The sequence below is a fragment of the Alternaria triticimaculans genome (assembly GCF_023758025.1).
Source record: "Alternaria triticimaculans strain BMP 0046 chromosome Unknown scaffold_8, whole genome shotgun sequence".
Classification (NCBI taxonomy): domain Eukaryota; kingdom Fungi; phylum Ascomycota; class Dothideomycetes; order Pleosporales; family Pleosporaceae; genus Alternaria; species Alternaria triticimaculans.
The window spans coordinates 827,492-1,097,745 of NW_026055965.1; the positions used below are offsets into that span (position 1 = coordinate 827,492).

At 51.5% G+C, this 270,254-nt stretch overlaps 75 protein-coding genes across 75 annotated transcripts; 30 read left to right on the forward strand and 45 right to left on the reverse strand.

The window, feature by feature from the left end:
• Positions 1-1,502: 1,502 nt before the first annotated feature.
• Positions 1,503-2,629, reverse strand: J4E78_006204 (uncharacterized protein; the record flags this gene model as incomplete). The annotated part of the gene is made up of 2 exons (XM_049366817.1): positions 1,503-2,071; positions 2,128-2,629. 2 exons carry the CDS (start codon positions 2,627-2,629, stop codon positions 1,503-1,505), a joined length of 1,071 nt encoding a protein of 356 aa, XP_049221523.1.
• A 1,914-nt stretch (positions 2,630-4,543) lies between these two features.
• J4E78_006205 (uncharacterized protein) lies at positions 4,544-6,661 on the forward strand (the record flags this gene model as incomplete). The annotated part of the gene is made up of 1 exon (XM_049366818.1): positions 4,544-6,661. The coding sequence occupies one exon, from the start codon at positions 4,544-4,546 to the stop codon at positions 6,659-6,661; it is 2,118 nt and encodes a 705-aa protein (XP_049221524.1).
• Positions 6,662-7,557: 896 nt separating this feature from the next.
• J4E78_006206 (uncharacterized protein) lies at positions 7,558-9,296 on the forward strand (the record flags this gene model as incomplete). Its single annotated transcript, XM_049366819.1, has 2 exons — positions 7,558-8,026; positions 8,107-9,296. 2 exons carry the CDS (start codon positions 7,558-7,560, stop codon positions 9,294-9,296), a joined length of 1,659 nt encoding a protein of 552 aa, XP_049221525.1.
• Positions 9,297-10,441: 1,145 nt separating this feature from the next.
• On the reverse strand, positions 10,442-11,503 carry J4E78_006207 (uncharacterized protein; the record flags this gene model as incomplete). Its single annotated transcript, XM_049366820.1, has 4 exons — positions 10,442-10,744; positions 10,799-11,327; positions 11,378-11,406; positions 11,459-11,503. The coding sequence occupies 4 exons, from the start codon at positions 11,501-11,503 to the stop codon at positions 10,442-10,444; spliced, it is 906 nt and encodes a 301-aa protein (XP_049221526.1).
• Positions 11,504-16,229: 4,726 nt separating this feature from the next.
• On the forward strand, positions 16,230-18,339 carry SDH1_2 (succinate dehydrogenase flavoprotein subunit; the record flags this gene model as incomplete). The annotated part of the gene is made up of 5 exons (XM_049366821.1): positions 16,230-16,372; positions 16,422-16,606; positions 16,654-17,192; positions 17,246-17,728; positions 17,782-18,339. The coding sequence occupies 5 exons, from the start codon at positions 16,230-16,232 to the stop codon at positions 18,337-18,339; spliced, it is 1,908 nt and encodes a 635-aa protein (XP_049221527.1).
• A 423-nt stretch (positions 18,340-18,762) lies between these two features.
• J4E78_006209 (uncharacterized protein) lies at positions 18,763-22,161 on the reverse strand (the record flags this gene model as incomplete). The annotated part of the gene is made up of 1 exon (XM_049366822.1): positions 18,763-22,161. The coding sequence occupies one exon, from the start codon at positions 22,159-22,161 to the stop codon at positions 18,763-18,765; it is 3,399 nt and encodes a 1,132-aa protein (XP_049221528.1).
• A 1,624-nt stretch (positions 22,162-23,785) lies between these two features.
• On the reverse strand, positions 23,786-26,478 carry J4E78_006210 (uncharacterized protein; the record flags this gene model as incomplete). Its single annotated transcript, XM_049366823.1, has 7 exons — positions 23,786-24,447; positions 24,498-24,713; positions 24,791-24,839; positions 25,113-25,214; positions 25,269-26,124; positions 26,171-26,309; positions 26,466-26,478. The coding sequence occupies 7 exons, from the start codon at positions 26,476-26,478 to the stop codon at positions 23,786-23,788; spliced, it is 2,037 nt and encodes a 678-aa protein (XP_049221529.1).
• A 1,724-nt stretch (positions 26,479-28,202) lies between these two features.
• Positions 28,203-28,791, forward strand: J4E78_006211 (uncharacterized protein; the record flags this gene model as incomplete). The annotated part of the gene is made up of 2 exons (XM_049366824.1): positions 28,203-28,257; positions 28,361-28,791. 2 exons carry the CDS (start codon positions 28,203-28,205, stop codon positions 28,789-28,791), a joined length of 486 nt encoding a protein of 161 aa, XP_049221530.1.
• A 530-nt stretch (positions 28,792-29,321) lies between these two features.
• Positions 29,322-31,413, reverse strand: J4E78_006212 (uncharacterized protein; the record flags this gene model as incomplete). Its single annotated transcript, XM_049366825.1, has 2 exons — positions 29,322-30,699; positions 30,749-31,413. 2 exons carry the CDS (start codon positions 31,411-31,413, stop codon positions 29,322-29,324), a joined length of 2,043 nt encoding a protein of 680 aa, XP_049221531.1.
• A 690-nt stretch (positions 31,414-32,103) lies between these two features.
• On the forward strand, positions 32,104-33,913 carry J4E78_006213 (uncharacterized protein; the record flags this gene model as incomplete). The annotated part of the gene is made up of 2 exons (XM_049366826.1): positions 32,104-33,594; positions 33,644-33,913. 2 exons carry the CDS (start codon positions 32,104-32,106, stop codon positions 33,911-33,913), a joined length of 1,761 nt encoding a protein of 586 aa, XP_049221532.1.
• Positions 33,914-36,048: 2,135 nt separating this feature from the next.
• J4E78_006214 (uncharacterized protein) lies at positions 36,049-38,193 on the forward strand (the record flags this gene model as incomplete). The annotated part of the gene is made up of 2 exons (XM_049366827.1): positions 36,049-36,584; positions 36,633-38,193. The coding sequence occupies 2 exons, from the start codon at positions 36,049-36,051 to the stop codon at positions 38,191-38,193; spliced, it is 2,097 nt and encodes a 698-aa protein (XP_049221533.1).
• Positions 38,194-40,255: 2,062 nt separating this feature from the next.
• Positions 40,256-41,161, reverse strand: J4E78_006215 (uncharacterized protein; the record flags this gene model as incomplete). Its single annotated transcript, XM_049366828.1, has 3 exons — positions 40,256-40,779; positions 40,849-41,083; positions 41,132-41,161. The coding sequence occupies 3 exons, from the start codon at positions 41,159-41,161 to the stop codon at positions 40,256-40,258; spliced, it is 789 nt and encodes a 262-aa protein (XP_049221534.1).
• Positions 41,162-41,491: 330 nt separating this feature from the next.
• Positions 41,492-42,857, reverse strand: J4E78_006216 (uncharacterized protein; the record flags this gene model as incomplete). The annotated part of the gene is made up of 2 exons (XM_049366829.1): positions 41,492-42,247; positions 42,381-42,857. The coding sequence occupies 2 exons, from the start codon at positions 42,855-42,857 to the stop codon at positions 41,492-41,494; spliced, it is 1,233 nt and encodes a 410-aa protein (XP_049221535.1).
• Positions 42,858-43,418: 561 nt separating this feature from the next.
• Positions 43,419-47,035, reverse strand: J4E78_006217 (uncharacterized protein; the record flags this gene model as incomplete). Its single annotated transcript, XM_049366830.1, has 2 exons — positions 43,419-43,840; positions 44,263-47,035. 2 exons carry the CDS (start codon positions 47,033-47,035, stop codon positions 43,419-43,421), a joined length of 3,195 nt encoding a protein of 1,064 aa, XP_049221536.1.
• A 1,531-nt stretch (positions 47,036-48,566) lies between these two features.
• Positions 48,567-49,058, forward strand: J4E78_006218 (uncharacterized protein; the record flags this gene model as incomplete). The annotated part of the gene is made up of 1 exon (XM_049366831.1): positions 48,567-49,058. The coding sequence occupies one exon, from the start codon at positions 48,567-48,569 to the stop codon at positions 49,056-49,058; it is 492 nt and encodes a 163-aa protein (XP_049221537.1).
• Positions 49,059-49,403: 345 nt separating this feature from the next.
• On the reverse strand, positions 49,404-50,872 carry J4E78_006219 (uncharacterized protein; the record flags this gene model as incomplete). The annotated part of the gene is made up of 3 exons (XM_049366832.1): positions 49,404-50,137; positions 50,202-50,628; positions 50,687-50,872. 3 exons carry the CDS (start codon positions 50,870-50,872, stop codon positions 49,404-49,406), a joined length of 1,347 nt encoding a protein of 448 aa, XP_049221538.1.
• Positions 50,873-54,460: 3,588 nt separating this feature from the next.
• Positions 54,461-55,282, forward strand: J4E78_006220 (uncharacterized protein; the record flags this gene model as incomplete). The annotated part of the gene is made up of 1 exon (XM_049366833.1): positions 54,461-55,282. The coding sequence occupies one exon, from the start codon at positions 54,461-54,463 to the stop codon at positions 55,280-55,282; it is 822 nt and encodes a 273-aa protein (XP_049221539.1).
• Positions 55,283-56,498: 1,216 nt separating this feature from the next.
• J4E78_006221 (uncharacterized protein) lies at positions 56,499-57,707 on the reverse strand (the record flags this gene model as incomplete). The annotated part of the gene is made up of 4 exons (XM_049366834.1): positions 56,499-56,918; positions 56,967-57,015; positions 57,065-57,306; positions 57,363-57,707. The coding sequence occupies 4 exons, from the start codon at positions 57,705-57,707 to the stop codon at positions 56,499-56,501; spliced, it is 1,056 nt and encodes a 351-aa protein (XP_049221540.1).
• Positions 57,708-59,649: 1,942 nt separating this feature from the next.
• Positions 59,650-60,249, forward strand: J4E78_006222 (uncharacterized protein; the record flags this gene model as incomplete). The annotated part of the gene is made up of 1 exon (XM_049366835.1): positions 59,650-60,249. The coding sequence occupies one exon, from the start codon at positions 59,650-59,652 to the stop codon at positions 60,247-60,249; it is 600 nt and encodes a 199-aa protein (XP_049221541.1).
• Positions 60,250-60,350: 101 nt separating this feature from the next.
• J4E78_006223 (uncharacterized protein) lies at positions 60,351-61,999 on the reverse strand (the record flags this gene model as incomplete). The annotated part of the gene is made up of 2 exons (XM_049366836.1): positions 60,351-60,935; positions 60,986-61,999. 2 exons carry the CDS (start codon positions 61,997-61,999, stop codon positions 60,351-60,353), a joined length of 1,599 nt encoding a protein of 532 aa, XP_049221542.1.
• An 814-nt stretch (positions 62,000-62,813) lies between these two features.
• On the forward strand, positions 62,814-63,719 carry J4E78_006224 (uncharacterized protein; the record flags this gene model as incomplete). The annotated part of the gene is made up of 3 exons (XM_049366837.1): positions 62,814-62,993; positions 63,103-63,515; positions 63,632-63,719. 3 exons carry the CDS (start codon positions 62,814-62,816, stop codon positions 63,717-63,719), a joined length of 681 nt encoding a protein of 226 aa, XP_049221543.1.
• Positions 63,720-64,297: 578 nt separating this feature from the next.
• Positions 64,298-65,534, reverse strand: J4E78_006225 (uncharacterized protein; the record flags this gene model as incomplete). Its single annotated transcript, XM_049366838.1, has 2 exons — positions 64,298-64,482; positions 65,273-65,534. The coding sequence occupies 2 exons, from the start codon at positions 65,532-65,534 to the stop codon at positions 64,298-64,300; spliced, it is 447 nt and encodes a 148-aa protein (XP_049221544.1).
• A 6,207-nt stretch (positions 65,535-71,741) lies between these two features.
• On the reverse strand, positions 71,742-72,723 carry J4E78_006226 (uncharacterized protein; the record flags this gene model as incomplete). The annotated part of the gene is made up of 3 exons (XM_049366839.1): positions 71,742-72,500; positions 72,572-72,628; positions 72,718-72,723. 3 exons carry the CDS (start codon positions 72,721-72,723, stop codon positions 71,742-71,744), a joined length of 822 nt encoding a protein of 273 aa, XP_049221545.1.
• A 3,851-nt stretch (positions 72,724-76,574) lies between these two features.
• Positions 76,575-77,522, reverse strand: J4E78_006227 (uncharacterized protein; the record flags this gene model as incomplete). The annotated part of the gene is made up of 1 exon (XM_049366840.1): positions 76,575-77,522. The coding sequence occupies one exon, from the start codon at positions 77,520-77,522 to the stop codon at positions 76,575-76,577; it is 948 nt and encodes a 315-aa protein (XP_049221546.1).
• A 2,126-nt stretch (positions 77,523-79,648) lies between these two features.
• On the reverse strand, positions 79,649-82,926 carry J4E78_006228 (uncharacterized protein; the record flags this gene model as incomplete). The annotated part of the gene is made up of 2 exons (XM_049366841.1): positions 79,649-82,333; positions 82,381-82,926. The coding sequence occupies 2 exons, from the start codon at positions 82,924-82,926 to the stop codon at positions 79,649-79,651; spliced, it is 3,231 nt and encodes a 1,076-aa protein (XP_049221547.1).
• A 3,476-nt stretch (positions 82,927-86,402) lies between these two features.
• Positions 86,403-90,142, forward strand: J4E78_006229 (uncharacterized protein; the record flags this gene model as incomplete). The annotated part of the gene is made up of 2 exons (XM_049366842.1): positions 86,403-88,324; positions 88,372-90,142. The coding sequence occupies 2 exons, from the start codon at positions 86,403-86,405 to the stop codon at positions 90,140-90,142; spliced, it is 3,693 nt and encodes a 1,230-aa protein (XP_049221548.1).
• Positions 90,143-90,286: 144 nt separating this feature from the next.
• J4E78_006230 (uncharacterized protein) lies at positions 90,287-91,288 on the reverse strand (the record flags this gene model as incomplete). Its single annotated transcript, XM_049366843.1, has 2 exons — positions 90,287-91,126; positions 91,190-91,288. 2 exons carry the CDS (start codon positions 91,286-91,288, stop codon positions 90,287-90,289), a joined length of 939 nt encoding a protein of 312 aa, XP_049221549.1.
• A 3,425-nt stretch (positions 91,289-94,713) lies between these two features.
• J4E78_006231 (uncharacterized protein) lies at positions 94,714-97,202 on the reverse strand (the record flags this gene model as incomplete). Its single annotated transcript, XM_049366844.1, has 2 exons — positions 94,714-95,109; positions 95,166-97,202. The coding sequence occupies 2 exons, from the start codon at positions 97,200-97,202 to the stop codon at positions 94,714-94,716; spliced, it is 2,433 nt and encodes an 810-aa protein (XP_049221550.1).
• Positions 97,203-97,856: 654 nt separating this feature from the next.
• J4E78_006232 (uncharacterized protein) lies at positions 97,857-100,282 on the reverse strand (the record flags this gene model as incomplete). The annotated part of the gene is made up of 6 exons (XM_049366845.1): positions 97,857-97,919; positions 98,008-98,282; positions 98,332-98,461; positions 98,514-98,774; positions 98,824-100,018; positions 100,200-100,282. 6 exons carry the CDS (start codon positions 100,280-100,282, stop codon positions 97,857-97,859), a joined length of 2,007 nt encoding a protein of 668 aa, XP_049221551.1.
• A 6,575-nt stretch (positions 100,283-106,857) lies between these two features.
• Positions 106,858-108,812, reverse strand: J4E78_006233 (uncharacterized protein; the record flags this gene model as incomplete). Its single annotated transcript, XM_049366846.1, has 3 exons — positions 106,858-108,407; positions 108,456-108,484; positions 108,556-108,812. 3 exons carry the CDS (start codon positions 108,810-108,812, stop codon positions 106,858-106,860), a joined length of 1,836 nt encoding a protein of 611 aa, XP_049221552.1.
• Positions 108,813-109,368: 556 nt separating this feature from the next.
• J4E78_006234 (uncharacterized protein) lies at positions 109,369-111,282 on the reverse strand (the record flags this gene model as incomplete). The annotated part of the gene is made up of 4 exons (XM_049366847.1): positions 109,369-109,395; positions 109,444-110,967; positions 111,014-111,186; positions 111,243-111,282. 4 exons carry the CDS (start codon positions 111,280-111,282, stop codon positions 109,369-109,371), a joined length of 1,764 nt encoding a protein of 587 aa, XP_049221553.1.
• Positions 111,283-111,627: 345 nt separating this feature from the next.
• Positions 111,628-112,786, forward strand: J4E78_006235 (uncharacterized protein; the record flags this gene model as incomplete). The annotated part of the gene is made up of 2 exons (XM_049366848.1): positions 111,628-112,028; positions 112,075-112,786. The coding sequence occupies 2 exons, from the start codon at positions 111,628-111,630 to the stop codon at positions 112,784-112,786; spliced, it is 1,113 nt and encodes a 370-aa protein (XP_049221554.1).
• Positions 112,787-113,616: 830 nt separating this feature from the next.
• Positions 113,617-114,337, forward strand: J4E78_006236 (uncharacterized protein; the record flags this gene model as incomplete). The annotated part of the gene is made up of 2 exons (XM_049366849.1): positions 113,617-114,140; positions 114,196-114,337. The coding sequence occupies 2 exons, from the start codon at positions 113,617-113,619 to the stop codon at positions 114,335-114,337; spliced, it is 666 nt and encodes a 221-aa protein (XP_049221555.1).
• An 834-nt stretch (positions 114,338-115,171) lies between these two features.
• Positions 115,172-115,953, forward strand: J4E78_006237 (uncharacterized protein; the record flags this gene model as incomplete). The annotated part of the gene is made up of 4 exons (XM_049366850.1): positions 115,172-115,177; positions 115,415-115,561; positions 115,676-115,768; positions 115,819-115,953. 4 exons carry the CDS (start codon positions 115,172-115,174, stop codon positions 115,951-115,953), a joined length of 381 nt encoding a protein of 126 aa, XP_049221556.1.
• A 1,537-nt stretch (positions 115,954-117,490) lies between these two features.
• On the forward strand, positions 117,491-118,534 carry J4E78_006238 (uncharacterized protein; the record flags this gene model as incomplete). Its single annotated transcript, XM_049366851.1, has 1 exon — positions 117,491-118,534. One exon carries the CDS (start codon positions 117,491-117,493, stop codon positions 118,532-118,534), a length of 1,044 nt encoding a protein of 347 aa, XP_049221557.1.
• Positions 118,535-121,430: 2,896 nt separating this feature from the next.
• J4E78_006239 (uncharacterized protein) lies at positions 121,431-122,931 on the reverse strand (the record flags this gene model as incomplete). The annotated part of the gene is made up of 5 exons (XM_049366852.1): positions 121,431-121,505; positions 121,555-121,909; positions 122,090-122,462; positions 122,531-122,622; positions 122,861-122,931. 5 exons carry the CDS (start codon positions 122,929-122,931, stop codon positions 121,431-121,433), a joined length of 966 nt encoding a protein of 321 aa, XP_049221558.1.
• A 1,437-nt stretch (positions 122,932-124,368) lies between these two features.
• Positions 124,369-125,815, reverse strand: J4E78_006240 (uncharacterized protein; the record flags this gene model as incomplete). Its single annotated transcript, XM_049366853.1, has 3 exons — positions 124,369-124,830; positions 124,881-125,728; positions 125,782-125,815. The coding sequence occupies 3 exons, from the start codon at positions 125,813-125,815 to the stop codon at positions 124,369-124,371; spliced, it is 1,344 nt and encodes a 447-aa protein (XP_049221559.1).
• Positions 125,816-131,507: 5,692 nt separating this feature from the next.
• Positions 131,508-132,866, reverse strand: J4E78_006241 (uncharacterized protein; the record flags this gene model as incomplete). Its single annotated transcript, XM_049366854.1, has 1 exon — positions 131,508-132,866. One exon carries the CDS (start codon positions 132,864-132,866, stop codon positions 131,508-131,510), a length of 1,359 nt encoding a protein of 452 aa, XP_049221560.1.
• A 621-nt stretch (positions 132,867-133,487) lies between these two features.
• On the forward strand, positions 133,488-134,581 carry J4E78_006242 (uncharacterized protein; the record flags this gene model as incomplete). Its single annotated transcript, XM_049366855.1, has 2 exons — positions 133,488-133,657; positions 133,942-134,581. 2 exons carry the CDS (start codon positions 133,488-133,490, stop codon positions 134,579-134,581), a joined length of 810 nt encoding a protein of 269 aa, XP_049221561.1.
• Positions 134,582-135,172: 591 nt separating this feature from the next.
• J4E78_006243 (uncharacterized protein) lies at positions 135,173-135,817 on the reverse strand (the record flags this gene model as incomplete). Its single annotated transcript, XM_049366856.1, has 1 exon — positions 135,173-135,817. One exon carries the CDS (start codon positions 135,815-135,817, stop codon positions 135,173-135,175), a length of 645 nt encoding a protein of 214 aa, XP_049221562.1.
• Positions 135,818-136,529: 712 nt separating this feature from the next.
• On the reverse strand, positions 136,530-137,857 carry J4E78_006244 (uncharacterized protein; the record flags this gene model as incomplete). The annotated part of the gene is made up of 4 exons (XM_049366857.1): positions 136,530-136,625; positions 136,677-136,844; positions 136,993-137,480; positions 137,854-137,857. 4 exons carry the CDS (start codon positions 137,855-137,857, stop codon positions 136,530-136,532), a joined length of 756 nt encoding a protein of 251 aa, XP_049221563.1.
• Positions 137,858-138,144: 287 nt separating this feature from the next.
• J4E78_006245 (uncharacterized protein) lies at positions 138,145-138,982 on the reverse strand (the record flags this gene model as incomplete). The annotated part of the gene is made up of 2 exons (XM_049366858.1): positions 138,145-138,798; positions 138,848-138,982. The coding sequence occupies 2 exons, from the start codon at positions 138,980-138,982 to the stop codon at positions 138,145-138,147; spliced, it is 789 nt and encodes a 262-aa protein (XP_049221564.1).
• A 1,351-nt stretch (positions 138,983-140,333) lies between these two features.
• J4E78_006246 (uncharacterized protein) lies at positions 140,334-141,449 on the forward strand (the record flags this gene model as incomplete). The annotated part of the gene is made up of 3 exons (XM_049366859.1): positions 140,334-140,381; positions 140,439-141,004; positions 141,065-141,449. 3 exons carry the CDS (start codon positions 140,334-140,336, stop codon positions 141,447-141,449), a joined length of 999 nt encoding a protein of 332 aa, XP_049221565.1.
• Positions 141,450-141,961: 512 nt separating this feature from the next.
• On the reverse strand, positions 141,962-142,707 carry J4E78_006247 (uncharacterized protein; the record flags this gene model as incomplete). Its single annotated transcript, XM_049366860.1, has 2 exons — positions 141,962-142,396; positions 142,453-142,707. 2 exons carry the CDS (start codon positions 142,705-142,707, stop codon positions 141,962-141,964), a joined length of 690 nt encoding a protein of 229 aa, XP_049221566.1.
• A 249-nt stretch (positions 142,708-142,956) lies between these two features.
• Positions 142,957-145,572, forward strand: J4E78_006248 (uncharacterized protein; the record flags this gene model as incomplete). The annotated part of the gene is made up of 1 exon (XM_049366861.1): positions 142,957-145,572. One exon carries the CDS (start codon positions 142,957-142,959, stop codon positions 145,570-145,572), a length of 2,616 nt encoding a protein of 871 aa, XP_049221567.1.
• A 188-nt stretch (positions 145,573-145,760) lies between these two features.
• J4E78_006249 (uncharacterized protein) lies at positions 145,761-147,140 on the reverse strand (the record flags this gene model as incomplete). The annotated part of the gene is made up of 1 exon (XM_049366862.1): positions 145,761-147,140. One exon carries the CDS (start codon positions 147,138-147,140, stop codon positions 145,761-145,763), a length of 1,380 nt encoding a protein of 459 aa, XP_049221568.1.
• Positions 147,141-148,831: 1,691 nt separating this feature from the next.
• J4E78_006250 (uncharacterized protein) lies at positions 148,832-150,015 on the forward strand (the record flags this gene model as incomplete). Its single annotated transcript, XM_049366863.1, has 3 exons — positions 148,832-148,840; positions 148,889-148,999; positions 149,053-150,015. The coding sequence occupies 3 exons, from the start codon at positions 148,832-148,834 to the stop codon at positions 150,013-150,015; spliced, it is 1,083 nt and encodes a 360-aa protein (XP_049221569.1).
• An 18-nt stretch (positions 150,016-150,033) lies between these two features.
• On the reverse strand, positions 150,034-150,447 carry J4E78_006251 (uncharacterized protein; the record flags this gene model as incomplete). Its single annotated transcript, XM_049366864.1, has 2 exons — positions 150,034-150,274; positions 150,326-150,447. 2 exons carry the CDS (start codon positions 150,445-150,447, stop codon positions 150,034-150,036), a joined length of 363 nt encoding a protein of 120 aa, XP_049221570.1.
• Positions 150,448-150,648: 201 nt separating this feature from the next.
• J4E78_006252 (uncharacterized protein) lies at positions 150,649-157,413 on the forward strand (the record flags this gene model as incomplete). The annotated part of the gene is made up of 1 exon (XM_049366865.1): positions 150,649-157,413. One exon carries the CDS (start codon positions 150,649-150,651, stop codon positions 157,411-157,413), a length of 6,765 nt encoding a protein of 2,254 aa, XP_049221571.1.
• A 608-nt stretch (positions 157,414-158,021) lies between these two features.
• J4E78_006253 (uncharacterized protein) lies at positions 158,022-160,255 on the reverse strand (the record flags this gene model as incomplete). The annotated part of the gene is made up of 3 exons (XM_049366866.1): positions 158,022-158,987; positions 159,051-159,385; positions 159,436-160,255. The coding sequence occupies 3 exons, from the start codon at positions 160,253-160,255 to the stop codon at positions 158,022-158,024; spliced, it is 2,121 nt and encodes a 706-aa protein (XP_049221572.1).
• A 211-nt stretch (positions 160,256-160,466) lies between these two features.
• On the reverse strand, positions 160,467-162,455 carry J4E78_006254 (uncharacterized protein; the record flags this gene model as incomplete). Its single annotated transcript, XM_049366867.1, has 2 exons — positions 160,467-162,102; positions 162,151-162,455. 2 exons carry the CDS (start codon positions 162,453-162,455, stop codon positions 160,467-160,469), a joined length of 1,941 nt encoding a protein of 646 aa, XP_049221573.1.
• A 704-nt stretch (positions 162,456-163,159) lies between these two features.
• Positions 163,160-163,709, reverse strand: J4E78_006255 (uncharacterized protein; the record flags this gene model as incomplete). The annotated part of the gene is made up of 3 exons (XM_049366868.1): positions 163,160-163,230; positions 163,278-163,635; positions 163,686-163,709. The coding sequence occupies 3 exons, from the start codon at positions 163,707-163,709 to the stop codon at positions 163,160-163,162; spliced, it is 453 nt and encodes a 150-aa protein (XP_049221574.1).
• A 226-nt stretch (positions 163,710-163,935) lies between these two features.
• Positions 163,936-164,900, reverse strand: J4E78_006256 (uncharacterized protein; the record flags this gene model as incomplete). Its single annotated transcript, XM_049366869.1, has 4 exons — positions 163,936-163,992; positions 164,539-164,643; positions 164,789-164,796; positions 164,849-164,900. The coding sequence occupies 4 exons, from the start codon at positions 164,898-164,900 to the stop codon at positions 163,936-163,938; spliced, it is 222 nt and encodes a 73-aa protein (XP_049221575.1).
• An 826-nt stretch (positions 164,901-165,726) lies between these two features.
• Positions 165,727-166,488, forward strand: J4E78_006257 (uncharacterized protein; the record flags this gene model as incomplete). The annotated part of the gene is made up of 1 exon (XM_049366870.1): positions 165,727-166,488. One exon carries the CDS (start codon positions 165,727-165,729, stop codon positions 166,486-166,488), a length of 762 nt encoding a protein of 253 aa, XP_049221576.1.
• An 8,682-nt stretch (positions 166,489-175,170) lies between these two features.
• On the reverse strand, positions 175,171-176,364 carry J4E78_006258 (uncharacterized protein; the record flags this gene model as incomplete). Its single annotated transcript, XM_049366871.1, has 2 exons — positions 175,171-175,973; positions 176,025-176,364. 2 exons carry the CDS (start codon positions 176,362-176,364, stop codon positions 175,171-175,173), a joined length of 1,143 nt encoding a protein of 380 aa, XP_049221577.1.
• Positions 176,365-185,366: 9,002 nt separating this feature from the next.
• J4E78_006259 (uncharacterized protein) lies at positions 185,367-186,569 on the reverse strand (the record flags this gene model as incomplete). The annotated part of the gene is made up of 2 exons (XM_049366872.1): positions 185,367-186,195; positions 186,256-186,569. 2 exons carry the CDS (start codon positions 186,567-186,569, stop codon positions 185,367-185,369), a joined length of 1,143 nt encoding a protein of 380 aa, XP_049221578.1.
• Positions 186,570-189,807: 3,238 nt separating this feature from the next.
• Positions 189,808-193,277, forward strand: J4E78_006260 (uncharacterized protein; the record flags this gene model as incomplete). Its single annotated transcript, XM_049366873.1, has 3 exons — positions 189,808-190,500; positions 190,551-193,181; positions 193,236-193,277. 3 exons carry the CDS (start codon positions 189,808-189,810, stop codon positions 193,275-193,277), a joined length of 3,366 nt encoding a protein of 1,121 aa, XP_049221579.1.
• Positions 193,278-193,612: 335 nt separating this feature from the next.
• Positions 193,613-196,202, forward strand: J4E78_006261 (uncharacterized protein; the record flags this gene model as incomplete). The annotated part of the gene is made up of 7 exons (XM_049366874.1): positions 193,613-193,616; positions 193,873-193,939; positions 194,121-194,252; positions 194,311-194,505; positions 194,559-194,928; positions 195,181-195,714; positions 195,882-196,202. 7 exons carry the CDS (start codon positions 193,613-193,615, stop codon positions 196,200-196,202), a joined length of 1,623 nt encoding a protein of 540 aa, XP_049221580.1.
• Positions 196,203-197,016: 814 nt separating this feature from the next.
• Positions 197,017-200,911, forward strand: J4E78_006262 (uncharacterized protein; the record flags this gene model as incomplete). The annotated part of the gene is given in 5 exon segments (XM_049366875.1): positions 197,017-197,922; positions 197,983-198,663; positions 198,678-198,779; positions 199,317-199,409; positions 199,463-200,911. 5 exon segments carry the CDS (start codon positions 197,017-197,019, stop codon positions 200,909-200,911), a joined length of 3,231 nt encoding a protein of 1,076 aa, XP_049221581.1.
• A 933-nt stretch (positions 200,912-201,844) lies between these two features.
• On the forward strand, positions 201,845-202,135 carry J4E78_006263 (uncharacterized protein; the record flags this gene model as incomplete). Its single annotated transcript, XM_049366876.1, has 2 exons — positions 201,845-201,964; positions 202,025-202,135. 2 exons carry the CDS (start codon positions 201,845-201,847, stop codon positions 202,133-202,135), a joined length of 231 nt encoding a protein of 76 aa, XP_049221582.1.
• A 7,420-nt stretch (positions 202,136-209,555) lies between these two features.
• On the reverse strand, positions 209,556-210,162 carry UBC13 (Ubiquitin-conjugating enzyme 13; the record flags this gene model as incomplete). Its single annotated transcript, XM_049366877.1, has 4 exons — positions 209,556-209,731; positions 209,781-209,920; positions 209,960-210,052; positions 210,110-210,162. The coding sequence occupies 4 exons, from the start codon at positions 210,160-210,162 to the stop codon at positions 209,556-209,558; spliced, it is 462 nt and encodes a 153-aa protein (XP_049221583.1).
• Positions 210,163-218,616: 8,454 nt separating this feature from the next.
• On the forward strand, positions 218,617-219,690 carry J4E78_006265 (uncharacterized protein; the record flags this gene model as incomplete). The annotated part of the gene is made up of 1 exon (XM_049366878.1): positions 218,617-219,690. The coding sequence occupies one exon, from the start codon at positions 218,617-218,619 to the stop codon at positions 219,688-219,690; it is 1,074 nt and encodes a 357-aa protein (XP_049221584.1).
• A 2,047-nt stretch (positions 219,691-221,737) lies between these two features.
• J4E78_006266 (uncharacterized protein) lies at positions 221,738-222,487 on the reverse strand (the record flags this gene model as incomplete). Its single annotated transcript, XM_049366879.1, has 1 exon — positions 221,738-222,487. One exon carries the CDS (start codon positions 222,485-222,487, stop codon positions 221,738-221,740), a length of 750 nt encoding a protein of 249 aa, XP_049221585.1.
• A 382-nt stretch (positions 222,488-222,869) lies between these two features.
• On the reverse strand, positions 222,870-223,286 carry J4E78_006267 (uncharacterized protein; the record flags this gene model as incomplete). Its single annotated transcript, XM_049366880.1, has 2 exons — positions 222,870-223,145; positions 223,206-223,286. 2 exons carry the CDS (start codon positions 223,284-223,286, stop codon positions 222,870-222,872), a joined length of 357 nt encoding a protein of 118 aa, XP_049221586.1.
• Positions 223,287-223,609: 323 nt separating this feature from the next.
• J4E78_006268 (uncharacterized protein) lies at positions 223,610-224,053 on the reverse strand (the record flags this gene model as incomplete). Its single annotated transcript, XM_049366881.1, is given in 3 exon segments — positions 223,610-223,701; positions 223,755-223,954; positions 223,971-224,053. 3 exon segments carry the CDS (start codon positions 224,051-224,053, stop codon positions 223,610-223,612), a joined length of 375 nt encoding a protein of 124 aa, XP_049221587.1.
• Positions 224,054-224,345: 292 nt separating this feature from the next.
• J4E78_006269 (uncharacterized protein) lies at positions 224,346-224,981 on the forward strand (the record flags this gene model as incomplete). Its single annotated transcript, XM_049366882.1, has 2 exons — positions 224,346-224,500; positions 224,657-224,981. 2 exons carry the CDS (start codon positions 224,346-224,348, stop codon positions 224,979-224,981), a joined length of 480 nt encoding a protein of 159 aa, XP_049221588.1.
• Positions 224,982-228,218: 3,237 nt separating this feature from the next.
• Positions 228,219-231,274, reverse strand: J4E78_006270 (uncharacterized protein; the record flags this gene model as incomplete). Its single annotated transcript, XM_049366883.1, has 2 exons — positions 228,219-231,068; positions 231,155-231,274. 2 exons carry the CDS (start codon positions 231,272-231,274, stop codon positions 228,219-228,221), a joined length of 2,970 nt encoding a protein of 989 aa, XP_049221589.1.
• Positions 231,275-232,426: 1,152 nt separating this feature from the next.
• Positions 232,427-233,325, forward strand: J4E78_006271 (uncharacterized protein; the record flags this gene model as incomplete). Its single annotated transcript, XM_049366884.1, has 2 exons — positions 232,427-233,054; positions 233,108-233,325. The coding sequence occupies 2 exons, from the start codon at positions 232,427-232,429 to the stop codon at positions 233,323-233,325; spliced, it is 846 nt and encodes a 281-aa protein (XP_049221590.1).
• Positions 233,326-233,606: 281 nt separating this feature from the next.
• J4E78_006272 (uncharacterized protein) lies at positions 233,607-234,667 on the reverse strand (the record flags this gene model as incomplete). The annotated part of the gene is made up of 2 exons (XM_049366885.1): positions 233,607-233,965; positions 234,325-234,667. The coding sequence occupies 2 exons, from the start codon at positions 234,665-234,667 to the stop codon at positions 233,607-233,609; spliced, it is 702 nt and encodes a 233-aa protein (XP_049221591.1).
• Positions 234,668-235,187: 520 nt separating this feature from the next.
• J4E78_006273 (uncharacterized protein) lies at positions 235,188-237,717 on the reverse strand (the record flags this gene model as incomplete). The annotated part of the gene is made up of 2 exons (XM_049366886.1): positions 235,188-236,389; positions 236,436-237,717. 2 exons carry the CDS (start codon positions 237,715-237,717, stop codon positions 235,188-235,190), a joined length of 2,484 nt encoding a protein of 827 aa, XP_049221592.1.
• A 2,606-nt stretch (positions 237,718-240,323) lies between these two features.
• Positions 240,324-241,749, forward strand: J4E78_006274 (uncharacterized protein; the record flags this gene model as incomplete). Its single annotated transcript, XM_049366887.1, has 5 exons — positions 240,324-240,370; positions 240,420-240,452; positions 240,498-240,581; positions 240,632-241,457; positions 241,681-241,749. 5 exons carry the CDS (start codon positions 240,324-240,326, stop codon positions 241,747-241,749), a joined length of 1,059 nt encoding a protein of 352 aa, XP_049221593.1.
• A 170-nt stretch (positions 241,750-241,919) lies between these two features.
• Positions 241,920-243,057, reverse strand: J4E78_006275 (uncharacterized protein; the record flags this gene model as incomplete). Its single annotated transcript, XM_049366888.1, has 2 exons — positions 241,920-242,633; positions 242,695-243,057. The coding sequence occupies 2 exons, from the start codon at positions 243,055-243,057 to the stop codon at positions 241,920-241,922; spliced, it is 1,077 nt and encodes a 358-aa protein (XP_049221594.1).
• Positions 243,058-244,283: 1,226 nt separating this feature from the next.
• Positions 244,284-247,255, reverse strand: J4E78_006276 (uncharacterized protein; the record flags this gene model as incomplete). The annotated part of the gene is made up of 3 exons (XM_049366889.1): positions 244,284-246,892; positions 246,938-247,011; positions 247,059-247,255. The coding sequence occupies 3 exons, from the start codon at positions 247,253-247,255 to the stop codon at positions 244,284-244,286; spliced, it is 2,880 nt and encodes a 959-aa protein (XP_049221595.1).
• A 2,051-nt stretch (positions 247,256-249,306) lies between these two features.
• Positions 249,307-251,176, forward strand: J4E78_006277 (uncharacterized protein; the record flags this gene model as incomplete). Its single annotated transcript, XM_049366890.1, has 3 exons — positions 249,307-250,035; positions 250,083-250,185; positions 250,233-251,176. 3 exons carry the CDS (start codon positions 249,307-249,309, stop codon positions 251,174-251,176), a joined length of 1,776 nt encoding a protein of 591 aa, XP_049221596.1.
• A 3,561-nt stretch (positions 251,177-254,737) lies between these two features.
• RRG9 (Required for respiratory growth protein 9 mitochondrial) lies at positions 254,738-255,502 on the reverse strand (the record flags this gene model as incomplete). The annotated part of the gene is made up of 1 exon (XM_049366891.1): positions 254,738-255,502. The coding sequence occupies one exon, from the start codon at positions 255,500-255,502 to the stop codon at positions 254,738-254,740; it is 765 nt and encodes a 254-aa protein (XP_049221597.1).
• Between the last annotated feature and the right edge of the window lie 14,752 nt (positions 255,503-270,254).

Sequence of the window (270,254 nt, forward strand, 5' to 3'; positions counted from 1 at the left end):
GTGAACACAATCAGATCTGGGTAGAGGTGCCACGCAGAAAACGCCACGAATACCGATCCATCGATGATGTCCTGTGGTTTGCCGGACAGAAATTGCTCGACAGCCAGCATTGATCGCTTCCACACGTTCATGACTTGGTCGTAGGTTGAAGGCCCCCCGGGGATTGGAGTATTGATGTTTCTAACAATGAGCGACAGTTGACGTTGCGCAAATTGTTTCGATTTGTCCGCTCTGCGAAGCCAGGCTCTTGCACTACTGTCCCACAAAGCAAGATCTTTTCTCGTGATGTCTTGGCATGCACCAAGGAGCGAGGTGGCAGACACGTTGCCGTTGCTTTTGAGTCCTTCTTCGATCTCGATCTTTCTTGCTGCAACTATCTCTACCCATATTGCTGTAGCTACTTTTGCGTCCCAAGCGCGAGCCAATAGGCAACTGAGGAGATACACGCCCAGAGCCGGTATCCCAGATGTTGCCGCAGCCCAGAGAGTCGTAACATCCGCTCCAACATATGGCTCGAACGGTCCATGCTGTCCAGCGCCGATGTCGTTGACTCCAGAGGCATTCATGATCTCCGACATTCGCCGCCCGTATGCAGATATCAGCTTTGGCGTGGATGGCACAACATCTTCGAACAAAGCCCCTAGCCGACGTGCTGTCTTATGGGAAGGGCCTTCTTCAGCCTCAACTCGTCTTCTGGTAGAGAGCCCGGAAGCAATACCACTAAACTCGATTGGCGCTTCCATTTTGACGAGGGAGAAATCGAACTTGATATTTGCTAGCGCAGCATAGTTCTCGTTGGTCGCAGAGAAGACGGACATTAGTTTGGAGGGGAGGCCCGACATCACGAGCACATGTTCGGGCCCCAAGTTGTAGTGGAGGGCTCTGGAAGAAGCTCAGGTGGAAAATCAAGCGGAAGTGATCTGGAAAGATTGAAATAAGTGCGCCTCGCCAGCTGGGACGATAGGACCGATAAGAGGCACAGCCTACAGTATGGGGCTGAGTGCTGGCATGGCGTTAAATTGCAGCACGGCTGTCACTGGCTGTGGTAGGGAGCTGAATGAGGGGTAAATCCACAAGCCACATCAAACCAGGGGAAGAATACCTAGGTACACAGCCCTAGCCACCCATAGCAGGTACAAGAAATAAGTATCCAAGAAGCCTACATTGCGTTAAGTTTTACCAAAGTCTATTTTAATACTGATGTAGACTGCAGGGTGTTTGTAGCTTTCTTTGAATTTGGTGAAGCGATCCAGGCAGGTAGCGGATTTCGCACGTCGCAGGTTTCAAGAACATGATAAGCTGACGCTTTGCGGCATATGCGATCACCAGGTAGGTAATGATAAGGCTCCAAGAGAAGAAAGCGACACGCGTATGTGTGCAAGCTTGCATTAACAAAAGACGAGGTAGAGCTAATGGACGGTGTAGAAGTGCGGTGGTATTGGTGAACGGAAACGTAAGTGTTTCACTGTAGCTGCTCCATCTGATCGACGCAAATGTCCAGTCTACAAGTTTGCGCGGTCGATACGCTTGCCGCTTTCGTCAAATCGAATCTGCTTCCCGCTGACGAGTGCCTCCTGCAACCAAGCTCCGATCTGCACAGCCTTGACAGCGTTCTGGAACTCCAATGGTACAGGGGTGTTATCCAAGCACGCCGCAGTGAACTCATTCGCCTCCTTGACGAAGCCAGGCTCGAATCGACCCCAGTAGTCGCTGGGTACCTCTCGGGTGATGCCGGCCTTTGAGTAGTAGTTGACGAGGTTCTTCTGGGGGTTGAGGTTGACGGTCAGCTTTCCCTCGGTACCGATAATCTCGGTAACATCCTCTTGACCGTGCGTCATCATGCGAGAGGCGTAGTAGTGTGCGATTCTGCCGTCCCAGAACTCAACGATACCAACGGCGTTGTCGTAGTCCTTGTGTTGCTTGAGGCCTGGCAGGATGGCGACAACACCGTTCGCGGAGATGGACTTGGGTACCACGTTGGAGCCGAAGTACCATAGAGTTAGATCGATGTCGTGCACGGACATGTCGACGAATACACCGCCAGACCATGCAGCGTACTGAACGAAGAAGTCTAGGCGAGACAGTCAGTAAACAGCTCCTCAAGATGTGAGTTATTTCATTTCGTACCTGGGTCAGGGTGTTGCCTGTCGCAGGTTTGTGACCGGACAACAGTTGGTCTGCCGATTGCGCCCTCCTCAATCTTCTTCGCAACATCTTGGTAGCTGTCGTCGAAACGTCGGGAGAACCCGCACATGACCTTGAGATGCGGCTTCTTCGCAGCTGCGTCGACGACGTTTTGGCAAATCTGAACACTGGTGGAGAGAGGCTTCTCGCAAAGGACGTGTAGGTCCTTCTCGATAGCTTGGAGAGTCTCCTCAGCATGTACCGAGGTTGCAGTGCCGATCACTACAGCTTCGAGACCTTTGTGCGCGAGCATCTTCTTGTAGTCGTCGTAGAGTGTCACGCCGTATGGCTCGAGGTGCTCTTTGCCCCATTTGAGTTCTTGCTGATCTGGAGAGAATGCGGCGACAAGCTCAGCGCGGGGTGTCTTGTTCAAGATGTTCAAAGCGTGTCGGGCGCCCATGCGGCCGAGACCGGCAACAGCGACTTGCAGTCTGTGAGGAGCCATCTTGAGCGATTAGGAAATGAGCAAAGATCTTGATACTTTGAGATAGCAAGAAAGAGAGAGATAGTCGAATGAGTGAGCGCGGAGTGAGCGCTGTGAGGAAGGCATTTTATACGAATTGTGGGCAGATCACTAATTCTCGTGCCGTTCGGAGGAGGTTTTCGTAGATGTTTTGTCCATCTTCGGCTCGGCCTCTGATTGGCTAGACAGCGTTCGTATGAAGTTCGGAGGAGGTTTTCGCAATGCAGTGCACGCCAGTGTGGGGAACATGCGGGCGGCGTGCTTCAAACAGGTGCCAACAAGAGTGTGCGGGGCTCGGAGGAGGTTTTGGGTGGTAAAATACGCCAGCGTCAAGGCGAAGATCCGGCAGCAAGACCGTGCACGAAGAAGGTGCAGCGATGGCAAGAGACCCCGCGGCGGCAATTTCTTCCGTCTTCTGCTCCCAAACTTGGAAGGCCCACGCTTGCTTCGGCACGAGACTATACATTTCCAGCACGGGACAAAAGACGATACCGCTTCTTCTTTCACCATGTCTCCACGTCGCGGCCCCAGACGAGCCGTATTTGAAGTTCGCCGCCCATGCGAGTTTACTGTGTAGCCCGGGCTTGTAAACGCTTCATACTTGGCAACGGAGAGCGTGCAATGGGCTTTCAATGAGAATGATAGAATGCCATAGTAATACGGTGGGTAGACTTCTGAACATGCAACACTCCTGTCGACCGTGAACCAACCTTGGAACCCTTAAAACCATGCTACCTCGACTTTCTCGACACCTATTATCTTAGCGAGCCTCGTATCGTCAATCGCTCATAGTGTACATGATAATACTGTTCATGCGACGGTGCCTGTTCGCCATCGCTAGCTGTGAGCGCCCAGGTACTGGCCGATTGCAACGGTGTGAAGGCATGGCCATACGTCGGATAGTTGAAATTTATCAGTTCTAAGTAAAAGTCTCCATGTCAGCTTCGCCGTCTTTTGAAGTGGGAAGAGCGCAGCATGAGAACGCACCATCTGGGGTAGGACTGCGACGGGATCCGCTGCGCGACTTCCTCCGCTTGGACCACGCTAGCGAAGGGGCGATTCCCAACACGGCTACAACCACACCAATAAGGCCAATGATAGCTTCCGTGGACATACGACCATTGAGGTTGTCGGAGCCGATAGTTGATTTCAGGTGCATTGTGTCTTTCTTCGACGATGTTGGAATTGCAGAGATGGAGACGAAAAAGGCCATAGACGCCGTCAAAGACCGACGGCGGCAGTGCGAATCCATGCGAGCAAGGGATGGAGAACAAACCGATCTCACTGATCAGAAATCTGAGTTGCAGAGTTCAGAGCATGGCGGGAGCCTTTGATATTCATATGCATGATCCAAAACATGCGGCATAGCTGTCGTGTGGGTAGCAGGGCGCTTCCAAAATGGCTGTTAATTATTGAGAGACATGTACCTTATACAGAACCTGTCCTCAGCTCAAAGACCCTTAATTATCTCGATTGCGCCTACACGCTAGATTTTGGTCCGGGCACGCGCCAACCAGAACTCAATGCATTTCCGATAGGCTGCGCTAGATGCAACACACAAGCACAATGTACACATATTCTGCTCGTGGCGTAAAGTGGCTTGCAGCACTGCCGTAACATGACTGCCGCAAGGTACGTGATCTACCTATCGGACTATGGCTCAACTCAATATCGTAATCGTTTGCCTCCAATCAGGCTCGGGATATCCAAACTCAATGATTGTGTTGACCGCAGATACCTCTCACTCGTGAACGACTTGGATCAACCGCTCCAAGACAAGATAGGCTTAGTGCAGTCCGGCCGACAGCGATTTCTAGCGTGGTACCTGGATCAACCCGCGACAAAACCCCCGGCAAATCACACTTCCCACGCCCAACTCCCACCAACGCAGACAAAATGAACGAAACACTCAGGGAACTCCATCGCGATCTTGCCAACAAATACCGACAGCATGGCCCCCGGATCGAAGAGAGGTGGCGTTCGCTTAGCCAAGAACAACGCAAGAAAATCATGCAGGCTGGCTCTCGTGATGGCGCTGTCCTGAAGCATGCTGAAGATACGAGCTTAGAGAATGTCTACAAGTTCATCCCCGAATGGAATATACGCGACATCACTGCCCCTTCATCAAACTTCTTCCTCGATATGCTAAAGCACCGGGCAACCCTGCCACTCAAAGACCAATACGCGACAGGGTTCAATGGACGTCCAGGCGATCACGCGCATATAGTTGATATGATGCAGAGGAAGAACCTACGGCTCCAAGACGCCGCCCAATTCAAGAACTGTTACACGCTTTTCTTGACGGAGGATGGCTACGGCGAATCGGTCCAGATCCTCGCAGAAAAGCGGGAAGAGGTTTTGGCAAACATGAAGCCGGCCATACAAGCTCAAGTCATAGTACCCCAAGCTACTGGCGAGCTAATTCTCATGCGACAGGTGAACATGATGCAGCTACTCAACATCAGCATTGAAGACATTCTCGACACCGCGTCTACCACGCGAACCCAGACGAAGCGCCCGAAGAAGCCAGCCGACGAGGCGACTGCAGCTCTAGCAAAGTTGTCCGTACACTCGGCTCCGAAGAAGCTCGAGCTCTCAGACCTCGTCGACATGGCTCACGATCAGAGGTCGTCGCGTGAAGATCTCATTAGTCTCATCTCCACTGAGCCTACGCTTCTAGCCCATGAAGTCAACTTCTGCTTCTTCAGTAGGCCAGAACTTGTTGCCGACGAGAAGGGCCGTATGTTGCCTGTACATACAGACAAATACATCAGCGGTGCTGTATTCGATGCCGTCCAGAACGCGGTAAAGATCGCTGCCACATGGAACTACATTGGCCGTCTCATGGATTTGCTGAAGGAATCATCAGACAAACAGTTCCGAGCGACTATCCTCAAGGAGCTGTCGAACACTTGCCATCTGGAGTATCTGCGCGCTCAGAACGGATTCAAACGTAGTGTGGCCGTCGGCATGGGAGGCAGCAAGTGGTTCAAGCGCATGTCGACCGTACAAAAGGACGACGTTCCGCGCATCTTGCTGAAGCGAAGCCCCGAGTCTTTAACAGTAGAGAACCCGCAGTTACACTACATGCTTCGACTCTGCCAGGAGGATACAAACTGGTCCGGGGCTGCGCAGTGGCTTCAAAAGCTAGAAGATCTCCATCGAGCCCATCCGCTAGAGCGAGACAATTTCTCGGAACGTGAATACGACTGTCTCGGAGACCTGGCCATCATCGTCACCTTCATCCAATCTCTTTCGTTAGTCGCGCAATTACCCGCACCGAACCACAAAAAAAGCCAGCCATTCGTACCAGGTCATATAGCTCTGGACAAGGAACTGAGGTCACTGAAAGATGGCATAGATCTCGGTGAGTATGCCATTCCTATCGACAACTTGCTGGAACCAGGAATGGCTGAAGGCGCTCTTGCAACGCTGGATCAGTATGTCGTTGAGAAGACGGGTACGAAGCTCGGATTTCTTTACCAGGATCTAGTCGAGAACTGCACGTCTAGCATCCAGCAACAGTACGAGCAGCAAAAGGCAAAAGCTAGTCAAGGCCAAGCCGAGTACAAAGCACCAACAGCTCCCGAGACCCCAGCATCGAATATCGAGCAGCGCAAACAGAAGGAGAAGACACGACCGGCGCAAACCCCCGTCTACGACATAACGCCACAAGACACCACAGATGACCAGCCCGTTTCATCAAAGGAGACCTTCTACGTCAAACCCTCCACTGCCGCCGTCTTCTCGTCGTTGTTCTCTCGATCGTCAGCAGCTCGTAGCCCAGTACGTTGGGATGCCTTTGTAGCTGCCATGACAGACTTCGGCTTCATAATCGACCCCAAAGTCGGCTCGGTCTACACGTTTGTTCCTCCTGAGAAGGTGTCAGTGCGCAGGAATCTAACGCTCCATCGGCCGCATCAGGCAAGTATCGAGGGGCGACTCCTTCTGATCTACTCCCGGCGCTTGAAGAAGGTGTATGGATGGGACAGCTCTACTTTCGTTACGGAGTAGGCGTAGTTGATGTTGTATAGGTAGCTATGTAGGCGAGGTGCTGAGCTCTGCTCATAGGACGATATGATCACGAACTGAGAGCGCGATTCCATCAAGACTTTTCAATATGCAAGATTCCGATGCGTGATCCGGTTTGCTCACCCTTCGAACGCCCATTGCGCAAATGACATGCTATTCTGGGTGTGATCTTACTTCACCTCAAAGATGTAGAAACTGAACAGGTCTGCAGACTACACTGTGATGAGACAAGCAGATTAGAAAACCTGGCCTTAACGTAGGCTCCAGAGTGTTCAGCTTTTGCCTTAATTGACGTGAACCCATGGCAATGCTTTGGCGCGCCGACCGTGTTATTGTCGCGTCAGACGAGGGCGCCAAATTCGGGGGGCTGGAACGGCGAATTTCAAGGGTCAGGGCTCCTGCCGCCGGCCCGCACCGCACCTGCTTCTCTCCAATACCACCACATTGCGACCGCGATGGATTCATATGACGCGACACACCAGCGAGAGCATTATTCGCAGGCCTAAGACTATAGGCATTCACGAGCCCCCCATTCAGGCAGACGTTTGCTATGTACCGAGCCTCAATTTGGACGGGAGTGGGATCCGTGTTCGGCTTTCTACGCCAGGAAGCCACGTCGGAAAGCAAGCCACGCCTGAGGCTCGCAGCCTAGCCCACAGGTATGGCGTCAACCCGGGTCAATCATTCGCTGGGCAAGACATCCAGGCGCGGGGTGCATTTCCAGCTGAGTGAATGTTTATGCGCAAGCTCCTCAAGGCAACATTGAGGCGCAGCGGTTGAGGCGCCTTTACATATAGCTAGCCACGAAGGCCGGAAACGCGATGTACAATACTACTGCTTCCCCTCCCTTTTTACCTGAAATTGTACTATAAAGAATCATGGCCGCTCCTCCGTTGACCGAGAAGCAAGTGTACCTGGCGCTCAAGGACATCTTCAGCATTGGTCCAACACCGCCTAGCACTGCGAAAAAGATTCGCAAGAATATTGAGAAGTATAGATATGACGCCAAGGTTGCGCCTCTGGTTCAAACATATGGAGTGGAAGGTGTTACCGCGGTAGCCTTCGCTCTGTCAGGAAACCAGGTCTTTGCTTCAACCGAGAAAGCGAAAACACGCTTTCCTGATGTCTTTGGAAGCCTTTCGAATGAGCCCAGTCCAGTAAATGCCCCCGTGTTCCAGACTGGAACGAACAGCGCAGCGGCTGTGCAGCCAGCAGTTACCGAGTCCAGCACTGCAGCAAGTAGTGCAGCAGCTATGCAGCGCGTAGAAGGGGTCTATAGTCCCGAGGAACTCATGGGTATCGGTGACAGGCTCAAAGCTAGGAAGGAGAGAGAGAAGATCGAGACTGGTATGTGGAATCAAAGTATTCTCAAGCCGTGCTGATGAGAATTCAAGCAGCCTCTCACACGCAGTCGTTCGATTCCGTAGCCTTACCACTCTGGGACCAGCACCGCATCCTCGTCAGAGTTCAATACACTCTTGAAAAGACATGCTTCAATTTTGCTCAGGAGAGGCTAGCTGGGCTTTTATATCGAGAAGGTTGGGACTGCGCTGAGGCAGTTGAACTGAACCAATGGGCCAGGACTTTACTCATCTACCGAGAACAACTCAACCTGGACGACGTGAAAGGCGATGTAAAGCCTTTGCCCAGTCTCATGGAATCGGTAATCCAGCTCCGACATAACGCCGTCCACCGAGTTCGCCTGTCTTCCGGTGAACTCTTACAGCACCTTACCGATGCTGTACTTCTTGCGCAGCTCTTACATGACGACAAATGCGACGTATTTCTCTCGAATTTACGGCAGAGGACTCATGATGCTATTGAAGAGCTTGTACGCAACAAGCAGTTACTGGACGGAAGATTAGCAGATATCAAGAGAGAGTTTGCTGCAAAGAGAGCTGAGCTTGAGCGCCAAGAAGCTGCGTTACTGGAGGCTGCGGTGAACGATCATCGAGTGCCTATGTTCTCTGTCAGTGGAAGTTTACATCGGCTGTCGGACGACCACGGTAGTACTACTGAGCAGGTACATGCGCCATGGCTACGTGTGTACGATGCCGATCTACCCGATAATGGTTCTTCTGGAACTGAAGATACCACCAGCCAAAGTCCGGAGAATGAGGCCATCAAAGTAATCGAGGACGATGCAGACGTTATCAGCCCACCGCCCATGCATCCTGGACCTACACCACCAGTCGATGATGTCTTGCTCGAATCAGTCGTCCAACCCAAGCATCAAGAAGTTGAAAAAGATGAGGACACGATTCCTATAGAGGAGTCAAAGCTCGACGATCACGAGAGCGACCAGGAGGACTCTCTAGACCCTCCACCACTCGACCAAGATGATACAGCGACAGACACCGAGGAAGCAACGGAAAGGCATGGGAACAGTCTGGAAAAAGCGCATGCACCCGATTGGGAAGACTCCAAGTTCCAGGATAATGATGAAGAGGTCTTCTATGAGCCGAGTACCAGTCTCGCGTCTGCTTGCGTGGACGAAGCTGTAAGCGACGAGTTAGAACTCCATCAAGCATCACCTATCGAAGACCAAATACGAGTCATAGCCTGGGATCCGGATGGCAGCGAAACAAAGATACAGCGCATAGGGTATCGCTTATGAGAGTAATTTGACGCTCTCATCACCAAACCATCCCGACAAGAAAGATTGCTAGAGCACCATAGACAGCGTCCCACCTCTTAGCTCTGAGTCAATAGTCAATGCATTCATACAGGCTATCAACGATCAGCACTGGAGTGAGTGAATACTTTCTCCCCAAGAGAGTCGACACGTATGCAACAATAAGAGCCACTAGGACGCCTACTCGATCAGATATACAGTGATCACCAAGCTCAGAATTTAAATTGTCAAACAAACTTCATTTCACCGCATTACATATTCTTATGCACGACCATCCTCCTCTTCCACCAACTAAATCAATCCACTACGGAATCGATCCTTGTCTTCTGCCCCTCCTCCTTCTCCGCCTTCTTGGCTTCTTTTTTCGCCTTGCCCTCCGCCAATTTCTCCTTGGTCTTGGCCAAAGCGGACTTTGCGGTACTCCCCACCTTGGATCTGACCTTGTGGGACAGTTTGTCCTTCTTTTTGGCGTCCAAGTCTTCCCATGTCGTCATTCTCTCTGGTGGGAGAATGTCATCGAACGTGTGGGCTGTGTTTACACTATTTAGGCGCGGCCTGTTCGAAAAGAGATAGGTGGTGGTGTTGTTCGTTGAAGACATTATAGAGTTGGGTGATACTTGCTAGTGTGCGTGTGAAATGTCGATTCTGAGGGTCTGCGGGTATATAGGACTCGATAGTCGAACGTTTTATAAGTCTATTAAACCGCTCTGTCGGTCTGCCTTGAGCAGTCCGCTGTGAGCAAACATGTTGATTTGAGTATATACGAACGAGGTTGAAGTGCATTGTGAATGAAAAGCGGTCGAAAGTATGCGCGAAATAGTCATGGTTGACGATATAAGACACTACGTTGCATTGTTTGGAACAGCCCATGCTGTCTGACTCGGGAAAGACATGCTGAAGACGACACTACAGTCGTGGACGATGTTGTCTCATAGACTATACGCTAGACCAGCCGAACTGGCCTTGTGTGTGCCCGCCTCTAGTCGCAGTCAGGATGATATGACCAGTGTCAAGATGCGCAGAGCTGCGACTTCGCGCAGAATTAGCACCCCATATTTGTGCCATGCCGCTTCCCGAACATCGAGCGTGTTTTTGCAAACTGCCACAGCCCGCATGTGTGCAACGACCTAGTTCCTCGCCCATTCGTTCTCGACACTAGGCTGCTGGTCGCGGTCAACATGCCCGGGCAGCGCGCCATCGAGGCGGCGATTGCCCTCCTCAATAGCACGGACTGAGTCCTGGATGTCTTCTTCAGTCTCCTCCTCGATGCGGTCAGAGTAGCGGTTGCTGTTGTAGCCGGGTATGTAATCGATGGCTCGTCGAGGCTCGGTGTCGCCGTTGCGCTCGTCGGCGATCATGCGGGAGATGCGTTCTGGCGCGATGCGATGCAGCCACGACTCTTTCTGTGTGGGGATGGCGATGATAAGGATCTAGGGAGTCAAATTAGCATTGGCATCTCAGAGCGCTACAACCCCACTACGTACCTGCCAGATGAAAACCATGCCCACGACGGACATGAGCATGCCGGCAACTACTTGCTCCTCAGCCTTCCAAAACCTAAAGCAGCCATCAGCTCTGCCAGCATACGTGATCTGGCATGCGTCGGCTTTGTGTGTCTTGTCTGGGAAAGGCCATGCCATGTCGCGCGCGTTGGCTAGGCCACAGCACTCAAAGGCATCCTGGATCTGGCGGATGGCACTCGCATCCTTGTGCTTGAACAACGTCTGCCAGCGCTCGCGCAATCCGCAGTCTAATCCAGAAGGCGGCGCGGCATGAGTGCCGACGAGGGTAATGACGACCGACGAGTAGATGAAGATGAGCGTGTTCGCGATGATTACGAGTGGCGGGCGCTGGATCTCGCCGCGCGCCAGATGCTTGCGACGCTCTTGCCGACGCGTGAAGTCATAGCCGCACTCGAGCAGGAGGCCTGAGACGATGGGTAGAGCCGTAGTGAAGCCGGTCAATGTGTCGGAGATGGGCACAGAACGAGCGTTCGCGCGGGAGGCAGCCCACCTAGGCGTGTTAGCGCGCTTCTAGCATCGTCGGTTACGATGTGAGTCTACCCTGCGAGCGCGGTTGCGATGACGAGATACTGGATACTGTTAGAACGCGCACGTGAAAGCTCGCACCGTATGAGACCCTACTAGCACGCTGATGCAAGTCACGACCTGCTTCCTGGTGTACGTCATTTTGCTGATGGTGACTCGGAGTCAGGCAGCCTAGTCGATGCTAGAGGCGGCTAAGCAGAGTAGTAGCAAAAGCGAAAGAATCCGTCGTAAGCGACGTCGCGGAGGCAATGGCAGACAGGCAGACCTGCAGCGGGAGATGGGAGGAACTTTGGTGCTGTATAGCTTTGGCTTCTCCGCATCCCAAGCAGGCGGTAGGTTACCGCCGTACAAGGGTGCCGAGGACCTTCTGCATCTATCTCAGCGCAGAAGATGATTACTGCTCAGTTGATGCCTATCTTTGCTGGGCGTCGCCGTGAAACGTGCAAAGCCTGAGCATGCCCTCATCGGTGAGACGCAGGCCACGGCAAGGGCAGTCCGCGGAGGACAAGCCAGCTGAAAGCGACATGGCAGGGCTCTGACTACCCGGTGACGCATCAAAGGACACGCACGCTTGCATCTGCGATGCGCTGCATCAGGCGGCTGCACACAGACGGCGTATCACCCTGGCCATGTGGTAGAGGCAGTCAATGGTGGTGTGAAGGAGTTGGGGACAGGAAGGGGCGTCTCACGCGTGATTGGGCTAGAGGCTAGCGTTACCGTTGGCGGCTTCTGCGCCGGTTGATGTGAGTTCTCGATCTCTCGATCCAAACTTTTTCCATAGCGACGTCATGCCTCATCTACAATCGCACAATGCCTGAGCGGGGTAATATTCACCTCCTCGCAAACCACCCAGGAGTGTGAGGCAGCAGCGACGCGTCTTCTCGTCAAAGGTCAGCGTGCTCCCAGCTCGTGTGACCACGGGAAGTGGCTTGCCAGTGTGTTGTCTGCAAAACAAACGCGTTTGTCCACACGATCACCGTCGCCCGTATGCTAACATCATTGGGCCCCAGTGCCTAGTGCCCTTCCCGTCCTGCAAAAGCGGGGATTAACTGTTTATACACACGACTAACAATGGGTGAAAGTCAGCCTTAATCCGCGGTGCCGCCAGCGCTTTGCTTTCCTTCGTTTTCCCAATCTCGTCCTCACCTCAGCCTCGTCGTGCAACACATTCACTGTCCGACATGCTGCTGTTTTCACCGCAACGATGCGACGCTCTCCTCAATCAGTCAGCAAAACAAACGGGCTCCATGTTTAGGCGTTTCTCCGTTCCGCTCTGGCCAGCCAGCCAACCCTCCATCCAACTCTCACCACGCGCACCCAAGCAGCAACATCAACCTGCCCGTCCCTCACCACCAAGAAGAGGACAGTCACCACCAAAAGAAAATACTACCACTCAAATGTCACACCAACCCGGCACTCCCCGCTCAGCGGCCTTCTCTCCCACGCTTGGAAGCATTCCAGAAGTCTTCGAGTATGAACCTCTCGACGCCCAATTCGGTCCTGCTTCACTGAACGACGCGCCCGAGACCCCAGCGGCTTTCTTACCCGAGGTTTCCGACCTGAGTCCGCCGACGCTGACCCGAGCGACGTCGTGGCCCGCCATCATCCAGTCACCATCCCGCAAGGTCGCCTCACCTTTTGCTGTCTCCAAGGCACTGCGCAAAATTTTGGAAGCCGATCGCGTCCGACGGAGGCGCATTATGAAAGTCTACCTGAAAGCTATCGTTTTCCTAAAGTACCTCTGGCGCGCTAACGAGCGCTATGGCAATGTTATGGTCACCACCGGCATGTACATGCAACGATGACCGACGCAAGCAAAAGTTGGGATCTTAAGGCGTTTTAGCATGGGAATGGCGCAAAATGGCACGACACGATTGTATTATGATTTTATGGGTTCCGACATAGCGATTGCATTGACTGGAGGGATGCATAGCCGCTGGCGTTTGGCATTGGAAAGGCGTTATTATTCCCAGGTGAACGTTGCTACTACTATGAGTATGACTGGTATCAGCCAGCTTCTGGAGATTTTGATCGAGCACTGTGGATACAGTACTATACCAAATGAGACTGTGTCAAAAGAACTCGCCTGTGCTTTTCGTTTCTTCACGCTGTCTGACACTATTCACTTACTCTTCAGCGATAAGGTCCATTCACGATACAGTGGTTGCATCACATACTCCAAAGCGCCATAATGTTCCGCCAAACCCACTCAGACTCAACCGGCTCGCTAGCAACGATTCCGAAAGACCTTCGCCAAATCGGTTGTATGAATGAAGGCGCAGCCACCTGGTTAAACGACGCACCTTAGCCCCCGTGAGACTTTGGACAAGCCTTACGACATCTGAACGCAAAGCAAATAGCAATCGACTGGTCACACTCCCTCCCTGAGTCCAACTTATAGACACGCAAGATGTCTTACTTATGCCTCTTTGGCACTTCGCCCGCAACGTCTGGATACACGGCCGACCAAAGTTCATCATCATCATCAACTCGTTCACTATCCCCTTCTAGTGACCGAACGAGTGCAAGCTCCTTCTCGACAACCACGACTTCCAGCACTTCACCGAAGAAACGCACGAAAACCATCGTGCACCCTCCATGTATACCTGTATGCAATAATGGCGCCCCAATCCAACTGCCTGTTACCCAAGAACGATCATCAAAACCTAGACGACCGACACTAGAAAAAGCGTGTTCTGCCTCATCGTCGGATGAGAGGCCGTCAGCATCGGCGTCGGCATCGACGTCGGCATCAGCCACACCTAAGCTAAGACCTTTGCGTCCCGGTGAACAATATGCAGGGAACATTGGTCGGTTAGATGGAAGCACGGTAACGGTCGAGGTTGAAGTCTCAAGCGAAGCTGCTAGGAAAGCTGAGCGCTCGATCTGGTATATACCGAGACATTAGGGTAGGCGAACGGGGATAGATTGGCGTGGATGTAGTCCAGTTATCATAGAAGCGGGAAACAAGTTGATGCCCATACACGTTACCCTAGCAAAAACTCAAACAGGTCTGCAGACTATATCAACACGAAAACATGCCAAGTAGATGATCTAACGGGCGATGTAGGTTCCGGGCCTGTTCAATTATTTCCTTTGTATAAGGCGCATAGCTGAGTAACGGTATCTAACGCCAGCTTATTCTTACCAACGATGACATCAATACCCCAAGTCTCTCAATCTCTCCTTCCAGAATTGCAATCTTGCCACATCGCAAACATCGCTTCCTCCTCTTTCCACCCAAAGATCACCCTCATTCATCGACTCCGTACCCGCCTCACACATTTCCTCTATCTCATTCCCCGCGATCAAAAGCCACTGTGCAGCCGCCGGTACATGCATGGGTGTATTTTTGCCCAGCCTTGTACCAGGCGAATGTTCCAGTGCCATGGCCAAAGTCACACGAGACAGTCTGGTGTAGTCTGCGAGAGCTGGTGTAGTTTGAGCATCTGGACTATGCGCGGTAAGTGCGAGGAGAGTGTTGAAGTCTCTCCATTTGGTGGTTGCGACTTCAGGGGTTGCTGGGTTACGGATACTGTGAGTCCATAGCTCGGGCCCTATTATGACATCGTCAGCCATGAGATATATAGGGTGGCAGACGGCAGCATAGAGATTTGGCAAACGTACCCTGAAATTTTTCCGTAAGATGCATACTGAACCACGGTAACTGACTCCACAACCTCTTCCCTTCAATCACAATGACCTCTCCAACCCCAATTTTGGGTGGCGGCTCTAGGCCAGGTACATCCCAGCTCCTGGCCTCTGGCCCTCGGTTCACAGCATCGGGTAGTCTTGCTAGTTCAACGAGATATGCTACGAGTAGTTCCAGTTCCTTCAAACTGGTACATGATTCAGCAGCCGAATAGTAGATACCAACGAGATCGGCTAGTGCGTAGCTGATGTCGTCTTGCGCTTCGACGAGGGAGGCTGTTGCGGAGGCAGAGCTTCCGGGCGATGTCTTGGAGGAGAGGAGCTCGTCGATGATGGTGATCTGTTGGTTAGATGCTGGAGTGGATGAGGGGTCGGAAAACCATTTCTTTGCCCATTCGGTCGTCATGTTAGGAGGTTGCGACGAAGTCTTTTGAGCGGACGGAAAATGTATCTTAATGAGCTGTACAGCTTTCAAAGAGCACACTGAGGCAACAGAGCTATCATCAAACTGACCATACACCCGTGTTATCCGCATCAGCCCTTTCTACGCCCTTTACTCCCCGACGCGCAGTGGTTGGACACACCAGGTCCGCCATATTGCCACTCGTTGTATGACGTCACGGGAGAGCATGCACCGGGCGCTTCATGCCAGCAGAAACGGCCACGAAGGGCGAACACTTGCTACGAAATGCCAAGCACGATATTGGAGATAAAGTGATGTCTTGGACTAGTGCAAGTTGTATAGCCGACGGAAGGCTGATCGGTCTCTCGCCTTGCGTAATGCGTTGTGACCGATTGGTTGATGCTGATTTCCGGGGTAGCGCGCATGCACGAGTCATGTTGTTCCTGCCCAGATCTTCGCCACATCGCGTCTCCAACATTCACTCCCGTCTACCCCGCAAACTTCTCCCTCTATCAGACGACGCGTCTCGATTGTTCAACATCGTCGCGAATGATGGCCTCCTGCTATCTGACTCCTGAGACACCGCTGTCGAGGAGCGTTCGGCACTTTGAAGTATAAGGGTCCTTCTCCGCGTTATCAACCTCCACCCACCCTGGGTCATTATACAGCCGAGGGAAGCTTAGAGGGGCATGCCGAACGCCTACATGCTAGCGCCACTGGTACTAACTACCGCGTGTACTACTCTGATGTCTCGAGGTCCTTCTCTCGATCTAGCTAATACCCAATGTATCTCTTCTTCACCCATCGCTCTCCATGATGCGTGCCTTTGCGCGAGCCATCTCGCGCCGCCAGTACAGTGCTCACCGGCAATTACTTAACCCAAGACACCACAGGAAGTTAGCCTCCGTCAATGGGCCAAATGTCAAAGGACTCACAGTCATTGACCACCACTACGAGTAATCGACATTCAATCTATGCGGATGCATGTAGCTAACTTCGGACCAGTGCAATCGTTGTGGGAGCCGGTGGCGCTGGCCTCAGAGCTGCTGTAGGACTCACCGAAGCCGGACTCAAAACCGCATGCGTGTCGAAGCTCTTCCCTACCCGTTCGCACACCGTCGCCGCGCAGGGTGGAATCAACGCCGCGCTCGGGAACATGACTGAGGACGACTGGCGATGGCACATGTATGGTGAGCAAGTGCGCTATCCAAGATAGCTTTGGCTAACATGCGAGTAGATACCATCAAGGGGTCAGACTGGCTCGGTGACCAAGACGCGATACACTACATGACGCGCGAGGCCGTCCCAGCAGTCGTCGAACTCGAGAACTACGGCATGCCATTCAGTCGGACGAACGAAGGCACCATCTACCAGCGAGCGTTGGGAGGGCAGTCGCTCAAATACGGGAAAGGCGGCCAGGCCTACAGGACGGCATGTGCAGCAGATCGTACCGGGCATGCAATGCTTCATACACTATACGGACAGAGTCTCAAAGAAGGAGTGCAGTTCTTCATTGAGTGGTTTGCGCTCGACTTGATGATGAGCGAGGGCAACTGCGTGGGCATAACAGCGCTGAATATGGAAGATGGCACAACTCACAGAATCTTTGCCCGGAACACGGTGCTGGCTACTGGCGGATACGGAAGAGCATACTTCAGTGCAACGAGCGCGCATACAAGTACTGGCGATGGGAGCGCAATGGTCTCAAGAGCAGGACTGCCGCTCCAGGACATGGAATTTGTGCAGTTCCATCCTTCTGGCATCTATGGCGCAGGCGTATGTCCACGGACGCAACGACCACAAAGCCTCTCGACTGACGAATACACTAGGTCTTGATCACCGAAGGCGCTCGCGGCGAAGGCGGCTATCTTCTGAACAGCGAAGGCGAGCGGTTCATGGAGCGCTATGCCCCTACTGCGAAAGACCTGGCATCGCGCGACGTTGTCTCCCGCTCCATGAATCTTGAGATACTCGAAGGCCGCGGCTGTGGACCGAACAAAGACCATATCCATCTCCAACTCTCACATCTACCAAAGGATGTTATCATGGAACGCCTGCCTGGAATCGCGGAGACAGCAGGAATCTTCGCCGGCATCGATATCACGAGACAACCAATACCGGTGTTGCCGACAGTACATTACTGTATGGGCGGTATACCGACGAATTATCATGGACAGGTGCTGGATGTAGACGCCAAGAGTGGAAAAGAAGCTGTTGTAGATGGCCTCTATGCCGCAGGTGAGGCCGCATGCGTCAGCGTTCATGGCGCAAATCGGCTGGGAGCGAATTCCTTGCTCGACATTGTGGTATTTGTGAGTACTCAAATTCTCCTATTAACCTTGCTGTACATGCTGACCATGTTTAGGGCCGCGCAACAGCACTGCACATCTCTGCGAACCACTCCCCATCTGCGCCTCATACTCCAGCCCCCGAAAACGTCGGCCTCGACTCCATCAGCGAGATAAATACGTTCCTAGACACGAAGGGAACCACGCCGACCGCCGCTTTACGAAACGACATGCAAGCCACCATGCAATCAACGACGGCCGTATTCCGCACCCACGACTCACTATCCAAAGGCAACACTCAACTCGGCGATATCGAGAAGAAATATACCACCGACCTCCGCGTCACAGACCGGTCCCTAATATGGAACTCTGATCTTATCGAGACGCTCGAACTACGCAACCTTCTTACGAACGCCTCGCAGACGAGTAAGGCGGCGTTGGCAAGGACAGAGAGTAGAGGCGCGCATGCGAGAGATGACTTCAAGGAAAGAGATGACGAAGATTGGATGAAGCATAGTCTGACGTGGCAGGGCAATGTTGGTCAGGAAGTCACGTTTGGTACAAGGGCGGTGCAGATGACGACATTGGATGAGAAGGAAGCGGCGAGTGTACCGCCTATGAAGCGCTCGTATTGAGACCTCCCGGCAACTCCGGCTTGGTTGAGGTCTTCGCTTCGTCTTTGGTCGCCTGCCTGGCGATTGAGTATAACTCAAACGTTGACATCGACCTATTGATTCGCCTTGCTAGCACGTTTATTCATCCCGGACTACTGCTACAATATCAAGTCTGGTACTGTGCATACTCATCATCTCCCGCGTCCCATACTTTGTACAGCACGACGAGTCATCGGGTCACGCAATGATGGGTAGGGAACACATATCATTTCAGCTATCTACGCCGTTCGCCGTCGAAGATAACATAGGCGATTTTTAAACTATACCGAAACCCTTCGAATAATCGTTCATCTCATCACACACTGTCATCCATCCATCAAGCTCCAGATGCAAGCATTACATCCATCTAATCATCCCAGCACACCTTCAAAGCTACACATCAAGTCAGCAAACGTTCTCTAACGGGTTGATTGACAAATCAAGAGGTTCGGACGACTTACCACAAGGGAACGGAAAGTACATATCCTGATTCTCCGTCAAATAGGCATGGTACGAGTACTTCTCCTCGCCCGGCCCCATCTTCTTCTCCACCTTGTGGATCTTGCCCTGCGGACCAAGCGCAGGGCGTAGATTCTTCAGTCGAGCGACTTCTCTGAGCATAGTCGTGAGCGCCATGCGCGTCATCGGTAGTCCGAGACACTGGTGTGGACCGTATCCGAGGTGGATGTACGAATCCAGGGAGCGTGTGATGTCGACTTCATCTGGGTTGGGGAAGACGTCTGGGTCGTGCGATGCAACGCGTAAGTTCACAAAGACAGCATCGCCTGGTTTGAGGTCTGTCGTCTTTCCGTTCTCAGTGATGGAGGTGGGCTTGGCGACGGCGCGGATGACGCCTGTTTCGCCGTTCAGACGGCCTCCTTCCATGGTGTAGTGCATCAGCTTTTCGAACGCTTCTTCGCTGTCGTCTTCAGCAAGCTTCTGGATCTCAGGCCAGTGCTTCTTGCCGGCGCCGAGGATGTAGTATTCGATCGTTTGAGCAAAGAGTTGGCCTTGGTTGGACACCATACCACCTGCTGTACCGAGAATATGACCCCAAGTCAGGGTCTCTGGCGACATGCCGCTCTCTAGAAGTCGCTTGATCATATGCACGCCATAGAACTTCATGGTAGTTTCCTGAGGCCAGATCGTCGCCATGATACTGGACAAGATTCCAGAGTTTGCAATGGCCTGCACGTTCTTCTCAACGATGTTTCCAAGCAGTTGTGTTGCCTTCCTTGCTTTGACGTGCAAAGGGAAAGATGAAGCAGGATCCGCATCGAAGAAGATGAGCGCAAAGACCGATGACATGATGAGGTAGAGCTCAGCCTCTGTAAAAATACCGTGGGGTTGTGCGGCCGTCTTGAGCGGCAACATGAACAACTCAGAGCAGAAGTGAACGTGGGCAAGATTGCCGATGGAGCGTATGATGTCAACTTGGTTGAAATCGGCAATCTTTACGCTCTTCTCTTTCAACAGCTGCCTGGTCTTGAGCGTATAGTAGTCGCGTACTTCCTTGTCCCACGACGAGACGTAAAGGGCTTTGCTGACCATTTGCCTTGATGCGGCATTCTTGGGTCCGTCGCCAGCAAGCATGAAGTCGGCGGATGCGGGACCCATGATGTATTCCATGGCTCTGCCCCAGACGACTTTGAAGGTAGCTTGGTCTTTCATGATACCCGTGGCGAGTTTGTACTCCTTGACGAAGTGTGGGTGTGCTGTTGCCACTGGTTTGCTAAAGTCGTACAAGTTGTCCTTCTTCAAATCGGTGAGAGCCACCTTCATCGCGGAGGGAACCGTTAGAGGGTAATGTGCGTACACGCTGTTGTACTTGAAGTGCTGTGGGAAAGCGCGCAGGAAGAGCTTGTAGAAGACGCATCCATTGTCAACACCAAGATCGCTATCAGCAAGCTGGTAGCCCCAATTAGTCAATGTGCGCGGGTTGTAGTCGTGAGTGTAGAATCGGTCGCCGCGCACCAACGCTACCGCGTCTGAGAGAACAGCGCGAGAGACGGTGTACCCTGGGCAGAGACCGGAACCTGGAGCCATGGGTTGCTTCGCATCCTCGACAACAATGCCAGGGTAGATTTCAACCTTATCGGGATGGTCGTAGAGGTGCTTGAGTTGTTCCTGCACGTACTTGTCGGACGTGATGTCTTCGAAAGTATTGTGCGGCTCGAGCTTGAAGTATTTCCTGAACTCGTTGAGCGAGCCCAAGTTCCAGCTACGTGCTTGCTCGATACCGAGAACCTCGATAGCACGGAAGACAGCGGGAACTCTGTTTGGCCCGAAAGAGTTGGCACAGTCTTCAATGCTTGATGTCAAGATGCCAACAAGGCCTTGGTCAGGTAGCGTGCCGGACTCGCTTCGCTCCAGGTTAGCGAACTTGCGTTTCGATGGATCCGGATCGGTCTTGCTGTAGACTTTGTTCAAGGTACCAAGGAACTCGCCTTTGCTGATAGACTTGGGGTCACGACCTTCGCCAAACATACCGTCCCACATCTCCTGCGTCCATTTCTCGTCACGATCGGACACTGTAGAGTGCCATCGGTAAACGAGGTTGAACTCAGCTGAGACCTGGTTGCCAACACCCATGGGTAGGTTCGCTACCTCAGCGCGGGGATTCAGCTGCCAGTTACTATCTGTGCGGTTGAGATCCAGAATGGTGCGGACGTAGTCGATCAGAATAATGTTGACGTAAAGGCCGCAGGTGATGAGACGACCAGTCTGAAACAGATCATTGTCGTACTTCTTCCATGCTGCATCGTACTTATCCTTGGCCTTCTTGTCGGCCTCAGCATCGCCAGTAGGTTGGGGCGCTTCATTTGAAGGCTTCTTGAAGCGCCCTTGTTCATTGATCGCGGCCAAGTTCTCGACAGTGTAATTGTGGAAACGGTTGAACATGATCAACATGGCGCCTACACCAGGGGGGAAGAACAACAGTCGCGCTTCCGAGAAGCAGTCAGGCTTGATCCTTCCATCGCGTCCGGTCCTCATCATGTCTTGCTCGGCCTGGTTGCTTCCATACAAGGGCGATAGATCGAGGTAAGAAGATGTCATGGAAACGGCAAAGTCCTCGTGGCTCGTCCGGAAGCAATCGTGGATGATGATAGATGCCAGATAGAACAGCATGCTCGAGATCCTGTTAGGATGCAGTTCGGCATGCTTCCTGGTCATGATGCTGTCGAATACGACACCCGGATCTGGGCGCGCAGGGGTCTGCATCTGAGATGGTTTGACCGTTCTAGCATATGGTGTCCCTGCTGCGCCCACTTGGGGGTTGACAAGACTGTTGTTGGAGCCATCTGCGGATCGATACTGGAACTTCTCCCCGAGGTATGACTGCGGTGGGTGTTGCAAGTCGTTCCATAGCTGTTCTAGGAAATTGCCTGTAACTGCGTCCCTAGTTTTGGATCCGTCGGGCAGCTTGGCGGCGGTCCGGATAAGACCCTCCATCAGGTAAGTCTTGTCATCAGTATAGCCACCAAGCATTTTCTCCTTCTGGATTTCCAATAGACTTTGGATGTTGTCGACACCAAGGTGAGACATATCTCGAAGACTGCCCTCAATCTTCTTGTACAAGCTAGCCTTCTCTTCTGGGGCAATCTTCGAGCCATCGCCTGTCTGGTCGGGAACCGGGGCTGCTGCTGCGCCTAGTAAGGCTGCTGCTGCTTTGAAGGAATTGCCGATTTTGTTCCTGAGTGTGCTGATCTCAGATGGGTCAGCTGGTTTTGGTGGCTCCGCTCCTGTGCGGGTATCGACATGGGCGTCCCATGCCGCTTTCGCGTCTGCTGTTATTGCAGCCATATCTTTGGGTATGCTGGAAGGTTGTGTTAGTGGCATTCTCTCGGCTAGATCTGATCTTGCGACTGGGTTGAGAAGGGACAGTTTTCTTGGCGGGCAATCTGGAAGCCTCATCTTGCTCGAAGATCTGGAAATGGTAGGTGCATCCAACCAGAAAGACAGGAGCTACAAAAGGAGATAGGAGTGACAGCAGAAGGAGTAAATAAGAGATACCGTCGGGCTTACATTCAGTCGAACACCGTTCAGCGAGTAGTTCCTTTGTTAGGTACGCAACACAGAGTATCTTGTGAGGTCGCTTGTGTACTCTTACCGCCTCTGCAATCGACGTCACGACGTCCAACAATCTCGCCCGTTACTCGAAGTAGCAAGAACGAGATGTGACAGGCAAGAACGTGACGACCAGCCTTGCAGATGCAAGTAGTTCAAGCCGAAGACCGCGCAGCCAGCCAAAGAAAAAGCAACGAGGGGTATATGTGCGCAACACCAGATCAAACGCTAACAGAACGATCGAAATGGTTCAGCACAAGGGGACAATGGGTGTGAGGCTATTGTTCGTCCCACAATGGCTCCTGCCTCAGTCCTCTTATACACGCGTCCTCACACGACCAGATGCGTAACTGCGGCTGAAGCTAGCAGTCCCTCTAGTTCTCACCGGGGATCGTCAAATCAAAAAGCGCCACCAAGCCCAGCCCGTCACAGCTGAAGAAAGGTCCTCTTCTCCCACCTGGGCATCGTAAGCCGCGGCCCGGCGTGCCCAAACACGGTAAATGGCCAATGGAGAGTTGTTGATTAGCCAGTTCGGCAGGTCGAGGTAGTGCTGCGGCTAAGGCTAGGGCTGATCACGAACGGGCTTGCCGGCTGGGTTCTTTGGCTGACCGCTGGTAGGCAGAAATGAGGGCCCGCATCATCTCAGCCTCGATCTGCCTTTTTGCAGGCAGTTTCTTGCAGGCAACGAGATATTGAGTGTGATTTGCAGGTCGGTCGAGCCTCACTTGCTTATGAGTGTCGGTGAGCGTGCTTTTGGGAAATGCGTGGGTGGGGAGATGACAGGTGGGTGGCATGCTCTTCCCGCGCTTATGCAGGGTTTGTTCGGCGTTCATCGGGGCGATATGGGAGTGGCCGCCGGGCGGGCAGATCCAACAAGCCATCACGACAAAAAAGCAAAACATTGGGTTGTGGTGTGGATGATGGTTGTACCCGGGAATCAGAATCGAGCACACACTCAATGTCACAGGCCTTGTCAATATATTGAGGTGCACAAATGAGTCAAGGGCAGACGTAAACTCATCACGCAGCTACATCGAGATCTGTCACCAAAGGTCCTTCAGCAAACAAGTGACGAACATCTTTAGTGTGATTCAGCTGGCCAGAGGCATCGGCGCATTAGCTACGGGTACCTGCGGAGGTGTCACCGTTTTGAGTGGGTGTGACGGCCTACGTATTGTAGTTCTACAAGTCCGCCTCGCCGCAGCCTTAGCGGCTTCTGTTGTTACTCATATATTGTTCTTTGTCTTTAATTGGTTGTCTTCTCGCATTCTCCATGTGCGCAAAGCCTCCCCACTAGCACCACGCACCTGTCAAGTGCGAGCTTCTCAATGAACCGGTACCCATCGCCCGATGCGTCATTCTACCAGATGCCGGGCAAGATGGCGTACCTCTTGCGCTTATATTTGTCGCCAAACTCCTTGCGATACCTCTTCTCTTTCTTCCAAGCCCAAACACCCATCTGTCCGACAGCCACGATGATGAAAATGACGGTGCTCAAGCTCCAGTTGACGAGGGCCACGCCGATCCAAGCCATTGCCTCGAACATGTAGTTGGGGCATGTGACTAGATCAAAGCCGAGTCCCTTAGGAATACCGCGCTCAGTGCTGCCTGGACGACGCAAGTTCTTAAGCGTCAGATGTGTGCTGTAGTTGCAGACCTCGCCGATTGCGAATAGGGCAACGCCGAGATATGTCAGGAGGGGATTTGAAGGCTTAGCAGCCGGGCTGTTAGGGCCGTAGCTCCAGTATGCCAAGTTGAAGCCCGAGAGGATCCAGTAGTAGCCGCTGTTCTTGAAGATGTTCATGATGGGCATCGTGGCCGACGAGAAGCGGTGGACGAAGAGGGTCTCGAACTCGCGCTTTGCGAAATGGGCGACGCACATAAGGAAGGTAAGCTTCTGGAGCTGCGAGGGGGGCGCCGAGGTGCCATAGATGAGGGAGCGGCCGAAGTAGATGAGCGGGTGGATGAGGAGGGGTCCGAGGTATTCGACGATGAAGACGGTTCGCCAGGAGATCTGGGGACCTTTCATGTTGTTAGCCATCTGAATCGTCATCAGACGATATGTAGTTTACCAAGATCCTTGACATCCACAGCACTCTTGTTCCTCAGGCCTGTGTCGTGAACCGTGACATCGCGCACATTGTTGATCGGCGAGCCATCGCTGCCCTTGGTAACCCTCAATCGGTGGATTGAGAACCTTGAGGCCTTTGCAATCTCTTCAAAGATCTGGGAGGCAGTGGCATCTGATGGGACGGTGATAGTCTCCGGGAGGTTCTTGATCGGGCGGCCTATAGAGGGGTTAGCCAACAGCAATCAGAACGCGCTCAGCCAGGCTAGAGCCACTCAATGAACAGAGAGAACATACCACGGGGGCGCACGACGAGTGTAAGGGGCGACGCGGACATGGCTGCGTGCTACGTCAATCGCCGTGTTGTGCGTGAACTTTTGGTAAGGTGGACGATATTCCGACCGGCAGCCTCGGCGTACGTACAAGCTAGGCTCAAAGGGGCCAGCTACTTCGTCCTTAGGGGAAGCGACCAGACATTGAATATGTAAGCGCGCATCTAGCTGACTTGTATTGACGTGCATCAAGGGCAGACTATATAGTGTCTGATTTCGTGTATAGTACAGTAGCATTTTGACGTGGTTCTCCTAACCTCATTCTTTCATCCAAGCTGTACCACTACCTGCCATGCGACTTCAGGGCCCATGCATGCGACCATCTCGCCAATGATGCCCTTGATTGAACGCGGGTTCTTCAAATCACTGCCATCCCAGGAGACAAGATCCTATAAGCTATTAGTACCGCTTGGCAGTTATCAACGTATGGACTGCTCGCGTACCTGAGCTTCCGCCATCTGTCCACGGACCCGGATGGGCATGGTGGCCAGGTCAAGTTGCTGTTCGATTTCTTCGGCTGTCATGAGCCCTGGTACCTTCAAATCGAACAATGACATGCCGTCGGAAATGGCCTTGCCACCTTCGGCAGCTGTTGGTAGAGGATAGTCGGAGTAGTCATCCTGCTCTGTTGCGGCACTCGTCTCTTCATCACTCTTTTGCTCTTTCCTACGACGCTCCCTAGACATCGAGACGTAGGTCTTTTTGTCCAACAGAGCGCGTAGCTCAGCGTCCAGCGGATGCCACTCGTACGTCTCGGGATCTAAAACATGCTGAGTTTTGTAGTCACCCTTGTACTTCATCTTGATGCAGGAGTGGATGTAGTACCCCATGTAGTAGTACTGGTAACCACCCTCGAGCGCCAATGCCGCTTCTCGTAGCGCACTCAACTTTCCAAACTGCCATTGCTCGAAATCGGAATGATAGAGCATATAGACACCGCTAACGCAGTGAGGTAGCAGATCAAGGATGCCCATCGCAATGAGTCGTCCGTCGAGTCGGTAGCATTGGTGGTATGATCCTAGGAGCTGCTCTTTCCCGTCGACAGTTCTAGAGGTCTGCTTCAACGGCGAATCACATAAGAAACGCTTGAACCCCGACTGAGAGATCTCATGAGGTTTCTCTTTGTGTACGTTTTGCTGATAGTTCTTGAACAACTCATACTTCTCGGGCGTAAAGGCTGCCGGTTCGAGTGTCACCTCGAAGCGATGTGCGGGTTCAGGCGGGCGCTTAACATTCTGGAGTTCGGTCTTGTGCACCTCACGACTAAGGTCAAACGTGTTCTTGACACGAGCTTTCTCCCTGGGAGCTGTTAGTCTTGTAGGAAATACACGGTGTTGTTACGCACTCTTTCGATATTGGGTGAAGCCTAGAAGCCTCTTTCATATAAGCCTCGCCTAGCACGTAGTCATTCCAATGGTTGACTGCCTTCCTCTGATCCTTCGAGGGCTTGAAGGAAGCGACGGGTAGACCAACCTCGGGTAAGCCTCTAGTCGGATGTCTCTGCAATGCTGCTTACCGAATTGTGTAGTGCGGACAGCAGTGTCGCAGCACGTCGGGCTTGTAGAAGATGGTACCAGATCTAGAAGCCGGTATCAGCTGCTGTTATGGGCATAGTGCTGCGATGCAAGGTGCTTGCAAACATGCGCCGCGCATGAGTGGGTCGTTACCTTCTCCAGCCGCGGTCCACGAGGATCTGGTAGACCTCAACGGTCAAGCTTTTCGATGAGAAGTAGTAGCTTGCTCCTAATCGGGCAAGGTCAGCCAGTGCTCTCGGCGCTCAGCCTCGTTCCGATTTCCCCCGCTCCATGATTATGCGACAGGGCGGCCATCGCGATGGCAGCATTGACTATGCGCTGTGATGCAATTCATCTCGCGACGCAGGATCTACACTCTACGACGTCTGCCGACGCGTAGACGATGCTTGGCGGCGACGCATCGCTCGAGGCATGGGTGGGATCGGGCAGAATTGCACGCGACGCGGGGGCAGCACGTGAGCGCAGGTAACCTTAACGGAACATCAAATGCAGGCGGGAAAAGCGCCGGCTGCAACATTGACGCCCATTGTTCGTGTGAGAAGGCTTGACCGCTCTGACAGCGGTCTGCAGGCATGGCGATCCATCCATGACTGAGTAGGCATGACTATGAAAATCCACGTACGAGAATTGGCGGTTCTACTGCCATTCGATGCGTCTTTGCAGTACCCGCACGACTCACTACTGTAGCCTGGAAACGACCGTTAGCAACTCGTCCATGGCAGGGTCCGGAGATGCCTGTCCGCAGTGCTGGGAGCAGCGAAGACGGGTTGGTGGCCAGCCAGACAGGCACGAGCCGGAACCCAGGGAAATGGTTGGAGCAGAAGATACCGAAGGGCGTCACACTGGACTGCATGAGGGCAGCATAAGCGTGGGAGCTGGTGGGGGTAGTGGTCCGAGGCGGAATCGAGCGTCGTCGCGGCGGCGAGCGAGGACAGCCGGAAGGGGAATGAATAATAGCTCCTTGTCGTCGCCCGCTTGCTGGAGATCAGGGCTCGTCGGACTGATGGTGTCGGTCGAGGCGGTCAGGGGGGCTGCGACGATGTTCTGGCGGAGGAGCGCGGTCGGTCGCGGGGTCAGGACACTCAACAGCACGGCGGAGGTGTTGTATCACAGCGTGCAGGGCGCGCACCACGAACTCTGGCCAGCGTCTACACGGGGGCAATTGCGCGTTTTCTAGTGGGCAATTCATCCCTTAAATGCCTGTACGTCATCCAGCGGCCAGGCAGGCAGGCAGAGAGGCTGCAGGCGGCGCGCTGGTCTCGCGTGCCCCGCCGGCTCTCGCTGCAGCGCCCTGGGAGCGCAGACGGCCAGTGTCTGGCGCGCGCCGGCTCGATCTCTGCCTACTCTGGCAGGGCGCCGGGGGCTTGATTGCAGTTTTTGTGCAGATATGCGCAGCGGTGCAGAGGGTGGCAGGCACCCCGGACAAAGCTCCTCTTGCAGGCGGGGCTTGGCGACAGGCGTGACGCTTCCGCGAGCCCTTAGTTTCCACGTAAAAAGTCCCTGACCCGAACCACCTACTAAAACATCCATCCACCATGCCGAACTTCTTTGCTGCTCGCAGGCTCCTTCAACATCCTCAGCCCCGTCATCCGCGGGACTGAGCCTTGCTCAGCCCTTTTGCCTACCACATCCGCCCCCTTTACACTTGCTCCCCACCACTGCCCCGTGAAGCCACACGCACACTCGCTGTCGGCTCGGCTTCATTTCAATTCACCGCCTGGCTCGCCTCTGCTCTTCCGACCAAGCCCCTCCTTGACTTCTGTGGCCGTCGCGTCGAGCGAGTCGCATACACGCGGTGCCACTTGATACTATCGCGTCTCTCACAGACACCTCAGCGCCGACATGGCCGCTACCCAGCAGCTGTCGATGCAGTCGCGCACCGGTCGCGTGAACCAACGTAAGTCTGCTCACGAGACCCCACAACGAACCCCAAATACCTGAACCTGTGCCGCGAATCTCTCCCTACTCACCGCTTTTAACTTTCGGCTGATTGGCGGCAGGCTATGGATCCCAAGGCGAGCGCCTAGTCGCCGGCGTTGTCCCGCTTTCTGCCGACAAGTACTACGTGCTCCTCATCCAGTCCACCAAGCGGAACGGATGGGTGCTCCCCAAGGGCGGCTGGGAGACGGACGAAGCGACTGCCCAAGATGCCGCCAAACGCGAAGCCTGGGAAGAGGCCGGCATAATATGCAAGATCAACTACGACCTCGGCCTCATCCCTGAGAAGCGCAGACCCGACCAGCTCACCTCCCAGGCCCCAAAGGCCTCGTACCATTTCTTCGAAGCGACTGTCGAGAAGCAAGAAGCTCAGTGGCCTGAGCAGCACAAGCGGAATCGGAATTGGTTCAGCTATACCCAAGCGCGACAGGCCTTGGCGGAACGACCCGAGCTGCTCGACGCGCTGGACCGGTGTACCATGCACCGCTCATAGATGGGTGCGGGTGCTTGCAGGTGCGCAAAGTCGCATACGAGCACCCAGAGGAATCCCAGACATGACCTGGGACCTCGCAGGTCTTTGCATCTTATTCTTCTTCTAATACTGCATCAATACGGCATCTCAAAAGCGTCGGGGGAACTATAGACATTGGGCATTGTATTGTCTACTCTACATTTGGCGTTGTGGTCGCTTTTCGAAAGCTAGAATGATGCATTACGGCTCTAGATACCAGAGCGCTGGACCAGTTGGTTCGCATCAATGCAATGCAGCCTTACCAGGCAATCTCCTCTCCATCAGTGCGGTGGTGTGACCACAGTCGTTGATTCAAAAGCAATATGGTGTCTCTTGACAACTAACATCGGCCACATTTCGTCCAAGCAACTCTACAAGCGACTCGTTACAGTCGGATGCTTACACTTATATCAAGCGACAATTGTTGGGGCCAGAAAGAGAACCGTCATTCCAGATTGCATTACATTCATCATGTCATATCGCATACTCACTCCACGAAGTCAGCTCTACTATCAATAAGCTGTTCTCCCCGTCTTGACCGTCTTCAGCACACCCTCATCCGCCAACTTCTCAATCATGTTGTAAAGCACAAAGTCGCATCCCCTCTTTACTACCATGTTAATGGTTACAGGCACCATCTCCTCATGGAACGTAACCTCACTCCGATACGGCACCTGACCAATCGGAATCGTGAAATCGGCACACCCAAATATCGGACATATGCCCGCACCAGTGATCTTTGCCGTCGGTGGTGTGACAGCTAGGTACGAAGCATAAGGCGAGTCGTTGAGCTCTCTTTCACGGTAGGAAGGTAGGCCGCCGGTGCCGATGTCGTAGAGCATCACAGACTCCGAACATGATTCGGAAGTGCTGTATTGGAGTTCCTTCTCGTACCACTCGACGGCCGTGTTCTTGGTCACGAGTGCTGCGTCGTAGGTGGTTTGGTTGGTTTCCGATTCGTCGAATGCGAACCAGCCGAGGCGTCTTGCGGGATCGATTGGCGGGAAGCGGCCGTTGAAGAGTGCGGCCCAAGCGGTTATCAGGGGTTTCCCGACGACTTGCCATGAAGACCATCCGTTTATTGCGCTAGTCGCTTGCCCCATCCTGGTGAAGTTGCTCGCAATGGGGTCAGAGAAGTTCTGGACTGTGGCGGTGAAGTTGAACTCCTTGACGGTCATGTTGAAGATCCTGGACACATTCGCAATGAAGTCTTGTAAGATTGGCTCTGCGGCGGAGTTGTTCAGCGGGAGGTAATCCGTGGGGTAGAGGATGGTCTTGGGGAACGCGTTTGTGTCTGGGACGGAAAGCGGTGATAGACCAGTGATGGATGAGTTCTGGTAGAGGCTGGGTGTGTACCAAGACTTGCTGAACTTGATCCATTTGTAGGGGTCGCGAGAGAAGACTCCTGCGGTATCGGTTGCTGCTCCCAATGGGATGACACGCTCGAGTGATATCAAGCCCTGACTGGGACGTTGTCCATATACACCAGCTACTGCAGCCGGTCGCCTCATCGAAGAGCCAGTGTCGCTTCCAATGGCGTAGTCAAGCCAATCGTACGCAGCGACGGAGCAGCCACCGCCGGAAGAAGAAGCTGAGCACGTGAGCCATCCATCACCTCTCGGGTTGAACGGGTAGTGCTCGTCTTGCCATTCCCAAGGGTTAGCACCGGAAGCGAATTGAGCGAGCTTCTGCTTTCCAATAACAACACCTCCGAGATCGAGAATCTGCTGCACTGAAGGCGCTGTGCCGTTTGAAACGGGTGTGATGCGAGCCCATGCCTGGCTGCCACCAGAAGTTTGCAAGCCCTTGACATCGTACAGATCTTTGATTGCAACGCGCTCTCCAGCCAGGGGTCTGTCGTCTCCCCAGAAGTAGATACGTGAAGGAACACTACGATCTTCATTAGCTTGATACCTCACGTTGGTGGCTGGCTGCTTACGGAATCATGGGGTCCCAGAACTTGGGCAGAAAAATACCGAGCGGGTTGTGATTTTCCTGTCCATCATTCGCATCGTAGGCTCCGAACAGGAATGTGCGGTAGGTATCCGGGTAAAGACGGTATACAGTCGCAAAGCTTACAGAGCCATCTTGGACCGATGCGAGGTATGGGCCAGCCGGAAGGTCGACAGCCGATTCAAGCACCATCTTGCTCATCGAGGCATCTGTACTCACCGAGGCATCCACGAAAAGCATGCTTGTGTTCAAAGACGCAAGATAATCGACAGCGGAGACATCCAGTGTCGACTTGACGCCCGAGGAGAGGTACAGTCCGTCCAGGAAATCATGGCTGAAGACATCGTCGCCATCGAGATATGAAGATATGACACTTTCCAAGACATCCTTCGTAATGGTCGTCTCGTTTGTCTTGATGACGGTGATGGGGATCGATGTAGCAGAGCCGGCCGGGGTTGTGCAGCCAGCACTCGCCTTGGGGTGTTTGGTATTGGCCAGGTAAGAAACATTCCCAAGCTCAAAGACAGCATCACCGTAAGGGTTCTCTAGAACGAAGCTGTAAGGGTTCCTCTTGATAACAGGAGCGGCCGAAGCGGAGATTGACGCAAGAGCCGCGGTCAGCAGTCCGGAGAGGAGGAAACGGCCCGCCATGATGAGCGGTCGGTGGAGAGCACACCTGCAGAATCTGCGGCCGCCGTTGTTGCTTTTATATACATCCCGGCGGAAGCATAGTTTAGGCCGGTACGATACCCCAGATAACGAGGCATACAGAGATGCCTCTTTGGTTCATGGTATGAGTACCACGCTGTTACCGAAGCTACTAGTGACTTGGCGAATGCGGGCTCAGCCCGCATCTCCACAATCGATGCCTAACCGGATGCAAAATGCCGACCTTTTGCTTATCGCATATCGGACGGCATTCATAGTCATCAGGTTGGCATTTGTTATCAATCTCTCCGGCGTGTGCGGAAGTGCGAGATGCTTCGCGTCGGCTGAGACGCGCCGATTGCTACCTCTCTGGGGATAAGGCGACCACGGGAGCAACCCACGATGCAATCCTCATAATGCCGATTGAGTTATTGCGATCAGGTACAAGTCGCTGATGTGGTGCTCTAATATGCAGTCGATGGCGACTATCGCGAACGTTGTAGTGTTGGTGCTCCTTCCGCATATGAGTGATGGATGTTCCTTGGGGTCCGAACGTGACTTCTCCACAATGACTTCATCGGAAAGCTGTTTCTTTTGACCCATCAACAATATTGTTGTGCGAACACGAGCGACAGCGCGTCTGAGATCCAGCATAACGCGCGAACATCCCAACCACCGTAACAGGAACTGACTATGAACGTCACCATCCCGGACCCGCTTACGGTCCTACCTCCGGAGATCGTGCTCCGCATCCTCGACTTCACGCCCGTGTCAGCCCTAGGATCGCTTACTGCCGTGTCGCCCGCCTGGCACCAGTTCATCGACGGAACGCATCAAGAAGCCATCTACTCGTCGCCGACTAAAACTTCGCAACCGCATAAGACCTCGCAGCCAGCTGGCGGCGCGCGCGACTTCTCGTTTGTCAACGACTACACCAGCTTCTCCAAGCTCTTTGATGACATCACATCATGGAAAGACCTGTGTAAACGACAAACGCTGCTTGAGCGAAACTGGAACTCACCGCAACCGACCACTCGCGAATCCATATTGCAGGTTGGCAATCATGCGGTATGGAGATTCAAGGCTGACTTCAAGCGCCGCATTTTCATCTCGACATCTCATGCAGGCGGCTTGTACGTATCAGACATGGATACGGGTCGCATCTTATGGCAACTGCCTTCAGCTCTAGACACGACTGAGGATCACGCCGTCAGACCCTATGCGCATCTGGAGTATCAAGACGGAATGGCTGCCTTTGATCGGGAAGGAGATGCAGTTGAAATTTGGCGGACAGATCAAGAGGGCACTGCAAGAGGAGAGTTCCAACGCGTTGCTGTTCTGGATCACGATTGCCAAACAAGAGGATTCCAGCTCTCGTACTGGACACTGGTTGTGGTCTCAGTAGAGGGCCAGGGCTTTGTATACGACATGAAGCAGAACCCACCAAACCTAATTACGCATCTGGAGATCGAGCAAGATGCAGTTGGTCATCTAGATCAGAACGAGGACGTGGTTGTATACTCCATGGGAACGCGTGGCTATCATGTGTATGAGAAGAAGTCTGGACAGGCTCTGGGAATCTTACAGCCATCGCAATGTACGGAGAAATACCATGTCGAGCCATTACCACCTACCGACCCTCCTTCCTCGAACGCAGCACTGGCTGCTTTGCGCTATGGCCGCCCATCACGACGTATCTTCCCTCCGTCCGCACCCCGCAAAAGCCGCCTAACGCCTATACGTCTCGGCAAAGGCCATCTTCCAAACGCGTCTCGCGACCCAAACGAGGAAGACGAGTGGGGTGCCGGTATGCTGGACCGCAGCAGCAATCTCTTTGTAGGCTTCTCACGTCTGGGTCGTGTCTTTGTCTGCTCCGATCTCCGCAAGGCATTAGAGGACGGGTCGAAGAACTTAGCAAGTGTTAGTCAAATTCTGGAGTGCGAGTCTGATGGTTCCACTTTCGATTTGGGCGGATGGCTTTCTGCACGGAACCATCGTATTATGTTCGAGATTCAGAACAGAGTGTATGTAGTTGCGCTTAGTAGGGAAAACCGCATCAGTGTTGGAGACGAGGCTGAGGAAGTGGGCCCTTCATACTCCTTCCTCACGAGCTCGGCGCCGCAGCTCGCGGTGCCAGTCAGCTTCATGGCGCTATTCGATGATGCTATCATGACAACATACGCGGTAAGTTCGCCGCTCAAAGTGAAGAGGATGCAACTGCTAACAATAATAGACACTCGGTCAACGACGGGAAGAAGGAGGCAATGGACGCATATTTCCGACAAAAGCAATTCGCATCATCAGCCTCGCGCCTAGCCTTGAAAATGACGATAAGGCGACTACCGAAGTCGAAGACCCAATACTCGCCAATTTATCGCAGCATATCGAAAGACCACAAGACGAGCTGTTGCGCTTGCTGTTGATGTTCGATGAGGAGCCGAGCGATGACGATGATGTCACTGGGCTGGAAGATGAGTGGGTTGATGAGGAGGAGACGAACTGAATCTGGACGTCTTGATGAGATCGAACAACGGCAACCTCATGCATGTAACCAAATTTTCTGATGGGTTTCCATCGCTTATCGTTGATCCCAGGTCGGTGCGGCAGTACCCGTGACTGGCTACTCTCCTTTCGCTCCATCACTAGGCCAGACCCCTTGCGAGATGCTGTGGCAACAACTGACTTGCACACTGGCTGCGTAGCATGGCACTGGGTTGAGAAGTACTTCAGCCATGCTGCGTTCCGAGGTTTGCTCCGAAAGACCGTGCGTAACCGAAGGCAACGCTGGCTATATAATAAACGCATCTCCTGCTAACGTGCAGCGCGCCAGGCTCTTGAGTGCAGGTTGGCCAAGCCGGACACGGTTAGCGCGACATCTTTTTTAACACCGCCTAGTGTGAGAGCGAGGAAGCATGGCAGGGCTGTTACACGGGTATATACAAAAGCTCGGGATTCGCGACAAGATGGCATGGACAGAAACTCGAGGCACAAACAACGATGCACACTTTCCAACCTTTGTCAATAATCGTACCGTCTCCGATTCCTATGCCAGGATGAATTCATCGTGCACTTTACTGCTCTTGAGCGCTCACATTATTTCCTCCTCCCACGCAGCCGTTATACCACACGCTGCGCAGCGGGACTCAACCACGGGGGCAGCTGTCCAATCACATACCCTGTCGATTGAAGCGCTGCTAACGCTCATCGGGGTTTGCGTAGCTGTTCTCGGTTTCGCACTCACTCTAGTGCTATCGTGGCCTAGCTTGAAATTGCGAAGAGGGCTGTGCACATCTCCCTTCCGCTCTCGTCCCGTGTCGACAGGTACTCCTCCGCGCACAACAATGAAGTCGACCTCCAGATGCTGATCGAACATAGTGGACTCTGCCATTCCCCTCATCGACGGCCACGGAAATTCTACTGCCCCTGTTCACCCGTCCGGACCCTGGACTTACGGCTTGAACGGCGACGAGATTCCGCAACCGCAACGCGTGCAGTCGTGCTACACCGAGCAACAACGCGCACTGATGCGACGTACACGCACTATGTGAAGGCTCACGTATCATGCGAAAGGCTGAATATACAGTCGGCACCAACGGGCACCATCGTCATTCCGAAGTCCTCCTAAGAGAAGCTTAGAAGCTTAGAAGCAAGATCACCAGGTGTTTCGGTCTCCATTGGAGGCGGGCTTCCTAGTTTTAAAAAGGGGTCGTCTTCATTTGTTGCTAGCGCGTTCTCTTTCGTTGTACGATATACTTTGCTTCTCCTTATTTCATATACCCGGGTCACGAACTCATCATGTCGGCGCGGATCCATGTAGAGCATACTTCTGTCACCTGTTCCTATCAAAATCGATTCTTATTAAAACCCGTCAGCCCGTCCACCAACTTAGCTCGATTGGCTTGGAAGTTCCAGAGACACCCAACGCGCGACTTTTATGACAACAATATATCCCTAGAGCTGGTCTCTTCCAGACTGCCATAGTCAAGCCACAGTAGCATGCCGTGGAGGTTCATGCTTGTATGCACATCGCAGTGTCATCCCTCATATAGCGTTAGAACGTGAGAATGGTACTAACCAGCTACCTGAAATTGACAAAGCAATATCCAACTCCCTGCCATACACATCTTCCCGGCGCAGTATGCGGACTGCTGGACTTTGGGTATCCTAGAATGTGGTAGCAAGCCGCGTTACCATCACACGACGTACTCAGCACCTACCACGAATCAAAGAAATAAGTCTACAGTAATGCGCCACAGAACGAATCCCCAAGGAGATCAATTAAGACTTAGTCTATGCCATAATCTAAGCTAATAGTTCGAGCTGCACGTTCCCGGTAAAATCCACGCAAACATGCTCACATGCAGGCTAGAGCGCTTGACGCCGCCAATCAGAACATCATTGGCGGCTAACGAGCACTTTTCGACCATGGCTGTAAAGCCTCTCACAACCTGCTCATTAGCGAACCACATCATTAGAACGCTCGAGTAATGCGGCTTCTAGGCCTGCATTGCAGACGGGTCACAACTGTCGCAGGTCGGGACTGAAAAGGAACTAGGTTGCGGGTATAAGCTGGTCTGACTTTTGCCTCGAATATCTCTGGCTCACCGAGCATCTTGCGCCCACGTCGACAACACCATCATGGAGTTGCTTTGGCTCTTCCTCATTTCGGCGATTCCCGTCGTTCGCTCGCATTTGACTTCCAACGACTTTCCCGGGTACGGGTTTTCCTGGTACAGCCCTAATTGCGGTTTCTCTTGCTACAATGCTGTGTCGTCTGCCAGCCTCGAATGTCCTGCGACCGACTCTTCTGATGGCCACGACATGGGCATGGACATGGACATGGCTGCCGGAGCGCCGACACCAAGTTGCCAAGCACAGAGTCTACCCTTCTTGGAGACCATAGCTTACTGTATGAGCACAAGATGTGGCGCAGACACTCCAGTCTGGAAAAGAGAAGAATTCTGGGCGACGAAACTCATCACCGACATTGTGCCGAAGTGGACCTACTCAGAGTCGCTCGCAGAGCTCGGGAACTCGACGCCTACTATAGTGTACAATGCAAGCTCGACCGAGGTCATGACCATGCCCATGGTGATCAGCGACGCCAGCTATGATATCCAGTTCAACTTCAACCGGCTTTTCGACCACATTGAAGCGCTGCAAGCTCGATATGTGTGAGTAGAGCCGCCGTCAGTCAACGAGTTTCTCTAATATATAATTAGTATTGTCATGGTCGTCCTGGGCTTCAGCATTCCAATCCTGTGCACACTCATTCGCAAGCTGCCGTTCGCGACTGGCTTACTCGACAAGCTCAGACCCTATCTTGTGTATCCGTCTACAATCGGCTCGTACCAAGTACGTCCGCTGCCTTGGCTCATCGGTAACGCACCGACTGTCGGGCAAGCCGCGTACATATTCTTCTTCTTTGCTCTCAACGTCATTTTGAGCTCGGTGAACTATGGTAGTTCGCAGCCGCATCCATGGGGCTTCTCGAAGAAATCGGAGATGCTCTCTTACATTGGCTATCGCACTGGACACATTGGATATGGTCTCCTGCCCCTTGTCATTCTCTTCTCGAGCCGCAACAACTTCTTGCTCTGGATCACCAATTGGTCTTACGGCACGTACCTCTTGCTGCACCGCTGGATCGCTCGCATCTTCGCCGTCCAAGCCATCGTGCACAGTATCGCACTGTTGCTGTGTTACCAAGGATCAGGCAGCTATCCAGTCGAGTCCGTCAAGCCGTATTGGTTGTGGGGTATCGTCGCCACTGTATTGACATGCGCTATGCTGGTTTTGAGCGTTCTCTATTTCCGCCGCCTCGCCTACGAGGTCTTCCTTATCCTTCATATAATACTTGCTGTCTTCGTCATCGTGGGTTGCTGGTACCATGTCATCCTAAAGTGGGGCTACAACTTCTACGACAACTGGCTCTACGCTGCCATCGCAGTATGGTTCTTTGATCGTCTTGTCCGCGTGCTACGCGTGCTGAAGAATGGCATGCAGTACGCCGATGTCACCGAAGTGGGAGACAATTACGTCCGAGTTGATCTTCCTGGTGTGCGATGGGCGGCGAAGCTAGGCTATGTTGGCTACGTTGGATTTCCAACGCTGCACCCGCTGCGACCGTGGGAGAACCACCCTTTCTCTATCAACTCATCTGTCTTGTTCCGAAGCTACAGGCATGCCCCAGCACTGGCGTCTTCGAGTGATTCCACATCGGACGGCAGTCACGCCGAAGGAAAATCTCCTGATGATAAAGCGCAGGTGACTCCTGTTACGCGCAACGTCAGAGATCCAGCAAGCACGACGGGGGTGTCCTTTATCATCAAGAAGAGGACTGGCATAACGAAGATGTTGAACAAGAACGCTCGGCTGCTTACAATCCTAGACGGACCGTATCCACATTCAGCCAGCACCGAGGCTCTCGAGGCTGATCATTTGTTGTTGCTTGGAGGTGGTATCGGTATCACTGGTCTGCTGGGCTGGCTTTCTATTCATCCAAACGTCAAGTTGGCGTGGAGCGTCAAAGCGTCAGATCAAGCTCTAGTTGATGAGATGGGCACGGCCATCGCAAACGTCGCCGACAAGCAGGTTTTCGTCGGACAGCGCTTCGCTATTAGGAACCTGCTCCAAAAGGAGATTGATTTTGGCTACAAGAAGGTTGGTGTTGTCGTATGCGGTCCTGCGGATATGTGCGATGAGGTGCGAGCTTTGGTAGCAGGTCTGGGGAGAGGCAGCAAGACTGTGTTTGATTTGCATGTGGATGCTTTTTCCTGGTAGACTAGTTCAGCCGCGCCATGCTTGCTGGGTTGACTTGAGACTTGCCTGTTATGTAGGAATAAGAAATACATCTTCGCAACGGGCATATGACTGACTACCCTGCTGCCCGGCCGCTAGCCAATGGCAAAGCGCGTCGTCAATCTTGGATGATTCTCGGCTCGCGCCGCTGTGTACATCACCTGGGCAGCGAACCGGCCACCCGGTAACCCATTAATACTGCGTGTCGTCGTATGCACGATACTCTTTACCGTGTAAATGACGCGGAACTGATGTTTACTATCGTAGTAATTTTCTGTATGTATCTGCGTTGCGTGCGACTTTGCACTGGCTTCGATGACGTCATTCGCTGGCTCTGCCTACATTGGGTCGCGATATGAACGTAGGTATGCCCAGTGTAATCCAACATGAACTCCAGCAGCTTTGCCATACCGCCTTCAGAGGATCGTCTATATAAGTGCTCCCTTTGTTAGGTCTTCATGCTCGTATGCAGTCTTGACTATCTTCTCGAGACACTCAAACGGAGCGTCTAGTGACAGTTGTGAAGGTATCGTGACCCGGGTATCTTTTTACGACCTCTCAAGGATGTTAGTATCAGGTATCTCGTTGGGCAAGGTCTCTTGACTAATTGTTCGTGCCGGCGTTGCGTCCGGATGCATCAGCGACTAGATTATACGCTCGACAATTCTCGGCACCACCTTTATCACTGGAACACATTTGCACCGCTTCTATCTCTTCTACGTCGACTTCGCCATAGAGACGATCCTAAGCACGCCCATATTACCCGATACTGAGCTGCCGGCCGGATCATCGATCGGTATCACGAACGGTATTGTTACAGATGACTCCACGCTCTCCCAGGACGGAAAGAAAGCGCGGACAGCTTCGGATTCTCGTCTTGTCATTCGTTGATCAAGATCGATACACCGGAGCAGTAGTCCTAGATTAATACGTAAGCATGGAAAACGACGTCTGCTGCGTTGGGTTCGTGAGCGTTTCGATAGTAGCAATATCTACTCAATAACCGTTGAAGGTCTCGACTTCCCACTCGCGAATACTGATATGTCTTGGGTTACAGTCGTGAAGGTTATTTCGACAGCGTCTGTACAAGTCCTGTAGTCTTTAGTGTCTAGCAGAGGCCATGAATCGAGTAATACACGTATTCAAGTAGGCTTCTAGGATGGAGGTGTCGATGGACTCTTCGTCGCAGTTTATCTCACTATCTGCGCCATTATCAGATGGTGAAAGGCCGCACTGGCTCTCAATTACGTGCTTGCACTCAGTCATTCATCCCTTCACTGAGCCCGCCCCCGCCCCCGCACCGCCCACTCACTCGCACCTTCACTCCCTTCACTGCCCACCCACATGATGGATATCGCGATTCGAACGGCCAAAATATTGACATATTGGGATTCAAACCATCTATATAAAGGCTATTATTCTAGATATCTCCTACAAGACTCGGTATAGTGGTCTCCGACCTGCCTATACAACATTTGTCCCAGTCCGTTGTCCCAGTCCGTTCTCGTTTAGGAAGTGCGCCGGTTCGAATCTGCTTTGTATCTTATGATTTCCGGTCGTTCGTGCAAAGTTAGGTTTAGACCGGTTCGTAGCTACCTTGTCTTGTTTTTTGTTTTTGTCTTTTTTTGCAGCTGCCGCCGCCATTCTTTTTGTATAGGTGCATAAGAGTAAGAAGTGAGGTAAGATATTTGCGTTTCTCTTTCCAGTCTGCGCAGTCTCGCAGCAATATCTTTGCGAAAGACGCGTAACATTTGGTGTTGTTTCCTTTTCTTGGCGCTATCCCGCCACGACCGTGGAGGATACATACTTATTGTTAGCAATGTAGAGTATGGGCAAAGAGTGAAGTAATAGATATAGCAGATTGGGTAGGAAGAGAAGTTCGCAGCGCGATGATATGTCGCCTTCACCTAGAGCGGACCAAGTGCTGTTATATCGATTGTGAGGCTTGTTAGTAGCACGCTTCAACATAGCGAACGTGTCCTGCGCCACATATGCGTTGTACTCCGCGAACTCTAAATCTTTTACACGTACATAGTGAATATCTCTACAACTTGGCGCCGACGACACTACCACCATCCAGCGCGATAGTAGCCCCGTTCACATATGATCCGGCTCGACTCGACAACCAAATGCATGTGCCTGCAACGTCCTCCGGGCTGCCGATGCGTCCTAACGGTATCCCGCTCTCAATGACGTCCTTGAACTTCTCCAATGTGGCCTTCATCATCTTGCTCTGGAAGGGACCGCACGCGATCGTATTACTTGTAATACCGCGCTTGCCCAGGTGGCTTGCCAGCACTCTGCTCATGTGGTGAAGGCCGGCTTTGGAAGCGGAGTAAGCGAAAGTCTCGAGCGCGGGGACACGCAAGCCGTCGACGCTGCCGATATTGATGATGCGTGCGGGGGAGCTCGGGGTAGAAGCGGCTTCGAGAAGGGGCGTAACAGCTTGTGTGAGCTGGAAGACGCGCTTTAGGTTGAGGTTGAGGACACGGTCCCATGCAGCAGCGGGATAGTTGTCGTAGGACTCGCCCCAGTTGCTTCCGCTGTTGTTGACGATGACATCAAGTTCTGTGCAGTGTTAGCGACTGCTCGTTGTCTTGCGGTGATAGCGTGGATCATAGCTCATGATTGACTTACTGCCTGCTCTCTTCTTCAGCTCATCGGCTATGTTCTTGGCTGCGTCTTCTTTGTACAGATCCGCGGCGATGAAGTCGGCCTTGCCCTTTCCGAGCGCGTTCAGTTCCTTGCACGCTTGCTCACAAGCCTTCGCATCGCGTGAGGAGATGTATACAGTGGCGCCATTTTGGATGAAACCCTCGCTAATCATGCGGCCGATGCCTTTCGCGCCGCCTGTAACGAGGACGACTTTGCCCTTGATGAGAGTCAGTAAAGTGATCAGATGGGCATTGCAGGTACGTACCTTGACATCGAAAAGTGAGCTGTTATCCATTTTGAAGGGAAGTAAAGATTGGATGAAGAGTGGAAGCGTCGTAAGGAGAAATATGGATAGCCATCGCGACACACGGGTGGATGTTCGTCATCGGAGCTCGCCCCGGATGTTGGAAGCTGGGGGTGAGCCGAGGCTCGGTGCATTGTTCTTCCGCCCCGCTCTACAATCTCACAGCCTCACGTCCATAAAACATCACGGAGCCTGGTCATCTTCAACACATTTTCAGCTTGTATTGGTATCTGCATCTAGTCTCCTGATCGACCTCAACGTATTATCGGGCTTCAGGCATGTCTTCCAGAAGTACTCGTATACCTAATAGCTCATCATGACCTAGTCCAACTTGGTGTGCATCATCGATGTAAGCATCAACATGCCCTCACCCAACTCCTCATTCACGCTATCCGTGACCCCGAAGACACCCTGGAAGACCTGTGCCTTGGTGATGTAGAAAGTGTCCTCATGGGGCTTGGGACGGTCCTGCTCGCGTACCTTCTTGGGATGAGGAAGTGCTGTATCCACGGACATGAGCAGTGGCAGAACAATGCCATCTATATCATCCCAAGGCACAGTAGAGAGACGGGGATGGTACTCTTTGGGGAAGGGATCGAAGCCATCTTCTTCCTCCTCTTCCTCATCATCTTCTTCCATCTCGTCGACGTTCTCAAGGGCTGCAGCAGTGAGCTCCACCTGCTTCTTCGCTTCCGCGACCTCCCTATCCGCCTCAGCCAACTCCAGATCAGACTGGTTGAGTTCGTTCTCGCGGTCGACCTCTTCCTGCTCCTTCCGCGCGCGCTGCTCTCGTCCCATAACCCACTGGAGGGCTAACACGGCACCATACTTCTTGAACTTCTCCTCGTCGACCTTACCGCCCCGCATCGCCTGCACAATGTCATCATGCTTTGGTAGGTCTACCATCTCGAGCTGCTTGTGCAGGTATGCGATTCTGCCGGTCATCTTCTTCTGATCGCTCTTGCCGAAGTAGTATAAGTCGAAAGGGCCATTCCTCCAGAACTTGATGAAGGCCTCGCGTTCGACGAAGCAGTTGTCGGAGATGTCGTGTTGATAGACTAGTGACTCCATCCAGGCCTGATGGATGTTAGCTGGATGTTAGGGTCATGATACAGCCAGGAGGGCCTCAAAGACTTCTCAGATCATGTAGAGAAGCTGATGATGACTTGAAGGCACACAGGCTAACATATTAAGGGAACAACTGACTTACTTTGATGAATTGTATGACGAAAGGTCCACATCCAGGCTTGCAGTACCGCTCGTTGAAATCAGTTGCCCAAAGGAAGGACATGATGATGACGTTCCAACGGATATGGCGGCTGTACATGGTGAACGCATGGGCGCAATCCAAACCGTAGAACCAGATGGTCCGAATGATGTTGATATGCTGCGTCTTCTGTGCGATGAAGCCATCGCGGGCGATGGTGTTGTAACTGGAGAAGTAGACGCCGAGCTGGAGGTCTTCAGGAGCGACGGGCACATCGCAGCGGTTGGGGTGAAAGTAGATGTCGAAGAGCTTGGGCAGCGGAACCGCGCTGTCGGGGATCTTGAAGGTCTTGATGGCGTAGTTGTACTCCGCGATACAATGAGATGCGCGCACACTGCCATCATCTTCAGGAGGCTTCTGGTCGACATTGTTCTCGAGAAGGTCGCGCATGTCAACTTCATTGCCGTCGAGGTCCCTCATGGTGGCGTCGGTGTCGTGTATACGGACGTGTGCGTTGGAAGAAACAACAAGAAAGCGGGGATATCAGTCGTCAAAACAACAAAAAGGTCCGTGGGCGCACAATCCGTAAGCGACGGAAAAACTAGATTTGCGGTCAGCCGACGCGTTCTTCCGCTGATTCTGTTGTAGTGAAAGGAGAGGGTGGCGAGTTGCGTACCTGCGACCCCGGCCTGCTCTGCAAACGGGCGTCGGCGACATCGCTAGCGATATCGATGCAGCACTTGTTCCGAAGGAGGAGTGGAAGATGGTGGAGGATATATATGTAGGTGTCAATGTGGAAGTGCAGATCGCTGGTCTATATACATTTCGCGAGAGACATTGAATGAGCAGTGAGTGTTTGCGACACCAACAGACTGTGTTTGTTCGAAAGAGGAGCTCGCATCAAATGATACTACCGCGGTCTGTCGACCTGATCAGCTTCGTCTCCTGTTTGTGGCGCAAACGAACGCCAGCGACATCCACTCCTGATCCCAACATCTTTCTCCTCCTTATGCGCCTTCTCATCTAGCCCTCTTCATATTCCTACGCTTCCTCAATTTCGTCATCCTCATCTTCTTCATCTTCCTCCTCAGTGTCGTCATCCTCGTCCTCGGTCTCGTCTCCATCAGGCCATAAAACCTTGTCATCAGCCAACCCACGAAAGAATTCGAGTCTGTCCCTGATATTAGACAACTCAGTACTCAACCGCCACGCTCGCCAGCTCTCAGTACCCGATTCTTTTCTCCAGACCAGCCCCTGCTCCTTCTCATCGGCCAAGTCTTTCTCCAATGCTTGATGAAACTCTTGCAACCGAGAGATTTTGTTATCCCTTTCCTCGACTTCGTGTTTGAGTCTCGCGTTCTCCTTAGTCAACTTGCGTATGCGGTATTGATCCCGCGTAAGGGGGGGTTTGGCGACGGTTGTCTGACGTTCGCCGGGTGTTGGCATTTCTTCTTCTTGGGGCGCTCTGGGTTGTAGGTTAGTGGTACTGCGGTAAAGCGCTGGGACGAGTGTGCAATTTTACTTGGTTTGTACCCGATCGTCAGAGTTGTAGCTTTGGGAGGGGTTTGACGAGGACCCAAGGTGTGGTATCATAGAGGAATTCATCGCCGAGAAATCCTCGCTACGCATTCTAGCGGCTTCAATATCGAGGGAATAAATCTCAAGGAAATTCATTTTTCATATAAGGCAGTTTGGAATGGGGATGTGGTTTTGCAAAGTCGTGGGAGTTAAATCAAAGCCAGTTTTCAAATCCACACTCGGTACCAAAGATAAGGTAATTATCGTACCAACAAAGCGGTAGTAGCAGTAATAGTAATAACCATGTTCTCATTGACTCTACATATCCCATTCCAATCATAACCTCATCATTCGTAAGTATACCAACTCTTTTTTAGCTCCCTCATCGCATCCTCAGCTTCCTTCCACTTCCTAGTCCCCTTTTCCGCGTCGCCCATCCACGTCATGATGCGTACTCTGTTTTTCATATACTTGGACTCTGCCCTCTTTCTCTCTTTCGCTGTGTCCTTCAGGTAAGAAAAGTCGTCGTATCTGACAGCTTCCTTCCAGACGTCGCGCATCCTTGGACTCCACAGACAGCAGCTGGACCCGACATCAGGATCTTCACCAGGGACTAGCTGGATCGACTTGTTGAACATGTGCGGTATGGACGATGACGTGGATCTGGATTGTGTGGCGGGCCAGATGAGCTCGTCGTAGCATTGCTCACAGACTGTGAACTCTGGCAGCGAAGGGATGAAGTGCCATGGTTTGCGGAACAAGATCTTGTACCTTTGGCACTCGCCTTTGTAGGAATTCTCGCGGAGCAATAGGACGAAGCGGCTCAGATCAGGGAGTTGACCGGACAACTCAGCCTCGACATCTAGCTCGACGAGCAGATCCAAATACTTTGGGAAGCGGGTTGAGCTCGTACGCAAGCTGCATACGTGCCTGTCGTCCTTCGGCATCTTAGCGAAGCAACCACGAAGAGAAGGCAGCAAGGCCTCAAGCATCCTCCTATCGCTCGAGCATATAGCAAAGTTGGCTACACGGGTACCGTCGCGTGGGTTTGTAATGCCGTACCAGCTAATGCGGTCTTCTGCACCAGCCTCACGATCTCCAGGACACGGTTTGGCTACTGTGTCCATGACACCTGCAATTGCGTTGATCAGATCGAGCGATTTGCGACCTCGCTGAAGCGTCAACAGCCACGCAAGACGTGCCCATGGGCTGCTGAAATCACAGCTCCGCTCCAACGAATAGTCGTTCAGCCATACCTGTTTGAAGTCTACGTCGAAGGGTGTACCGGCGAAGACACCCTCGTAACAACTAGGGCAAATGTTGAAGTTCTTGTTGTCTTGGAGCGCGTACCAATCATCGTAAGGCCCAGATTTGTAAGGTCTTGGGCAGTCTGGAAGTTTTCTGTCCATTGAAGCAGTCCTTCGAGATGACCTGTCACGGCGGCCATCGTGAGAGCGGAAACTACCCGACCTGGACCTCCTTGGTCGTGAAGGCTCCTCCAATGTCTCTGTGTCTTGCCTCCTAGCCCGGGAAGGTAGATCTCGCGTGTACGGCGAGCTAGGAATTGCCGGCGACGTCGCTCTCGGGATGTCAACGTAGCTTTGCCTCGGTGAGCAGACGGTGGAATGATCGAATTGATAGTGCTCTTCGGGTGGCATAAAGACGTCAATGAGCTGGTCGTCGATGGGATATGGCAAAGAGTCGCCTGTGGATTGCCTCGCGGGAGATGGACTGTGCACATCGATGCGAGGCCTCGGGAGTGGCATGGTGTCATGTCGGCCATATCGAGAGGGTTGTCTTGACCTGTCGTCGGAAGGTGCTGGAGGATAGGTGGAGTGCCAATCTGACTCGGATACGGGTCCGCGACCGCGGCCGGGCGAAGAAGGTTGGAACGAAGAAGCGAGCGGAGAGGTTGGCCGAGGGCCACCGCGGGACGATGGTCGAGAGCCTGGAGGGGAGTCTCGCAGTCGGGTAGGCAGCTGAGGCGAGGGCGCTCGATACGATGGCGAGCTTGGTCTGGACAGCGGGCGTGAGCTGTTAGCATAGACAGTATCTACGGGCACAGGCCTCGATCGCCGCGTGCTGTGCACCGAAGACGAAGACGACCGCGGCGACTCAGCATTGGGGTACTCCTTGTACGAGCCTGACGAATCACCCTTACGTATCGTCGGCAGAGGACGCTGCCCGGAGTCGTGTCGACGCGGCTCGGGCCTCTCCTGTGTATCGCGCAGGTTTGTCCTCAGGTCCTCCCTTTGCAGGTCGCTCTTCACGAAGCTGTACCGCGCGGGCTTTCGTTCGGTTCGCAGGTGGGTCGTGCTGTGCGCTTCGGAGTCAGAGTCAGAGTCGAACACGTATTCTTTCTTTGACGCCGGCGACGTGTAGGAATTGTGTCGGCTTTCAGTTGGCATCGGTCTCGACGGTCTGCTCGCATCTGGCCTGGGATGGCTGCTGTTCGAAGGCGTGATTGGTTCTGGCGAGCGCATGTAGTCTGCAGGCGAGGGCGCGGTAGACTCCTTCTGGGGCTTCGAGTAGCCATAGGGCGCCCTCACGCGCTCAGTAAAGACGGGAGGGTCTGGGACGTCGGTGTTGATGTGCGACATGCCCCCACGGTCAGCAAAGCTGCGCCGGCGCCGGTCCCGAAGCGTGCTGCCATCGTCATCGGTGCTCGATTCGGAAACAAGCACATAGCGGCGGTCGTGTTGTGCGACGCTCGGCTGCTCAATCTCGTCGAGCAGGGAGTCTTGGTCGACGGTGCCCCGCGTGTTGCTCGGCGGCTCACCCTCGGCCTGCCCTGACGACCCCACGGAGGACGGCGCCTCTTTTGCTAGCGCCTCCCTCTCGTCCTCGACGCTCGGTGACGGCGGCCATGTCTGCTCCTGCCTGTGCGACCTGTACGAATGCGGCGCGGGTCGTCGAGGTGGCAGGGGTGGAGAAGTGCGGGGCTCATAGGTGTAGGTGTTGTAGGACGGCGTGTAGGACGAAGTGTATGGATTGCTCTGGCGCATGTCTGCCAGCTGCTCGCGCGCCTCCGCTAGAGTCTTGTCGCTCCTCGCATAGCCATAGGGGTCCGTCTCTCTTGATGTATAGTGGGAGTCATGGCGCGGGCGGTGGTGGTACCGGCTGTCGTATTCGTAAGACATGTATGGGCGTACGTGAGCGAGGGTCAGGCGAGCAGTGAGAGGCTAGGCAGTGGCTTTGGCGAGCATGCAGCTTGGGCAACTAGCTAGGGCGGCCTCAAGAGTAACAAGACGAAGATAGCGGAGAGGGCAGGTTTACATAGTGCGGCAACAACGGCCATGTTGGATGTACAAAGATGCTAGGTGACGCATGTAGCCGTCTGTGAATTGCGGGTCGCGGCTTCCTCGCGCCTTCGCCCTGCACTGTCCCCACCGCCGGTAAAGCCCTATTTGCTCGCTTCCCGTCCTCTGTTCAACGCCCACCGCCTGTTCGCACATCTTCGCCTTGCTGAGATATCTGGGTTATTCCTTGGAAGTATCGTCACGACACAGTCATCTTCATCGCATTTGCTCGTGTGAACATGCGAGTGTTGTACCTGTATTATCGAAGTGTCGTATCAAGCATCATAGTTCCCTCTAGCATCTTCTAAACCCTTGTCTGAGCGAAAAATAGCAGCATTCGCCATGATGCTACTGCACAGTTGCACTATGACTTCATGGTACCTGGCCGATTCTTTTCTTGTATAGATCCAATAGTTATATGCCATATTATGGCCATGGTTTGTGGTGCATCGACTGTAGATCTGCAGATTTGGGAAGCCGCTACCTGCCCACATGCAAATATAGAACACGACCCTTCAATAACATCATACACCTATCCTCATATAATCGTAATACATACAACTACCTCGCGCCCATGTCTACTTCAAAACCTCCCCTCTTCGCACGACCGGCAGCCTCCGGAACAGCGGTAAACGGCACTTAGCACAGCCACACAGGCTGCAGCCACCTCACCACGTGCCTCACCAACCTTTCAACCCTATATCATAATAGAGAACATGATTCCACACATCACGCAGTTGCAGAATAACTTCCAAGGCGCAAGAAACTGACCGTCGTCTTCAGCCTCCATCCGGTCACAGTCTGCCTCGCGCCTCCATTCCAAGGTTTCTACTGCCTACACGACTGAACCGACCGGTATGCAAAATCACAAGCTCACAACCAAGTGAAGCATTCACCGGATATGCGGCTCTGCTCGTACTCAAAGAACCATACCTTCTCGTAATCACAGAACTGAGTCGTTGTAATCAAGCCAGGCGCGTGACGCATGGAGCTGCAGGCAGAAAGTGGCTGTGCAAGGCGTTCCCGGAAGCCGCCGAAGACGGAGCACTGAACCACCGATATATATACCAGTCGCAGGAGAGACTCGGAACTCTGCAATCCTACTATGCCAAAAGATACAGCTATCTCTGTTAAATCCGATGGATTCCACATTTTCTGCTTGAACTGGTGTGAACCAGCGTCGTAAGCCCGATAACTCCATACTGACACGTTGTGTCCGCGGCATGGATACGCCCCGTCCTACCTAGGTATGGTATGCTGTAGCAACAACTACGTATATAAGCTGTAGAGAGAAGGTAAGACTGCATACGACTCAAATACCAGAAGAAGCAACAGCAGTCAACCAACAAACCTCATTGACTCAATCCCAAACATGTCCGCCCCCACTCCCACCGTCAACCTACCCAACCTCACAACCCACCAATCCATAACCGACACCCTCCATCGCCTGACCCTCGGCCTAGACAGCAACGACCGCTCCCTCGTAGAGTCCGCCTGTCACAAAACACCCGAGATGACATTTACCTACGGGCCGCTGGGCGCCCAACAAACCGTCACTGGCTTCGACGCGATCAACCCACTGTTCGATCGCGTCTACAGCCTCGTCACTACACACACTGTGAGCAATGTGAGGATAGAAGCGGAGAGCGAGAATGCGACCTTTGCGCGCATGACGGCGCATGTCATTTCCTATCATGTGAGAGAAGAAGAGGCGTTTGTGGCAGCTGATACGAGTTATACGGCCAGTTCGCTGTACGACATGCAGCTGCTCAAAGATGAGGACGACGGAGGATTGTGGAAGATCACGACATGGAACGCACGGATGTTGTGGACAACGGGAGATATCAAAGTCTTGCATCCATAAAGACATAATCTGCATATATCGACTATATAGAAGGAAACTTTTCTTTCGTCTCATTCTTCCAGGTATCTTCTTCTTTCCGTTAAGGATTTATATCGTAAGGAAATATCGGTTACATAGTAGATCATATCGCTAATCCAGACGCCGGCGCCGAACCAACATGTCCCATTAATCGCTATTCTCGCACAGACGGACCAAAATGTCGCGCGCACTTGTGTGTCGTAAACACATGTACATGGGTATCAGAAGCAGCTTGCATAGAGCCAAAGGGGGAATTGAGAAGAAATCGCTCGGATGGGAATTCGGGTTAAGAAGATAGGAGTGTGGCTTGATGGTTCGTCGCCGCACTTAGAAGTAGTTGCCCTTGGGAATGGCGCAGAAGATGCCGACAGCGACGGCGGAGATGAGAAGGGCGCCGAGAATGGCTTGGATGAAGATGGTATCCTGGATCTGGCGGAGAGCAGGCTCTTGAATCCAGACTTCACGGTCAAACACCTTCCTCACGACATTGCGCTTCTCGTAGCGGGCGACCCATGGCTCGTCCTCCCAAGAGTTGCTCGACGCGTGCGAGTCAACGCTCTGGAAGGAGTCAGACTTGAAGTCGTAGCTTTGCGGCTCGTCATCGGAAGCGAAGAGCTCCCATGGTCGCAGATGCCGGTGGTGCATGCCGTGAAGTACGACACACATGCCCTTCCAGGCTGCGATCAACGTTGAGATACCAATGAAGAAGCCGATGAGGGAGATGACGCGCCATGCACGACCGGCGCTGCTGAGGGTGAGGATGATCGCGACGATCAAACCAGCAACTATGCCGAAGATACCGAGGCCACGGGCGAAGATCACACGCGGACGGTTGCCATTGCATATGGTCCACCGAACAAAGTTGGGGTGCGCTTGGCAACGGAGCGACCACTCGACGGTGGTGATGATGTCGGTAAATGCCGACGGGTGCGTCGTATTTTGCAGAGCGTGTAGCAGTGCTGTGCGCTCTTTCGACGAAAGGTTCAGCTGTCGCGAACCATTGTCGGCAATGTAGATGGAGATGATGCGGTTGATCTCTTCCCGGTACGGCTGGACGGATACTGTGGTGGATGAGCGATTGGACCCTAGAGGCGAATGAAGAAAATTAGCAAAGGTAATACTCACGTGGTTTCCACTTTAGTCCTGCGTTATCAAACGCACCAGCAGCACGTTGAGTGTGGTCAACTTTGCCGGTAGTCATGCTATCGTCGTACGAGTCAAGAGAGTAATCGCGCCTGGGTTCGACGCTGGTTGGCGTGCGAGGAGGCGTGAAGAAGGGGTTGTTGCTACCCTTCTCCGAATCAGCGACCTTGCCCTCGTTGGCGAAGTCGGTGCCCTTGAGCATGGCTGCAGCGTCGGCATTGTAGCTGACGGTGCCAGGCCTGGCTTCGGGGGTCTTTTCGCCAGTCCACTCGGGAGACAGAACCCTCTCGCTTTCCGGCAGCGCATTGAAGCGCTTGACGTAGTCGCGGTACCAGAGGAAGAATTGCAAGTTCTCGGCCGACAGTTCGATGTACTTGAGGAAGTTCATGAAGTCGCGGACAGTGCAGGGCTGGGAAATGTCAGTGAAGGTACTTGGAAAGATGATGCTCATGACAGTGACAACGTACAGGGCAAGCGCCGCCAGCGATGATGGTGTCAAAGGACAAGGCCTCGGGAATACCGTGGGACATGCCGCTGCTGCCGGACTTGATGGATGCATTGATCGACTTTCGCTTGTCTTCGGTGTTGGTGGAAGAGGCAGTGCCGGGTCGAGAAGCTCGCTCTGGGCGGCGATAAGATAGTGAGTAGACCATATTGGGCAGGATCTGGGGTCGAATCTAATCGCGGAAGGAACGTGGTGTTGTGGGGTGACGACAGCACGTGGTCGCTTGGTGAAGATGGCAGGAGCAACCGTTTACACGCACCGTGCCGCGCGTGGAGATGGAATGCTATATAGCTACTCGGCGGATGGGGCGAGTGGAGTAGTGAGACTGAGCTAGCAGAAGATCTGGAAGAAAGCTACTTGCGTAGTCGTCCAGTAGTCGAGCGCTGAGACCGATTGCCGCAGGACAGGGTGGTAGCGTGGATCTAACTAGTGAGGGCAAGCGGAGCTTGAGATGGAGGTAGAGGAAGTTTGCGCGTGGCCTCTGGCGAGGTAAAGTAAGGAAAGCAAAGACACGGTCGAGCAGCCGTGTTTATACCCGCCTGCTCGGCATGGCCGTATTTCCACCAAGTCTTCACAGAAAGCGGTCCCCATTCGTGGCAGGCACATGGCTCTCCACCTTCACAGCTTCCTGCCGCCTGCGGGCATTATCCCAAATGAGCCAGCTGTAGCGTGGGGACGTCAACGCCTGGTCGCACATGGGATCCTCGAGGTCGCCGACAAGTAGGTGCGCCCCACCGCGGCCGTACAGTAGACGGCATCGCGACGGACGGTAGACGCTAGCATGCCGGGACATCAAGATGTGCACTAGGCCCACGCGCCATGAGGAGTCGGCAATCTGGGCAGAACCCGTGTCGATCGTCTGGACCCGGCTAAGCTCCCTTCACAATTGCAAATCTCTGCCCTGTTCGCCTGCCTTTTGGCTTCCTACGAGACAGCGTGGCGCCGACGGTCAAATGTCACATTGCGGTGCAGCCGTTGGGAAATGAGGACTCGACACGCCTGCCTTGTCAGATTGCCTTGGTGTTTCAGCGATGCGAGGCATCTCAAGCTTAACGCTCGCAAGTGCGGGCGGAGAACCGAAGCGAGCGACGGTCAAGAAGCTGCTTCGAGAAGCTGCAAGAGTGACGTCCTCTCAGACAGCCACAATGTTGTTTTAAAAAGCCACAAATTTCATAATTGTACGCGATCGACGCTGCATGCATAATGCCAGCGAGCAGATGAACGCCAATGGTCCAATCAGCGGCCGTCAGCGTCCTGATGGGCGGTCAGGATGCGCGCGCCCGCCCTCCGTCGTCACCATGCGTACCAAACTTTGCAACTATCGCTTAAGCCTGGGCCTTCTCAAACATGTCCTCCCCAAAAGCTTTGCTCCATGCCCTCACCACTGGGAGTAGTTTTGTGGCTCGCGAGTCAGTGTAATAACGTCGAACTGGTGGGTAAGGCAAAAGAAGAGCTGATGGCGCCCAGGCTACGGCCTACCTAGCATGCAGTAACGGCAAAAGCAAATGTGCCGCCTACGACATCTTCGAGTGCGAGCCAAGATGGGTAAAGCGCCACCATTGCCAGGTCCCTGGGATTAGAAGTCCGGACTCATCGGACTCATCCCGTGTCAGCCAGCCTGATAAAGACGAATGGCTATTACTCGGCCGAATAGGTTGTGTGCAGGGTCTTCACAGTTGAACTCAACCCCTATGTATAGACTGGGGAGTTTCCGCGGATGAAGAAAACAGGAAGGGCCTATTCCGACGACATCCGTCAAGGCCAAAGATGAGTCGCGGACACGATATGCTGCGTGAGTGCTTACACGGTGTACTTGCCATATCAGCACCAGAGTCTCAGCACGACCGAAAGTCAAATCTTGTCCCCGCGGATGGATGATCGATCATGTGCCTACCAACAAGCGTGCAAACATCGAAACCTTCTGCGCAATATCTCGTTCTTGGGACGAATGTGCGCTGGAGCTGGGCTACTAGCTCAAACGCTTCCTACGCGCCGTATAACGGTACAGATGTAGCGCTAGAAGCTAGATTCGCCGAAACTCTGGTAGTCGACAAAGTTGACAAGTTTGACTGAGTCGCAACCCGGCATTGCTAAAAGCGGGTTCGCGCACTCCTATGTTTCCACAACGGGCGTTGTGAGACGTGATCGCTCATCACGCCTCTGTGCACAGCATACGATAGTTGCCACCGCAAACTTTCGCAGTGCGCGACCAAATCTTATGAGAATGCGCGCATCATCCTCTGTGTTTGGCCAGCGCATGTTACCAAGCCGCCCAGCCTAGTAGCTCCCCGATCAGTGGGACTTTGATGCTAACATCGAGACTTCTTCTAGTGGCATGCGCTTTGGCCTCGCCGATTGGACTCAACCCTCAGACTGCGAAATTGGCGTCATTGGGGGATGCGTGTGGCGTCCGTCTCGTCGCATTGGACCCTGCGCAGTCGATTTGCAAACGGGATGTGGTGCTAGGAGTTCTTCTTTTCTTCTTCCCGTGTAACGTTCTTGCGATTGCTTCCGAAGCCCTGGATCTGGAGTGCGCCTGGTCGTACCGATAAGATGCATTCAAGCCACGATTCCGGGTACCTGAACTATTCGATTCTTCGCCAGGAAGCACCACGTGCAACTGTCCATCTCCCGCTCTCCGGTTTCCCGTAGACGTCACGCAACAGCATCTTCCTGGAAGGGTGTTCTACTTCGCAGGACCGAGCGTTTCATGTCACCAACAACCGAAAAGGGTGGGCATGTGGACGCGACGACAGCGGGAGGCTCAGGGGAAAACTCGCATGCTCGCGTGGTCTGGGATGTAGCGCGACGCCTTCAAATTATGAGTCTGGGTGACCTCATTGGTGCGCTGCGCGGCCCATATGACATGCGCATAATGCTCTCCCGTCTTTGCAAAATACCATGCCCTCATCTCCGTCCCGTGTGCAGTTGTGATCGTTAACTTTTTTTTTCGACCACAGCCGAGCACCTAGGCAACTACAAGGCCTGGTCGCTGCGTGGCCAGTGCTGCAGAGCCTGCTGTGAATGTGGGTTGAGCGAGGCAACTCATGTGCTGTAGAGCTGACCAAGATGCGTGGGATGTCATCCGTCTGTCCAGGTGACGTTGCCGATGGGCGGGAGTAATACATTGGATACAGGGGTAGTCGGGTCGCGTCTGCTTGACTAGGCGGTGGCATAACTATCGGTTGCGACTTGATTTCTTGCGTCGTGCTGTCACAGTGAATCTCCCTTCCCTTGGCTTGGCGCATGTGAGATTGGTGGTGAGTGATCGAGGCAGTTGCGAAGAGCGTCTCAGTCAGCTTATATGGAAGGACGAGTTGGTGACACCTACCACATTGCGTCGTCGTACGTATACGGCAACACGCAGCATGGCATCACCTCATCTTCATACTAACGGGCATGTGGTCTGCTAACCATTCATCTTACCACCGCTTCTCTCAACTTTTCCCCTTCACCACTGTCCTCGATCTTTCCCATGTCATTGAACGCCGTCCCACCACTTCCACGTTCTGTCGTCGTCGTGCCACGCAGTTGCATGAGCAACCGCGAATCCATGGCGACTGCGACTTCCAGAGTCATCCGGTCTTTCGTGATGTTTGGCGCAAGACCTTCCTGAATTACCAGGACAGCATGTTGACGCCCAACACTTCACTTGCATCTCAGTCTTTCCGCACATATCCATCCCGCCATTTCTCGGTGCGAGGTTCAGCATTACTTCCTCATACAGATCGCTGCCATGGGACCCGACGATGGCCACCTGCTCCGGCAAGATCCCAAGTTGGGCTTCGTAGTCGTTCGTTTCAACAGGAGCTCTATTACTCCCGTCTCTCCCCATACTCCCGTTAGCGTACATCATATCGGCACTTATCATACCTTCGCCAACGCTCAGGCCACGGCCCTCAGACTTTTCCAGCTCGCATTGAACGACTTCTATCGCAGGGGACAAAGCGGTCGATACTTCAACCAGATCGACCTCGAGCGGTCGGGATCGATTATGATTCATCAACAGCGTCCGAGTAATGGATACATGGCCACTCGCGAATTAGTAGTCAGCGAGTTTCGGGTGGTGCTAGTCAACATGTCGGACAACTTCTGGGAGGTGGAAGCACGTCTTATAAGAGAGAAATTCACGTTGGTAAATCCGCACGGTGGCTTCATGGACAATACGCCAGTACCTGAATCGAAGATACCCACTGTGAGGCTTCCACGCAAGCCGGACCAGCGCGACAACCCAGTAACCCTGAGCCACGATACCATGCAAGAAGGGCATGTTACCCTGCCTGAGCTCGCTCAACCCTCTTCGCAGTTTCCTCCGCTAGGTCCACAGTACGATCAAGAAACTCAGCCAGACTGGACGCGGACTCGTACACCATTGTTCGGTCGTCGAGCCGACCCACCCTTCCGCGGGCCCGGCGACAGACCATACGCTCAAACCATGGTCTTCTCGCCGCCTCCACCCACTTTACCCGGACTTTTTGGCGCACAAGACTCCGGAGCTATCTGGTCGAAGAAAGCGGTGGCTGTTGTCTATGGAAACAGTGAAACAAATGCTGATTAGGGGCATAGAGGAACACAAGTTGATCCAGATATCCTGCGCAATGCAGCAAGAGAGGGCGTTCCTGATTTATTGCGTATGTGCCGAAAGCTCGAAGCAGAGGAGTCATTGACTGAGAAGAGCTATTATGGTTAGAATTGGAATTATTCGGTACGCGACCTTGGTACAAGCGGTTTACATACCTGTACAGTCAAGAAGCTGACTTCTAAAATCACAGTCGATGGAAGGGTGGCATTGTTCAGTCCTCTACATTGCGAATAAATGCTTTGATAAACCTTTCATTGGATTATCCAAGCGATGGGGATCATACTGTGATCACAACGTGATGCATGCATTACCTTTTCTGACCATCTTCCTGCAAATCTTCCCTTCTTCCATCCTCTTGCGCTAAGACGCACTAGCAGATACGACAAACAGCCAGTCAGTAACCATCTCCACCTTCACCCTCTATACTCACCATTCTAGCCGTACCGCAGCTCACAAGACCTTTCATACAAGTCCTTATCCTTGTCGTCGTCTTCAGTGCCACCGCCATGGCTAATGACCTTGACACCTGACGCTGGAAAGGGAGCACACGCTTTGTGAACATTATGACTGACTTACCTTACCCCCACAACTGCTAGAAGACAGTGTATGTGTATTGCAAGTCATGATGTGGTAGTGTGGTGGCTGAATGTGAAGTAGCGAGTTCCAAGAATTCCATCTAGTAGGGAAGAACTGCGTTATGCTGCTTTTGATGGATATCAAGGACTTGAATTGGATGGGCGATCTAGCGGGTAGAGTAGCACGTCGAGGTAATGAACTGCACTATGGCTTCCTCCCATACTTGCAACTCCTGAAGATCTTGCAACCGTCTATATTGCAGTCACAAAAACGTGACGTGATCTACTAGATCAGATAAATTAATCGGTAAACATCGGTGACTACTGCACGTTAGAAAGTGGGTGTGTGGGGTCTCACCGATCGAAGCAGGTGTGAGTGGGGCTCTGCGGGAGAGGCGCATCAGGCACGAACACGCGAAGAAAAGCACCGGAGATGCATATAGCGGTAAGCTACCCCGTACATCAGATCTACAAGATCTACGAGGCGGAAGCAACAAGGTCCCAAAAAAGAACACCACTGACGCGTGATCATGTGAACAAGCGTCAAAGCTCCCAGCCATCCATCCTTCTCTGCGTTGTTGCCAAAAGCAGAGCAGAGGCAAAGAGAAATATGCGATCTACGCACGGAACGCTTTACCCGTGGAAGCAACCGTCCACGTAGCGTTCGAATGCCCCGGAAGCGCGGGGATCCAGCTTTGATCACCGATGTCCTCGATGACCTTGCGCGGCACGCTACAACTGTTCATCATGTCCATGCTCTGTGTTTTCATCGATGAGCAGCTGACGTAGCATTCCTCATCCATGATCTTCTGCAGTGAGTCGTCTTTCCAGCCGAAAATGTAATCGCCGTGGTTACCGTACCCGGTGTGGTCGTCGAATGAGTATACGAAGGGCTGGCTACCGTCTGTGGGCCAGAGAGAAGCGTCGTTGAAGGGTGCGGTTTCGTAGATTACTTCGTACATGAGTTGCGGCATGCGCACGGGATGGGAGGCTGGGCAGGGACCTTGGCTCTCGAAGGTACCTGATATAGGGTAGGCCTATGATGTGTCAGAGGGTATGGTCTTCGACGAGCGTAGGAATCATACCATATGAGCCATATGGTCTGGCGAGTCTAGATCTTTACCGTTCCAACACCTGTTTTGATCAATATCTTTCCGACATCGAACTCGGCGTCACTACTCACGTCGGGAACCTCAAATTGACCATGATGCCTGCCGGGCAGGGTTTTGTGGGGAACGCTTTGGTTTCTGGAAAGCGTGTGCTGGGGTCTTGTAGACATGTATATGTGAGTTGCGGATACCTATCCGCTTCTGCTTTCGTAGACGCGATTGGTGAGCCGATGAGCATACGAAAGCCCGGCTGGAATGCCTTGACCTTAGCCTTCTGCTGGTAGTCCGCAAGCTGGTTTTGCATGTAGTAAACAGTCTTCAGAGGTGGATGGTCAGTGTATTTCTCTGGGCAACTTGTCCTTCACTACTCACCATACCGCCGTTTTGACCCTCAAATCCTGCGTTGCCTTTCTGGCTGACGCGCTTATAGGTACCATTTCGTGCGCGAAAGTAAAGAGAAGCCGTCCAGTAGTTGGAGAAGTCATCTGCAGGCTGGCAGGTTGTGCATGTGGACATCGCAGGTGGGTCGTGAACATCAGGGCTCATATCAGGGACGAATGAGTTTCCTCCGATGATCTGGTGGAGATGCGACGATGGAGCATTGCCTGGTTCGACCAAGGGGTCAAGGCGATCTACGACGAGCTGCGAGCATCCGAATCGAATAAGAGCCTGGGTCGGAGCAACGAGCACCAGGCCGGCGAGGAAGTTCCAGAACATGTTGAGCTGACTTGATGTGAATACAGCGCAACGATGGAACGATGGGCTTGTTGAGGACTGAAGTACTCCCACTTATATATCACTGGGTGAGAACTCTTCGAGAAGGACATGCATGTGCCGAATGACGCAGCTCATAGCCTCCATCGCAACCCATCGCAGCAATCGCAGTAGGCTCTGGGTCGATAAGGCAATAGCAAGCCGTCAATGTCTGGCCTGGAAGACACATTACCCCACCTGACATGTGAGTGAATGCTGGACGTGTCTGTTGAGCAGAGCAAGTGCCGGGTTGGGTGAGTTATTGTTCATATGGGTTCTGTGAAACACATTACAGCCAATCTCCAGGCCCCTTCTGCTGGAAGTCGGCCATGAGGCACGAAGCTCACTGATTGTTCAGCGTGTTGCTATTCGAGGGTTCTAAGTATGGATTTGTTCGGTGATGACCCATACGTGAGAAGTCCACCCGCTCTGACGTACGGAGCGATATACAAAGCGGAAGAGGATAATGGCACACAATGTGTGATAAAAAGGTCGAAGCTCAATTCGTCCCGCATCTCGAAAGCATCCGAAGGTTTTCCATGTAGCCATCTGTGGCTTGTGATGAGAGCGAGCTCCGCATAGCCGGATTGACCCCACAGGCCGTGCAATCAGGTATATTGGTATGCGGGGCACCAGCCATAATGGCCATGCAATGTGTAGACCTTCGTTTTTCTGATAGAGGCTGCTACTGTTGAGCAAGAGCACCGCCAAAATCGCGCGTTCAGTGACTGAAAGGTTAGCTACGGGGACCTGGCGCAGAGTGTGAGAATTCGATCGGCGCGTGAGGTGTCCGTGGGCGTAGTGCAGAGGGCGTGTCGCGCATTACGCGGGAGGTATACGGCCGCGGATACCCCCACAGCCAGCGTGGGCGACATGCACAAAGACGACGCCCCTGAACCAAGTTTGTTGCGGGATGGTAGGTGACAGGAGCGCGATAGCAAGCCTCGCGCCACAATGCCTGTCGCGCGCGTCCCAAAGCGGTATAGTCACTTCGCAGACACGTGTCAGCTCAACCATCAGACACACCGCTTGAGCCTCATTTCCCACCACGATCGTTCGCTTCACGTGCAAACCCGCAGTAATGGAGATCTAGGTGCAGGAACGCACCAATCATTGTTCTGTATTGTCCAAGATGCTGCACGTAGGATGCAAACGCTTATGTCGCACATTTGGTCTGCAGCGTGTGCTCCACGCGCAGAGCTGGTTCCGTGGAATGACTCTTATCATGCGTGCGCGATCGTTGAGGCTGTTGACGAGGCTAGACTTGGATGTAATTCCCTTTGCTAGACCGCTTGGTGTTGTCTTCCCCATAGCGGTGTGCTGTCTGGAGTGGATCGTGAACCCGGAGCCGCGTCTTCGTAGCATATAGTCCGTAGTTCCCTCTTTGAGAGTGCCGTATACCATTCCTCTTCCTCGTCGTATACATCACGTATAGTTATCTGTCGAACACAGCACCAATGCCTATCATGTCGCCTCACGTTATCACTGCTTTTCAGCAGTATCTCAGATGGGATAACGATATCAAAAGACATATCGATGCGAAGAACCGGGCACGAACATCCTCAATCACTCGAAGTGGTCACAGTGCCTCCACAGAATGGCAAGAGCAGATCATGTGGCGACCAGGCCATGTGAGGAGGAACTCAGCAGGCAGTGAGCGTTCAATGTAAGGCCGCGAGTATGGGTCTGGGTTGATAGGTATGTCTTTCACCTTCACTTCACGAATTCGAAGACATAAGCAGCATGCTTCAACTATCACCATCACCACTCATGAGACTGGAAGCATGAGAAAACTTTTCGCGTGGGAAGTTTCTCTTGCTCAACCTCATCGTCACACACAATCTCTGCGGATATTGTACAGCATACTAATAACTACTTCCAGGGATCGCTCGCGAATTCCTTCAACATGACCAACCAGGGCAGCTACAAGCGCCCAGCCAACGACAAGATCAACTACCATCCCACCCCCGGGGAGGTCGTCACCAAGTTCAGAGCATACGCCGGCTACGTCAACCTACCAGTTGGCGGCCACAAGACCCTCGGGATCTGTCCTTCGGCCCAGGATGACACCCCCCTGGAGCCTACGGAGGACGATCCCTACCACGTTCCTGCCTACTTCGACCTGGGCGAGGCGCCTGCATCTACACCTGAAGAGGTCAAACTCGAGTTCAACCCTCCGCTTGTGCACTACGCGGAGCTGAGGGGTGGCCTCCCAATCGGCTATGTCTGGATCCCACCGAGTTCGCCCGAGCCGATGCTGCGCGAAGTCACTCCCGAGCAGGATGTCGCTTTCACTACTCCGTTGCGGCCGGCGAGGAGCATGGGTACTAGCCAAAAGCGCAAGAAGACTGTCACTTTTGATCTTAGTCCCGGGAAGAAGTGCAAGCGAGATACCACTGCTGAGTATCAGGCTCGCTTCACTAGCCCGCTGTCGGAGGATCTGTCAGATGCGCCTGATGGTCTGCTGACGCCTGAGCCGAGGAAGCTTGTGCTACGCCGTCGCTAGTGGATGGTAGAGGGGAGTTGGGCGGATCATGGTAGACGTGGTTGAGCAGTAGACCGAGAAGAGGAGAGATTACTACGTTTGGGGTTTGGTTGGTACCAGGGCTATAGCTGCTTCTTCCCATTTACCTTCAATGCCATGCCCTTTTGTCTCTTCACACCCGCGAATCCTTCCAAGATGCTGACCCACAGCTGAACCAACATGATGACGATCCTCACAGCCTGATCCTTCCACTCCAGAACTGGTTTCCTTCCCCTCATGAATTTGGCATCTATTACTTCCCATCCGGCATCGCCACCCAAAGCTTCTCCTACCTGCAATCCATTCCGGCATCCGTCTTCGTGGAAACCGTATCCTGTCCATGCGCCTGCGTACCAAATACCTTGCTTTCCTTGGATCTCGTGGAGACGGTCTTGCGCAAATACCATGCGCGAGTTGTAAAGCGGATGTCGGTATTGGTATGTTGCCTGGGTGAGGGCAGGAGAGGGAGGATGTGGTGGGTTGAGAGTAACGAGGACATTCTTGTAGACGTCACGCGGGATGTGCTGCAAAGTGTTCATGTCGTAGGTCAGGCAGACGGTCTGGAGGGCGCCAGAAGAAGTTGTCAAGTTTGCGGATGATGGTGTTGTCTGCTTGGAGGTGGTGAGGTAGTTCCAGGCAGACCATGCTGTGCGTCGTTGAGGCATGAGCTGGGTGTTGTTAGCAATAATTGAGTATATTTAAAGCATCCAAGACTCACCGAAAGATCAGAATGCAGGTATGCTGTGTTTGGTGTGGTTTCGAATGCGTCCAGGATGTCCTTTTCCGTCGCTGTCGCCTCGTCACCCAACATCCATCTCGCCTGGTCTCCATGACAAGCAAGCACTACTTCGTCAAAAGCCTCTGTCTGACCTTCTCCCCTTCCACCCAGCCTTAATTCGACTTTATCACCTTTCCTTGTTGCCGCCAGAACCGGCGTTCCAAGATGGCCTTCGCAATTGCCAGCTAGGTCCAGGACCGCATCTATGTATTTGCTAGATCCTCCTTCAACAGTCAACCAAGGTGGTCTCTCTGCTATGGTACTAAGTAGGTGGTGGTTCCACATGAACCGTACCAAAGTCAATGCCGGGAACTCCAAAGCGCATTTATCCGCGCCCGTACTCCATACGCACGCTGTCATTGGGATGAGGTAGTCATCTCTGAATGCATCTGAATACCCTTCTCTTTCGAGATACTCGCCGATGCTCATTTCCGTAGCGGCGACAACTGCGGGTGAACCTGGTGGGATGGCTAGAAGATCCAGAGCAAATTGATTGAAGCGGATGATGTCGAATATCATGCGCCAGAAGGAGAGCTTAAGCGCATTGGAAGGTTGCGCGAAGAGTGAGCTGCCTGACGTGCCCGACCATTCAAAAGCACCAGCATCGCGAGATATGCCAAACGTCATCTCCGAGGCGACGGTCTTGACACGCAACGCTGAGAGAAGTTTGATGAAGTTTGCTGGACGCTCGTTAGACTTATGACCATGTAAGCATGTTATTTTGGTAGGGAACGAACGGTATGTAGCGGTGTTGAGGACGATGAAGCCCGTATCAACAGGCGTGCTCTTGCCATTGTGTGTCCACGGCACAGTGTTTGTATGACCACCAAGACGTTCCTCTTTCTCGAACAGATGTACTTCATGCTGAGTGTTGCGAAGTGCGTAGAGGGCGCTCAGACCAGATATGCCACTGCCAACGATGGCGATGCGCTTCTTCTCCATCTTCCCGGACATGATCAACTAGCGCGTAATTATGGCGAGGATACTAACAGCCAGGTACACGGTTGGAGTTGACGCACCAGAGTGACGAAAGAAATTGAGCAAAGGAAAGCTGCTGCTGCAAAGATGCGAGTCATGATGTCATCGATTTGAAGCGAATGCCGTTTCAGTCGGCGCATGACTAGTGTCGAGGGAAAGTACGCACGCTCGGAATGTAGGCATTGTAGGTATTGTGAAATCTCAGCTGTGTGTTCTGAACGCAGGAAGAGGTCCGCGGCATTATACAGTCACTTGGCCATGCGTTCGAGACCCGCTCTCTTGTGGACACGGCAGACTAGGGCCCATGGCATTATCAGCATTATTGTGGAGCTGACTTTGCATCTTCGCATTGCTACCATGTGGAATACATGAGACAGTCAGGAACTATACGACACGGCTGATATGCAGGTGGCTCTCAAGGGGCCACAGCAACACCTACGTAATCACAACTTGGGCATCGACGACGCTCGTGTTGGGTAATGCGTTTTGCTAGCAAGCTGCGACAGGAGGTACCTTCATCGTATCAAGCAGGAGTGATGATATGAACGCAGTAAAGGATGTTAGGTGGCCTTGCCGCTTAAAGGTTCCCCAGATCCAGAAGCGTAGTGGCACACGTGACACGGCAGGGATGACCTTGGCAAGTGCGTAATGCGCCTCATGAGCTCCGGACTCCAGGCTCGACGCTGCATTCACAAACACATCCAACCCAGGCCGCCATTCACACTCCAAGGACGATAGCCCCCCATAAACACCGAAGCCTACACTGCGCAATCCAGACTTGACCGCCGCCATGTCCAACCTGATCGACGCCGATGCAGGCACCGAGCGCTTCAGCGGCTACGAAGCCGAGTTGAAGCTGGTGCAGGCCGACCTGAGCCAGCAAATAGAGCAGATCAAAGAGACCAGTGGAGAGCCCCGGAAAGCCGCGATTAGCAGAGCAGAGCGCGCGCTGGAAGAAGCCGAAGAGCTGGTGAGTCGCCGCCTAAACACACCTGTTGCACATGCGACGGGCACCACCACCACCACCACAACACCAACACAATGTACAAGACCGCGCTGCTAACCCGCTCACCTCCCAGATCGGCCAAATGCGCCTCGAAAAGTCCAACATCCCCGCCAACCTCAAATCGAAATACAACGCGCGCTTCCGCAACTTCGAACACGACCTCGACACGCACAAGCGCAAGCTAGAAACCTACACGACGGACAAGGCCAAGCTCTTCGGCGACCGCTACACCGACAACCCCGAAGGTGGCGATGCGCAGCTCGAGCAGCGCCAGCAACTCCTCTCCGGAACCGATCGCCTCAACAGGTCGAGTGGCCGGCTGAGGGAGAGCCAACGCATCGCGCTCGAGACGGAGCAGATTGGCGCGGGCACACTGAGCGATCTTCATAGGCAGAGGGAGCAGATTACGAATACGAGGGAGAGGCTGTTGGAGAGTGAGAGTTATACTGATCGGAGTATTAAGACGTTGAGGGGGATGGCGAGACGGTATGTTTTTCCCGCATCTTCTTTCGCATCTATCATGCAAGCTCCGGTTGATGTGGAGTCTAGATGGATGCCTTTTTGATTCTTGCAAGAGGGAGTGCTAACGAGGTTTTATGCAGGATGGCTACGAACCGCATCATTACGATTGCTATCATCACCGTCTTGGTGCTGCTCATCATTGCTGTCATTTACAGCAAGTTCAGATGATTGCTTCCACGTGCGAGACGCGTTTCTGTTTGGCGTTTTGGAGCATAGTATATTGTACAGATGGGTATTGTTGGTTTGAGGTTTAGATATCGAATGGCATCCACAACTGTCGTTTCAGGAAGCAGCATTCTGCTACATCTACAAGCCATATTCTCTCATAATCGACGCATGTGCATTTGACGTGTTTGTGTATTATAGGATCTAACAATCCATATTGGTTCTACTGCCTGGGTATTACATTATTATCTAACCTTTTTCGCTTCAGTGCTCCCTCATCCTAATCGTGGTTGTATGCAGAGTAGAACGTAGGTAAATCCAGACACCAGTGATTAGATATTACATATTTTGAGCGTAAAAGAGAGAACGTATGATAGGAATAGCTCTAGAGAAGGAATGGCTGATGCGAAAATGCAAGACGACAAGTCTAAAGCGAGCATGAGCTGAAAGATGCGATGCGTCAAACGCACGCGTGGAAAGTAGACAAACGTGTCGTTTCAAGGTTTCGTCCAGCGTGGTGTAGCAAGGGTGAATTAAGTAAGGGGCCCGGATCCTTTGTAGGCGCGGTATTGACGGGGCTATTACCCGCGCCCGAGGCGGACATCGAGTCTGTCCAATGACATGGTCTCAGCACGTGTGCGGCCATCGTGGTTGTCATCGGTGATGTGGTGGTGTAACGAGTGTGGCGGTGACATGTCGTCATAGTCAAGAGCGACTTTGATGCTGCCGGCGTTGAGACCGTTGCATTGGCCGGGCTGGAGTAAGCCTGCTTCGGGTCGTAAGAGCGACATGAGTCGTATCTTCATCGTAGCATTAGCTAATGAAAGGACATGTCCTGTGGCTTCATGTTTGGGTAACGAGCGTGTTGTTTAGGTGTGATGAATCGTAGGTTGTTTTGGCAGGCGAAGGGATCATCTAGAGTCGGGTTCAGTCTGCGGATCCAACAGGGAAAGGCGTGAGAGGTAGCTGTTTATCTTGTCCCGGCACAGGCGTCCGTGGTGGTAGTGGCGATGGCGTCCGCTGACTGCTTGATTGCCGGGCATTGGGGCCCAGTGCCAACGGTGAAACGGTTCGTAGAGGGGCGGGGAAGGGTGGGCTAAAGGGTGTGACGGGCGACATGCGGAGAGGATCAATGCTCCCTTGGAAACGGGTAGCAGACCGCCCTCGTGGTGTGCTCTGTGTGCTTCGTCCAGAACTGGTGCTTGCGTTGCGGGAGTGGTTGTTGTAGCTGTGCATGCGGATTGTGGTCGGGCGGCTGTTCGTAATGGAGAAACGACCGCTTGCGGTCCGAGAGAGCGTTGCTGGGAGTGGCTGAAGGGGCATGATGTCGCTTTGAACTGAATCTGCCCGCGGTGGAGTGTATGTCTCAAGTTTCATGGCCTGTGAGGTGTTTGGCCGCGACGATGACCGTGTGCTGGGTCTCGTCAATGTGGTGGCAGTACTGGGCCGAATGATAGTATCCCTGGCCGTGTTCGGTGCTGTTCTCGTAGTGGCGGTAGGAGGACGAGTCATGGTCGTTCGTGCTGTGTTGGGTCTGGTCCTCGTAGCTGCGGTACCAGGCCGGACGCTCGCTCGTGGGCCAGCTCCAGGCTTTTGGCGCTCGATATCGAAGGCTCGCTGATCCGTGTATTGTGCCGCTGTCGAAAAGTAATGCGGTGCTATCAGAGCGAAGAGCGGTCGCATAGCTGGTAGACACGCACAAATGATTCCGACATTCACCTCCACCGCAGATAGTGTCGCGTGATCTTTGTTGTCGAACGAGACGTCGGTCGAGTTGGCGATGTCGTCCAAGGTATACAGTCGGATGATGGAGACCATGGTACCGCTGTTGGTCCGTTAGCATTGGTGATACCCGAAACTGCCTGAGCTGGCTTACCTAGCGCCCAGCACGAACATGCCCACTAAGCCTTCTTTTTGTGATTTGGGTATTTGAAGGGCCCGGACGATGGACAATGGCATGAGAAAGATCACTACGTCTTGCGCAATGTTGACACCAGCATTTGTAACCCATATGACAAGTTGGTTCATGCAGCGTCCATTTCCGATAGACTTGTCCCATGCAAAAGCGACGGGACTGCAGATAAAGACGCTCGAGAAGGTCGACCAGCCGCCGTAGGCTACGACAACACCCAAGACAGCGAAGCACGCTATGCGGAAGTTTCTTACAGGAAAGATACGGAGATACTGTACAAGAATGGATATCTTTGTCACAGTGAGTGTGAGGTTGTAGACCCAGACGCTCGCCCAGAATGACTGTGTGATTGTTAGTCGCAATACAGATAAGCGATGAAAGGTAGAAGCCCCTCGGTGCATATAGGTGACGCATCTGCATCACTCAATGTCGTGACGACCGTAAGACGTGCTGCAGTCAGGCACCTCATCAGGCACCTCATAACACATGAGCCGGGATATCCAAGTATACCGTCGGAGAATGATGATTTTTCTGCACTTACAATTTCCAGTCTATCTAGCTTGTCGTCTTCAATTCGCGCACCGTGCTCTCCAAGGCCATTCATCACTTGCTCCGCCGTCAGCACAGCAAGTGCGATGGAAAGAACCTATGAGTCGTCAGCAAAAGATGCACGCTGCGCAACCAGCTTCACTTACCATAGCAAAAACGATGCATGCATCTTCAGGTCCAGCTCCCCTGGATATTACCAGTCGCGTAAAAAGTCGTAGAAACACCACCAAGCCAGAAACAAGTGTGAAAGCAAGTACAATGATATTAACCCGGGTGCCAGCGGGCGTGATGCTACTCGTATCCATATTGACAGTGTTATTAGAAAGACGAGTGCGTAGAACAGGAAATCTGAGGGACTCGGAGTAGTAGACCTGCGAAAATGCGCATGGTTCAAGCACTCATAATGGCTGATCCGGAGAAGGTGGTGATTGGGATATTCAAAAGCGGATCGGGATAGGAGATGCGGTGCGAGGTCGGTACCGCAGCACGAAGTCGAACAACAGCCAATGCTAGAAAGATGGCTCGGTGTATTTCAAGAAGGAAAAGCGCTCATTGGTAAGGAAAGTCGGACGACAATGACCCCCGGGACTTGAGTGAGACGCAGGTTCGCGACGTTCATGCTGCATTTGGAAGCGCGAAGGGGACCAATATCGACAAGACTCTCCACACCATGGGCACGTTCCTGCAAAAACGACCGTCTCATACGTACGATAGTCACGGTCCGCAGATCGCTTGGTGCACTGACCTAATGCTGCCTTGTGGCGACTGGCGAGGCTCCAGGTTTGGTAGCAAAAAGGCAGAAATAGTCGAGGAAGGGGGTATAATGTCGCAACTATACCCTTAGGGCCAACTCGTGGCAGCCACGGTTAACAAGTCGCCGTGTTAGGTTAGCTTTAAGGTTGCATGGCTGAGGCCATGGCGCAGCGGAACTGTTGATGTCGCATGTCAATAACTAGATGCCGCTTTGACAGTTCTGTTTTGTTTGGAAAGGCTGTCTGTACACTGTCGAACCGCTGTGACAATGTCATGTGGCGTGTGGTGGATGAGTCTGTCGCGCGCGAACATTGCGTGAGGGGCTGTGGTTGGCCCACCAAGCCCGCGTACCTGCATGTTGTGTGCTCGAAGTGTAGCAGCTCGGATGGTATGGCGCAAGACTAATGACCCTGCTGCAGATCTAGCCGAACGCAGACCGTGCACCGAAACCTTGGGGACTATCTTACGGGTCTGAAACGGACCTAAGACCAGCGGCGCGCTCTCCACCATATAACGTTTTCTCCAGGCAATTGGCGGCTTTCTCACACAATCTTGGTAGATTTGATGACAACAGAGTTGATCGATAGGAGGCTAACCTTATTTTGGCACACCGATGAGGCCCGCACCATGCCGCTAACGGCCGAATTCGAGATCTCGTCCTGCTCTTCGACTAGGGAGCGACCGCGGCTGATCCCCGGTTGCTCGATTTCACGTCCGAGTCACACGTGGTGTAGGGTTCGGTACATGCCGGCCTCAGACGCAGGTTGGGTCGGATTGCGCACTCTGTTCGTTTACAACCTTCTCTGCATCTTGTGACAATAGCGTGTCGGTTCTGACGCTTATGACTCAGAATACGTTGAGCGAGAAGAATGCCAATATTGATGTGACCAGACTTGTAAGCGAATGCAGAGCCAGATCTCCTTGTGATGAAGCAACCTACGAAGCTCCAGCCTCGTCTATAGCCACGGTCGGCCTTAAAGTTTGTGCGCTATCTCTCTGCAGGCGGTCGGACGGCTGGAATGGTGCCAATGAAGTTTCCTTAGGACAGCGTTGCCGAGGGTTTAGACCAGTCATGCAATTATCGACAGTTGTCACATTGAAAAGCGCCGCTGGTCTTGTTGTTTCGAGGATGACCGTTATTGGTTTGATCTGCCGGAGTCGCCTTTTCCCTTAGTCCTGTCAAACGCTGTCTTTGGAATCAGCGACAAATTCATCCATGTCGAAATCGTCTGCATAGATTTCATGCATGACCGAAAGGGAGCTGTCGCAGGAGCCAAGAAGAATTTTTGCCTGAGAACGAAAGCAACGTTGACGCGCCTCATGCGACTTGGTGGAAAGCATAGTGACTTGAATGGGGACAATGTTGTCGGCGATCCAACGCGCACGGCATGGATCTACCAAGTAGATCCAAGGGGAGCTCGGTGCTTTACGCGGGGGTCCAGGGGACATGGTGGAGAGCCGTCTGGGAGATCGTCATGTGGTAGCATCGGTGGACGCGACGCGTGATTTATACTTTTCGGCACCAAGCGCGAAGCGAAAGCAAAGCCGATCACATACCGACAGTAGGCACCCGTGGACTGCATCGTCCTAGACAACGCTGATCTACGCTCTTCATCGCCTTCATCGTATAGACCGTCTGGGTACGAGAAAACACTCTGTGAGGTGTGACGCGTGTCGCACAGCCGTAATAATATGCAGCAGGAAGCTCGCGAATGGAAAGCGACCAACCGCCTCATAGGCGACGAGCTGCGAGCGCTTGCGACGTACGGAAAGCGGTGACACATGGCGGGGGGAAGGAGCGTCGGACTTGATGACTTGTGGTGTTGAAGATGGAGCTGCATTTGCGATGGGTAAGAGTGCGCTGCAGCTGAGGTTGCAGAAGGCGCGCGAGTCGGTCGTAATGCTAGCAGGGAGATGACGGCGACATGCTGAGGTAGAGCAGGCTGATGGACACATAGCAGAGGGCGTCGCAGCAGTCATGATTAAGGCGCTGACAAACTCTTCTTCGATTGAGCGGCAAGCCGCAAAGATCAACGAAAAGCAGCGCAAAGCTAGCAATGGGTGTCAAAAATTCCCAGCCGATCCGAAGACCAACTGGAGCGGTCATAGTTGTAGTTTTCAACTAGCAAAAACGCTACCTCGGACGAATCCTCACTGGTAAGCGTAAAGCCCGAGCACTTGGATGCAGAAGAGAAAGGAGGACGAGGGGCCGGGAGATTATATACTGGCAGCCAGCGCGCTAGCACCTTGGCGCGCTAGGGTCATGTGACTGCGCACGTCCGCGCAGCAGCGGGCGAACTCCGGCAGAGGGTCTCTCACCCAATGGCACGAGCAGGCGCAACTAGGCAGCAGGTCACGATTTTCACTCTGCACAGTGTCTGCTTCATGCTCTCCTGCGGACGAGACCAACAGCAATAAATTCACGGTCGAGCTTTGATAACCCTACCTGCATCCGCTTGCAAGTCCACAATTACTCACTGCCGTAGCTGCCGCATGCCGCATGCCGTGCGATCCTCTGGGTGGGCCGACGCACCATACCCACCACGCTTGCAAGACTTTTTGTCCTGCCAAACTTGGGCATTAGGAGTGCAAGAGTAGCGTCACGAACACGGCGATACGTGCGCTCTGTTTTGGGCAGCAATCACTGCGTCGGCACAATTGGAACAGCTTCTGTGCGTACGAGGCGCTGTGCAAAGACAGTGCCGCGATCGGCAATGCGAGACTGAGGCACAAACATTCACCTGTCTAATTCTTCTACCAGAATAATCGTCGCGCACATCATATGCTGGCTTTTCGCGTTGCAATTGAAGATACTCCGAAGAACGGAGTTCGAGCTGGAACAGCTGTCCAGGACTTGTGCGACGCGCTTCCTCCCTATCACCACTATGCTTCCACGGGCGAATGCGCCGCCCCTGCGTCTTTAGCTGTCTTTCGAATTACTCGCATCCATGGCGATACTATGTATCTGGTAGCAAATACGTCACTAGCAAGCAATTAAGGACTGAATGAGGCTCTAAGAGGAGTTCCGCCCTTGTGTGGTCATGCGCGTCCGAGTCAGAGTATCACCAAAGGATTCGTGATTGCATCGGAAACGCTCTCCGCGTAACTGCCGGCTGCAGTATCAACCAATGTAGGACAAGCTCGTACGTTGCGAGGCTTTGTTGTACCCTCCGCGGTGACCAACACTCGCCAACGCCAGGGTGAGGGCGGACCCTTTCTCCCTCTTCGCTTCGGAGCCAAATGCCGCCCATGTTCGAATCGAAGCTTCGCTTAGGGAGATACATGAGTATTTCAATGTAGGATTCAATACCTGTATGTGCTTACTTATTATCTATCTCGTCCTGTCTGCGCCTGCCTCCTGCGTCCGTGTTTACTTCGCATCACGCCGGATCCGCTATCGCTGCAAACGATGCACCAGCTCATCGACGGATCTCATGATCAATCCTCGTCTGTACACGACTTCATCTTCTCCGCATCCGCCAGCACTCCTTGCTGCTTCAAGGTATGGCTAGACCGCAGGAGACATCATCTCACCTCATCATGAGGTGACTATCGTCGAACATGGAAGCCTCAGGATGGAAAGAGGTACCCTGAGCACCTGAACTACCGTACCCAGCCTGAACATAAGGTCCAGGTATCGACCCTGATGCTTGACCCATAGTGTCGGATTGCGCCGATGAATTCGGCGACGGGCCTGCACGACTGTTGGAGGTCGACGATCGCACCACCGAAGGCTCCTTCCGCTTCCATAAATCCGATATATCGACGTCGTATCGTCTCGCCAGATCCTCAAAGCAGCCGATAGCCACACGGTGCGCGCGCTCTGCCACGGGTCCCTTCATCATCTGCAGCCAGCGGATCGCCTTTCTTGTACAATGGATCATCATTTTAGGCTCACAAGACGTCGATGCTGGGTATGAGAGACCGAGAAGACAGACAGAGATGGCTTGCATCATGTGATGCACGAGACACCACCAGGGACACTGCTCATACATCTGAGGGTTGTATTCCTCTGGAAGAGAAGCGACGATTGTTCTGGCAGCTTCGATACAGCTGTCCGCCATGCGCCTCGAGAAATTTGCGTCGCCCGCATCCTTCCATGGCTGTCGCCGTGCAGTCAAGCACGGCCGTGTGAGCAAGATCCGCGCGGTGCAAAGCTGGAATCGGAGAAGCACGCGTTCCCGGGCGAACACGTCATGCGGTTCACGCAATCCTTCATGCGATCTAAACTCTGGTGGTAATGAGGAACTCCACTGATCGAGACGCTGGCTCAGAAGATGGGTATCCTGTTGGATCTCACTTGGCGACCGGATCATCGTACCCGCGGAATAAAGAGACGTGAGAATGTTTTGGGATATAATGGACAGCTGAACGACAGCTCTGAAGTAAGAGCCTGAGTTGACATCTGTTGCCCGAGACCCTATCGCCATGTGAGGAGGGTTCGCGGCGATATTTGAAGAGGCGGAAAATGTGGGCGAGTCTGATAGTGATGCAATCACCGTACGCATGCCATGTGTTGTCTCCGCTTCTCCTAGGGGTTCCTCTCCTGGATTCGTCATAGGCAATGGCACCGAACAGCACGAGTCCACAATGATGCTGGGCCGGCCAGTAATGATACTGAGAATTCTCTCAAGTGAGTACAAACTCCACCAAGTTTGCACCAACGTCTCACGTTTTGATGCGTTTGCAGAGGGGTCCTCGTTCCGTACATGGAGACCGAGAGAGTAGGCTGATCGCAAAGCCACACCGACAAGCGTCCATGCCCTGGACTGATTAGCAAGACGGCACTAACTCTCCATCCGGATTGCGACTTACCGACTGACTTGTCCAACACTTAGCCAATAAAACGCAAGAAGCCCCAAGCCTTGGATTTGCGGTACATCGGAATGTGTGGTCAGGGAGGCTTCATTCAACCCAAAAGCCCTCGCTCTTGCGTGGAACAGGTTCGCATCGCCCTCCGGCCAGTCCTTGTTGTAAAGATACGAATAGTTGGCGCCGATAGCGAAAACAAGATTCAGGATCGCCTGCCACTTGGGATTTAGACGCGGTGCCTTTCCCTCACGTAGCGCCGCAAAGTATACGCGAGTTTGTTTGACGAAGTTGCGTGGTAGAATCGGGAAAGAGTCGTGCACTCTGAGCATGTAGCATTGCACCAGATGCTCGGCGAAATCGGGTCGCGGCAGCTCATACGGATCCACGTAAAAGTTGACACTCACGTCATCGCAGTCGGCCCAGAAGCTGAATGAGCTTACTTGCTCGTTGCTGAGAACGTTCGAAGGACGGCGTTGGGACCTGGATCCGGACCATTCTCCGTCTGGTCTTTCTTGTTGAGCAAGAGCTACTGTACGCAACCACTGTACTTCTGAGCTCTTGCCAACGAATCCTGTTGACCGGGCTCCGTCGCTACTGTGTAAGTCTTCGTCCAGCAGATCCAATGCCTCAGTGTCAAGATGCTCGAAGTGCTCGAAACCGCTCGCCTCTCCGCTGCCTTGTGAACCATGACTGTCGACGTCTGGTTGCGAGGGGATTGGGGTCGGAGTACGCCTCTGTTCTGACAGGTCTTCATCCATCTAGCCCATGTCAGCTTTCTAGTCTTTCCCTTTCGCGTCTTGTGCATAAGATCTATCAGGACCCAACTCACATCTTCCAGAATGTCGGCAATCCTTTCCCCATCCTCGGTGCTTACCCGGTCCCTTAACTGCGTTAGGAAGTCGGTTAATTGGTGGCATTGTTCAGTGACGCTGGGAATGTCAGCAATGCAAACATAATTTCCAGGGGAGACTGGACAGACATTTTCAATCGATCTTTCCGGGGCAAAATGTAGACGCATTCGCGATTCGTGGTCGCACAATGCTTGCACCTTGGCTTCTCGCCCGTGCATTTGATCTTGTGGGAGCGACACTAAAAATGCCGCTGTCAGAAGCCGTACCAAATTCAAAAAACACTGGCCTATCGGAAAGCCCATCGGCTGAGACTCCTGGTTAAACCAGGAGTTGTGTAAAATCGAGCACCCGTCATCGGCACAAAAATCTCGTACGCGATTCAGACTTACACCAGTACAGGCCCGTGGGACTCGACGCCTGTCCTTCAGTCCACTTTGTCTTTGCTCGACTCTCTGCAGCCGTGGAATCGCAACTTTCTGTTGCCCGAACAAAGGGGAGCCATAGTTTCCTTGGTAATGATGCTCCGGGATGTTCGATGCCATGATCCAGGGCAGTTTACCATGGATCGACGTGGGATGTTGTTCGAAAGACCGAACGTAATTCCAAAACAGAAGAAGACGACGCGGCAAGGGAGCGAGTAATGTGAGAACCCCAGACTACGGCGGCTACCCGAGATCACCTTCGACCGCATTGAGGCTTCAGGTGAGCGTCTACTGCCAATCCGGATATGGACATGCAGCCTTACCCACTTGATCTCACATGTACCCTGAATTGTACGCATACACGCTTACAGCTGGATGTCTGTTGAGCTAAGGTTTGCGGTTCTTCTCAGTCCCTCGGAAATCCCGTCGGGATGCTTCACCGTGGCCAATAAGCGCCTGGCTTCTCCCCAGCCCTGGCCCTCCGATCCCAATCATCAGAATTATTGTGGGTTGATGTCACTCTTTCCCTGTTATTGGTGTCCTATAGAACATCATCCAACGGTGATTTCCTCTATTTCAACTTCATGAAAGCTTTGCCACCCACAAATTCCAGTCGCCAACCGATTTCCCAGCGACAAGCTGCGCGGCTGCGTGTCAACCAGGATACCCATTCAGGACTTTGGCTTCCCAGGGCGTTGTGGTCGGACCACTTCGCATGCGGCCACCAACTTCTACAGTACCGCTTTTGCCATAGACTAGGATTCTATGTGTTTACGGGAAAGTCGATCGACATGCAGAACTTAATGCCAAATCTTACATGTGGACTATTTGGCATTGCGTATACGATCCAGGCGGAAAATACAATTCCGATATCCCTCATAGGATAAGAGTAGTAGCTGGACCACGTAATGCTTGCTCAGCAATTGTGGGAGCATGCAAATCATACTCTCGTGGGTCCTAGCTGCCAGCCTCCAACCCTGCAACACAACCAGACGTGTCAGTGGTGTTGCGGGGCAGCTGACTCGTTCGACAGAGTCGAATGGCACTACTATTCTTACTTTGAGCCTGGAACGTACGCCAGCTTGAAGTTGAAGGACGAGTCGGCTTTGCGGCACAGTAATACCGGATAACGAGAAAGTATGTACTTGTCACTTACATATGCCGACCGTTGATCGTCAAGTTCAGGTATGTCGCTCTTTACTCGAATTGACTAGTTACCCTAGCTAGCGCAACGAGAGTCAATCTAAAGAAGCACACCCTCTGCCCCGTTGTCATATCTGAGGAACTCGTAACGAGGAAACACCCGCGCATGCTAACACTAGGACGAATTTATCGACGTGGGGCTTTCGATCGCTGAGCCTTGTCGAGCATGGATCTTGTACAGAATTGGTGTCGTGTCACCTGCGCGGCGAAACAAGAACGTTATTCAATTGACTCAAGACCTGCATCTTGAGTATGAAACCTTATGAAATGGCAAGTTGATGCATGACGTTAGGCAGGCTACATTTCGGTGGCGTCCGCAGAACCGCCAACCAATAGTAAATTCGCCACGATCAGCCCTGCACGTGGGGTCCGTCTCTACGTGCGTACGCGCCCGCTGCAGGCACGTCGCAACGAGTAAAAAAGAATTCATGCTTTGATCTGGAAAATTTGTCAAAGGATCGCATCAACGCGATAGTCTCGTACGCTGTGTCGCTACGTCAGCCAAAAAATTTCCGACATGTCAATGTGTTTCACGCTCCGCGGACAGGCATGGCACGTAGTTTTTAGTACTCCGCGCCGATCTAAACAGACGCCCCCCAATTAGTAGACGCCCAATCTTACGACTTGTGCATATCGCTTAATTCTGTACGGTAGATACGGTTTAACTCAGTTAGCAGATTCGCGCCGTCCCACAGAAGTACGATAAGACCACAATCCTGCATCACAGGATCTTGTTCAGGATCTCGCTCTAGTCGACCTCGATCAGATCCCGAGATGCAGAACTTGATGTTGCGGTCCAGTTGTGGCTAGCCTTTCGGCAACCGGCTTTGTAAGGTTTCGGATGACAACATCTGCGCGCTCACACTTGTCCGGACGCACATCCGCCGTTCCTCCCGCGCGGTAACTAACACATACATGTCTTTCTGACACTTCCTCATGCGACCGTTTACGTCCAAGAACGTGTGCTTCCAATTCGATCACTGCGCAATACACGATCCGCTGCTTCCTACACGCAACCATCTCGCATCTGCCGGATTTTGCAACTCTCAATTATTCTGCCGTCGAGAGCATGGTGGAAACGGAAACTATAAAGACAAGTCAAGAAATCAACATACGAGCCTAGAGACGAGTCAAGATAAGCTGTGGACACCATAGTCCTCGGATCCTCCCCATTTCGAAGTAGCTGGAAGACAATCGAGGCCACCATCCCCGCACATTCCTCAACAGAGCACTTGCGACTCAGTATTTACCACCGTTTTTAGCCGTACCTGGCAACGTTTATGGGGCCAACTGCTCTCATTCGGTGGACTCATCGCATTCGCGTCTGGTGCTTATAGAAGCGATAGCGAATCCTGGTTGAGATGCAGCCACCGCATTGTATTAGTCTGTATCCAGGCTGCCACCGACACTAGTACGCAGCTCTTCTACGCTCATCACGGTAGATGCAGAAAAGCAAAGCCTCCGCAGCAGGATTCTCATGCTACGATCTTGACGAAAACAGGAAGTATTCACTAAATCCGGCATCGCGCATGGCGATTCACTTCCGCCAGTCAAAGGACCTAGCATGATACGGTAGCAGCCGCGATCGCTACCCACGTGCAGAACCACCAGAACTCTCAAGGACCCCACTGCACGTTCTTCAGCTTAAGCTTCATCCCATTCCTCGGCTTACTAGCGATCGCACCACCTACGACAACCTTCTCTTTAGGGTTTTCCATTTCCAACTCGAAGCTCCCCACAAACGCCGCAACAAGCGCCCTTAGCTCGGCTCTCGCAAATCTCTCTCCTGTACAGCTCCTAGGCCCATGCAAAAACGTGAGAAAACTGTAGTTGCTGTCCGCCCCACCGTTCATCGTCGCGCGCCCCGTCTTGCTGTCGATCCAACGCTCGGGTACGCATTTTTCAGAGTCCGGGCCCCACAGCTGCGGATTGCGGTTTATCGCCCATGGAGCGATCCATACCATGGTACCGCTGGGTATGATTTGGCCACAGACTACCGTGTCTCTGATGGCGACGCGCGCCGTGATGGGAACTGGGGGGAAGAGGCGCAGGACTTCGTTAAGGACGCAGTTGAGGTAGGGCATATTCTCCAAAAGGCTGGCGGAATTGAAGCTGGAGTCTGAGAGGACTCCTAGATCAGGGATACATTGCTGGATCTCGGAGCGAAGACGCGTTTGAACGGCTGGGTGCTGAGCCAATAGGTGAGACGTCCATATCAAGGCAGAAGACGTACTTTCATGACTATACCGGTCAGCTTTGTGCACGAGTGGACTTGAAGGTAGGGGTACTAACCCTGCGGCTAACAAGGTGAGGAGTTGATCAACCAGGTTCTTATCCGACAGTTGGCTGTCGCGTATCATGATCGACAAATGTCACGGCTCTCGGCATCCTTATGCTGCATCTTTGCCCTCCGCTCCGCTACAAACTCGGAACAAATCCTGCGCAAATTCCTCGTCGTAACCCTGGCCCGCTCATGCAGCTTCCAGGGTAGGATGCTGACCAGCCAAGGCGGTAGGACAATGTTAGCCACATAGTACCACATCTTCTCCGCGGAGGGCTCCAGAATCTCCTCGTAGTTCTTGATCAACTCGTCATCGGCGTTCAACAGAGACCCGGTATCCCGACCCATACCAGCGAGACAGATGAGGTCCAACGTCACCCGCGATGTATACTGACAGATATCCAATACGCCATCTGGTCGCCCAAAAAGCTCCTGCCTAATCGCGCCGCAGAACTCCATCGACTTTGCGCAAAACACAGGATACAATTCTTTAACGTTCCTGAAGTGGAACGCAGGCGCTAACCTCTTCCGCTGTAGCCTGTGCTCTTCTCCTTCACTTAGCAACAAGCCCTCTCCCAGGAACCTCATCAGGAACCTTCTTGCTCGAGACGGTTTCTCGAAATCATAGCTCTTGTGCACCACTACATCTGCCAGTGCTGCCGGCGTAGTCAGGATAAGTCTTGTAGTATGAAGAAACCCTCGTCGGAGGATGATGCCGTCGTTGGGCACTGTCTTCATGGTTTGCAGATGCCAGTCCCCGCCTGCCTGACGCTTCTTCAATAGCAATCGGCCGTGGCCGAAGAGCGGGATGAAGCCTTTGGGTTGCGGCAGATTGCGCAGTGGGCTAAGGAAGAAAGGATAGAGGATCATATTGTGGAAGATGAGGACTGTGTTGTTGAGAATGGTAAAAGCTAGCCAGTACGTCGTGAGAGAGGTGTCCGGGAGACATTCTGCAAGCACATAGCGTGCGATGACCGCTTCAAGAGCCGGTAAGAGAATACAGTTCGCTCCATTGAAACTCATGGTTGCGATGCAAGTGCAAGAGAAAGGAAGGCAAAAAAGAAGACAAACCAGGAAAGACTTCGACAATATTAGGTATATGATATATTTGCTCCTTTTTGGCGATTGCTTTGTCTTCCACACCTGCAGTCATGTGGCGCATGAGATATCTCGAGCCACACACAACATTGTCCCCGATTGGTTCGTCTTCTACAGCCGCGGTCTATCACGCAGGTTCCTTAACCGCGTAGCAACATCTCTGTTATATAATTAAACATTGAATATATCCAAGCGAAGGCGTAGCTATCGACTTCGTATTGACAAGCCTGGGCGCCGGGCGTAATAGGCAGAACTTCGAAGCATCCGGGCTTACTGTTCTTGCAGGTGCATCACTCAGCTCAGCCATCAGATCAAAACATACCCACTACTGGAACGCGATTTGAGGAGTCTGAAAAGATAGCAAGATCCCTCTTATCATGAATCTCACCACTACACCACACTCTCCCCTCCCCTCAGATCACCACCCCTCTCCATCAACACAGCCTTCTCCTCCTCACCCACCGACTTCTCCGCCAACCCTTCCTTCCCACCTTCAGGATCCAACCCAGCACACCTAAGCACGAACCCACCAATCCACTGCTCCGTCTCGAGCGAATTCCGCGTCAACGCATGGTCATCTCCCTCGAAAAGTTTTAATTCCCTTTCGCCCCCATCCCCATACATATCGTACAGTCTGTCCGAGCACCGCGGACTCAGCGTTCGATCCCCCGTTCCATGAAGAAGCAATACCGGCCGCGGCGCAAGAAATCGTATCCCCTCCGTTTCTGCAGTCTGACTAGCAACCGTTGCGCACCCCACGACTCTCTTGTCTTGCCCACCAATAGTAAAGACGGGTGCGCCACCGAATGAACAGCCTACTAACATGAACTTGTCGATTTGATACAAGTCCTGTAGTTCTTTCATAGCGGCTAGCACAGCTCTAACGCAGTACTTGTTGCGCGCGGGATATCTGTAGTCCAGTCGTAACGCAGGTACGGGCTGCTTCAACGAAGCCAGCTTATCGGCTAGAGAAAGGTATATAGATGATGGACCCACGAAACCGCCACCTGCGCCTGAGAGCAGGATTGCTGCTGTTCTGGTAGACGGCGTGGCTGATGTTGTAGGCGGTAAATGGAGGAAGCCTGGTACGGAGCCGTCGTGTCCGTCTTCAACTGCTATGGAGAGGGGCACATTTCATATTACGCTTTCGGTGGACACTGGTAGAGGGGAATTACCAGATTTCGGCTGCTTTATATACCCAATTCTTCTTCTCGGATCTATACTTCTTAATGGAGAGGGGCTTTACGATGCAGGATTTCTGGGCGAGTGGTGGGTGGGAGAGGCCTAGGTAGTCGTCGAGACGGGCTGGCCGTGGGGATGTAGGTGTACGTGAAGTGGCGGATAGTGAGGTAACGGGAGGGAACATTGTGCGTGTTGAAGTGTCGATGTGGGCGAGGAAGCGTTTCATGAGGAATAAACTAGGGGATATTGGTATTATGAATGGAGTACCTTGCTACATCGCTGCAATGTAGTGTTCGCCATTTGCCATCTCTTGCCTCATGCTTAGTTAGATATGATGTCACATCAGAACTACACCAATCAAGTGATGCTGGGTTGCGAGACTGTAGACATCAACGGCTTCTTCGATCGTTCTGCTCCGAGGACGATTTGCCTGAAAGCTGCGTTGCTCCAACGAGGAAGGGGAGCATTGTAAGGGTACGGACTAGGCCCAAGTGCGCTAGCTGATTGGGCCCTCGCTCTGTTCCTGTGACCGAGAGGAAGCACATCATCACGATGCATGCGAGGACAGCAGAACTAACGCGCACGGAAGGCTCTTGGAAAGAGAGGAAATCTTACTAAGGACTACGATTATCTCCTATGCTGTAGTACTAGCGGAGCATTGCTCGTCGACCAATTGGCCAACCTCCATCAAACGCCATGTCATGCTGAGCTTTGAGCTCTCTTATCCTAAACGCCGCTTACTTGCTGGATATATAATCCATTGAACGCCGACCTGGCCATATGAATCATGAAAACTGACCCGGGCGCCGAAGTCCTGACGGGTTGCGCCCCTGTACCCACGTTGGTGTTTCAACACCTTCATTCCATCATCACCTTTCCGTGGTCTCTAAGACCAGGGCTTCGGTTCCCGACTCCAAATCATCTACACGACCCGTTCCGATTTCCTCACTACCTGCTCTACTTCTTGATGGATGCTGTGCAAGAACGGGCGAATCTGCACTGTCTGAGAAGTTGCCAACGCTACTTTCGCGTACCCGTTGTGCAACGCTAGCTGCGATCTTCTCATCCAGCATGGTCACCAACCGTTCGGAATACTGATCCAGTAATTTGACCATGACCGTCTCCTCAAAGGCCTTGGATTTTATCCTTTCACCAATTGCCCTCGCGGTAGCCGCAAGCTCTCTTTCAACCTCTTTTGCTATCTCTGGGCTAATAGTGTCGCTAGTGTTTGCAAGACGTTTCCTGTAGGCTCGCAGTGTCCTGCATAAACTCTCGGTTGACGCTCCGATCTTGCTAGAGTCGCTGACAGGTGCTTTCGCGCGACTTCTGGCGTCCATGGAGGCGCGACGTTTGCCGAGTTGTGGGTTTTTAGGGCTAGGTGGCGATGGGGAGCGGTTCTTGTTCTTGCGTATTGTACCCCCGCCATTCCATGCTGTTATTCGGCCTTCGCGTGAACTTGTAGGCATAGGAGATGGATCAAGTTTCGGCGTTGGAGCCAAGGAGAATTTTGATACTTTTTTACGCAGCTTTGGAGACTTGCTCCCAGTGTTCGGAGGAGTCTCTTCCACGGGTGAGCGTTGAAAACGTGCTAATTCGGATTGTGAGAATACGCGTCGTAGAGGTGGCTTGTTGGATAGCAGATCCTGGTTGGAAGGCGTATTTGGGGCGAGCAAATCCATCGACTTTGATATGTCTTGACGATTGGGAGCTTGTAAAGCCAAAGCCCATGCAAATATAGTCCCGTCTACTGCTACTGTGACCAGTGACTTCTCGCCCAACTCTTCACTCACTTGCCCAGGTGTTTCCACAAGCGCGATATCAGAGACACCTTCAGTATGGCCCCAGTCACGAGCAACCAAAGAGCCGCTTTCATCGTAAACGCGTATCGACTTATCGGTGCTCGACACACCAGCTATTAGTGGAGCGCCCCAATTACGTGGTATGTGAACGAGGGAAGATAAAACAACGGCATCCCCACCATCAGTGTCGCATGCACGGAAGTTGCTGAGACTTTGACCTGTCCGAATGTCGAATTTGTGGACTTGACGGTCGATGGTTGACACAAGCAAGACATCATCCTGATCAACGTCCCAAGCTGACGACACTGGGGTTGCCTTCAACATGATAGCGCGTGACATGACAAAAGCGCGGGTCGTTCCACGAGCCTCCTCGAGAGACAACAGTTCGCGGACGACGAGGCTTCGATCGCTGGAAGACGAGACTAGACGAGTGCCATTTCGTGAGAAGGAAACCCCGTTTACTGCTCCCACATGCTCATCCAAGGTTTGCAGTAGATCCCAGGTCTGCTCTAATCGGGTGAACACTTGAACGGTGCGATCTCGACTGGCGGATGCGACAAAAGTGATATTCGGCTCTTCGTGTATGGCGATGCTAGTGATTTCACTGGCGTGAGCCTTGAACTCTAATGTGCAGGTTTTGGTGTTGCAATTGATGAACCGCAGAACGCCATACTTGTCTCCAGCGACGAGGAAAGCGCCATCGGCAGAGACGCGAACTGTCCGTAGTTCGTTCGGAACGGCCTCGGGATCCTCCAGCTGCTCAAGCTGTACTTGAAGCGAACCTTTACAGAATCCTTGACTCCAGAAGATGACAGTCCCATCAGCTGCCCATGTGTAGTATGAAGCCTCGAAAACGTTCGGTTGTGTGAGACCAGCGTGTACTCCTAACACAGCATGCCCGTGCGCAGGCAATGTGTGGACGACGTTGCCGACGACGCCTTCGTCGTCTTCGGAGCAAAGTTGCGACAGTCGAATTGCTCGGTGGGCATCGACAGTAATAAGGTAGTCTTTGAGACAAGCAATTACACCGATTTGGCTGCTGTCCGTGACCGAGATGGATGGAGACTCTATGCGCGGTGGAGGCGAGGGCGGCGGAGTCAGTCTTCCAATCATCTCTTTTATGTTGAAGGTTTTGAGCGCGCCTTGGCTACCGGCGATGTGTAGTCGTCCCTTGACGTCGACTGCTAGAGAACTGACAGGAAAGCCGGCATCAACCAGTCTCGAGAAGCGGTGGTCGGATTCGGTATCGTCGATGAGACATATGTCTCCCTTGTCAGAAGCCACGATGGCCTTGTTCCGGGCTATAGCGACGACGCTTGTGAATGTAGACTCCTTCAAATTCTCTAGGATGCAGTTTCTCCCTGGTAATGTCTTGTGGGTCGAACCTGAGAGAAACGAAACATCGCTCTGGCGCGCCTTGCTAATGCGCATTGTGGCGTTGAGGTCATCGATCTTCCAGACCTTGACATGGCGAACACCGACAGTGACGAGCTTGTTTCCCATCCATGCCATTCGATTGATGTGGCTGACGCACTTGTTGCTAGCATGTAGCGTGGCAGCTCCGGTGCGGGAGTTGATGTGCCAGATGTATAAGAAGCCATCGTTAGCTGAGCCTAAGCTAGCAAGGAAGCGCGAGTCGGGGCTGAAGGCTACGCAGTTGACGCCGAAGGTGTGATCCGAGAGGGACGTGAGGGGCGTGTCCGAGGGGGCGTCTGAAGAGGCAGAGAAGATGAGTACACGCGGTTTGTAGCCCGTCTGGAATAAGTTAGGATGATGCAGCATGAAGTCGACACATGTCTCACCTCTCCGACGGCGAAGAATTTCCCGTCAGGACTGAAACTGACACAGGTTGCCGCCTTGATCTTCTCTTTCATGTTCCAAGCTCTGTTGCTCGGTGAGTCTGCCCAGTCGGGCGCACTGGGGGACGGCAGTGGTGAGCCCCCGAAGCCGGCGTCGCGCAACGAGACGGCGGTGCGGTTGCGACTCTCATTCTGGGTCGGGGTGGAGGGCCCGCCATAGATGGAAGCCGAGGGATTGATGGGGTTGGTGGTCGGGCGTGCGCGGTAGAAGCGCTGGGTGACACGGCCTTGGTCGTCTATGCACGCAATGACAGCGGCAGCACCCGCCGTGTAGCCAAAGGTGCTCGCCGACGGCAGGCTGTCAAAGGCATTGGCCGAATTGGTCGTGGTGCCGATGACCTGGCGCAAGGCAAGGCTGGCTTCGGCGCGTCCAGCCTTGACGGGCGAGCGCGGGGTCGTCTTGAAGAATGGGGAGGGAGAGGGATTGAGCTTGATGCCGGACCCGATGGCTGGGCTCATCATCCGGGGATTGGAGGGCGTAAGCGACATCGCGGCCTCCAGGTCAGTGGTGGAGGAGGTTTGCGATGGCTAGCAGACATCTCAGAAAGACGTCATGGCACTAGGCGCGCCTGCTTGCTGGTGGAGGGCGAGGTGAGGTGAATATCGCGTGGTTGGTAGGGATTCTCTGCTGCGCCTGCGGAACGGGGATCCGGCCGCTATCAAAAAAGGGACGTGAGCGCGCAATTGAGCGGGGTGAGTGCGGTCTAGAGTGGTGACGGTGAAGGGGCAAAGAAGCTGCAGCTTGGGCGGTCGTGCATCAGACGGCGACGCGCATCTGAGGGTGAATTGGCTCGACGGGGCCGTTGTTTGGGCGGTCACGACACGCAAGGAAGCGACGATCTACGGCGCGAGGAACAGGCGGAGTGCAGCTCGCTAAACCCTATCACCATGCATCATCACAATCTCGTCCAGCCACACCAATTTCCCCATCGACTTCGCGACTTGCACAATCTGATGACATCGTGAGAGGCCCCGATATGCAGGGCTCATCGACGCAGGTGTCCGGCTGTTGTGCGACCCAGTCATGCATCTCCCGGGTAGCCCTGGCACGTCGGACCAGTACCTGCACCGAGTGCTGCGACGTGGCAGAGTATACGTGTGTACACGCCGTGCAATAACAACTTCGCATAGCAACGCGCGAGGTTGAGAATATCCACATGCTCTAGTGTCCACCGCGGGCGGCGCAGTGGAGTATCGCGTTGGAAAGGAACAAGTGCAGCATTCGAAAAGTGGGGCACACACATGTACAAGTCTCATCGGTGTACCACAAGACAATCTCAATTACGCTATCATGGCAAGAGCAGGACGGAACACCAAGTAGGAGCTTCGCGCGCCATTCAACTACACTAACATCCTTCACAAATACGCCAACACACCAGCAATTTGTCCCCCCAAGGCTGACCGATACCCAACTTTTAGACTAACGCACCAGCTTCCACCCGTTCTTCTTCGCATCCAACCATCGAACGTTCAAGAGACAGAATAGCGAGATCGTCAACAAGGATCCGGTATAAACAATCACCCTCACAAAGTCTCTGCCTTGCAAGTCTACACCGGCGACTCTCGACACCAACGCGCCTGCTATCGGTGCGCTGACGACAAAACCGACTCCGCGTATACTGGTCATCATACCACTCTTGGGATAGTACATCTCCGAGCCAAACAGCATCTTCTGCGCCGAGTTTATGACGACGTTGAAGACGCCGTTGCTCAGCCCGTGGCAGACACTCATACAGATGTAGAGTCCCACGTTGCTCGTCATTGCAGCAGATAGCCAGAATGCCCACGTTGCGATGGCGTACACAGCAGTGGCAACAATGAGCATGTTCAGATGTCCAATCTTGTCTGACAGCCAGCCGGTGCATAGCCTACCTGGGATCCCTACTCCTGTGTTGATGGCCAAAAGGTATGACCCGTGGATGATGCCTGTTCCTATGGACTGAGCAAACTCGGGCCCGAACACCATGGGTATTGCCATCGTCAACGGATGTACTAGGTTTGCGACTGCGAGTGAAGCGAAAAGCGGATCCTTGAAGACCTTCCAACCGACTATATCGGTAGACCGTCTTTCGAACTTTCGGGGTGGAAGGGCGAGCGCACTAGAAGTGGACAGGACTCCGAAGCTGAACATGGCGAGAATTCCTAGTGTCCACCGCGTACCGAGCGTCTCGAGTAACTCCGTCAGTGCGAAGACCCATACCGTGCTCCCTAGAGCCGCGCATGCAAACATGACACCTTGTGCGAGGCCGCTCCGCTGTGGGAAGTACTCTGGTAATATGGGCCCAAGAAGATAGATGTGAATGCCGGTTCCAAGGCCGACCAGGAGTCCCTGACACGCAACAAGTGTTGCCAACTGCGTCCTAGTAAGTGACTGATGCGAGAGCAGTTGGGAAGCTTTACTCACCTTGTGGCTGGCTACTGCAGTTGCGAATCCGATCACAACAAACGCCGTGCCTAATCCGCACAAAGATCTAACGTGACCTCCTAATTGGGGAAGATGCGGGTAGTAGAACACTCCAAACGCGGCGAAGAGCCCTCCATTCCCTAACGACCCTATCGCGGAGATCAACGGGCGTTTGGATAGTTCGGTCTGAAGGAGGACGCCTTCCGTGACAGCCGCTTCTCGTCCGTAGTGTGCTTGGAACACCCCAAAGGCCTGGTTGAGGCCTACTAACGTAAATGCCATCAGACAGGTCGAGCCCAGGATGCGGCACTGTTGTGTCCGTGTTATACGGTCACCAAAATTTTCGGTATCTGGATGGGTGGATATGCTGGATATACTGGATATACTTGAATGTCTGGAGCGCGACTTCTCGCGGAGCGAAGGCCGGGCGCTGTCGACTGATGTCGAAGTAAGCTCACATCTACACAAAGGATCAAAGGTGCAAAACTTACCAGCTTGTTCAGCATCGGAGACGTTCATCTTTTCTATCGCAACAAAAGGTATCTGTGTATCAAGAGTACACAGGAGTGCGAATACCGTCCTACTATCTAAGAATTGTACGTGATAAGTCTGTTTCCCATTCTCCTATCCGTCGCGGAAGCTATGTAGGCAACACCATGCGCGAACTATGGTTCCGCTCATTGTTGAATTTTCGAGTCGCTACCGATCCGTGGTACCATTCAGTGTCATATCCTATGAGGCACTTGCCCCATCCCGGGCATCTTTAGGTCATCCAACACATGCCAGTTGCAAACTGCGTTGGCACGCTCAGGTTTTCAGACCTCCGGTTGGTGAGATGCAGCGGAGTCAGGTCCCATTCAAAAATATCCAAGTGCATGGACAGACTATAGGTTCCGCATTAGACGGGCACGCAGTCCTGACCCACTTGCTCCATCACCATATCCAAGTTGTATGAACTGTTGAACAGTGTGGCCAAGCCGTTTCAGAATGCTGCATGTAATCGAAGTTGGAGTCATTGTACTCTTCTAGGCCTGATGTCGACATGGAGGGCACTGAGTGGTCTACCAAACTTTGTGGTCAATAAGAACGTTCCATTTTCGCGCACATGTTCCTAGCTTGGCCAGAAACTGGCCGCTCCCATGGTAATTTGTATGGGACGACGCAGCATGCTGCGTCGTTTGCACATGCGAACCCCTTCCTCTCCATGTCTCTTGATGCGCGCATGCCCGCGGCATCGCCTACGTCATAGGCTGCCAATCTATTTGTGTTGACATGCACTACCTTTGCATTAAGGTCATTTTCGATCACTAACAAGGATAAACGGAGTAGAATTAGCATCGCAGCCAGATATATCGCGATGTGTTGTGGTAGGAAGATGGGCATAGGGCGGGAATAGCCGGCGCGTCTTGGGTGGACCCTTGCTGGGGGAATATCAAAGAAAGTTGACGATGGGTATCGCCATCAGACGCAGCGCCGCGCATTGCCTCCACCCCTCCGCAGCCTACGCCAACTCCTGTAGGCTCCCTTCCTCCCCAATCCTGGGAGCGCCTTCGACGTCCGTATGTACGTGATTCGGTCCGCACTGCGAGTGTCTACGAAACGACCTCCAGCGCGCTTTATTCGCGGCCGCCGCTACCCTTCGACACCACGACTACGAGCATTCCACACCACACGCACCCTCGCCCAAGCCTCGAACCCGCCGCCCGCGCCCAATAGCACCCCCGCCGACCAAGATGACGTCAACAAGACGGACCGAGAGAAGGCAGCAGCAGCAGTGGAGGAGCCCGCCGACAGTGCGGTAGCATCAGAAGACCCAGAGGTTCTGGCACAGAAGCTGCAGCGATCGCGGGAAACCTCACGCAGGTACTCGGCTGCCTTGCGACGCCAGCAGCGGGGGAAGAAGACGCAAGGGCTGCCGCCTGTCCACATACCAGACTGGTTTCTGAAGAAGAGGGTACTACGCCGCCAGCAATATCTCGCAGACCCACAAGTAGCCAATGCGCCCACGGTTCTCTCTGTTCAAGTCGCCCATGCTGAGTCCGGAGAGCATGCCGCGTGCACCATACCGGCTCCACGCGACTCGGACGCTACCCAGATCCTGTCGCGACTAGTGCGTGGCCTGTGGAACAGGCGCCTGGACGATCACGAGAAGCTCAAGGTGGAGAGGTATCTTGAAGAGCAGATGGCACCGATCGATCAGGCGGAAACACACCAGTCACAAATCCGGAATGACGAAGCAGTCGCTAGCACCGAAGCAGGGCGCCCGGACGAAGTACCCATATCCACAATCACCGAAGACACTGCTTTCATGGACGCTTGGTCCAAGCTGAGCAAGATTCAGAACGACAAAGACATGGATCCGCGCCAGAAAATCGAGGCCATGAAGAAGCAGAGTGCCAAATTGGGCATGGTTGCGAGGAAACGGGAAATCGCAAAGACTCGGCAGGCGGGCAACTCCAGACGCCTATCGTCCTTGGTCGTTGCTGAGATCCGAGCTACTATGGCTGCGTCTCTTTCCTCCTTGCACCCAGCTGGCGACTCGTTCCCTGTTACAAAGACAAACCTTAGCCTTCACTCACCCATGGCTGAGCACGAGCCATTGATAGATGAATGCGTAACATCTACTGCTCTTGAAATGGGCGCTGACGTTGTTGTCCTAAAAGCTCAAGACCTTGCTCATCTTGCTGGAGACTACCTTGGCGAAGGAGCAGAGCCATCACCACGTTCGATACGCTCGCTGGGCTACGAAGCATACCGCATGAACACAGATCTCGGCGATCTCATGAGGGACATAGAAGACTCTATCGCTCAGGACGACTCCGAGTGGAATCAGTCTTCGTCGACGGATCAGCCTGATCCTAATTCAATGCGCCCCCGTGCTATACCCCTCTCCATAATTTCTCTAAAAGGCTCTCTTTCACCTGCCTTGCGGGCTATGACGCAAAGCTTGAAGGGCATGGGCCTCTCAGCAGGCGAATTCGGAACGTCTGATGCGACAGTCGATGAGTCTGGGCGCAGTCAGAACCCTGGGGACGTACAGCTTGAGGATCTGAAGTTAGCCGCTCTCTTAGACGCACTGATTGATGCGGGTGACCTGAAGCAAAGCCGTGGTCTCGTCGACAATACACACCCTTCCCACTCGTCTGAAGAGTCTCAAACATCGTCAAAAGCTCCTGCCTTCTTCGACTACTCTCTGAAGCAAGAAGGTGCCGAGCTTGAACTCAACTCTGCCTTGCCGTCTCCTGCAAAGGCAGACATCAGCATGACTGTTAAAGTTGGATCAGCTGCGAGAACCCTCAACGCCCCGACAAAGTCTAAAGTTATCTACATCCCGGACTTCAAACAACTAAATGCTACACACTATGGTGGCCGCATCGTTCAGAAGCTGGAAGAGCTTGTTCGCAAGCGCCGTAGTGCTGGAGAAAGCGTCATGATTGTGGGAAGCACTTGTTCACGCGACCTCACGCCTGAACTATCCGCCAGGTAAAGATCAGCCACACCGTAGAAATGGCCAAGCTAACACCCACCAGTGGAGTTCGTGCCCTCCAAAGCGAAGGCGAAAGCGGCTTCTTCAGGACCATTGTCGTTGCATCAGAGTCTGGCAGCAGTAGTACACCAAACTTCGACGAAGCTCTCGCATCGTTGGGTAGCAACTCTGCGTCGTCGATTGACCTTTCAACAGCAGAAAAAGACAAATTCCGACGCATCAATCTATGGCATATCCAAGATATGCTTCGCTCATTAGATCCAGCGGCGGCTGCGAACATCTCGAATTTGGAGCAAAGTCCTTTCCGCTTCGCCGAGTGGGCGCCTATTTTCCATTCATCACAGTTCAGTCGTGTGTTAAGTTACGATGAGGTGCACAGGGTGGCATTGACAGCTCTCGGCCTACTTATCACACGCCCAGCAAGCGAGGCTGTAGCCTCTGAGGACGCACCGGCGCAAGTAAGCTGGGCACATGTTGCGCTTGCTATGGGCCTGCTAAAGTCGAGTGACACGACCAAATACACCTCTTTCGAGAAAGCTGCGGCAGCGATCCCGAAACGCTCCAAAAACGCTTTTGGTAATCAGGAAGGAGGGTTTGAGGCAGACCTGAGCAGGAAACGTCCAGACGAGAAGAGCATGCAGCGTCAACGAAATCTGCAACGCATAGCATCTACAGCCAACAAGCACGAAAAGCGGCTCATGCCCGGTATTGCAGACCCGGATCAGATCAAAACGACCTTTGACCAAGTACATGTGCCCACCGAGACGGTAGACTCGATACGAACCATTACCTCATTATCACTACTACGACCTGAGGCGTTCAGCTATGGTATTCTAGCGACGGAGAAGATATCTGGCGCCTTATTATACGGACCTCCAGGCACAGGAAAAACGCTTCTCGCCAAGGCTGTAGCGAAGGAGAGTGGCAGTACGGTCCTCGAAGTTTCCGGCAGCCAAATCATGGACAAGTATGTGGGCGAGGGCGAAAAGAACGTGGCAGCCATCTTCTCTCTAGCACGGAAGTTGTCACCATGCATCGTCTTCCTCGACGAAGCAGATGCCGTCTTTGCATCCCGAGACGCGATGCGCGAACGCACGTCGCATCGCGACATACTCAACCAATTCTTGAAAGAGTGGGACGGCCTCAATGACCTTTCCGTGTTTGTTATGGTAGCTACAAACCGACCTTTCGATTTGGACGACGCTGTCATTCGCCGATTACCCAGACGATTATTGGTAGATTTACCCACACAGGCCGACCGGAAAGAGATCTTACGCATACATCTCAAGGGTGAACAACTCGATGACTCTGTCGATCTAGCAGACATCGCCAAGCGTACGCCGTTCTACAGTGGAAGCGATCTCAAGAACATTGCCGTCTCTGCCGCCCTCGCGTGCGTTAAGGAAGAGAACGAACAAGCCGCTATCGCTGCTGCGAAAGCCAGTACAGAGTCTGAGTCTGAAGCCATATCCACTCCTGATTCGGAAACATCGGAATCTACGACCGCAGCCACATCCACAGCCTCTGAATCCTCCCAACAACAACCCTCCTCGCCATCAACGCCACCAAAAGCCCTACACCTCGTCCGCGGCCAAAACTACATATTCCCCGAGAAACGCATCCTACACTCGCGCCACTTTGACAAGGCATTGCAGGAAATCAGCGCCAGTATCAGCGAAGACATGAGCAGTCTGAGCGCGATCAAGAAGTTTGACGAGCAGTATGGTGATCGCAAGGGGAATAAGCGAAGGAAGGACTTTGGGTTCGGGATGATTGCTGAGAGGAATGAGAGTGCAGCGAGGGTGAGGATATAGACGAAGTAGGAACTAAGTAGGAGATAGCTGTGTGTTAGGCAAGTGATGAGCGGGTAGAGAAGCATGGTGCATGTATATGCTGTACGAGTAGACGCTAGTCATGAAGATGAAGAATGAGTATATATTATCCTACTACCTGCTACCCTACTTCAACATCTCCTCAACCGTCTCCTCCAACGGCTTCGGCGTTCTCCCCGCCTCCTTGAGCAACGCCTCCAACGTCCCATCATCGATCTCGCATTCCCCGTCTTTGAGCGCATCATACGTGCTGCTCCACCACTCCACACTCGCCCTCTCCATGCCCTTCTCATTCACATAGTAATCCTCATACTCCTTCCTACTCACAACCTTGAGCTTGACCTCCTCGCCCCGGACCTTACTCACAATGCGTGCGATATCGCTCAGCGAATGAGTTTTCTTCTGCGACAGATAAAACGTCTTTCCAGCCCATTGCTCGTGCGGCGCAGCAAGTACCTTTGCCGTACCAAACGCCATGTCGGGTATACTCGTCCAGCTCACTTTGCCATCCCCGGCGACAAGCACTTCCTTCCTTGTTTCCTCTTTAAGCCCGAAATAGTATCCGAAATACAGGGGCCAGCTCTCGTTATACAATCCCTCCCTCAACACCGTGTATGTGCACTTCCCTTCCTTCGCCAGGTCAGACAGATACGCTTCTGTCCTGATATGCGCGCGCATGACACCGGCTTTAGAAGGGTTCGCGAAGCCCAGGGAGGTGTAGTAGATGTGCTGCACGCCTGCTTGTAACGCGGCGTCGATGGCGGCGCGGTGGTGGGCTTCACGGCCGTGCCAGAGGGGCGCGTTGTTGTAGTCCATTTCTATACGGGGCGTGGAGACGAGGAAGAGGGATGTGCAGCCTGCGTAGGCGGTGGTGAGGGAGGAGGGGCCGTCGAAGTTAGCCTGGCGGAGGGTGATGGATTGGGCGCGGAGGGAGGAGAAGCGCTCGGAGGAAGGGTCGCTTGATGTCTGCCAGGGCTATTAGTTACGAGGAAGACAAATTGGGTAGGAGATGGGAAGAGAAAGACGTACGCATACTACAAGCTCCTTTGGGGCGATGAGCTTGTTGTCGAGGATGGCGTTTAGCACGGCGCCGCCGAGCTTGCCGGTTGCGCTGGTGAGGGCTAACATCTTGATTGTTGGATACGTGTGGTTCCTGTCAGACTTCTAGATCAAAGAAGAGAACTATGGTCGTTCTTCCAAAGACGCGTCGTGGTTAAAAATGTCGCGTCGATGACTTCATCGCTAATCAGGGTCCACGGCAGTTGTGGTCGTAGTGGGGCGGCTGGTTCGACATTCTCGATTTTGACACTGTCGCGCAATTCGTCTAGGTATCCGAGACATTGGGAGATCCCCTTGCTTTATTCTGGCTTACAGTATCGTAGCCGCGTTCAGCTGTGGGTTGGTATGTCATAACAGGCGCGTGTTAGTGGCGCGTCAGGAGATTAGCTTTGGCAAACCCCGCTCCCGCTACGAAGGGACAATCTTCTTCGTATATACGGGATGCTGAAATGGCACATACCTCGCTTCAAGCTCTCTAAGATTTCCTTGACGTGATCATCATGAGCATATGACGTACTGCTCTTCACGACCACCGCAAATGCCTGGCATTCACACGTGCGAGGTCCTGCAACCGTACCATAACTGCGAGAATGCCCTTGATACAACTATGTTATAGTGATTGTCCGTACTCTGAAGCGAGCGTCAAGACGACGGTCTTCAGCATGGTTTCTGTTCATCTCCCATACAAACATCCCTATTCGACGGTATTTCCCCGGTGGGTCCTTTACGAGCATCAGGCCATGATGAGTGAAACTTCCCCTATCCCTCTTGATCCTGGCCATATAATGGCGATCAAGATCTTTGCGGGGAAGCCAACGGTACATATCTTTACGAAGCCCAATGTAAGGATTGCGCCTCGGGTGTACTTGTTGCATCAACAAAACTGCCAAGACAGGGATGACTTCCCCATCAAGTCGGCCATGCTCTCTGGCATCCCGAAAAACCTCCACGGATACTGAAGGGCTCAAATTCATCCTCGCTATAGACTCGTCGTGGTACGGCCATTCGATCCACAGTACAGGCGCCCTTAGCTTCAAGAACCCTGCGTGTATCTTGCCAAAAGTTGTATTGGGCGGCTCTTGTTCGATCGCGAAGTCCATAATCGTAGTTTTTGGATTCTTCGTGAGGTCCTTGATCCGATGATACATCCTGTGGCTCACTGCCCCTGCGGGCCGGGCTACGTCAACAGCAGCCCATGACCATGAGGGCGCACGGTATACATCTGGCCGCCAAAAGATATCGCCTCCGCAAGTGCTCCAGCACAAGTCCTTCATCAAGGATTCTTTCCAAAGACCCGCGATATATGTATGACCTGTAGATTGCTGGTATAGATCGGCAAGAGCTGATAGTGCTGTGAGTTTGTCAGACGGGAAACTGGTCTGTCGTATTGCATATTCGTCCACGATGCCATGCCAGGGTGGTAGTTCTTCGTGACTCAACAAAGGTTGGTAGAGTCGCTGTTCTTGCGTAGCTGCTGCAAGACGTTTTCCCACTCTTGTTTTCTCCCATCGCTTCCAGCCGCCGCCCTGGCATTCCTTGCCCTTATAGCAGTATAAAGCAACGTATTTGTGCCTGAAATCAAGGACTCTAGGAGATAATCGTCGCTCTTGATAGGTCCAAGCGCGTTCGTTTATATGTTCCGTCTCATCTCCGCAGGCACTCTCATGGCGAACATATACGATTTCGCCTGCATCCGAACCGTCATCGGCAAGATATGGCAGCGATATAGGGAGTGCACGATGAGAATAACACCGTTTCTGCAAGAATCCTTCCGAGACACTTGCTGCTGTAGAAGCAGAAATCGTGACCCAGGCTCTTTGGTAAATTTGGGGCATAGAAGCCAGCTCCCGCGCAAGATCTTCGTCATCATCCTGAATGATGCAGAGTGAATCCACCCAGAGGTAGTCCAAAGACATGGCTATGCAAACTGTGACAGCATCCCGAAGGGTTAGTGGTAGATCTTGTGCTCCAAACCCCGCCTGCATACTGGCGAAGGAAGCAGCAGTAGTTTGAAAGCTCTGTACTCCGCCCCAAACATAGCTCAAAGCGGCCCATCGGGTGTGATGACACTGCAAGTCTTCAACTAAACGGACAGTTGTTTTCTCTGTGGTCGACTCAATCCGTAAAAGTCGCCGCGGTACGAAGTCGACTTGCTTCTGCCCGCATAGAGCATGTGAAGAGTGACATTCTTTGAGCCATCGATACATTACTGCCAAATTTGACTTGGAGGCTACATCAGCATTATACCATCCTCTGGAGATGGTGTCTAGTTCATTGGCAGCTTCACCTATCGCCGATTTGATCAGAATGTGCTAGGTACACACATGGATTGGCATACCTGTTACTCCAATAGGTACCATCTTAACATAACCCACGTCCTTTCCACCAAGTTGGCTATAGTGCCAAAAGTCGAGTATCGGAAGACGGTCCTCGGGAGGGTATTCTGCTTCTGAAAGACGGAGACAATATCGTCCACTTATCGAGTGCTCGCGCCCAAACAGCATGCTCCTATGCCGACGCCGGTGACCTACACAGCCGGGGCATCCAGAGCAGTGTAGCATATGCGACGTCATCAAAGCAGCGGCAAAGCAAAGTATGAGCTCGCATTGATCTTCTGCGGCTTGTCGGATTTCGGCTATGGTATGCGGGATTTTGATTAAACATGGCAACTGTATGATATTCTCTTTGCGGAGCACGATCCGCTGACAATGTTTGCAGCTGTGAGGGTGGATCGGAACATGGGGGCTTGCCATCGCGTTTCAGGCTTGTGATATTTCGTCCAGGACACGACGAGTGTTCGATAATAGCTGGCGAGAACATGTCATAAGTAAGCGGGGCGGTTCGACACTCTTAACGAAAGTTGCAGCCTGCCATAGCCGCGGCTGTGTATTTTCAGCCTCGTTCGTATGCATGTATTCCGGACCAAATCGATTGGGCTTCATGCATCTACAACGACAGAAGTGTGGCTGTACGTTCGATTCGAAGTCATTTACATAACCCAGCGGTATCAAGTGCAGGACGCGTAACGCTGATAAGAGACTCATGTGGGCTTTGGTGCGGGGTTGGCGAAAGGGTGGTGTGGCAGGTCGCATGGAGGCTGGAAGGCGCAGGCAGGACACAAGCGCTTGGACCCATTAGCTGCCTGAGGCAGGAGCGAAAACGCTCAACTCCGGTCGCGCAATTCATGAATACACTGCTGCGCGATAGATGAAACACGAATATGCACACAAAGAGGGATATATTCTTTCTTTCTTTCCACTCCATCTACGCCAACACCATCTCCCACCACCCTATCCATCCCAATCCCTAATGCAAAAACGGCAGGTTTCCCACCACCCCACCACTAAGAATCACACAAACGAAACAAAAGTATGAATAAACGCCGCTAACGATGCAAGAATTCGCCCAAATCCCCTCAGCTTCCAAGTCCGCGGGTTGTAAATGACCGTGATATAGTCCTTTCAAACAAAAAAACAAGACAGAAAACGAATAGCTTACGCATACCGCACACTACTCCTGTGCACCGGCGGCGGCATAGGCACATTGCCATTTGGCGCATGTGGATTTGGTTGCCACGGGGCCGCTGCACCGTTTGGTGGTGGAGGTCCCTGCGGAGGAGGATAGCCGTTGTTGTATTGGCCCATGGGAGGAGGGCCCATAGGTCCGCTTCGATTCCTCCTCGAGCTGCCACCGGATTGGTAAGGCATGGGTGGGGGAGCCTGAGCGTATTTCTTGAGCTTGGAGCGACGGCGGTAGGAGCGCAGGCAGCAGCAGAAGATGCAGAGGAGGAGGGCGCCGCCGATTCCGGCTGCGAGACCGATGACGAGGGGGAGGTGGCGTTGGATCCAGGTGGTGATTTCTTTGCCAACGGAGCCGCCTTCGCAGACACCCTGTGAAGTGTGTTAGTAACCTGGGATGAGGAAGGGGGCAGTTGAGGAGGACTTACGTTACTGCATTGACCTCCACCAGTACAACTTGTTCCGTCGAGGAAGTTTTGCTGGATTCCATAGCACCTAGCTCCGAATTCTGGGCTTGCGCAGCTGATCATGCAGTTGCTGTTGTCGCAGGCATAGGTGTCGTTGCCCTTTGTGTAGCTGCCCATGATGGTCTTGCACTGCATGTCTCTGCTCGTGCACTGTCCGGAGGCACAGCTGAGGCCATCACCACAGTCTGAGCCATCCTGCTTGGTCTTGTCCTCGGGGCAGTATGGCGAACTTCCAGTGCACGTCTCTTGTGGATCGCACTCGCCAACGGAAGCGCGGCAGACGGTGGTGGCAGGAGCGAAACCGCAGTCGCGGCAGCAGTCTTCGTTGGAATCGTCGCACACGGCGTTATTGATGAACTGGCAGGTGTCGGGGTTACAGCATTTGTTGCCCTCACAGCCTGAGGCGCCACCGCAGTCGCACTGCTCGCCGTCTTCAACGATACCGTTGCCGCAGTTTGGACCAGTAAGAAGAGCGACATCGCGGTTGTTGGTAAGACACTGAGACTTGACACTGTTGCGTCCGAGCGCAGAGCAGATGTTTCCAATAGAGCAAGCGGAAAAGCGGGAAATGCCCTCGGAAGTCGAAGGGTTCATGATGAAGCCGCCTCCGGCGTCACATTTGCCTTGGCTGAGGGGGCAGCATTGTTGTGCGCTGACCAGGTCGCTGTTTGCGCATGATTGCGACGTGCAGTCGTGCACAGCACCGTAGGTGTGTCCCGTCTCGTGAGCAATGACCTGCCACTCGGATTGAGTTTTGATAACAACGTTGGCACCAGCGACTTGCTCGCCAGCGTTTCCGCTGTTGTCCTGAGAGCCTGTAGTGCAGGCTTGTCCAAGCCAAGCCAGTCCAACGGCGGATCCGGTGTTACAGGTAGATAGCAATGTCCAGTGTGAATATTGATCGTTCTGCTGGCCCCTCCATGTGGAAAACTGGTTCAGACGGTCTTGGATAGTAATGCTGCCGCTGCAGTCTTGGTTCCATGGTGTCGCCTGCTGTTGCTGTGTCGGGCATTCAGGTTCCGTGATGAGCAGATTGGCCAAGCCGAGGGAGATGTTGAAGGTACTCTCAAACAGCTCAGAAGCCGAGTTCATGGCGTCAATGATGTTGGTCTGCGTCGCGTTCTTGTCACCGTTGAAGGAGCGGACATAGGTGCAGTCGGCGGCCACACCGACGAGCGCGACCTTGCGCGTGCCGGGGCATCCGGCGGTACTGCCAATGGTGGAAGAAAGGTCGACACCTGCACCGTTGCCTCCGGGCTGGTAGTCGTCCTGTCGCTTGAACATGGCACCTATGAGTGACGGGGACGTCGCGGGTGAGACGTCGCGGGCGCGCATGCTAGCAAAGACCGGGTGGTCTGCCTGCGTGTTGAAGAGCAGCTCATCTGACGGGCATTTGACGCTGTCTGCCCGCTTCTTCAGTTCCATGCGCTCCTCGTCGTTGTCGGCAGAGTTCTTCATGTCCGAATCGCGGTAAACGACCATGTATTCCTTGTCGCGCAGGTCAACGTCTGGGTCGTCGGCTGTCCGCACCGCCTTGTAGTTCGTCGCCGTCTTGACATGGTGGTGGTCGTGGTCTACGGTGAAGGTGCCCTCGAATAGCGGTTCCAGCCCGTCCTTGCGTATCCCTATGCGGGCCCAGCCGACCTGATCCCAGCGGTTCCCCCTCTTCAACCATGCTGTGCCCTTGTAGACTTTGTGTCGCAATCGCTCAATCGGCTCTTCCCGCGCTATTGACCCGTCGGCGTTGAGGTGTGTAATGCGGCCGCCGTCTACGAAGAGGTCGTGGTTGGGCTCGAGGCGCAGGCGGATGCGCTTGCCGGAGACATCGAAAGCGAGGTCGAACGACGAGACGGCAGTCACGCGGTGTGTTTGTGTGAGGATGTCGGCATTCTTAGCGAGCGCAATGCTCTGCAATGGTGGGCGGGCGTGTGATGAGGCGGCTGTTATGGTGGCGAGGCCGATGGTGATGGCGGCCCGGAGACTCCCAAAGATGCGCATCTCGTGTGGCGGTGCTTCTCCGCTCAGGAGAAGATGGGGGAGGGTGGTAAAAAGCGAAAGCTACGACAACGCAACGAGAGACATGGGTAGGCAAAGTACGTGTATACAGAAGAAACGCTAGTAGAGGCGAAAGGCTATACGCTGGGTGAACGATGGCGAGCGATAATGGAGAGTCGTAATCGTCTACAGGGGGGCTGTGCAGAAGGGCCAGCCACCGTCTTGGCGGCCGGCAAGCGGACAGCGAGGGGGTCTGGGCGCGACACGAATGAAACTATCCACCCTGCCTGCACCTCTACGTGGTAGACTGCTCTGCTTCGTATCTGTATACGCCGTTGCGCCGCTATTCGCGCGTTTGTTGTCGTGTTGCTCCACGCAGGAACACCCGGATGCACAAAAATTACACTCAACGTGAACCTAGCGGCTGCATATTCGTGCTATATCCGTACTAAACATAGAGGCGCGCACGGCGGCCGCCCAAACAAACACAGCATGGTCATGCCTCAGCGCGCATACTGCCTGCGTCTCACTATAGGACTGCCATTGCTCGGCGCTTGTTCCCTCCAAGCGCGACTGAATTCCTCCCCACCACACTAGCAGAGCTTCGTATGCTTCCCTCCCATGGCAACCACGCCCACCCGAGCCAAGTCGAGCCGTTTATTTCTTCTTAGACTGGTGCACAATATCGATGATCTTGTCGACTACCGACGGATCCGAAAGCTGTCGGGAGGCGTTAGTAAACATCATCCCACCAAGTACGCGTCATCGCCGTCAACAAGAGCAAAATATTGGCAAAACTCAGACTTACTGTTGTAATGTCGCCCAACTGGTCCTCTTCTCCCGCCAAGATCTTGCGCATGATACGGCGCATGATCTTGCCGGATCGCGTCTTTGGCAGATCTGGCACCACAAAAATGGCCTTTGGTGCCGCAAACGGTCCAATCGACTTGCGCACTTGCATCACCAAGTCCTTCTTCACCTGGTCACTTGACTCTGTGCCGTCCTTCAGCGCTACAAAAGCGTTGACGGCTTGGCCTGTCAGTTCGTCATTGATACCCACCACGGCGGCCTCAGCCACTTGGTCTGCGCAACCGTCAGCAACTTGCATATCGGACTTTCGGACATAACGTACGGTGCTCAATAAGCGCGGCCTCGATCTCAGCGGTAGACAGCCTGTGACCCGAGACGTTGACAACATCATCAACACGTCCGCGGATCCAGTAGTAGCCCTCGTGGTCACGTCCGGCACCATCTCCAGTGAACTGCAGATATTATTAGAATTTGCATGTAAGTAATCAGCTTGCCCAAACTCACGTAGTACCCCTTGTATACGTTCAGGTATGTGTCCATGTATCGCTTGTGTGCTCCCCAAACTGTGCGGGCCATGCTGGGCCACGGCTGCTTAAAGGCCAGTACACCCTCGACATCGTTGCCGTGAATCTCCTCACCAGACACGGGGTCGATGATCGCAGGCTCGATACCGAAGAATGGTAGAGATGCGGATCCGGGCTTCGTGGGCGTGATGCCTCCCATAGGTGAGATGACGTGGGAGCCAGTCTCAGTTTGCCAGTAAGTCTGTCTCAGTCAGCAAGAATGTCTATGAACGTACTCAGCCGCAACTCACATCAACAACGTGTGCCTCCTCCTTTCCGACAATCTCAAAGTACCACTTCCACACTTCGGCGGCAATTGGCTCACCAACAGATCCGAGAATCCTGAGGTTCTTCATCTTGTGCTTGACGTGCTCGTCACCCGCACGCTTGAGCAGCCGCAGCGCAGTGGGGGCGACGTAAAACTGGCTGACGTTGTACTTGTCGACGATGTCCCAGTAGCGCGAGAAGTTGGGGTAGGCGGGTGTGCCTTCGAAGACGACGGTAGCTACACCAAGCAGTAGAGGGGCGTATACGACGTAGGTGTGTCCTGTGATCCAGCCCACATCACCACCGCAGAAGAAGACGTCGTTGTCGTGGATGTCGAAGACGTACTTTCCGGTTGCTGCTGCGCCAAGGAGGTAGCCTGCGGTTGTGTGCATGACACCCTTGGGCTTTCCGGTGGAACCTGAGGTGTAGAGCAAGAACAGAGGGTCTTCCGAGTTCATCGACTCTGGCGCAATGTAGTTGGGGTACTTCTCGACCTCTTCGTGCCACCACCAGTCGCGACCCTTGGTCCAGGGAACCTCGGCGCCGGTGCGCTTGTAGACCAAGCAGTGGCTGATGCCGGGACATTGCTTGAGAGCATCGTCGACAATCTTCTTTGTGCTGATGGTCTTGCCTCCACGCTTGCCCTCGTCGGTGGTGATGACGACCTTGCACTCGGCGTCGATGATACGGTCGCGTAGCGAATCAGACGAGAAGCCCGCGAAGACAACGGAGTGGACGGCACCGATACGTGTGCAGGCCAAGAAGGAGATGACGGCCTCTGGAATCATAGGTAGATACAGAGCAACGGTGTCGCCCTTCCTCACGCCCATCTCCTTCAGTGTGTAGGCCAGCTTCGAGACCTGGCGGAGGAGCTCTCCGTATGTGATGATGCGGCCATCGCCAGCGTCGTCGGCCTCGTATATGATGGCCGGCTTGTTGGGATCCTTGAAGGCATGGCGGTCGACGCAGTTGTAGCTGGCATTCAGTCTGCCCTCGGCGAACCACGCGACATCGCCATGTTCGAAGCTACCCGAGGACACGGTCTGGAAATCGCGCTCCCACGTGAGCAGTTCGCGCGCGAGTCGGCCCCAGAAAGCTTTTGGGTCTGTGATAGACTCCTTGTACAGCTTCTGATACTCTTCGAGGTTCTCAAGATGCGGTTTCGAGTGCGGGTGCTTGCTGTGCGCGCGTTAGCTGCGTGCCGTGCTCTCGTCTGGGTGCGATCGCGATCTGGTGGTCGGCCAAACGCTCGGCGGCGCGGGGTCACCCCGCCCACCCGCGAGCTCTGGAGCTTGGATGACGCCGCAGCTGTCATTGTCTTGGTGCATGATGCAATGACCAAACAAACAGAGGAACTCACTCGTAAAACGCCTTGGGAACGTGGAATGTGTCCACCTGGTGGGCTTCGGCCACGACGGGCGGCTTGACGTCTCCTTCAGACATGTCTGGGCTGGTCGATGTGGATTATTTAGCCTGGCTGGCGGGGCAAAGGAGCTCGGCTTCGGCGCGCTGCAATTTCGCGACGAGGACAGTTCAGCAGCTTCACCAGCGTGGAAGCGTAGTCTGGCAGGATCGCAGGTCAGAGACGGACGGATTGTCCAGAACAGTTATATGTCTCAATTCCGGGTAAAGGGGTCGGCGGTACGCTTGATTGCCGCAGGGGCCGGAGTGAAGTTGGTGAATGTTCGGGAAACAGCTGCTTAAGTGGAGCTTCGCGTGGCTGTTCAAGGTTCGAGATTGAGGCGACGCGGTTGGAAGGGGGAGGTTTGTAATGCAGAGCACGAGATGGGCGAACGGCACTCTTATGAGCTGCGACTCTAGCACGGCGTTGGTGATGTAGCCTTACCCCTCGCGTGCCTTCGCTGCGGGGACTGGAATATGACGAACAGCTTATTGCTGGCTTCTGTCTGGGCCCACACGTATTCCGTGGGCGGCACCATGATCCAATACGGATAGCATCCTGTGATGCCCTCCGTTTCTCCGGATCACTAGCACACCACGCCAGTCAGACTGTACTGCTGTGCCGATCCGCCGTCAATCTGCTTGACTGCCAATAATTGGCGACATTCAATTTGCCCTGCTTCACATGCCGTAAATGCGCGCAGCGACATGTTGGCTCATCAGGGCGGGCACTTATTCACCATCACCATGTACCTAGATATCCATGCTCGACCCTGAGGAAAACAGCTTCGGCAGGCAGCCGGCCCGCAACTTCGCGACCGCACAATATCTCCCGGCCGTACGCAATAGCCCGAATTCAGGCGGCGCAGTCGGCCTATAATGACTTGCAAAACTGTCATCACCTGGGCAGTGTCGAAGAGCAGGAGCTCTCCCGTAAGCTACAAGCTCGGCTACAAAGGTGCCGAACCCTCCTACAAAGCTCTTGGTATGACACCACACAAGCCCCAAGCACCCCATTGTGACCAGACTGTCAAGAGTACAAGTTGTACATATCTGGCAGGTTGTGGAGCTGATCGCATGTTCCTTTGCAAACAATGGGCCTGACCACGCGATGCCTGCAAGCATCAGCTTTCGGGCGTGGGGAAGAGGGACGCAGGACCCATCCGAGGCACCGGCAATTGTTACCGTTGGGCTGGTCGCCATATCTGTTCCCGCTTGTCTGTGCTAGCTGTCCTTTACAGTGGACACTTTTGCATGGCGTGCTGGATTGCTTACAAGAGCTAGCTGTTGTGGGTGTGTTTTGTGTGCAGTTCGCGCTAAGCTTTCACCGTGCGAGAGGGTAATATGTTCCGTCTCGGTTGACAGCCCATGCGAACGCCCTTTGAGAGAACGCCTTTGCGCGCATGTCTTCGTGCACATGCTCGGATGTGTATTACAGTTTACGGTAGCGTCTAACGTGCGATCAACACAGTGATCGCGATGCGACCATCCATATACATCTTGGCATTCAAACAGCCGTCGTCATAGCTACCGGCATGCCGTATTGGCTGATGTTGGCAGGTCTGGGCACGCTGAAGCAGATGCCGACCAATAACGACTTACAGAGACGTAATATTTGGAGCATTATCATTGCGGGGCCCCGCAGGGCAACAATAGCCAAACCAAATACTCCAGGGCTCGATCAGTTTACTGTGCCTCTTTAAATGAGCTAACTCAATGACTTCGCGTTGGGATTAAGAAACAGTCTGCATGCCCGGAGATTGGTCTCAACTCTGGTCAGAATGGAAGCCGTTGTAGCCGTGTCTCGCGTCAAACGGGAATTCGCAGCTCAATGGCGAAAATATGGGCATGTCTTCATCCAGTCTACATAGCAACAACAGTCCCATCCACTACATGTACCACCACATCCCCATCCCCACCCCCACCTCTACTATCACTCCTCCATTTCCTCTTCACCAACTCGGGATTAATTACGATCCCCCTCTCCCCAACCCCCTCCCACTCAAACTCATACGTATCCAACTGCCCAAACAACCATATCCTCACCGTCAGCGTATCCGTGATAATGCGCGCAAGATCCTCATCTCGATCCTGATCGCTAGACGTAGGATTCGCCCAAGGGAAAAAGGTAAGCGAAAAGTGTTCGGCTGCTTCGCGTGTTTCAGACTGCGCCATCCAGGATTTGCGCCGGTTCGGGTACCCGGTTATGGTGCTGTAGAGGTAGACGGAGACGCGGCGGTGGAGAGAGGTGGCGGCTATGAAGTCGGGATCTAGGATTGGGTGTGAGCTTAATGCCTTCCGTGGATCGAGGGGTAGGGATGGAGGTTTACCTGATCCAACGTCGGCGCCATTGGCGACATGCGCTAGTTGTTCTGGAAACAATGTGCCTTCCTTGTCCCCTTTTTGCTTTGGCCCCGTTATACCCAACACGTATGCTACGAGTGCATGCTTGAGTGCCGCAGTTGGACTCGAACATTCTTGCAGGAGTTCCGCCATGTCCACGTCTTTGATGCCGAACTTGGCGATTGAAGGTTCCATACTCGGAGTGATACAGGCATGTACGTCGCGGTAGAACTTCTCGATATGCTCATGCATCATGCTGAACAAGTGCGACACGCCGTTCCACACTTCATCGTCGTCTGCCGCAGGGGGTAAGAACGAGGTAACATCCTTGGAAGATTCGTTTGCCACGGCGGCGGGCGTTATCATCGGAGGAGACAATGCAGCAGTGGGCGTCGATGGCATGGGTGTTTGCGATACCTGTACATATGGGCTATGCCGCCCTCCCAGACTGCCAACACCTTTGTGTTGCATCATTCCCAGATCGGGCGCAGAGTCGGCATAGCTTGGGTAATCTTTCGTACTGACGTTTGCATTCTTATGTTTATTCCGCTGCCTGAAGAGGAAGAATGCGGCGGCAAATGCGATTGCTGCGCCAATGATGAATGTTCCGATGGCGATACCCGTTACTGCGCCAGCGCTCAATCCCTTCGTCTCATCGCCAGCTGCTACTCCTGCCAGGGTTGCGACAGTTGCCTGACTTGGATCTTGCGTCGTTACGGATGTTAGTTGGCTGGGTGAGACAGTCTGGCTTTGCGACGTTGATATTGACGTTCTTATGATTGAGGGTTGCGAAATAAAGCCAGTGAAGGTAGCTTGCGGACTAGGGTCGTCGAGTTGGGTGATGCTATTGTCAAGGCCATCAGAGGTAGGCAACGGCTGTATATTCGAAATGCCATCTGATTGAGAACTCCTCCATGGAAGCCGTGCGCTTGTCATGGGAAGACCATTCTCGTCCGTTGGTGCGGTAATTGTCAAAGGAAGAACACCCCCGATGGTCTCTGAGGTACTTGGACCGAATTTCTCACATCCTTCAAACCAAGGATCACATCGCGGTAAGTCGTCGTCAAACGCGATGGTCGTGAAGCTCCGGATAAAAGGGAGCATCTTTACAGTACCCAGGTATATCGAGCCAAACCCAAAGCTGCACTTCAACCACGAATCCAACGGGCAAAAGGCGAAAAAGAGAGAAAAAGATCAGGAAATCGAAACAAATCTCTCCAGCCTCAAGGGCCACCTATGAACAAAGACAACCCCATCGTATAAGCCGATCAGGCTTCCAGCTCAGCCGCAGCATCCCACAAGGCACGCCGCACTCCGCCTCACGCACTGCAGCAACCCAAACCCCGAAAATCCTTCCAACTCCCAGACACACGCTTTGTTGCTTACCGTCGTACGGGCAATCAAGCCAGACGCCTTGTCAAGATTGTGCAGCTTCCCACTATTGGGACGGCGTAACGTGGGGCGCAAGGGTAGGAGTAAGCCAAACCAGTCCAGTATGAGTGCGCGGATACGGCGATCCATTTGTTGCGCTAGGGCGGCGGCTGTTTTGTTGTTTGGGGGCCTGGGGATGCATGTGTGGATAAGGGCGGCTGTGCGCAGCCTTGTTCTTGTTTGCACAGCCTAGGTAAGGGTTGTCCGCGTTGTGCAGGGCATGGTGGGTTTTAGATTGCGGGTGTCTTACTTGTTAGTGGTGTTTGGGCGGAGATGTCACGGCACGTGGTGGTTAAATGGGGAGGAGCGAAGTTTGCACATGCCATTTCTCAAATCCAGGTTGCCGGCGGGCAAGGGCAGGGTCTATGTGTTCTAGCGTCCACCACCACCACTTCTTCTCTGTCTTTCGCGCTTAAGCCTAAGAGGTCTTTTTACAAGAGTACTTTAGTTATATATATTAGAAAAGAAATATTTAGTAATAGTAGTTTACTAAGCTATTTATTTAAAGTAGTTATCTCTATATATACTTATAGTAGCTAAAAATAACTTTATAATAAATATATAATAAGTTATTATAATAGCTTATAAAGTAGAGATAGCTTATACTATAAAACTAAAGTTAAAGCTTAAATAATATATTTATAAAAGTATATCTACTACTATTTTTATCTTTTTATTATAATTATAAATACTTTACTACTTTAAAAAAATTTTAACTACTATTTTTTTATTTTTACTAATAACTAAGTAGCTTATTTTACTTTTTTAGTTTTTACTTTAAATTTTAAACTTAATATAATTTACTATAAAGCTTTATTTACTAAAAAGCTATTAGTACTAGCTATATATATATAAGAAAGCTAGTAAATACTTTATAAGCTTAAAGTAATAGTAACTATATTTATATTTAAGTAGCTTAATAATAGTATATAATTTACTTAAGTAATAGTATAAAGTTACTAATATTTTAGTTTTTAGCTTTTTTAAGTTTTATACTAATAAGCTTATAAAACTAAAAATACTACTTTAAAAGCTATTTTTAGTATAGCTATAGCTTATACTTATTAAAAAAATCTTTTTTAAATAAGTAAAAAAACTTAAGTAGTAAATAGTATTAGTAAACGTATTAATTAATTACTATAGTAAGTAATTTTAGTAAAAGTAGAAGTAAAAAAAAAAGTATTATAAGTTAATTTTATAGCTTTATAATATTTACTATTTATATAAAAGAGTAGCATTATAAAAGAAAAAAATCTACTTCTAGACTAGCGCCTTAGTAAATAAAACTAGGATTACATTAATACATTAAGGACCACCACTTCTTCAAACCTTGTTTCTGGTTTCTTTGGTGAACTTCCCTCGAGTTCGCTTGTCGGTATGGGTACTTTGGCACCTTCGGTACCTTCAAGTTCTTGTGCGGTCTCTTGGCAGGGAAGCTCTGCTGTGCTGTACGATCCTTTGTGGGCCAGCATCTCCACAATCTGATGGTGAGCGGAGACTTCAGCTGCGCTTTCGTCGGAGCTATACCCCCGCGCTCTTTGTTTGCGTCGCCTGATACATACAAAGGCGATGATCAGGGCTACTAATACTGCCAAAGCCACGATGCCGGCTGCGATTCCTCCCTTTGCGCCGTTGGAAAGACTCTTTGAGTTGGTGGAAGCCGCGTTCGTGTTGGTGGAGGTAGCTGAAGACGTGGGGGTAGAGGAAGTCGAAGAAGCTGTCAATATCGATTGTCAGCGATTATCGTGTTGCTCATGGGGATTATAGAAACATACCCGTCACTTTCTCCAACCTCCCGTTCTTCAGGAAGCACCCTCGTAGCCCCAATGTCTCACAATTTTCATCCAACCCCTCCACCAGATCCGGCGCCAACATCGCCGCATCAATCACAAACCCTGGATACACAGCCGTCGCCGCATCGAACGTAGCGTTCATGAGCCAACAATTTTCGAATTTTGTTGCGCCGAGAGGTCGAAAATCGAAGCCGTAGCACAGCGGCTCTTTCTTGACGCAGCGGCCCATGCAATCGGACCAAGTTTCTTCGAAGGTGGGATCGAGGAAGTCGACTTTGGCGCCGATATCTTTGCCGCAGAGGTTTTGGAAGGGTACGGTGAGGTTGAAGTCGTGGTAGGTGGTGGTGTTGCCTTCGCATCTGTCGCTGTCTGATTGTGCGGTGGTGTGTGTGATGATTGTGAGAAGGCATGCGAGCCAGACGTATGAAGGCATTATGGGCAGCACAATAATGAGTCGTCCCCTACTTAGCAGACGGTAAACAGAGATCGGGAAGATACAAGAAAGGCCGGATTTACTGAGCACCTTCGGTAGCTAAAATACATCTTCTCCGTCTTCTCCCACAGCCTGGTAACGAGCATCGGCCCCCTCAACAGATGCAGCGGACATGCCGCAGACGATCCTCTCGACGTCAAGATCTGTACTTTACCCAATGATACTCGCACCGTGCATCTTCTCCTCCAGCCACATGTTCTTGGCAAAGCACGAGGCGTTCTCAGCCTTGTGCGAACCTCAGGAGCTATGCTGAGAAACTGGGTCCGTTGTAAGGGTGGAGTGTATAAATAGTCTGAATGAACGGGAGAGAAGACGATCTTGTATTTTACTGCGCCCTTGAACAGGAATGCTGCGCAAAAGATTGAACTTAGTGAGTAGCTAGCCTCGTCCGTCAGAGTGAGCGATATGTATGCCAAGAATATGGCGGTTCATGTGCATTGCGGGACGGCCTGCCGTAATCGTTGTTCATAGAAAAGATCAGCTTCAATGTTGATCAAATTTGCAAGTGTCGACTGGCTTGACGTTGTCAAGTAACCGCCATTGCTCTCCACCTTCCCTCAATAAGAAAACGGCCTAATAGCATACGTCTCCTTCTCCTCCGGCAGTGGCGAAACAGGCTTCTCCATAAATTCGGGGTACAAATACCACGCCAAGTGTTTGCCCTCCGTCTGCGCACTAGTCCACCCATTGCCCAACCAAGCCAACCTGTTGCTCGTCTTCCCCACACCATGTAGCTCTGTACCGTCACTCTGTCCCTCGAGCTCATCCAAATAAATATAGTCGAAGTCTTCCCACCTCGGACTCCTCATCGTCTCAACACAATGCAACGTACTTCCTGGCCAGAGCCCAACGACCTCGCCCGTCCCCTTGTTCTTGTACCAACTTCGGCATTCGTCGGCGAAGACAGTGCCCTGGAAGTAGGCGTCGACGTATTCGATGAAGTCCTTCTCGCGCGCTTCCTTGACAACCATGGCTGCGATGTTTTCTTTTTGGATCTTGCGGATTGCTTTGATGATGTAGTCGCCTAGGGTCTCGATCATGCACGTCAGGCTGCCGGAGCCGATTGCGGCGTTGGGACCGAGCATGGTGAAGAGATTGGGGAAGCCAGATACGGAGTGTGAGAGGTAGTTTACGGCGCGGTCCTCCCACCTTTTAGCAAGTGGCAGGCCGTTGCTGCCGGTTAGGGGGAACGGAGGTGGGGCTGAGGCTTTGAAGCCTGTGGCACACACGAGAACGTCGATTTCGTGCGTTTTTCCGTCGGCTGTGTGGATTGCGGATTCGGAGATGTGTGTTATGGGCGATGTGACGAAGTCGACATTGGGTTGCGTCAAGGCTTCGAGATAGCCTGGACCAGGCGTCAACCGACGGCACCCTGGGGAGAAGGAGGGTAAGAGTGCTTCGAAGATCTCAGGCTTGCTCTTCAGCCTCTCTTTCATGTGCTGATGGAACATATCCTTTGCGCCCTTTTGTAACTCAGTCCCTTTCATGGTAACAGCATGGATGCTGTTTCCATCTTCCTCGACTGAAAGCCTGAACTTGTGGTAATATTCTGGATCGTTCGCGAAACGATCGCGAAGCTCTGGGGGAATCGTCGAACCATTGAAACCGTACTTGTCCCATAGCTGTTGGCCGAAGGGAGGCGAGATCCACGTCTTACTACGCACAAAGGTACTAATATGAGTACCTGGTAGACGCTGCAGCGACGGGACAATCTGGATGGAGGAGGAACCAGAACCGATGACGCCTACTCGCTTGTTGTTGAAGTCGTAGGCTTGATTCCAGACTGCCGAATGCATGACCTCGCCTTTGAACGTCTCAAAGCCCTTTATCTCAGGCCAAGATGGTGTGTTCAAACCACCCCTCCCTGAAACAAGTACGTCGGCCTTGTCCTGTAGCACATCTCCTGTGTCGAGATTCTTCACTGTGATGTTCCACTTCGCAGTCTTGCCATCCCAGTGGCATGCCTGAATCTCATGGCGTAGCTTGATGAAGCGATCCGCGGAGTACTTGTGCGCTACGTCTTGGAGGTAAGATTGAATCTCCGCAGACGGGGCATAGAGCGACGACCAGTTCGGGTTCGGTTGGAACGTATACTGGTATGAGTGAGCTGTAGATTATTAGCCGTGGTTGTACTCGTAAGTTCAAGCTTGCTTACATGGTATGTCGCATGCGCAACCGGGATATCTGCGATCAAGTCAGTGAATGCACTGCGAAACAGTAAGAAGACCTTGGTTAGTCACAGAAGAAATGCTTACCTGTTCTCGTACCAAGTCCCTCCAACGCCGCCATTCTTCTCATAGATGACAAGATCGACATTTCTCAATCTCTCTGGAATGCGAATGCCGCAATAGATGCCCGAGTATCCAGCACCGATAACAACAACTCTCAGACGTCGCAAGTTTTCCACAGGCGCATCGTTGAGCTTGAAAGGCGGCTTCGCTGAAAGCCCATTGGCATCCTCGTTAATGGAAATGCCAGGCGCGTCGATAGGAAGGTTAGGTACTGCCGACATCGTCAAGAAAGAACGAGTTACACAATAGGAGTAATTGCGCGACGTGTATCCAAATTAAATGGTTTATTCAGAGGCTAGACTGGCCAGCGTAGGTGGTAGTATAGAGTATGACAGAAACGATCCAGATGATGTTGCCCGCAAAATGGCGACAGAGAACCGTTATAAGTACGGCCACCTACACCCCTCACCATCGTCAGGGCTGGCCGTATGATACAAGTGCCGAAGCAGTAGGCGGAGCGTTAGCGAGACGTCGAGTTACCAGTCGGATTCAGCAGACGGCCTGGGGTTCCACCGCTAGGCTTAGCCTATCAGAGCGCGACAGCCTCCGCATCTGTGTCGGCCGAGGCGCCACCCCGGACCTCCACATGCGTCCCGCTGCATCCCGCAACGCGCTCTTAGTGACTTCGCGGAATGTCCCCGTGAAGACTTGCGCGTTCGGCTCTGGATAGTTTTCTATCCGTCCTGTGCAATACAGCTGAGAAACCCCTGCGATGAGCGGCGCGATAGTTGTGCCGCAGAGCTGCAATTGAGTTTGTTCCATAGACGATCCCCGGTACTACCTCGGAACCGTGACGATAGCAATCTGTAGTAGTGTAAGCAATTGGAAATCTTCTCTTCGCATTTTGCATACCTGATTTCCAAGAGCGATAGATAACCTAGAACTATCTGGCTCCCAACCAAGACTGTACTCTCCGTCTATGGCCGGGTTCCATTTGTCGCTGGGAGTTTCACTGGCGCGCCACGAGGCAATTGGTACATCTCTCTTTTCTACATCCCAAACAGTGACGGCATCGGGGCCTGCTGCAGCTAAGAGCGACCCGTCTGGAGAGAAAGCAATCTTAAAGGCCTGCGTACCATCCGTGGTAGGTAGATATTTGACGCATTTGAAAGGTTCGTTTGCGTCCCAGATGCGCGTTGCACCAGCCATGGAGCTCGTTGCAAGCAGAACAGAGGGCAGCGAAGAACCGTTCGTAAGGTGGCTGGTCTTTGATTTTACGCGGAAGCTGAGATCGGTGGGGTACTCATCAGGATATTCGTGGACCTGTAGTTGTATCGAGTCGTTGGGGTGGAGGATGCCAAGATAGTACTTCCTGTCTTCGATACCCAGCACGGCGATGATCCTAGACGCAGCGTCATACTTGACTGTTTCCCATGTTACTGAAGTGTCGAGGGTTTGCTGGGTAGTCAGGGAATCGTTGACTTGGTAGATCTTGAAGAGCTTGATACCACAAACGACAAAAGCAGAGTCACTTATCCAGTGGGCGTCGAATATGGCCGTGTCGGTGAATTCGGTCCATGCGGGTATAGAGTCGCTATCGTTCTTCCACACCTTGATGGAACCCTTTTCGCCGTCTGTTGATATCGAGAGCAGCAAGTTTCGTTCGGGGTTCCAGCGAAGCGTGTTGATGAGGCCGGCAGTGGAGGAGATGACCTGTGAGGCCTGGCCGCCTTCGGTAAGCTTGATGAGCTTGTCCATCATCATCTTCTCTCCGACTTCGTTGGATCGCTGTTCTCGCACAGAGACAGTGAGTTCGTTGTCGGAATGCCAGCATAGCGCGGTGACGTCGAAGTTGTCGACGGGTAAGGGTATGTCGAAATGCTGGGTAGGGGGTTCATGGCCAGGGTCTTTGCTCACAACGTGAACTTGGAGTAGGGATTTGCCGGCTGCGAGCAGTACAGGGGAGTCTATAGGCCCCCATAGCGTGTGCTCGATAAGACAGGCAGGGTCTGAGGGGGGAGGGATGGAGACGATGCCGGGAGTGAGATCAGCCACAGCGATGGCCTCGGTCTGGATCTCAGCGTCCTGGCCGATGCTGAGGGTGGATATGGGGATATCAGCAAGCGAGGGCGACTCGGCTTCCGAGACCATGGGCTCCGACTCAGCCCGCACGCTGTTGGTCACATGGGTGGTGCCGTTGTGCTCGATTTCCATGGCATCGCCGTTGACCTGGGGCTCGGGGCGCGGCTCGACGCCATTCGTGGGCTTCGTCTTCTTGCGCTTGAGCGTCTTCTTGGGCGGGGGCTCTTGGACAGCGCCGTTGGCCTCGGCAGCGAGTTCGTGTGCGGGAATGCCCTTGTCGAGGGTCAAGAGGTTGCCATTGCGCGCCGAATAGGGTCGTCCGTGGTCGCTGCCGAACTTGTAGCGCGGCTCCGTCTGCGCTCGTCAGTACCAGCTTCCCGCGCGCGTGTATGCGACGTACATTGCAAGCCTCGGCCTGCAGCTGGTCGAAGCACAGCCCGTCCTGCACGAGCCTGATGAGGGCGTGCTGCTCGATGTTCTTCGCAAAGGGCAGCGTGTCGGGGTCGCGGATCCAGCATCGCGAGAGTTGCAGGGCGGCATTACCGAATCCGGCCTCCTGAAGATATCGCCATACTGCACCTAGACGTCAGTCATGCAGGCCAACAGAGGCGTGGGCTGGGGACGTGTACCGAGATAGTTCATCGCGTTGCTGCTGAGAGTCTCCGCCATGGCGCATCCTGTACGCGCTGCATGCGCCGGGGAGCAGAGTGCGTAGGGTCGGTGAGAGGCGGGGCGTGCTGGGTGCGCGATTCGTGGTGGTGGTCGTCGTCGAGCTGGTAGGAGGATCGAAGGCTACCTGCAACTACTCAGCACTCTGGCGGCCGCTAGTCCCCACAGGATCTCCGTCCGAGCGTCGTTCATGATCCCTGCCGTCAACACATGCAGACGCTCCCACGCCTGCATGCGCAATTCACCCTCGACATCTCCACCGCCCGTCTGGACCTGCCCGGGCCGATACGTGAAGGACGCCCGCCTGCCTCACCTCCCGCCTCCAGACGCCGCATTCTCCCCACCATGGCGCGCATCAACCTGCCCCCGCTCACTCGCGGCGTGCTGGCGGCCGTCGTATTCTTTACGCTGGTAAATTTCGCACTGCGACCCAACGCCAACCTGGTAGAAAAGATCGAGAAGCCAATCATCGGCGTGGGAAACGGCGTCCCGTGGCTCACCATCGTCCCCCGCTATTCGGTGCCGTGGTATCCTTGGGTCTTCGCGCTGGCGACGGTGGTGGAGCAGAACCTCCTCGGCCTCATCACCACCGGACTCACCGTCTTCTATGGCGGACGCTACCTGGAAAGAGCGTGGGGGTCTCACGAGTTTACCAAGTTCATGCTCTTCGTGGCCGTGATACCCAACATGCTCGCCTATCTGCTCTACATCGTCGGCTACCTGGTCATGGGCAAGACCTCTCTGATGTGCGTACTCGGCCTTCGTCCCATGCACTGTACTGACCAAGCATAGGCGCACGACCATCTCTGGCGGCATCGCCATCCAAGCCGGCTTTCTCGTCTCCTTCAAGCAGCTCGTCCCCGAACACACCGTTGCCATCGCAAAGGGCCTCATCCGCATGCGCGTCAAGCACTTCCCTGCCATCTTCCTCCTCACCAACACAATTTCCGGCATAATACTGGGTACCGAGACGGCTATGTTCCTGGCGTACTTCGGCTTCTTCACTGCCTGGATCTACCTCCGCTTCTACCGCATAAGCCCATCACTATCGTCTACCGCAACTGGCGACGGCTCTGTCATCCGCGGCGACGCCTCAGATACCTTCTCGTTTGCCCACTTCTTCCCGGAGCCCATACAAACACCCGTTGGTGCCCTCTCGGACGGCATCTACAACACACTCGTATCGCTCAAAGTGTGCATACCCTTCTCAGATCAGGATATTGACGCAGGCAACGAACAGGCGAGCGCCCGGGCTGAAGGGGGTTTACCCAGCATCATGAACCCCAACAGCAGGGGCGGTCGAGGAGGAGCCACACGTGCTGAGGCGGAGAGGAGACGTGCTCTCGCTCTAGAAGCTCTGAACCAGCGCCTAAACGCAGCAGCGTCTCGGGGCCCCAGTGCCGCTGCGCCGTCAGCGCCTTCTGTCTCTGGACCCACTGAGTCACTGGGCGAGACAAACTACGAGCCAGACCGACCGGAAGCACCCGAGAGATCAGCGGCGTAGTACGCTCGCTCTCAGGGATATCTTAGATCGCTTTGATTACCCGTTGCCGTTCATATACCCGTGGCAGCAGGTGCCTCTCCTACTCCACCGAGTACCTACAAGTTCTCGGTCTTTTGGGCATGGGACATTGCGGCGGCGTCTTGTTAGCGTTACAGCGCTTTGTTTGGTCGCGTTATTGGAGCGCATATGATACCACCACTCGGGAGGGACTTGTCAGTATTCTTGTACCCAATTATTGTCTACTATCAGAATAGAGTAAGTCGACTGTTTACAAGTCCATCGTTTCATCCGCCGGCTGTTGCACCTTGCGAAAGACGTTGCCGCGACGCAGCGGGCCAGTGCCAGAAACGGCACTTCATCAACAATGCGCACTCAAGTGCTCAACTGTACTCGACTTGATTCAGCACTGCCGTTGCGTTTCAGTCGACATGCATCTCTCATGCGCACATAATCGAGCGCCTCCCAGTCACCACCCGCACTTTTGAAGACTACGTTTCCGCAGAAGTCCTCGAAGGGTTGCACGCAGCCTACGTGCAGCCTGGTCGCGTACTGCAGGTGATCAGTGCAACCGGGCATTTTGTTACACAACTCTACCCGCCGAGTCTCACGGAGCCGGTAGAGAGCAAGTGTCGTGACAGTTGATACACAGAAAAAGAAATTGCCGTCTCATATTGCTTTGGGAAGAAAGATGCTCTCACCTCCACGAGACGTACAACTCACGAGAAGTACAAGTAGACCGGAAATCTCTATAATTTCTGTAGACAACGCGCGTGCTGTTCACATTCCAGACCTATCAAACTCTCTACTTTGACAGTAGCAAATCGCTCATCATGTATGCATCCATCCTCAACACCCTTCTCATAACCGGCACCACTCTCGCCGCAAGCCTGCCCCCGAGCCCAGGTCATCCTTTCATCCCCTCAGAATACGTCCCAGAATCTGCACATCCAGCTGCAAAGCGACAAGGCCTCCCCCTCGGCGATGTTTTGGGCGGAGGCGGTCCTCTGGGCGGCCTAGGAGACTTACTAGGCGCTGGAGGCGACGCCGAGAGCTCTTCCGCTGCGCCCGCCCCGGCTTTGACTCCTGTTCCTAGAGCATCAGACATCGTCATGACGACCACCATGGTCACCGTAACAGCGACCTTGTCTACGCCATTGCCAGAAGCGCCGTCAGCTTCCGTGTCTCCCGTGCCTGAAGATCTAGCCGGCGTCTACGTCTGCGATGACATCAACTGGAACGGCGCATGTTCGCACCACTTCACCAAACCAGGCGGTTCAGATATTGACTGCGCACAACTTTCTGGGAGGGAATCATCGATTGGACCTGATCCAGGGTTCTTGTGCGAGTTCTTCACGTATGTACTGACAATTCCTTTACTCGGGTTCCTTAGCTAATACCTTCGTTAACAGCAACAACTCCTGCCACAAGACTCCTGGCGTTGAATCAGATTTCCTCAGCTTGAGTTGGCCCGGTAATGCGGATCTAAGGAGTACGGACAAGGGCGATTTGAACGATAAGTTCTTGAGCTATGTTTGCTTCAAGGTGTTATAGGAATGTGAGCTGGGGAGATGGGGATTGAGAGTTCTGGAGGTTTAGGAGGGGCTTGAAAAAGGATGGAGTGAGAGACTGGTGCTTTCGTTCAGGTTCAATTGATGATTTTACGACTCAGCTTTTGACTTTAAGTATCGTGAACTTCTTGCCGAGTGTGTTGGTGGGGATTTGTCGTCCCGTGGCGCCTGCGCAGTAAATTGTTGGTTTCAGTCGTTACTGACGATCAATGGCCATGTGCTACTTCTCGTGCATATATGTTTCTTGGTGGCACATGTCAGGCACGCTACAAGCTCGCTCCTCACATGTCCCGTTGTGTTCTTTGTTTGTTTATTTACCTGCTCCCATTCTTCCTCCAAGTATCCTCCATCACATCTCTTCCACACCACTCTTCTGGGATACGACCCATTCTTCTTCGTTCTCAACCATCCTCACTTCTATCATTATATATTACTTCCAACTCTCATTCATCACCACGACACCTCAACACTCTGTCTCTATCGTTATCATATCGTCACCACATCTTCATCACTCCATCGCTACGGACGAGAACACGCATAGCACAGCCTCAGCGTATTCAACAAGCCCCAGAAGTACAGCCATGCCCAGGAAAAGTACAGCAAGTACAAAGCGGGCTCTGCCTCGAGCTGCTTAGCCAGGCGCAAGACTGGGGCTGGAGCAGCGACCTCTTCTGTCTTCGTTGCGGCAAATATAGCCATACCAAGAAGAACTACCAAGGCAAGCGCTGCTACGCCAAGGTCAAGTGCAATCATTGTGCCTCTTCCCAGTCGGACAAGCGCATTGGTCTCGTACCAGTCCTTCCTTGGCAACATCGATATGACAGTATGTATCTGATGCCAGAACTTCTCCATGTCATACTAACCCGCGCGACAGCCTATAGTGCTCAAGCCAACCGACACATGATTCTGCGATCACTCCACAATCCGAGGACAAACGAGCCGATTCGTGGTTTTGCCGAAACGTTAGTGGACTGTTCCTTGGTATCATTACAACATTCATACCGCCATATCTCGCACATTCTTATCCAGTCTATCTATATCGCCATCGTTCCCCCGCCAGCTCTTATCCTGCTACGATCCGAATCTACTACAAGTACACTACGGTTTGACACAACTACGAGACCAATCTATGATCGGTGGCACTATCCTCGAGGGAGTCAGGTATCTACAATGCAACGTCGCTCTTGTCGGATATATTGTTACAACGGTATGCATCCGACCCTACAGCTTCTCTGTGCTATGCTAACGGTTTCTTAGTATTCTTACGACATCTCTACCTTCTTCATCCCTCCATTGGCAACACTGCCCTAGAGGAAGTCAGATACTCGAGGACCGACATGGCATCGATCATCACGACACCACTATCGAGGATGTCGGATTCTTCCAGTGCGTTGTCGGCAACATCGTTACCACTGTATGTCTCTTACTCTAGGGATTGGCTACGTCTTACTGACTGTTTCCTAGTATTATTACGGCATCTCTACCTCATTCATCCTCATTCTTCGAAACACGTATCCTCAACAGTTGGAGATGCAGAAGGTGCGCGAGCAGCAGATGGCGCAACAACGGGCAGCGCAACAGGCGCTATCGCTGCGCTGATACCCCTTGTCCCATCCGCGACACTCGAGGTACGTACCATTCGTCTTTCATGTTGTTGTCTAAAGCTAACTTCATTATTCCAGCATCGTGCCACCGTATTGCCAAATTCTTGATATCCTTCCTCCAGGACGGTCCTCGTTCTCGTCATCAACTATTCCTTCCTATCATCATCGCCATCATTCAACAACATTCTTACGACATATCAACAGTACCATTACTACAACCTCGCGAACGCTCACATTGTTGGTCTTTCTTGCTGAGCCACCCGATACTATGCTAACAAGAGTTCAAGATTACCCGTCAGAACTCCAACAGCGACGGAGAAGACACGCTCGAACATCTGTTCCGCGCACTTGACCCCAACCATTTTCCAAGCTCTTGGACTCTTGAACAAGGGCGCGCGCGGCTCATTGCTATTATCCAGGGTGTCCACGGGTCGAGGCTATATTCCTATCGTCTTTCATCCATCGATACCCTAACTTCAAGTGGTATTTCGACGACCTGAACACAGTCATTATTACCTCGGGCCGCACACATTCGCATCTTTACCTTCATTCTCAACATCTATATTCTTTATCGGCGTTCAGCGACTGTTATCGATATCTCGGTCACCTGTCCCGTGTCCTTGAAATCTACAACATACCGAAATCCAAGAGCTCAAAGACCGAGTCGATGCCCGTGCACCGTCTTGTCTGATGCGTACATACCGTTAGTGGCAGGGGCGACTGCGCGAGGAGTAAACGATCCGTGGGGTCCATAGGCTGGATGTCGATCGTCGCGATTCGAGGTCGATGGCATCTTGGGTGGAAACCTCACCTTGGGACCGTTGGGAGCAGAATTCGTTGGTGTTGCTCTTATCTTGAGAATGCTATGCTCTCTTGTCAATCTTGCTTCCCAAGTCACAGTGATGCTGATGCTCCGTCTGACGCCGAAGCGCAAAGAAGGCATACTCTAGTGTGCGATCGAGATTCCGAGCCTCATTCTCATATCCCACAATGCAATTTCTTACATCATGTGCTAGAAGACGTTGTCCATCGTCAATTAGCTACAATGTATATCTTCGGACTAAAGGACGAGAGCAGCCTTCGTTCGTGGAATTTATGTATTCCGCACCATTCCCATTTCAGTTTAGTGCATCATTTACCAGGTCCGCGATCGTCATCGCAACGGTCATCTTGCCACATACCTACGGCTGCACCCCCGCATCTTCTCAAATTTACGACTACCATACTGTTCTAGTGTCATGCGCAATATCGCAAAGTAAATGCTTGGCCAATTATAGCTACGCAACATGCAGTAGCATCGTGGCTGTAGAAAGATCGCGGAGTTCTCCAAAGGCTACCCGGTTTTCTTGTCCTGTGCAATTTATTCGGAGGCCACGATTCAGGTCACTCCGGAACTTGTTTACTATTCTACGAGATTAGTAACGGTCTTCCGTGTTAGCCTCGATACTAATTACAATGTTGCACAGTATAAATGTGTGCGAAGTCTCAGTGCCACGACGCGCTGCGCATCTTTCAAACCATCATATCTCATCATGAAGCTTTCCGTATCCCCTCTCGTACTACTAGCAGCCATCGACAATGTCAAGGCTGTTCGATTTCTCGGACGTGTGAATCCGGACACGCAAGAGTTGACATGGCCTGGAACCGGCGTATCCTTTACCTTTACAGGTTCCTCCGCTAGCATCGGCATCGAAGGCACAAGCGGCACCAACAGTGCTCAATTGACCATCGATGGCGTAGCTACTGTCATTCCTGATGTTAATGGCACCTCCATCAAAACGCCCGCTGACCTTGGTAACGGCAAACACACGGTCGAACTGCGGAAACGATCAGAAGCTTCATATGGCACCATAACCATTGGCAACGTAACAACGGACGGCACCTTAGGTCCAGACATCTACGCCTCGCGCAAGATCCAAGTCATTGGGGATTCCATCACCGTCGGCTACGGCCTCGACGGCGTCAACCCATGCGTGAACAGCGCCGCTGTGGAGAACAATCCCAAGACCTACGCCGCCCTGGCTGCCGACGCATTAGATGCCGACTACGACATCATAGCCTGGAGCGGCATCGGTCTAACGAGAAACTACGTCTCTCCCACCCCCGATCCAAGCGACATCATGCCTCAACGCTGGACCAGATACGGCGCTCTCGATCCGCTGAACAGCTACACGTTTCCCGCAAACGCCACACCAGATGCTGTAGTCATCAATCTTGGTACCAACGACTTTGGCTATCAAGCCGGCGTCCGCGACCCGATCGTTCCGGCAGAATACACCGCTGCCATGGTCAACTTCGTCAAGACGATCAAGACACACTACCCAGAGGCTGCTTTCTTCCTTCTGACATCGCCTATGCTTGGCGACGGGTATCCTGCAGGTCAGGCACAGAAGACTACGCAGACGAATGCATTGAACGCTGCGATTGCGCAACTTAAGAACAGCACGAAGATCAGTCTGGTGGATATGCCATCGCAGGGCTCAGACGTTGCTTGTGATTACCATCCCAATGCTGCGACACATGCGGAGATGGCGGAGCTTCTGACCAAGGCTCTTGCTGGTGAGCTGGGTTGGTGAGGAAGTAGAGTCGTTGTAAAGAGGGGTTGAAGATGTATATATTTTGACACTGTAAATGTATCTAAGATTATCGTTGATGCTGAAAAATGTCGGTACGTGATGACTATCAAACTTATTGCGTAGACATATACTTTGTTCGACCCGGTCTACGTAAGAAAGATCAATCGCGTCGCTCGCAACAAGCATCTATGCAAGACATGACATGCAGATGTTCACTCCAAAAGCCCGCGTGGTACAAAGTGTACCATCACAACATCTCCCGAGCAAGCGCTTTTGTTCCACACCATCACATCTGAACAACACTGACCTTTTGTCCAGCCCTTCTGCCACAACTCTCATAACAGCTCACACAAACTATCGAGAAGAGAGGCTCCTTGACATTCACACCATATACACCGAGAGTAACTCTTCTACGTCCACAGGCCGCATCCCAGTGACGAGGCCTCAGGCACAAGCATCTCCCTTGCCCATGCTACATCTGTACAAACCCTTACTTCCACGATACCACATTTCTCCACATGACCCTCTACACCGAAACATCTTCATACATTTACAACCCACCTCCACCGGTCCACCCCCACCTCACGCCACCCCAAAAGACCGTCTCACCTTGCCCCTTCCGCCCACAATATTCGCCCCCCGAATCGGCCCTTCACTCACAATGGAAGATCCAGACTATCCCCTCAGGTCAAGATCCAGAATCCAAAAATCGTATGATAATACCATCAAAGTTCACCATTTCGGACCGTCGAAGGAAAGTTATCACCTGGACCCTTGCGCGGGGGTTCCGCTACTTTTCGAGACACAATGGCACCCGTAACGAGGCTGGCTGCAGTCTCAATCCGGCGAGGTGGAAAGCGGAAACCATGTGATAAGGGAAGGGATGTGTTGCGTTACGACGCACGCGATTGCGCCATATAAAGTTCTCACCCTCGGTCCGTTCTGGGGTGTGGACAACTTTAATCTTCCAACGCGGGTTTTTGGGGAATCTGGAACCTGGGAAACTTGTGTCTTCGATGCGAGGCCAGCATGGGGGCTCTTTGGGGAGTGGGATTGTCTCGTGCGTTCGTTTGGCTTCTTCCGGCTCTTTGAGTTTATGGGTAACTGGGGTGCTGGTGGTGCGTGATGCTGGATCCTTGCGTTTGCTTGCATGTCGGAGGACCCTTGGGATCTACTTGCGTGCTCTCGCGCGTGTGCGTACGCAGTATATCCTTGTCGTAAGGGGTAGGCTGCGTGAATTCTTGAGGCAGCTCGGTAGCCGTGTAGGCTATTGAAACCGTATTCGAAGGGGTTGAGAGAGAACTGTAGTTCGTACCTACGCTGGTTGAAAGATTTCGCATTCGCATTCAGCCGTGCGATAGCGTTGATAAAGGGTCTTAAGGTATGGGGATGGTGGTCATCTGATGGTCAGTGCTGCTGTGGGGTGAACCGTCCTGCGCGATGGATGCCAAGCATCGCGAGAATGTTTAAGCTAGTCTTCCACCGTAGTAAAACAGCGACATATTGTTAAAAATTGACGTGCTCATCGAACTCAGCCAAATTGATACGATTTCGCATTCGCATTGAGACAGCCAAATCACAACTCTCACATCCCTAGTGCAATGCGCAGCCCAGCCACTCGACTGGCGCGCTCGTGCGAGCGGCGAGACACAAGCGGCCATGAGTTCCGTTGCATCGCGTGGAACCGTTCTGGACGGGCAGCCGCTTAGCAGCGAACGCTTGTTTGAACATGTTCTTCAGCCACACACTAGCCATGCCGACGCGGTGGCAGAACTTCGGCATCGGTGGATGCAAAAACCACAAGTCCGATCATAGTCAAACCCCAAAGTTAAAATCCGCATTTCACGGATATCTCCAGATTCCACCTCCGCTCAACCCACGAGTTAAACATAGCAACGCGTTTGGACCACTTTCACCCTCGGATCGGAGCGGAAGATCGGTGGGTGAAGTGAGCATCGTGATCTTCATCATGGTTTGAAACCTCCTCGGAGGGTCGGCAGTCGTAGGAATTAATTGGGGAATAAAGGCGACTTGACTCGGCAGGATCTGAGGTGATTACTGATAACAATGATTGAATCCTGAGGGTGGAGGAGGTCGCTGAGTAGTGGCAGGTGGAGCTCTCGGAGTCTACCGCATTTGGTCACACAATCCTCCTTGGGGTATGCTGGCTGCGATATGTGGAGCGTATCTGGAGGTGGCTGAGGTGTACGAACTTGTCGAAGTAACACTAACCGGGAGAGTACAATACTCCGCGTGTTTGTCGATCATCGTTTGATGTCAGTCTAAAGGTGCTGGTTGTGGCTGCATGTTAAGCCTGTCACCGCGCAAGCCAGTACGACGCACATGCATCGTGATAGTACAGTACATGCCTGTAAGCGATGTCTAGCGGTGATTGATCCCGCACCTTGAGCATGCGCAGTAAAGATCAGCGAGATCTCGCAGGTCTTGAAACCTTACTTGTGCGTGGGGAGAGTGTAGTTTGACGATGATATAAAGTTCGATCTGCTCCGTGCTAAAAGCAGCTAACTCGCTAGTTCGTATCGCGCAACGTGACGGACTAGACAAGTGCCTCACCATGGCGTCCTCTTGCGCATGCATGTCAACCCGGCTGACAGCGGATTTAGTTTAGAAGCACCTGCCACGAGTTTAGCGGAAAGAAGCTGTTATAGAAACGTGCAATTTCATTAATGCACTTAGTGCGACGCCTCATGCTGCAGCAGTGGCTTCGCCAATAGATGCGGGATCTGAAGGCGATCTGCAGATCTTCATAGACCCATGATGTCTATCGTCTGAAGAATAGTCCAAGTCCTGATGCTGATCCTAACGCCTATACCGCCAGTGACGCCGTTAATTCATATGCTAGATGACTGCCGTTGACCGAATGATGATGCCTCCCTTAGTCGACGGGCGCGTGCTTGAAGAGGAAACTAACACTCTCGCCGTTGTGGGTACGCCTGCAGGCCTCGGCAAGCTGTGTGCCGTTAGAGCGGCACCTTTCCAAAGTATAGGGAGTTACTTACGGTCGGACTAATATCGATTGTCTCGATGCGGTCGCACAGCTCCTTCTTGTCTTCATGGGGTACGGTGTTGGTGACGACGATCTTCTTGAGCTTGCTGCCGTTTAGAGCTTCAATGGCATTGCCACTCAGTATGCCGTGGGTGACGATCGCGAGCGCATCCTTTGCACCCTCGGAGATGAGAACGTCCGCTGCTTTGACAAGTGTACCGCATGTGTCGGCCATGTCATCGACCAGGATGGCAGTCTTTCCTCGTACGTCTCCGACTAGCACCATGCGCGAAACCTCGTTGGGGCGCGTGCGCTCCTTGTGGATGAGGGCAAAGCCAAGGTTCAAGCCATCCGCTATCGAGGTTGCCCTGAAAATGCGTTAGTACTAGCACATTCTAGAAGTCGTTCTACGGATGACAGTCCGAGAGTTCAGTATGGCACAGAGTAAGACTTCGGGTCTTGAGTTCGCGCCGTTGTACCACTGCTCACTGCCGTACTCGGCACCAAGACTTGGGGAGGTTGTTAGCAGATAGGACGTGTGGTCTTACCTCTTGGCACCCCCCGCATCTGGACTGACGATGACACAGTCCTTGACGTCCAGGTTTTCGCGAATCCACCTGAGCGTGCTGGGTTCAGCATAGAGGTTATCGACGGGGACATTGAAGAACCCCTGAATCTGACTGGCGTGAAGATCCATTGTGATGACGTGGTTGCAACCGGCGGTTTGGAGCATGTTTGCCATGAGTTTTGCGGTGATTGGCGCACGGGACTTGTCCTTCTTGTCCTGGCGGGCATACGGGAAGTTTGGAATCACAGCGGTGATGCGGCGCGCAGAAGCGGTCTTGCATGCATTGATCATAATCAGTAGCTCCATGAGAGCATCATTGATGTCACCTGGTGGTGTGGATTGCAGGATGAAGACTGCGTTGTGGTAAGCCGAGCACTAGACGCAGCGATACTCGATCCCGTATAGATATGATGATGCATACCATCTTCGTCTCGAACGGACTCTCCAATAGTCACGGAGGTCTCCTGGTTCGAGTACTGGAGCACCAGAATCTTGGTAAGCTCGATTCCGAGCCTGTGACTCAATTAGCGATGCAGTTGGGGCACGTGCTTAACACCCCGAGGCTCTGTTTCTGTGTCGGTTTCAGAAGAAAAAAGAAGAAAGCATCAAAGAAAAGCCGAGTGACTTTGCGGATTGTGCGATAACCATTACTATTGCATGATGGTGGGGGTAAATATGTTGCAGTCGTTGGGCAGCTGCATGCCAAGTCGCAGCCTCGAAAGAGCGTCAGGAGTGAAGAACTTGAACGTACCGGTCGGCAACGAGAGCAGCGAGTTCGGGATAGCTGTTGCCGGTCAATAACTTGATGCTGTTGGTAGCCATGGTGGTGAGTGTGACGGTGGAAATTATGGCTCTCTACAGGTAGTCACGTCGTCGCCCAAAGAAGTGAGGTTTTTCGCTGGGCACGGACCATGCGGAGAAAGGTGGCGCCGACCCAAAGAGACTGGAGCGTCCGGTCGCGGCAGGTGGAAGCGGACCCTCTCACCCGACTACTTGCTCTATCTCGACCAATATGCCGACCTTTGCACCTGCTGAAGAAGTTTCATTTCTGATAAACGGCAAATATGCCTTGAGTCTCGATGATGGCGGGAAGTCGATGCACGATGCGTGCCGTGTGTTGGGATAGGCCTTGCAGTCTTCTAATCGGCTTCTGAAACTTGACGGCGGCCGAGATCCGTATCTGGCCCGCTGTGTGTTCTGGGCGCGTCCTACATCTTTGCACAGGTCAATGGATATCGACGCAATGTACGTTGAAAATTCTGCAAAACTCGTCTCCAGCTCAACAAGGGTGAGAGCAAGGAAATTGATGTGACTGCTGCGCGGGTGCGCAACTGTGCATCCCCGCGTAACACTATAGACACCCCGGCAACCTATAGAAACAATACTCTGGGCAGTCCCCTCTCATGTTCCCAGCCCCACCGTATGCCCGTTTCACCGGACACCTCTCAAGACGCTGCGATGTCGTCGTCGAAACAGCCTATAATGGGCATCATATAGCAAGGACGCCAGTCTAGCCACGTGCGGTACGTAGCTCAGTGAAACAATTCGAGCTCTAGAATGCGCACTCCTCCGAAGCTGCACTTGCTCCACTGCGCTCGCAGGCAGATTACCTACTATCGTCGTGACAGCAAACGTCACAGCCCGGGCCTAGAAGACGAAAACTGGACGCCGTACGGACCAGGCCCGTCAGTGCGAAATCTCACACAAGGCCCGAGCAGGATGTTGGAAAAATGACGATGTCTCGACATGGTCACTAAGCACGATCAGCGCCACCAGGATTATTGGGAAGAGACCGAAACACTTGGCTTTGAAATGTCATTCTTGATTCATCTACCCCTGCAGGTAGTACCTAGATACATGGTGCGCCACAATAGCGTCCTGCCCTTGTCAAAGCTCAAACATGAAACGCCCCCAACATGGTCATCGCCATTCCTGACATCGTGATGTAAGAGAAAGTATTGATGCGCAAAAGAGAACTTCGAAGAACAGAAAGGATGGGCAAAAGCTCGGGTATATATGCCAACGTATACAATAAAGCAGAATGTCGATGGTATGAGCGTTCTTTTGTATAGACAAATGTCAAGGGGCCACCCTGGAATAAAAGAACGAGTAATGGTAAGAGCAAAGTGTGCTTGGGCCGTTATGGTACAGATAAGGAAGTCGTGAGAAGTCCGGGGGTCGAAATTAATGGTACGCCGTCAAGGCAAGGAAGAGGGTATCGATGATGGAAAGATAGAAGAAATGAATGTCGTGAGGCGCTTAGCAAGATTGCTCGCACATCTTGCCGATGGCCTTCTCAATATCGGAGAAGAGATTCAAAACGTGTCCGTCGGCGTATATCTTGATAGACTCGGTCTCTTTTCGTTCATGTCGAGATGGGCTGTCGATCTTTACAGGGCTTCGAGGTGGAGTAGTTTCGGCTACCTGATCCCGCGCGCTAGGGTTGAGCACAATAGCAGCCGCGACGTGCTCGAGTAGCTTTTGCCGAAGTCGCAAGCGCCGATTTTCGGCTTGCTCTAGTTTCAGAATGAACTCGTCGATCGAGATGTCCAGTTCCGCCAGTGCCTCTTCCTGTTTGAGAAGTGATTCGCGTGAGAAGATGACAGTTTCTCCGCGCCTCAGATAAGCAATCATACGGCCATGCAGCTTTTGACGGCCGGCACGTAGTGATTTGTAGGTCTTTCGAAGGTAGTCGCAGCGCTCGTCGAGTGCTCTGAGTTCCTATAGCGACGTCAGCATTGGTTATGTGGTTGGTGCTGTGAATGGCTTACCCTTGATAGTGATGCTACGTCACGTTTGTTCAGCACCTCGAAGTTGCCAGCCTGGTCATAGGCCTGCTTGTGGAGTAGCTTCTTGTCGGCGTCGCTCATACGTCTGGCAGCTTCTGGCACACGCATGCCTTCAGGCAGTTTCCATGCGTCAGGAGTAGGTTCAGAGCCGTTGGCCTCTGACATGGTGCGGCTGCGATCTCTCTTGCTGTTGCGTCGCTTAGGTCGACCTCTTTCCATGATGGACGATTCAGACATGTTTCGGTTATGGGTAGAACTTTGCGATGAAATAGGATCTCTCCTCTCAGTACGCGGTGAGCCTCGGTTCGAGGCGGGTGATGATGCATAGAAAGGATTGGTAAAGGTTGAGGGTGGGGTAGGTAGAGGAATGCTGCCATTGGGCGATCGTCGGAGGTCCATCGCACTCAGCGGTGTGTTACCGCCTGAGTTCATTGATGCAGGCGTAGTCAGCTGTGGCCGGCTTGCCTTAGAGTTCAGGATGAGTGGGGCTGGAGACGTTTTGCGTTCAACGGCTGGCGATTTAGGCGGCACTTGTGGGCGCAGGTCGGATTCTTCGTCGATGTTGGCGGTCTGAACCTTGAGATAAGGTCTAGGTGTGGCACCGGGGCTGAGGATGGGTGACAATGGTCTTCCAGAAGCATTGGGCAGATCAGAGGACATAGGGCCGTTGGTGTGTTGAGATGGGCCAGGGGAAGGACCAGTCACACAGGCCATCATTGCATCGCCGAAGGGTCCTGTCCTCCAGTTGGAGCCGGGAGCACTGCACGATCTCTCGTGACCGAAAGCCTCGTAAGAAAGCTTGCGAAGAGGTGGTCTCCCTGGGATGGTTGCTGGACAGATTATCAGCCATGGCTCGGGTGAAGAGATGTCAGTTCACACTTACGAGAGTCGATAGACATTTCCTGAACGGTGGTCATGGTGTTTCCAAGCTCAGGTACACTGACTTTCCTCCTTCTTGACAAGGATCCAGTACGCTGCCAGAAGGGTAGACTGCTCTCAGGCAATACGGCAGTGTCACTGAGAGAAGTGGCAGAACGACCAGCTGAAAGGGCAGCCAGTTTGTCAGAAGATTCTGGGTGCTTTGGCAATCCGACAGGGCTTTTGGCAGATGGCCAAAGTTGGTATCTGGAGGTGCTTGGCTGTTGGAGGGTTGCCAGCGAGGGGCTCTTAGAGTGGGAAGAGATGGTGGGCGACTGGGAGTCTCGAGTAGCCTGAATGTCTCTGAGTGAGCGTGAACGTCGGGGCAAATGGTAGTTCATTGCAATGTGGAGTGGAGCAGAGTGGCTTACCATCCTGGAGGACGTTTCTAGAGTTATATAAACGGGAGACTTTTCGGAATCCGAGCGCATGCAATTGGCAATGTGTGCCATGACGGACGTTTGAGGTTGCCGTGGCTCACTGTCTGAAGTACAAGGTTGGTGAGACTCGGGAGGCGGGCACGTCAAACATGAAGGCTTTCCCTGCATGTATGTGGTAAAAAAGACACTGCAGCGGGTTAAGTGTGGCTCACAAGCACTAGTGTTGATACCTGCAGCAACGAGGAGGGCCCCTGCAAGACGCGAAGTACCAATAACAGCAAAAGTGTCTAGGCTGTCGGCGGCGCGTCCCAGGTGGGATTGGCGGGAGTTGGGTGAAACGCGAGCCTAACCTCGCATGTCTGGCGATTCGTGGGGTAGGCTATATCATCACGCAATTAATGCCTAGGGTGATCTGCACGATGGACAGCGCGGCACCACCCTTAGCATCGAGCACAGCGCATGGTTGCGACGGACGGTGCCTTTTGGCTGCAACATGTTGATCTGCAGCATAGTGTGGAGGCGAGTAGCAGCGCGCGACTGAAGCATCAGGTGAACATGTCTAGCGCCAGCGAAAACGGACCTGATGCAGTTAATCGACTATCATCATCTATCGTCGCCTTGCGGACCGGCTGCTCATATGCCAGGCGGTTTATCAATGCCGGTGGACTGCACCAAAGCGGTAGGAAAGCCGGCCCACCAGCTGCGAACAGGGCGACGCAGCTAAACGGTCGCTGGCGACTGAATAATGGCCCTGGTGGCGAGGTACGGAGCACCAGTGATGTGCATGTTGTTGAGAAGAAAACATGTGCCCCGTGCTGGCGTAGTGCATTGGACTCGGTCGCAGTTCAGATGAGGTTGTGCAGCGGCGCGCCTCTGGCCGGCACGCGGCGAAGACGTTGGTGTCAGTGAGTTCGGGGAGAGGGAGGCAGGAGCGCCCCAGGAACAAGGCAGATGCAAGCGAACGTTTAGAACTAGCAGGGGGGCGCCATTGGCTGCGGAAGCGGCCTCGTGGCATCCCTGGGCCGGAAACAGGGTCATCACGGCACAGCTGCACCCGCTCGACTCGTCAAAACTACGAGCTTTTCTAGACGATGACGCTCAAAGCTTATTGCACGCGTTGGTGCGACCCTTCAACGCCGCCCTGGCAAGGGCTTCCGCTCCACTCCACGACGGCCAAATACCGTGAGCGAGACGGCATATTCCACCGAAGCCCATGTTTGGGCACCCTCTTAGCCAACACTCGAGACGACGACGATGATCTCCAGTCAGTGACCCCTCACATCACTTGTACTGTCATCTCAGCGACTCTTCGACAAATCGAGTCCCAATCTCCCACACAGCAGCTATAGGCGGGGGCCGCAATCCGTCGCTTAATTACCCACGGAGAACGTCCAAAAACATCGTTCGGTGAAGGATTCATGGAAGAGAGTCACGTCTAGCGTACGTCTGGTACTAATTCGGTCTGTGGTTTGTCACTTGCCGGTTCCGCTCGACGGTTGCGTGGGATCAGGTAGATTCCTGGCCCAAGCTGCCGTGGGTCCCTGACACTGTCTCTCCATCTTTTAACTTTGCGCCATACTAGTGCCCATGCCTAGTTCTTCCTTCTTCATACGCCTACGCGAGCAGCACCGTGACTTGCGTCCTTTCACGCCGACATTGATGCGAGCACGAAAGCGAATCTGAAAGACCCGCTTTGCACTTTGTCTGCGATTCCCGTCCGCTGCGGACCACAAAAGCTTCAACACAACACGTGCAGTGCCGCATCTGCCTCTTTCTCCCGAGCCTACTACGCCGTTTCACTCTGGTATCCGTGCGGTGGCTAGTTATCACACACCACAGCCGAGCGTTGACCCCCACGAAACATTATGCGAAAGACATGTGTGCTCATCTTCCTCCTATCTGGCTATAGGGATGATAGTGACGGTGCTCTCTCCCAAAGGTGATGCCTCGTCACGTCAATATGCATATAACTATAGCTGGGTACGTTGCGCTACTGAATTTCGGCCTTCGCGCACCGACTGCATGCAAGTGCTTTCCGACTTCACGCCAAGCGACGCAGTGAACGGGCCAGTCTCAGCAAGGGATTGCTGCACGAGAGCCACCAACTTTTTTCGCAGAGTCAATATCGTCCGATTTGCACCACATGCGGTTACCGTCTTGCCTGTTCCTTATCAAAAGCACTTTGGTGTGCGGTTCGTCTTGCTGTTCAAACTTTCGCCTGGCCCATCTTCCCCGAAAGGGGACGTCTTGGCTCCATCGCACCCTGGCTCTTGACTGACTGTTCTGAGCGCAGGCTGCATATCATCACGTTCGGTTGGTTCGCAGGCAGCGAACGGTCCTCATCGTGCAGTCAATATTGGTCCGTTACCTACGAGTAGATCATCTCGCGTACAGCTGCTACAGCACCAGTCGATCGGGCGTTGAAGGAATCAACCCGCTGCACATGTGAGAAATAGGCCGTTCCCCATATATCATGACATCACGTCGAAAATGCGTGCGTTCGTTCTGATTGCTATGTGCCGGTTCCGATCGGTTCGAGAGAAAAAAAGCGCCACTCCATTATCCAAGGCGTGGGAGTCGGCACACTTCGCCTGATCACCAAGAAGGGAAACGCACAGGGCCTTTTTCCGTTCAAACAACCCAAGGGAACTGCTCGCCATAGCCTTGTTATCTTGCGCCGAACGCAGGTATCGTTTTCGCAGTTATATGATGATCAATCCCGCCGGGTTATGTACCGTACTAAGCTATTAGGTGCAGATTCAGAGCATACCACGAACCGTTATGATCTGTTCTTAGTAGCGCACTGCTATTGCGTATCACTACCAACATCATCTCCGATGCCTCTATTGAGCATTACGGATATGGCGCAACGTCAAGCACAACACGTCCGTGTTCCAATGCCGCTTCGATAAGGAAATGACTTCAATGCTCTCATGGCCCCACTCGAATCATACACTTAACCACCGCCACAACGTGCCGAATTGATGCGGCTCAAATGGGACCTCTATCACACACAAGCTGGCTAAATACGACTCACCGTCACCTCGTTTCAAACCTCATCCGCTTCATTAACGTTATCTTTGTTGCAACATATTGTACTGTCATATGGTAGCACAGCAGGCATCAAGGTAGTACAGCTTTCGTGTACGGCGAGAACATTTCCCCAGCTCTTACTTTGATACTCAAACGTTACGAGAGTTTACACCCTTGCAGCTGGCCGTTGCCTAGACACCAAACTCCTGAGACCGAAAAGCAAAAGTCACCCACTCGCCGTTACTCAACAATCGTCGATCTGATTACGATCTCGATCTTCTCCAAGAACAACTTCTTCCCATCGTGCTCGACCCATAGCGTGTGGCTATTTTGATGTTTGTGGGGGATTGTTACGGGACGAGTACCCGGGCACGAGTTGCCATGCACATGAGATGATCGTCAAAATGCTGCAACAGCCGTTGAGAAATGCTACATCGCACAGCAGATGCGATCCTTCGCTACCTGCGAGGTCGGCAGTTGCTTGTTCGCACCGGCTATTAATGTGTACGACAATGGCATAGGAAGCCCCTACTATGATACAACGGCGATATATGCGTGTGGCACAGAACATTTAATTCGAGAACATCAGCCAGCCGCCTCAACACAGACTTCATAATTCCTCGAATTTGACATCAATACGACGAATGAGACGTATAGGAGGGGACAATAGTATGTGAAGAAAGAAAGCATCAGAAGGCTTACGTTCCACAAAGCAAGCAAACAGACCTCACCCGTCCAAAGCTTCCAAAATGAGAGCTTCTCGAAGACGCATGGAAGCCTGAGGCGCAAAAGTAACAGCAGAATCGCACCAGCACTTCCGCCCACGCCACATCAGCCCCTGCGCAAAACCCCGAAAAAGCTTCCAAAGCTTTAGCCAACATTCGCAACACCCATCTTTCTTTGCGACGGAAGTGCCTCCAGGTAGCCCTTGGAAGAACGGCAGCTAGAAGCCTCCTTCGACGTCTCTTCTAGCCTCGTCGGAGTTTAGGAGGTCCGCCGCTCGCCAGCCAGGCTAAACCTACACCAAACCTGCGCCAAACTTAGACGCCAAAGGCAATGTCGTGCTTTGATCTATGGGCTAGTTTAGCCAACCTAACAACAAGCGCGTTCCCAGGTAAGCAAGCAAGGCGCAGGGTCCGTGACGATTTTGGGTTTGCCTACTTGGGATGCCGCTGCGAACTGCAAGTCACGTCTTATCGCATGCGTCTCGAGCGTGTAAGTTTGAACGGCGCATACCCGCGTCGAAATTTGGTGTTGGTTTGAGGGAAAACAGGGTCATTTGCCCCACCAGCTTGCGACCTGCAGGACACGCCGGTGAACTTGGCCACCACCAACTGCAAACTATAACACAGCCGCATATAGGGCGACCAACAATTACAGAACCTGAGACGCGCATTTTGCTGACGTGATGCCAACTTTTTTCTTGCTGCATTGTCAACATCAGGCGTTAGTGCTGTTCTCAAAGACGTTCAGACTGCTCGCGTGTGGAAACAGGATTTTTCTGCACGGTACCTTGTGTAACTTGTCTTTTACTCCTTCCTCAATCGGAATTTTTGCGGGGTGCCGTGCATGAGGCTTGCGGTCGACAAGAAACGGAGGTGCAGCACGGAGGTGCCGAGTCTGGGACCTAGAAGTACCGAGTACCAGTGATTTGAGTGTGTAATAATAGAGACTGTGGTATGGTAGAGTTGCGTTTGATTTAGAACTACGACTATCGTTACAGCATATTGTACATCGTGAGTTGCCGGCTTCGAAGAGGCGTCCAGGAGATACGCAAGCATGCAAGCGCCGCCCACTCCTCCACTTTGCATGTCAGGCAATCCGTACGGCAGATATCGTCGTGTTTAGAGTTTCGAGGGTGTGATGTCCTGCATGCTCAGGCAGTCTGGCCACCCAGAAACCACATCATGCAGTGGACATCGCCGTTAGGATTGAAGGGATCGATAGCCGACATTAGTTTCCTCTCTTACACACACAAACACCCACACCTGCATTCGGCAGTCGTCCGTTCGCTCCGTTCCGTTCTTTATCACACCCTCAATGTCACTCTGACGGTTTTCCCCACATTCCGATCGAGATCACAGAATCCCGTCTCTTCACGTGGCTATGCTATTTTCATGACATCTCCTATGTGTTCTTTTTGCGTGGCGGCTTGACTCCCGTACCGTTTTACCGCCACCACCGCCACCAGACTATACTCCTTTCCTCCTTTTCTGAATAGGACATGGCGAACTCGTACGGATTTCGCCGTCCTATCTGGCTACATGGCCAGCCAACGCTACCTTAGTTCAACGCCCAGCCTCTCCACAAGCATGCCTTTCATCCGCTCATGCAGCTCATTAGTCTCCTTGTTCGTGAGTGTGCGTTCCAAGCTGCGGTAGTTGAGGCGGTAGCACATGCTCTTGCGCCCAGTCTTTGGATGCACGAATTCATCCGTTAGGCGCACATCCTCTACAAGATCACCGCAGACCTCTCGCGCGATCTCCATCACATCGTTCTCGTGGAAGCTGGAGGATGATGGCGCCGGGGCTGCTGGTGGGATTGGCGTGCCAGATGGGGTTGTAGGAGCAGAGGATGGGGTGGGGGATGTCGTGGATGAACTGCCTCCTGCAAGCGGATGAATAGCTGCGGCGCCACCAGCGGCATTCGAGCTACTTTTCAACCAGAAACTCACGTCCTTGAAACATGCAGGGTGTTTGCTAAAAGGCTCGAATCGACGGATGGCTTTCTGCTCGCTGAACTGCGATAAGAAGCGAGAGTCCCTTGACCAAAACAGACGTATGTCCGGGATGGAGTAAAGCAACATGGCGATACGTTCGAGACCTATGCCAAAAGCCCACCCTATACGATTGGGAACCGAGGCATTGTTCAGGATGGGTTGTGACACGATGCCGCAGCCGAGCACTTCGAGCCAATCGCCTTGCCAAAAGACTTCCAGTTCCCAAGAGGGTGATGTGAAGGGGAAGTAGGCCTCCACCCAGCGTACCTTTAGTGGCTCGTCTGACGTGGCAGTATCTGCAGCACCCTTTGCAGCATTAAAGATCGTGACCACCATATCCTCAAGACTTCGTTTCAGGTGTGCAGCCATGGCTTCTGCTTCTTCTGCCGAATGTCCTGTTTGAAGTGGGTTACGCTCGGCGTGGAATGGAGGGTTTGGGTCTTCGACTGCAACATCGTGCTTGGGAATCTTCTCCACATCATCCCAGATGACCTGCGCAAGTGTCTTGCCTTCTTTTTCTGCTTGCTGACGGTCCCAAGTCCTGGCTCCCTCCATCTGATGGAAAACAGGATAGTGGCTTCTGTCGATGGCATCTCGTCGGTATACGTCAGCACTGATGAGATAGCCCTCGCTCTCATTGTTGCGGAAAGTATCGGCTTGATGAGCCGAGGTGTGTGTTCGTAGTACGGTTTCCTTGTTTATGTAGTACGTGTCCGTCCTGCTTCGACCTATGTGATCTAATGGAAAGCCGAGAGAATCGAAATTTTGACCGGTGGTGACAATAGGAAAAAGGGCGTTATGGGTCTTGTAACCCGGAAAGCGTGATTCGATGAGTTTTCGCGTGATGGTCAGAGGGTGATCTGGTTGCAGATGAAGGCGTCTTGGTATAGCGTCGAGAATAGTTGAGGGTGTGTTCATCCATTCATCGGTCTGATACGTTCGTCCTTCTATCTGCACTTCTTTCGGGAATGCTCCTATGAGAACTTAGATACCACACTCTGAAACTTCTTCGTCGTCCCAAGTACGCGGATTTGCAGCTCAACACCATCAAGACGATAGTGGAATAGAGGAATATTCCTCCTCTGCATCTTCTGAGACTCGCTCAACGCCGGAGTAGTACGGTCGCTGCGATATGGAAAGCCGCGAGCCGCGTCACATGACGGCAAACTCACCAGAAGAATTATATCTCACCGCTTGCCGCCACGACCAGGGCGACACTGAGCTCCGTGGTACTCGAAATAGGACATTTCGACCTAATTGACGGCAAAGCGCCGCAGAAGAAAGTGGTATTCGCATCTTTGATGATGAAATTCGCCGTTACCTTCGCGACCTCAAAACCACGCGGGCCGCCAAGCCCAGCCCGCCAGCTCCGAGCTTAAATCCGGAAGCAGCACGTTTTGCCGATGACGTCCGCGCGTGCCGAATTCTCGGTCCCTCAACTACCACCGAAGCTTTACGGGCTTCCTTACTTTTAAGGCTACAGCTTCCCTGTCCCTGCCAGCTACACATGCTGTTGCTGCGCGGACTTTCACCTTCAACATGGCGGACGTCAAGAAGCCCGTGAGCGTGCCTGAGCTACGGAAGAGCGAAGATGTGAAGCCTCTCAAGAAGACGCCAATACGCTATCCGTTCTGGTTTGGTGGAAGCGCAAGTTGTTTTGCGACTTTCTTTACACATCCTCTGGATCTTGGTAAGCTTTGTACCGCTTTGTGCGCAACACTGGGTAGTGGCTGATAGTTTGAGTAGTCAAGGTAGCTTTATCGACTGTCGCGTGCGCCAATTTGTGTATACTCATAAAATCAGGTCCGGTTACAAACACAAACGATATCTGGCGTTAAGTTGAACATGATGCAAATGTTCAAGCATGTTATAAAGACTGATGGCGCATTGGGACTGTACAAGGGCGTAAGTCGTCTTATCTATTCAATTCCAATTGGACCCGTCTAATGCAACGATAGATTTCCGCAGCCCAGCTCCGCCAAGGGACATATAGCATGACACGCTTCGGTGTCTACGAAGCCCTCAAAGACCGCATGACGACCGCCGACACGAAACCCTCGTTCCTCACGCTCGTAGGCATGGCTTCCATATCAGGATTCCTCGGAGGATTCGCCGGTAACCCAGGAGACATCTTGAACGTACGGATGCAGCACGATGCCGCACTACCGAAAGAAAAGCGGAGAGGATACAAGAACGCGATTGATGGGATAATACGAATGTCGCGGGAAGAAGGAGTAGCAAGTCTATGGAAAGGCGTCTGGCCCAACTCGTCAAGAGCTGTGCTCATGACAGTTGGACAATTGGCAACATACGACGGATTCAAGCGCGTGCTGCTGAATTACACGCCGCTGCAAGATAACCTCGCAACACACTTCTCAGCATCATTTTTGGCTGGATTTGTAGCTACAACGATATGCTCGCCGGTGGATGTCATCAAAACCAAAGTCATGAGCTCCAGTGAGAGTGTAGGACTAGTGAAGACCGTCACGGATACTATGAGAGCAGAAGGGTTCCGCTGGATGTTCAAGGGTTGGGTGCCGAGCTTCATTCGCGTTGGCCCGCACACCGTGCTCACGTTCTTGTTTTTGGAGCAACACAAGAAGGTCTACAGGCAATTGAAGAAGCTGGAATAGATAAATGGGGAATGGCAAAGACGCGCATCTGCTTTGTGCAATATTGGGTATGCGACAAGGCGAATGATACCACACGGGCGGGCGTTTGGCGCTGACAGCATTGCGCGGCGCAACATTATAGACTAGGCTTGGATGCGTCGGTCGGCTTGCATATACATACGACCGATGTGCATATACCTTAGAAAATATCAAGAAGTACACATCCCAGTACCAATGTCTGTTGATACCTGTTATACCTTCTAGCAATCTAGAAACGCCAATCCCGACTTGACCATACGTCAGCTCCATCTGTCAGCTAACCACTATAGGCCTTGTGCTCACCCAGATCGACCAGAAGTGTGTGGCATAGACGTTGGGGGGTCTGAAAAATTCATAGGTTGCGAAAGGATCAGTAACACAGCCTTTGTGAGACATACAGACAGTATAAGGTGCATGCGAGTAAGATGCAACACTCTGCCTGCTTCACAGAAAATAACAGAACGTTGTAGACATAGTAAGACTCCTATTATTGATACACAGATTACGATGATGAAGTCCATCTGCTTCAGTACCTCACTTTCTATCTTCCATCTCTCCCCCAACAAAGTCATATCAAGCATCTCCCCCATTCCCAAGCTGCATTGCCACCCATTCCTCACAGATTTTCTTCACAGCCAACATTCTTTCATCTCCATTTACTTCCAACGAACGGGTGTCGGGTTGCATCTTCATGTCCGCGAAAACCCTCTCAGCTTCCTTTTGCTCTTCAACATATGTCGCACAGGCCTTTGCCCTCGCCGTCTGTTTCTGGACCTGTTCTGGCTGCAGATTCTCCACGGCGCTGTGTATCTTTCGTGTAAAGCTCTGGAGGAAGAACCCACTGGTCTGTTCCTCACGAGTGTCATCCCTCTGATCATTTATGCTGGGCTCACCATGCTTCAACGCCCATCTTACCATAGCGCTGTTCAAATCGCTCTTAACCATGACAACAAGATTTTCGTCAGGAATCCGAAGCCTGCCGTCCTCTAATTTTTCATTGTATACTGTGTCATTCCAGAGGGCGCTAAGTCTTTCTTCGCCATCTGATGCTCGAAACTGTTGACAGGTAGCTTTGACATCAGTAGTACGCTTCAGGCACTTTATGTCTGACCTAAGCAGGGCTTTGCCTATTTCTTCAATGCCCGAGTGTTTTGGACCGATGATGTAGATGCGAGCTTCTTTGGGCTTGACGCCGGAGTACATCGATTGGTTGGACATCAGTATCTTGAGATCGGGAAGATTGCTTTGGCGAAGGGTGGAGTGCCGTGTGAAAGAGGCTAAGTATATATACATGTTGGATCGCGATTGCTTTGCCAAAGTTTGGCAAGCGAGCCGGACACCGGACTCAATGTTTGTCTGGAGTTGGACGTCTTTAATGGATACAGATGACCAGTCTCATGCGCTAGATATTGGGAGTGAGGTGCCAACGGTGACAATATGATGTACAACGAGGATAAAATCCGTGGGAATCAGATAGTGGCGCTGATCATATGAAGAGGGAGTACGGAAAACAACAAGAGTATGGAAACATGGTGTTCAGGATACCCGGTGGGCGATGCTGAGGCAAACATGGGCCTGGCAGAACATGAGCTTGTGTGATCGCAAGATGTAGGCGCGATGGGAAGAAGCGATGACGATGGAAAAGCTATGATCAGCAAGGTCGAGATGGACAGTGAGACAAGTTCGGAAGGATGCGCAGTGTAATAAGATATATCAGCAAGGGAAATGTCGGATACGAAGATTGTGGAGCGGTCGTGAAGTGATGCAATTGTTTATTGAGACAACTGCCTTAAGCAGTCAGTGGTATGAGAAGCGCCTATTCCCTAGAATGCCCGAAGTTTTCATTCAGATACAGGAGCCCACACCGTTATTTTCGTGCCGACGCCAATGTAATCATTCCACGACCCAATCATGAACTCATGATAACGCTCTAGTGCTTCATGGAAGACGCCCTCCTCTTGCGGGCCTCCTCGTGTGCGGCCTTGGCGTCGTTGATGCGCTTGGAAAGGATCTGAGCGTACTCGTTCTGCAGTATCATTAGCCTCTGTGCATCTTGTAGTGAATGGTGTAAACGTACGGCAGCATCCTTGGAAGCCTCCGCGCGACGGCGCTTGAGTGCGAGCCTGTGGCGCTTGTGCTGGAGACGCTGAGGAGTAACAAGACGCTGGATCTTGGGGGCCTTGGTGTAGGGCTTTGCGCCCTCCTTCTTGGGGACGACTTCACGGCGAATGACGAACTTGCGGACCTACACACGCAATGATTAGTACTCAAACCTTCAAACTTTCTAGCTCACTTCTTGTTGCTCAGACTCAATGCGCTGCTTGTAGCAGGATGAGCGAGACTCAATCCGCTATGCGAAGCAGGATTGGCGAAGAAGCTATGAGAGAACTCACATCATCTTCCTTGCTGAGACCGAAGAAGCGGCGGATCTTGGTGGCGCGCTTGGGACCGAGGCGCTTGGGGTGGACAATGTCGGTCAGGCCGGGAATGTCCTCGTCGCCCTTCTTGACGATGCTGAGGGCAAGGACGGAGAGGTCCATGCCGACGATGCATCCGCGGACGGACTTCCTCTTGCGCTCACCAGTGCGGCGAGGGCGGTAGCAGGAGTGGCCGTCGGAGAGCAGGAGGCGGACACGGGTTGGGTGCATGACACCCTGCTTCATCGGGAAACCTTGCTTGTCGTTACCGCCGGTGATCTTGACGATGTATCCCTTGAACTCGTCGCCGATGCTGTCGGCGGGGACTTCCTGACCCATGCGGCGCTCCATGAAGACGCGGAGCTTGCGCTCATCGTCGACCTCGATCAGCTTCTGGGTGCCATTGTTGGGGTATGAGATGTTGAGCTTCATCTTGACTGCGGCGTCTCGACGGCGTGTGGAAGCTGCAACGTTAGTAGATTGTCGTGGTGTTGTCGGGGTCGTGGCCTGCGAAATTAGAATTATCGAAATGGGCCTTCGCTTCGTAGTGCGCGCTAATCGGAATGGAGATCATCACGTGCTAGCGCGACTTTCAGGTACGGCTCGCGGGCAACTGCGACCAACAACATGATGCGCCCCACCGGATGTGGACGTTTTCACATCTTCGTGCTTTTATAGTCAGAAGTCCTGAGGTTAGAATTTACAGTACGATGTCTCATGCTGCTCTGCGCGGGTACACAAGCAGTTCATAGCGAAGAGGCAAAGACATGTACTTAATCAACACTTGCATTGCATTGTCAGTATCCTGGCTTCGCAATCCAGTTTGACACTGCATACTCATGTTCACGAAACAGACTGGAGCAGGCGAAGTAAAGTTGTAGTTTAACGTATTTGCGCTATTCGATGGGATATCATACAATGCCATACCCATTAGACTCATTGCGACCAGAGTCCTACCAAAGGTATCCCCACTGTCCTTAATACACATGCTATCATTCCTAACTCGAAATCGAGTCATCCCAAGAGGTGAACCACCAACGCCGGAACCATGCACTCGCAATGTCATTTGAGCAGATGATGCTTTTTGAAAACAGAAGGAAAGAAACGAGGTGAAATCTGCACAACCGTCTAGTGCATGAGCTCGACCGGCGGCCTTGATGTGCTCACGGCTATGCCCTGCGCCTTCTGCGATGCGATCGGGCCCTCGACGCCCTCCATCGCATCGATGGGTGTCAACGGCTCAGGTGTCTCTGTAGTGTCTTCGACGGATATGGCTGGAAGGTTCGGCGAGTCACCGTGGTCTTCGGGGTGGTAGACAACAGTGGTGCTGCCAGTTCGCCTTCTTGTGATGGAAGGGCCGCCGTGGTCGGTCGTCGGCGAAGTCGCCTCGTGGTTCGCATGTAACCGGGCCAGCGCTGCCGCAAGGTCTTCTGGGTGTACAATCTTGTTTGGCGCATCCTCTTCCTTCATTTCCCAGCCCATGGGTGGAGAGGGCGGCGGCGAGATGAAGAATAGTCGGTCGGACTTTGGGAGGGCGAGGTGCTGGTCTGAGGGGTTCATGGGTGTGTTTACGCCGAAGTACACGCGGATGCGGTAGCCCATGAGCTGTTCGCCATCAAGGGCTTGTCGGACCTGGATCGCAGAGTCGACGTCGAAGAAGGATACTACGATGCGACGGAAAGACTTGAGCGGCGCCCATGTGTGTACTTTCGCATATTTGTCTACAGTTTCGCGAATCTCGGTGAGGGTGGATAGTGAGAAGATCTCGGGTGCGAGAAGATTCTAAACGCTGTTAGTGGATGCTCCTATGTTCAAAGAAAGGAATGCTCACGGTTATGATGAGTGTGTTTGAAGGAGGTGATGGCTCGACGAGCGGTGGGAGGTCTGAAAGGTCGAGAGAAAGTGGCGACTTGCTCCCCGATGACGCGCGAGAGCGCATTGGTGATGGAGGTAGAGTAGCCTGCATGTTTGCGATCATTTATGTTGCGCAAAGATATACTGTGATCTGTTGGTTGAGTTGCTGTGGTGAGTTGGAGGGCAAGAGACCGACAGCGTGTGTCTTATATCAAAGTTCGCCTTCAGCGGTTGGTCGTTGCAGCGCCCGCACGCAAGCAGCGACGGTTGCTCCGCCTCAATCCGCCAAGGCCAGACTCCGGCCATGCCATTTCCCGCGTCCATGTCCCATGTCTCTGCTTCTTTCGCGCCATTTCCTGGGCACCATTGCACTGCCCCGCCCTATTGCTCCCCAACGCACTGTGCTGCTGGAGGTCTCCGGACCTCGGCGGACGCGTCAATGATGGATTCAACTGACGATAGCACGAGACGCAGAGAAAGGAGAGGGCCTCAGCCTCGCTGATGCATAGTCGCTTGCCACTCAGCCTCATGTCCACGAAAGAAACATCTACCAGTGTCTCGCTGGTTCCACAGAACATCCTTTACTGACTATTCAAGCACCGAGTCCACTGTTAGTGTCCGGCTTATCCATGTTAGGACTACACAGCATGCATGCAATACCATCAAGGCCTTATCTCGTCCGACTGGGCATGTAATAGGTCATCACTCGGCGGCAGACTCGTTTATTGTCCGTCTGCCATAGGCATGCGATACGGCAAGGACAACTGTTCAACTCGGTCGGCTCATTTCGCAACACAGCCATAGGCGCTTTGCGCTTGAGGTTCTTTGTCGGCCAATAGTACCCTTCATGATTGGATTTTGTTGTGATGCTCAAGTCAGGCTTGGCCCATGGAAAATGTCTCATGTGTTCAACTGCAAGGCTGATCAAAAGCCATGCTTGTCTCGTGACTGTCTCGAGCTCCGCGTACGCCGGGCGCATCCACAAGTCTTGATGCGCACAACCGTTGTACATGTCTCCTATTTGGTGTGTACAGTCAACGCACGAGACGGTAGCTGCAGGTGATGCTATGACGACTCCGCCTTTGCGAAGTTTACGGTTTCCCTAGTAACTCTTAAGCATAGAACTCAGACGTCATCCAACCATTAATTTTGGTCTATGTGACCCTGCATGCAATTCTGCACTCGGCGTAATCTCGTCAGCTGCTGACCCGTATGACGATGCCACTGTCAAAGGTGTGGCTGGCTCTAGGTGTGGCGTAGATGCATGCGCCACACCTAGACGCTAGGCTGCTTCGCTCCCAGACTCACCTCAAAGAATCTCCATCAGGACGACGACCCTAGCCAGCACACCCCACACACGCCAACACGTCTCTCTCCGCCTCCGAATCCAGTCGCCCTAGTACCTCGGCTCCATCACGAGCCTCGCAAGCACACAGCCCTCTCCTCCCTGAAACGAGGACGCGATGGACTACGACCCAGATGGCGGCGCAATCAACGTGCGCTTCCTCCAGGTACACCGCCCGCTCCGTCTGCCCCAGGACACGTCGAGCTAACCCAGCTATGCGTAGGCCGACAGCCAGCGCGCCAACTTCATCGTCCAGAACTTCAATCTCGAAACCGCAAACTCGCTCCGCCGTGTGATGCTCGCCGAGATTCCCACCCTAGCCATCGACGTCGTAGAAGTGTTCGACAACACATCCGTCCTCGCCGACGAGTTCGTCTGCCACCGTCTCGGCCTCATTCCTCTGTGCTCCAAAGGCGTAGAAGAGCTGCTGTACTCGCGCGACTGCGACTGCGAAGGCTACTGCGACAATTGCGCCGTCGTTCTCACCCTCAACGCGAAATGCACAGGCAGCGAGATTATGAAGGTGTACGCGCGGGATCTGGTGATTGAGTCTCGGGCACCAAACGAAGAGTTGGGGAAGCCGGTCATCACTGATTCAGAAGAGACGGGTAGTTGCATTGTCAAGTTGAGGAGAGGTCAGGCAATCAACATGAAGTGCATCGCGAAGAAGGGTATCGCAAAGGAACACGCGAAATGGGCGCCTAGTGCAGCCATCGGCTTCGAGTACGATCCGGCGAATAAGCTGCATCACTTGGACTACTGGCACGAGGAGGACGCGGACAAGGAGTGGTATGTTTGGTTCTAACCACTCGAACATTGCGCGGCAGCACGTATCTAACAGATATCCAGGCCCAAAGACGAAGCTCGCATAAATCTTGACGGTGGACCTCCCAACCCCGACGAACCCTTCAACTTCGACGCTGCCCCATCACGCTTCTTCTACGACGTCGAAACAGTCGGCGGTCTCGAGCCTGATGAAATCGTTACACAAGGCATCGCCATCCTGCAACGCAAACTCGCCGAGATCATCAAAGAATTATCTGGCGGCGTTGGAGGCCCGGAGGATTTTGGCGGCGCGCAGAGTCCAACACTGAACGGTGCTGGATACGGTGATGCGGGCGGATATACACCTGTTGGGGGAGGCGGATACGGAGGAGCGAGCTCGTGGGGCGGTGCAGCACAAGGAGGAACTACGCCATATGGAGCTACGCCTTACGGGCAGTCCAATTGGTAGACAAAGAGAGTGGCGTGTTTGGGTGTACAACATTGCATGGGCCTGGCGTTCTAAAAGGTGTGGGCGTCAACAGACTGCACGACTGCTCAAAAAAAACGCAGTCCTTCTTCACATATTGACATCTACCACGAAAACAAAGTTATTCTGCGAATCGCTCTCGAAAATGAGTTGATGCGAATGGCATTGATATCTCTGCTGGCTGTTTGAGCTGCCCTCTTTTGCTCATGGTTCGTCATATCTAATATTACAATATACGCAAAGCCATTTCGTCATCATGCTTGCTTCAACTTTTCCAAGATGCGTCTGAGAGGGGAATAAATGTACACAAATGTACCTCGTGAATTGACACGAAAACGCCATGCCCCCAATGTACCGTGCCAGATCAAAGCAGCCAACCTTACAATGGAGCCGAACCGAAGTAGTCATACACATGCGAAGAAGATCGTGGCGGCAGCGACAGAGGTCCTGGTTCGCGTAGAATGAAGCTCATATTGCTTCTAATGATGTCGGATTTATGCGTTCTTTACAACGCCAACCTTGGCCGGTCGCAGTGTCCGGCCGTTGAGCTTGAAGCCCTTTTGCTGTGTGTGGAAGCAAGTTCCGTCCTCCTTGTCAGGCTGCGGCGCCTGGAAGACAGCCTCGTGGATGTTGGGGTCGAACTTCTCGGCCGCCTCGCTGGGGTCGAATCGCTCCAAGCCGTGCTTCTTCAGCGTGTTGATGAGGATGGTGTCGGTCATCTTGATGCCATCGTGCAAAGCAATGAGGTCGGTGTTATCCCCCTTGAGCTTCTCTTCTGGCACGGTGCCAAGGGCGCGGTCGAGGTTGTCGACGGACTCTACGAGGTCGCGGGCGAAGCGCTGGATGGCGAAGTCTTTAGCGGCCTTGATCTCGCGCTGGGTGCGCTCTTGGAGGTTGCGGAAGTCGGCGACTGACCGGAGGTACTTATCCTGCGGAGGCATGTCAGTCTGCTGTTGTCATGCATTTAGGTAGCATCGAAGCCTACCTTCAAGTCGACGATTTCCTTGTCCTTCTTCTCTAGCTGCTCCTTCAATTGTGTTGCCTCGTTGTTCTCTGCGGGCGCATCCTCCTTCTTCTCGGCAGCCTCGCCCTCCTTTGCTGGTGCAGCATCTGAGTACCACCGAATAGCGGGCGTCGCGACTGCTCGTGTGATAGGTGATTGTTGACGTAGTGGCGCAAAAGGCCGTATTGAGCGGGCAGCCTGCTGCCTTGAGGCGCGGAGGATGGTTCTTTGCAGCATTGTATGGTATAGAATGTGGAATGAAGCAGAGGATGCAAGGCTTATGCGAAGGCGATAGTGTAGCTCAGGTGGATGCGATGATGATGCCGACGTTCGAGAAAAATTCGGAGCTGCGAGTGACGAATGCCTGTGCTTCCATCAGGGTCCAATTCTTTCCGTTCCGAGGCGGATCCTTTCCGAACAATTTGCCATCCGGCGATCGCATACGCCTTTGGCATGCATCTCGACAAGTCAATGCCATGATGCGTGATGCGTCCTTCGCCAGTCTTCTCTCTGCGTATACGCTCTTTTGTCTCGCGACATGACGTCGTTCCGCCGTCTGCGACAGTCCAGAAACCTATCGAGGCGGCCTATTACCGTGGGGGAACATCACGAGGCGTAATCCTACAGCCGCAAGCCTTGCCTAAAGAGCGCGCAAGATGGCCGACCATATTCCGCCAGATCATGGGGAGTGGTGATCCCTATGGGCGGCAACTTGACGGCATGGGTGCGGGCATATCGAGTCTGAGTAAGATATGTCTCGTAGAACCCTACGGGAGGAGAGTGGCTTTGCCCGAGAGAGCCACTCGATTTCGAACAGGCTTTGGTGGTATTGATGCAGCTCGTAAAAGTTCGCAGGCTATACAGGCTGCAGAGGCTCTGGAAGAGGCGGGATTGGCCGGGGATGAGCCAAAGTTGGACATTGATTACACATTCGTCGGCTTGGGCATTGAAGACAATGAAGTTGACGTCGCAGGCAACTGTGGAAACATGAGCAGTGCAATTGGCCCTTATGCTTATAACGCCGGTCTTCTCCCATCAAGGGTATACGCCCAGGGAGACGGAGAAGTCACAGTCAAGATACGGAACACCAACACTGGAAAGCTGCTCGACTCTACCTTCGAAGTCATTGGAGCGCAAGCTGCTGTCGCGGGTGACTACAGCATTGACGGCGTTACCGGAAAAGGCTCAAAGATCAGATTGGATTTCAAACGTCCATACGGCAGCAAAACTGGCAGAGTGCTACCTACTGGCAGGAGAGTGGACAACATTGGGGGCTACAGAGTATCGTGCATAGATGGCGCGAACCCAGCGATCTTCGTCCGAGCAGACGATGTCGGAGTGGATGGTACTATCCTACCCGACGACTTCAACAATCTTCAGGAAAAGCTTGCTTTGCTTGAAAGCATTCGCAAAGCCGCTGCCGTTGTCATGGGTATCGCATCTACAGAGGATGAGGTCCCTCGTACCGTTCCCAAGATCGGCATCGTATCACAATCATCTGCGCACCCCGTCCTGTCAGGGAAGACTCTCAAGGCATCACAGATGGACATTGTCGTACGTTTTCTCTCAGACACACAGCCTCATCGAGCCATTCCTTTGACTGCTGCATTGACGACAGCCGTCGCGGCGCGCATTCCCGGAACAGTTGTCGAGCAGATGCTTGCTCCTGAGCCTTTGATGGAGGGCGCCATCACCATAGGTCACGCAAGTGGTCGACTGCAGGTCAACGCCACAATGGATCCAAGGAACAAGCTCATCCCCGCCAGTGGTACGGTATACAGAACCGCGAAGAGGCTGCTCGAAGGAAATGTATTCTGGGCCGACAAATTTGGGGAGACGGAACTGAGGGAAGACACTACTGAAACCAATACCACCTATGGTAGTAACGGCCGACACTCTCTTGGGCTAGCTTTCGTTCTGGAGAACCGCGGTAAAGATTCATCCCACCTCTTCGAAGAAGACGTCGCACGTGCAAAGCAACAAGAATCGGACATGGACCAAATCATAAGCCAACAACCGACTCTAGAGCAGATTGAAGAAAACGAGCAGAAAGAGGAGCCCGAGGTCCCAATCCTAGTTTACAGACCCCTCCCCGACCCGCACAGGAAGCGTCGCGACCTGCGGGAAACACCCAAAGAAGAAGATGCCCTCACACTCGCCATCCAAGGCCTACACTCCGAACTCACCGGACTGCTGCACGATGAAAAGATCATGGACACCACGGAACAAAACTCCAACCTTCTCGAAGCTGTCCTCAGAGCACACCGTGACATCCAAATCAACTCCCTGATCCAAAGGCGTTCAGCCGAGAAGGCTAGCGAGAAGGCGAAGAAATCTATGGTTCAGAAAAGTAGAACTCGTGCACAGAAGGTTACAGCGGGCGGGAAGTTGAGATGGGAGCATGTGGAAAGGTCAATCTCCGCCCGCGTTACGGAGCAGGCAAGAAAGAGGGTGGAGAGTTGGGGGAGAACGGAGAGGACGGAGAGGACGGACACCGATGATATGGATGAACATATGGGGAAGAGAGTGGAAGGGAATATGGCGCTCCAAGCTGATGGCGGTGAACAACAGAAGACGGGGAGATCGGTGAGAGATGACATGGAGGAATGGATGAGGAGCCAAGAAGAGGAAGAGGGAGGTGAGGACGGTGACCAGCAGAAGACGGAGAGATCGGTGAAAGAAGACATGGAGGAATGGATGAGGAGAAAAAAAGACGAAGAGCAGAAAAGGGCGTTTAGAGAAGACATGGAGATATGGAAGAGGAATGCCCAAAAAAAGAAGGAGAGGATGGAGAAGAAGGAGAGAGAGATGATGGGAAATGACATGGAGGGATGGGAGAGGAGCCAAGAAGAAGAAGAGGGGGAGGACAGAAGGATAAGGAGAGACGCCTTGGACGAAATCCTGAGCAACCGCGAAAAGGGTGACACTTCGATGTTTAGTAGGGACCCGGCATTTGATGCTTTGGCGGAGAGAGAGCCGGGGAAGAGGGCACCTAGAGATGTAGGACCGAAGATTAGCGTTTACCCTGTTAAGACGGCGAAAATGAAGGCAACGCGCATGAAAGCTTTATACCGTAAGCCGAGGTCGTGGAATTCGAGATGACGGAATGAAAAGAAGAGTACAGGTTGCAGCTTGTGCAATTTGCGAAGACTGGTCAATAGTAACAGACTGGAGCAGACCTCGATTGTAATTCAGAACCAAAACTTTTGATTCCCAGACTAGGAATAAGTCTGCTCATCTCAACCTATATCCCCATCCATTCCCTGAAGACTTACCTTACCTTACCTTACCTACCTGATAATCGTGCCCTGCCTTTCAATACCGCCAGCATAAGGCCCCTCAAGGATATCACTCCCGCCTAACAAGCCCATCGAGCCACCACCCAGCAAGCCGCCTGCGCCCATACTACCCCTTCGATCACTCCATATCTCGTGGAACCGAATCGCCATATCACTCGCGGCCACAACAATGCAACCTTCCTCAACACCTCTCCGCGACCACACCCCGTCTTCACCCCTCGCCCTCCCACCATCACGATCGTCGTCTGTCTGCGGACCGCTCGTGGGACCACCTGGGTAAGCGACTGCACATAACGCGCGATTCTCGTCGTACCACGGGACAGCAACGACTTGTTCGCAGCTGGGCCAGGCGAAGACGGCGACACGGTAGGGGTGTTCGGGTTGTGCGAAGCCGAAAGTTGCCGCGATCTCGCGGCGCGTCTGGGACCAGATGAGGCTGGTGATTTGAGCTGCGCAGTCGATAGTGGCAAGACAGGTGCCGGAGCGGGTGTGGTAGAAGTGGATGCAGCGGTCGTTCGAGCCGCCGCCGACGGCTAAGAGTCCGCGCTGCCAAGGGCAGAAGGCCATGGCTTTGACGGCGGCATTGAGTGTCCATGTGTGTTTTGCCGCTGATTGCGCGAGGTGTAGGACGGCGTTGTTGCTACGGTTGGTTACGGTGTAGATGGATTCGCCACGTGGGCCTTCGCGGACGTCCAAGATGGCTGCTGTATTTTCGCTTGCTGGGTTCGATCGAAGCACTTTCTTCGTTTCGAAAAGATTGCAGTTATTGTCGTTTCCTCCACTCGCGAAGAGCTCACCGTCGGATGACCATGCTAGGCCACAGATCTGTTGACTGTGGATTGAAAGTCGAGCCAGCAGGGTCATGGCGCCAGTCCAACCGAAAAGTTCACTGTGCGTCTCTGACGGCCATTCCACACTGTAAAAGTAGATGTGACCGACTTCGTCTCCGATGAGCAACTCCTCCGTTGATACAGTCATTGCTCTATCTCGGAGAGAAGGGCGTTGCACAACAGTCGGTCTCCAGGATACACATGACACAGGCTTGGGTTGTGTTGCATCAAATCGTGGCTCAGCATCCAGTGGGCTCCATAGCAAGATGCGGCCATCGGCTCGTCCCACGGCAAGGATCGCTTGACCCCCTGCTGTAGAGGAAAAGTCTAAGGAGGTGACGTGTTGAACATCTGCGGGACCGTTCGGCGGCACGGCGTTCAGCGAGTCTGGCGTGTTGACACCGTTTCTCTCTGACCAGAGATGAACAAAATTTCCTAGGCCGACAGCCAGACACTTGGAGGTGTAGGAATATGCGAGTAGGGTACAGTAGTAGTCGTCGCGGAGATTAGGGGCATCCAGAACTGTGAGCGAGGTCAGCATTGAGAAGCAATGGTAAGCAGAATAACATATCGAAAGGGTAAGATTGGCACTGGTCTTCGCTTTGGTGGTGTTTGACGGGGACCTTCAACCTCAGATTAGCAGCAACATAGCATTTGGAGTCCGTAGTAGATGGAAACAAACTCGAAACGACTCCGTCCCTAATCCAAGCTCCGTCTCGCCAGACATGTTTTGCCTGCGATGCAGGGCCACTATGAGGTGAGCTCGACGACGCTGGAGAAGACGAGTGTTGGAGGATGCGATCAGTCGGGTCAATGTCGAGCGCCAGTGCGAGACGTCTCTCGTAGGCTTCAAGTTCGGCATCGGGGTCTGCTCGGTTCAGAAAAGCAGATTTGTACAATGGCGCGTTCGTTCCACTCCCAAGCATTCTACCTCTGCCAGTGGAGACTGCTACTACTGTGTCACTCACAGCAGAAGGCCCACCAACATTCCAGACAGCGCCAGCGCTGATCTGGCGAGTACCCAGAGGTAGAGGGGTTTGTCTGAAGTTGACGTTTCTTCTGTTTGCATTTGCACGGCCGGAAACTACAGAGTGTGCCTCCCTGAGGCCGCGTAGTTCCTCGTTCATACGGCCACTCCTGCGCAGTCGGCGGCTGAAAGCATCTGCACCTGTACGTGTGCCACGGTTTATGTTCTGTTCCTTGTTCCGACGCTCCGCAGGGCTGTTGAGCTCGAAGCTTTCTCGTGTAATAGTGGGCGGTCGGCGGCAAGCGATAAAACGATCTGGCGTACTTGTTTGGGTTTGACGAGGTGATGCTAGTAGGCCACCTCGTGCTTGCCATTGACTGGATCTGAGAGGAGAGCTGGCATATCGCAAGGGAAGACGGCGAAGCTTGGTGGGCGGAGAACTGTCGTCAGCAGAGATGTCAATGCAGTGTAAGTGCGGTAGATTTGGTCTTTCGAACGTAGTGACTGTATCTGTTGGAATGAGTGAAGGAGATGCTGCGCGGCTTGCATTTTCAACTATGCTGTCCGAGGAACTGCGATTGCTGCGTCGTCGCTTGCTGGAAGAGGATCCATCTCGAAGCGGGATGAGGTCGCAAGGTACCGGCACAGATACGTGATTAGTCGGACTCAGGTCTGGAGTTGACAGCGCTTCGAGACGAGCGAGAAATTTGGACTTGAACTTCCTAGGAGAAGACAATGGAGTTGGGCAATGACTAGTAGAGCCACTGTCGATATCCCTGAAGAATACGCAGCTGCGACTTTTGCGCGGAGACTGAGGCGTCCGAGGTGACGCCCAGCCTTCGGTACTGACAGTCTTCGTAGGAGACAGCGGCGGTGTAAGATAGCCGGACTGAGACGGAGAGGCTTCGTCGCCAGTGTCGCTCATGTTGGAACAGCTTGTGTCAAGATGAGTGGACTGGAGGACTGAGCTGTGAGCTTCAGCGCATGTGAAGCTGTCTGAAGGAGAGGAGCTAGGAGGCCGGAGACCGGGTGCTGCCTGATGTCCCGGTGTTATTGCTGCTGGGTTAGTAATAGCAATGGCTGCTAAAGGTTGCTTAGGATGTTTGGAGCATATATAGGGCTGGCAGATGCGGCTAGTGGTTACGGCAACCTTCCGCGAGGGATGACGGAGGGGCAGGGGCTCCACGCGTGTAGTGGGGCAACATTCCGCCGAGGCTGCAACTCGAGGAAGCAACGCTGAAGCCTCCGAGACAGCGCAGAAACATATGGCAAGCGTAAGTTGACTTTACAATCGTTCGGAAGATCCTTGCTGACAAGTGTAGCACGGTATATCGCGCGGGTCTGGCCCAGTCGTCCGTTCAGAAGAAGCGCGGCAGAAGGAGCTGCAACAGATCACAGACTACAAAGATTTGGCGGATCTGGTGAACACAAAGGTATTGCTGCCAGGAGAAGCACCCATTGAATCTAGCTGACAGTCGCTCTTCAGGTTGCCGAGAAGCAATATACGATCGAAGTCCTGGGCCTAGTCACGAAACTCTTGAACGAGAACCCCGAATACTACACAATATGGAATCACCGAAGACGCGTTTTGATGGCTCTGGTGACCGCAGACACCCCCGAACAGTCACCAGACGAACTCTTACAGGGCGACCTGCAGCTCACATTTGCGCTATTACGAAAGTTTCCCAAGTGCTATTGGATATGGAACCACAGAAACTGGCTGTTGCGCGAGGGCGAAGCGCTGATGGGCGCGGATGCAGCACGTAAGCTCTGGTCGGGAGAATTACAACTCATAAACAAGATGCTGCACGCAGACAGTCGCAACTTCCATGCTTGGGGCTACAGACGATTCGTGGTGTCGCAGATTGAGCGTCTGACCGCGTCCGAAGACGTTCCCTCATCAGGGACACCAGAGAAAAGCCTCTCCGAATCCGAATTCGAGTATACAACCAAGATGATCAAGACCAATCTCTCCAACTTCTCCGCTTGGCACAACCGTAGCCAGCTTATTCCTAAGATCCTCCGCGAGCGCAACGCAGACGCTGGCGCGCGTCGCGTATTTCTCGACTCGGAACTAGCCCTGATATGCGAAGCCATAAACACCGACCCCTTCGACCAGTCCATATGGTTCTATCACCAATACCTCCTCTCAATATTGTCTCCGTCATGTCTACCGGATGCGCTTATCGTCCAGGACCTGACCAATGGCGAGCGACAAAAGTACTACGAGCATGAGATGGAGTACATCAGGGAAATATTGGAGGACGAGGCGGATTGCAAGTGGATATACGAAGCGCTGCTCGGGCTTGCAGAGGCATATCTGGAGGTAGATGCTGGGACCGGGTCGTTTACAACGAAGGATATGAGGTCGTGGCTAGACGAGCTAAAGCGTCTGGACCCGCTGCGGCGGGGACGATGGGACGATCTCGAGCGCAGGCTGAACCTATGAAATCCATTATGGTAGCATTCAAGGCTTACTTTTGGGCTTCTCCACACTACTTGTTGCAGTCGCAGGCGCGGCTTCCGTCTTGTTGTCCTTCTTCCATGCCCAGAGCCCAAGCACGTTTGCCCACGAGTTGTCGGCAGGCGCGGAGGCGACAGCTTCCTCTTTCTGAGCCTGCAGTTGTGCGGAAGGTGGGGATGCCACAGCACTCGATGCTACGGGGATGGGATTCGGGGTGCTGGAAGCATTTGCAGCGGCGAGTTCCCTGACACGAATGTTAGTGAAAGCGACGAAAGTACCTGTGGAGTCTGCATACCGTTTGTACTCCTCCTCCATCCGTGCGATTCGCTGTTTCTTGAACTCTCCATCAAAAGTAGCTACCCCAATTGACACACCAACAATAGTCGCCAGCGCGACTGGAAGAATTCGTCCCGCCATTCTGTGTGTTTGTTGCTTAAAGTGACGGCGGCTGAGTTTGGCGTGTATGACGAAAGCACTCCCGCGGGCAAAAAGTTGAGCCCGCCGCCGTCGCCAGTACGCGCTAAGCGGAGCACGGGACGACGCGCCATGCCTTCAGCCATCACCCAAAACCTCACCCCGCCAGCATCCAACCGCGGAACGACATGCAGGCGCGTCCAAATGTCCAAATGGCGACAGAAAGGTTTTGTCCAGGACTCGGATGAGGAAGAAGACGAGTCTCAGCTTGAGAGTCAGGGTTCCAGGCAGAGTGTTGGCCGGAGTGGACGCGTCGAACGCGTCGAAGATGACCTCGTGCCGGTCCGACAGCATGAGGCGCCCACGGAAGAGGTGCAGGGGGTTGATCGAGAGGAGGGAGAGGAAAAGCATGCTACCGAAGGCATCAATGGGACAGAGAAGCAAGAGACGGGCATCGCCACGCCTACCAAACACAGCTCGCCGAGACGCCCTACGCCATCTCCCTTCACGCCCAAATCGACCCGCAGTACAAGAAGAGAGCCCACCGAGAGCCCTGATCCGCTACTAGGCTCACCTACGCCTAGAAACCGACAGGCTGTACAACCTCCGTCGTCACAGCGCCTGGCATCTCCGATCCTCCAGCCAAGCTCTGCAGTGTCCATACCTCAAATCGATGACGGCCATCTCGTGCCCCTCTCCGACAACTCGACTACTCCGATACAATCAACAGTCGCAGGGAAACCTGAAACCTCTACACATGCTTCAAGCATACTCAGAGAGTTCGGCATCGCGCCGTTGTCTGATGATTCCGACGATGATCTCTCAGATCCGCCCTCGGACCTGGAATCGCCCCCTCCTGCTTTCGCTGAGCCCCATCGACGTACGGCAGTTCAAGTTGTCATACCATCCGCAACGGCTCTACAAAGACAAATCGCCGATGATAGGGCAAGACGCGAATTTCGACAACGGAAGCCCATCCAAATGCACCCATATGCGTTGGAGGGTGAGATGTATCGGAGAGAAGTACAGAGCAGAGGCCTCAAGCCGGTGCGAAGAGAACGTTCACGATCCCCTCAGGGTCATCACAGACAGCCAAACGATGAGTCGCAAGAACAGGAGTTCAATCCCGATCAAAGTCCTACAAGCAGCCCTTCCGAGGTCGAGATACCCGTCTCTACACCTGTGCTGCCACGTCCAAGAAAGGATCTCGTTCATCGGCCTACTTCTGGTCCCGCCAGACGTCCTCCTTCTACACAGCTCCGTCACCCTCATGCAGCCAAGCGTAGGAAGCCTAATTTCTCATCCACACAAGCAGCAGCGGCACCGACAAGCATTTTTGAAGACAGTGATATGCGACGCGATATTTGGTCCATACCTCCGAACTCGCCGCCGTATTCAAGTAGTCCGCCATTACATGGAACCACGTCAGCCCGCCGTCCCGCTATGTTGCGTGTGTCAACCCCTGCTCCAAACTTGCCGACGCCGTCTACGTCGTCTGTCATGCAAGAAGACCCTCAGATGCTCCAGGGCTCAGACTCTGAGCCCGCCCCGCGCAGCATACAAAGATCCGGTGGAGAACTGCGTCGGCCAACAAGGGTAGTGATAACGGACAGCTTATCTTCGGCTGCAGGCTCTGCTAGTGAGGCAGAGAAGAGTGACGATGACATGCGTCATGTGGGCAGAAAGATCAAGGGAGTTTTGCCTGCTTCTTGGTTGCGATTCGATCGCCAGGCACAAGAGCGACGGAAGGCTCAACAACGCGAGCGAGAACGCGCGCGTATCAATGCAGCTGCTTCCCCCGAGCCAACAGCGCCTGTTCGTGGAGTCGCTCAGAGAATCATGAGACCTGCTGGCCGACCTCGACAAAGTTCAGCTTCCAACACGCCTTCGCAGGCTCCTGTTGTCATATCTGATGATTCAGATGACGGGCCCATGGCTTCTGAGCCCCGACCTTTGCAAAGGGTGCAGGACTCCGTGGCCGACGCCTCTGCGTTAGCTGCAATGTTTGACGATCGTTATGCCGACGACAACCTGTCTGACATGGAACACGACCGCCTACCTCTCCCTACGCTCGGTGGGACTGGATCAAAGCGGAGAAAGCAGACCAAACTCACAGACGCTTTCGCGAAATCCAAGAAGGTCAGACTTTCAGACGGGTTGGCAAAGAACGTTGGCTCTGGGAAACGATCGTCTGGCGGTCAGTCCTCGAACAGGAAGCATGGCCACTCCAAGAAATCACGCAGAACCCCACCACCTGCCATGAGTGTCATAGACATTGATCTTTCGCCTTCTCGACCAGGTGGTAAGATGCCACAGTTTCTTAGGATCGCCAGACGGCAAGCGCTTCAGAGACCGGATTTAGCCCGTCAAAGTCTACATGACAAGCAGATACGACTGCATAACGCTGAAGACACAGAAGAGGCCAATACCACTTTACGACAGTGGCAACGGGGAACACTGAAGCCAAGAGCAAATGTTGCATCGCAAAAAAGGAGATCCCGACATCCTTTGGCCGATCGGATCGATAACCAGCAGCATGCCGAGCAGGTTACAGTAACTGACGCCGCATCTGCGAAGGGCACTGAGGTACAATCTGAAGCAGGGACGGACGTATCCCGCACACGCCCACGTAAAAGCATCCCCGCAGGCCTCCATATCTTCCAGCGCTCTACGACCCAGGTCAGGAAATCTACGCAACGAGGAAAGAAACATGTTCAATCAAGCAAGGATCCAGGACGGGCTGGGCGACAGGCGCCTCTTCCGTTCAGAACCGCGCAACTTGAAGGCGATGAGAACGACTTTGGCCGTGGCCACAGGAAAATCGCATTCGAGAAGGGCCTCTTGCGTGTCGATCAGCAGTTTGGTCTTCAGCTGCCTAGCGAACAGCCTTTCGTAAACCCACAGCTGGCTAGGTATCTCGCAGATGACAATACCGAACTGCCGCCCCTTCCCTCCGCGAGAGACGTCGGAGAAGGCCAAACTGAAGATCCAAGCAAACAACAACCTCCGGTTCGCAGACGCTTGAAGCGAAAGGTACAAGCGCAACGAATTGATGTCGATGCGCGAGAATACCGCCAGCCAAGCGAGCCAGCAGTTGACGAGATCCTCAAGAACACCGACGCTCCTCAACCACAAGAGGTCGATACAGAAGACGGCTTGCCCGTACTCCATGGGTTGGGTCCTTATGGCACCCGTTACCCGATCACGTTCGATGTATATTCTCTAGCCACCGACACGTACTTCCATTCTTCCACATTCATCGGGGCTGACGAGTTTCGCCAAGCTCTGCTTGTCAGCAAGCCTGGTAGCCGTGACCTCGATGAATTGGCCGGCCATTGCACCATAAGCCATGGCGCTCTGTCAGTCAGATGTGGCCCATGGAATGATGAAACATTTTCTAGGCTACAAGAGATTGCGAAAGCGGTATCAGAACCTGTCGAAGTCCATGGACCCGACCCTGATACGTCATCATCAGTCCACGAAAGTCCGCTGAACTCAGCTCGATTGGCACGATCACTCATCAGCTATATCACCCACCATCTCAGCTTTTTGGATCCCATCGATCGGGATGACTGTGTGGCCAAGTTGTTGCGGCTATGCCAAATAATCTTTGACAACTTGTTGGTTGCCCAAGGTACCCTGAACGGCCAAGATCCTAGTCATACTCATGGTGTGGTCCGTGCTATGGCATACCTTCTTGTCATCAGCCTTCAAGTCCACCACATCGCTCAACATCCTACCATTGCTCCAGGTAACCAAGTCGGAGTTATCGGTCTTGCCAAAAGCTTGTCCAAGACTATCGTCGCTCACTTGATGCGGCACGGCATTCCCAGTCTTGGTAGTTTTCTCGAACAAAACCAGCGACACTCCGTACGCGAGAAGGGTGTACAAGATACCGACGTGATTGTTGAGAGCACGGTCATATGCATGCATGTTTTGGAAAAGATGGACATACCAGCATGGAGCTTCTGCGATCTGGCCAGTCAAGAGCTTAGTTTCAAGTTGGGCAGCGCTACTACCTTGCCTGCCTTTGAGGCTACCTGGGCCACGATGTTCACCTTTCTCCCCTACAACGAGATCGATTCGACCGGCATACCGCTTAGAAGCCGGAGGGAGACTTTCCAAAGCGACAATTGGGCTTGCATTCGAGATCTCTTGCGCAGACTATTCGAGTTATACCCGAGTACGTACAGAAAGCACAGCACGTCGCTGAATGGATACGTCCGCGCCAATCTTGCACGATGCCACCGGTTAATTGCTCATTGGCACTGGAGACGTCCGGAGTTGATGCTCAACGCTGTTTTGGATTTCTTTGGCAAGAATGGACTCAAAAGCCTACGACGTGAAGCAGGCGCTGGGTCGGTACCCTTTCTCAACGACCTTGCCACTGCCCCATCACTCAACGTCGAGCCGAATGAGAACTCCTTTCACATCGCACTGAAGTGTCTCGCTCTAGGTCTCCAGGGTATGAGTGATGCCTATCCCGAGAAGAAGATTCGTAGCTTTGTCTTCCGCTCTCTACCTAATCATGGGCGTGCTTACCCCAAGGATCAGCCCCTGGACGAAGAAAATCTCGCAGCGCTACGCAATCACCATGACCTACTCTCAACGCTATACTGGGCTGCGCCACCCGCTTGTCGGCCAAAGCTTGATCACATTCGTGACCTAGTCAATCACGAGAGCTCTCATCGCGAAGCATGTAGAGTCAGTGTTCGAGCCTGGGCCAACCTTGCTACGTATCAGCTATCAACCGAAGAGCCATATACCTCTGCACGGCCATTTGCATCCTGGCACAAAGACATCATGCACCAAACGCTCGTTCAGTACAAGTTGGCAAAGACCGAAGCTGATGACTATCTCAAGTCTGGTGTTCTGGACGGCACTACTGATGTCTCTGCCGTCATGGTTCGTCAAACGATGGAAAAGAACCAGGGGCAGGTCATTGCGACGCTAAGAGACTGCATTGCAGGGATGAGCAGGGCCATCCAACATGCGAAGGATCAATCATCTTTAAGGGCATTCTTGGTGGACTCCGACATCATGCATCTTTTGGAGCTCCCTCATCTGGAAGATCATCGACTCGTCAACGTTATTCGCGACGTCATGAAGATCCTCCAGGATTATGCGAAGATTCAGAAAGCCAACTTTAAGAAAGACGTAAGCCAACAGACAAGCGAAGAAAGCCAGGACTACGGTGACTTTCCCGATATGGATGACCTGGAAGACATGGATGTCGATGTCCCCGCAAAGACCGTCCAACAATCGGGATTGGATTTTATCCAAACTCCACTTTGGCACTTACTGTCGAACGCGTTTGGCGCGGAAAACTCGCCAGATGATAACCTGCTCATGGATTGCATCGATACATGGGTTCGAATTGCAGAAGGCCAGGTCCTATCGGGCGAGAGATCATGGTCATACTATCTCGATTCATTCAGTCAGGTATCGTGGAAGCAGTTACGCCAGACCGAACAGACGCGCAAATTCGGCCCATACTTCATGGCTGCTCTCGTCGACTGTGACTCAGCCGCATACGAGGAGCATCGACATGAATTTTTCCAGGCTCTATTGGTAAGCTTGGTCGAGAGGGAGTCGATGCTGAGGTTCCAGCACAGACTGCTGCACGCCATCGCGCAAACGGACGAGCACCACCCGCTCATGCAGAACCTACCTTTCTTCCGCGATCTAGAGACTGGGAAATGGGACATCACTGCCGACACTCTGCGCACGCGACGCCTTGCCCTCATATCCAGCATTCTTTCCAACATGCGCGACGACATCCATGCCATCACCAGAGCCGAACCATCACGTCTCGGCGAAATGAAACGGCTGTACGCGTCGATGCTGAAGGACTTCATGACGTCCATGAAATACAACTACCAGCAGCTCCGCCAAGGCACAACGGTGACCGGCGCATATGTCGAATTCGTGCAAAAGATCGTACAGTTCCTCAAGCAGTACACCAACGATATCAGCCCTGTGCTGCCTTTCTTCACAGACTCGGTCGCTTTTCCACTCCCAGCTGGAGATCCCACCTACGTCGTCGCTCGCCTCTGCGGATACGCGCCCAAGCTTTCTGATGCAGGGACTGCGAAACAGCTGTCTTTCTTCATCCAGACTGTCGCACAACAAGCCGCTGCCGACAACCAACAGGCTTATCTTGTCAATCAGCTCACAACTGCGCTTTGCACTGATGAGGCACCAACTGGCGATAGGGTAGCATTGCGACCGGTCTTGCTACAGGGCATCTTTCCAGCATACTTGGAAGAAGCCTTCTCATCCAGCACAGCCTTTGCCATTGCTAAGCCCATATTGCAAGCCCTGCCCGCAATTCTGGATACGATGATATTCGACCTGCGCATCACCCAGCCAGAGAGCCTCGCCTCAACCGTCGGCTGCATCGTATCGGTATCGCACGCCTTCATACGGGGTACAGAACAACTAAAAGACAACCATCATCTGCTCCAGCTACCTTACGTCCTCGCCGCGCTCACGCATATGCTGCAAGCTCTCAGGTCAATACTCTCTCCACTGGAGTACATATGCAGTCGAACCATGCCATCTGCACATCTCAATCCACCGCCACTAGTCACCTACATCGACGAGCTCAGCATCTTCATCACCGAACTTCTCCGCGGCGCAACACCAGATACCATTCCCTCTTACGCCGGCGACGCACATGCGCCACCTCCAGAGAAACAACACGCAGATCTCTTAGCCTTCTGTCGCCGCGGCCTGAAAGACAGCTTGAAGACGAATTGGAGCGAGAGCGCTGGGTCTATATGGTTTGGTCAGGGCCATGCGCGCAGAGAGGTGCTTTTCGATATCGGGAGTGTAGAGGAAGAACGAGGGAGACTAGAAGAAGGGATAGACAGGTTTCAGGCTGCGCTTCATGATGTTTATGGATATGGCGATGCTGGGTTTCATAGTGAGGAGGGAGAGAACGACGGGCACGACATCGTAGTTTAGTAACGCATTGGATTTAGCGGCATGAAAACGGCGTACACTGGCATTTCTCAGATTACATGAGTATAATAAGAATCACACTGAAACAATCACGCTTCCCAGGTATGCGCGGATTGATCAACTAAACACCATGCGAGCACCTCAAAAAAGGAACAATTTGAACACGTCTGCAGCCTACGTTGTTGTAGAAAGATGAGAAGTAGGTTGCTAATGTCAACCTTGGCTCTAGAATGTTGAGTGTTTTCCCATAAATGAGGAGTGCGCAACATGTCAAAGCATAAATCACGCGAAATCATGCAGACAAGTAGAAGTTTATATGTTCTCATTCCGTCTCCAGCAGGTGATGGGCAAACCATACCAGCCTTCGCAGTGTGGGATGTGGCTATCGGCCTCATCAACTATACACCATAAGCGAATAATAAGAACAAGAACAAAGCCAAAATCATCCCTCTCCCAAGCTCCAGCCTCTTAAGTCCATCGTCAGGCACATCTACCCATCAAGCCTCGACCTGAACGGTCATTTCAAGCTGTGAACACAATTAGCTACATCGCGCTTGAAGGTTGAGTGAAACGTACACGTTTTGGACGACAGACAAGCGTCTTTTCGTTCCTCAGCTAGCATGTTCATCCAGATCCGCAAGGGCTCGAGCAGTCCTTCTGCTCTCTTCAGCATCCCTCTCCATTCGCGCGTTTGTAACCGCATAGTAAGAGGTAGTATCGTACTTGTTAGCCCGACGAATAGCATCTATGTGGCTCATTTGGGACGAAAAAGGATCATAGTTATGATAGTCCCCGTCCCTGGGGGGGTCGGGGTCAACTGAAGGGAGGACGGGTGCGGTCTTCTTCTTTTTTGGTTTCTTCTTTTTCTTCTTGGGTGCTACAGTCGGGGTGGCGTCGAGCTGGGGTAATTCATCAGGAGAGACGGTTCGCGAGGAGTCCGGGTGGGTAGGGGCAGGAGGGGTAAAAGCAGACGGTAACACTCGCTCTTCTCCGACTAGTGTGGAAGCGGAAGAGCGGCGAGAGTGACCTGGAACGTGAGTTTGTTGATTGGAAGTGAGGTTATGGGGATCATTTACTTCTTGGGCGGGCATCTTCTGGGAGGAGCCTTGTGTTTTTGGGGTAATTGAAGGGACAGATGGTGGAGTTGATGGGGTCGGTTCAGCAGCTGGGGTTACCCCAGAGTCTCCCGAAGATCCCTGGTTGGCTGGCGCCGCGAGGTAGGCCTCCATCTTCTCCGCCTGGTGAGTTACTGAAGAGACATCCTTGGAATCGTTGATATTACCATTGAGTTTACCATTCTCCGATTCGGCAACAGCCTTGTCTTCGCCATCGGCAGAGCTGGTACCAGCTGGCTGCATCTTTGCCTTGCCTTTGGACTTCTTGTTTCCTGTGGTGCTATCACCGCCAGTCTTTGAGTTGGCCGCTTCTGGTTGAGCAACTGTATCTGTAGCTCCAGGTGAGTTCACAGAGTCTCCTAGAGATCCAGTCTCACGCTGAGCGGAGGGACCGTCGTTGGGCTTTTGCGAGGATATGGCCTTATCAGCCTTCGCCTTAGCGACCCGATCAGCGTCTTCTTTCTGTAGAGGTGAAAAGCCAAAGTCAGTATATGTTTCATGTTCTTTCGTACATGCAAGACTCACCCTCTGCTGCTTCTTTCTGGCCTCCTTTTCTCGTTTGGCCTGAGACTTGTTGCTCTTCGCGAACGGGTGGAGCGACTGCATCTGCTGAGCACCAGCTTTCTTAGTTGCAGTGACGGGTGAGGTCTCTGCAGCTGTTGACATTTCTTCGTTTCCTTGAGCAGTAGCGGTTGTTGTAGGATCTTGTGTACTCTCCGACGCTGGAAGCTGAGGCGCGGTATCTTCTTTTGGCGGCGCAGCTACAGGTGAATCAGACTGAGTAATATTGCGCGGGGTGATCAGTGTTGGGGATTTATTCAGGCTGGTCTCGGTAGGTATAGACGGCGACTTTGTGGTTTCTATTTACTGTCAGACGTTTTATATGAGAATTGGGTTGGGGTCGCAGTACCATGGTTCGTGGTCATGGCCTTGTCCTGGAGCTCTGGTTGCGGCTGCGCTTGCACAGACTCAGGCTGAATTTCTGGCGCAGAATGGAAGCTAGTGTCGTTCTTGGCCTCATCGTCTGAGACGTCGTTTTCTGCTAGATGCGCAGGCAATTCTATCGGAGCTGTACTCGAAGGCCCACCACCTGTGTTCTCACTATCCTTAGCGATGGAAGTAGCGTCAGATCTAGTCTCTAGATTCTTAGCAAGGGCGCCCGCGAAGTTGAGAGGGACGTCGGTGTCACGCTCTTTCTGTGTTGTCTTGGCGTCTTGTCCTACCTCTAGCGTCTCCGGATCCTTGGGTGGCAGTACGGTAGAGGCGTCGGCTACATTTTCCGGCTGGTCTAGCGCTGGTGTTGATTCGAAGGGGGAGAATTTGTGTTCTTCAGCCGAAGAAGTAGGCCCATCGACAGTCGCTGGCTTCGTAGGTTCAGTGATGATTTTGGTAGACTCTGTGCCGGTCTCTTCCTCTTTTGTGACAGCTGGGCCGTCAGAGTTCAGCTTCCCAGCAGCTTTCGTCTTCTCATCGGCTGCATCGATGTTCTTGACTGTTGATTCGCGCCTACCTTTGCCCTTGTTCTTCTTTGTAGGAGATTTCTGCTGATGTTTGGGCATCTCGAGCTTGACGTCTCCTGTCTCTGGATAGCTAGGAACGTCCGACTGCGGGGATGGCTTCTTCAACAGGCCGCTTCTAGCATCCTGGGGAGAGTACGATGCCTTGGCGCTCTCTGTAGGTGCATTTGACTCTACATCAGTGACAGGCTTATCGTCTTTCTGAATCGACATGCGTGAAACATCACGCCCAGTATGTGACTGATCGAAATAGCTTGAACTCGATGGTATATCCCTCTGGTAGAATCGCCTTGGTACCGTCACAACGGGGCGGACTCCACGTACGTGAGGATTAAACTTATTAATACCCAAGGCTACGCTGGCGTCTGCAGTTGATACGAATCTAGATGTGTCAGCGGATCCACAGAGACAACAGCGAGTTGACTTACGTAGCAAAGGCATGAATAGAACTTGCGCCGATCTTGTTGCCCCTCAAGGAGACCGCGATAGGGCTAATGCCGATCGTCTGCTTGAACATCTGTGCAATTTCAGACTCGCCGGTATCGGGTAACAAATCTCCGATCCAAAGCTCGGTGACGGTCTGGTTCTTGGGTCCAATCCATGTATGACCGCAACCAGAGACGGAGTCGCCAGTGATAGCCGGGTCGTCTTCCGATGGGCGACGGCGATTGTTGTAGTCGGCATATCGAGGTCCGCTGGATGGAACGTTGCCGTTGTAATCAGCGTTGGACCTGTTATATGACTCCCGCCCGCCTGGGTTGGATACTTTGCGGCCACGACCAGACTGAGCGGCGAAGCCGCTGTTACCACCCTTCCGGCCTGTGTTGTTATGACCTGGGGTACCGTTGAACTTAGGGTTGTTGCCACCGTAAGGATCGTAGAGCTCTTGGGGGTTGCGCGGTGGATTGGAACGACGGGGCACCGGCGCACGAGGATCCTGGTGTTGAAGCATCATGTTGTTAGTCATGTCGCCCATCGAGACGTGCTGGCTGTGTGGCTGCTGCGTGAATATAGGGTTTATTGGCTGAGCTTGCATCATGTTCTGCTGGTAGTTGAGTTGTGCTCGAGACATCAGGCCAGGGTCGGGGTGCTGGAGAGCAAAGCCATGATGGACCACCTGAACATACGGAACTACACCCGACATCATTGGTTGAGCGATATGTTGGCCCGGTGCCATTTGCGGAGGTAGGAAGTGAGGCGACTGCATGGCAGGCATAGCGCCAGAAGGCTGTCGTGGGTATGGACCATATGCAGTGCGGTTGTTGTTCTCGACCCAGCCGTGTTGCTGAACGTAGGATCCGGAGTTCATGTTACGATTGGATTTTGGAATGTTCAAGGATAGCGCATGCATGTTGGGCGACGGCCTCGAGGGCCCCGCCGGAACACTCATATCGCCGCTCCTCAACGGAGCAGAATGACCCCCACGCTGAACAAGACCCTGCGATGGGATGCGTGGAGGAGCATAGCGCACGTTGGGCTGATCTGGTACTCCGGAAGACTCATTCGCGACATGGTCTGGCTTATCGACGGCGGACGAAGGTTCTGCCGGTGTGGTCAGTTTGCTGGGTCGAGATCGTGTGATCTTGCGGTTTTTCTTACTGCCTTTCTTGTCTGTAGACATCTCGACAATGATGGACGAAGGCTGGGTTGCTTCATTGGTGGACTGTTGACCCCAAGTGCGTGCTTGTGGCGTCAGGCTCTCGCGCAGTGTCTCATTACTCGCCTTGTTCATCTCGATCCATGTAGTAATCAGAATATGAGCGACGTGCCAGAGGAACACACGAGGGAACCCGAGAGGCTCGCCGAACACGAAGATCTGGTCGACGATGGCAAGCGGATCGTTCATGTCGTAGACGTTGCCCATCTGAAGCCCGATAAAGTCGACTCGATCTGGATGCGCGAGCGCCCAATCCTTAGCGAATCGGTCCGCCGCGTAGTAGGTGTTTCGGGATATGAAGGTCAACATCTCTTCGCAGAATTTCCTGCCCTCGATGTGGACATCTTCGGCATCCCATAGGTCTTCCACGGTCCACCCCTGTGAGGGTAGAATGCAGAGACACCTATTTGAGTCAGCGTGGGCTTCGAGCTGGACGCGAAAGGTTACTCACTGATTCTTGTACTTTACCTGCCAATGGGTCGCTGCTTGCACCACAGCCGCAGGACCTTGGACGCTACGTGCGATGACGGGCGCACGAATTGGACCTAGTGAGCGGGGAGCGCGGGTACCAAGTTCGGTAGAAAAGAAGGCCTGGCCGGCTCCCGGGCTGAACTTGGGGTCTCTAGTTGCATGGTTGACTGGGTCGACGACAGTGTTGTTCATATCGGTGGGGGACGCAGGCTGCTCGCCTGCAGTTGTTGCGGTTTGCGTGTCTGCAGCGGGTGGAGTTCCCGGCGGTTGGGCGGTGTCAGACATAGCTGAACTCACTACTCGCTTGACGAGGAAGGTGCAAGTGAGTAGGCGTGGGACAACTGGAGGTGGTGTTTGCAGCAGGGGAAGGTCTTGAGCGGCGCCGAATGCCGTTGGAAACTAGCAACTGCGATGGAGAACGCGAGTTTGAGAATACTTGAGAGATTTGTGGCAAGCGCGAGGGTGCACGATAAACAAGAGTTCGTCGCTGCTTGAGGTGGAAGGAGCAACAAGTCTTGGCGCCGCCAGAAAGAGGAGGTGAGCGTGAGTAACCAACGCTCGAAATCTCCGCGCGCCGCTCTTCCGCTCATGCTATTGGCCCAACTATATAGCTTTGGCGTGACTTGTAAAGATGCTGAGTGACTGGAAAAGAACAGAAACAGAAAGACGTAGTCACAGAGAATTTCGACATGGTGAAGCAAAAGGACGCGACGAACAGTAAGAGAATACGACACTTACACCTTACGAAGTGTTGGAAGAAGCTTTTCTTGGGATTTCTTTTGCATGTGCATTGATTTGCATCAGTGTCTTACCGGCGGCGCAGCTACCGGCCGCCTGGCAATGGGTCTCTTCCCGAGCTACTGAGCGGTGAAGCCTTGAGACATACCGGGTCCAGCAATCTCGAAGGCCAATAGTTACTTCCAGTATGTAGTATCCGGAATCACAGGCTGAGTGGAGTGGGTATAGTACAGATCGCATCTCTCCACGCTCTACACCTTCTCCGTCTCCTTCGGTACCGACCGTATCAGCTTCATGATCTCGCTCTCATTCTCTCCAGCGACTGTCAGGGTTAGCACGAGTAGCCTCTCTTCTCCTTTGCGGACATACCAGCTTTTCCCTGATTCCAGTCCACGACAAGCGGTCTCTGGAACGCGCCTCCGTCCGCCTTCAACCTCCTCATGGCATCAGTCTCGTTTTCCGCTCCGCTGATAACCTTGCCTGCCGCGCCTGATCCGCCCAAGTAGTCCAATATGTTCTTGAGCTGGTCGGTTGTGGGTGGGGCTTCTGTGACATCAAGCTCGAACTCTGTGCGCTCGGCCTTGTCCTGAGCTTTGTGGGAGCTGGCTTGGTCTTCAGTCGCATGCGCAACGGATTGTGCGTTGGCTTGTTTGAGGAGGGTGAGGACGCGAGTGGAAGCTTGGTTCGAAGGCGCGTGGAAGAGTGTCACGACGTTCTTTGCGCCGTGCTGGATGGTATTAGCAGGTGATGCTGAGAGCCAATTCTAGAATGGCTTACCTCTCCGAAGAATCGCTTGAACATGTTTGCTGTTGTTGTTGCTGTTGTTGTTGCTGTTGTTGTTGCTGTTGTACTGTTGATGCTCTGCAAATGGAGGTGTTGGTGCTCTGACAGCTCAAGTGGAGTGAGGTTCGGGTGTGACGTAGATCGCCGCTTGGACCTGCCGTTCCCACCGCAGTATAATCTTAAGAGATCTACGATGCAGCCCTGGAGCACTCGAGGATTGGACTAAAGACAGATAATGCAGAGCTCAGAAAGCTCTTAGCTTATAGATCTGGATGAAGGCAAGCCTACCGAGGGTGCTTCGCTGTTGATGACAGATTTCTTACAAGCTGGACGGGCTTGTCCGCTTTTGAATGCGACCAAGATGCTATGACGGTGCCAATTCGAAGACGTGAAATAATGTCATCACATTGAGGATTGAAACGCGATTGGATGGATGGACACAGCATCGGGTCGAGTGAAGCATGGAGGGTCAGCCAACGCGACAAGAATCAACACACGGCACACAATCCAAGAAGACCAGAGTTGGGAACACAAGCAGCTAGAATTCGTGATGCAGCTGTGCAAAAAGCAGAATGTACATGTACGCCATGAATATGCCCCCATCATCCCAAAGTGTGGGATCATGCTGCTGCTGAGGAACGTGCCGTGGCGACGTCCGTGATTCCCACTTCCCTCTGATCCAGAGTCATAGCCATCCTGGAGAAACCGAATTCATGACCGTATTCTCTAGCTCATAGTGCTCGTTTCGTTCGCCCTTCCTCTAGTGTTTGGCTTATGAGGTTGGGTTAGGGTTCATCTGGGACGTGTCAGTTCTTGCCCATCATACAAATGCGCGATGTCTACTGACCTTGCGCTTGCCACCGGTCATGGTGACGTTCACGAAACGGCGGGTGTATGTGAGCCTCTTCTTGGCGCGGCCCTTGGGGGTCTTCTTCTTCTCCTGGGGCTCAACCTGTGTAGCGTGTCAGTCGGCCGTCCACATCCACATAGCATCCATAATCAATCCGTCCTTCTCCTCAGGCGTCGCGTGATCGTGGTCGTGATTCGACGTGTCGCTATCGGCTGGAGGCGTGGGTGTATCGATGGGTGAAGCTTACCTTGGGGGCTATGCATTGTTAGCAGACATTCGCAATCGTTCCACATGAGCCAGGACTTACTTTGAGACTTGACCTTTCCGGCACGAGCGAGGGATCCGTGAACCTTTCCCATATTGGCGGTTGTTGATGGGTGTGATGAGTCGTTCGAAGTTGTCTGTGTGGTGGCAAAGTCCGATTAGCGGTGTACCTCTGGGGATTCGGGTGTTGGGTGCGAGTTGAAAGTCTTGGTTTCGCAAGGCTTCGCGTTTGATGCAGGTGCAGTCGTAGGAGCGGGCGGAATACGTACAGGTTGCGGTCGTTGGGTGTTCGATGACTGGGCGGCGACGAGAGGGTCAAAATGACTCCAGGGCTGTGGACGGCGGCTCACCGGATTAGCCGAGATCACGTGCAGCGCTAGTGCATCGAAGTGTGAGCATCGAGCTCAGCGGAACGGCCACTATGCATTCACTATAGACACTTCCCACAAGCAATGAATAAGCAGAGCGCATCTAGATAGCTGTGCCGATGCAGAAATTACCATTTATCAGGCCGCTGCGTCTAGATGTTCGGAACGGAGATCTCGCCTCCACAACTACCAGAGATGATCAGATAAGATAATGCGACCCATCAACAAGTACAACGGACAACAGATTAGACACGCCGACTTTCTCAATGACCCTCAAGCCACTATCAAGCAGCGCGGTCATGCTGTGTTTAGATGCTTATGGATGAGCCATCTCTGTGCCCGACACGGTCATGCCTTCCACAATAGACTTTACCTTTACCCTAGTCGGAGATCCCCGCCGCGGTTGGGTGTCGCATGATGCGTCCCGTAGCTTCGCTCGGACGCGTCGCTGTTTGCCATCAGCCACCACCTTTACTGACGCTTCACTGTAGCAATCTAGCTCTCGAAACACCCTGTTACATCTCTGCATCACTCGGATACAAGCAGTAGCAATATGCGTCTCCAAGCTGCCCTCGTAGGCCTTATCTCCGTTACCACAGCGTCCAACCTGCCATCACCACAGCACTTCTTCGCGAACCCGTCCTCCACCGATGGATCCGGCTTCAAGATCCCAACGGTCCACGAGTCCGCCGTCCAAGCTCGCAGGATCATGCGCCTAGAAAATATCGGCACCTTATCTACCGTCTTCCCAGACTCTCACACCACCGAGCAACGACCCTCGGATGTCGGCGGCGCGCCCATAGGCTTGATGGACTACTTCGGCGACTGCGAGTCCGACTCAGGCCACCCGACCATCCTCGCCATCACCATCGCGACCTCCTTCAAGAACGTAGATGCCGGCTCCAACATCACCCTGAGCATGCGATGGCATCCCCAGGACAACAAGTGGCGTAGTCCCGCATCTCTCCCTCGCTTCTCACTCGTCGGACGACTCGAGGACATCGATATGGATGCTGTCAAGAAGCTGGGTGTGACGGCTTGCTATGTCAAGAAGCATCCGGATGCTGCATGGTGGCTGCCAGGCAGTGGCATTCACGAGAGCAAGTGGGTGCGTCTCGTTGTCGAGGAGGTATACTGGATTGGAGGCTTCGGAGACCGTGCATACATCGGATGGATTCCCAAGGATGAATGGTACAGCGTTACTCAAGAGGAGATTGATGGCGTTCAGCTGCCTGGAGAGAAGCAGAGTGCCTGGAACACCCTCGGAAGCTGGTTCGGGATGGGCCAGCAAGAGGATGGAGTGCTTGAGCTCTAGATTGGTTCATGAGAAACGAGGGTTGATGCTGCTTGACACCTTCGCATGTGGATCGTGTAGGGTGATTTAGCTGGACTTCGAAATACATCTGTGGGGTGCAGACCATGACTTCTGGTGCTCTTCTATATGATGTCAATTCAGGAATATCACGACAGGTATTCATGCATTGCTTTTAGCTGACTAGCTACGTGTATGTGCAGCAAGACCATATCAAGATACGAACCCGGATCTCCTTTAGATGACTGTTCGAATCATCCGATATTCGAAGCTTTGTATAGCTTTCGCGTGAATGAGATTCCCGAAACTAGCAAAGTATCCTTCTTTCGATGCACACACATATGCGCATTGTTCGGCACGTCTGCAGTATCTCTGCGGCGTCGGTAAGAGGTTGATGCGTGATGCCGCCTAGTGGTGGAGCCTCGAGATCCCACCAAGCTTAGTCTCCGCAGCGCAACGCTCCTTCCTCCATACAATGCACACGCTATGATGACGAATGAAGTATCCCACCTCTAGTGGAGGCCACTTTCTATTATTTCTAGCTTTGTTCCAGTCCATGTGACTCGTCCTGAAATTATCGTGAGTGAGGTCGTGACGGCCAACCGCCTCGCGATGGTGGAACAGCTCCTGCAGCTTTCAGCCCCCACGCTTGTTAGCCTAGCCTCGTCACCTCTCAGCCGCTCTTACTATGTTGCGCTACGAATTTCCTTGGGCAAATCCTGCATCACTGGCAATACTCACGGTCGCTCCAACAACTGGATTCGCACATAACGCACCATCATCAGCCAAAGACTTTGCACGGGACCTAACGGCAACATGCGCCTACTCCGTGCGATTGATATGACATTCCACCAGTTCGAGGGCTCTTCAATACCACCTTATGCCATACTATCGCATCGTTGGGAGGGTGAAGAGGTCACCTATCAAGAGATGAGCGATTGGGCGGCTGCCACAGGAACAAGGTTTCGATTTGCCAATGAGCAGGAGGTCAAGATCCGGATGGCCGCCACAGAAAGAAAGTGTGGGTTTCAAAAGATACAGAAATGTTGCGAACAGGCATTGGAAGACATGATAGAGTACGTGTGGGTGGACACATGCTGTATCGACAAATCCTCGAGCGCGGAACTGTCCGAGGCCAATAACTCAATGTATGCTTGGTATCAACAGTCTGTAGTTTGTTACGCCTACTTAGCCGACGTACATACCTGGCCTACATACAAAACAGAAGACGCCGATGGGGCATGGGCCGGAACAGTTGATGTCTGCGACTACCTGGCTGGCAATGGAGGTGCACTAAGGAGTCCCTGGAAGACCCCAGGGGAAGATGTTGCTATGCAGCGATTAGAGCCCATCGCACGTGTCATGAGCAGTAACTGGTGGACACGAGGATGGACGCTACAAGAGCTGATAGCCCCATCTGAAATCGTTTTCTATGCCAATAATTCTGCCGGTTGGAGTAAGATTGGCGACAGACATACTTTGCTTGATTTAGTAGCGAAAAGAACAGGCATAGAACATCGCATACTACTCGGTGGGGACGTCATGCAGTGTAGCGTCGCACAGCGCATGTCTTGGGCTTCTGAACGGGAGACAACCAGGATAGAGGACTTGGCGTACTGCCTGCTAGGAATTTTCGGTGTCAACATGCCGCTGCTATATGGAGAAGGTAGCAAGGCGTTTCTCCGCCTCCAGGTAGGATGACCATACCTTTGGCTGTTCATTGTCTTCCGCTCACTTCCCACAGGAAGAGATCATGAAACATTCCGATGACCAAACTCTCTTTGCGTGGGGATTGGGCTTCGAGAATACCGGGGACGATCTCTGTGGGCCTTTAGCTACACACCCGTGCAAGTTTCGAGGGGCCAGCAATTTGATGCCTATTTTTGACGACGATCTCCAGAGTCCATACTCAATGACGAACAAAGGCTTAAGGATCGAGCTTCCGATAGTTCATCAGGATGAAGGCCCCGATGCATTAGCTATTTTGCATTGCGGAACCTACAACACACGGTGTCTTCTACCTGTTTCACGCCTTGGACCACCAGGAACGAATCGTTATGCCCGCAAGACTAGCTCCACTGAACCCTTGATGACTATAGAAGGCGAGGACCGCACACCCACAATTATCTTCATGATTCAAGAGCCTAGCACCAGAGTAGGAAAGCGACGTCCTCTCCGGGTAGTCATCAGTGAAGGTATTCGGGGGTTATTCGATGGAGTCTACTGTAGTGACTGCTGCGGTTTAACACCCCTGCATTCCGGGGAAGGCGTACCAAGTGAGGCCATTGCATCAACGTACCAATTTCCTGTCAGTTGTCGGCGCGGTGCGGTGCTACTGACCAACGACTACTACTCCAATCTACTACTAGCGTTCAACATCGAGCTGCAGCATGTCGGGCGATACGCGTGCAAAGTCATCTATGCAGGAGACGACAAAGATAACCTTACAGTAGAGGAAGAGAGAATCCATAACATGGCGTACACGGTGCGAGATACCTATTCACAGCAACAAGTCTTATGCTCCCTCAATAAGGTCGGACCATGGAAAGTCAGGACCGGAAAATGGATAGAAAAGGCGGTGGCTAGCGAGATCAAAAAAGAGCCCAGCTGGAGTCTAAACCACAGCGGCTCCGGTCCACCAAACAATCGTACTAGCTTCGTTGACTTACCACTAAGCCGTAGGATCTTGGCGAAGTTTGCGCCATACGATGAACTCGATAGCAGGGACGATGGTAATCTGGTGCTTCACCTCGATCTCTTGGATCAATCGGAAGGCCCACAGGAGCTATATGAGCTGGAGTAAAGATTACATCATGGGAAAGACATTGCAAGCGGGATAATGAGGATGTTGAAATCGGCACTGGAGGCAGAACGGTGGGCTGCATATATAGTTCAATGCAGTGAGTGATGAGAGATGTCTGGCTTTTTCTTACCAAGTTATTGCATACACGGACAAGGTGAATGGCTTGAACATAGCCTACAAACAACTGTGTCCTACCCATGCAGGTACTGCCACATCTTTCACTGCGCCTTAGTCACTTGATACACATGCATCTTCCCGGATGTAGCCGCAAAAGGCATTGCATATACTGGAACGAAGTCATGGTATATTCACTAAAACTTATGCGCAACGACCGTTGCCGAGAAAACGGCGTTCTGAATACTTCTCCAAGAGGGGTTGGATGACTACGTAATTGCAATATATGGTAGATCGAAGAAACTGATACGACAGTGTTCCGACGCATCATCAGACCATACGAGTCGAAGGACTGCGTGATACTCACATTGATCGATGACCGAAGACTCGCTTCGGAATCAGATACTGAAGATGGCTCTTTTCGTCTAGTGCACTACAGAGAGCTATCTGCACCATCTTCAATACGCTGGTCGCTTGAGACAGATCTTCTACCTTGTCCACGCTATACATGATTCTGCTGCTAGATAGCGCCCACACCGCCTTCTTCCTGCACCACCCCCTGCACTACAACGTTTCTGACCCGAGCACCGCTCCAAAGCTATCGGCTCTTTCCCCAGACACAAACCACATAACGCCCCATCGCATCAAGCTTGCGTCAACACCACGTGTCTCTTGCGCCGTGCTTGCGTGTACAGCTCGATAGATCGTACGTTCCTAACATACGGCCAAATAGGACACATATCGAGACGTGCTCAGATCTTCTCCAGTCCGCTCGGCTTCACAACAACGCATTCGCCCCTTCGCGGCGTATTAGTAATGACGATCGGCTACAAGTCAGCGCAGTCAGGTCACTCGACCTCAACGCCGCTCAGATCTGTGCTCTTTGCGGCTCTTCGGTCGGCAAGTTCAGCCGGTATACTTACGGGGCAGCTTCGTAGGGACTCTGTGGGCCCCATCGGCAAGGTCAACCGATACACTTGCAGAACAGCTTCGCACCCTTTCGGCTTCAGCCGGTACACAAACAGAGTAGCTTCGCGGGATCTCTTCGCGACTCTTCGGCATATTGAACCGATAGACTTCCTTCGCAAGAACTTTTCGCAACACTTCGGCAAGGTCAAGCGATACCCCTTACGGGGCAGCTTCGCAGGAACTTCCTCGCGATCCACATGTTGCGCTGCGTACTTTGTGTAACCTGGAGTAACCTAGTCGATGGATTCACGAGGCCACCCGCTCCATCTCTTTCTCGGCGAGCGCACGCATTTGGCTATAGCTGACAGCCTCACAACCGCACACCGCATGGTCGTCGCATCGCGTAGGCAACAAGTGCGTTGGCGCTGGCGCGAAGGAGTCGTGCGCGCAAGGATGACGACAGAAGAATGACAAAGGAGAGGACAGCCCTACATCGACGATGGAGATCGTGTTGTCTCGATGAACTACTCACCATTACCATTGCAAGCTTACCAGGCATCCTCCATGTAGACAACAGCTTCATTGTCGCCCGAACAACCGCATGATTCATCTGCGCCCCTTGGGCAGCGTCTGTACCTGAGCGTGCGCGCAACCAGGTCAACCCCAGCTTTTCCAGAATCCTCGGTCGTTGCTCATCCACGTTGTGTGCCTGATGGTGGCAAGGAGGTTCCCAGCAGCGACGATATCACGTGGCCCGGCCGTTCCTGCCTGAAAAGGACCTACTACACACGTCCCTATAACAACCGCGATATGATCCTTCGAAAGGCGGTGACGTGGTGCATCCCAGTCGCATGAACGCCGCACAAGCACGGCACGAAGATGAAAGGGTAGAGCCTGGGAATCCTTCGGTCTGATCATCAATCACGTTGCAAACAAGCATCATGCCGGTAAAAGTTCTCTACGCGAGATGGACGTGAACCATGGGACAGCACGAAACAGTCTTGCGCGATATGCGCGATTCTAGTTCCCGCAAGCAAGCCAAACTCAATCGCTGGTCGTCGCTCAATGGCGAAACTCTCTTTTCGGCGATATCGTTATTTGGTAGCGAGAGTGGTAGTGAGGCGATCCCGAACGGTGGATGCCCAACGCTGTCCCTAGCATCAGGTTCCGGAACGAGTCGCAAGGAGAATACGAAGGTGATCCGGCGATGGCGGCATGGCGCAATGGTACTTTCCACGAGTCGGCCCTTGAGTGTGATCACTGTTTTCTGACTCAAACGTTGTTCCGGGAAGAGAGAGTGAGTGTGCTGAGTTGGACGATGCGGGCGCGCAGGGACGAGCCTTGATGTTGGCTAGAAGCTGGGATCATCCCATCTCTGATCGTCCGCACGGTCATATCACACACCAAGAAGCCTTAGTCCCGGAGCATTAGCCCGCCTGGCGCTAGAATGCGGTTCGTGTGCTTTGGGATGCGAACGGGCAAAGGGTGGGCGTGGGCGTTCGCGCGACGCGGAAATTGGGCGATCACAGCTGTCAGGCTGGGTGTCCTGGGTGCAGCTATGACTCTGGCAGCATGCTGGTACACTGTGGATGCTCCGACGGTTTGGCCTGCGCAAAGACTGGTATTAATGTCCGAGATAACTGCTATCGGCTTGGGGCTCGTTGCGGGATACGGTGCTTGCTGATACTCACCGCCACGTGCTGCCAGCACGAATGCGACACAGATACCCACAATAGCACCGCCGTTGTTGGCATAGCTGCCATAGCTGTCGGCACTTGGGATTCTCACAAAGACGGCGCAGACGGCTGTCGATCGCGGTTCTTTAGGCAAATCTTCGCGTCTTACCATGACAGTGGCATCACCTGCTCTCTCTGTCGGAAATTTCGGACGAAGCTCGCGGTGATGAGAGGGGGTCCTGGTCGACGGCAGGATGCGAGTCCAAGGTCCCTGCTTGACTGCCTTGTCATGAGTAGCGGAGAGGAGGAGGGGCAACGGTCGGTGTTATGGATAATTCCGTGCAAACCTCCTTCTCGAAGGTCTGGCGCGCAGGGATCATGGCTGATAGTTTAGAGTGCTATTCGCAAGGCCGCGTAGGGCGGCAGTAGCAACAATCTCGCAACAATTTCGCAGGCAAATCGCCCAGCCATGATAATCTAGGGAAAGATTGCCTGGAGCAAGATTGCGTGCATCCGATGATAGAGCGCTCTGACCTGCACAGCTGCAGAAGTAGGTGTTGGAGGTTCTGCGTGGTGGTGTTATTTCGAAAACGTCGTCATCCCACCTGGGCACCATGGACCGTCGCGCGTTTGGTTCCGACGCAAAGGTTCGTTGATTGGTGATGGTGCTGATTAGAGGCAACGCTGAGTGGCTGTCATTACGAAGGTACCCCTCCCTCGGTACCTTCAATACTTGACTGCACCAGTCGTGACGGCAAAATGGTACGATACGTTCCCTTGATCGCCGCTGGGCGTGCGCATCGGTTCTTGGTTGTCGGAATTGATAGACGCATGGTGACAACATATGTTGGCGCACTGTTTTCTGTAAGCGGATGCGCGCAGCAACAGGATTCTTGTGTGGCTGGGGGAATCGTAGGCGTAGGCATAGGCTTTGTGCTAGAAGGCTGCTTGGAGTCTCCCCTGCCGTCGCCGTATGGCCCGTATTGCCAGGCTCATCAATCTTCTCGTTCTGGATGCGCCATGATTGCAAGCGAGATGGAACTAGAACCTGAGACACTTGCGCAAAACCAAGATGATGCGCAGATCTTTCGCGAGCACGATCCAAGGGCTTGAAGGGGCGCTCCGATCCACCTGCACCAACAACCCGATTGGCAGGAACCGTGTGCCAGCTCGAATCAAGGGAACTGCTGACGAGGCGACGCTCCTTCATCTCCATCCCGCGATTGCTTTTTGTAGTCTTGTTCAGCGGCCGTCTTCGCTAAACTTTATCACACCTCCGGCAAGTAGTACACTCTCCGTCATCAATGCGCACGAGAGCTTGGAATTGCTTGTTGAGTTTCAGGGCCTCGACCGAGGGGATTGCTTTTCGCCGTTCTGTGGGGAGACAATGCGTGGCGGCGCTCTGTGCGGTGTCGTGTCCGTTGCAAAGGATTCAAAGGATTCCTCCTCCGCCAAACGGATAGACGAGTGGACAGGGGTCTGGAATCAGACCATTTGTTTTCCTTTTGACGGCAGCCAGTGAGCCACACGCAACCGACCTCACTCAATGTTGACGTCGGCCCCTGGGTGGAGAGCCCGCATGACGAGTTTGGTTAACGAGCCGTTACCGTTACGATTGGCGCCGCAATGCTGGTTTCAGTATTATTGAAAGCACGACTTTGTTATTCCGTGATATCCCACATGGTTTGATGAGAGACCCGGGGTTCGGAGAATAGTTAAGTGACGATCGTCACTCAAAGCTCATGCGTTCATGTGCTGGAACGCCTGCGGGAGGATGGGGCCAGACTATGTTGGCAAGCCACATGCGATCCCGAATAACCGCTGTATGCTGCAGCCGAACATCGGACCTGCGCTGGGCGTTGTTGAGGTCATGCCATTGAGCTCTGAACAAACGGCTCAGTATAGAAGAAGCAGCAGCATGCAAGCATAAGCGACGTTTGGCAACCACGTTTAGAGTAGAATGCGGACTTTTGCATTACGGAGAAATTTGTTCCCTAAAAATCAGTCGATAATCGGAGAGGACATGGCCTGGCTCAGAGTCAGTGGCACAGTATCGCCTCCACGTCTCCTAACTGACGGCGCATGACAGTTGACTCCGTGTACACCTTCAGCGCACTCACTTCGTTCCAGAGTGGGATTCACTGATCGACACGGTAATGGACTCGGGAAGACGTGCCTCTGAGCGAATGCATATTTTTATCCATATAGACCGTGGCGAGGCGGAATGGTTCGATAGTCCGGACTTGGCTTCATGGACAACCGTTTTGGGGTCCACAGATGTCGTTTACAGAACGATATGACCTATCCGGGAAAGAGTGGACGGGTAAATGTCTCCTTGAACTTGAGCCCTGATCATAATGCAGTGCAATAAGCATCCAACGTAAGATTGACACGGGAGATGCCCCAGTGACTCCAACGATCTGCAGGAATCCAGAAAATCGTTATGACTGCTCGAATATAGTCCAGGAACATGCGGTAATCCCGGAGATGTATCAACTACCGTGGGTCTTGCCGGGTTGGAAGCGTGGGCAAGCAGCTTGGAAGTGATGGCGACCGATGGCGACTGCCTCTCGCATACGGATTAATTATTACGCGAAGACAACGACATGGATAACCCGTCAGGAACGATCTATGCGCGCTCGACGTGTCGTAAGTGTCAAGTGTGGCTCTGACGTGTCCGGTTTCCACTAGGTTTAGAAGGCGACTGACATGCAATGCGAAACATCGTTTCGCTCAATGAATCCACAACAACACAGGCAATAGCATGAAAGTAACTGGATTTCGTAGACAGTATTGATTTGATCGGTTTTGGCGCATGGTGGAGCATTGAATTCGCTCATGCAGGATCCCTACTATAATACAAGAAAATAAGGGCGGCTTGTTGGACTAATGCCATGCGCCTTGATGCGATAGCAAACAGCTGACCGGACTAGAAACTAAAGTTGACTGAAGGTAGCGTACATTATCGCAGTAGTAGCGATATAGGATATCGTTGGTGACACGAGAAAGAAACTCCGGTGAAATGCATGACAAGATGGGAAGCGCCCGAAACGCCGATGCGTGAAAGTGGTATCGTTGGCAAGATGCGGCTGAACAAAGCATTTCGTGGGTGGGACCACTACATGGTAGGTCGAGGCTTGTCAGGCCGATTGCGTGAGACAGTTGGTGAGGGCTCTTAGCTCGTTATGTCGTCAGGGTGGTACTGGAAGCCGCGTGGCAACCTCGCTCGTGTCGCTTCATGTTGCTGCGCACGCTGAACGCTTTGCCACATCCAGGCTGCGGGCACTTGTAGGGCTTCTCGCCTGTGTGACTGTGACTGTGGATGCGCAGGCTGCTTGGCCGCGAGAAGGCCTTGTTGCAAGTCGAGCAGATGTACCGATCCTGAGACTGGGGAAACTGAGACTGGCTAGAGGTGCTAATGTAGTGGTGGTGTTGCCATGGGTTGGAGCCGTTCGAAGCCGGGCTGGGCACAGGAGCCGGCAGGGGTATCGAGTGTGGCTGGAAGTTGGAAGGAAGCGGGCGCTGCGCATACATGGCAGTGCTGTTGTAAGAGTGCTGCTCAGGCGAGTAGAATGAAGTTGTAGAGGCAGCGCCTGGTGATGACTGATACGGCGACTGGCCATAGATGGAGGTACTGTAGGGAGACATGGAGTGCGACTGCAGCGAATCGCGCTTCATTGGAGGCATCGATGAGAAGGACTGGCGCTGCTGGTGCGGCTCCATGTTGTTGAGCGAGCCGCCGACGAAGTAGGGCGCGGATGCAGCAGAGTGGTTTGATGCAGCGGAGGGAGACTGGGTACCGTCGTGTGCCACGTCTGGGTGCATTGGCGGTGTCGGAGGCAGTGTCATCCTGGGGTTGCTCGGCGCAGGCACTTGAGCGTAGACGGTTTGTGACGGTTGCTGCATGGCTCCTGCCCCTCCCTGCTGTGCTTGCCTTAGTTGCGGCGATGACGACTGGCGGTGCTGTGACTGAGGACTTTGGGAAGCTGCGATGAGTCAGTATGGAAGTGAGAGAAGGTGCAGTGGTTGGCGCCTACCTGTCTCGGAAGCAGCCTTGTCGTTCCCAGCAAACTCGAGGAGACTTGAGATAGAAGGCAGTGAAGGCTTCTTCTCCTCTGCTGGTGGTGAGGGCGGCGATTGCGGCCGTTGCTGCTGCTGTTGTGGTTGATGTGTGTATTGTTGGTGTTGATGTTGCTGCTGTTGTTGCTGGCGGTACTGCTGCTCGACCTGAGGTTGAGATGGAGTATGCACGGGATATGAGGAGGCGGCAACACCCGACATGGGGAAGGCGCGAGGTTGCGACTGCTGGAAGTAGGCCGGGTGCTGGAACGACTCGCGCTCCCTAACGCTGCCGTGTACCATACTGGCGAGATGCATTGCCATGGAGGAGGTGGTTGTCACGGGTCACAGCAGTGGCTGCGTAACAAGAGAGAGAGGAGTGGGTGAAGGGAGTTGGATGATGACGAGATGGAGAGTAGTCAAGGCGACGGGTACAAGCAGATGTAGAGCCAGGAATTCGGGCCTGCAGCATTCAAGTACGGTGTCGAGGGGATTGGCGAGATTCAGCACGAAGCCCGTTCGCACCGTAGCGTCGTCAGTGGGCCTGTCGTTCCCTGTCCAAATTGCGTTTGAGCGGGCGATGAGGCGGCGGACCGTTGTCAAAAAGCCCACGTCCCACTCGAGTTAGCCCGAGACGCTCAGTCCCTTGCAACGGCAATGCAGATGACAGACGGACGAGGTTTAGAGTGAAGATGTGCACGCCCCGTAGTAATGCCTTGGCCGAGCGATCCGCCCACGCATCCCAGACGTGCCAATCGACGCTGCACCGGCGCAACAGCGCTTTTGGGACAGCCACGGCAGGGGCCCTGGCCGCGGTGCTAGGACAGGCCACTCTGCACTGCAGATCGACCGTTCCAGGAGATACCTGAGGAGAATCCTCGTGGGCTTGTCGGAAGCAAGTAAGCTGCAGAGCCGCTGGGATCGAGTGAATGCCCGCGACGTTCCCAACGGGGCGGAACAACCCTCGCCGATTCCTCTCACGCTGCTGCCGCCAGATGACGACTCAGGCCGCACGTCGCCGACTGCTGCGTCCTGCCAGCTGGCCTCCAACGGCGCTTGGGTTGACGATGCAAAGGGTCCTGGCTGCACGGGCGCTGGGGCTGCACCGATCGGTACTCCTGCCAGACTCCAGAGCGCACTGCCGACGTGCTGTCCAGCAGTCGAGAGATCCACCGCGGCCTGTATCTCTGGGAGCGGCGGCGAGACAATACGGATCGCGCTGACGAAGGATTACGCAGGGGGTGAGGCTTGGGAACGGCTGCGATGCTGGCCTTCGGAAAGAGACAACGATGAGACGTGCGAGTCTCGGTGCTGCGCCTTTGGCACACTTTAAAGAAGCCACCACTGTCCACCCACCTCATGCCGCCCTCGTGAAAGGGCACCGTCGCAAGCCATGGCAGTCAACTAGACGATAGCACCGTATCGTCCCGGGGGCGTTTGGCTCGAGGCAAGTCACTGCGGAAGCGAGCCAAGCGCCTCGTGCAGCAGAAGCTGTCTAGTCCTACCCACCAGGCGATGCCTTGACCATTGTTACGACTGCATTTCCTAAAAATCTGATCCCGCATTAGAGAGGGTCCGCCTGCAGTGATGCACATGGCTGCAGCCGCGCTGGGTGAAGCGAAGCATCGCGCGCGGGATGATTTGCTGGCAATTATTGGAGGCGGTCGACTTTCTGGCACGTCTGGTGGTGCGCGGTCGTACACAGCTGTCTAACCACCGTCACCGCCATGACGGGCGAACTCGACGGGCAGTCACGGGACTGACTCGTCCCAACCTCACTCATTACCTTCTCCAGTACATGTCCCAGCACGCTGCATCGAGAACGCTCACCGCATGTTTGCTTGCTCCAGCTAGCAGGTTAGGCCGTGTGCCAGCGACAGATTGGTTTCAGCAAAAAGGCAAGCGCGGGACGTCAGAACGACGGCTCGACGGCTGTTGCCTCTTTGCAGCGACAGTCTCCGACCCCAGCACGCGACGTCTCTGCGGCGCCGCCAGGGCGGGATGGCGGCGTTATCCCATGTCTTGGCCTCGTTCGTCTGTGGAGGATCTCGTCGAAAGAGGCGGGTCGATCAGCGACAAGCGCATGCAGCTAATCCCGGGGGCCACGTTGGCTGTCACCATCTGCTCACTACTCTAGCCGACCTCCCGCCATCCAACCACGCTGCCCTCTGCCATGCTTAGGAGCGCCTTCGAGAAACAAGCTGCGCGCGAGTGAGATGCCACCGCAGCCTGCCACCGCGTGCTTATGTATCGTCCACCACGAGGCGCCGCAGATCTAGCAACCCAAGCCGAGTGTCTAGTGTCTAGTGCTCAAAAGGAAGACTGCGGTTACCGTGCAATTTCTTTACTGCGTCGTCGTCAGGAGCATGATGCGTTCCGGCGTCGCACAGCATCTTCCCAGCTCGGTGCAACACGACCTCGTGGCTCTTCTCTTCGCTAGAACAATCGAAGCACAAGACTTGCAGGGCTATCGTGTGTACCACCACCGACGCAGACGTGAGCGACCGTGGCATCCCACTCTATTGGTGCTGCCGGTCTAGAGAAATGGGCACAGACGTGACCTCAGGGCTTCCGTTGATGGAATTTGGGAATTTCATCGCTTAGGCCTGCGCGAGTGCCGGGCGTCTTGCACATCACATTACCACCGTCCTGGATACCTCATTCGCAGTCTACATCAGATGTCATGGTGCGCACTTCACAATCTGTCAAATCTGAACAGCTGCACCACCATGCAGAACATAATTTTGATCGATGGCCAGTCTCCAGCAACAAAAATTGCGTATCTGCATGGCAGAATGCGAACGCTGAACAGGGTGCATGATCTCCCGGAAGACCACCACCCAGGGACGCTGCGTCCGGTCTCAGGGAGCGCGGGACTGGCAGGGATACCGATACTTGGACCGCATCATGATCCATCATCAGCGGGAACACGCTTACTGCAAGGAGCCTCCCTAGTGCTTTCCGAGCGATTGTCTCGGCGTTTCATTTTCACGAATCGGCAACCCAGCGGCATGTCACCCACCTTCTTACCCGAAGCTTCTCCGTGTCTTCCAACACCTCTTCCCAAAACCCGACACCGTCCTCAATTTCACAGCATATCGCAGTGCGAACGTGGTTGTATCAGATACCCGCTGCGTTCCATGGGTCAGTGGAAGCAGCTTTGGCCTGGCCCCTGTACGTCGCACCCCCGTCTGCTCCATGCATGACGCTCTCCAGGGTTTCTCCGGCTAAAGCGCCCAAGCTGGATAAGCCCGAAGATTGCAAGGCTGTTCTCATCGTCAGGCGTCTCATTGGCCCTGACCGACAAAAATATTACATCGAACTGCCGGGATTCGTCCAGCGTCCACATCGTGTGATGCTCAGACGAGGGCTATGCGAACTTGTACTTTAAGCCATGACGCAGCCACGCGCTCTCGCTACGAGCAACAACCATGTTCATCATTCCAGACATCACGGAACAACTCACCGTTTATTGTAAAGCGAGCAGCTATAGTTAGTCTGCAGCAGAAACTCTTAGGTGGGTATGTTTTTGGAATGCCTCACCAGAAGATGAAGGCAGAACGTCATGCACGAGCTTTGAGCAACTACCCGGACAACTGGCTCCGCAATCGTCTTCGTTGCATACATCGGTGGGTTTGGTTCGAACTCGTAAGGGTATACCCTGGCAGGTTGACTCCTCTCAGCGCTTACTCGTGTAAATTAGGCAAAGAAATGAGCCCAACCAGAATGAGGCGGAACCGACAGATTGGAGATATCGCGAGATGGCCAGCAGTACCCGGTACGCAGGATTGTTAAGAACACATGGTCTGCTCTGAGCTGCATCGGACACATCTATCGAGCCTTGTTCTTGCACTGCGCTGCAAATTATGACCATCTACTCTTCTTCCGAGCAAATTCGGGTCCAGTCCAGATTCAGAGTTCCTGGAGACACGGAGATTATCTCTCGATACCCTCTAACATGATAAGATTCACCATCCGCGACCCTTCAATCGCGGTGCCATCAATGCAATGGGTCAAACTGGTGCCTACCTACCAGAAGATCACGTCCGATCCTTTGCGCCACTGTTACCGGGGCGCAATTTGCGCTGCAAGAACCCCTTGCGGAGTTGGACGATGTTGGCAATACGGCTAATACGTCGTGTCTGTGGTCAAACAGCACTGCGGTGTGTTTTGAGGCGTCCCCGGGAATCGAGCATACTTTGTCTTCAATCTCCCCAACCTCGTTGCTGTTTTGAATCCGCACACAGGGGTTCGGGTGAAGCAACAACAGCAGCCACCAAGCGGGCCGAATGGGGCAGTAGGGAACCCAAAGAGTCGACGGCGAAAATGAGCGGCCCAGTTGTGTGTCTCGCACCCTGTTCCCTTCCCACCGTTTTGAGCATGTTTTCCGGATCCATTGCGCCACGACAAGGGACCGCGTAGATCATTCCTGATCACCGCGTCGAGGTGGGCTCGGCTGACAGTGAGATTCACCAGGATATCGTGCGGCCAAGTGTCAGATCAGCCGGATCAGAGGGGCTGCCAACCAATGCCGTCTTTGCCGGATCACGGGTGAATTCTATTTCGCCTTCGATCTAACCGTCCATTCGTATGCTATGCACATCGCCGCCGATGAATCCCCATAAGCAAGGTGTTCGGTACGACTTCCATTCATGGCTGCGGCGGTACCTGCCGCGGATATGCCTGCCTCGTCAGAATGACCCTCGTCAGAAGACGGAGAAGCTGATTCAGTATGGGGAACCATATGTCCAGTGCCGCTGTTTCAGCCGTTCAACTTCGAGATCCACTTCTGCAAGACATTCAAGCCATTCACCAGCTAACCATCTCTGGCTCTGCAAAAGCACGACCACATCAAACAAGGCATGTGGAGCTCGCAATGTGAAGCTCATGTAACCTTCGAGCCGGACCAGTTGCGTATCAGCGGCCGCCGATACTCGATAGTGGATTCAAATTGTGGAAAAGCGATATCTTCCAGACATGACTGGATACCTGAGGCTTCTTTTTCTAGGCCCCTGTTCAAGTGACTCGGCCTGACCCACCAACGTCCGCGTCGGCCTGCCTCACTCCCCTGTCATTGCAGAAATCGTTAGCGCACCCTCCTCCGCGTGGCTGACGCTCAGCGAGTTTATTCGTGAACGTTGCGTGACAGGACGTTAGTATCGTTTGGTCGGCGCCATCACAACGCTACCGGCGATACCATGAGATCGCTGCTACTGCTACACGCTCACGGCCTTGCTCACCGTATCCGGTCTACTCCAAGTGTCAGATCTCGAGGAGTCGCATCTAGTGTTACCCCGTTTCTTCCTTATTCAAGCCAGCAATGCGACGGGGTGAGGAGTCAATACGTGACCTGCTGAGAGTCTCCCGCGGCAGCACAAGGCTTGCTTCTGAAAAGTGGTCCGACATCCGCATACGGCCTGTATCCCGCCACATGATTTCCACCACTGGGAATCTTCCTCCCTTCGCAGTGCTCCAGAAGGATCACATAGTCGCGATCGGCGCCGATCTATGCTCAACATGATCCGCAATTATAGCGCCAGGGGGTACTCAAGGAGAGTTTTGTTCACACGGCGGTCGATTCACAGGTGCATAATGAACGCAGGACCAAGCTCACCAGTTTGCCGCTGTCAATGCGCTGGACTCTAGACCTGGTATTATGCTGAAGCAGTGGCCTAAGCCGTTAGTGACCGTTGATGTTGTTTTTTCCGCAACGTCTATCCGAAGGAAGCTCTCTGCGGGACACGAATGCGCAGCCCATCGACGATGTGAAGGAGTCGAAGGATGCACCGCAAGATTAGCCCGAGGGGCCCACGACACGTCAATCACGAACCCACGATCTCCGTTTGAACTTCGGCTTCTAATGACTAGCACACGTGAGACCCGGTCCCGCGGGCAGATCCCAAGTGCTTTCCAATGATTACGGATCAGCCTGTCCGTCTGAGATCGAGTTCGTGTGTCGGCACCCGCGCATATCTCGCATTCGGAAGCCCACCCGCTACATCCCAATCTGCAAAGGTCATCACACGTAAGGGCATAACCGCGCCGGGGTTTTGGATGTCGAGCCCCGCGACAAAGACGAAAAGGTCGCGAAAGGCTTCGCAGTTTGATGACCCAGTGACCCTGTTATTACTGCGAGGCGCTTCAGTGTATGCAGCTGCAACAGTATACTCCGAAGCTACTGCTGCAACTGAATATTGGGTGTGTTGCATTGCATATCGCCGAACAGCGCGCAGCAAACGACACTGCCGTGAGCAAGGGTGGGGCACAAGATCACTGTCACGGTCTGTCGGTCCTTTAACAACGTGAAACTGTCAGCAGATCCACGTTTATCGACCTGGCTGTCGGGAGCCGCACCGCCCAAGTCAAATGTGTACGTGGACATCACTCTATCTAAACCTAATCTCCATCAACTCCGGGTAAGGGCTTTTACGTGTGGTGGCCATGTAATACCGGTCGGGCTTATGCAGCCTGAGGATCATAGCATGGGTCTTTGTCCTTGCTTCCTTTGACCTACCCCATGTTGGTAAGCTCCGTGCAATCTCGATCGCTCAGGAATATGGGTTTTATTTTTCTCTGCCAGACTGCATGCATGCGATACGATCTGCTCCGCAAGCAATGCAGTAAGTTGCTGTGCCGTGCGTGAAAACCGTCGCAGATACATTGGTACTTCGCCGACGACGTTTACCTGCAGCCGAAGGAAGGGGGTGGTATGCGGGCCTAAGTTGAACGAGATGTAACGTACATCGCAATATCTGTTTAGCTTCTTTCTTGGATCATGTCGATACCCGAACCCAGTGCGGGATCTGCCAGCCTGCGTGCTCCAAACTTGATATGCCGCAACGGAGGCAAGTATGACGACATGAACGGGCCCACAACGTCTATCACCAAGGTCCCAGATCAAGACACTCCGAAGCCCCCACTTTCCGATACGTGACCGACATCATACTGGAACAACATCTTGGTCGGAACACGAGGAAGGGGTCTTGGTTACTGTACCAGAAATGCAAGGCAAGCAATATACCTGCCACTGCAATCCTTCTACGTCATTCGTGGGAAAACCACACCCCTGGTAGAAGTAAGAGCACGCACGCATAACTCATTGCACTCCCGCACACATCCTGCAGCCCAGCCAGCCACCCCAGCTTACCCGAGCTCGGAGCCGCCGCAATCCCATCCCTCCCTTCCCTTCCCCCATCACATCACGCACCCTCGCTCTATACCAGGGTAATCTTATCATCTGCATCTCTTACCTCGTATATCCCGCCAATTCGCCAAAAGGCTTGGGTCATAATGGCAGGCCCCCAGTCTACTAACTACTAACTTGGTTCCGGCAGCGGTTCTTCTTTTCTCTCCGCATATGCGCCGTTGATCCGCCCCTTCTGCACTGCTGCTCTCTCCACGCTCGTATGACGTGTGCCATTCTGTGCACCAAGCTCTACAGTACAGTGACGCCGGATGGAAGGGTCTCCGTGGAATAATGCCGCGCCTTATATGTACGCTGTACATTCGCTTCACCTCAACCTTTTCGTTTGCCTGGCGAATCGCTTAGGTGTACACCGTACCATATACTCATCTCGCTCAGTCGCTCACGCGCGCCTTTATGCGCACGCGAATGCAAGCTTGCCATACACTAAAGCCGCAAGCGAGGACGGCCTTCTCTGTCTAGTCTGCTCGCTATTCGTCTCCTCATCGTCGATTTTCCGTGCGTTCATTTCTGCCACCGGCCAATGAGTCTTCCTGCATTTTGTAGGTGAAAGCGACGGTGTGTTCTCGGATTCAAGTGTCAAGGGTAAGCGAAGGATTCTTGATAGTCGCAAGATGCGATGCGGGCTTAGCGCGGATCTATGATCTGGGTTGATCGCGCGGGTCAAAAGATGGGGCTGGCGTTTGCAGAGGGTTGGTCGTGATGGAGGGGGGTGACGTGGTTGTGACGGCTGGGAAGGCAGTATGTGGCTCGGGTGAAGGGCTGGTGTATGGCTGTGTCGATGCCAGTGCGGTGTATAGTGCCGTATACGAATGACGGGTCATGACTTTGTGAGGTGATGCCTACGGGGAATACTCCGCAGTTGATACGCCAATTTGAAGTCACCTAGGTCAAATTTACGGCCTTTAGTACATGTCTTGAAATTTCCTGTCGAGTTCGCACAATCCAGCATCTCGAAGGAGACAAACCCTATAGTTGATAGCACAACTCTTCCCATGGAGTACAAAGAGGCTACATAACCAACACACCCCATAACAGCAACCAAATCGCCATATTTATACCTCCTACGTTACCCACAGAGAACCACTGCCAGGTAATCTAAGGTTAACTTTACATGCCCTTGAGCTCCCTAGCGCTATGGATACGCTACATCGTTTATATCCACCTTTCTCTAGCCATATCAACTTGACATAAGGTTTGGCCCATCTGTCATACTACTTACACTACATACAAGATAATAGTAAGCTATAGCACATAGATCTGTATTATAGTACATTATTCCTGTGCCGATGTTCTAGTCACTAGGCTAAGAATTGTTAGTTCTTGATATTATTAAACTAATCTTACGTGTAACACTTTCGAAGTACTAGTAGCAAAGAGAACAAAGGGGTAAAGCGTAAGACCGTAGTCGTGTACATGCTTTACATTGATAGTGCAGCCACGGAAGTGAAGACAGCAATGCCGATAACCTGGCGAAACGATAATTCTTTCGCGGCAAAGACAAACTTTGACGGGCAAAGTCATTATAACAAGAAGAAATGATATACGGAGACATAGTGTGAGAACTTAATGAGCTGAGCCCAATCGACTGTGATGTATATGCGAGAAAGTGTTTCTCTTGAGGAGGGTTTGATGGTAGACGCATCTGACGTATTCTCAACAAGTTGATCGCATTTGTCTAATGCAGCAGGTAGCATACCACACCTACTCTTCACTACTTGATCTTCCGGTGAATGCGCTCGTGATTGCTTAGTCACGATTATCTGCATACCTCTAATACCCTCACGAGTATGCACAGAAATACAGTGAGCTACTTCTTTTCGTCCGCCGCAGAAATGAAGGAGCAGCACATTCGCACATACAGCGTGACAAAGATTCCTGCGTGATCATCCGATTACATGCATAACTAGTACCAGAAGGTGGCCTTATTTGTATGAGAAGAGAAGTGAAGAGTAGTATGTATGTCGTCATGCAAAGCTGCGGAGAGCGAGGAGACAATGATCATAACGTAGGTTGATTGTAGCCTACTTGAAACCTTCGAGACGGGTGTTTGATACCACTCATGCCTGATCATCAGATATATCTCTCTCCCGTGAACAACATTCTCACCATCGGACTACTCCTCCCGTACCCATATGCTCATCTTCGCAAGCCACTCGTGAGAAATTTGAATCGGGAAACCCGCCGCACCAAATATCTGGGTGCCATTCATGACGTGCGTATAAGACTCAAGCATCGTAGCATAGGCCCTTGTCTCCGGATTGTTGGCAACTACCGGGTTGTCCCAATCGTAACTGATGCAATCCACGTCCGGAGCTTTGTCATTGTTCAAAAAGAGCGCGGCAGGACCTTTGCGGTGTGGTGCCTCGGTTGCGAGATCGGCGATGATTTGTTTGACAGGAGCTCCAGAGTAGCTGGAAATCACAAGCGAAGATTCGTTGATGGCCAGAAAACCCTCAGGTTCGGTCACAGTCTGGATCGGTACTGGTAGCTCAGACAGTAATGCGCGGTCACGTTCTGTGTAAGCGGAGTCTTGTGCGATTATCGTGATTGGATTTTCGAGTGGCACGCCGTTCTGCTTGTATAGTCGGGTGAGATCTAGAGCGAGAGTACTAGCAACAACGTGCTTTGACATCGACTTTACACTCTCCATGTTAGATCCGTGTAGGGTTCCCATGCCTATGCAGACAATGTTGGAGATCGGAGCGGTATGCTTGAAGCTCTGGACGCTTTCAAGAAAAGTAGGTCGTGCCTTGCTGCCACCCCACGAGACTAGTTGTGCGAACTTGCTGTAGTACGTAGCCGCGTTGGCCAGATAGCTTTTTTCCATCGCCATTTTCTCACACTCGCCGTGGACTGGGAGTAAATGCCATGTCTTGGCCTTCTCGTGCTGCGAAGAGACAGCGAGGTGATGGGGTCCCCGGTAACTTAAGACGGGATGTTCCCTAGCGGAATGTTAACGTAACAGATACGCGGTCTAATGTGTAACTACACGTTGTACATACCCAGGAAGACAGGCACGCTTGGGTTGGAGGACCACAGTCTGACCGAAGCAAGTCGTCAAGGTAATCTCTTGACCTTCTCCAATCAGAGGAAGTTGATTTGCGGCATTGCGAAGCATGAGGCGACTGTAGATAGGTCGGTCTCCGCGTGAAGCCATGAATGCGTTGAAGTCAACGACTCTGCGAGAGTTGTTTGTGGATCCAATTCCGATTTCCTCAAGCACCTCGGCGAGGGGCTCGTGAGTCTGGATGGGAAGTGTCTCGTTGGCGAATTCCTGGAATTGCTGCGCGCCGATGGGACACATATACCACCACATGGCAGCTGCTGGCGCGGCTGAACAGTTCATTCCCAACGATGCAGGCTGTATACCCCATGTGTTCTCCATTATCGTTGGTTATCGTAGTGCTAGAAGATTCGGTATCGAATGAGACGTCGAGAATGATCGGAGTGGGTAGTTGGAAACCGTGACGGGCGATATGCTGACAATGGTGGAAGCGTGGGACGATACTGTGGGGGTAACGATATTGACAATGGGTTGATGATGATGTAGAGTGTAAGAGCCAGCTGGGGATGGAAGTAAACATGACCCGAGGTTGTGAGCAGATGCTTCATGCACGTATGCCACTGCCGCTGACGGTGACGTGAGGGAAGAACAAACCTGGATCCATGGGCTGGGTAAGAGCATACCGCAGCGCCGTCGGTAAAGCCCGCCGTTCTGCCACTCCTGCGATTGTGAGTGCCGATAGTGATAGCATTGCTCTAAAATACCACATCCAGTAGCCCTGTAGCTATCACAAGTGATGATGGAAAAGCTTCAGCCACCGAAGCGTACTCGGTGAATGTTCCAAAGGCCACCGGAAATGCTTTGGTAGCCATCCGGAGTGTCTTTCAGGTACTTTCCGATCCTTGAACTGCTCTTGCATATCATTCATCAGAAGTGTGGCTTCCGCGCAGCCGATCGAGATATCTTATGTAACCTCCCACATTGAGTAGAAGCTGCGAATGAGATGAGAACATCTTCCCTCGGAGACAATGAGCGAGCGTAACGCGTAAGACACGCGCATTGCATCAATGCGATGCTTCTGTGACCGTCGCGAGGCGTGACCCCTGGATCCAGGCTCATCGTAGATAGCCTGGATAGATTCCGTGATCTTGAGCGAAAGCGCGTTGAGCTAAGTTGGGAGGTGCAACCACTCTTGAGGTGGCTGCTGTGTTGCAGGGTACGCGCGCAAGGACGATGACGCGATAGCGCGGAAATTGACCACTAGCGTCATCAGGTGTCGCAATAATTCGTGAGACTCTTGGCATTCACAGCAATAACTATAATAACAGCGCTTTACAACATTGTATATTATAATATAAATAACATAGTAAAAGAAGCTTATAAAGCTAAAATATATTATAATAAAAAAGTTATAAAAAAGAGTTGTAAGTACTGCGTGTTGTGCGCAAATGCCAAGAGTCTCACGAATTATTGCGACACCTAATGGCGTCCTTTTCTGTCGCGTCGTCTCTACGTGACGCGTCTCTTACCCTCCAGCACCTCAGACAAAGAAAAAGCTGAACAGGTGCGCCAAAGTCTCTATTAGAACAAAGACAAGAGTTTTAAAAGAAGTTAAGGCAATGTAGTCTTGTTAGATTTTTCTCTTCTAGATTTACTTCGTGGAGGTAGCTGTCCACTTCTTCCCTTGAATGGGTGCCAGCCCTGGAGGGCACCTTCGGGTCTGCATCGTCATATGGTCGCAAGCCTCATCCAAGCACTCATTCACTGTCGAAGTGATTGAGTAGACTCCTCCAGACACATATTACCTGTTAGTATCTGTGCAATCGGCCATAGCTTGGACGGTCTCGATTTTCACCTCGGCCTGGGCGTGTGTCGCCACCCGTGTAGCGCCTAGTATCAACGAAGAAGAGGATGCGCCTTTGACTTTCGCTAGACTCTTGGCTTGGTTTGGGCGGGTTATGAAATTTGTACCTTGGTCTGCGAGATGATTGTGATAGCTTTGAGGCGGTTCGCTGGAGTGCTGTTGGATGCTTCACCGCAGTACCGTGGTCGTTGTATCAAACTCGTAACGCGCCCGCTACAACATGAAATACATGATTTGAGCATTCAGCACTCCCAAGGAACATTGTATAAGCCTTTTCCCTTCTTTGTAGCATGGAAGCATCGTAAACTCCAAGCGCAGACCTCAGTATACGTAGTCCCAAAGCGGCCCTTGTATAGTTGTGATTTACCGATACTTAATTGCTTTGTATGTGATGCATCAATCTTGATAATTTTCTAGGCCCCAAAGCAATACGTTGTAACAACAAATGTCAATTTCGTGCTTTCTCTGGCCGTTGCGGATGCTACGAGCGGAATTTATGTCCTCTGATACTCAACCACGGTGTACCCCAATATGGCCTTGACAAGGTATCCAATGCGTAAATGACAGTAGGTAGCGCAGCATCGCTATCTACAGTGGGGAAAAGCAGGCCGAACATTTGAAGTAGATTAGTACTTTGGCCATATTCTGTCCTAGCACGTCTAAATCGTTGTGATGTTTGGAGCGCAAGACACCTATGGACTGGCACATAAGCTGCGACAATCCTCTGCCGCATGTGTACGTTCAGCTGACCACATATGGATTTATTCCAGCCTACAGTCCTGTGTAGCGCTGAGCCTCTGCTTACCAAGATGCAGTTTCTAATGTCGAGATAGCATATACAATGCCTCGTTTCGTGGATAGGGTCTTGTGTACCTGCGGCAGTTATCGTTGCTAGCATCGGCTACAGGTACTTTGTTAGTAAGTCGCTCAATCCTTTTGTTGAGACTTTCGCGCGCTAACGCCGTTAGTGTTTGCGTGCCTTACGCTGTTCCGGCAGTAGTCCTGCAGACAGTGTTCTGGGGTATTTAAAGACGAAATTGTGGTACAAGTGACGGATGCGACGAGGAGCAGCGAGCGTGGAAGTAGGAACACGCATATGATGCTCGGGCCTCAGGGTCTAGTTGTAACTGGGCGAGACGTGTGCGATACTGGTAGCCAGGTTTCGAAAGCCTCTCGGGCTTTTGAGTTTGTCGCATCACAGTCGCGTCGACAAGTTTCCTTTACCATGTTTCAGCGTGAGCCAATTAGGCATGTGCTCTGGTAAGCAGAGATACGGTGTGGGCGCAGGAAGGTATATCCGGCGAACATCAGGAATGCAGGGAGCCGAAGGGGACTAGGGCGGGCGAAAACCATGCAGACCCGTGGGTGGAATAATCAGAATCTGAACAATTTTAGTGCAGCCAGCGCGCGTATATACAAGCCGCCCCTCCACGCTCCCTTCCGTCTATCTGCCCTCGCTTTTTCAGTTTTCCTGTATTGTATAGACTCTCCACTCTTCCGTTGGGGCGTCTCTACATCCACGCTTGATACCCGGGGTTTTCACCCTCTCGCGCTGTTGGGCACCGCTTACGCTTGAGCCGCCGCGAATAATTCCAGACCGTATCGATAAGCCCCTCCACCAAAAAGAAATCGCTCGTCGCAGATTCACAGCGCAGCACCACTCACCCCTACCGGCTTCTCTCGCAGATGCCGCACTCTGAGTCGCCGCCTATGGCTCCCGCTATTGTCGTCGACAAGGCCAGCGCAGCCCCTGCGCCCTCGCAGGAGGATGTCAACGCCTTCATCAGCAGCATCGTCACCGCAAAGACGTCGCACGCCTCGGTCGACGCCGCCTACGCCCTCACGACTCTCCTCCAGAACTCAGTAGGCTTCCGCGGCCTCACTGGCTATGGCATACTCGAGGAGATCAAGAAATCGGCGGCCAACAAGAAGGACGCCGTGCGGAGAGAGGGCGCCATGAACGCCCTCGGTGCCTTCTTCGAGCGCCTCCCGCGCACACAACGCCTGACAGAGGCCATCTTCCTCGTCCAGAACGAAGGGCTGGTACCCATGGTCCTTGACCTGCTGGCAGACAAGACTGGCTCCGTCAAGGAGTCGGCCAAGTACGCTCTCGACTCGCTGTTCGAGAACCTCAGCGCTGAGGCCAAGGTCTTCGGCCTCTTGCCTGTGCTGACCAAGTACCTGGGCAAGAAGTCCGGAAAGTGGCAGGGTGCTGCTTTCGCCTACGAGCTCATCGGCCGCATGGCCGACAAGGCCAAGATGGGCATGGAGAGCCTCGAGGTCGAGAAGGAGAAGGATGTTCTCCGCGAGTCCATGGGCAAGAAGCTCGAGGGTCTCATCCCTATCGTCGAGGCCGGCATGCACGATCTCAAGAACGAGGTAAGATTTCTCGCGCGCTATCTCACAGCCACCGTACTAACCACGAACAGGTCGCAAAGCAGTCTGTCAAGACGATGAACAGCCTCACCACCCTCCTCCAGAACGACGATATCGCGCCCCGGATACCCCTCCTCGTCAAGGCCATCGAAGACCCCTCCACAACCAGTCTGCAGAAGGCCATCCACGCTCTATCCCAGACCACCTTCGTCGCTATTGTCACATCACCCGTCCTTGCTATGGTCACACCTCTGCTCGAGCGCTCTCTGAACATGCCTTCCACATCTCAGGAGGTCACCCGCCAGACTGTCGTCGTAGTCGAGAACTTGACCAAGCTCGTTCACGACCCTATCGAGGCCCGCGCCTTTTTGCCCAAGCTTCGCCCAGGTGTGCAGTCCGTCAAGGACCGCGCTTCCCTGCCTGAAGTCCGAGAGATCGGCCAGCGTGCGCTCGACGTTATCGAGAAGGCCATGGCCGACCCAGACCACAACATCGACAGCGGCGCCATCGCGAGGACACAACCATCGGATGTTCAGAAGGTTATCGAGAAGCAGATCACCGCTTCTGCCAACCTCCTTGACTTCCCCGGAGACGCGGAGGTCTTGGCTATCACCAAGAGGTACATCTCCGAGATGATTGCTGAGGTTGTTGATCAGCGCGAGCTTCAGCGCCTGCCAAAGCTCGTTGGCCCCTACCTGGAGCCTCTGCTCAACGCCGGAGACGCCGACAAGGTCGCAGAGGCCGTGCACCAGTTCTACGTGGACGAGGACCACCGCAAGTTCGGCCAGCCCGTCAAGGAGGATGACGGAGAGACGGAGATCGTTAACGCTGTCTTCTCCCTAGGATACGGTGGCATGTTGCTCCTCTCGCACACCAACCTTCGCCTGCTCAAGGGCCACCGCTACGGTCTTTGCGGTCGCAACGGTGCTGGAAAGTCTACCCTCATGCGCAGTATCGCAAGCGGCAAGCTGGAAGGTTTCCCTTCTCAAGACGAAGTCAAGACATGTTTCGTCGAGCACAACCAGGGAGAAGACGCTGATCTCTCTATTCTTGAGTACATCGTTCGCGACCCGCGCTTCGCGGACGAGAGCCGCGAGCGTATCTCCGAGGTTCTCGAGGAGGTCGGTTTCACCGCTGGCCCCGAAGGCAGGCAGTCCGCCAAGGTCGGCTCTCTGTCCGGAGGATGGAAGATGAAGCTCGCTTTGGCCCGTGCTATGCTTATGCGCGCCGACGTGCTCCTCCTTGACGAGCCCACTAACCATCTGGATGTTGCCAATGTCGCTTGGCTCGGAAAGTACCTCAAGTCCCACACTGAGATCACTAGCTTGATCGTTTCTCACGACTCTGGTTTCCTCGACGAAGTCTGCACCGACATTTACCACTACGAGCAAAAGAAGCTGGTCTGCTACAAGGGCAACCTGGCTGATTTCGTTCGACAGAAGCCGGAAGCGAAGAGCTACTACACGCTCTCGGATACCCAGGTCAAATTCAAGTTCCCCCCTCCTGGTATCCTCACTGGTGTCAAGTCGAACACTCGATCCATCCTGCGCATGACAAACTGCTCCTACACCTACCCTGGCGCTTCCAAGCCATCGCTCACCGATGCTTCTTGCAACTTGTCTCTGTCATCCCGAGTCGCCATTATCGGTGCCAACGGTGCTGGTAAATCTACGCTCATCAAGATGCTTACTGGCGAGACCGTCCCTCAAGAAGGTACCGTCGAGAAGCACCCCAACTTGCGTATCGGTTACATCAAGCAGCACGCTCTTGAGCACGTCGAGATGCACATGGAGAAGACTCCCAACCAGTACCTCCAATGGCGTTACGCCAACGGTGACGATCGTGAGGTGCTCATGAAGCAGACACGTGTGCTCAGCGAGGAAGACAAGAAGCAGATGGAAACTCCCATCGATCTAGGCGACGGCTCAGGCCCCCGTAGGATCGAGGCACTCATTGGTCGTGCGAAGTACAAGAAGACCTTCCAGTACGAGGTCAAGTGGTTGCACATGCTGCCCAAATACAACACCCAGATCTCGCGTGAGACGCTTCTCGAGAAGGGCTTCTCCAAGCTTGTCCAGGAGTTCGACGATCACGAGTCGTCGCGTGAGGGTCTCGGTTACCGTGTCTTGGAGCCCAAGGTCATCTCCAAGCATTTCGAGGATCTCGGTATGGATCCCGAGATTGCGAACCACAATGAGATCTCTGGCCTTTCCGGAGGACAGAAGGTCAAGGTCGTGCTTGCCGGTGCCATGTGGAACAACCCCCATCTTCTCGTCTTGGACGAACCCACTAACTTCTTGGACCGCGACTCTCTCGGTGGTCTCGCTGTTGCTATCCGCGACTACAAGGGTGGTGTGATCATGATCTCGCACAACGAAGAATTCGTCGGTGCTCTCTGCCCCGAGCAGTGGCACGTCGCCGACGGTCGCGTCACGCACAAGGGCCACCTTGCCGTCAACATGGACCGTTTCGAGGACTCGCGCCCCGGATCCAGCAATGTTAGCAGCAACGTGAGCTCCGCTGCCCCGTCCACCACCGGTACTCCAGTCATGAGTGACGCCGAGGGCAACAAGGACGATATGAAGTTCAGGTCGAGGAAGAAGAAGAAGATGACCAAGAAGGAGCTCAAGGACCGTGAGGTCAGGCGTAGATTGAGGTACATTGACTGGTTGAACAGCCCCAAGGTATGTTTTTTCCCATTCCACCCACATCGATGCAGATTACTAACATTTCACTAGGGTACTCCTCAGCCACCCAACACTGATGACGAGGCCGAGTAGATGTTGTTGCAACTGTTTCGGATTATGATCGCATTATGATATCTTAGACTATGCAGATTTGCATTGCTCGGCGTTTAATAGAGGCCTGGATGATTGACTGCATTTGCGTCACCGATAGATTTTGAACGTCTGGCTGCATCCTTATGATAAATCAAAAGCATTTCCTTTTCTTCAAGCTACAGTATTTTTCCTGATTTGCGTGAGTCTTGCTACTCTATATGAGCTGCGTTTGCCTATTTTGACGTGTGAGCACCAACGCTACCCGGTAGGGTCCAGCAATGTGAGAAGGTACCTAGAGTTGATACATCATACTGCCGTAGTAATTTAGTTACTCGATGGGTAAGTAATGCGGTCTTAATTGTGCTTCTGCGTTCAATAGTGTAGACGTATACTGCAGAGCTGCTTGAGATGTCGTCGCGTGTATTGTTTTTGCTGTTTAGAATCCCTGATGCTTGAACTCCTACATGCCGCCCGGTCATACTGTCATTTGGCTTCTTCACTCGTTCATCAGTGCGGTGGTTCGATCGGTGGGTGCAGAGCACAGATTGCGTGCACTTCGCTCCTTCCACCTTCACTATCTCACCAATCTCACCAGTCCACTGCCCCACCTGGGCACCCAACGAACACTCACGCTCCGCAAGTCGGACCCTGAAAGGCCCAAGGTGAGTATCGCCTCCCAACAGCTTTTGCCTAGCGGGATAGCAAACGCCTGCAGCTGCTCTCTCGCCTTACTCCATATAAGCCCGCCTTTCTTCTCTTCCCCTTTCCATCACCTTCCCCCACCACCCCTCTCCACCATCAACCCCTCCACACTCTCTATATCACACACAACTACGACGACAGTACCTTCAAGTACGCTTCCATGAAGCTCACCACTGTCGCCCTCACTGGGCTGGTGGCGCTCGTCGCTGCCTCGCCGGTCGAGACTACCACCGCTGCTGCGGCTTCTGTGTACGAGAACGATGATGTTCACACGTAAGTCGCCTCGCCTTTCGTTCACGCTGTAAGAGGGTAGTATACTGACTGCCAACAGGTACAAGTGCGACAGCGACAAATATGTCCTCTCTTGCCTCCGTTCGGGCACCTGCTCTTTCATCGAGGAGTGTTCCTTCAAGTGCGCCAAGAACACCAAAGGTGCTTGGTGTACCGGTTCGGCGACTGCTACCAGTGTTGAGGATCGAGATGTTGGTGGCCCTTCAGCTATGCACTTGAGCAACGACGACGTCAAGTAAGTAAACTCCATCGTTCACCAAGGAATGATCATTAATCTTGTCGCTACAGGTATTCCTGCACTAAAGATGAGTGGATCCTCGCCTGTCCCGTCAACGCCGCTTGCGCTACCATTGAGTATTGCCTGGTCAAATGCATCGCGAATGAGCGAGGTGCTGAGTGCTCGCCCGGTACATCCGAGAAGCGTGACGTCGATTCGGATATTCATATCGAGGACAAGAAGACCTACGAATGCGCCAAGGATCGCACTGGTGTCTTGGTCTGCCAGTATGGCTTCTGCCAAACCGACCACTACTGCAAGAAGGGATGGAAGTGTCGCGACAACTGCAACTGCTGCAAGAAGCCCAGCATGTTCGACCGAGACGTCGACGACGCCGACATTACTGAGGCACCTCCACGGTCCAAGGACGCATCTAGCAATGTAAGCACTCTCCTGTATTCTCATTGAGCTCGAAGAGATCTGAGTTCCAGGCTCGGGTTCGCTCCCATCTCACCTCCGATGGCTACAATTTATGTCGCAGATCTTTCTAGGTTGAAGTGTACATCATCTTAGCAAGTGTGTACTTGTTAAGATTTAGTTGCATGCATACTGCAAACTGCGACACGAATTCTTTCCACCCCTGACCACTACATCACTCTCCCGCAATAGCACATTGCTAACAAAAGCCTTCAGGCCCCCACCGTCGTCGAGTCGGACACTTTGGCCAAGCGTGATCCTACCTGTGCGCCTGGAACCTATACCTGCCTGGAATCCGCGTCAACGGGTGCCTGGGTCATGACCTGCGACTACAAGGGTGCGTGGCAGTACTCGTCGAACTGCGGAGATTTGAAGTGCCTCGAGCGATCCGATGGAGCCGCCCATTGCTGGAACCCGGGACCGGAGTGGAACACGGATCCAGCAGCCGCCAAGCGTGAGGCTTCCTGCATGCCTGGGACCTATTCCTGCCACGAGGACGAATCAACGGGTACCTGGATCATGACCTGCGACTACCGGGGCAAGTGGGTGCAATCTGCCAACTGTGGAGATTTGAAGTGCCTCGCGCTATCCAATGGTGCCGCGCATTGCTGGAACCCAGGACCAGAGTGGGACACGACAAATGGAGCTCGCGATGAACCATCCCAAGTTTCATCGCGTGCTGCTCCATCTCTGTCCTGTGAGCCTGGAGTATTCGGTTGCGGCTTCAACTCTGCCACAGGAACCAGCTGGGTAATTACTTGTTCTTCAGAAGGAATCTGGTAAGTTCTTTGTTCTACGAAGTGTATTTGATACATGTACTGACTTGGTACCTCTACCTCTGCAGGCTGTGGTCATCCGACTGTGGTAAGGGACAGACCTGTGATCTAGCAGCTGACGGGAAATCTGCCCACTGTAAGCCGGATGCGAAGCCTACCATTGGAGCCCGCGACGAGCTTCTCCAAGTCCCATCAGAGCTGGCTCCATCTATGTCTTGCTCACCTGGAGCGTTCAACTGCGCCTATAACAACGCGACTCAGACGGAATGGACTGTCACTTGCGAGCAGTCTGGATCCTACTGGCAGTGGTCTGCCGACTGCGGTAAGGGTTGGAAGTGCGTTTCGGACGGTCGTGTTGCACACTGCGTCCCAAAACAAGCTTTGTTCGAAGCGTGGGAAGCTTGGGAGGCTACCCAGACCTCCACATCGACTCTCGAGGTTGAGGCTTCAGCAAAGGCTTGAGCGGGGTCTGAGATAACAGAGTAGAAGGATGTGAGAATGAGAGCGATCGGTGCGCGCGGCCTTACGGATACGCCTGGTGGGTACGCCGACTCCTCCAAAAGCATGCAAGGCGCAGATGGCAGTCGCTAGTAGGGCTCTAACCACTCTTCATGACGTCGTTTCTGAAAATAACAATGAACGAGACACTTCCAATGCCTTGTTCCTTCTCTTGTGTTGCATGGGATATCTGAACAAGCGGTGACTGATCTTTTCGAGACCCGGTGAGCGAACAGTTGAGGATGATGTCGTGAGGCAGAAGAATGCGATCGATCGAATGCGACGTCGCTAATGGTTGGTGGCGCTAAGGATCTTATGCCGCGGATCTGAAGCTTAGCAGCTGCACAATAACGGTTTGGCTGCAAGCTGCATGGTGCGCTACATGTTCTTGTGGTATCTACTGGAAAGGCACGCGAAGACGCGTCTATCAAGTCTAATCAAGAAATGAAGATCAAGAGCAAAGAGCCGACGGGAGCCCGTCGCGAGCAAAGGACCCCTTAGAAAACTGGCGGGGCTCACCCAGCACCTAGTCTCAGATCGACATCGCGTCCCTGCATACACTCGTCATACGTTAAAAAACAACCCTCTCCCAGCTGACCAAGAAACATGCACAGTAGCGCCAAACGTCTACCGCGATTTGTGGCTTGTAGGATGTTGAAGATCTAGACTTTCCTCCCCTCCTCAGCTTCTTCTTGCTGCTGTGCACCTTCTACGAGCCTCTACTTTCGCAGATTGACCTTCCGCGGAGCTTCGTCTTCGCATCCAGGCAACAGCCACGATGTCGTTCATCGTCGAACATGCGAAACAGGCCGTCACCGACAAACAAACCAATGTCGTCATTTTCTCGGCCACGGCCATTGCCCTCTATGGGTACGACCAGGGAATGATGTCCCTCATCAACACGAATTATGACTACCTATCCACCATGGGCCTCGAGGAGGAGTCACCAGTCGTGGGTGTGATCGTAGCGGTTTACTACCTCGGCTGCGCTGTCGGCGCTGTGCTCTTCTCCATGCTCGCTGATAAGTTGGGAAGGAAGAAGAGCATCTTTGCCAGTCTGGCAACAGCTAGTTTGGGAAATCTGATCATGTTCGTAGCCGGAATGGGCATGTTGGGAAAGAGCACGGAGATCGCATTGGGCGTTATGCTTGCTGGACGCGTGGTGATGGGATTGGGCGTTGGAGGCATCGACGCAGTCATTCCCACCTACTCCTCCGAGTTGAGCGCCGACGACTCTCGTGGTAAAGCGCTGGCCCAGGAATTCCAGTCCAACATCTTCGGTCTCGTAATGGCGTTTGGTATCAACTTGCTCGTCACCATCCTCCTTGGAAAGCAAAACCAGTGGGCATGGCGCGTCCCTATCATTGTCATGCAGGTCTACCCCGTCCTGTTGATGGCATTTGTCGAACGCCTTCCGGAATCACCGCGTTGGTTCATCTTCCATGACCGCCAAGATGATGCGAAGAAGGCATTGGACGACATCTATGGAGATGAGGGCAAGGAGAAGCTTGATGAGCTACTTGAACAGCACGAGAAGGAGAAGGATATCAAGGTTGGGTACATGGATATGCTCACCCCCGGCCACGAGCAGTTCCATCCTACTATGGTCACAGTGATGTGCCAGGTCAACCAGGCGCTTACGGGTTACGGTGCAGTTAGTGTGTACGGGCCGCAGATCTTTGAGGTAAGTTGTGTCTATGATCAGAGTGGTGCGGTTTGGCTCAATACTAACATGTGAAAACAGCTCCTAGGCTTCTCAGTCCGCAACTCTGAATACCTCACCCTTGGCAACTACGTGTCCTACTTCTTCCTCATGACGCTCGCTTGGCTCTTGATCGATGCTATGGGCCGACGCAAGATTATGATTCACAGTTCTGTCATCCTTGCCACTTCTTTCGCACTTCTCGGTGTTTTCGGTGGCTTAGCAGCAAACTCTGAGCCCATGAACATTCCCATTATCGTCCCCGGAATCATTGGAACCGTAATTTTGTTCGTCGCCACCGGCGCTTTCGGAATCGGCTGGCTCTCAACCGTGTGGTTGTTCCCCACTGAGGTCTTCCCGACCACCGCTCGCGCCCAAGGCACCGCTATCTCCGTCATCATTTGGGGCTTTGCCAACTTCGCCATTACCTTCCTCACGCCCGTCCTGTTCAACAACCTCGACTACTGGATTTTTGTCGTCTTCGCTGCAACCAATGCTTTCGCTGGACTATGGACGTACTTCTATCTCCCGGAGACTGGTGGCAGGACATTCGACGAGAACATGGACTTCTTCAAAGAGGCGGGTGAGCAAGGAACATGGAGGGTTGGCAAAGTGGGTAAGGGCGAGTGGAAGAAGATGTACTATCCCGATGCTGAGGGAGGTGATGCCGTAGAAGCGGAACGTGTACCGCTGTTGCAGCGGGTGGAGGACCAAGTTCCTAGCGTGGAACAGTCTAGACAGCCCAGCCCGCAACGGGAACAATAGAGAAAGGCAGCCCAGCCTTCTATGACGCGGGGGTTCTGAGGGACCCTCGCGGCATAGTAAAAGCGGCGCAAAAGGTAAGTCATGCTAGTCAACTCTACTCAGGGCTGCGCTGACGTCATCATCTACAGTTATCGTATCAATTAGCATCAGAATGAACATACAATCTTCCTCCAACAAAATTTCGGGCGCATCAAGATGTTGATCTACATGGAGTTTCCGGGTGATGCTCGACGTTCTGCCCCACAAACTAATATACACGATATAGCCAACCCGGTTGCGGAGAATACCCGGCATCTACGTGATCCAAGTACCGACCACGAGCCACGACTATTAGATTGAAAGCGATCAAAAACCCCGGATACTATCGTCATGGCTCTGCATGCAATGTGTTCTCCGCGAGGCCAAGCGATCTTCATACATCCTGTTCATAAGTCTTGCAGCGTCCGCGTTATGCGCGCGACATTTCGTTGCCCTCTGTATCGCCCGCCAAGATGCGCTCACTAACGTATGCAGTTGCGCTCTGCGTTTCTCTAGCTAGTACTGTAACGTTTGCGACGGCGCAAAGAACAGGCTCACCCTCCGACTCGCCTCAAGACTCCGACATCTGCCAGTCCTCCTATCTCGGCGGCGATCACAACATCGATCCCTCAGACCTCCCAAATTTTACACAGCTCTGGAATGCAACCTTCAACCCGGACGAGAAAGTAAATTGCCATCACTGCCCCTCACCTCTTCCCCACCATTAACATCACCACAGCATTGGGCGCGCCCTCTCGTTCACACGCTTTCCTCCACCGGCCGCCAAATCGTCTTCACCGCGTCCACCGAGAATCGCATCAGAACCTTCGACGCAGAGACCGGGCAGCTACTCAACGAGCGCCAAGTCGCTCCACCATGGCCAATGGACCAAGCGTATTGCACGACGCACGTCAGCAAAACATTAGGCATAATGGGCACGCCAGTCATCTACCGCGAAGACGGCAACGAAATCGCATTTTTCTATGTCAAAAGCTACATCGAGGACTATAGACAGCCAGGTGGCGCGTATCCGCCTCTGAATTCCGTTTACTATCTCTACGGCGTATACCTAGACACTTTGCAGGATCTATACAAATACCCCATGATCATTGATGGCCAGCCCTCCGACAACGATATACGCAAGACGTTTCTCGGCGGTTTGGTGTTGCAGCGACCCGCGCTGCTGTTGCTGGGCGATGTGCTGTATGCGGGGTTTGGCGGGCTGTGCGACGCGTTCAACTACACCGGAAGCGTTGTTGCTGTCAATCTCGCGACGCAGAATACGTATACTTGGACTACGCAAGCAGGAAACGCGAGTTTGTATAATGACGACTGGACAGCATGGCATGGGGGTGGCGCGGGTGGCATCTGGCAGGCTGGCGCAGGTCTCTCGTCAGATGGCAAGGACGTGTTCTTCACGATTGATAATGGCGGCGGGTCGACGGCTGCAACCCTTGATGTCACCCCGAGAGAGGGTCACGAGTCGTTGGGTGTTCTTTCGGAAACCGTGGCGCGTATTACTCTTGATGAGGCTGGTGGTGCTGGGATTCAACTTGTTGATTTCTTCCGTCCGTCGGACTGGCAGACGGACTCTGGACAGGACATTGGAAGTGGGGGGTTTGCTGTCCTTGATGGCGATGTTTTCGAGACTAAGAGTGGAAAGAGGATAGGTATAGCGACCTCTACGAATCCGAAGATGTACGTGACGGAAGTTGACAGCTTGGGTGGGTATCTGCAAGGTACAAACGGTACGGATGGAATCCTGCAGACCATTCTTTTAGAAGGCGAGGTCTTTGGTGCGATTGGATCTTATCCGCTAGAAGGCGGTTATGTCTACGTCAACCCTGGCAACACCGCTCTATCCGCGTACGCATTCACTCCGAACGCATCGTCCTCGCTCTTCAGCCTCGCTGGCAAATCCTCCGACATGAACGGACACTGGGGTGGTGCTGGTCTCCCGACAGTTACCAGCAACAAAGGCCAGCCTGGCACAGGTATCGTGTGGGCCACGGATGTGCAGGCTGGACTGAGAGCGTTCAAGGCGGTGCCGGTCAATGGGACGTTGGTTGAGCTGCCGCTGCCGAAGGTGGAGGGTGCGGTGAAGTTTGGAAGACCTGTGTTTGGCAATGGGAAGGTTTTTGTTGTTGACGGTCAGGGACGCTTGATTGCGTTGGGGAGGAAGAAGTAGACGTAGACGGAGGCGTAGATGCAGTGGTAGCGGTGGTTGCAGATAGAGGGAAAGAGCAGAGAAGAGGCGCTGGCTGCATCCACAAAGGTAGCGTGTCCATCTTCGAAGCGCCTCAACGTGTCCTTCTGGTGTTCTCACATGCCCCGTCACCTCAAATCCAGAACTCTTGTACCGTCTCCAAAATTGCTGCCTTGGCTCTTCTCTAGGGCTTACTCGGTGATCTCGGACATGTCGACGGGACTCTCGGCGTTAACAGCGCCATCCCGGGTGAAACCATCAAAGCCGCATGTCCAACCCGCCTCATCTTCGTCTCACACTACCAGGCAACAGCATAACAGCCAACATCGGTCTCTCAAAAGAGCGCGACCCGCGATTCCGCTGTCGGACACATGAGCGTATGTCCCGGCTATTCATGCCCACCAACGAGAGTGAACGCGCACAGACCCCCGCCCGCTGCATCATGTCGGCTCCGAGGATCTCGTTCGCTGTCGCAAGTGAAACTAGTCCAGTTTGACCATTAGCGCCACCAGCTGATGTGTGCACAACATGTGCATGAGGTGTTGGTGTGAGGGGGCGGCTCTTGATATAAAGCTTCCCTAGACGTTGTCGCTCCCATCGTTCCTCATTCAATCACCTCAGCTTACAACCATTAAAATCACAGTCTTGCCACGGTCTTTGTCAATTCTGGAGACGCACAGGTCTTCGTCCGAGCAACATCTAGAACTTTGTGTACCTAAGCACATCTCTGCGGACCAATCGCAGCATACGTGTTTGTGAGCAAGCAGCGAAAAGAGGCGTAACAGGACGAACGGGGATTATATAAACAAAGCGCCGGACCGACTTCAACTTTGAGTATCAACATCGACGTCGAAATCACAGCTTGCAAGAAAGAGAAGAAGAGCAACACCATCCCATCAACAAACGAACCTCAATATGTCGACCACACACCTCACAGTCCACGATCTCCTCCGCATAACATATACATACGAAATGCGCGCCCTCGAAGCACAAGCACACATGCAACCTCGACCGCGCTCGGACTCAGCTTGCTCGGTAGGTCTCCTCAAGTTCACGGACGAGGGACGCAGAATGGCGAAGACTAACAACACACAGATGCCAGAAACGTGTGCCCATCTCTCACCACCCACTCCCTCCAGCCCAGAACACGCCATCCTCGAAACCGACTTCACAGAAAAGTACTGTCGCAAAAGCCGTCGGGCTTGAACCTCTACCCTCTCCTACTGTACTGTTGTCCTGATTAGAAGACAATTCGACATGTGATGACGGAGAAGACGCCACCAGCACTACCACCACGCTATCAGACCGCCAGAACGCCAGAATGTTTTCACCAAAAAGCTTGATCACTACAATACCACGCCAACTTCCTCATTTCGACCCCGATGACGAAGAGCGCATCATCGCTTTCAGTCCGCACATGGCGCTTCGCAATGTAGTGGACTTGGTTTGCGCGTCCCGGCGCGCATGGGGCTTGCATGTGCATGATGGGTGTGTGAATCGGTCCGACTGCGGGAGTGATCATTGGCCGCGGGAGAGAGGAGCTGACGTCGCGTGGGGAAGGCGAGGAGATGAGGGACATAGGGTTTTTTCGCGCATGCGCTCCAGGCGCTGGAGTCGTATGATGCGTGGTGGATGTAGCAAGGGGTGATTCAAGACTTGGGATTTGTTGAGTAGTAGTATTTTGGTTCATTGGACGCGCTATGCAATATACCCCTTCTTTCTTCACGTAATTAGTTTGTCTTGAAGCTTGGTTCAGCATGACTTTGTGGTATTGCATGTGCTCTTTGCGATTGTCTAAGAATACTAAGTACGTTGCTGCGCTTTTCTACGACTACTTACCCCGATATGACTTGCCTTCGGAGACGGCAGCTCACCTATGGTGCTCGCATGTGTCCTGTCATCGAACAAGCCGCTACTCTAGAGGGAGGTGCATTTGTTTTACGCCGCGCATTCAAACCCCGGACTTGATGTTATATCCGTAGACTACAACACCAGATGTACAGAGGTGTTATCGAGCCATGTCAAAGCTCGTCTTAGGCCTGAAAAGCTTGCCTCGTGCACCAAAGCTTGCGAATACTATGTCGCTCTTCTCCGCCCTCTAGTGGAGGCTTTGTCGGATGTTGATAATGGCGATCGGGATAACAGGAGCTCTTGCGCGCCGCGGGAGTGCCCCATGAACTTGATAAGCGGCTTTTCCAGTCAACGCAGTATGCTGTCGCATCCCTACGCGCAGCGCATCGCAAAAATATCTTCTTTGCTTCTCGCGAGACTGCAGAAGCTGTGCCAGCATGTTGCATAATAGTGGGAGTAGCAGACTCGTTGTTAGGAGTGCGTTATGCCGCAAGCTGAGCTGTAAAGCCAACCGCAACAGCGCAGACTCTTTTGCAGGAGCCTGAAAAGCTCGCCATGCTAAAGAGCGAAGTATGGGCAAGGAGATGTGCGTCCTAAGGTCGAGAAGGCTCTCGTAGCTGCCAGAGATAGCTGTGGGGTAGGTGTAGCAGTGCACTAAAGCGAGGGCGTCGTAGCGGAGCTGGCTAAAAAGGCAAAAAGAGACGACCTAGCAACAAATGTACCTACGACTAGCGTAAGCTCTTAACCTACTACACATGTCTATGTAAGAATAACTGCAATGTAGCATACAAAAAGACAAAAAGAAATAACATCTACTTACTGCCTTGTCCAATGCCTAGCCAATTCCCTAGGGGACTGACTTACTGCACGTTGCTGTTGCCGGAACCTAAAAGAGCAAAACAAAAAGCAAAAAGGTTCTTGAGTATACAGAGAGCTAACTGTGAAGCTGCCTGTATACCCCTTACTCCTTTGTCGAACCGAACCGTTGCCGAACCTCAAAGTCACGATCACGCAAGCACGACGCACCTTAGCCCATCATATTTGTATCCCGCCTGATGGGTGGCGGCCAGATTCGAACCAGGGTCGTTGTTGTCGTGTGCCGGAACCTCTAAAGAAACTCAAGACGTACCTTAACCAGATCCTAGACCGCTGGGCCAGTTCGTTTTGTATACCGAGAACGGTCGCCCGGTGTGATTTGATGGAAGATAGAGGTTTTAATTGATATATATACCCCAAGAACCTCAGATTGGGTGGGTCCAATGGCATTTTGGATTCTGGGGCGGCGACGTGGGCGATTCGCTAAGGCGGGGCGACGACAGGGTTGCAGGGGACCTCTAGGCGACGGGGAGCACCAGGTCTGCATTGTAATGCTTCGTCTGATGTTCGACTTTGTTGGGGTGGCTGCTCTGCCGCTTGAGACTCCTCTCCGTGACCACAAGCTTGACTCCCTCCCATCTCCTTGACCAGATCACCCTGCGCCAACGTTGAGCTGAATTGGACCTCGATTCCACGAGAGTTCTATCCCAATCGCCCTCAGTGCAGCTTGTTGTGGTGCTGCGTCTCATATGGCTCGGTGGTGAGCCTTGGCGCAAGTTTGGCTTGATACTGCCTCCCCTCGACGGCAGCAACACCACCACCACGCCACCTTTGCGCACTCGAGCGACATACTATTGCTCGGGGGAGATCTAGCATCCAGCGCCTGCAAATAGAAGCGGCATTGCAGATGTTCAATCTGCCTCTCTTGCGGACCTCCGGGGCGGCGGCAGCGCCGGGCAGCATCCAGCAAGACACCCACCAAGCCGGCAACCACCTCGAGCAGCCTCGTGACGTAGAGCAGGCAAGCGTAAACGGTACTCAACACCCTCGTCGCAGCAGAGGTATCGCTCATACAGCCTGCGCCCATCGTAGACATCCGGCGCAGCGGCAAGTTTTCAACACCACTCGGTACGGCACACGATGGTCAAGCGCTCAGCTCGCGAGCCTTCGCTGACTCTCGCAAGCCTTCAGGGAACTATTGGATAGCCTGCAATGCTCCCTGCTCGCGACGGCGGCGATGACCCCTCGAACGAGATCCCCGCGATCATATGTATCTCTCGTCACCTGGCGGCCTCGTTCGCACCTCTCAGACACGACGACTGCAATACACATGCTCCAACCAGGGGTGTGGGACAGTATTGCCAAAAGACGGAGCAAATGCACATGACCATCCGTGCGAAGAGCTCCTTTCTCAAGGCTACCGGAAGGCCGCATTCGCCACAACGCACTCCGCGGGAGTCTCCAAGTGGAGCAAGGGGCGTACAACGCCGTTCTAGCGGTGATTGGGGGCAGACAAGGGCAGAGACTGAGGAAGACAAGGGACATTCACACCCACTCCAGGTAAGGCAGGAGAGACTGTTACCTTTGGGCCTCGGAGCGCCTTCGGAAGGGCCTGCACTCAACTCGTATTCCCAGGGTTGAGGACTTTGATGAAGACGTAGGCTTACGAAGACTGACAGTGTTGTGACAGCAGATGCTCGACATGCACGGCCTGACCCCTGGCCCTTCCTCGAAGACTTGAGAAAAGTCAGGCGCTCCTTCCGCACAATGCGCGCTCCAGCCGTACGCTACCACACCTCGAACGGATTGAGAAGCCACGAAGCAGGACACCGTACGACCGATCTCGGAAACCACCTCCCGAGACATCTGCGGCGATGCGCCAACGGACGTTGTAGCAGATGGCTATGGGGCTATCGCAGCGACACAGTAGGAGTCTGCATCGCTCACACGCTGGCTGAGGGCAAGACCGAGACGCCAAGGACCGGGGAACATACAACCATCGAGCATGCTCATCGTACGACCGGGGGTATAAAGGCGCTGCGAGCGCTGGAGCTGGGAGGCTGATGTACTGGCAACATTCTTAGGCCAGAAAGAGAAACGATCGAAGGACATCTCCAGGCGTCGAGGAACGAAGACTTCAAGACCAGAAGGGCAACGGTACAAATGAGTGGTAAGAGGTATGAGCGGAGGCTTCGAGTCTCCTGACCGCTTACCATGGGTAGGGAACCTCTTGTCGCGCCTCTTACCCACTTCGCGTAGCAACCTTCTCTTACTTGAACAACGGCGCTTGACGCAAACGCAAGCGAACCGAAACTCTTCAGTATGAAGGATGAAATGTCCTGGCGACAAGGGCAAAGTACTGGCAACCTACACGAGGTACTATTACCTTACCTCGGCCTTTCGAATCCGCGAAGTCTGGCATGATGACTGGCTCGAGTACTGAGTGTCTTCCCTCGACGCTTGGTCCGAGCCGTCTTAGTTGTCTGATGGTATGCCAACTGCATCGCAGCAACGGATCAACAGATTGAAGGAGACGAACATGTCTTTCGATACACCTGCTAAACACGCGAGAGCGTCAAGACAGGTTCATGAACCGCATGCGTAGAACCCTCACGTTCACTATGGCAGTGTCTCGAGCTGCTCTAGTCCATGCTGTAGGTGTCGGGCCACAGTGCACCCCAAATCTGCTACGGCAAAGCGTGGGACGAGGGCCACAGCACATCACTGCCGACATATCTTTGTCAAGCCGTCTGGCGCAAAGAGTTGATGTGAGGTCTTAGCTAGTCCTTCCCCGCAACCGGCGACTTAAGGGTAATGATGACAGTCTGACGCTCGGTAACGGACATTCCAGACAGTAGACGCCATTGTCGAGGCTCTGCAGTGAAGTAGCCAAGTCAAAACATTGCGCACACGAGCGCTCCGCTTCTTGACCATCCTCGCTGTCGAATGAGGGTACTCAATCCTTAACTGAAAGTCTAGGTTGCGGCCGGCTACGACTCCGGTCCATACTTCTTTTTGCGCCAAAGAGTTGGTCATAACATGTTTGTGGTCCTATGTCGCATCGGAGTTGAATTCATGCCGTTGTAGTCTTGGTCTGTGTTGCAACGGTATTCCGGCATCGCAGACTCTCCTGGCCACGACGAACGCCGGTCAGACCGGGATTGATATAGGACTCGCGCGACCAAGTTGGAGGTCAACCTGAACCGGTCTGATCAATCGAAAAACGAGGAACATCTCTGAGACTCGCTACCATGTGGTCGATCAGCTCCAACACTCAATCCTGTCTAGGAATGCTGCGAGTCATTGATTCTTGATTCTTTTCTTGACTACGATGCGGAGATGCACATCCGGGTCTTCAGTTAGTCGTTTTGTCGACAGCAAGCTTGATGACACCTTCGAATGATGACAAGGTCGTCCGTAGGACACGTCGGCGAAATGAGCTGTCGATGTTTGCCACGCGGTCAGCGCTGACCATGGTACCACGGCCGCCACCGTAGCCTTGCCACAAGAAGAAGATGGCGGTGTATATCCATATACAAAGGAGCCGAAAGTTTGCCAAGTTGTGAAGGTTTAGGCCGGGTCGAGACATGCCAGCGGTGTGTCCAGCTGCCGAACTTCCTGTCGCTGTCGGAATGCACAAATGCCCCAAGCACGAGGGCCTTGACGCGTCCTTCCGCTTGACTGATCGAACGCATGCGCTCTCTGATAGGGTCCGCGAAAGTTGTGGCCCTTCAGGCGCGCATCATGCCAGAACTCCATCTCCAGGTTTCTTTGTTCAGCCGTGTTGTCCATTTTCGACATCGACTACATGGTATATGCTAGTCGCCGGCAATCGCTTCGTTCGAGCCTCCGATCGTCGTCGTATTGCGCCGCAGCAACCGCCGAGTTTCGTCGCTTATTGTCGTCAGCCTGAAGAAGGTAGCAATCATGACACCAGCTTGAGCGATGGCGAAACCCAGTAGAGACCGGTCGGATAGAGCATCATCTGCTCTTTGACCACTCTGGAGCCAGAGAATGCATCGTTCCTCACGACATCCTCGCGTTTCCCATCTTGCCATTGATGCATGGCGCACTGCTCTTGTTGACGTTTTTCTCGCCGTTTCGACGGCAAACTCGCCGACGCGAGATCCACGTTTGTGAGAGAGAGGCAGAACGCTAGCCTCTACCTTTGTTCGATCAGTACGACTTGGTGTTCAGGCATCGTGAGTGAATGGGATCGAGCGGCGTAGGGTGGCGGCGGGGTCAGGCGCTTGCGGATGGGCGCAGCGTCCGTATCGTGTCGTAGAATCGAAGGTCTTCACAACGGTCGGTGTGAACAGAGGCGTTGCCGTTCATCAGCGACCAAAGTAGAAGAGGGGCAGTCGGCGTCGCATGTCAGTTGTGAGGTTGCTGCCGGTCAGCTTATCGGCAGTCGCAATGCAGTATCAAGCCCCCGGGGCCTATCGAAGATTCTTTAGGCGTTGCGTGGTATGCACGTCGCGATCTTGTCCGTGGCTTCGGAGGTGCCCGGCGAAGTAGTGCAGGCTCTGCTTCTCCCGAATGAAGGATGCATGCTGTGTGAGCTTGCAGTAACTTTCAGCCGTAAGCGCGTATCCATATAAGTGTCGGCATGGCAGAGGGGGTGCAAAGTGGTCGCGATCTGAGGCTGCGGTTGACTGTCGCGGAGCTCCGCCTGAGCTCTCGATGCTAGAGGCTGACCCGCGAAAGTATCAGAGGCGCCCAAGTGCTGCAGGTACTTGATAAGCCGGCCCATCCTGTACAGCCGCCCGAACCGTCGGCTTGGTGTTTGTGAAGCCCATCGCATCGTCTGCGGTGTGAGTCGTTCTGCATTAGAAGCTCCTCCGTGCCCCTTCGGAGAGCATCGCGGAGCTCCCTGGCAGCGACTGCGGTATATGCTGCACCATGTACGACCGGATGTATCTATCACGAGAAGGGCGGCTCTTTCGGAGAGGCTTGCGAGTTATGCGGTCGTTGTACGTTTCGTTGACGGGGGATGGTGGCGGTAAGGAGGGTGGGGATGAATTTGTGCGGTCTGCCGCGACCAGGACGGCCACTTCATGGCAGCCAAGACACCCCCAAATGCCTTCGCGAAGCTGGACGACATCGCCCTGTTCTACTCTCCATCGCGCAGGAGTGTCGAGAAGGAGTCGAAGACGAGCGGAGCCTATCAGTCGACAAGGTAATATCTGCCTGAGAAAGGGTCGTGGCAGCAAGACGCACACTGCGCAGTCGAAAAGCTGCGTATGCCTAAGGCGAAACTGCTAAGAAGGTGGGTATCGTCGACAGCAGGACAAATGATTTCCGAGTATTTTTGGGTGTGGTGGCAGAGGGTCCGGCGCCTCAAGCTGGGCCGCCACAAGGAGGGAGTAGCGTTGGCGAGCACCCCCGCCATCCACTTCGAACTTGGAAGCCTTCCCACGCAAGCGTGTACGACAGCCCCGAGACACACAGAACCACACGTGCAAACATGCGGAGTTCATATTATGCAAGTCTGGAAAGGAAGAAGATATCTTCAACATAGGGCACACTACAACGAACGCAGTAGATGCGTGCTGTTAGCTTGATAAGAGAGACATGATCAGCATCAGACACATTCAGTCAACAATGGAAGCGAACAGGATTTGGGTATTGGAGTCGTTATTCATTTTCATGTTATTCGTCCTGGTCAAGATCCGGCAAACAGAGCTACCAGAATTTCTGCTCTGCCAATAGGGTTATGTGCCTCCAATCGTCCATCCAACGCCAGGCTTGCAAGGCAATCAATGGCCAGTATCGTACAAAAGAAATGGGCAGTATCGGAAAACCAGTCAACTAGACTAGGCTAACTCGCTCCACAATCGCCGGGAAAAAGCCGCAGGAGAACCCTCCTCTGCTATCTCAGATTGTGTCTTCCGAAGGCAACACCATGATCTTGCCTGTGCTAACCGCATAGTATACGTAGTCTTGGCTATTTCGACGCTCATGGCTTCGCATACTGCTGAGTCCATTCCTGGGCTGTCTGGATGGCTTGTGCCTGGTTCTCCTTCCATGCCTGCGCAACGTCGTTCGCGAGAGGGTCGTCAGGGTTGGGCGCGCCCAAGAGAGCCTGGATCGAGAGGAGGATGGTGCGGATCTGGAGCGCGGGCGACCAGTTGCCTAAATATGTCAGCCAGGTCGTCCCTTTGCAAGGTCGGGTTCCACCTACTCTTGAGGACGTCGAGGCAGATGCGCCCTAGACGGTCGATGTTGGGGTGGTAGATCTTGGTGAGGAAGCGAACCTTGGGCGGCGTCATGGGGTAGTCATCAGGGAGGAACAGTTCGAGCTTGAATACGCCTCCTACGAGACTTGTAAGCCACGACTCGAAGATTGCTGCATGTGCAAACATACCCTCATAAGGAGATTGGCTGGGGCCGTCGATGGTGACATCAAAGTACCGGAGATTGTCGTCGTGAGGTGTCGCGCTGATGCCTTGCACACTGCACAGGTGACTGTATTAGTAAATCTACGGAGACTCTTATAGCGGACATGCTCACGGCTCGTTGACCAGGCGCTCGGTTTCCTTGATGATTCGCTTGGGCAGCGACATGATTGAGAAGGCGGGGCAGGACTCGTCAGGTAGAGGAGGGGCGATCGCGAAAGATATGCTTCACGAGTACGGAGTGCGACAGTCGTTGAAGCCTAGTTGGAGGAAGTAAGTTTATTCCTCCAGGTAAGAGAAGAAGATGCCGCGCCTTCGCAGTAAGAGCCACTGCGCTAAACCTCCCGGGCTGGATGTTTGACCTTGCGTAATCGGTCGGGCATGCCACCGACGTTGCCAAACGAGGCCTAGCCCAACCGCCGGCATCTCCATCGCTGGGGAGGCGCGCCAAGGGGCCAGGGCTATCACCAACACCAACACTCTCACCCTCATCCATCGCGGCCAAGTTTGCCAACGCCCAAGATGGCGGCCACAGGGGGTGGGCCATCGTCGGCATTCAAATCGCCAACATTCGACGACGATGTCTTGATAGATGTAGACGAGGACATCGGCGCCGCGAGCATAAGCCCAGCAGGACGCGACGTGGTACTCGCCAGCAAGAATGGCCTTCGCATCATAGATCTGGATAACTTGTGGTCTCAACCCCTCATCATACCAAACCAGTCTTCATGGGATGTCGCAGATGTGCAATGGTCTCCCTTCGCGGCACGCGCCGAGTGGATCGCGTCGACCCGAAACCAGCTTGCGCTTGTGTACAATCTCTCTATGCCTTACAACAACAACAAAGCGCCTATCGAGTATACACTACGCGCGCATGACCGAGCTATAACAGACATCAACTTCTCTGCACATCATCCAGACCTCTTGGCAACGTGTGGTGTCGACAGCTTCGTCTTCGTCCATGATCTTCGCAGCCAAAAGGCGCCGCTGAAGCTTGCCGACTATACCGCAGGAGCGACCCAAGTCAAGTGGAACCGCCAAAACGACAAGATTATCGCAAGTGCTCACGACAAATACCTTCACATCTGGGACACTCGTCATGGAGCCAATCCTCTTTCTACCATCACCGCGCACACGACCAAGATTTACGGCATTGACTGGAATCGCAACGACGCGAACAAGATCATGACCTGCTCACTCGACGCGACGATTAAACTCTGGAACAACGTAGGCTTACAAGACAACATTACTGTTCCTCGCCGCGTTATTCGCACTGATTATCCTGTGTGGCGAGCGCGACACACGCCCTTTCCACACGGTATCCTCGCCATGCCGCAACGTGGCAACTCCTCTCTTTGGCTGTACAAACACGTTGATGGCAGCGATCCTTCAACCTTCACCAATGCATCTGCTACAAACTTTCCCAAGCACGCCCCTGATTCCCAAGTTCGCGAGTTCCTCTGGCGCACGCGTGGCTCTACCGAGGACGGGTTCGACAACCGGGACTTTCAGTTGGTTTCTTATGGCACTGACAGGCAACTCATACTTCACCGTCTTTCTTCGGAAGATTTGGAAGCGTGGGTCGGCCACCGTAAAGGCGAACCACTTGTCGAACAGCCCAGCAGGACGCGAAAAGGTGCAACGTATGTTTCATATCGCGATGGGCCTATTCCTACTACCACAAGCACAACCACTCAGGACGAGTTCGGCCCACCTCGCCGACAACGCAAAGGCAACCTTTCCACTCTCCTCCAGAACTACTCACTGAAAGAAGACGCTTACGCTCCGCGCCACCATGACCGAACACATCCTCGGATTCAACATGAGACAATTCCACGAGAAACCATGACGGCTCGCCCGATTCGGCGACATGATCCACGTGTAGTCAATCACATGAAGTGGATTAATGGCATCAAATTCGGGAGTGACCGCCACAACGATATCAATGACCACCATGGTCCCACCAACCATCACGACCGTAATAAGAAGCAGCCATTTCAGGAGCAGAACGACCTTGGTGCAGAGATTGCTTTGGTAGGCCAAAAGTACAAGAAGCTTGCTTTTGAAGAAATCGATATTCCCCGACGACGCATCAAGGTCTCCTTCAGCGGTCCATGGGGTGATTGGGATGCAGTCACAAACGAACCCAGATTAGTGTTTCTTCGCTTCACAATCAACTTCCCAGTTTCCTACCCGAGGGCAATCAAAAGGGAAGAATCGGGCTCCGTTCTTAGCAGGATATCGACTCCTTTGCACATTGAGTTTGAGAGAACGACAGCGGCGATTAGCAAAGAAACCCAAGATGAATTAACGAACAACATGCACCGCATTGCGGAAACCTGCGCAGACCAACAGCGAGAGGGCCTGGAAGCAGTCCTATCATATGCGTTGGGTGAACGAGCTTTGGACGACAGTCTAGATCTAGCCGAAGATAACGACCCGCTCGCAGACCTTGGACCACTGCCTGGCGAGAGCTCTAGTGAGGATGAAGACCAGGAGGGCGAGTTCACTGATGACGTCATGCAGTCATCCCATACTAATGCCAACGTACCGCTGCCGGTTCAGTGTACTGCACGGTTCTCGGTAGATGGATCCCTTGTAGTCGCAAGGATACCCGTAGCAAAATCTATGCCTGGCGCAGATACCTTCAGATTCCAGATTACCAGGAATCTCAGACAGGGTGTTTCGAAGAATGACATCTTCGACTCGTTCGGCCGCTTCACAAATCGTCATCCGGGGGCCTCCGATGACGCGTCGTCGCCATCCTCCTCCGTTGGATCATGGGAAACATCCTCCACCCTATCTTCATCGTCCGACTCCCACCATGCAGGAAATTCGCATATAGGCAACTTCCAGCCACCGCTTGCTTGGCAAAAATCGGCATCCCGCTTCCAATCCCGAAACTCTATACCCTCTTCGACTGGCGGAGGAAAACAGACGACTAAACCTAAGTCGACAGTGTCAATACTATTTTCTGCCACAGAAGACCTGGTACCCAGTAAACGTGAACTCGCAGAGGAATACAGGATCTTTGGACCTGGACCAGTGATTTGCGAGCACAACTCTGAAGTAGCTCGGAAGTACGGCTTTGATGATCTCGCGGATATCTGGATCCTCTGCAAACTGATATTGAGTAATGAGGTGCCTTTGGAGATACTACCTCAAAAGTACCGGAGGGACCAAGTTCTTGTACTCGCCCGAAGAGCTCTTAGGAGAATCAAACGCAAGGATAGTGGGCTGGATCTACAATTCGACGAGGCAGATACCGTGGCCAATCCTAAGCTCAAAGCTCGCGTGAAATGGGGACATCACATTGTCGTCACGTGGTTGATACCATCACTGTTCGACCACTTCGAACGCCTAGCAGATACCCAGATGCTTGCTATGCTGTCGTGTATCTTCGCAGAACCTGCTGCTCGCGAAGGTGTCACTTCAGCCATGGCCAAGATGCGACAATCCCAGCTGCCTATGTCCATGGAAGCACCAGCGTTTTCATTGGACTACTTCCCTTCAGTGGATGCTGCGTGGAGTTTGTTCCAGCCCACAATTTCTGTTCCATCTACGCCATCGCAATCGCGTTTTGCAACGCCGGCCAACGAGTTTGCTTGGCAAAGACTGGCCAAGAATTTCGATACGTACGGCAGTCATGGAAGCTCAAATGGCCCGTGGGGTAGCGACCATGTCAGCTCCGAATCTGTTACGCCATACTCTACTGGTAACACGCCTCCCGCCTTGTCCAGGGCGTCTACAATGAGGAGTGCGCAGACGGCTAATCACACACCATACGGAACATCGCCAGAGCAAAGTCACACGGCGCATAAAAAAAGCTCCGCTGCAAATTTCGCAAGTGCTGTTGCCGCATTGTCGCGTCCTTTTGCAAACGCAATGTCCTCTTCACCTCCAGTGAGGTCACGCATGGACGATCTCTCAACTTCAGCACCCACCAGTGGTGTTACTTGGGGCACAACCACATTCTATGGAAGCGACTCCCATGATCAAAACAATCTCTCAACCTCACGCTCAAAGCACGGCAAGCGAGCAAGCTTCGGACAGTCAGAGCAAGTCAATGTCAACTACATAGAGGATTCAGATTCTGACTACGAGAGAGTCGAGGATGACGGTGGCGACAGACTAGCGAACTCAAAAGAAAGTGGCCCGTCTGACAAACCTAAAGATGGTGTCAGTAACAGAGGAGGCATCAAGGTCACGCTCAAGAATCAAGATCAGTTCGATGATGAGGCATGTTTCAGTAGGCCACTACTAGACACAAGTAAAGACTGGTTACATCGGGCTTGGCGCGAGCAGTATGCTGAGATGCTGAGCCGCTGGGGTTTGATCAGCATACGGGCCGAAGTACTAAAGTTCAACGGCCTTGTGTCATACTTCCCAGCTGAAGCTCCTCGTACCGGCCTCAAACATGGCTCAGTATCGCTCGCACTAAAGACATCCGCCGACGAAAGCGGCGATGAAAAGACATCAAGACATCTATCTCGAGCTTCATCAACACTGGTTCCGCCAACACCCACCACATCGCAGATGAAGCGCACGCCGGGCGCATCACCTCACCACTTCTCCTTCAACCCCGAAGCAATGGAGTTTCAACCTGGAACGATATCTGGCGGCATATCAGAAGAGGGTCTACCGTCTTTCAGCACACTCATTCCAACAGAGCAGTATCTCCAACTTTCAATACCCGTCCCAACCCCAACGAAGGAGCTAGACGAGAGTGTTGCCGGCCTAGACACGTCGCCTGGGCAGAATCGACTGCAACCCCCACCCAGCAGAGCGAGCCGACCCAGCCTCTCACGAGGCACATCAACCGTCTCAGCCGGTTCATCATGGCGTGACGGACGCTCCCGCACCAATATCACTACTACATCCTCCAAGCCCACCAAAACAGATCCCGTCTACAGTTGCAGTATCTGCTGGATCCGCGTCTCAGGACTATTCCACCTCTGCCCTTCATGCGGACACGTCGCACACATGGAGTGCATGGACGACGAGATCGGTATGGACGACGGCGAATGCGTTGTCGGCTGTGGATGCGGCTGTGGTCTCGAAAACGACGATGAGCGCAGCAGGATGGAAGCCTACATTGAAGGAGTACGCGCGGCGAACGCTGCAGGTATCGCATGGGAAGAAGGCAGCGAGTGGTTACCCAGCGGCACTACGACGCCTGCGCTATATGCAGAGAGCGCCTATGGTGACTTCATGACGGGCGGTGTGAGTAAGATGGCGGGTATGAATGGTGGCGAGGAGAAGAGGAAGGAGAGGTTGGGTGGGCGCAGTAATGTGGTTAGTCCTACGCCGGCTAAGAAGAAGAAGGGGAAGAAGAAGGTGAGGGCTTCGGGGTTGAGCTACTATTGACTGTAGGACTACGAGAGGAGATACCCTTTTCTTTTCTTTTCCGTTGGTATCCGGCATTCTAGGCATCGTGGCTATTCTGGCGTTTGTGTATTGCGCGGCTGTCCATTGACGGCCCATGTACAATCTGAGAATGTAATTTTAGCTGCATTTTGCTCAACTGGCCTTGTGCGACTGTACTCTACCCCGCGCCCCTCTACCGCCCTTCACCTTCACTTCTCCCCCGCTTACAACTTCGGTTCTCCTCCGGGACACCACAAGCTCAAACTTTCTTCTTTGAAGGATACTACTTAGATATCTTTTTGATCACTTACCACAACATAAACATCCTCAAGCTTCTCATGGGTTTCTTCAACAACACTTGGAAGACTTTGGACAGCTGGGGACAGGACACTGGAAAGCACGTGGGCGGCGTCGCGCATGAGACCTGGAAACATCTAGACGCTTTCGGACAAGACGTAGGACCCAAGGTTGGTTCTGCTCTCGGAGATGCCTGGAAGCACATGGACGCCTTCGGTCAAGAAGCTGGAAAGCACGTCGGCGGCGCCGCGCATGGGACCTTCATACAGATTCATGCGTTCGGACAAGATGTGGGACCAAAGATCGGACCTGCTCTCGAGGAAGCCTGGAAACAGGCGGATGCTTTTGGTCAAGAGGCTGGAAAATACGCTGGTTTCGCGGCACAACACACGAAGCAATGGATCAAAGAGCACCCCGGAGAGACCGCTGGCATGATCGCCTGTGTCGTTGCCGCTCCTCTCGGTATCGGGGCTACGCACGGCGTCCTACGTATGGTGGGTTTCACGGCTAAGAGAGTTGCTGCTGGTATGCCATGATCACCTTGTCTTCTATTTTACGCACTCGACTGACAGAATTATAGGATCTGCCGCTGCTGCAGTTCAATCTAGTATCGGAAACGTTGCAGCTGGAAGCGCTTTTGCGGTTCTCCAAAGCGCAGCAGCAGGCGGTAGTGGTGCTACACTTGTCAACGGCGTCGCTGCGGGCACAGCCACCGCGATTGCTATCGCTGCTGCGGCTCCTGGCCTCATCAAAGCTATGCAGGAAGGCAAGGAGGAAGTCACTGTCGATGGTATCACGTACGAGATCGAGGACAAAGGAGAGGTAGATTCCTCGCCAGCAGATCAGTAGAGTGGCTGTGGGCTCAGACGGTGATTGAAGAGTGTGAAGATGCTTGGGCACTACATGTCGCTTGAGACTCACACCGCATGTTTCCTTCTTGTGAAAGACGACGTAGAGATACGAAAAAGCTTAGCCTCTTACTGTCTTGTGTCTTCTGTGCGCAGTGCAACCAAAAGAGGCCGGCTCCAAGTAGGTCTGGTCTAGACTCCCTGACGTAGAGTTCCCAAAGCGAGTACGTTCCTACTGCGTGCTCCACGGGATCTCCCACGGCTTTGCGTCGCTCCCGAAACAAGGCTGAGCGCTTCGTGGAGCGGTTCACGGCCGGCTGCAAGGGTTCCGAATGTGGATAGCGTCGATGAGGGGGCCTGCACCACGATCCCAGCCAACGGCTAATACCAACTGTCAGCCGTCGCACAATATACTGGACTCGAGTAGCTACCGCCGCATATCACTGAGCACAAGACCCTGAAGAAGAAAACTCGCGATTGCGCAGAGTGAAGAAAGATGCTGGAACCGGACCCCACGCGTGATTCGCGAACCCGATAGGTAAGGCGCTAATGACTAGCCGTGCATCTCCCCAGCTTCTTCTCCACTTTAGATACCGCTGCCTTCCTGCTTATCTACCAAACCTCCGGTGATTCTCCTCGCTTCTGCGTAGCTAGTCAATTGTTGTTTTGCATATGATATCTCGGGCCGCCGACAAGTTCGCCCAGCGACCGAACGCTCGCACCTTCCGCGGCAGATGGCTGAGGCTATCACTGTTTCGTCATCCTCATCCGTGCTGAGATCATCCGAGACTGCTTCGATCGACGTCAAGCCCGCTAAGCAGGTGTCATCTGCATCATCTTCCGCGAAGAAGAAGGCAACCAAAGCTTCCGATACCTCTGGCGTCACCAAGAGGAAGCAGTCCAAGAGCCGTAATGGTATGCTTCCCCTGCGTCAACTCTTATCGCTCACATGATAAGCGTAACTCGACTTGTTTCCACCTGGGACTGCACTGATTTCTGTATAGGATGCGTTTCCTGCAAGGCAAAGCGCTTGAAATGTGACGAAAGACATCCTTCATGCAAGCAATGCGAGAGACGTGCAATAACATGCGGCGGTTACGCCAAAGATTACAAATGGAAGCACTACGATGAGTTGAACACTACGAGCAAAGCGCCCATCAATCCACGTCAAGGTTAGTCTTGACACAGCCATACTGATACGCATCTGACAGGCTTAGGCCCGACCCTCCAAACGCCAACAGCTGTGTCTTCGCAATTCCAGGGACAGTACGGTCTCCAGGAGTACCAATGCACCTTCGGGAACCCGCACCACCCTGGGGTATACTATTCGCCGCACCAACACTCATACCCTTTCACACATGGTCCGCCCATACAAGCAGTCTTTTCACATCCTCCCTTGGCACCTATGGGAAACTTGTTCACTGTCCCGACGACATCGCCATTCATCATCTCTCAGTCAATATCACCAGTGGAGTCATATGCGCCAGGTTCTTTCGAGCCGTTTGGCATTATTGGAGCCGAAAGTACGACTACTGCACGGGTCAATACGAATACTGACTCAAGCCTTTCGTCAGGCCAATCTCCCCGAATAGTAGACCTCCTACTCCCAGGAACAGATCTAAATGTGCCACCGGAGGAGTACTCTTCCTTTGTGTCTCAGCATGAGGCTTTCTATCAGCCCTCTGGTATGACGCCTCCAGCGCCATTGGATGACGATGTCGATGAAGAAGTTGTACGCGATAAGATCGACGAGTCTGCAGCTTGCGTGATGTGGCTACCATCGCCCACGACACCAAGCTCATCAGGCTCTTCCTCGAATTCTCCCGACTTCAAGATTCCGGCCCAGTTGCATTTATCTATGGCATCGGCGGAGTCACTCACACGGCGTTATCATAGGGACACGTGCGGCGTACTGTCACTAAAGGACGGGCCTACTGAGAACCCATGGCGGACTCTCATCTGGCCTCTAACGAGGGATTGTCCCGCACTCTATCATGCCATCGCATCGATGACCTCCTTCCATCAAGCAAGAGATATGCCTACTTTGCGCATCCAGGGTATAGATCATATGCGGAGCGCCGTACATGCATTGGCTGCTGGACTCCAAAACATGCGTGTCGACGCAGCTATATCAACTACACTTGTTCTGGCCTTCGCCGAGTCTTGGGATCAGCATATCAGTACCGGTATCAACCACATCAAAGGAGCTAAGATCCTGATCAATCAAGCCCTTATGAACCATCGTCTCATGCCAAAGCAAGGCGAAGAATGGGCTCGACTGAAGTTTCTTTGCAACACTTGGATTTATATGGACGTTCTTGCTCGCCTTACTTCTGCTGACGAAGACGACGCATACGATGTCGACAATGTGAGAGAAAGCATATATGCTGCTGGAGACACCGACTCTACTCTTGACCCGTTGATGGGCTGCGCGCACACGCTCTTCCCTATCATTGGCCGGGTCGCCAATCTGGTGAGGAAAGTGCGGAGATCCGATAGCAACGGACCCACCATCATATCGCAAGCAGTACAATTGAAATCTCAACTCGAGGAATGGACCCCGCCTTCTCACATTGAAGAGCCAGAAGATGAGACAACAAGCCCGCAAGATGCTATTAAGACTGCGATCGCTTATCAATACGCAACACTGCTCTATCTTCACCAAGCTGTACCCGAGGTTCCGTCCCAGCCACCCAGCGTGCTCGCAAACAAAGTACTGTGCGCCTTGGCCACCGTTCATCCGCGCTCACGTTCGATCATCGTGCATATCTATCCTCTGATGGCCGCTGGCTGTGAGATGACTAAGCCGGAGGATCGGGAATGGGTCAGAGATCGCTGGTCTCTGATGTCTACCAGAATGAAATTGGGGATCATAGAGCGATGTTTGGAGGTCACGAAAGAAGTCTGGAACAGACGCGACAATCATGCGCTTGAGCGTACAACCATGAATATGGAGCACTTGCGCAGCGACAGCTTCTCATCAGACGCATCCATTATTTGCGAGAACGACGCCTATCCTGATGATTACGAAGTCGATCGCGACTTCGGTTCACGAGAAATACCGTACGGGATGCCGATACCGTCTGGTACCACAGACCCCCGGGATTCGGGAGTAACAGTCAAAAGCCGCTTGCATTGGTTGAGTGTTATGAAAGAATGGGAATGGGAGGTCCTCCTCGGTTGAACCACAACCAGGCCTCCAATAATGTTTCTGAATTTACCAGCCATTCCAACAGATCTTACATATGTTGTTCTCTCTTCGGAAACTTGATGTTCGCATTTCAAGGTTGGGTTTGCTTCGTAATGCCTGTTTTTGGAGTTGGCGTTGCGAGGTACAAGGTGCGAAACTAGCCATATCGCTCAACAATGTCCAGAATCAGGCTCAAGCGGCATTCAATCTCGGACCAAAAAGCCCACTCGGAGGACTCATATCTGACGCTCCAGCACGGCATTAAGACACTCAATGCTTCCAGCTTATTGCCGTAATACATATCGGCCTTACTCCATTGGACCTTCATTCGCATCACACTGAGCCGTCCTTTTGGCGATAAGAAGTCAGTCCACCAACTCTCAGATATCAACGACTGTACTTCGTTTCAAAACGGCCCAATCGAGTTCACCGGTCTTGTGCGCTCAAACCATCGCACATGCGTCACCCGGGCGGCCAGTATCAACGTGCGCGCACGACATACACTACGTATTCCCCTCGAGGTGGCTTGCATGTTGATAAACTTTTCGAAATTAAGGCACGTCGTTATAGGCTACAGTACTATAGTCATGAATACACGGGCTGTCAGATAGCAGCCACAGACTGTAGTGCCTGCTGTCAGAGCAGCCAACCGCCTTACAGCGCAGAGGTGCTACAGAACGCATGATCCATGCTTGGAAGACCGATGATAGAATTTGCAGACACATCTAATGCAACTAGAGTTGGTTCAGTACGTCGATTATGCGACTTATCACATCCTACCGCAAGGTCCCGTCTGTGGCTTGCATTCCAAGTCGTCGTCATCCATGTCAGTCCTCCACCCAAGGAAGCTAGTAAGCTGCAGCCGTCCGATGCTCAGCGGGCGTCTACATGAGCAACAGAGCTACCATGATCCCGTGATCATGCTGACCAGGCATGCGCCGCCAGGGTCGAGTATTGGGTCGTTGCGCAAACAAGGTACAGCTCGGCCGATGTAACGTTGGATGCTTTCGGTATTCTCGCTTGACTGCCGCGACGACCAAGCGCCAGACAGTAGGTATGACGGAAGAGCGGACTGAAGATACCGCATGACGCTATCGCAATTCGAGACACTTTCCCTGAACACACAGATCAGTGGCCTCCGATTGTGTCTCGCCACAAAACAATCCCACATCAAACAAGGGTCTTAGCACCCCAACCAAGCAAGCCAGCTCAACCGATCCAGTTACACTGCCACCTAAGGCACACGCATCATGACCAGGTTATTGATACCATTCAAATAAGGCAAACGGGGCAACTAATCTTCTATGGATACAGTACCCGTCGTCAATTCTTACTTCGTTCGGAATACCCTGCAGCATGCAGATCATCTGCGCACCTACTCGGCAAAAGAGCCGAATGAGCACAAAGACGGCGGCAACATACATCTTGGCATTAGCCATATATGCAGGTACATTCTGTTTCGGAGTCTCGGAGACCAAAGGCGGGCGATGACACAACAAAGACAGGCGCCTGACAGCCCACTACGTGTGCCACGAAACACCAACACCAACAGGCATCAACCTAGTCGACCACGCTATCGTAGTTTTCGAGCGACTCAACAGCGACACAGGCGTTTTTATGTGATGTGCCTGAGGAGCATTATTGGTGGCGTCCAGCACGGAACAAGGATTGACCCAACAGCAGTACATGACGGATCATGTGACTACGCGATACATTGGTGGCGTCTTTCGCCTTACGTGACACGTCGGATTCATCTTGTTGGGAAGTGAACAGGAGGCGCAGCGGACTGACGTCGAGGGTGTTACTGTGAAGTGTGCTACGGGCATTGCAGCATGGACAAGCGGGGCTTTGATGGAGGCTGCTAGCGTTGAGGGGAGGTAGAGAGAAGAGCACGAATAACGAAGAACTCGCAGGCGAAGATATGGACGAAGAATAGATCTGAAACACTGCGAGAAATGTACAGTGCATTATGTAAATATCGCCTAGCCCGACTACTATATGCCAATCACCACACCATACCATTAAGCCGTATCACCTACATCTACACCCCAACATCAGCGCCATCATCCGCCTTCGCCCTCGCCCTAACCTTCATATTAACCATCATGATAGTCTCAACCCAGTCCCTCCCCACACTCTGCTCAACCTCCAGACGCTCCTGCAGCTTCTGGATGCGCTTATCAGACTTGGCCTGCCGACAACGCAGGAAGTCAATGGTCTTATTCTTGTCCTGAAGCTTGGCCCAGATCAAGTCGTCGACGTCTTCTTGGGTCGGGGACTGTACATTGGCGGCTTCTAGGGAGAGCTGGTGTTGCTGCTCTTCGGAATCAGCTAGTTGAGCATGACGATCGGTAGCGGTGTCTTGTGCTCCGTCTGATTGCTCGACTAGCTGGGCTTCACGATTACAATCTTTGTCCTGTGATTCTGCCAGTTGCTCGGTCAGAGTCTGGAGCTGCAGTCCAAGAGCCTGGATAGTCTCATTCGTAGCTTCAGCATTAGAGCGAAACCTCTCTTTCAGCTCCACAAGCTCGCTCTCCTTCGCTGTGAGCTCTTCAGAGGTTTGCTGGAAAAGCAGTTGGTTGAGTTCAGACTGCTGCATCAACTCTTGGTTGCGGTTTTGTAGGCGAGTGTTGATCGCAGCCAGGTTGTCGTTGTCTTGACTCAAGGATGCGAGAGAGGGTGCCAGGGAAGGTGTAGCAGAGCCTGTGGGTGAGCCCATGACGGAGTCGTTGCAACGGAACCGGCTGAAGAAGCCGGCTTGTTGGGGCTTACATGCCATTGGGGCGGACATGATACTAGGTTTTTAGGTGGGCGTGATGTGCGTCGAGGGATTTCTGCAGTTCAAGACGCCGAACAAGTGGTACTGGGAGGACTACAATGGCTCTGGGATTGAGCCTGTTGCTGCTACTCTGGGATATGTATGCGGTACTTTGAGATGTAGTTTTATATACAAGCACGTAGAACATATTGCATTCACAATGTCAAAATCACAAAACCACGAAGACACCACTGTACACACACCAAGTAGACATGATATGCGGCACACCACGCGATGGAATTTGATGCCAGAAGGTCAATATCTATCTACAAAAAAACACAAAAAACAAAAACTCGGAGGGGGAAGAGGAAACAAGACGGGGCATCAGAATAGTACCAAACCACCCAACCCATCTTCAAACATCTTTGAAGATGCCAGACCAGAGTTCCTCTCCAGGCCGAAGCACGACCCTCTTGGCAGGCACAATGTGCGTCTGCACAAAGATGCCGTTCACCTCATTCGCCATTTTCTTGCCGAGGATTTTCAGCAGGGCGGCGTTGGTGGTTTCCAGATCTTCGATCCGGGCGGCCGCAGCCGACTTTTCTTGAACCAGCAGCTCGACAACGTGCCGATACTGCGCTTCGATGCGCTTGAGTTCTTCGGCCGCGCGGCCGGTTGCGAGGGCGGGGTGCTATACAAGTGTTTTGTCAGTGCTGATCTGAAAACGATAGAGGGGCCGGGAGGTACTCACGTCGCTCACGACGAGGATATCCACCTCGGCGGCGGCGATGTCGGCGTCGTGGTGACCTGGGAGGTTGGTCTGGTGAGACATCGTTAGTGTATGTAGTAGTCTCGGTGATGTTTTGCAGAATGTTTGTGAGGTGTGAAGAGGATGTATTCTGCAAAAGAGGTTCTGGCGGCTGAGGAAATAGAAAGATGGGAGGCGGTTGGACAGTTTATATGCTACGCAAAAGATGGGATGGTGAGGGTGAATGAGGAATTAGAAGTCGAGGTGAAAGAGAAATGGACTCTCGAAGACGGTCAATTCGGGCTATACAGAGCTATTATGCTGTGCTCTCTTGAGCTATTCGTATGCCTATTCGTCTTCACCTACGACTCTTGTCTTCTTCACTCGTCCTTCCTCCCAGTATGTATTCATGCGCCCTTCTGTACCAGCTCCGTGACTTGTTGTTCAATGGCCTTGTCGTCCAGGCCCTTCAGTGACAGCTTCCGCTCCTTTCCGAAGTCTATCCCAGATTATTAGCAGTGCTCTCGTATGTCGTTCTCGGGTGTGACGCACCGAATCGCGCATATACGGTGGGCTGGGTGTTGCTGGCTTCGCGGATCATAATGGGGATGGATGGGTTGGCCTTCTTCATGGCGGGGTAGCTTCGCATGAGGAAGTTCCTGTCCAGTCGGTCAGCGCGGTTCGCTCTATCCTGCCTGTCCTGTCTATCCTGCTCTTGTGCAATGGCGTGCGCGTTGGGTTGCGCTCCTTCACTCGGTTGTCGCATACCTTGTCGCGGCGCTGTGCTCGCTGGTCTGGCAGAACAGGAACCTCAGCTCCTTGAGGCCGTTTGCGAATGCTTTTGACGCCATGGTAGGGACCGGTACTGGTGTGCGGGGGTATCAATCGGTGTCTGTCGTCACTGGGCCGGCAGCGACATTCAATGTTCGTCAAGCTGCCAGACGCACGCCTTACCGCTTCGGGCCTAAAGCAGTCGGAGCACCCCCATCGATAGTCCCGGATTTATCATCTCGTGCTTGAGCCCGACATCGCGACGGCTCTCGCACACGACACTCGCCAAGGCCTCGACCTCGCTCTCGACGCCCCAATTCCTGCTCCCACTCGAATCGCCGACCTCGAGAGTCCAGGACACAGCTCGCCATCATGTCGTTCCGCCCCGGCTCCCGCATCTTCAGCTCCTTCCGACCCTTCTTCCAACGCGCAAATGCCCGCCGCCATGCTTCCACAGCGGGCGCTGAGCCCGCCGGCTTCCAGAAGTTCTGGAACAGCCCCATCGGTCCCAAGACAGTCCACTTCTGGTATGCTACCTCGAAACCACCTCCATCTTTACCCGCAATGCGCTGCCAGCTCCCCGCACTCTCCGAAGCGCATCCGCATCCGCAGCAGCAAACACCCACCTCCAAAACCCACCACACCCCACCCAAGCCATCGCACAAGTGCTAACACCCCAACAGGGCCCCAGTAATGAAATGGGGCATGGTCCTCGCCGGCGCCTCCGACTTCTCCCGCCCCGCCGAATCCCTCTCCTTCACCCAGAACTTCGCCCTCATGTGCACAGGCGCCATCTGGACGCGCTGGTGCTTCGTCATCCGCCCCAAGAACGTCGCGCTGGCTGGTGTCAACTTCCTCGTCTTCTGCGTCGGTGCCACACAGGTCGGTCGCATTTACATGTACAACAAGAGTCTGGAGAACACCGAGGGCCAGGCCAAGGGCGAGATGCTGGATGTTAAGCACACTGCTGAGAAGGCGGAGAAGAAGGCTGAGAAGGCTCTGAAGTAAATTACGACTGGGTGAAGATAGGGTTGAGAGGTTGGAAAGTGGATTCCCCGGCTGGAAAGCTAGGCGTTGGGTGCGGGCAGATGGGAGGATTGAACGAGCTGGGTGTATATCTACTACGGAATCATGTTGGAGCATATGCACCAGCGTGTTATTATGACAATGATTCCTTTGCTTTAAGTAGCAAATAAAGAACGATCAGAATCCTTCAGCACTCGAAATTTTCGCGTGTTCAGATTTTTTTATAGCTCTACAGTCTGTCTTGCATGCTAACCATGACTCTCCACTGAGCGATAGACATGTCGGGTCAGGAGCATGCTCTTTCTCAGAGTCGAGATCAGTAGTTTATAACGCGTTGTTGAAGTACAGTGTTTCCGACAGACCGAATGACACCAGCGCGCAAACGCACATGTCCAGCCTAGAGCTGTTGTTGCATCCTGTCTCATCTCCTCCACTTGCGCACCTTGTTCTTCAGCCCAGCACCCAGATTACGCATGAACGTGTAGCAAGAAAATTCCCGCATGAGATCGCGGAGAGATTTCTCCTCCCCGCAACGCGTAACCTCCCCATCCTCATTGCTGCCATCGACACCGGACTGTTCGGGCTGTAGGAGAGCAACTTCATCGGCATCGCTGACTTCGAACAGCGCGTCGGGGCTGAAGATGCTGAGTAGTTCCATCTCTAGGTCTCGTTCAACATCTCCCTCTTCAGCAGCTCTAATCTCCCCGACCACTCCATCTCTCTCCCACCCCTCGAGCGGTAAAAGAGCATGGTGAAGATCAGCGCAGTGTTGCAAAACCACACCGTCAGGATCACGCGGCTCGATCACAGGAGACGGGTGTCTGAGAGATCCTCCATGTCTTGGTGGATCGCGTCCCAGTGCCTCGAGCATGAAATTGAGACAAAAGGCTTGTCTGACCATGACCATACGAGGTACTCTCTTGATAGCATCGGCGGTCACCACGGACGGACTAGGTGCCACGGGTTCCCTTCGGACGCGGTTGGTGTACCTTCGGAATCTGCTTGGAACGTGTATGCGGGATCGTGGAGGTGGGATGAAGGGAGAGAGAAGAGAATTGCGGACTGTGCTGAGCGAGTCAAGGCTGACTGGAGGAGTTGCTGGCAGTTGTGTATCGTCTGCCTGGCCTGATTTGGAGGTGTATGGTGCCCAGTTTTTGAGTAGACTGACGACGCTGTCGTCTCTGGATTTGGTCTTCGAACCCGAGCGACCTTTAAAAGAACCCTCATCAGTCGTGATACTGTTCCTAGGTCTCAGGCTTTCGTCATCTGAATTATCAGATTCATCGCCATCCTCTATATCGCTCAACACGCGTACGAGTCCGCGGCCTAATCTCAATCAGCCCCAATACAGCATGTCAAAGTTGAGTCAGACTGACCAAGAGGACGTGGAGCAGGAGGTTGCGCTGGTGCGACTTCTGGTTCACTTCTCCAGATAAAGTTGTATTCACAAGTCCTACAAGTCTGAACCGCGTGTCTGGAAAATTGGTATACCGTCGCTCCACAATTAGGACATATCCTACGGTCCAGGTAGAATCTGCCACAGCCGCGCATATGGCGAGCTCGCCGACCTGCGTTCCCAGGCATGATTGAGATGTCGATTGACCCGTAGTCTATATGCTGTGTGTTTGGATAGGTAGGTGCACCTGCTGGCGATGTTTTTGCGAAGAAAAAGCAATGCGTGAATACTTCAAGTGCTGGCCTAATGAATGAATGCCGATGGTGAGGATGAGATGAAATGACTGCTGCATCACATTAGAACAGTCCAGAATCAGGTCACGCTCTGCATACCTTTGATGACGTTGTCGATGGACCCCGATGCCAACAGATGATAGCGATAATGCTGTAGCGATAGAGGCGATGACTGATGAGCGGAAAGTTGTGGTGGAAGAGTATAGCAGATGCCACCTTGAAGGTCAAAGACCATCAGCGTGGCATTTCGCACGTGCTCTACGTTCCTGGGAGTTGCAATGGCGAGTGCTTTCTGTCTTGTCGGCGTGTTGGCATGCATCCAAGGTAATCGTGTTCGAGCAGCGTGCGAAGCTCTCCAGGCACGCTCCCACCTTTTACTCAGCCATCCACCTCTTTTACATGTGCTTGATGTCAGACTTCGGTTCGCCATATTCTGGTTCTGCAATGACCCATAGACCCCTAACGAACCAGTCACGATACCTCAACAAGAGCGGGCTTGTTGAATGATAAATACCGCAACCTTCTGAGGGGTCTTCCTCTTTCTCCTCTCTTTCCATGTTTCCACGTCAGGTGAATGCCTTGCAGCACCCAGCACAGCATTCACCACAGCAGTCTCCACAATTACTACACGCATCGCCAAAACAACTTGACATACTCGCAAAACACGCAATGATTGATTCGATGCACCAGGGGCCTGCCAACGTGCAGTCTATCCGCTGGATGCATCGTGTGCAGCAATCTTTCGGCTCGTCGTGCGCAGGTGTGAACTCCTCTGTCTCTGGGTTCATTGGAGCGTAATTCATCTTGAATGCGGGGAGAGTGTGGCGACTGCTGGATGAGTTTGGTGGTAGAGGGTCGGTGTTGAACGAAGGAGGAAGGAAGGATGATGATGTAAGAAGAGACCAGGTGAGCTTGTAAGTCAGGGCCGATGATGTATTTTGTTCGACAGCAGAAACAAGGTAAGATAAGTGACAATTGACACGTCGTAGATATAGATTCTAACGTGATAAGAGCCTTGGTGAGCGGTGTTTGAAGTTTTTGATTTTCGATCCGCGAAAGTTCAAACGCGCTTCGCGTGAGATCAGGCACGCCAGGCCACCCACAGACACACAGCCCGCCCCCCTCGGCTAGCAGCACGTGGCTGTGAGCGCCGCCGATCTTGCTAAGTGAACTCAGGGTAGGAAAACACAGCCTCTGCAATCGCACAATTTTCATCCAAATATGAGGCATGCGGTCTAGGAGTGAATGCGGTGGCTGATTGCGAACACGCGCAGAAAGTGGGTACACGTTATTTTTGTCATGCGCGATCCTCGAATAAGTAACGGACGTGGCAATGGATCATGGGACATGCTCAATGCAGAGTAACAGTAGTATTCATTCACAGTGTGGGTATCTTGTATGCGCGCCCGCAATAATGGCCTGTAGCAAAACTAAACCCCCAACTCCCTGCCCCGAGGACAATGTGACAATTTGAGAAATGTAGCAAAAACTCCAGTGCTGGCGTGGATGAGCAAGTAGTCACGCTGCAGCCTATACTCTGATCACAATGTGGATGCCTAAACCTCTGGCCTCGCGAATGGAGCAACCCAAACAAGTCCTTCCTACACGACTCACGATCGCATGAAGGCCCTTTTCCGCACACCAGGCTCGTGCGAGCAGCTGAAGATCAGACGAAGCTCTGGCATCTAGTACCAACACAGCCTTCTTGTTATTCTTGATTGTCTCCGCTGTATCGCTGTCGTTGCTCCGCGACAGATCAAGTAGGCGTTCCGTAGACTTGGACGTGTGAAGCTCGAACGGCAGTAAGAAGTCAGGATCCAGAACATCGGTGACTGGCACAATCTTGTAGGAGTACGACTGGTGTAGAGGATGCGCGTTCATGGGCTTGCTGCTAGTCGCAAGCGACTCGACTTCTGGTCCGGTGGATGCTTCGTACATCCGCTTTGGCGCGATGTCTGATGCATCCGGTGGATGCGATAGGAGCGGCTCGAAGCCGTGGCTGTTGCGGCGTGAAAGAGTTACGCTATGTTTTGAAGAGGATCTCGAAATTGTTCCGGTGCCAGAGCGCCTCAGAACCTTCGGGCGATGCGTGAACGAGGGAGGCGCAGACGCAGCTGTGGTGCAGGGGAAAGAAGTGACAAATTGAACATCGTATGTCAACGTGATGGTGTGGCTCACTGCATCTCCTCTGGTGACAAACGTCATCGACGGGGCATGGATGTCACTTTCGGTTGGCGGTCCTGTCAAGCTGTCACCGTCGATAAGGTCGGTGTTAATTGGGACCAGTTCCCACTGCGAGAAGACCAAGGAGGGAGCCAGGTACGAATCAGGATCCTGAGGAAGAACAAAGTCCTCGGACCTCAACGAAGCTAGAGAATCGACTGGCGCGATAGCTGACTCTTCGGCGACTGTGTCAGAACCGTCTCTTGGTCGCAACCGGTTCTCGTGCGGAAGCAGTTCGCTGTGAATCGAGTACCAACGGTCGGCAGGGCTGTCGGGTAGCTTTGGACATGAGATCCAGCCCATACACTCTGCAGAGCCTTTGATACACGCCAGAATGCGCCCAACAACGGAAGACTTGCTCCAAAAGGTTCTGTCGCCAAAGGTGAATCCGCCGTACAAGTTTGCTGATTCTCCCAGGTTGGCAATAGCGTTGCTGTCGTTCTCAAGCAAGGTCGACACGAGGAAGTGTGACATGGCTTCTCCGGGGAGCACAAGACCGGTCAGATAAGACCGACTCAGCCACCCTCCGATATTGTAGCTGGACGTGGCATCGTTTTCCGAGATGGTCGATACGGGGGAAAGTGGCATGCGCAGGGCACGAGAATTGTTGCGATTCAAAGCAGGCTTTCCGATATGGCCGAAGTAGCTGTCCAGTTGTTGACCGGAAGCGAGGGGTGTTTGCAGTGGCGTGCCGTATACACTGATGCCGGAAGGGGTGGCCATGTCGAGCAACCTTCCGCTGGGTGACGCTGGTGTGGGTTCCTCGGTCTTGTGTTGCTCTCCAAGCTTCCGAGCTAAATCCACCGAGACCACGTCAAGGCTAGGCCATTGCAGTGTCTTCGCAAAGTGAAGAAGCCCAGAGAGCTGTCTGGATTGATGCTGTGGAAGTATGATGAGGTCGGACTGCGGTATTTGGGCGTGAGCGCCTTGGCTTAGCAGTGACAGTAGTCCACGTAGTTTGGGTTTGGGTGAGACTGGCGCATCATTGCCTCTCATGATGACGACATTGTCGAGAAATCTCCGCGCGAGCACCAAATCCCAGTCAACCTTCCTCGTCTTGATCTTGAGAAACCCTTCGATATCCTTTGCGTCAATCCGAAGTCGGATCTCAGCGTCGGTCGCATCTGCATTCGTGAAGGCATCCAGTCGAAGCAGCAACTCGCAAGCCAAGGTGATCTGCAGTAATAGTATCTCCCGCTCTGTCCATAGGGTTTGATGATCATGCTCGGAAGTTGGCTCGGGTTCACTCCACAGTATTTGGCCAAGCCTTATCCTCCATTCGACAAGGCTGAAGTCGTACCAGACACCCTTCAGTCCCAATACCCTGAGTAGGGCCACGATTTGTGTCTGCAAGCCTGTAGGGTCTTCGGTAGAGTCGTCGTAGCCCGGAGGGGTAAGGAACTTGGTGAATAGATTCGCGTACAGATCTCCAGAGCTTTGGTTGTTGAGGATCGTCATGGGCTCGGGGCTGTCTTGGAATGCCTCGTACATGTCCTGGAACTCAGCCAAGCGGTCGTATATCAAATTCAAGTCCACCGAACGGATACCCAGTCGCTCAGGAGTTGCCTGCATGACGTCCTTATTTCTGGCCGACTCAGCGGAGTCTTGACTTGACTGAGACTGGTCCAGCTCGCTGGCCAGCGTGTCAGACCTTGGTAGCTCGAGGAAATGCGAGAAGCCAACAGTCCCCGGCTCGATACCCTGGGCACTGACCATGCTCGGCATCTCCACCACGTCCACCTGATAACCATTATACTGTTTCGAAGTCTCGGGTAGCTGTCGGGTCTTGGATGATTGTTCGTGTAGGGTCGCGGCTGAGAAGGCGGGTTCGGCAAGTGGAACTGTATCGGAAGCTTCCTTGAGCACAGCATCGGCGTTCCAAGGATGAGTGACGGTTGGTATGTAGCGACTGCCTGTCTTTGCGATGCCAAACTGCGGGGCCCCAGCGAAGAGCGTGCGAAGCTGGCCCTCACCAAGAGTCTCCAACTTGTCCTCCCTGGTCTCTTGCGGTGGTGTAGGTACGCGATCTGGCTCCAGTTCTTCTACGGGCGCCATGCTCTCATGATCGACTGCGGCACTCGGTTCCTCTTGGGGTATCACATCGAGTGTTTGTGGAGGGGGTGATTGCGGGGCAGCGTTATCGTGCTTGGGCGGTGCCTTTGTCGGGAAGTTTGCTATCAGCTTCTTGATCATCGTGCGAGTATCGTGACGATAACACCACAGAGAAGGAGCAGGTGACATACAGGTACAGCGACTTCACCCTGGCGCTGTGTTTGCTTCTGCTTGAAGGCCCTGAAGAACTTGAGGACGCGCTGCCGCTTGCTGTCCTTCCGCAGCAGCTTTCCGGCATTCTCGTCAACCATGTCGTGGTGCAGTCGTCGCAGCATCGTGGCGGCCTGCAGCAGGCAGGCGAGGCATACCGGCGGCGGACATTATAAGGGGATAAGGGGACGTCAACAAAGCTCAGCAGGCTGGGCGCGACACAGGCTGCACACATGCACGTCAAACATGGCAGTCATCCCTGCACTTACAGGCGCGCACGTCTCGATGGTTGGTGCGAGGCCGCTGCCGGTCCCTGTCCCGCACATCAGCCTGGTCGATCAGACGAATCCGCGGATGACGTCCAACCTATCGCCCCGCTTAAGTGGCCCTGCATCACCTGCACCTCTCACGCCAGGCACTCACATTCCTGTTAGCAGCGCGCCACTGCGCCTACACGACGCGCGCACATCAATCAAACACTCACAGCCCGTTTGCACTCTCCACGCCGTCGTCTAAAGGCCGTTGTCTATGACGCTATATCGGTCCGCTCGCCTCCAGGTTCCAAGTCCTGTTCAACGGGCCCGTGCCAAGCTTCTAGAACGTGGACCCGGGTCGGTCATTTCCGCGTCTCTAATCTTATCGCCTCCACGACCAACTGCATTCCATGGTGTACACGACGGTGCTCTATATCTACGGCAGCAGTGGTCCGAAAGAGCTCTCTGGTCTTGAGTTGGCTTTCGTTGTTGCACCAGCAGACAGAGCCACCAACAACACTTACTAGGCATCGTTCATGCCCCATTGGGCACAATTCACCCCAATGTTTCATAACGATCGATGGTGAACTTGGCCAATGGGATATTGAATGGACCATATACTCACAAGAATTGTCGTACGACTTAACCTTGTAGATACCTAGGTACGTAGTGTGCAAGGTATCGTTCTTGGTTCTTATTTTATGCGACTAGTGCATTGTCGTTCTGTGACTACTTCCAAGTGTCATTAATATTGTGCAAGTAGTACAGCTTGTGGTTACTACAACCTCGAACCTCTGCGGCTGGTACAAGCTATTGAGACTGCAGTATCTTCAGCAATGGCGTTCATGCGTGGACCCCGCATGTCGTGGTGTCACACAGCAGGACCTCCGCTTTCACCTATCCCGCGCTAGTGCAAATGATGCTTTGTTATCAGATAGCAACACTGAGAAGCCTGTGCGTGACACCACACACACAAGCCAATTCGCCATTTTCGATAAGATGGGTCTACTTGAACAGGCGCGAAGACACGCCGAGACTTACGGACCAGAGGCGGCGCGACATGTAGCATCTGCTGCAGACAAGGCATGGACACACGGTAGCGCTTTCGGTCAAGAAGTAGCAAAACGTGCTGGTCCAGCCGCTGCAGATGCAAAAACTCATCTTGACAGACTCAGCAAAGAAGCTGGCAAGCATGCTGCTCCTATCGCCAGCAGTGCCTCGAAGCATGCTATGGAACTCGCCCGAGCCGCTTACAACAGCGGCAAACAAGGTCTACAGTCCCTACCGCAACTCCCAGACGGATACATCAACGAGGAATACGACTGGAACTTCATTGCACAGTTTGGTGAAGACATGGCGAAGCAGCTTGGCACTACAGCGGGTGATTTCTGGGACAAGTTAAGCAGCGGCGACATCCTCCATGACATTGGTCAGGCGGCTATCCCTAACATTGACTTCACCAAGGAAGATCTCTCAGGTTTCAGCGAGAGGCTCAAAGAATGGGTTCTTGCCAACCCTAAACAGTTTTCTACGTTGCTGGCCTGTATTGCTTCTGGCCCCATCGCTCTTGCTGTCACACCAGCCATGCTAGGCCTTGTGGGCTTCACACCTATCGGTATCGCCGCTGGTACGTATCAACCACCCATCGTGTTTTCGGACTGACTTCTAACACTTGAAAAGGCTCCATGGCGTCTGCATTCCAGGCAGGCGTCGCTCCCATCGCTGCGGGCAGTGCTTTCGCCGTCCTTACCAGTGCTGCGATGGGAGGATATGGGCTTGTTATCGTCCAAGCGTTTGCTGTAGGCTCGAGTATGACAGGATCTTGTGGCATCGCAGCTCTGGCGTTCTTGAAAGCTTTCAAGGAGGACCAACAGTGTGAAAAGCCGAAGGCCGAGTAGACAACGTAGTCAAAGGTCGCGGAATTGACAAGAGTATGAGAGAGGAACGACCAAGAGGAAAAAGCATCAAGAATGTTATGATTGATGACGTCGCATGGACTTGCGTATGAGCATTCATTACCTCCCCAATGGTATGTACCTGGCCCGACGGCCATATCGTAATCAGCTAGAGCATCCACTCGAAAGAGCCCAACAGCGGATTAACGATACATGGACGACTGCGCCTTGTTCGCCCCATCCAACTCCAGATCAGCTCTGTTCCCACTGTGAAGCTCGTACACCTATCTCAACGTTAGCTCAACATCCCTTGCCGCGTTGACATTTCGACATACAGGTTCCTGATGCGGCATCTCAGCCACGTGGTGGTACCCTTTGGCTAAATCCTGCTTCTGCCTCTCTTCCGCAATCTCGTTTTCAATCTCCCGAGTCTTCTGCTTTGACTTCCGTCTTCGCAGTAGAATGGTCACTGCAATACCTAGCAGAGCTCCCACACCAGCGCCGACACCTACGCCGATACCAATGTTGCGTCCCGAGTTCGATTTGCCCTCATCTTGCTTCTCTCCGTTCTGGCCAGATAGGTTCGCTGCGTCGGACGATGGCGTGGGTTCCTCGCCCGTCCCCGTCCCCGTCGCTACCGGTGCTGCACTCCTAGTTATCGTGCTCCCGATCGAAGAAGCTGTGCCCACACGTGAGGAAGCCGGTCCAGCACTTGGCGATGCCAGCCCCGCGCTCGCAGAAGCTACTTGCTCGCCTCCAAGTTCCTTTGGAATCCTGATTCTCTTCGAGACCAGCGCATCAGCGGAGGCCGAACAGCACGCGTTGCTGTCTCCACAACACCAGTACTCTGATTTGGCTGTTCCGTCGCAAGGCGTCAATTGTGAGACGGAGTCTGCTAGATTCTAGTCGCTTGTTAGCTTTCTGAAACCAGGCACCCAGCCACATGCATAGCCACAAACGGGGAAAAGCAACATACCCCGTCTCTGCAGACATCCAAGCAACCCTCCCAGTTCGCATTCGCACAGTAAACCCGGTAGAAGTGCGTCCACGGCTCTGCCTCTTGGCCAGGTGCGCTGCTGAAGCCTCTGTTCTGACACAGCCCGTTCGGCATGCATTCATCCGCCGTAGGGCCGTTTATAACATCGCCGCCTGGTGGGTTCGGCCATTGCGTTTGGCAGCATGTGTTGTAGAGCGGGGAGCCAGATATGGAAGAACAGCGCGAAGTTCCTTCGTCCTGGTGCGCGGTGCCGTTGGGGAGGAAGCAGGTGGGCGTGCTGGACGGCAGCGACGCTAGGAGGAGGAGAAATGTTGCAGATATCGACGCTTGCGACAACATGCCGGGCATCGAGTATGCGGACTGTACTCCGCAAAGGTTTGTTTTTTGTCGCTGTCGACGAGATGGAAAGTCAAGGTGGAGAGAAGCGGGAAGAGAAGAGTCTGAGGAGCGATCTGAGCGGAAATACACGAACGAAGCTCCCACTTCTTTCCTTGCACTGCCTGATCGTGATACGATTAAGGCAAACCATCGAGCTAGGGTCATCCCGAATTAGCGTTGGGGTCGAGGGGCCGCGAAATTAAAATTGGATACCGTCCCGTCCCCTTTCGGGTAATTTCCACGACTCATCAGCGGCTTCAACCGTTGAATTCCGTTAGTGATAATGTCAAAGTGGGTTGTGGTCGCCGACCGTTACGGCGAGGTAAAAATATACATTGAACGACTGTAGACTGTTGATGATAAGAAGCATGAACGAAAGGATGGGGTATCTTGCACGCGCTGTAATGAAGGACAAAATCGCAACGCCTACCACAAAAGGAAATTATCTGTCTCGAGCGGAATCCTTCCGACTCTGCAAACACCAGCTCATTCATGTCTGCCGACTAAGCAGCAATTCCACCGCTCGGTCGACCCTCAGTCCGTCTCCCAGATCGGTTAACCTTAGCGCCTCTCGGGCCTGCTCGGCTGTGAAACCCATCTCGACAATCCGCCATATGGCCTTATCGGCCGTGTTCTCATGACTCCGAGATCCATAGATGTGGTGTTGTTGTTCGTGCTGTTGGAGGGCTCCACCTCTGGGAGTGGAGCTTCCGGCAGATGACTGACTACTACTCTGACGCATGTGGCGGCCACGGTAAGGCATTGACATGGGATGAGGGCGGAATGCGGGGTGAGGCGGTCCGGGTGGTTCGGACAGAGGATGATGTAATGGATCCTCGAGGATAGAAGGCATAGATGTGCCTGTGCTGTAGCGATGCCAATCACGACTGTTTGTCGCCGTGGAAGCGGAGGGTGTCGGCAGAAGCGGCTGAGCAAACATGCGGCGGGGTGGAGAGCTTGCGCTTGATACACTGCCCATGGTGTATAGATCGCGGTTGCTCTGGACTGTTGTGACCGAGGGAGATGGTAGAAGGGGCTGAGCAACCGTTCGACGTGGCGGTGAGGGTGTCCGTTCCCTGATAGGTGCTAGGATTGACGAAATGCTATGTCGATCATGGTTACTAGGAACTGTGGAGGGGGGCGGTGATGGGAGCAAAGGCTGAGCCACAGTTCGCCGAGGTGGTGAAGCTGTTCTGCTGGATGTCGACCTCGATCTAGGAAGAGGCACAGATGTCGGTATGTCTTCCACAGAAGATGATCTCAGTGCCGGAACATGAGTGATGATGTCCTTTCCCGGGCCTTGTGGTGGTAGAGGAGGGCGTGTCAAGTTTCGAATCACAGTATCCCAGTCTGACATGGGTCTTTCCCTGAGAACCATTGGTCGTTGCTCACCATTCCTTTTGCGATCCTTGAGTTCGTCAATGTGTTTCTGAATACGTATCTTGGACTGTTGGCGCTGCACGTCGCGGATTGAGATCTTAGCATAGGTATGCGCAATCTTGTCTTCGTAGACGCGTCGGGCTGCTTCTTTGAGGAAGTATTGTCGTGTACCGTCAAGCACAGGAGGCTTCCAGTTGACCCATCCGTTCTCCGCCGCAATAACAAAGGCTTTGGGATCCGAGGGGTGGAACGGGCCAGTGAGCTTGAGAACAGTATCAAGGCCAAAGGTGAGGAGGTGGTAGATCCATTCGTCTGGTCTGGTTAGCAAGATCCATGATTATGCAGCGGATAGACGAACCAAGCATCATCTCCTCGCCATCAATATCGCCACCACGAATGTCGGTGTTGTCGTAAATACCGGCTTGTCGGGCTTGAACTGTGCGCCCTTCGAAGTTTTGTAGCAGGACGGAAAGACAGGTCCATAGTTCCATCATGTCGAAGAGTTGCTCGGCGGTAAGGCCGCCTTCGTTCCCTTGCCCGAAGCACTCAGGTGCACCGACCAATGTGTCGCTCATGAGGTCTGTGCTCATCATGCTGAAGGTGCAGGTCGCCTGATGGACAAGCATACCACCATTGAGCCAGTCCATCTGCGCAACAATGTCCTCCTCACGTCCTTTTCCCGAGCCAAATAGCTTACAGAATGTCCATATGCGCCATAACGCATCGTCAACCCTAGCAGACTCGGCTGGGCAGGCGCTCATGAGCGCAGCTGATATCTCTGGTCGTACGAAGGACTGGCATTTCTCCATAATCTCCAACTTGATTGTGCGGATGACTTGGATGTCTCGCTTCTGGAGCTTGAGATATGAAGTTGGGGTGTACTCCTCTGCAGGTCGTGTCGTCTCAAGGTCTGCTGCAAGTAGAAGTTCGTGTCCAGGAAAGGCGATCTCTCTAAACTCCCAGGCTGGTGGTGACATCTTTTGCAAGGTAGATTTGATGAGATCGAGTTCATGACGTTTGAACACACGATAGAAGCCTCGGTTGATGGAGGCTGCGGCGAAAAGATCGTTGAAGTGATCTAGATGTTGGAAGATGTTGAGTATGACTTTCTCAGCTCCGTCAGACGTAATGGGTGGTTTGGTGGTTTTGGTAGAAACAGCTCGCGGAGAAAACACCAGGTCCACACTGGAACGCTTGTATTGCGGAATCATAAGTGTCAATGTTCTGCTCGTGCGAAAGGACTTTCGCTTCAGCTGTGAAGCGATATGGTCTCGCGGTAGACGGTTGACTTCAACAGTCGTCCTGGCTGCCAATCGCCGCCTGCTGGATTTACGCGGGACAGCCGGAGGAGGATTATCAGGCAGTACAGCATTAGCGAAATCTCTTCGGGGCTGGCCTGTAGTATCAATAAGCTTCCCGTCTCCAGCTGACGCCTGACGCATGCCCCTCCAGGAAGGGTTGCGTTCTGCAAGGGGCGTCCCATCCTGGGCAAGCATGCGAGGATCGCTGTTGCTGCCAAACGAAGAAGCCAGTTGAGCGTGCAGGTCGAACTCAGCCTCGCTCAACGTAGGGCTGGACGCACGTGGAGGGATTGGAAACGCTTCAGTTCCTGAGGGTTTCGCCTCGTTGATCATGCCCATACTTGCATCCGCGGCTAAGTTCTGCCGCGGACCGCTCCGCTTTGAGGACCTTCGGTTCAATCGTGGCTTGCTCTGAGCTACATGGAGAGCACAAGTTGGTTGGAAGGGGAGATTCTCATCGCTAGAGGACGGGTGGATGTATTCTCGGGGCGCTATCGACGGCGGTGCATGGGATTGGCTCCCGTTGAAAGATAGGGTGAGCTCAGAGCGAGCATGTAGAGTACCTCTAGGCGCCAGGGTCTGGCCACTCGGAAGATGCGCTGAAGGTTGGCAGGTGCTTCCTTGTGTCGGAGATTTATCGACCTCCACGCTAGTCTCTGAAGAGTGGTTGCTGTGCAGTGATGAAGCATCGCTATCTTGCGACTCGTTACACGAACTGTTAGACTCGAAGCTACTCTTGAATTGGTTCGGTGTGTATCGCGTATTCACTGGAGCGGTTTGGCGGATTGTGTGCTGTGTTTGCGGATGCGCAAGTGGAGATACAATGGAATCTCGTATGCGATGGTGGCTTGCTGACGGAGGCGAGACCTCGTGGTGGCTTTCGAGATCGGTAGGGCCCGTTTCGAGGAATGGAAGAGCGGGCAGTGGCTTTCCACAAGGGATTACCACTTGTATCTTAGGCTTCGCAGCCGGATGTCTGGCCCCGCTCGGAATGTTCTTCTTGTGCTTAGTGACCGTTTTGCGATTCTTCTTTCGCCATTGGATTTTGCCGTGCTTATATGTGCCGATGGTGCCTACAAGCGATGCGTGGCTTGATGCCGACAGTCCACCTGCAGTATTACTGGCTCCCGTTGCGACCACTGCCGAAGCAATGCTCTTCCGTCTCCTACCCCAGATAGATGTTGATCTTGAAGGCAACGGTACGGTCAAACCTGCTGACGACGGTCGGTTGCCGTCATTGCCGTCCCTGCGACCCTCGGTCGCTGTGTTGTGATTGTGAGAGGGGAGAGCCGCATCGTCTTTAGTACTTTCTGGAACTGCGCGTAAGATGGTAGCTGACTTTTTCGGCTTTAGCTTAAGTAAAGCTGACATCCTTCTCTTCAGTGCGCCAGGTGAGGCTGATCACTCAGAGCAATGTGTCAACATGGGCAGGTGGGCTTGAGCGGGTCGATTAGTGACGTATTAGGCTGCAGAAAATGTACGAGTAGCAGTCTGGAGTTGCTGAGGGTGAGTAGTTGGATAAGGGATCTCCCATCGAAGCCGTGACTCGGGCATGGTGGCAGGGCAGGGACTGTATATCGTCCGAAGCCAAGATAATCATAACCTAAGGCACTGCTAGACACCACCGAGCTCCATGAATAGCCCGGCCGTGGCGTTCCGCACAGAAGATGCATGCAGCGCCCGGCGAAAGCTGAGCTGAGTGAGATGAGATGGAGGCCAACTCCGAGTGGGCGGACAGGACAGCATGGGTGGGCAGGCGGGCGAAAACCCAATGACGCACGCCCCCGGGACATATACGGCTCCTCATTGCGCAACAAACGTTAGCACAAGGATGCGTTGTAGTGAGGCATAGCAGTGGGGAGCAATCAGAGACATCCAAGGTTGTTGTGTTTTGGCGCTGGGGCCGTGCTATTTGCGGCGCGACTGCTTGCTCAGCCCTGGTGCCGCACTAATTTGGGGCCATTGTGCCGGACACGACGTCCGCCTCGAACTACTCTATAAGCACTGCGCCTTATTGATGCACCAGGCACACCTCATGTATGTCGAAACCCCACGGCACCGTGCATCGAACTCCATCTCGTTTCAGCTTCTCGACCCCAACATCACTGATCATTTGCATCTGCCTGGTCCTTGGACGACTAGCGGTGATCCAAGGTTCGCTCTAGCTGTGACCATGACGTCGCTGACGTCGCACTGCAAGGAGCTGTGCTGGCCTTACCAGGGTGAGGCTGTTGGCTACACAGAATATCTTCAACCGAAGCGGAATGATCAGAGACCTCTGGAGAAACCTGGCCCCTCCAGACCCTTCGTGTAAGGCGTGCGCATGCGAATAGGAGTGGGCGTCCGGCGCGGTGATACACACTACGGCCCACACGGACTTCGACATCGCACATCTAGTGCCCCGATCAACTCTTAGTCCGCACATGATCGAGGGTCCGTGATTGCGACCCTGTTGCGTATCGTTTGATTGCCGGTCACATCCGTGACGGTGGTTTCGGCTCGTATCATCGGAACCTTTCTCAGATCTTCTGTCAGCTTGGCCTTGTAACGCGTAAGGAGATAAGAGGGCATCAATCCAACCGCTTATATGTCGTAGCGACCCGTTGCTTGGAGGTCGTACTTGCTGGCTTTGATAGTGTGAGAACGTGTCAAGGCTGCTAACATTCAAAGGTTGGCATAGAGAGTCTTGTATTCCGCTCCCACATTTCGGGTAGTCAACACATAGTCTATTGGAGGAAGACAACACGCTACACGCTGTGTAACGTTGCGCACAGAGCTGGAACCCCTCTTTGTATTCTGCGCTAGTAACGGAGACCGCGTATCTGATCCAGAATCATCGTGATGTCGAAAAAGTTTGAATCTTCATCTCTTCTTTCGCAACCCAGCGCTACTAACGCTAGCGATCGCTCTAGATCCAACGGCGGGAGATTGACATTTAGCGAGATATGGATGCCAACCAGTGCACAGAGCAATGGCAGCGCACGATCCTGAAGTATATCAACCGTATTGCAATTTCTAGACACGCTACTGACTAGATCTAGGAAGAGCAGATTGCTCAAGCAAATTCAAGAGCGGTATGGGTCTTAGCCTGTCTCAAAGGCTTACCACTGACCTCTCAGGATCGCCGATGAAATCAAAGTCACCCGCATCACCAGATCGGAACAGCTCAACGTGCTGGAAGATTGGAAAGGCACCTTCACGAAGTGAGTCTGGTTTGTCTATGGTCGTAAAAGTGGTCGCTGATACCGCCAAGTCAAATCAAGGCTGACCTTGAACAATGCTCCGGTCAGCTTCTCGCGCCGCTCCTCAGCGAGATTCAGGCTTCGCTTCCGTTGGAGGTCCGTGAGAATATCTACGAGCATGTCTTCGACATCAGCAAGCCGATAGTCATCCCAAGACTGGAACATCCCAAGGTCGAGATCGTGAACGGAAGACTGCAATCTGGCAGCGCTGGAGCGAGCGAGCATGCGAAAGCCATGCACGAAGAGCTCAATCCGTTCATGCAGGACTACTGCTTCTCCGTTGCTGTGATGGGTTCACCAACCAGTGCTGAATTCCAGAACCTAGCGCTTCGCAAAACGCCCTTCTACTTCCGCGGCTCCAGAACCAGTCTAAACGTTAGACAGCTACTGAATACCGAGATCCGGCCGGGGGTATACTTCCGCGATCTTGTCCGCCATCTACGTGTGTACCTTCGCAGCAACGCCGCCTTTCACGATGCCGAAGACGTTGCAACGGGTGTGAGCAGAGCTCAAATAGCAAGCTATTCAGAACATGTCACACTCGACGTACCTTCAACAAGCGCAATGTATCTTGATCGCCTAGAAGGGTTGGAGACGCTCAATTACACAAATCATACTGTTAGGCTGGAGCTTTGCTTCCTTGCTCCCGCAACAGGTCCTGGAGGGATACTGCATGAACCGAGTACCAAACGTAATCTGTATGAGATGGTAGGATCGGTATACCGCCGTGCGAGGGATGGTGGCGCAGACGTCAAGGTACGGTATGAAAGGTTCAGCACAGGAGGTGGAGAAGACTGGACGGAATATCTTGAGAGGGACAGACGAGACGCGGTGCAGGTATGTCGTACTGCTCTGGCCATGCCTTTTAACAGGACGCTGACTTCAGCTAGTCCAAACAACAACAACAACACGCGTTCTGCGACGGCGCATCAGCAGCCTCCGCGCTCCACGACCTGTTCAACGCACCGATCCTTGTCTCTGAGGCGAACATAAGCTGGCAGCACGGCTTTTTACTCAAATACTTTCATGAATGTGGCTGCAGACTGTGCACGCAGCATAGATTGAGGATCTCAGAGCGCGTGGTACACTGCTTCATGTATCCCACTGGGATAATCTAGAAGATGAATAGATAGCCATAACTAGAGGCTATCAAGCTCAACTGTTAGACGCTAGAAGGAAGATACAGGTATTACGAAGGCTACTACCGCACAAGAGCAGTTGAGAAGTTCGTGAAATTGATGACATTCATGATATTGCCGTATACTTCTAATACTCTCAACACGAATCCAACCGTCCACCCTATGCCGTCATATCCAACACAACCCTACCCTGCAGCTTGCCCGCATGCATCTCATTGAAGATATCCGAAAGTTTATCCATCTTCTCCGTCCTGAAATGCGTCTTAACAATACCCCTCGCCGCAAACTCCATCGTCTCAATCGCCTCCTTCCTTGATCCTACCGCAGAACCAACAATCTGCAGCGCTTTGGCGACCATGACACCAGGGTTCGCACTCTTGATGGGTACGACGTCACCCTCGGGGATACCTACACACACAACGCGGCCACCGAAACGAAGTAGGTCTACAGATTGGGCGTAGGCCATGTTGTTCGCTGTGCAGACGACGACGGAGTGAGCGCCGAGACCGTTTGTCAGTGCTTGAACGGCTTCGACCATGTTCTCTGTTCCGTCTACGGGGATGAAGTGCTCAGCGCCGCTTTCCATGACGATGTCTTTCTTGGAAGAGTGGTCGATGCCGATAACGCGGTGGCCAATTCCCCTGGCACTGAATTGCACGGCCAAGTGACCTAGTCCGCCTCCGGCACCCGATATCACGACCCAAGCACCTGACTCGGCGTTTGTCTTGCGGAGCGCGGAGTAGACGGTCACACCTGCGCAGAGAAGCGGTGCCGCGGCTGCGGAGTCGAGGTCGGCGGGGATGGGCGTGACGTAGTTTGCGGGGGAGAGGACGTATTGTTGGAAGGTTCCTGGTGTGTAGTATCCTGATACTTTCTGTTTACCCGAATTAGTGATCGCAGTCCAGAAGTTGGTCATAGGTATAGGTAAAACTTACTCCTGAGAAACACGAAGCGTCCATACCCGCCCTACAAGCCTCGCATGTCTCACAAATACCCGCCATCCATTTGATACCCACACGATCTCCCATCTTGACTGCCGAGTTCTCGGTTCCAGGTCCCATCTTTACGATCTTGCCTACGCCCTCGTGACCACCGACTTGTCCGGCTTGTGTGGGGAAAGGTAATGTTTTCCACGAGTTCATCATAACGCCTAGATCGGAATGGCAGACACCAGAGTGTGTGAGATTGATCAAGACTTCGCCGGCGCCGGGCTCGGGCATGTCGAGATCGACGATTTTGGTGGAGATAGAGCCGGGCGCATCGTAGATGGCGGCTTTATATTTGGAGGGAAGGGACATGTTGGACGGTTGATGTAGTGTACCACTCGATGTAGAGACAGTTCGGACGAGACGCTTCGGGGAGGGGGAAGGAGCAGTCAGGATGGGTTAATTGAAGACGGATTGAAGCAACCCGAGAGACACCTCCAGTACATATACCTTTCCCCGCACCAACACCCAAGCTCCATAACGCGTCGAGCTACCCTGACTCTCCCTTAGCTAACGACCCTATCTCTACCCCACACCAGCCCCGTCTACGGCCTTCCAACACAATAGATACGAAGTTACGCACACGGAAAAAGTGCACAACCCTCACCCACAAACTACCTCACCCATCTACCGGACCAATAACACTCTTGTCACATTCGGACCGCCATCCATGCCCAGCTGTACCTCACGATAAACACACGCGTCAGCACGAAGTATCCACAAACCCAAGGTAACTACCTAAAGAACCGAAGCCGAGGCAAACAGCTAAAACGCGTGACCACACGTAGCTGAAGTTTACCCCGCACCCGCGATTGGGCAAAGCTGTAAGTGGATTGGGAACGAGGGACCAGACTAGACTACGTCAGGCGGGATGCATGTGAGCGCGGATGTGGGGTTGAGCCAAGACGTCCGAAGTTCCGTTGCTGCACATATGAGTAAGCTAGGCGTATAAGAAGTGGATTAGGTCGGAGATTGGGATGTAGCAAGGCGTGCAGTCGATCTACAAGTTTTTTTCCCTGGTGATACAGTCGGTGGTTTGGATTTTGCGTTCCTGTGTGTATGGAGTCTGGGACAGTGGGGTAGAGCTTGTGGTGATGCGACTGTGGCAGCTTCAGCCACTGAACTTTATTGTGGAAGGCGCGTCATCGTGGCCAGCACGTGGGGTCGAGACAAACTCGTTGGATTAGAGCAATGTTTGATATGTATACGAAGATAGTGGTTGTGAAGGGGTCGAGATAGATCTAATAGACAGCTATAGTACAAACTGTCTGCGCCCCATCCAAAGCACCCATTAAAAGTTCAGCAGCGTATGCACATGCTGCGTAGCACCTCCCTTTCCTTCTACTAGAAAAGCGTATCGAAAAGTGGTATAGTACAGAATCATTCGCGCATGTAAGCGTTAAGGGCGTTAGAAAGGGAAAAACTCCCAAAGAACAGAACACCTTGGGGACCACTAGATGATCAGGATATACCACGAAATTCCCAATGATGCTTCTCCGTTCCATGCTAGAAATATGTTGTGCGCCGTATGTGAAAATTTATGCACCCTGATTAGTTATGAAATGGCTGGCGAGAAGCTCGTCAGCACTGGGACGCTTCTCGTGATCGATGAGGAAGGTCTGGGCCAGGAAGGTTCGAGCATCGTCGCCAGCGTTGTCTGGAATGGTAGGGCTGGCATCACCACTACCACCGATCTTAAAGATGGCTTGCAGTTGAGTGCAGTTGGGATGCGGGTGGCTTCCCGTAAACATCTCGACAACCAGGCAGCCGAGCGACCAGATATCGGCTTTGCGGGTGTAGGCTGTCTGTCGAACGACTTCTGGTGCCATCCAGAAGACTGAACCTTGAAGGGAGACGCGCTGAGCTCCCTTCTTGCCGCCACCCAGTGTAGAGGCTTCAATGCGCTTGGAGATACCGAAGTCGGAAATCTTGACTGAGCCCTTGTTGTCGACGAGGATGTTTGCACCCTTGATGTCGCGATGGATGATATCCCGGGAGTGAAGGTACGAAAGACCGGTCAGAATCTGGCGTACGAAGTTCTGGATGAGGGATTCGCCGAGCGGGCCGTAGTTCACCAGCATGGTTGCCACGGAACCACCTGGGACGTACTCGAGGAAAATGTTGAGATGGCTCTCATCTGAGTTGGAGCCAAGGTACTGCACGATGTTCTTGTGCTTGAGTTCTCGTAGCAGGCCGATCTCGTGTTTCAGGGCTTCCACCATGTTTGTCTTCCTGCTGTCCATCTGGGAGGCGCCAGCTACAGAAGGAAGCTCGACCTGCTTGACGGCCATGAGCTCACCGGTGACGGCATGTAGGGCAAGGTAAACGCTGCCGAAAGAACCTTGTCCGATGAGAGCTCCCTTCATGTACTTGACGTTGTCCCAGGAGTCCTGTTCGAGATACTCGGCCAGTTCATCGTCTGACTCTTCGCCATCCTCAGCAATGGCCTCAGAAAGGCGTTTGTTGAGTGAGTCGCCGTTCTCGGTGTTGCTGCTACTGCTACCCGTAAGGCTGCTACCCCCGTCGTCGAAGTAGGATTGTAGAGTGGTGTTGCCCTCCGGGTCTGTAATGGCAAGGGTATCCGATTCACCACCAAACGACACATATGATTTTCGGTTGGGTTCGAGAGGTGACTCCTCGTCTAGAGGTTCCAGAACAGAAGATGCCATAGAGTCACGGTACCCAGATTGGTTGGGCAGACCAAGTCGCATGACCGAAAGTGGGCGAAGTGGGCGGGCTTGAGCACCACCTTGGAGCCAAGTGTCGGCGATGGATGGTAGTGGCGGCGCATCCTTCAGGCTGGAAGCAACGCTGAAGTTGGATGCCATCGATAGACGCGAGGCTGCGCGGCTGAGTCGGTGAGAGCGACGTATCGACATGCGGACGGTCTTGTCAATCTCATCTTTTCCGACGTCAGGGAAGTAGGAGGTCAGGTCGGATGTAATGAGCTCGCTGGGAGGTCGAGCACCGTAGAACTGCTTTAGTTTCCGGGCACGAGCTTGGAAGACTGGTGACCTGTTTGGATCAGAGGGTCCTTCCAGATTCTGGGCTGTTGAGTTGATGTGGCGTTCTCGTTCTCTCGCGGATGTTGGTGATAGAGGGTAGCTGACAGCAGCAAGCGACTCGCCCGTGAGCTTCTCAATCTTGATCTGGCTGCGGTTGCTTGACGGTACGTAGACGGTGGAACTCTGCTGGAAGTTCTGTTGCGCGTAGATGCCAGCCGCAGCCTTCAGTTGGTCTTCATCCGGCTCACCAGCGTGAACCTTGCGAAGTATTAACCGGCCTCTTTCGTGTCTGTTGGCATCCTTGACGAGTCTGAAGAGCTCGATGTCACTCAAGCGTTCAGATAGCGATGGGTCTGGCTCTGGGCTGTTGAGAATGTAGAAGCAGTAGTTCTTGACATGGGCGGTGTTGAGGTGGCCCTTGGTCAGGGTCTTCAGCATGACCTCCTCGGCCGTCTTGCAGCCTTCGATGTTCACGACTGAGGTGCGTCCGCCATCGTAGATAACACGGACTAGCGCCTTGTCGTGTGGCAAGATGGCGCTGTTGGTGGCACTGTCCACGCTAGGACTCGCACGAACGTGGTGGGCGAAGCGGGCTGTCTGTGGTGTTTCGGTGGGTGTAGTGCGTTGGTTGCGCGAGAACTGGGAAGCGATGTTGACGGAGCTGCTGGAAGCACTGAGGGGATGCGCGCCGTATGTCTTGTTGCCAAGCTCCTTGGGGCTGTTCATTCCTCCCTGCCGTTGTGACCGAAGGTTCCGGGTTTCTTGGTCGACGAGAGGAGACGCGGGACGCGAGGGAGGTTTGGCACCGTATGCGAAGCTGCTCAGGTCGGAGTTCATGATCTGTCTCGACATGCGCTTCTCGGTCCGCGAGCTGACGGGATTCGAGTTGGAGACGGGAGGATTCGATCGTGCAGAGTAGAGCGGGCGGGGAGAGCCAGAGGATGGCGGAGTGTATGCGGCGTTGTCGAGCGTGGCTAGCGATTGCCTATTTGATGTGCGTCTTGAGGCTTTCTTGTACTCCTTGTTGCGCAGCTGCTTGGCTTGCGAGCCGATGCGGACGCGGTCGCCGACCTTCTTGATGCCCATGTCCTTGAGGTGGGTCTGGTCCATCTCCATGAGGTTCTCGCCGTTGATGTGGTTGTCTGGGGATGTCAGTGGTCGCTAGCATGATGGGCTTGGTGACATACGCTTGAAGAGGTCGACATACTGGGCGCAGTTGATGCGCTTCAGCCAGTCACCAACTTTGTCCTCGTCCCAATGTCTGTCCATGTTAGTGATGGACATGTGGCTGGCAGCTGTGAGGCTCACCTGATGGCGTCGGGAGCGTCGTATATCTCCGAGAACTCTGACTCGGTGGGAGAAGCAAACATGGACTGCTCGGCCCGTGTATTTGAGGCATGGCTGCGGTAGCCGGAGAGGCCGCCGTTGTATTGGGCGGACGACTGCGAGGCACTCCCACTCATGGAGGGCGCGGGATACGGAGACTTTGCGGCGAGCATGGCCATGTGTGCGGGTGTTCGATGTTCAAGAGTGGTAGACTAATTAGGTAGGAGGTAGGGCGGTTGTCGTACGTCGGTCGGTCGGTCTGTTCACGCTATCTCATATATGCATTATGGTTGCTACGCGTGCCAGGATAGAAGAGGGTCGTAAACAGAGGGCGCTGCGGAATGTAGGGTGTGGTAGGATGCGGTGTTGGCTGCGGGTCTCCGGCGTCGTGGAGTTGGGGTGGGTTGCGGGCGGACGGCCTTGTCTTTGTGGAATGGGGGTTTCGGGCTTCTTTATTGCGGCGTACACGGGCGCCCGGGATGCTGGCTCGGAGAGGTCGACGAGGGCAGAAACAAGACGCGGGCTCGAAACAGAGGATGATCCCGTCGTCTGCTGAGGGCCAGCGCGAGCGCGGAGACACCTTTTGCCATGGCTCCAAGCCTGAAACGCTAGCGGGTTTGGGGTCACGGCACTCCGCCAATCGCACGCGCCCCAACTCGGCGCTGCCACTGACGGCGCGCCCACACGGCATTGTCGCTATCAGCGCACCCAGCGACACACGACAGTCACTCAAGTAGCCTCCCGCGCCCTCATCAAAGACGCGTGTTGAGCTTCATGCACCCGTTGCTTTGCACGCAGCCGTCCATCGTCGCGTGTTGGGCCAGCGGGCGCTTGTATGCATGGGGCTCCGGCGCCGTTAGCGACTAGCCCGCATCTGCCTCACCGCAGACCGACTTAATATAATCTTGGCCGCCTCGCAAAGATGTTCAGGGACTGCCTCGCCAGCTGGAAATAGTTGCAGGCCCTGTATCCATCCCGGTACCTGTCACTTGTCATCTATCTGCCATTCTGCTCGACCTCGTGTTTCTGTTTGCTGACTCTGCCTGGCGCGTTACAGACCGCTGCAACGCGTGGACAGGCAAGATGAAGATAACTGGCGCCTACGCATGCTGTGCTGCTTCACTGGTTCTGCGCCTGTTCTCACGCACACTGTCTCACTTCAGCCGCCTCACTGCTCGTCACTCGCGCCCCACCGGCACCGTACTGTGGGAACTTGAACAGATCACCTACTACAATACACAATAGAGAGCAACAAGAATTTATTATTCATGCTAGTCTAGGATATAGACACGTGCAGTGCGAATATCAATGCTATGTCTGAACTTGCTTTATTTGTAGTACAGGTCGTGTTCGGCTCCTCTTGTATGAGCCCGTAACCGCCCCGATGCGCATAAGCCGGCCGTCTGATAAGGCGTCCTCATGCCACCGGCTCGGCACCCCTTTTGCGCTGTTTCTCATAAGGTAGACGGGGATGAATGGGTTGACTGTCATGCCGTGACCTGCGCGCAGTGGCCAGCAGCTGGCAGCGCCGTGTTGTTGAAACAAAAGGCATGCAAACGAGCGGAACATCGCCGTCACTGACAGCTGTCGCTACCGCGCTCAACGTGCGCTAGAAATGACGACTACTAAACCAAACAAACATAATTACCGCCAGTCCGCGCTCATCGTGCCCCCAATCCTATGCCCCAATCCTCTGCTCCTGAAGATCCTCTGCCTGTCCTGAAGATCCTGCCCGTCTCTGCCCCTCGGCTGGGGTCGACTGCAAATAGACGTGATGACGTCCTGCTATTCCCAGGCCTGCGTATGACGCAGCAGTCGCCCTGCACCCAGCCTGCGGTGCGGCACGTCGACGGCACTGCACGTAGAACATGGCCTTTCACAGCCAGTCAAACCCCCTTCAAGACACGCTTGTCCGACCTGCTGCTTGTTGCCCTCCTCACACTCCCTCTGCCCAGGGTATCGCTGCCTTAGAAAACGAAAAGCCCGCAATCCACCGGGCTGAGCCGTGTTTGTCACCACAGCCTTTCTGCCAACGTCTTCTTTCTTCCGTGCCCACATCTCCATTTTGCTAGTCCTCTCCAGCAACCTGTCACTGTCGCGCGTGCATGGGATTTCTGCAATAGCAGCAGCACCTATTCGCTGCGCTCCACAAACGGTCGCCTACTCGACAACTCTCACCTCGCAACGTCATACTGCAGGGGCTCCCGAGCGCCTGCCATTGGGCTCCAGCATGGCCTACCGCGACCAACCCGACCCTCACCACGTTTCCTACGTATCGCCCTTTGACAAACAATACTACGACCGCGGGAGAAGCCCCGACTATGGCACAAGACCCAAGTCTCGCACTGGCACCAATGCCTCCGACTCTCAGCCTCGTGACTCCAGTCCTGCCTGGGACCGCCGCAGTTTCGACAGTGGCTCGCAGCCCATCCAGCAGCCACTGAAGAATGCCATCGGACATGCCTTCGACAAGTCTGATGCTGCGCGCGTTGTCGACCCAGATCTCATTGCTCAGATTACGGAGCAAGTGAAGAGGTCCGTCTTGGACGAGATCAAATCAAGCGGCATGGCTGGTGCTACACAAGCACAAAACGTTCCCGTCTCCCCGCAGCAATGGGTCCCGCCCTCGCCAGTGTCGACATCCAACTCGATTCCGCCTCGAGACGTGTACACCCCGCCATCTCCAAAGCGCACCGACTTTCCAAGCCAGCAGTCTCCCGAGCGCGACCCTTTGTATCGCGACCCACTGCTGGATGGCAATAGCGACCTGCCTACCCCGCGTCCTGAGCGAAGCGCACCAGTAGAGCGAGAACGGCCATCTGCGCGACCGGGCCCCGCGCCCAGGATGATGACCGAAGACTATACCCCGATCGAGAAGATGTGGCAGCGACTGTTCGAGCCAGACGGTCAGCCTTTGCCTCGCCTTGGCCAGCTCTTGCGTGGACTGGCTCTGCACTTGGTGCGTATTCAGGATGACGGAGAGATCATGCGCTAACGACAATATAGATCGAAGACTACGAACCCAAGCACAGTCTGGTCATCTCCCCGGCCAAGATGCTCAAGTTCTATGAGGAGGTCAAGCTCAAAGATGAAATCTATCCATGGCAAAGTAAGCAGGCGCATGCTCATGCTCTCAACACATGCTAATATATGCAGCCATCTTTGGAGACCTCTCGTATTCCGCTCTTTCCAAAGTATACCGCGACATGCGATGCCAGCACCATCTCATCCAAGAACATCCCGCAGAAGCGCCTTACATCCCTGCGCTTACTCCCGAAGGCTTCCAGGAATGGATGACGACCATGATCCAGGCATATCCCGACACAGAGTACGAACGATTAGTAAAGGCCATCTTGGACATGCCGATCAGCAACGCAGACGATCGGAAGGAACGGTTCCCGAAAGAACTTCCTCGTAGGATGTTCCCGACCATCGAGAACCTACACGCGCAGCAAAGATGCGCTGCAGCCTTGTCCGCTGAGGGTGTTGGGCCGCTTCGTAAGGCACCTACCTTCCCACCGCCGCCGCCCAAGACCCAAGCCCCTCCCCCAGGGCCCAGTCTTGAACGCGAACGTAGTCCATATTCCTCGAGGCCCGAAGTGAGGCCAATGGACTTTGAAGATGAGCCAATGTCTACATCCGTACCTATCGAGCGGGAGCGCAAGCCTTACTCAGCCGCTCCTGGTGGCGGAAAATCCTATACCGAAGACATGAGCTCCAGCACCTACTCTGATACTTCCGCCAACGAGAAGCGTCGACGCGCGCAATCGAATGCCGGTCAGGGACCGTGGGGTCCTCCTCCTACGGACGCTCACTACCACCAGCAGCCACCTCCCCCTCGTGGCCCGAACGTCCGGCCGCGAAGCCCAAGCTTCTCCAACTTCGGCACTCAGTCTGATCCCACGGTGCGCGACATTCCCAGCAACTACTACGCGTCCAACATGCACAATCCCGCAGATGATCCCCATCGCCGCCGGGAATCTGACAACAAGAGGCACACCCGCCAACGAAGCGGTACCAATGGCATGGGTGCATCTTTCGACTCTCAGGCCCGATCGGTGTACGACGACGATGATTACCCGCGATCGAGGTGGAACTAGGAGAGATGAAGAAAACACGTCACGACTACACCGGTCGCTACTTGTCAGTCATGTTGCTAGATGACGGGCTCGCATTGCGCCCACCAAATTTATGACTTTACGACATATACCCCGAGTTCCCCGGTCGTTGCAGGTATTTCCTTTCTGCTTTCGGTGTATATTCGGTTTAGTAAGAAGTCATATTGTTTTCTTGAATCTGTACTGGTTTCGTCACATACCCTGTTTTTGTTATGATCTCCTTGTCTGGTTATTTTGTCGAAAAGGACGGTCGCTGTACAACATACTACGCAGGTCTTTTTGGGAAAGAACCTGACACCTGCTCTTGCCGTAACTATCTCGCGATGCAAAGTCACCCAATCCATGAAGTATAAAAGTCATTCTCACATATACATATGACTTGTAAAATCGAAGTTCGTATAGTGGACATGTGCATGTCAACGCTTTCATCTCATCCGTACCCCATTCTGCTGTTATGACCCCTCCTCTTCTACTTAGCCTCCTCGTTCTTCTTTCCCCTAGCCTCATTCTTCGACTTGGTACTAGCCAACTTCCCAACCCACCGACAAATCCCCACACCCATCTTCACAGCCTTGGCACGATGTGTCTTTGCCAGCCGCGCTTCTTCTTCTTTGTCGAGATCAGACATGGATTTCAGCTGCTGCTGTGACAGGATGTCTGTGAAGTCTTGGGCTGGTTTGGCTGATGTTGAAGACCGCGACATGTTTCCAGCTGGAGAAGTTGCAGATCGGGTTGAGTGAGTGGAGTGAGCTGAGTGAGTGGAACGAGTGCTATGTTGATAGGAAGAAGGGTATCGCGGTATAGGTGTTCGGTGAGGAGTAGCGCCAAACTGGATGTGAGAATGTGCTGCAGGTGCGGTGGAGGTGTTAGACGACATGATGAGTAGTGGTTGAAGAGTTGTACTAACTAGCAATGAGCAGTTGTGAACCCTTCTCTTTGTGGTTGCTTTGATTGTCCTAACTACAGCAAACAATGTTTAGTAGATGAACGGGGACAAGGCAATAATGTCTTGGGGAAAGGGAGGTGAGTGAACAACTTTCTTGTTATATCAGCCGTGTGAATGTATGTATTACTTGTACGCGTACACACACAGCTATATTTGTTGTGAAAGTGAAAAGGGCCTCCTGTGTGGCTGGGCATCTACCCCAATAGAATGTGTGGCGGTGCGCGAGAAAGTTCACTTGTTTAAGCTTTTTGGTACGAAAGACGTTGTACGAGGTGTAGGAAACTGCGTGTCTTCGGTCACACTTCGCTGCTTTTGGTGGTACTATGTTGCTTGGCTGGTGACTACACGACGGAAATAGATGTTCTGACATGGAAGAAAACGCGACTTCTCCGACTACAATGCCCCATCGTCAAGTTCCTACATAATCGAATGCTACCAAGGCTGGCTGGAGCTCGTAATTCCACCTCGCAACTCGAGAAAGTCATTGAACCTGAGGTACTCGTTGTATTCTTCCTGCAACTGTCGTCTGGCATCCATACGCTGTCGGGATCTTTCCATTCGTCTGGTCTTTGAGAAGTCTGTGGAAACTTAATTTCAGATGCTGATACAAGGTAGCTTGAACATATGACTTACATTTGATTGGTTTGCACAGCCACTGCCGCAGCTTAGGCGAAGAAACCAATCCGATGAGAATGCCGGCCACGGCTACGCACACGCCAACTAAGGTGAAGATGGCTTCGTTTGACCAAACGGAGTGTGAACGACCGGTAGAAACAGTGGCTTCTTGATCCGAAAGCGCGCGCAATGCCGGGGATGCAATGCTATTTGCTGGGAATAAGAGCAAGAACGGTAGATATTGACAGAGGTATGTCAATTTCATCACAACGACAGGGTGATAGTGTAGTCCTTCAAACGTAGTGTGATGTGTAGTAATGATTGAAGATACTTAGTTTAGTCGACATGCTCAGAGGTCAGGATTGTTGACCTAGAGTATTGGGGAAACGATCCCTTTTATCTCTTCGCATAGCCTCGAGCACGCACGGCAATGGCTCATCCCTACGAGACAATTTGTTCCTAAACAGTACCAAATAGGCTTAGTAGGGAAGACTCAGGACCGGATTCTACGTCGAGCATATTGATTTTCTGGTGCAGTACTCAGATCAAGTCGGGTGTGTGAGTGGCTGGCTTTTGAAAGGATGCAAGCTAAGTGGGCGGGGAACGTACATGGCGCATCTCCAGGCCTGCAGCGCGGGAGGGTTTGGCGTGGGCGTTGGGATATTCCTTGAGTGAGCATACGAAGAGGAAACGGCTGCTGGGCAGTGGCTTGAAGAGCGCGCCAAGCCAAGGTTTTGAGCACACTAATTGGACACAGATCAGTATAAGCATACCAAGAGGAAATGTCTGCTGGGCAGCACCTCAATTACGCCTTGGAGAGCGCTAAGCCAAGGCTTTGGGCACATCAATTGGACACAGAGCTGTGTAATCATCCACCATTCTTGGCAGTCATGTGCCGTCTAGTGCTAGAATCCATGTTGTGTAGGTTCCGCCCCCAGCCCGACTATCATGTGGAGCTGCCTCCTCCGCCGGGGCTGTTACCGAAGGATGACGTGTTGATGCTGCGTCTCTTTCCTCGCTGTCCACAATTTGACGTGCCGTTGCTAATAGCACACAAGGCCTTGCAGAGGTTTATGGACCAAAGAGTTCGTACCATGTAGGCAGTTTTTGGGTGAGCTTGGCAGATGGTGGTTTCCAGACGGCAGATGACATCAATGGAGAACCGCCGGCGCCATCTGTCTGCATGGTATGTAAGAACTGCGAAGCAGCAGATTGCTTTACCCAATGTAAGAACTACCGCTTTTCTAAAACACAGCCCTTGCGCGACATTTGAAAATTGGGGACACGCAGCAGCCTGCAGACATGCAGCTAGCCGCATCTTGTGAATGCAGTCGAGAGATGAGATCGCAGCCGGTGAGTCCTTATCCCCGGCAACTTTGTGGCTTGACGCATGTAAAGATAATCGCGCTTACCCTCTTTTGACAAGACAGAGGCCAATACCACTAGGGAGCCAAAGGTTATGCGATGCCTACCCTACTGTGTTCAGGCATCCTATTATGTTAGAACGTAATCCTGCTGTGCAGTATCTGAATTGAATATCGTCAGATCTTGCTCAGATGCATAGGGAAACACGAATTGTACCAACGACAAGAGCGCAATGATGGAATTTGAAAGTCATGTGTGTAATGACTATACCTAACATGCATACACGTCTTGCTGGGAAGGCTGGGGATGTTAGACATTGACAGGCCGACAGAAAGCCAGAGGTATTAAGTCCCTAACAACATGAGCTAGCTATGCGCAGAGCGAACTTGGAACAAGTCTGGATCGCCAAAGTCAGCGGGCCCCGTCAGCGTATTTGATCGCATGTTTTGCTTGAGACAAAGCTACACCAGGCTTTGTACCCGAATGTTCGCGTTAGAGAAAAGATCCACGTCATTGAAGGAGGCCATGATTCCAGGATGGTGAAGCTGTTTCAGACAGACTTTCGTATATGGTGTATAGTCATACGACTCGAGATTGCACATGCCAGACTATGCCATTCAAAGCCTCTCGAATAGCGGCACACGGCTCGTCGTCTGTTTCGACCTCCCAGATTTGCCCACAGTCGGTATGAGCTCCTCGTCCGGAACATAGTCTTTGAAGTCGTCGTGAACGCTGTCCCTAACGTCCACCTGATTCCGATCTCTTGACTTCCATCTGGGCGCCTCCCCGTTCTCAGCCCGACCTACGCCCATCTCTCTCCACTTTTTCGGTGGCTTGACACCCATCTCTACCAAGTTGGACCATATCCTCTCTCCGCGCTTATTCCACCTCTCCATCCTAGCTTCGTATTCTGCGTCGGAAGGTTGCCACTTGCTCTTCAGTATGCGGCGAATGGCTTCGGGCGAGACTTTGAAGTGTTGCGCGAGGACGGGTGTGGTGAATTTATCGGGTTGTGTACTGTGTAGGTGCCGTATGCCTTCCATGGTGTCGGGCGACAACTTCTTGCGCGGGCTCCATGCCTCGCCTCCCAGCTTCTCTTTCAGCGCTTCCTTTTGTACAGCCCAAGCCGGACGCTCGCGCCTTCTCTCCTGACCAAACTCTCCCGTGAGAGCATCTTCTATCTCGGCCTCTTTCGGTTCCGCTGTTTGTGGTTCCGCGGTGGGTATTATAGGCCCTACTTTGCGTAGTCGGCGCGCATCGGTCGAGAACCGCGATTGTTGCGGACGGAGTAGCGGTCGTCGAGCAGCGAGAATTTGCTCGGTGTTTACGAAAGAGCGGATGAACAGGGTCAGCGTCGTTCTGGCGCAATTGTGGCAACTCATGGTTGTTGGTGTTTGAGTATCGATAGTGCTTTCCTTCCGAAGTTCCTTAGCCTATCGCACGGACCTTCACCTCTTGCCACAGGCGGGCGACTAACATGCACTCTAACACTAATTACACAGTCATAGACTTGAATGCGGTACATTTCAGTACGTCAAGGCGACGATACTACCGGATTAAAGGGTTCTTCGTCTTTTTTTCCGACCGAAAATCCGCCCACGTCGCCGCTACTCCCGGAGCAGGAGCCTCATTTCATCGCATGACAACTCCCTTAGGGCTCATACCCAATATCTTTGGGAAGTCGGAAAGGAATACGACCATTGCTGCTTGGCAATGATAGCAGTGCGTGCAAGATCTCATGCAACAATCACGATGATCTCTTCCCTTTGTATCTTTAGTCCTTTCTTAACTTTATATTTAATATACTAGCACTAGATAACCTAAATAATCTAAATAATTAACTAAATAACTTATTACTTATAATAGCTACTTAGCTATTACTATAATACTTTTTTTATATATTTTTATTTTTATTTTTTATAATAATTTTATAACTTACTAAAATAGCTAATATTTATACTTTTTAGTTTATATTTATAAACTAACTATTTAAAATATTTTACTTTACTTAAGTAAGCTAAATACTAAGTAGTTAAAGTTACTAAATAAAATTTAATACTACTACTTTTTTAGTAATTAAAAAGTTTTTAGCTACTTAGTTTATACTTATAAATATTAGTTATATTTATATTTATATTAGTATTTTTAGTATATATATTTATATACTTTAATACTTATTAAGAATAAAACTATACTTTTAAGTATTATATAACTATTTAGTATATAGCTAAGCTTTAAAAAAAGTACTACTTTTAAAAATAATAATAAGTTAGTAATAAGTAGCTTATAATTTTACTACTTTTTTTATTATAATAGTAAACTTTAAAAAAACTAAATATTATAAAAAAATACTAAGTAGTAGTAATTTACTATTAAAAGTAAGCTAAGTATTTATATAAAAAATAGTAATTATATTAGTAACTATAGTATATATATTATATTTTTAAAAAGTAATACTTACTATAGTTATTTTTTATATTTTTTTTTAACTTATTTATTAGTAAACTAATTCTATAGCGTAAACTAGTTTAAAAAGAGTAAGGTCTATTACTAGTATATAAAAAAATATATTTCTAAAAAGATTAAAATTTTATATTTAGAGGTATAAGCATTAGATAGACTAAGGCTTAAGTTCTTAGCACTACTACCTCTAGCGTAGTTAAAGCTTTTAAAATTTAGAGTAGTAAAGTAACTATTCTATAAATACTAATATCTATTTATACTATAGTAGAAAGAATTATAATATAATTATATATTTTTAATAGCTTATAACTAACTAAGCTATAAATTATAAAGTAATAAAATACTAAAATTTTAGCTTATAAAATTATACTTCTATATATATACTCTCTATTTTCTACCTCTATCTTTATTTTATAGCTTATAGTAAAATTAAAAATTTAAAAACTTATTAAAAATATAAATAGTAGCTTAAATCTAATACTAAAAGCTATACTAGTACACTAAATAAGCTCTTAACTACGTTACTAACACTTCTTTTATAAGTTTTTCTAGTATTAGTAAGTTTAAAGCTAATTTTATTACTAGTTATATTACCTCTATTAATTATATTTTTATACTACGTTACTACTTATTAAAGCTTTTATAAACTACTCTAAGACTACTACTAAAAAGAAAGCTCTTAGTTAAGCTATTTTAGTAATTATTATATAAACTATTATTAAAGCTATTATAAAGGCTATTATTAGAGCTCTTAAAGTCTACTTTACTTATCTTATATTATATTCTAAGACTACTAAGACTATTACTACTATTAATACTATTAAGATTATTATACTACTATACTAGTGTATAAGATATTCTTATATAAATTAGATCTTTAATAACTTAAGAATTACCTAAAGAAAGAATGTTTTTTAATAAGAGCTTTTTAAAATTATTTTATTATCTACTATTTTATCTTTTACTTATACTTTTTAGTATTAGACTTTTATATAATACTTTAGATATTAGAATCTCTTTATAATAAAACTCTTTTCTACTAAACTAATATTTATATACTTTCTTATCTATACTAATTACTTTATATTCTTATAGTAATATATCTTTATACTTTTTAATACTTATATAAATAGTAAAGCCTATAGAGATATATTCTACTATATAGTATAAGAAGTAGTTAGTATATATTAATATAATATATATAGTAATAATAACTATAATAAATATAATAAGTATAGACTTAGCTCTTTTCTTTAGATTAGCTAGAACTATAATAGTAGTTATATTTAGACTAACTACGTTCTTACTACTAAGTAATATTAGATAAGATAATTATATAGATAAGGTAACTACTTAGAAATACTAGAAAATACTAATTTAACTAATACCTAGAATAGTAATATTAGAAGTATAATAAAATGCTAGGCTAGCTAAGTTAATATAATACTATAATAGTATATTTAAAATATATACTAGTATAGAACTATAGTTTAATAGAACTAATAATCTAATAAAGTATTATAGTAAGTAAAACGCTAAGCTATACTAACTATAAAGATATTTAGAAGATATTCTCTACTATTAAGTAGAGAGTATTAAAATACTATTAAGTATTTAGAACTTATCTTTTAATTATATAATCTTTATAGTATAATATTTATTTAGTATTTAAGCTATTAAGTAAAGAAGTATTAGCTTTTTTATAAGTTATTTAGAACTATAATAACTACTAAAGAAATAAAAGAAGTATAAGATATTAAGAGATCTAGTAATTTTCTTTTTTAAGTATTTATTTACTACTTCTTTAACTACTTTAATACTAAAAATACTAACTTCTAAAACTATCTTTAAAGTAGAAAGTATATTATTATTTATAATAGTAACTAATAGTGTAGTCTCTATAGTTTACTCTAGATACACTACTTTAGTCTTTACTAGTAATAATATTACTAAGTTTCTTAAAGACTATAACTAATAAGCTAATAATAAAAGCTTCTTTAATAAGATAAGAGTCTTTATTTTTCTAGATTATATTAGTAATAAGAATTACTCTATTACTTATATTATTAAGCTTTTTACTAGTTATAAAAAAAAAACTAAGCTAAGCTTAAGATAAATATAAAGAAATACTAAGTAGATAAGAATACTACTATTAAGATAGGTAAGCGCTTATACTTATAAGCTTTTATCTATAAGTATATAAATAATCTACTTAGTCTTACTAAGTATTATACTTACTTCTATATAATAGTAGAAGCCTATATTACTAATAAGTAAGTTTTATAAAAGAAACTTAGCTTTCTTTTCTATTATAAACTTTTAAAGTATAATAAGTAGATAGCTACTTTTATAATACTTAATACTTTTAAAAATAATAATTAGACTAAGTACTATATAGATAAGATCTATACCTTTTTTAAGAAATACTATAAAAAAAATAACACTATTAATAATATATATATCTAGAAACGTAGTAGTATAGATACTAAGATAAAATATATTATACTTACTAATAAGCGTACTACTTTTAACTTAGAGAAAGTAAAAAGTATTATTACTAATCTTAAGAAGTAATAAAAGAAGTAAGAATCTCTACTTTCTTCTAACGTAAATTCTAAAGTAAAATAACTTATAACTTTACTAAATAGACTAAAGCTTAATGTAAATATAGTTTATTTCTTTATAGCCTACTTATTAGTTACTTTAATTTTTAAGAACTTTTATAATACTTTATACTTTATAGACTATATAACTAAGAAAGAACTTTTTATTAAAAGAAATAATAGTTCTTTTATTACTAAAGTATTTAAAAATATAGCTTTTAAAAGAGAAACTATTTAGTATAGAAAAACTAAGTATACTAATACTTACTATATATATAATAAGAAAGGTTATAAGATTACTAATTATAAACTTTATAATAACTTCTATAACTTAGATTAGATTAGTTACTATTAGAATAGTAAGTATAAGTAAGAAATATACTATTTTAGCCTACTCTATAATTACCTTAACTAAATCTTTAGTACTTTTCTATTAACTTATAAGCTTAAATAGCTTAGATCTAAAATTAAGAAGTATTTTAATATTACTAATAATATAATAAAATAGTATATATCTAGTATTCTTTCTAAGAAGTTTAAGAGAGACTCTTACTCTAAGTATATTCTTAAGTAATTAAACTTAGCTAATATAATTACTTACTTAGACTATTATATTAGTTATAAGAATACTTAATAGTAGTTTATTTAGTTTTAGAAAGGTATTAAGTACTCTAAAAAAGCCTAGCTACTTAATAATATTAATTCTAATAGTATTATTATTAGTAGTAAGAATACTACTTTTCTTTATAGCGCTAAAAGTAATACTATTAGATACCTAAATAAAAGTATTTTTAGTAACTTTAATTAAGTTTATAATAGCTATATTAAGAAAAGAGGTAGACTCTTTAAGTAATTATAGAGCTTATAGCTATTATCTAAGAAGAATATAATTAAATAGGTTTCTAACTTATAGGCGTTAAATACTACTATAATACTAGAGAATAGTTAGTTAGAATAGCTATTTCTTTTATAAGCTTCTAATACACTATTTATAGTTATTTATTTACTAGCTAATATCTATATTAATAATAGTATATTAGCTAATTCTAGATATTTATTATAAGGCTATAAGAAGAAAATAGTTAAGTTCTTAGACGCTTTTTCTAACCTAGAACTTAAGAAGCTTATTAAAGAATAACCTAATTATATTATAATAGCGCTTCTAAGTTAGAAAGTATAAGAAGTAATAGTTTCTAATCTAATTAGTTAGAATAATATTACTAATTAATTACGTAATTTTCTAAAAAAGAATAGTATTAGTATAGATAGTATTAAAATAGTAAATAGCTTTAAGGCTAGCTACACTATAGATTTTAAGTAGGCTTTATTTTTACCTAAAATCTATACGCTCTTCTACGCGTCTACGCTCTACTATTATAACTTCTATAAATATCTATTATAATCTCTACTAACTATATAGTTATATTAATATAATACTAATACCTTCTATAATACTATTAATATATACTACTTAAATATATAAACTTAATATAAAGTTACTAGTTATAGTAACTTTTAGAGTAATACTCTTAACTATATACCTACTAAGGCTATATATAAAGTATAGTAATACACTAGATACGTATTTATATAAATAGATCTACTAAAAGCCTAGATTTATATTTATAGTAATTTTATTAAATACTTTATTAATATAAGCGCGTAGATAAATATTCTTTACCTTAGTATAGTACGCGCGCTAAAGATACTATATAAATACTAGATATAGAAGCTTAGTAATCTACTATAAGAAGTTATTTTTACTAATAGTAGCTATAAGCTATTTATTAGTACTATATTTAACTTCTCTATACGTATTAGTACTATAGTTATTTATACTACCTTCTATATTATTATAAACTTTATACGCTTAGCTATACTTAGAGAACTATAGTATATAGCGTTATATATTAGAATATAATATAATATATTTAGTAGAGTATAATATTATATTTAGTCTAAGAATAGAACTAAGTTAGTTTTCTTTATTATCTTAGACTTTAAGTCTATATACTTATTCTCTACTATAGACTATAAGTAAGAGAATAAAAATAATAATACTATAGAACATATATAAGTTAGTACTATAACTAACTCTACTTTAGTTCTACTTTAAGATTTTTTTATAGTTTAGTATCTATACTAAAAAGCGTAGTATAATCTAATATATAGTTTTAGATAATATAATATACTATTTCTAGTAAGTATTTAATAGATATAAAAAAGATAAATACGCTTTCTTTTTAATAATAGTATAGAGGTACTTAAGATTAATAAAAATACTAAGCTAATTATTTAGTATAAATAAAAGCTTACTAAGTATACTATTATATATAAGATTAACTATAAGAAGATACTTAATTATACGTATAAAACTTATTAGTAACTAGAGGTTACTACCTTATATAAAACTATAGATATAAAGATTTAATCTATTAATATTTCTTAAGTAGATAAGCTAATAGAGTTTAGATAAAAAGACTAGAAGAAGTAAGCTATTTAGCGTTAATAACTTTACTTATTTATCTATAAACTAGATCTAAAACTATATAATAATATCTTTAAACTATAATACGCTATATTTTTATAAGAAACTTACTTTATACCTAAGAGACTAGCTAACCTTTATATTAGATTATAAGTTACGTAAGAAAAAAGAGATTTCTTTATTTAGATACTCTATAATAAAGAAGTAGCCTTATTATAGAAATTTACTAAATCTAGTAAAATATACTCTAATATATATTTACTATATAAAATCTATATAGTTAAATATAAAGCTTAGTAAGTATAAGACTTTACTATTTCTAAGAAGCTTAAGTAGGTTATAGTTAATATAGCTAATACTTATCTTAATAAAAGTACTTAGAAACGCTATAATAGTTAGTATTATAACTTATAGTACTTAGTTTCTAAGAAGAATAGAGAAGCTTAGTAGATCTCTAATATATTAAAGATTAATACTATTAGTATATATAATATAAACCTACTACTAATAGTAGATAAGTTCTTTAAATACTTTACTAGATATCTTATTAACTCTCTTATAGATCTCTATTCTAGTTATAATTAGATTACTCTTTACACTATAAGCTAGAATATAATAGCTTTTTAGATACTAGTTAGTTTTTTTTATTTATATACTATAGTTATAAAGATAACTAACTTAGTTATAGTATTCTAGCGCGTTATAATAAAGATTTTTAAGAACTATTAGCTAAATACTATAGTATTTATTAATAATATTACTTATAGAAGTTCTAAGACAAACTATAGTAGTAAAATAGCTATATTTAGTATTTATTACTATGTTTATAAATATATTCTCTAACTTAACTATATTTTTATAGATATTAAGCGCGTAAAAGAAATAGTCTCTAGTAAGAAGTACTACTTTCTTATAGAGCGCCTAAAAGTTATTAGCTATAAAATTAGCTCTAAAGAATATTATTCTAATAGTAAGAAGGTTTAGAAGCTTTTAAACTAGCTACCTTACTATAATATATATAATATTTACTTATTTCTTAGGCTATATATCTACTACTATATCTAGGTAAAAGAATTTACTACTATTACTAAGCCTTTCTTCTATCTTCTTTATAAAGATATAAAGTATAAGTAGAGTCTAGATTAGAATTAAGTAATATATATACTTAAGTATACTATATACTTAGTACTAGCGCTAGTAAGCCTTAACTACTTAGATATATTAAAGTATAAAGTCTTTCTTATAACTAACACTAGTTAGAATAGAAAAAAAGCTTATTTTAAATAGCTATAGGCTAATAGTAGATACTACTCTATTTAATTTAAAAGTATACTCTAGTTAGTAAAAGAATATCTTTAGTATTCTACTAAGTTAGAATATAAAGTAGTACTATAGGCTTTAAAGAAGTTTTATATATACTTATATAGTATATACTTTACTATTAAAACTAATATAGTAATACTTATTACTTAGCTTAATTACTCTTCTACTAATAATCTAGAATTAGTTATAAATTAGTAGATCTCTACTATTCTTCTTTAGAACTTTAATATTATTTATATCTCTAGAAAGAAGAATATTATTATAGACACTTTTTCTTACTACTTTAAATCTAATAATTAGATTCTACTAGAAGAATCTAAAGATAATCTTAAAGAGTTTATTAACTATATAATTAGAAGTATAAAAGAAGAGCTACTATTTATTAGAGTATTTTAAGTACTTAAGTATAAGTACGCTAAATAATCTAAGTAGATTATCTAGTTTTTTATTAACTTTAAAGTTTCTAAGAGTATAATACTAAAAGAGCTTTATATATAGAAGAAGAGAGCTCTAAACTTCTTTATACGTAATTACGCGCTTTTTTATAAAACTTTAAGAAACGTAGCTATACGCTATATTATTAATAATACTAATATCTACTTATAAGCTATATAGTTAATATATAAATCTATTAGCTATTATAGAACTAATACTATATACTCTATACTCTTCTAATATTACTAGTAGTCTAATATATATAAAAATGTTTAAGAAAGAATTTAGCGTTATTTTAAATACTAGCTTTACTTCTCTAAGAGAAAAGTTAATATATTAACTAATATATATACCTTTATAATCTAGAAGTTAGTTATAATTAATATAGTTTATATACTTTATTACTAAGGTAAGAAGTATTTTATTATTACTAGAGAATACTTAAGTAGATAGCTAGAGACTAAAGCGCTTTCTAATAATAAGTCTAGTACTATTACTAAGTTTATTTATAAGAATATTATTTATTAATAAAGTATAATATATAAGCTCTTAGTTAATAGTAGGCTAGACTTTACTAAGATAGTAAAGTATCTTATAGCTAACTATAAGATTAAGCGTATCTAGTTATTCTTATATAATTTATAGACTATAGATAAGATTAAGAGTAGATATAAGCCTATTATTAATACTCTTGCTAAGCTATTAGGCCTATAGATAAATAACTTATCTACTATTCTTCTTACTAACTATATTTCTACTTAGTCTTAGATAGGCTATTTACTATACTAGTTAATTATAGATTAAAACCTAGTTCTACTATTAGAATTAAAGCTTCTAATATAGTAGACTCTTCTATTTTAGAAAGTAAAGAATTATATATAACTTCTAGTAATACGCGTAATATAACTAGACCTCTAGAACTAGTTTACTAAGAATACTATTACTTATACTAATTAACTACGTTAAGCTAAGAAGAATTATTAAAATAATACTAAGAAAATACGCTATAAGAAGCTTTAACTTAGTAATCTAGTTCTTCTATAAAACTCTATATAAAAGATTAATATATTTAGAGATAAGAAGCTTAACGCTAGGTAAATAGATTTTTATTATATTTAATAGCTATAGCTAGAAAGAAGTACTTACTAGATTAAGAATCTTAATAAAATACTACTTCTATATACTATTCTAAGTAAGAGGCTAAAGCTCTTTTACTAATAAATATAAGAAGATATTACTAAGTAATATTATAGCTAGATAAAGCTCTATAATCTAGATAACTAGAAGAATACTAACGTCTCTACTAATATGCTAGCTAGCTCTATTAATAATAATAAAAAAAATAGCTAAGCTATCTCTTTCTAACTATAACTTAAGAAAAAAAAGGTAAGTAATATTCTAAAACTTATTAGCTAGCTAAGTATTCTTCTAAAGCTTATTAGTTAGCTAAGTATAGTTATTACTAAGCGCCTTATAAAAGAAGAATAAAGAGTATTTAGACTAAACTTTATTTCTTTCTTTAATTTTAATATATTATTAGTATTAAATAGAGAAAGAGCTTAGACTATAGAATAGTCTTTACTTAAGAAAGAGAAGAAAAAGTCTACTATAAGCTCTTTTATTTAAAAGCCTTTTTAATAATATATAGTCTACTATTACTAAGTATTTAAAGTATACTTCTTTAGTCTTTTTTTATTTCTTTTTTTTTTATTATATTAACTATACTATAAAGAATCTTAATATTATAAATATATATAGACTATATTAGTTTTATAAAAAAGTATTTTATAAGTTCTACTAAAACTAAAGAGATAGCGCTCTTTTTACTTTTAACTTTAATTTATTTTAGCTTTTTTTCTACTATACTTATACCTTAATAGTAATAATAAGTCTTTACTTATTATACTTTCTTTCTAGCTTCTATTAACTCTTACTACTACTAGTAAAGTAAGTATTTAACTTCTTTATAGTCTTAAACTACACTAGATAAATATATTATAAACTATAAGATAAGTAGTAATAAAGATAATATAGTGCTTATAGTAGCGTTTAGCTAAAAGCTACTACTAAAGCCTAAAGTAAACGCTACTCTAAGTACTTTTTACTACTTCTAACTTCTCTACTATAATATTAATACTAAATAATATAGATAAAGAGTTTACTATATATATTAATATTTCTTCTTATAATTACTAGGTAGTATATATTTAGATACTCTTAGTAGAGTATAAGTACTATAAACTTTAAGATAAAGTAAAGAAGATAGCTACTACTATTCTTACTACTTTACTATATTTTATCTTATATTAGATTCTTTACTACTAGTTAACTAGACTATAGAGTTATATAACTACTAAGATATTACTTCTACTTAGTAATAACTACTTAGACTTAGTTAATTTACTATTTTAAGCTTTTTAAGCTACTTAAATTAGAGCTTAGAATAGTAATTTCTAGTTATATTAGCCTATCTATAGTTAGGTCTCTAGAAAGTAACTACTACTAAGTAGATAAGAACGTATCTATTCTACTACTATCTTAATATACTTAAAATACCTAGAGAATATAGTAGCTATAATCTTATATATAATAACTAGCTATAACTCTATACGTAACTACCTAGAAACTACTATAATAACTATAACTATCTTATCTTTAGTAACTACCTCTTTATTATTTTTATATACTTTTAGAGGTAATAAAAGAAAGAGCTATAAGTATTATCTCTAGTAATAAGCTAGAAAAGAAAGTAAAGAGAGTAATACGCCTATAGATATAACTTTAATATTAGAAATACTAGTACTAATTATAATAAGTATTACTCTTTTAACTATTCTATCTAGCTTTAAACTCTTTTTAAACTATATTTATATAGCTATTATAGTTCTTTAGCTATAATTCTAATAGTTATAGTTTATAATAGTTCTAATATATAGATTTTAGGTAGATTAGAATTTTATCTAAAATCTAGTTGTTACTAATATAATAACGTAATACTATCTATTTACTAATACTATTATACGTATAAGAATACTACTAAGTATAATAGTTAATTATATAATTAATTACCTTACCTTTACTATAATTTTATCTTCTAACTTTACTTATTAATATTATAATATTATAATACTATAATAGATAGAGGTTTCTTATTTATATATATATATATACCTCTTCTTAGCTATTACTCTATTCTTTCTTCTTTAACTTTCTTAATTTTTTCTTCTTACTTCTATATACTATAGTTACTTCTTAGAAGTAGACTATATCTTTTTTCTTTCTTTATTAATCTAACCTTTTTTATTTTCTCTTTTAGTAATTATAACTATAACTATAACTATAACTACTACGCTTAGTGTAAAGAAGTATAATAAGCTTATAAGCTACCTAAACTTTCTTTATAACTTCTAGTTACTATTAACTCTATATATAAGAGCGCGTACTTAGCTTACTATACTTATAACTAATTCTATAAATAAGTGTATAAGCGTAACTATATATATATATATATATATAAGCTTAGTACTATTAGTTCTATACTATAAGCTAGTTTAGTAAGAGTTTCTTTATAAGAGCTAGTCTTAGATTACTAAAGAAAAATACCTACACTACTAGAGGCTTAGTAGAAAATAGCTAGTAATAAAAATAAGAGTAAGAGTAAAGCTATAAATACTAGAAAGTTAACTTTATTTTATAGCTAAGGCTCTTCTTTATAAAAGACTTCTTCTTAGAAAGATTTACTTTTTAAGCTTTATATACCTAGTCTTACTAAGAATTTTACTACTTTAGGTATCTATAGTTAAGCTTTTAAAAGTAATACTAGCTTTTTCTTTACTACTTCTTCTAGTTTATAACTAAAAAAAAATACTTTTATAATTATTTAGGCTCTATATACTAAAGCTAAGAACTAAGTTTTTACTTTAGCTTAGAACTAAAATCTCTAGAATCTAAATATTAATAGTAAGGTAATAGAGTTTATTACTAGTCTTAAATAGTAGTCTTCTAAGTAATAGAAAGTTATTCTTAATACTTTTATAACTAATATAACCTTTCTATTTAACTAGATTACTAACTTTATTTTTAAAGTATCTAATATAGTTAAGACGCTACTAGAGCTTATAAATAAGTATAGTAGTATTAAAGTATTTAATAGCTAGTATTAAGTCTTAAGCTAAGCTAAGAATACTAAAAATAAGCGTATTATAGAGCTAACTACTACTACTAAAAGTATTAATATATTAGAGTCTAGTCTTATAAGCTACGTTTCTTACTTTTTAAGTAAGATTTTATATAACTACTAGACTATATCTAATATATAGTTCTACCTTAAATGTCTAGATATTAGTAATATAGCTCTTTTCTTAGTCTAAGTAGTAGCTATTTATATTTATACTTTATATAAAAGTACTAAAACTAATATTATTATATAAGACTAGGCTACTTTAAGAAATTCTATTAAGGTAACTATTTAGTTTACTAAGAAGAATCTACTTTTTAAAATACTATTTCTTTTAAAGTATTCTATTAAAGTATTAAAAAAAAACTATAAGAAGTATAGTATAATACTAAGTATACTTAGCCTTACTACTAGAAATATTATAGTTTTTTTTACTTATAAGTATAAGAAAGATAGTACTTATAATAGTTAATATAAGTTTTAGTAATATATCTTTTTATATATAGCTAATAGGTATTCTAATAAGAACTACTAGATTACGTATACTCTTTATAGTAGTAATAATATAATAATTACTAATACTATAGCTAGATACTAGATAAAGCTCTACTCTACTTATTAATTAGCTATCTCTATTATAATAGAACTTAGATTATCTTTATATAAGTTAAAAGTAATTAATAAAAGTAGTAATTATATTAAAGTAAAGCTAAAGAAAATTAGAGTAAGATAACTAAGTAGAGCTAGATTAGTTACTTCTTTTATAAACCTAGAGAAGTAAGTATACTAAGAGCACTAGACTAGTCTTAAGGTAGTTAAGAAGAGAATAGTAGTAGCTAAGTTATAGAAATTAAGGCTTTATAGTATATAAACTAGCCTTTTACTACTACTACTACTATCTAGCGCTAGCGCTCTAAAATCTACTTTAGCTTACTAATCTTTATCTAAGAAGATAGACACTATACTTAATAAAGATAATTTAGAAGATAAAAACTAGAATTCTAATAAGCTTAAGGCTTTAACTATAGCTAAGAACTATAAATATCTAGATAGAACTTCTAATTTTCTTTAACTAATTCTTAATAGCTACTCTAAGTATACTAAACTTAATAATTATAAACGTATTAAAGTTATTTAAGCGTAGTATTAAGAAGTTTATATTAGTTACTACTTTAATAGTATATTAATTAATAGTACTTATATCTATTAGACTTATATATAAGTAATAGCTATCTATATAGATTTTTTTAAGTAAGCTATAAATATAAAAGCTATAAATAATATTCTTCTTTTTCTATATCTTTTCTAAGATAAGTAGTATAAACTCTAAACTTATCTAATTATATCTATTCTCTTTATTAAGTAATATAAGCTTAGTAAGTAAGATTCTAATCTTTTTAGCTATTACTTTTATTTTTAGATAGCTTATAATCTATACCTAATTTCTTTCTAAAAGGTAGTTAGTAAAAAAATAGGCTAAGATAAGCTAGTAGAAAACTTTAAGTAGAAAGGTAATATTATTATAAAGAACTTTAAGTAGCTATTCTTTAATAATAAAAAACTTAAAAAGATTATTAAAGAATTTTTTAAGATATACTATTACTACTTCTAATATATTAATAGTAATAAGAACTTTAGCTAGCTTTATATTATATACTATTCTTTTATTTAATAAGCTATCTATACTAACTTTTATTACTAGATACTCTACTTAGTACTTTATAAAGAATATACTATAGTTTCTTACTCTTACTACGCTAAGTATACTATACTAGGTAATAAGACGTTTTTCTACTATATTAATCTTAATCTATTATTTATCTACGCTTAAGGTTAAGGTATAAATATAATCTAAGAATTAGTTTTAATTAATAATAAGAACTCTTAGAACTATATAAAGGTCTTAGAGGGCTTCTATTAATATATAAAGCTATACTTATAATAGCGTAAGACTACTAAGAAGAATTCTACTAGCTTTATTAAAGAATAGTATAATAATATTAATTAGATATAAGAAGCTTAAGTAATAGCGCTAGATATAAAGTAGAAGAAGTTTATTTATAGAGAAGAAAACGTTTATATTACTTACTTTATAATACTCTATAGCTTTATAAAACTAGTAACTAAGATTTATTAAATAATTCTTTTATAGTATATTATAGTATACTAAAGCGTTATAAAGATTCTAGCTATAGAAACGTATAATAAGATCTTAAAAGCTTATTATAATCTTATAGCCTTTTTTATAATACTATCTAGATATTATAATAAGTATAGTAGTATTAAGTAGATATTTCTAGTAGATATATATATTAACTTCTTTTTCTAGATCTAAAAAGCTATTCTTATATAAGTCTTCTAGAATAACTCTCTTATATATAAGAAGATCTATAACTTTCTTAGTAAGAATAAAAATAGTATTCTAGAGTATATTTAAAAAGAGTATAAGTATATTATAGAAGAGATTAAAGTACTATAGCTAGTAGTTAAGAAGCTTAAAAAGGCTACTTTTACTAAGAGTACTAATAGTAAATATTTAAATATTTTTTTCTTTACTAATAAGAGTATACTTTTTTCTTATAAGAGATAGTAGTATATTTAGAATTATAATTATAGTATAAAAGATACTATTAAACATCTTATTA